Source organism: Lepidothrix coronata, unplaced genomic scaffold (assembly GCF_001604755.1).
Source record: "Lepidothrix coronata isolate B3197 unplaced genomic scaffold, Lepidothrix_coronata-1.0 Scaffold73, whole genome shotgun sequence".
Taxonomy (NCBI): Eukaryota; Metazoa; Chordata; class Aves; order Passeriformes; family Pipridae; genus Lepidothrix; species Lepidothrix coronata.
The window spans coordinates 1-243,724 of record NW_016690253.1 but is presented as its reverse complement, the minus strand read 5'-3'; the positions used below and the strand labels follow the sequence as shown (position 1 = coordinate 243,724).

The following is a 243,724-nucleotide window of genomic DNA, read 5'->3' as shown; positions in this document are numbered from 1 at the left end:
CAGACATCCGCGAGTAATTATTTGAAAATGTTTCATTTTCAATTTGCTTTGGAAGTGTAAATGGATGGATTGTGTGGCTGCTGGTGGGTGTGTGAGGAGGATTAGATGCTGTCAAAACAAGCAGCTGAGGAAGACCAAAAATAGTCTTGGGCCAAAACCTGTACTTGAAGTAGATCCTGATTTAGTAATTCTTCCCTGGCTGATATTGAACTCCATGGAGTGTAAATCTTAAAAGAATTTGGCTGTTTGCAAACATTAAGCTCACATCTATCCTATGAGGCAAAATTACTATCAGTTTAACAGCATTTGAATTGTTTTCCTAATGATTCATTCAAGAATTTAATGACTTTTAAAATATACAAATTGGGACAGAGAGTAGATACTTCAGATATTGTTCAGCTATTCTGAAGCCAGGCAGAATTTCAGAGCATTTAAGCACTTTCAACGTGAATGCCAATTACATTGCTTGGGCTTTTCTTTTTGAGTAAGAGATGGTACTGTGATGCAGGTCCTTCAGTCAGGAAAAACGATTCCTTTTGTCTGTCTGACAAGACTGTTTCTGCAACCTGGAATGTAGCTAAATAATTTAAGGGGGAAATGTGACATTCTGTAAACTATTAAGTTAAATAAATATGTCAAATGATCTTTGAAAAAATGGCTGGGCACTGCTGGTCTTTTTGTGCTGAGGGCTGAGTTAGGACTGAGATGGTGTGTGCTCCAGCGTTGTGGAAGGAGTGTTGTGATGCTTTTTGTGTATGAGGCCCAAATTCTGTTTTTATGCGAGTCAAGCAAAATTCCCAACATGTGAGATGGGACGAAATCGGCTCTAAAACTTAGAAAAAGCACGTGGGCCTTAATAGAGAAGGGTCCATAGGCAGGTATGTGGTTTTAAGCACACAAGTGGTCCTATTAAAACAACTCTGATTTCAAATTAAATTTTACTGAAGTGGGTTCTTGTTCACTCCCAAAATGCTCAACATGCTTTACTAATGACTAAACCCCAGTTTTTGATGTATGTGGTAATGAAAGCTGATGTTATTTTTGACTGTATACACATCCATTTCCCTGAAACCTATCAGCAGTTTTACATGATTTCACAAATAACTGGGCATCCAGAAAGAATGCAAATATTAAATCTCATTAAAAAAAATTTCAAGGAATTGTAGGACGCTCTTTATACACTAAACCCATGAAGTCTGTGGAATAAACATCTAAACAGAGAGACCCTATCCTGTTTTTCCCCATGCCTTTAATTTGGGGTAATGATTTTTTTTTTTTTTTTTATGGCAAGGACTTGAAGGATTTGGCTTCTGGATGCTTGTTAAATGTAAATAATAAATACCATAAAGTACCCATGTCTTCCTTCAGCTTGGACCTGAGTCAGGAGCCAGTGATGCCAATGGAGGTGCCCCCAGTTGTCTTCAGAGAGTACTGGATCTGACCCTGTTTTGGCCAAAAGGGAGACTTCATTAATGTGAAGCAAGGCACTTTGCACATGCCTAATACTATGCACGTGGAAAACCTCCTCAGAGCCCAATTCTGAACCTGTCTAATGCAAATTTACTGCCTTTCTTTTACAGAAAGAAAGGAAAAATGGAGAGGGAAGCTTGAATCTTTTCTCTCGATTGCAGTTAACAGAATGGATTTTCTAAAGCCGTCAAACATCTATTAACACTGAAAACTGAAAATGTGCTGCAATTCTGGGTTTTGCTGTGTTACAAATTCTTTCTTAAGCACTGAAAAAGAAGATAGTAAATCAAGTAAGGTGTCAAGTTAATATAACCTTCCAGACCACTCATAGTATAGTATGGTCAGGAAGTCACAACAGTGACTTGAAAAGACAGGTCTGTCATCTTTTTATTGTTACTGAATGTTCTGTATTGATGCTTTGTAACCAAAATATTTGTTTAAATTGTTCTAATAGCTTTGGTCAGAGGTCAGAAGGTACATTACTCCTGACTAATGGACAACTGTAGAGACTAAAAAATGAGAGGAAGGATGGCAGTGTGTGTGTCAGTTGCTTTTAAGCTCCATTTTGAGTAACTTCTAATGAGACAGTTGTTTGACAGAAGAGTCTCACAAAGGGCGTGTGATGTTAAATCTGCATTTGTGAGGAAAGATTTTAGGGAATGACCTGGAGAGCTTGTTTTCAACTACTTTGTACGGGAGTCCTGTCTTGCAGAAACTTCTAGGAATTGTATATTGCTCCTGAATTTCAACAGGACTGCTGTTGAGTGCAATCAGTGTGTTGGGTTTACAAGGTTGGGCTCATACTGCTGAACAATAATGTGGAACCAGAGAACTGAGGTAAGAGAATAAACCAAAACTTCCAGCAGTTAACTTCCCAGCTGTTACAAACTGTTTTATCCTGAAGAGACTACTTTTCAACTCGTACGTAGCAGATCAACACCATAAATTATTATGACTTTTAAGCAAAGGTCTAGTAAATAGTTTCTTCAGTAAAACTTTATATCATGTTTTAATAATGTTTTATGAATGTGTTCAAATCAAGCCACTGAGAGAGGAAAACTCTACCTGGGGAATCTTTTCTTTGTGACCTCGGCAGTTAGTCTGTGCATTTTCACTGGAGATTGTCACTGAGTCCTTACTCCCTGTGATTTGGGATGATGAGTTTTAAGGAGAGTTGGAGATGGTACCACAACTGGAAGCTGATTTTTATTGTAGGTGGAGCAGAGAATGGGGAATGCCATTTACTATGTGTGATGAGTAAATCTTGTTTAGTGAGGAGCTGCAGTCAGCAGTTCAGATTCCTGACTCAGATGCTGCATGGTGCTACCAGTTATAGTAAGACATGAATAGCCCACTCATAATTATATGTATTTATAGGGGTGGGGTATTAACAACCAGCAAAGAAGAAAACAAGATAGAGCACTAACTTAAAAATCACTCAGTTGTTCCTTTGACAAGTATTATAATAGCTATTTTTGTATAGCTGTGGGTGTACATGGTGTTGTGGAATGAGTAAATTCTCTAGCTCTACATTGCTTTCAGTGCCTGGGGCTCAAACCTGCAGATGGCTTACTACCGAGACTAGTGCTTTTTCCTTTTGGCACTTTGCATGGACTGTTGTCAGGATTCAACTGTAGTTTGAGTTTTCTTGGACATCCAAGTGTAGGCCCTTATGATGGCTGATGGTATCTGCATCCTACAGAATGATAGACACCTGAAAGTAAGACTAGGTAAAAACAGAGCAGTATTTGGTGATTTATGATTTGTGCTGAGAAGGTGGCTTTTCAGTGGGATGGTTTTTATTTAAAATATTTTTGTGTCTGAGGGTAGCAGTACATTATGTAGGTCTAGTGCCTTTTTTTTTTTTTCATCCTTTACTGTGTTACTGGTTTAGGTCATGATTTCACTTGTGAGGAAAAAAGCAAACAACTGTCAGTGGAGAGAGCAAATGCAAAGCTTTTAAATATAAAATCGGGAAATATAAAATATCATTATGGTTGCCAGGTCCCATTTGCTTCAGTCTTATGCCATGATGGAAACTAAGATCCTGCGGTAATGTGGTGTTTAGGTAAGTCTGTTTCTATGCTGCTTTCAGTAGCAATGCTTATATTTGAGAATGTTGTATTCAAGACTTGGAAGAACATGTGCCTGCTGGTTATGGACCTCTTTGCATAGGTGCCAGTGTGCGAGATGATTTCAGAAGGTTGCACACGTTTTAGGTCCCTGTCCTGAACTCTCAGGTGAGACACCCCTAGCCTGGGGGAGCCAACTCATGTATGAAAACTTCGGGCTGCTCTTTTGAAAGTGGGGGGTGATTTTTCTTCCAGTTTCTTTCCTGGAGAACAATGGAGTGACATTCTTCCTGGTGTTCCCTGTGAAGAATAATGACGAGGAATTATCTCTTCTGTCTACAAGTGTTTAAAAACTCATTAGTTAGGGTCCCTGAAAGAGTTCCAATACAAGTCAGTGGGTGTGGTGAAGCCAATTGTAATGGGAGGCGGACTGGGCCCTGGGGCTGGTGGTCAGCAGGGAGGCAGAGCTGTAAAGAATACTGTGCATATGCTATGGTAAGCATTTTCATAGATCTCCTCTGTGGGAGAGGACAATGGCTTTGGAGCTCATATTTACTCAAAAAGCAGCCCTTTGATTTTCATGGCTTTCTGCTTCGTTGCACATTGGAAAGCCTATTTGTCTTCACCAAGCCTTTGAAGAGGGATAGGTGAAGGGATTGAGGCACTGGCCAGTGGCTGAGGATAGTGGTTGCTTGGAGAAGGAACTAAGTTGCTTTGGTTGTTTTTTTTTTTTTTTTAATTCTTGAGGGAGTTGTTGTCCTCATTTTTAAGTTTGTGAAATCAAGGTGAATATGTCCTTAGGAGTAGAACATGGATTCTCTTACTGGTGAGATTCTCTTACTGCATCTGGCTGCTTCACTGCTTTTGGAAAGTCACTTGGTATCTCTCAAAGTGGGGCAATGATATTTACATTTGTGGTAATTTGCCTTTTTTTTTTTTTCTGAGGTGCAAAACATGAGAGAGAAGGGCCAGCTGTGTAGTTACCTTTATCTGATCTTTCTCCTCACTTTTTCATCTTCCTGGGGGTCAACTGGGAACTCTTTTTGACATTTTCTCTGCTCTGAACTTCCCTCTAGCCATATAGCCCTTCACTAGCTTTCTTGTACAGTGTTACCTACAAGAAGAGTAAACACTGTTGATTGTCTGTAGCACAGCTGGTGCACTGAGATCCTTGTGTTGAATGCAACATTTTTGCTGATGATATACACGTGTTTAGAAAAATGGGGTGATATTTCTAGCTACAGACCCTTCAAGCAATATTAATTTATGTCTCTGCTTTACCTCCTTTTGTAAAGTGAGAAGCATAACACCTCAGAATTTTACTGGTAGACTGAGGCATTTTTCAGAGAAGTTGTTGTCATTACCCCTTCTTATACACTGAGGAGTGGAAAGAGAGGAGCAAAGTGACTTGCAGAAGGACTCTGTGTTGCTCAGGACTGCTGGCAGCTGAGTTCCACTTCACTGCTTGCCAACTCTGATGGGTATATTTTCCTATTCCATGGGGGTGTGATGAGGTTAAGTCCCTTAATGTTTATGAATGTTTACAGTGATAGAGGAAGACAGAAACGTAGGCAGATATATTAGTAAGGGAAAGGCAAGCCTGTAAAGAGAAATGGTGGGATTTGGGCAGAGCATATCTGCAAGAGAATGTAATCAAGGCAGAGAAACTCTTCTGAAAGGCAGAATTTATTTATGGTGTGTATACTTGATGTAATTTGCCCTGCTCTCAGCTGGACAGTGAAAGCCATGGACCTTTTGGAGACAGAACCATCTTGTTACTGCAGAAGACTTGCCATTTACCGGATCTTATAGCAAAGCTTTGTATATGCAGCTGTAGCTTAAATAAACGTCATGTCTTGGATGCTTCACTGAATAGTACATCCACAGTTTTTCAGAAGCACTGTTGCTCTTTGAGCCAGCTGCCTTTGTTTCTAGCAGGCCACTGCTTTGTTGGCTAACCCTGGACATGAGTTTTCTTCACATATGTTATTAGACTGAACATACTTTCTATTTATACCACTTCGGGATACAAATTACTGTGTTGCGTTCAGCAAGCGCTAGGAAGAGTACATCCTTGTGATTGGAAAAAAATGAATACAGGACAAAATTTTATTCTAAGGTCCTTTCTTTCATGGGAAAAGAGGCAGCAAAAACAATTGATGGTCTTTATTTTCATGTCCCCGAAAAGCAGGGGGTATTTGCACATATGTGTTTTAATAGACTGTGTCGGAGGAATTTGCTTCTGAAATTAACAATGTGCCTTTGAAGAAGGGAATGAATTTTGATGAAATCCTGTGTATCATTTTAAGGCAATTAGGGAGATTATTAGTGTCATACATACTTAGAAGTATTGTCTTTGTGGCTTTGGAAGTTGTCTGTGGGCCAGTAAATTTGCACCAGAGGGCTGAGCCAGAGGCCACTGCAGCTGCTTGAAGTTTTTCGTTGATTTAGTAAACTCTAAACCATACTTAGCTACAGCTTCCCTTGCTTTCACACTCCATTTCAGGAGCAGATGACCTTTATCTACTTTGTGGTAGAGCTCCAGAAACATTATGCAATTTATTGCAATGTTTCTGTTACTGCTCAGTCTTTCCTTCTCTCTTTGAAAAGCTCTTGCCCAAACTGGGTATTCTTTAATGTGCACATGGAGGGATCATAGATAAGGGGATATAATTAAAGAGAGTGTTGATATTTGTAGAGGAAAACACCTGTGTGCTCATTTGGAATCATAAACTCCATCAGCAGGACATTGAGCATGTTTGGATGGTAGACCATGACTAGGTGTTATCCTCATCAGGATAATAAATAATACACTTCCCTGTCACTTCACTCTGCTGTTTCTTTCCCCATTACCCAAGACAAGCTGTTGTGTGAGAATTTCGCCTGGTTGTAGACTGCTCATGAATCTTGCAGTACATGACATGCAGACATCTAACAAACATGACTAGAAACTGCATAAAGTACACAGACGTAACACAGAAGTCATGTGTTTGAAAACACATTAGAGCTCCACAAATAACCTGATATCGAGGAGGCTTTTTTCCTCCTGTATACACATAACCAAGAATTTTTTTCTAGCTGCATTTCAACTAGATCAGGGTTATTTTAGATTTTGTAATGATTCTAGCTTGTGTAAACTCACACAATCTGCCTGCAAATTCAACTCCAATGATAAAAGGTCTCATCAAAAAAATTGAGGCAGGCTAGAATGTTTGGTTAAGATTTAATATCTTTCTAACTAATTATAAAGCAGTGTCAATATATGCTCTGATATCTGTGGAAAGAAAAGGAACATAAAAGATACAGTTCCATTGTACTGGGTCTTTTGTAAACAGTTAATGGCTAGGTGGATGTCTGAAGCAAGGGCAAGAGAATTGATAAACCTATTCTAAAGGGCTTGAAAAGTTGAAGTGAATTCAAAATGTAGATTAGGAGCAAATGATGACAACCAAGCCAGCATTACCTCAGTTGATTAATTTATAAGGATACTGGTCAATGATTTTAACCAACAGCTATGCATAGTAGAATCCTAATGGGATCTGTCTGTTAAGATTACATAAAGTAGAGCATTTGATTTATTTCATAGCCTTCCAACGCTCCACTTTAACTTCATACAAATAATGCATTAGTCACACTGGATAAGATGGCGTATTGAATAAAGTTGTGATTTTGTCTGCTTCTTATAATCTGATTTTTATAAAGGATTAAATCTGTTTTAGTAGTTTATTCATATCATAAAAGAGATTGTCAGTTGAATGAAATCTTTACATCTGCCACTTTCTATCTCATTAGAAAAGACAGTAACATAAAGTTCCTCGTTTCCTCCCAGTCTGTTTTATCCCCTGGTGTGTCTGAGTGTGTATATCTTCTGTACATGTTTGTATATTATAATGTCAGTGTGTTTTCAGAGCTGTGGTTAAGAATGCGTCACAGCTTTGAGGGGGGGGGGGGATATTACCAGGGGTTGTAAACGTTCTGGGCCAAGAATATACCCAGAAAGAACAAATGGGGATGTGGCAAAGGGTGACTGTCAAAAATCTGGAAATGATGGCTTTTAGCAGCGTGGCCAGACTGGGCAGGTACTGGAGCACCCCCAGTCCCTCAGTGAGTGTGCCTGCGTCAGTGGGCACGAGCGCTCGCTCAGGGATAAGTGTGTTGACTTATGGCTGAGTTAAGAGGACGTGAAGCCTGGGCATTCCTCTGGACTTAAATGGGAATTGTCAGTTGTCATTCATCTGTCACGCTTCCAGAGGTTTTAGAAACATTCTTCTAGTGGTTGTTGGTTTTATTAAGTTAAATATTTAATGGAAAATTACCAATCTAGGCTTTTTTTATCCATTGTTGCCAGAGCGTTGGCTTATTGTTTGTGTGTTTTATTCCTTTTGTTTAAATGTGTGTCATTGACAGGATGCTGCTGTTACAACTGGCAGTTGTTTCCATATAGACCTTTAAAGTCAGAGCAGTAGATGATCTTTTCCTAGATGTTTTCTTATTTGTATTTAATGTTCTTGTCATTTTTATTTAATCCCATGAAGTATTTAGGGCCAGACTTGGTCTTCCGAATGTCAGGTGTTCTTGGATTTTTATGTAGAACAGGGAGTACTATCTAGCTCTTTTAGTTGCTTTTATAGTCGAAAGCAGATTCTGAGGATCTCAGTTCTCCCTTTCGAGGACTTGCTGAAGATGAAACTTCTTCATTCACATTTCCATTTGTTGATACATGTTGCAGTTTTACTGGCTCTGGCATTTCAGTCTTGGCTTCTTTTCCCCATACTTGGAATTGGTAGGAGTATTTTGATACAAAATGTGTAGTGATCTACAGGCTCTTCTCTAGCTCAGGGAGCCTCCTGCAAGCTCTGGTTGCAGATGCAGTGGGAGCACTGGGGTGGTCAGAGGGGCTCGTGCTGGGCTCTGCCCTCGCAGGGACCCTTGGGCTGCCCAGGAGTTAATACAGAATTATACCCATTTGACTCCAGTGCAGGACTGGGCCCATCTCTGACTCCAGCAAGCTTCTTCAACAAGGCTGTAGGAATCAAATATTGTTCACCACCCTGCTTTGTTTTAGGAGAAATGACAGCAGGGCTGAGCTCTGCTCCATGCTGGCCGTTGTCTCTGCAGCAGTGCTGCACTCACTGCCTGAGCCCTGCAGTCATGGCTGAGTCATTTTGTGCTTAAATCGTGTTCGTTACTGAAATTGAGGGGGAAAAAACCCTTTAGTTCTCATGAAAGTGTTTTTTGGTCGTGATACATTCCTATGATGTAGAATGGTCCTCAAAAGTGTAGTCATGTTTGCTGAGGTGGAGAGTTTCTGGGGCCAAATTTGGGGAGTATGCACAGGTTGGTTTGCTGAGAGCAGATAGTTTCTATTTGGCCTTACTTGAAGGAACAGTGTCTTCTTTCTAAGCTCAGTTTAAGTATCCCCTGCTGCAGGTTTACCTACACAGGGTGTAGGTGAAGCATCTCCAATATCTCTGCCCCTGCTTTAAAAGTGGGTGTCATAAGCAGCAGACACAGCTCCAGTATGTGCTGGTTTGTGACTCCATTGGCACTGAGGGAAGTGGGTGTTGCAGGGAGCCTTCCCCAGCCACCCTCCTTCCCAGCAAACCTGGCCTGTTGGAGGGGTCATCCTGGAGCTGCACATGGCTGGAGTACACATCCAGCATTACTATCAGAGAATGCCCAAACCTGGCACCTTCTTTATGCACAGCTATTTAAATGAGATTATTTTTCAGCTCCCTTATATATGTAGTAGCATAATTTTAGGGGTGGAAAGCATGTGCTGGTTACATAGGGGTCTAGTTGCTATTCAGGAATGGGAAGTGATGCTGGACCCACAGTTCCAGCCCTCAGTTAACAAATTATCCTGTGAGATGGTTACAGCAATAAGACAGCACAAGTATTTAAATATGAAAGAGCAGTGCCACACTGTTTATTTTCAGTGAGGAGTACTGACTTTATCTCTGAATAAACAGACAACAGCCTTTTATGAGAGATTTTTGTTGTATTTTATTTGGCAGCTGTTTGTCTTAATAGGAATTCTTCAATAGTATTTATTGTATTTTGTGCTGGTAGGGGGGAGAGCCAAAGCAGAATCTGAGCAGTTTTACTTGCTTTACTCATGAACAATAAGAAAATATTGCTGTATTAATTACTTTTGTGCTTTATTGGCAAAAATAAAGAGATCCTATAATATGAAATTGCTAATATAAGAAAGGCTTTGATTTTCTCATTAGCACAGGATATTTTGCATCTGTTCTGGTTCACAAGTGCATTGTCGGCACTTAAATAATAATAATGACTCAGTAATGAATAAGAATAACAACAAATAAGCATGTGAGTATGCAGGCAGTCAGGCACCCTCCGGTGTTTATCAGTAGGTTGGTTTTGGAGGTCTTGCAAAATGAGCTGTTCCCATATGCCCATTCAGATTTTCTTAGATCATTGCACAGCCCGGAGATTCATTTCACTGCTGACATGTCTGGGTTATATACAAGCACTTTGTTCGTTCTATGTCAGTAGTAAAGTGCTAAAGTTGAAATGGGAAATGTTTCTTCCACTTAGAGACATTTAAGTCTCCATTTTTCCTCTGTTCATTTTTTCTTATTCTTTTTCTTTTTTCTTTTTTTTTTCTTTTGTGAATAGACTCTTAAGTATCTCATTGTTTTGAATTTGTGAAAATACCAGAGCACTGGATTGTTCTGCCAGTCTTTCAAGTATGTTCTTAAAAATGTAGCCTGGAAACACCTTCGCTACAGTTCAACTCAGCTTGTATTAAATTGTCCCTTTTGTAGCTGCTCTCACAAAACTGGAGAATGTTAAACTAATGTTAGAGGTGTGTCTTGAACATTGAAAAACCTAGGAATCTAAAATTAAGGTTCAAATTCCAGTTTGACTCTTGGTTTATAGCACTGTCTCACCTTTTATAAAATTGCCTCCCTGCCTGTAGAATATTCCACACAGTGCAATCTACGGATTTCATTTTTTTTCCAGGTCTTATCTAATGTCAAATAGTTAAGAAGAGTGATAAGTGAAGGGATAGCACAATACTCCCTTTATTGTTAAAGCAGTGGCTAATTTTGTCGAAGTATATTAACTTTTAGCCTTTTTCTCAAAATAATTTGGACTAATTGTATTGCTTCATGGTTCTGAGCTTAAGAGAAAAGGAAAATTCTTAGTTCAAGTTGGGGGGAAAAAACCCCAACAATTGTGTTCTGAGTTACTGTTTTTTTAAAACACTACTCTGTATTGTAAATTATACCCTTGTGACCCTGCAGCTCAAGAGAAAGTCACAAAAAGACTGTATATGTGTGTAAACAGTGATCTGGAATTTGACAATTCTTGTCAGAATCCTTAAAGTTCTGGGCTGACAGGCAAGAGAGCGTCTTCTGTGGGAAGAGTCTAAATTGTACCTGCCCTTTAATGGCATTAAAGGGCTACCTTAAAACAAATTACCAAAAAGTGTCCTTATTGATTGCTCCAAGTGATACTTGCTTTAAGAAGTCTGCATGTGTTATAGTACACTTCAACAATATCTTTGAAGCAAAGGAAAGCAGAAGTGGATGGTTTTTCTTTTATCGATTGAAATTATTTTTTGGTCCAACAGCCCTTAACTATAATGGCAAAAAGCTTACAACAAATGCATGGTTAAAATAAAACAGAGAGGGGAAAAAAAAGACAACAAAAAATAACCTTCCTCTCCAACTAAAACAGTTTAGCCTTGGATAAGCCAAAAGAAATTGATAAAGCAAGTAGTTTAATAGCACATGACCTGTAAAGTACTTAAAGTGATCTGTGAATGGAAGCTACCCTAAGTCTGCTTCTTGTCACAGTAATTTGTCTGGCTTAAGAGCAAAGTAAGTGGGTCTCCTTGGCAGTACAAGAGCAAGTAGATCACTAGGTAAGATCAGATAGAGATAGGAGTCTCTGGTGGTAACAACCGAACTACAACAAAGCTCTTCTTTGACACCATTTCTGCTGCTGTTACTGCTGTTAATAAGTGTGCTAATTATCATGAACCTGATAAGGCTTATATTAATTGACTGAACTAAATGTAAATTCTGGTTAAATAGAGAATAGTTTAGACTTGACAGGTGCTGAATTGCTTAGCTGCTGTGTTCACCGTGACAGCATGCCTCAAAACAAAATAAATATCTGTATTTTTAACCCTTGAATTTTGGGGAGGCTTATAATGTTTAAATTTTACTCCTAAAATAGAAGAGCTTAAGGTTTTCAGAATATCTTCTGCCTTTCTCCCATCCTGTGATGCTTTATGCAAGGGCAATTAGTTCTTACAGTTTTCCTACTGCAGTAAAATCCCTGTGTAGTCGTTTGTCACATATTTGCATGGCACAGTAGTGTGGCAAAACTGCTTAGTCTCCAGACACTATTACAGTAGTAAATGTTGGATAATAAATAGCAACAACAACAACCAGTGTGATGGCTGTAGGGTAGATGGGGAGTTCCAGTTGTAGTTGTGAAGATACATAAAGGTCTTTGAAATATCTTTCATATGGCCAAGCAAAACAGTATCAGTATTAAAGCATTCTTCTTTTACCTTGTGAGGAGGGCAATTCCTGTTTAAATACTCAGTATTATAAGTATAGACATGGAAATGGACATGGAAGAAGCAAGCATGATACCTCTTAGTGATAAATGTCACAGACATTCTTTGGAAATGCTGGAATATTTATAGTATATTTTATGTATTCTGTAATTAGACATTGCCATTAGTGGACATGACCTCTTCATTTTAATTATCAGGAGAGCTGTCACACAATAACACGCTGCAAGAGCAATTGGGTTTTGTCATTTATCAGCTACATTTTATTACTTTTTAAGGTGTCTTAATTCTTTTCCCACTTCTCCATCCAGTAAACTTGATGTTCATTTGTAAAGCAAAAAGCTCTGCTGCTTCCAGAAAGAAGTTGGGGTATTTCAGTCTCCATTATTCCTGTACTTGATAGCTACTGTCACCTTAATCCTGACTTTTGTATTCATTCTTGCTGGATAATATTCTCCTCCCAAAAGCACTCCCAAAGCAGTCTCCCACCAACCCAACCCAACAAAAGGCAAAGATATCATGAGGCTTGTGCAGTGTTTTAAGACTCTGTAATCTCGCCATGAATGGGGCTGGAGTGGTACCTCAGAGTTAGTTTTGATGCACATGGGCTAAAAATAGCTGTGTGCTTTTTGCCCCGTGCATGCCACCTGTTCCAGTAAAAAGAGGAAGCATTAACTGCTTATAATGGTCACGAAACTAGCTGACACATACACGTGCAAATAACCCCCTACTTTAAATTGACTGTTGAGAAATTAGAATGCAGCTGGACTTCTTTGCAGGGTGAGGGTGGTTTATTTCTCTGGGTGCCCCCTTTTCTGTCAATGCGAGGTAATTACCACACATTACATTTGGATTGCAAGATCATCACATGCTTTTACTACATGCAGTGCTTTATTGAAGCTATCCTGCATTATGTCTACAAAGGTTAAAAAAAAAGGGGGGGATGGAATTAGAATTACTTTAGAATTACCTCCTGCCTGAGAAACATGCTGCAGAGCCTTTTCTTTTTAAGTTTTTAGTTTTGTATTCACTAATTTACTGTTTGTTCTAGAGCAGCAGTGAGTGGGAGTTAAACTTTAAGTGCACATTTGGCTCTTTAAAAAGACATTTAGTGTACAATTACTGCTGTTTACCATCTTATAATTGTTGTGTGTTTAGGCTTAGTCAGGCTTAGGAAGATGGGTATCTGTAATCTTTGAGGGCTACAACTCCCTGTCCTAGTTTTTACAAAAGAGAAAGTAATTATAGATATTGAGATAGATACAGAGATAACACAAGACTTTGTGCTGTGATGTTTTAGTGATTAGTGTAAAATAAACACACAGACAAAGAGAGAGGTTGTGGTGAAAGATGCTGAATGTGGCTGCAGTTTCAGTCAATGATATTCTGTGTCATGCTCAAATTGGATCTGGGAGTCAGGATTGCTTGTCATGGAGTCCCCAGATTTGCTTGCTCTGTTCTTACACAGGTGCACAGTTTGCAAAACACTGGTTTTAAGCAAGGGGCTGTATTTGTAGTAACAACTGTACGTTACACCACATCAAAGGAAAACTAACGACTGCGGTCATGCCTCGATTGACAGCCCGACGAACAGGGGTGTCAGCACGTCCAGTGGCAGAGGAGAGACATCTCCATCAGCCTTTTTGGGTCAACATCTTTGTTAGATAGGAAATAGTAGAAAGGTGGGTGAGTATCTGGGAAGACCCAGATCGACATCAGGATCTCAGCAGGGCTTAAAGTGTGGTTTATGGGAGCAGCCAAGGGTTGGAAGCTGCAGGTTTCCCAGTTTGAGGTCCATCAGAGGAAAAGAACAATTGCATGTCCCAACCTGCTGTGTAGCTTGTTGCTCAGTAAAACCATTTTCAGTAATGCCTGCACGAAGCACTGGAGAAATGTGGATGAATCCAGGTGTAAAATATGTACATACTAGTATTTCTGTTTTACAAATACTGAGATGTGGTCGTTGTGGCTTGGTAAAGGATGCTCTGCTAACATGTATTGTCTGGATTTTCTTCATGAGGAAATACATCTGTGAGGCATGGGCTGAGATGGGTATTCAATGCCTACAATGAAAGTGTAAATTAAGTTGTTTGGGTTGATTTTTCCTTTGAACTTGGGTGGAAAAAACAGTTGTGTGAAAAGAAAATGTGGCAAATGTGTAACTGAAAATGCCATAGTACTTGAAAGGCATGAGAGAGAGGTAGTTAAAGAGCATCATTAGCTAGAAAAGTATCATCTTCCTTTAATTCAGTTTTATGACCCACTGTAATTGGAAGACATAGCTCCACTGTTTTTCTTTAAACAGGAGAATATTACTGGATTTCAGAGCAGTCATCTGAAATTTTTCACTTACAAATATAATGAATGCTTTCAGCTTTATTTGTAGGAAATGTTTTTGAATTACAGATGCTCTAGAGAAACAAATCTGTGTGAGGGCTATTTTGTAGCTGAAGGCCTTTGAGGAAATGTTCCTATCATTCAAAATAGATCTGAAGCTCTGAGTAGGTATTGTGACTGTCATATTAACTTTCAAACTTAGAATGCAAAGGACAACTAATCCTTCCCTCCTTGATAGGAGTCATATGCTGCTTTTTAACTTTCTTCACCATGTTTTATTTTTAATGTAATTTTAATGAAAAGGTGGATCTGGTATTATGAAGTGATTGTTTGTTGCTTCTCTTCTGATGTCAGAGTGATAGGAGTTTCAGCAGTGTTACTTTTTTTTTTTTTTTGAATAATATTATATATATTCTGCACTTAAACTTTGATCTTGTGTTTAGTCCTACGAGTTGAAATCCATGACACTTTCTTTGGGCTTTATCTGCAGCCTTTTAAAATCAACTGGTATTTTTTTAACAGGCTGTAATAGTCTTTGGGTTGAGACCACAGAGCTTGAGTACTTGGGTGTTAAAAAGGTGGAATACAGGGAGGGAGGTGGTGAAGATCAAATCCACCCTCCCATTTAAAGGGTGGAGATAAAGCCTGATATAGTACCCCACCTCTCCTTGATAAGGCTGCTCTGGCTGTGTTAATGCTGCTCCTCTTTGCTGTGTTGAACTTCACCCACTGACATTAAATCCTCTCTCATAAGTGATTGGTGTACAAGCCTACTCTGTGATTTCCAGGCGTGTCAAGGGATTTAGCTGTACAAGCTTTTTCTTGTATTTGAAATGCAACTTTTTGATAGTAATAGGAAACATGGATCAAAATGTGTGATTCATCCTTCTTTGTACCCAGAAAATCCTGTAACAATAGCCAAGCTAATTAATATAGTTAATTAATTTGTTCATACTACTAACTAGTGGGGGGGAAAAAAAAACCACCAACCAACAACAACCACCCACAAGCCAGAAATCCTAAAGCTTATCTGCTTAAGAAAAAAAAAAAGACACCTTATTTATGTGAATCCAATTAATTTTTTTAAGACTGAACTTTTATATGGGAAAATACGTTTTTCCATGAAGTATAAAATTTCAGCGATTTTATGTCAGTACTGGTGGAAAATTTTTTAATTTAGAAAAGGATCATTTTTGCCAGTGGAGGAGGAAAATTGCTTTGCTTTAAGAAATAAATCTGAGCATCTCTTAATAAACACTAGCATTACTGTGGTTTTTATCTGTATGTGCTTTCATAAAAGGTTCTTTTTAGTGCAATGCACATTTGGTTAAATCCTGCAATACCTTAATGCCTTTCATGCTAGTGCATCCCAAGGCACTTTACAATCTGTAAAGTTAACATTAGAAATGCAGCACATAAAATTCCCTAAGACAATCCTTTTTAAAATGCTGAATAAAACATCTTAACTGTTAAGTTTGGATTAAATGGCCCAGCAGTTGGTGCATTTTTTTCTTTCTGTGGAAAATATGTTTGAAACAAATGACTGAAATGAATAAAGACTCTGTAAATAATATGACTTCAAATGATATTCATGGAGGCCAAAATCTGCCATTCTGCAGGAGGAAGTCTAGACATGTACAAAGTTCAGCTCTGTTAATTAAGAGGGAGCAATATGCTGCAGTGAGTCAGAGCAATTTTATAATCCAAATGCTGCTAAAAGGGACTCTTGTCAACCTCAAAATCTTATTTGTTTTGTAATCACTGGGTAGGGAGACTTGCTGGCTGAGGAGATACATGTCTCTCTTAGGTTTGAATGCGGTCCAGCCTGGTAGTGACCGAAAGCTGTTGCCATCTGATAACTGTTTGTTAGGCCCTGCAAAATAATCGTAGTCTCCAAACAGTTCCCAGTGTCAACGTCAAAAAAAACCAAACCAAACCCACCCCCACGCTTGGCACTAATTATTGCCCTCTCTGGCAGCCCCAGCGAGAAGGCCAAGGTTTGGCTGTTGTTTCCCCTCTCAGTGCTTGCAGTGGTCCTGCTGAGAGAGTCTGTGTCTGGCTTGTGGTTAAACGGTGTACGCTCTGTTTTCTGCAGGGCTGCCAGCTTGATATCTCCTATAAGTACTGATTTTTATCATTATGAGAACAAGATCCTTCATCGTCTTCTTACTCCACCTTTAGCTCTGCTGCAGGCTGATTTTTTTACATAGATGCAGTTTAAAAAAAAAAAACAAAAAACAACAAAAACGACCAAAAACACAACACCAAGAAACCAGCAGAACAAAACAAAAGCTGTGGCAGGTATGAATTTGCTGTGCAGGGATAAGATGAGCCAAAAAGAATCAGCGCTGTTAAAATTTTATTTTTTTTTTCCGAATTAAAAGAAATAAAATGTATGCTGAAAAATAAAAAATCAAGAATAACAGCCAGCTGATAGCAGTGGAATACATAAGAGGAAAAAAAAAAGCCCAGGATTATGCAGCCTCAGAAAGAGCCAACAGATGTTCAGGGCGGGTTAGAAAAACAACATGATCAACGGTATGAAAGCGGCGACAGATCTAAACAAAACCCCAAAATAGATACAATTCGAGAATAAGCCTGAAAAAGAGAAATCATTATAGGCTTTCCTCGGCACAGCCGCTGGTCTCTGATAAAACAAGGTTGAAACTTCTCAAAAAGGAAATTTATACTGACGTGGGTTTGCAACTTCATTGCAAGACACTTCTCGTGCACCTCTGCCAGCGGGTAAATTGGAAACAGGCTAAAAATGAGCAGTGTGTTCCTCGGGCAGGAGAGGTGCCTGAAGTAAGAGCTGGTTGCTGGCCCTGTAGCAGAGTGGCGCTTTCTTAGGAATTGGGAACATGAGTGCTGTATCACTTAAAATAGGTTTCGTTTTTTTCGTTTTGCTGGACAGCTTGAGGTGGAAGCAAGTCCACACAGACCACGTAGCCATGTACAGTTGCCTCTTGCCCGTGGTGCTGAAGGCTGTGTTCCCGTAAAGCAAAAGAAATCGGGAGTGTGGGCACAACCAAGTCTGCGAGTGGCAGTGTTGGGAGTGCTGGTGTCCCTCCTGTCCCACGGCCGTGCTCTGGGGCTTAGATCTGTGTTACCACCCAACCTAACCATCCTCCTCCCTCAGCACTCAGCTGGCTCTTTGGGGCAGACCTGAGAGCAGGACATTTCGGGGGGGTCAGGCTGGAGGTCCATGGCAGCTTTCCCTCGGACACGGGAGTGAGTCCCTGTGCAGTATTTAATGGTTTGAGGCCCTTTTAGCTTTCAAATTGTTTGTCACCTTAAGTGCCACTTGGTGGGCCCAGAAGCTCCCGTCCCTGGAGGAATAAAGCCAGGGACACCTGATGGTGCCTCCCAGAAGAAGGGAGCTTGGCTGGGGTGGGAGTGCACTGGGAATCCAAATGTGGCTTTTTTTCTGGAAACCTGCATTTCTGGGGGTTGCCTGCTGCCTACCCCAAAGTGAGCCCACAGCTGCTGGAGCCAACCTGAGCTTTGTGCCTGTGACTGTAAAGTGCCATTTTGAAAAGGCAAGTGTGTATGGATCTGCTTAAGTTACTCTAAATTTTAATAAGATGGAATATTTCTCTATTTTTATCATAACATTAGAGAAGCACCAGAACACAATATCTTGACTTGGCGTTGTGGGAAGGGTGTGATGGCCAGTCCCTGTGGCACAGGCAGCATGTTGGGTGAGGTGTGCTCCCGCTGCCTGGGCTCACACCAGCCTTCCCTGGGCTCCAGGAAACCCTCTCGAAATGCTAATTGTTGAATCTACATTAATTTGTATAAATTATGCAAATGAAGTAGCAGTTGTGCACCGCTGTGGTTTTGGTGGCTCTCACGCTGTACTTACAACTTCACGTTGGACTGACACGTTTTATTCACTACAATGAATGGTTTTGCTGTAGACTATTTGGAACTTAGTGGGTGGTGGTACTTGGGTGCAGGTGACACCGGTGCACTCTGTTAAGGTTTATTTCCAGAAGGTCATTGAGCTGAACTCACTGATGTACGTGGTCTGAACCAAGAGCACTTGGGCCATTTTGCTGTAGGGGGATGTTTACGAAAACATTAAAATGATCGTGCATTTTATTAAAAATCATTAATTTACTATCTTTCCTTATGTTTAGGAAGCTGTGAAATTAGCATTGAGTGGTGCAAAAGTGGGGCAGGTAGTTGCCTTTGCCCTTTTGGTTTTCAGTGTGGCCTCAGTCTGCAGAGCAGTGCCACTGGCTGCTCTCATGCCTGTCACCTGGTGACATCCAGCCTCTTCCTGCGGTGGCATGTGGAGCAGAGCTGAGCTCAGGGCATATGTTCCCAAACGAAATCCAGCTCTAGCTTTTCAGATGAAAAGGTTAAAGACTTTGACACGAGATAATTATAAAGGGAAAATGAATCTTTTCTTGGATCAAAAATTATTGTGTAAAAGAGTGTGTAAATTATGGCGTGCAAGTTAAGTAATGGCTTTTATACTGAAATCTGGAATTACTGTGATGAAGGAGATGGTGTCAAACTGTGGTAATTTATTTCATTTTGGTTTCTCAGATCTGCAATGAGTTTAGGAAATTCAAATTTATAGCAAGTGGGTCTTGGTAAGAATTTCTCTGCAAGAATGAGGATACTTTATGGAACTTCCATTGGGGTCATATTCAAACCATTATTCTAGCTGGGACTTCTAGTTAGAAAGTTCCCAGGTGTGATTCATTCCAGTGGCTTCTGGAAGTGGATTTTTCAAACTTTAAATGTTGCTACCATTTTCTCATTTAACTTGCATCACTGCTCTTCACTGTTTAACAGGAATATGGTGATGAGCATAATGCAGTATTTTGCTAATGAACCATAAAACCTTTCAAGCACTGTTTACCTTTTTTTTTTTTTTTTTTTGTGGAGGGTTTGGGATTTGGTTGCTTTCTTTCCAAACCATGCATAACTGTAGGGTTTTTCTATTGCACTAGACTACTAAGAGCTCAATTCGAAGTTTCTCTGGAAGAAAAATTAAAGCCCTTAACGTTGTATTTTTGGGATATTAAGTTCAGATTAACTACAAGGGCTCGATTCTATTCCCAATGGAGGATGGTTATGAATTGGTCATGAGCATAATTCACCTGTGAGTCGCAGTACTTCATCCAGAAAAGCATTGTTGATGCTGCAGAACACACAGCCTGCCTTGTGGTAAATCAAAACCTGGGGTGTAGAGTCCTTCGGTGCGTGTTTAGAGAAAGCAGCGAGTGGGCTGTATATCTGCTGTATCTAAACTGTGCTCTTTTGTAAACAGAATGGCTATTTTTGAACCTGGAGCAGGATGTTTCTGGCGAAGGGATAATGCAGATGGATCCTTGCGTGCACACAGGCTCCCGTGTTACCACCGAGAGAAGGGGCTCTGCCTGTCGTTCATTTAACTGGCAATTCTTTTGTGGTGTCAGTATCATTTCCTAGCGAAATTGGCTAAAGGAATTGTTTCAAGCACAATGGATGTTTTGAACTGGCCTAATTACTTACTCAACAGCCAATAACTTTGGGAATTGTTTTCTATGTGAATTCTAGATACAAATTGGGATATCTCTCCATTTGTTTAAAAAAGATTAAGCCAATAGGAGAAAAAAAGGATCTTTACCCATTTTCACTGAGCAGTGAAGTTTGAATATACAGCTTGCAATTGAAACTATTTTTTTCCAAAGCCTTTGAGGGCTGTTTCTCAGTCTAGTGTAAACAATTTATTGTTAAAGTCCTAGAATATTTGCATTTTAATTAAAGACAATTTTAATTAAATACAAAACTTTAATCAGAAAAGCAGAGTTTAGGCAGATAGTGTACTTGCATGCTAAGCAAGCTTACTCTGAGGGGACCTCTACTCTGTGTAAAACTGGTTTCTGCGGTAGTTTAAGCAGGGAAGTTGTTAATGCATCTTCCTTGCCTAACTTACCTACAAATTGTGATCTCCCTCCTGCATCTTTTACCTGCAATAAATATTCTTCCTACAGGCAATTAAATGAAAGAGAGGGTGATACAGAAATCTTAAAGGGGCAGTGAGCAGGAACAAGTTCACTTGGAACTCCTAAGGATGCCTATAAAAGTAAATGTTAAAATTACGATTGCGTGTTTTAAATATTCTGTTTCAATTATGTGTTCGAAGTTTGGTTGTGTTTTTTTTTAATAGGCAATGCTATGACCATTTAATGTCAAATAATAGCTGTGACATCTGGATTGCCTGTGCTGTGCTATAGTGCTGATGCTAGAACTGCATCTTGAATTATGACCCATTGGTTTTGCCCTGTTTCTGGATGAAGTTCTCTATGCCCAGTCATAGAACTAATTAGGGCCATACCACGTATTCTAGAAAGTTGTGGTCTTCAATAATGTAGTGATGTGGTGAAGTAAATTCTGAGCTCTGACAGGCAAATGTGTTTTTGGAGCTTTCCCCCTTCGTTTTGATGGGAATTTGCTTAGGCCAAGGCTGCATACCTGGACAGCAGGAGTAAACCCCTCCTCAGTGAGCTCTGAACTAGTCTTGTGAGAAATACAATGGCAGCCAGCTCTGAGAGTTGGTTGTTGTATGAGTTGGTCTTCATGCAGAAGGTTTTAGTATCCTAGGGTAGACAAGAAGTAGGTGATATTCTGTATACCTTTTATCTGTTGGAATTCACTTCTTTGTGAAATAGCAACTTAGAACTAAAATGATAAATAGTCATAATGTGAAAAGAGGATATTTCACGTTTACCCATAGCTACATATTTTGAAAGCAGTACTTCTCATTAAAGTCTCATCATTGACAAACTGCTCATAAAAAAATTAGAATGCAGGTGTCACTCAAGATCTGTTTAAGACTGAGACTTCTGCTGTGATTTAGTATAATATTGGCATCGTGTTTTAATTCAAAATGGTTATATAGCATGCATACAGAAATACTTTCTCCTAGGCCTACGGTGACTTGTGGTAATGGCAAAGGAGTTAATATATTACCTTTGCTAACAGGAAAAGTGGTGCATATAAATATTTTCAGTCAATAATGTATTTTTAAAAAGGTTTCTCAGTGGGATCAGATTTATGGTGTCAGAAAAATTTATTCCGCTGACAAGTGCAGATGCCCGGCACGTCGTGTGTGCTAAGATTTACAAAGCAGTTTCTTCCTGGACGTCAGTTGGATGTGGTTATGGCAGGGTTATGTAGAGAATTGGGGAATCAGTCCAGGAATCCTTTTGTGCAAAATCCTGCCTTAGATTGGTATGATCCAATAAAGCTCTGCCTCTACATGTCCGCAGCAGTTTCTGGTAGCGTTAGATACTCAGGTCAAGAAGGGGCAGAGCGCTGGAGTCAGGATCTGTGGTATGGATCTGAGAACAGAATTTTGCCTGAAGCATTTGAGATTTTCCTTATATATTAAACAGGCCATTTTCCTCCCCCTGTTACTTGTGTGTTGCTGCCAGCTGCAGTTCAGCTCGGTAGAAGTTGGAGCTTGCTCCTTTGGTTTCCACAGATAAAAAGTAGAGAATAATAGTACTTGTGCATTAGATTTTGCCAAGTGTGCATGTTTGAACCACTATTGTTAAAGAGCCTGCATATTGTTTGTTGTACAAAATATGTATATAATGAGAAAAATATGCTTGAACAGAGATTTCATGTTGCACAGAGTAGCCAAACCGTATAATGAGTAAAGAAAGCACAGTGCTGCTTAAATCCAGTTTAATGATCACAAAATAATTGAAATTCAACTACTTTGAAAATTAAAAGCCTTTAAAGTATTTTAAAAAAAACATAATTCCCATTTGTTTTTACAGTGTTAAGATCAGTGTGTGAACTTGTTGCATCAGTCTTCCTATCTTTTGATGGAGCTATATGTGGTTATACTGAATTTTTTCCAAAAATTTTAATTGGTTGAATGGAATCCCTTCTCCCAAGATAGAGGTAGCTAAAGCCAATGAGGTTTTTAGCTGCTTAATTAGCCTAGTTTGTGAAATGATTTGGTAAAGGGGATACCAGGAAGAATTTGACACATCTGTGCTGACTTTGAGGTAACCCATCAGTTTTATCAAATAAAGAGCTGGAATTTCAGTGGTTTTTTGGTGAAAAGGTATAAAGTTAAGCAGATTTTTTTCCCCTTCATTTTATCCTTTTTTGGGTAATTCTGGTTATCTAATCAGCATAAAATTTGCACTGCAGTTAAATAGCTCTGCATGATTATACCTGATGATACACTTCGTTTTTAAAAGAAAAAGAATCTAATAACAGGATTCTGTATTGATTGTGCTGCTAATTCTGCCTCGTAGCACAGACTGGCAGAAGGCAGGTAGCTGAATTGTATTTAACGGTTTTATTGTGATGTGACTAAGATGGATGTGACATGGTCCTCTATTATTCGTTTGAGAGTGTGGACACTAATGAAGCCATTAGCTGAGCTAAGGCAAGTGAAGAAAATAGGGAAATTACCATTATTCTGAAGCCATTAAGTTGTAATCTGCCACTTTCTCTCCTTACTCAAAAAGGCATCTTCTTTTTAAGGCCTCCCTGACTGTCCTTTAAAGATTCATTAATTCATTAACTTTCCAAAGGAGATGGAGGAAACACAATTGAAATTTTAATCAACTCAGTGTGTCATATTATTAACATTTTGAGTGTATCTGTATTCACTGTTGCACCACATCAGGTTAAGGTTAAATAAACTACATTACAGCAAATAATGTTCTGTTTCATACTGTAAAACATAAAATGTTGAAGGCAGAAATTGGTTTCATGGTTAAATTAAATTACGATACAGAGCTCATATTATAAATATTGTTATTCAAATGTATGCTCTTTGGAGGAAATGCAGTCCTACCTCCATGTTATTAACATTAAAATTTTCAAAATACCCACAATTAGTCTACTGTGTATGAAAGGATATGGAAAGCACTAAAAATCTTTTTTTATAAACGTCTGCTTTTACTATATACACACTTATGATCAATGGTTTTATTTTATCTTTCATAAAGTGAGTGACTTATTTTAATGTCTCTCTCCTAATGGGTCATTCACACATGTACAATTACAACTGCAATTTTTTCTCTTCATTATTACTTTCATTTAGATGCTATGGAGTGCTATTTTTATCTACCCCTACTTTCTTATTAAAAAAAAAAATAATTTCCTTTTGCCTCAGTGGTACTGGAGCATCCTGGAGTGTAGTGAGCAGCTTCTGTGCTGTTAGAACTGCTTAAAAATTAAAATACCCCAAATGTAGAGAGGGAGTGAGCCCAAATCTGAGTATGGGACTACTCTGTTTGATTTCAAGTAGCAAACAGGAACTTTTTTTGGGGGAGGGGGGGAAGCCTGTTTCATTTTGGACTTTCTAACAGTGGTTTTATTAATGCCTCAATTAAAAGAAGCCTGGGGTACAGAGAATTTCTGGAAGGCATGTGTTTTAAAGGCTTGCTTGAAATCCTTTGTTGCAGGGATAGGGCTCACAAGGGCATGGTGGAAAAAAAGGTGTAGGGACAATAAACAGGGATGCTGACAGCCTGCAGGTTGGAGGTAAGATGAGGCATGAGCACAAAGGGAGGGTAATGGAGGCCTGAACGTGCTGTTGCTTTTCTGAACTTGGAAGTTCCTTTCCAGGTTCATCAGATTTCTTCCTCCTCTTTCTATAAGTTTGTTTGGAAACACTTTCCATTTGGTTGTGGACTGTTTTGCCCTTGTGCTGTATCACAGAACTTTTAAGCAGCGATATAACAAAGACTCCAAGCTTGATGTTAGTATTTATGCTAGGCAGGCAAGCCTGGTATAAATCTGAGGTGTTTTTCTTTTCTTTTCTTTTTTTTTTTTTCCTAGCTGTGATAGTGTCAGTTTGATATATCACCTTTCATGTTGTGTTTGTACTTGAGGTCAGGAAACCTCTGAGTTGTGCGTATCATCAGCATTGTAAATACAAAGTAGCCTTTGGCACCTTTGTGTGGTGCCTTGCAGTGGATTTGTCAAAACAAAACAAAATCCCCTCTTTTGTTTTCCCCTGGAGTCAATTACACTCAGGATGAAGCGGTTAGTGACACCAAGGATAGCAGTTGAAGCATTACAGGCTAACCTGCTTATCAGAAGTGCTGGCATCGGTATTTTCTGGTATCATTGGCCAGCTTTACTGGTCCACTGAGTACTTCTGCTTTTCAGCAGGACTTGCAAAACTCACTGAAACTTCTTTGCGGATTTTTGAGCTTCCAAAATGTACCGACCTAAATAAACCTATTGCACTGTGTCAGTGCTGGCAGTCTCTGGGGGCAGGACCTTTCCCCCTTTGCCTACGAACAAACCCTTTGATCAGAGACAGGGATCAGTGGTTGTGCCCTGCAGCCCTGTCCTGCATGCCCTGCTCCAGGGACTTGGGGGGGCATGTGCCAGCCCTGTGCCCTTCCCTGTCCTGTAGCTCTGGGGACATTCTGCACGTTTATCTAGGATACACTGTCCATAAACGGGTCCTGAGTTTGTGCTGGTGAGGGTTCTCAGGCTGTACAGATCTCCTGTATAGCTGTGCATATGTGTGTCTGCACACCTCTGTATTTGCTGCTATTGTCTATGTGCTGTATGATATATATGGAGATTATATATGCATTATGTACACATATGCATGGTATATGGCATGTACAGTGTGTCTGTGTGTTCTTAAGATGCTTCTTTGCAGCATCACACAGGATGGTGGAGTTGCAGCTGGTTTCTCCACACGATTGGAAAATGGGCTGGTGAGCTCTGGTTTTCCATGGTTCAGTACAGCCATGGCATAGTAATTTAGCAGGAATTGGTTTTCTCTGTCTTGGATTTCAAAATGCCCTCTCCTATGCTAAAGTATGTATAACTCTGTAACATGAAATAATGTAAATAGACCTATTCCCAAACAAAGCTTTTGCTATTGTGCAGGAAAAGTTTATTTTCTCTCCTTTCTCAGATAGGTCAGGTCATTAATTTTGTTGCAGCTGCAGTGGCGTAGGAAATGTGGCTCAGGTGTTCCTGTATTGCTGTTGCATGTCAGATACAGGCTGGCTTTTGTGACTAGTTTCCATATATAGGATTAGATTTTAGCTGTGTTCTGAAAAGAAAAAGGAATTAAAAAGCCAACGGAGAAAAATTAGCTGCATGCCTCCAAAACAGCATAATATAAATCATGTATTGTTGTTTTGATGATAAGTAGCCGTTCATTACACATGAGTAGGTTAAGAAACTACTGTTGGCTTGGGATGGGGTTTGCAGATCCATCTGCTGACAAGTAAGGTTTGGGACCCAGTCACATCTGCTGTGATGTGCTTTGCTTGAACAGAGCTTTCTTCCCATCTCTTTTTTTTGGCTGGAGATTTACGTAATATATTTGAGTACAGTAAAAGGTCCAGACACCCTGGCCAACAAACTAAACATGCACTGTACTTAATACTGCTAAAACTTTTTCATAAATGGTCTGTGACTATTCCAGTCACAAATAACTTAGGAAGGCTTTCAGATAGACTTTATGTCATATGGTTATGAGTTCTTCTGTAAATAAAGCAAATCCTCAGGAGTGAGTGTGAGTAATGGTTGATCCTGAAAAATGAGGAATAGGACTGTGTTCTGAAGCTGGGTGAAAAAACCCACATGTTGTAATTTATTTATTTACTTTCATTACTCTGCACTTCTCCAAGCACTGAAACACAACCAGAACACAAGAACTTATTGCAGATCTGCAGAGTCCTGTACAGTGGGGACTGTTCTTAGTTATTGCTATCAGCAGCAATAAATGTAATAAACATAAACCTCTCATGACAGCCTCATACATTCCTCAGTCTGTGACTTCCCCAGCAGCCAGAAAATAGATGAACTTCGCTGTGGGTCTGAGAAGGGGTTATCAGCAAACTCTGGGTCTGCAGGCTTGAGGAAAAGATCAGGTTTCAGTATCCCACATTTTTCATGGAAAATACTGTCACTGGAACTTTTGAAGTTTCTGGGGGACTGTGGTCATAATTGTTGTTGTTTTCTATATGAGGAATAGGACACTTTAGGGGCAAAATCCAAACTAGCAGAAGTGTTAGGAGCTAAACCCACTGTCTAAAAGCTTATGTCAAAATTCACCACCCACTCATACAGACTTTAGACAACCGGTGGCACTACAGAAACAGGTAGCCCCAGGAGAGAAACACCAGTATCTATTGAGGTGAAAAACATAAAACACAGCTGAATCTGAAAAAAAAAAATCTGTTACAGCTTTCCTGAGTCTTTCCTAAGATCATTGGGAAAACTCAGACCCTGCTTGTGTTCAAATGGTGCGTCCCTGGTGACCCCACCATTCCTGACTGTGCTTCAACATCCCTTAATAAAAGAGAGGTTCTGGGGTTTGGTTTTGTGTGAGCAGGGATCTCAGTCCCCTGAGTATACTGAAGTTATGAACTGCACTCCTTGTGAGCTTGGTTTGAGATGGAAATGTATGTGAATAAACAATGTGTATGATTCAATTCTCCCTCTCGTGGTCAGATGGGGCCCTTCTCACAGCCTTCAAGTACAGACATATTAGATGTGTGTATTTGTTTGATGTAACTTGCATCTTTTGTAAGACTCCCATGTTCATAGTACAACCAGGATTTAGTGGGGAAGTTACTGATAGTTCTTGAAATACATATATTGACTTTTTGCCACGCTGTGAGTGGACAGATTGGAGATCTGAACTGAACTGCAACATTCCGTGGAATTGTATTAACCTCACTTATACACACCTCCCTTAAGCGTTTCTAATTTGTCTCTGTTTAGGTGTTAAAGTACTTCTGAACCACAGCTCTGTTTGTCATCCTCCTGGCACTCCTGTTGACTCCAGTGGGTGATACAGTGTAAGCTCTGTTGCTTTTCAAGGATGCTGCAGTGTCTTTGACTTTGACAGGAACACTCTTCTAAAAGAGGAGAGGAGGATTTGCCTCTCTGTTATAAATCCGAGTGTTTGGTAAAAAAAGTCCTGAGGATTTTATTCAATGATATTTAAGTCTCGTCAGAAGGAACAGAACCCTACCTAAAAAAAAAAAAATCTCACAAATGAGCAGGATTATAAGCATTCCAAAATCAATTCTTAATTATTGTTTAATTGATTTCAGATGTAAAAAAGAAAAAATTTCAAGTATATTCTTTACATAAGGCTTTACAGGCATTTTCTGTCAAAGTGGATGTTAGAACAATACCAAAATTCTCTCATGAACAAAGCCACTGTACACCCATAAGCCTTTTGTTCAGTTTTATCACCGAGGAGCAGCAGTTTTATTTTACTAGTTTTTCTGATTTACATCACAAATATTTTCTGTTGCATGAGTAATTTTTTACAGTTATTTTCATCCACTGGCGTGGGAAAATAATTGCCACTTTTTAGAACTCCTGTTAAATTCTGAAGCAATGACTTTAATTGCTTTTGTATTTCTATGTAGTTGGTTTCCTCTAAGAATTGGCTAAAGATTTTCCTCGCACAGATCTTGACTCAAAGATTGTCCTTTAGCTAGAAAATATTGATTAGCTTTTGTTTGGCCCCTGTGGAGAGCACCTTATCTCTAAGACTGGGTTTTGTTATGATGAGAGTTGACAGAATTCAGATTTAGCCAGGTGAAGTCTGTCACGGTCAGTAAAATGTTAAAGAATCACAGTAATAAAAAATGATTTTAATCTTGTGATTTTTTTTTAATTAAAAGCGGTTTTTAATGATGCAGAGATTTTGAGGAGTTCAAGTTTATTGAAGTAATTCATGCTAATTGTCTCATCTGCTTAGTATATCATTTGTCTTCTATGAATATCAATGCCTACATTCATTTAATCTAAAATAATTAATACCCAAACAATTAATAATGAGATAGAATCTGAATTGAAAAGAACTTTAAAAGATTTTTAAGTATATTAGTGATTTTTAAGACTGACTGTAAATATTGCATTACATCTCAAATTATGTTATCAGAAAAATGACATGAAAAACTTAATGCAAGATCACAGGCATCTTTTTGTTATGTGTGCCAATATTATTATTATTATTATATTGTGGCAGGTCAGGGATAAGAACTTATGTACCATAGTTCAGGCCTTGTGCAAGCTTAGTAAAAGGGTACTGACTGTAGCTGAGCAGCCCGGACTATTTCAGTGGAGTGTGTGGCTGCCTCGCTGATGTCAGCAGGGAGATAGGTGCCTTTGAAGAGTGATTCAGCAGCTCTCAGTGCTGACTAATCACTAGATTTAGCCACTAGCAAATGCAGGATCCACGGTGATGTCTGAGCTCCTGCCTTTTAGGGCTGGCATACGGCTCTGACTCAGGGTTGTATCTGCCCACTAATGATCTGGTGCCTACAGCCCTCTTCTGATGCGAGATATCTGAGCCCATCTTGTCTCCTTGAAAGTAGCAAAACCCTCCAAAGACACTTCTGCTTTCATAGCATTTTGTGGCTTTTCTGTAATAACCTGGTGACAGAGAAAGCATGACTTTGGGGCTCCCAGCAGCCTGAGGGGGCAGAGTCTGTTGCCCTTGCCAGGGAGAGGTTATCCTGGAGAAACCAGCCTCTATGCACCTGCCTGAAGATGAGCTACAACACAGCCGAAAATGCAGCAGTCACAGCACCAGAAGTAAGTCTGATCCTGTAGCTTTGTGGCCTGGGATTCACCTGAGGAGGGTGGTTGGGTCTTTGATCTGAAGTGTTTATGTTGGTTTTTTCTAGCTGGTAGTAATGACACAAAATAACTCGGATCCCTACTTCTGGTCTTGGCTGCTGTTGTAATCTGGGAGCGTACGCCTTGCCTGTGAGGTTCAGCAGGACCTGGGTGACCGTGGCTTGCACACCATGGTGGGCTGCTTTGCCTCCAAAGCACTAATTGCTTCCCAATGTCATTTGCTGCTTTTGGTTTTAGCAGCTCTTTCGTGCTGCTGAGGACAGAATGTTAAGAATGTGAAGGTGGATTAGGTATATGTGGAGGCAGTAGCTGAGGACCTGTCTCTGCCTCCCAAAACCTGCTGCGCTCCTCGGTCCTCTGAGGCGTCCTTCTGACCTGGTGGTGTGGAGGGTTAACCAGGTGTGCCTAGTGATGGAATATCACCTGCCACACAATTTAACTGCCTTGTCTCTTGGTGCTGAGGTTTTTCTTCAATCAACAGGGGACAGTACACCCTTGGCCACTTCTCTTCTGAACATTTTAGGACATTGGCCTAGGATGTTCTTTCTCGGCGGCTTTCTGGCGGTCTCTGTACTTGAGAGAATTATTCCACTAAGCAAATTGATGGGCTCAGTGAGTGTGTGCTGTGAGTGTTAAGTTTAATTTTCCTAACTACAGGTGTGCCTACAGGCTGTAACAGAGCTGGCATAGTTTGGCCATTCCAGTTCTATAGTAATGGCCCGATGTGCTCCTGCTGCCTGGCACAGAGGACGTGGTTGTGTTGTCAGTTGTTACAGTGGTAAGTTTTATATGTTGTTGTCTGAGCTAGAGGTAGTTTGGATTTCCAAAAATGAGAGTTGGAAAGCTTGAAAAGATGAAGGGAATAAAGAACCTGGGAAATTTGTGTAAGCATCTGTAAAACATCATAGCCTGGACATTGTCAATTTTAGGTATGTTGTTCATTAACTTTACATCTCACACATATATGATGAATGCTATCCTGCCTTCCAGTCTTACCCCAGCCATGCACCATGCATTTTTCTGTCTGCTTTGGGCTGCTACTGGTCTTAGGATGTCATGTTATGAATCAGCTGACTGGTCCTGCTCATTCTATTTTTTTCTTTTTTTTTTTTTTTTTGTGGGGGTGGGAATGGGAAGGAGGGAAATTACTTTGCAGCCAGATTAATTTCCTGGTCTATCTGCCTGTGCAGTTGCATGAATGCCACTGCCAACACAAGGAGGGGAGCAAAATTAAAATGTTTCTGGACTGCCATCTTTAGATATAAAAGAATAAGTATGATTACTTTGTTAATATTAGTTTGGTCTAGGTTTTGACACACTGTTAGGACCATATGCCTGTAATCATTATTCACTCTTGAAATGTAGATTAGTCATCAGGCGTGTTTTGTGGCTTCTCTCAGTATGTATGTGTGCTGTGGTCTTTTGTTTAGTAGATGAAATACATTTATTTTGGGGGAAAATATAACCTGATACTGCAGCACAGTAGCCTTCATATGAACAAATGAGCTGCATCTGCTCGATGCTGTGTCTTTTAAACACATGCTTCTGGAGAAGTTTTATCCAATTCTCACTCTTGCAACTCTGCTGTTTGCAGAGGGCAAAGATGCTGAACATCTCAGTGGTCTGTGCTGGCCCAGTGGACACAGCTTCTAATCTTGCCATTGACTTTTACTGTGTATTTTTTCAGTTTCCATATATAAATTTACCCAGCACTACACTGAAGAGTCTGAGATTTTTCCAAAGTGATTTACATGAATTTAGCATACTGATTCCATGTTAAAGTCACTACTCTAGAAATCCTACTGTAGCATTCTGATTGATCTTTAATCAACGACGTGCATATGAAAAGTGAAGAATAAGTAATTCTGGTATATGTATTTTAATTTCATAAACATAATCATAATAGCTTGCTCCAAGTTCCTGAAATAGACAATTGTTTCAAATATAGCTTTTGTTGAAGTAAAGTGCATATATTCTGAATAAATATCTATCAATTATAAGCTACTAGCTTGATATTGTAGATAGATAGATATTGTAAAAAAACACTATCTATATACTAGATAGATATTGTAAAATACTTAAATTCCTTCTGTTCCCGTATTTTCTTAGTTCATTAGGACAGTATGACTTCAGTGGATGTGGGATGCAGTAGGGAAAAGATCAGAAATGTGTGTGAATACATGGGTTTCTAAACATGACGAATTTTTTTTCTTCCCTTGTAATGTGTTTTTCAAAGTATTAGTTCATAAAGTACTTACTAACTTTGTGAATGCAGCTAGTGTTTTCTATGCAAGATTCCACTTCTTTCCTCTATTTAAGCCTTTTACAGTAAATTCCCTGAGTTTACGTGTATCTCTCCATAAATACCAATAATGCCTTAATTTTCATGGGTGTTTGCGGTTGGGCTTTGTTTAAATGAGTTCCATCCAAGAGGAATCAGAGCCTTGTATTCCTGCAGAAATGAATAAACCACATGAGGTGAATTTTCATACAAGCCATTTCAAACCTGGAGTTTTCAGGGTATAATTTAGACACTGTATTGGTGGTTTATGACCATATAAAGTGGAGGTGTGTAGGTAGGAGGCTGGATAGATGTACTTGTAAATGGCTGGAAGCAAGGAGGCTGAGTATGGTCTCCAGCAGTGCATTTTTCAGCTCACAGTTTCACATCTCTATCCTAAGGCATTAGATGTTACTAATTCTCCAAAAGCCAAAGATTTGTTTTACAGGAGAAGATTCTGATTTGATTAAGGTATTGCTTCAAGACCTAACGTTCCTTTAGCAAATCATGCCATGACTGGAAACGTACATGACTGGAAATAAACTGCACGTTATCTGAGAAACAGAGCAAGAGCCTCATGATTTGGAATGATGCTGCAGAAGAGAAGCAGTGTTTAGTGTAATGACAGTACACTTAGATTAATTATAGCGCTGCTTGCAGGCGCCACTATGTACTTAGTGTTGTGTCAGCACTTCTGCTGTTAACCCTGTGTTGCAAAAATTTATAATTGGGCTCTAAAAAAATGAACAAATCCTCTGGTTTGAATTCAGTCTTTGTGCTGCATGCACTGCATCAACTTTTGGTTAGGGCCTGAATTTTGTTTTCGTATCCTTAACTCTTCCAAGTGTGTTTCTGTAGAAATAATCATATCTATGTAATATTGTGTATGTTTTCTGCTCTGCCCAATTCTGATGGAAGATTTAATTTCAGTAAATGCCTGGGCCGTTTTGTGATCAGTTCAGATGGTCTGAAATAAAGCAGTGAGATATTTAACCTTGCAAGTTGGAAGGTGTAAGTATTAAGCCACCATTTTTCTACTCAGTAGATGGGTTAAACTTGGCTTAATGTAATATGATTAGCTGCAGTGGCTCTGAAGGATTGTTAAGGTTTGTAATAAGCCTTGAGCATGACTTAAAAGGCTGTTTACACACAAAAAAATGGAAATACTCTGAAGAAGCTATTATAATTAGTCAGGTAAACACTACAGAGTGGTTTTTAAAATAAACATTGGAAATATACTATAGGCATAAAAGCGACAGTGAAATTAAATAACTTTTTGACTAAGTCATCAGAATATGTTTTATCTTCATTTTACTGTTGATGAGACAGCAATAAATGCTGAGACAATAAACTTGCCTATACCTAGAACATCTCATCCTGCAAATACAGGAACCTTCACGCAATTTTCTAGCAGTTCTTGGCCTCTTATCCTCTCTTGTTTCTAATTTCCACTCTTAGATTGTATTTTATTTTTTTCTGAGTAGTGCTGGCAAGTGGCTCTTATCAAGAACAAATGATGCTGTAAATCAGGACCAAAATCAATGCTGCTGTGGGGTTGTAGCAGCAAGATGCGGTTATGTGGGCCTGAGTGTTTTACCTGCCTCTGAAGCCAAGAGTGAGGCCCTGGGTAGTGTTCCAACCCTTGGCTTTCTGATTTACTGGCAAGTATATATATACAGCTGTTCTGTCTCAGTCTTGGAGTGGAGTTATCAATATTAAACTCCCGTTTTAATATGCCTTTTCTCATAATGCAAACAGTATAAAGCAAGTGGACATTTGTAGTCAGGTAGAATTGCACAGGAATACAGAAAGCATTTAGTTCCTCCACCCTTAATACTACTAGAGTAGGATTTAGGACTGGCAGGACTGGCTTAGTTGCCTGGCAGCATGTAATGACTCCCTTCTTGTCCTTTTGAGCATGTGTTCTCTGTAGGTGCAAAGGATAGTGGGTGTTCGCATAATAGGATGTGCTCTGTCAGGTGGAGGAAGGTTTATTTGCCCAAAGCAACAGGGTCCTTAACATCATGGCTGGCCATTTTCAGCTGCAGTTACTGCTCTTCTCCGTGATAGGTGGTAGTATAAACAAGGAATGATTTGTGCCGCTGGAGTAAGGCCATGTGTGTTATGCCAAATATAAAATGAGAGGGCTGATACGAGTGCCTCTTGGACATGTCTTTCATTACCCTTTACACTTCTCTTTCCTAATAGAATTTGGAGGAACCAAACACATGCTCTATGCAGGGTTTTATTAGAGTGCTTTGCCTCGGGCCCTTAACTCCTTTAGCTGGTCATTACCTGACCAGTAAAGACCTCTAAACGGGTCATTAATGCTTAAGTAATAAACTGTTTCACAAGACTGTCTAGTGCAGAACCTCTTCTATCATTTTTACAGTTACCGTTTTATAGATAAATCAATGACCAACAACTGGATATTCTTGTTTTGCTACATAATCTTGTAATAGCGGCCACAGCAAACAGGCAGAGGGTTCTGTTAACTGTGTCAGGACAGCTGGAGGTGGGCACATGCAAGTGGGATCTGGAGGTGTGTGTAGGGTAAACCAGGAGTAAGGTAAACAGTGAAGACATGTTCTGCTGTTACCAAAATGAAGTGTATCAGTGTATCTGCTTCTAAAGTTTCAGATTTTTGAAGTAGATGACGTTTTTTCCCCCTTCTAGAAGTTTTATAATTTCAATAAGGTGTCTTTTCTTCCCCCACTGCCATATTAGGGACGAGTAGGCCTGAGTGCAGTCTAATGTTGGCAGAGAGATTTTGTACTTTCACAGAGCTTTTCTGAACTAGCAATTAGTTAATAACATAAGTCTTGCACTCTTCTATACCATACATCTGTTCACTTTGAGTTTAGCATATATTAAATTCTTTCTAGGTGTGACAGTAATAGTTAGCTGTGGCGCACATGTTTCTCCTGCTTCTTGACATGAGATTTCCAGGTTCCCCCTTTACACAATATATCCTTTAGAATAGGTTTCTGTGCACGAAGCTCTACAGAGCTCTTGCAGTCTGGAGAGACAGAGAGAAGATGGATAGTAGGTACCATACAATTTTTTGGCAGATCACCAGGCATTCGATATTTCCATCCTTGTTAATATCAGTGTATCGTTGATGGACTGCTGAGCGCTGGAATAAGAAATCCTGTCCTATACATCTTGTCTCATGATAACCTCTGGGGAGTGCCAATCTGTGCTGGGACTGTTGGGTTTTTTGTTTGATTTTTGGCTTTTTTTTTTCTCTTTTTTTTTTTGGGGGGGGGTGTCATAAATGTTACAAAGGGGAATGAAGCTTGATGCTGAAAATGGTTCTTTGTAGACACAGAATATTTTTCTGTGGTGAAATAGAACAAGATCTCTGCAAATTGATCAGATTGATGATTTCTGGTGTGATTAGTGCCCATGGAGCAAACACTCCATAAGTGTTTTTCTAAGAAATTGCAAACATGTTAGTTATGGGACAAGTTCTCTCTGGCAATGTAAAATAATTAATATTGAACAGCTGTTTCTATGATAGACTGCTTTGCAAAAAATATAACATTGGCATGTTTTTTTATTAATATTCTTGATGTTGAATTAGGAGTTTTGCATTTGTAACTACTATGTTGAATCTAACAAAAAAATTAAAAAAACATGAGGTAATTTATTTACTGAAAGAAACAATAAGAACTTTTTTTTCTTTTCCCTTTTCCTTGGGGAAAAATATCTTTTTGAGTAACGAGCCTTAATGAGACCCCCAAAGGGCTTTAAGGTGACTTCAGTCCTGCACCTTGTCGTGCTAGATCCTCAAAGCTGATGCTGAAAGTCATAACATTATATATAGTGGTAGAAGAATTGTGTGCTGACTTAGAGTTTAAGTAGGGAGGAATCTGACACAGCACTTTGTTCAGTTTACAACTCTCATAATATCCCTAGCACCTGCAGAAGGATTTTAATTCGTTTAAAGCAAAAAAAGGCTAACATAGGATTATAAAACAAACAGCACTTCACAGACTGCAGCTCCATGATTGTCCCGTTCTTATCTCTGCTGATAATCTGGCAGTGCTGGTGTGGCAGTAACTTTAGCAAAACCAGTATTTGTACTGAATTCTTCCTTCAGATCTGTGGACAGAAGCTGTCCTGTGTGTCACTTTACCGTGTTAGTACGACATGAGGAATCAATTTGGTCCCATCTGCAATCGTCTAATATAATCAACCTCTATTCTGTGTAGTTCAACTCTCTACCTACAGTAAGTGATTTGTATGTGCATGAATATTAAACTTCCCAAGTAAACGTGTGAGTAAATATGAATTGACTATAAAAGAAAGTTATTTGTGTGCACTGAAAATGAGTGCTCATTGTTGTTTTTATAAAACAGCATTAAATTGCATCATGATGGTGTGAATAATGGTTATTGCTTCCTTTTTCTGTGATAGGAGAGAACAGTAGGTCCCAAATAACATCTTTGTATTACTGCTTTCCCTTCTGGCTAGTGTAGTCTATTAGTCTTTTTGTTGTAAAGATTTTTTTCTCTAATTTTTTAAAGTCGAACCTCTCTTAGAAATTTTTCATGGCTCAACAGCCCTTAGTTTTCTTTTTTTATATGACTGACTGCAAGTATATTTGCGTACTGAGTACAACAAGGCAGATACAATATTTACAAGCCTTAGCAATTCCTGTGCAAATGCAGTCTCTGGAGAAGGGCACAATAACAAAACAAGCAAACATCACAGTTTTCTAAATAAGAACTTGCAGGCATTGGGGTGGTGACTCACAACATGGATGAGAACCCTGGAGTTTTAGAGTAATTTATGGGGATGCTGGGGAGATGGATTTCATTTAAATACAGTAACTGCTGAAATATTTCTAAGTTAAAAAGTCAACTAGTGGTTAAGTAAATATCCTCTTGACCCCTTTTAACTCTTGTGATGTACCGTTGTTTTAAGCTATTTACTTTGAAATGCTTGAGTCATAAAATGACCCAGGAGAGATGAATTGACCACAGATAGTTAATGCATAGGATTGAGTTGCTTAAAATTTAAACCCCATGCCCATTTTTTTATCTAATCTATTGTTCTTTAATTGGATGAATGAGGTTAGAAATGGAGGGCTGTGGAGTCTAAAAAGTAAAAAAAAAAAAAAAAAAAACTTGAAAAAAAATTGGTTTCATACAGTCTGCAAAAAGCATTAGGGGAAAAATTTAGAGAAGAACAGAGGTTCCTTCTTGTTTCTATAGAAACCAATAGTGATCAGGAGGGGAGAGGATTTCTTTCAAGTGTACATTTTAGTGAGGCTGGCTCAGCAGCTCAGTGCACTGGAGGGCCACTGTGAAAAAACCAAACCTCCAGTGGGTTTTGATGTGGTGTTCGTGGCCCTGTGACACCAGCTGGAACAGGGATAACACATCCCTGGGAGTCCCTGGCTGGCACTGCTGTGGGTGCAGGGGGCTCTTTGCAGTGCCACAGCCCCCAGGGAGCACAGCCTGGCAGGAGGGATCCTCAAGGGAACGGGCACGAATCCCATGATAAAAACGGGGGGGAGGACAAAAGAGGGGGAGAAATACTGAGGGAGAAGTGTTCTGTCCTGTGTCAAAATTAACTGTGCTAATTGCTTTGAAGGAATGATCTCCTTTGGTTTTATCCTGACTGAATTGTAGCCACTGAAATACCGTGTGCCCAAACAATTGCAGCCGGGACTCAGTGACTTGGCGTTTGAATCATGATGATCTTCCTAGTGTACACTGCACAATACACAATCCCCTCCACAACAGAATTATATTCTTAATTATGTTCTGTTTTCCTGATATTACCTAAGTGTTGCCATAGAGAACAGATCAGGGAAATGTCTGAAAACCCAATTTTAAAGCAAATCTAGGTCTTAATCAATACCGTACCGTTAAAATAATTGCAGGATTCCTCTAAATGAAGTTCAGGTCAAATGCAGTGTCAAAAATAAGGCAGTTTCAATTTGCTGCAACCTGACAGATCCAAGGAGTGACTGAGGAATATCCAGTAACTGGCGAAGACACCTCTGTTTGACATTTACTTTTGCATGTAAACAATGGAGCACTGTATATTGACGTCTGAATGTATTAGCTGGTGGTGATCCAAACCCTGGTATGAATTTAGATGGTTTTCCTTTCTGTTTATAAATACATAGTCTTGATAACAAGGGAACATTTACTGCAATCTTGCTCTGCAGTTGTCAGAGCAGAATGAATCATTTTGAAACATAAACCCCCTCAGATCTCAAAAATATCAAGAAAAACATAAAACATAAGGGAAAAAGGATTATAAAATACAAATAAAAAAGGTTCTTAACATATTTAGAGGCCTATGGGCTGTAAACACTGTAGATTATCATTAATGAAACTCTCTGCCAAGTACACAAACCACAGTTTGGTAGCAGCTGTTAAGCAAGCATTGTTCAAAGCTGGATAATCCCTTGAACATTATACATAGTGGCTCTGTACCTCTTCCTATTAGTAATCAGATAATTGCCTTGCATTTTCTGTTACACATTTTGTTTCTTTTAAAATTCAGTTTCATTCCTCTTTATGTCAGAAGGCTTTATCTTGCAATAATCACTTAGGCAAAAATCCCGCAGAGGTCAACAGGCAGGGCTGTGGTCTCCTTTATTTTTGAGAAATCTGGTCTTAATACAATTCAGTCCTGTGGTGTTACTTTGGCTTCACAATGGGAAAACAGAGACGAATCCCACTCTACAAACAAGGTGCTTGAATTGTATTGTAGCTCTGTTACCCTTTTTTTTTTTTTAATAAAATGAGCTCTTCTAAATAATTTGGGAATTCATTAAAAATGTTTTCTACCACTGTTTTTACTTTAAAAATAACTTCACTGTTACATATTGGGAGGGAGAAGGTGGAGACTTTCCGATTCCATTTGTCCAAAAGTTCAGGCCTCATAGGAGAGCTTCCCAGGACATGATATGTAAGTATCTTGCAGAAAGAAATTTGAAAGTATGACAACTCTTTTTTTCCAGCATTAAAATATTCTTAAGTCATAATAACACAGAAATAGTGAGCCATAGCCCTGGTAATTGTGAGTTCCCTTGAGCTCCATTGGCTATTAGGGTTGAACCGAGAGAGTAGCTTATCTTGCACTTCTGGAATTTCTCATAACCCTACAACAAAGCACTATTGATTTTTCTCAGCTGGGCAGGTGGGGGGAGGGATTGAAGAAGGTCATATGTAAATGTGGTAAGTTTGATAAACAGCTGGGCCAAATACTACTGAGTCTAGAATCTCACTTATGCTAAGTAAATCCATTTTATAACCCCTAAATTACACATGTGCTGGTTCCCCTCAAGTAACACATGGTGTCCCTGCACTGGAGTGTTCAGGCTGACAATACTTACTGACACAGGCTGTTCAGTTTAAAACTACTACACCCCTCTGATGGGCACTGGCTTCACAAGCTGTTAGCATCAACTTTCTTTGTCCAAGATCTAGTTCCAATCCCAAAAATCAAAGCAGATGGAGACATAAATCCGAGAGCAGAAAATATGATTCATCCTTAAACCTGCAGGGTTGCAGGGACTGTTTCTGTCTAGTACTTAAAATTATTTTGCATCACATGGCATAAGCAGAGATTTGAGAGGTGGTGTCATACCCCCCATGGGCAAGGCATAAAGGATATTTTCTAGCTAGCATATCTCTGTACACGAGTAAGAAGAAGAAATTGCCTTTTTTTTTCTTTTTCCTAAATTGCAGCATTTTGTTTTCAAGAGGATCCAATGCTTTCTGTTCATTGCAGAAGCAATATTATTAGATGCCAGTCAGTAGGAAAAATTACAAAAAGGATGGCCTGAAAGACTAAACGAAATGCATTTTCCTACCATTTTCCAAAAAATAAATTACCAATGAGCCAGGAGCTGTCTTTAGGCAAGGTTTTGGGAGGCAGATTAGATAGTAAAATTATTTCCTTGTTCTAGTGAGGCAGTTTTCATTGAAGACAGGAATTTATGAGTATTTCTAAGGGAAAAGGTCTTGCAGCAAAACTGCAAATTGGGCAGCACTGAGGTAACTCCTCCCAGCAAAGTGATACCAATTAAAAAGGCATCTGTAATGAACAAAGTACAGATATACTCACCTCACTTGCTGTGAAAGGAGGACATGTATGAAAGAATATTATACTGAAGTGCAACTAAAAGGTTTGGAGGAAGTGTTCCTCAGTTGCCCCACTCTGTGCAGAGTATCTGCTGAGCAATTTCTCCTAGCATATTTCTAGGATATTATGGAAAAAACAGCTCTGCAAAGATTCTAATTTTTGGATGAATTTATCAATATTAGAACATTAGTGCTGTGCATTTCCAACAAAGCCCTTTGACCTCTGTCAGAAGGTTGTCTTAGTAGCAGTTTCTGTACCCTGTTTGTACCCAACCATTTGGGTCTTCCCGGAGTGATCTTTGGCTTCAGCTGAAAGGTTTTCTTGCCCTTAATCATCTTTAAAGCTGCATAAAACTCTTCCATATTTCTGTAGAATGCAGAATGCATCGGAATCTGCCTCAGGAGCACTGCTACCCAGGGGGGCCAAATAGGCTGTGAGGAACTCCCCGTTGTTACAGGGTTTGGTGTGCCAGCAGGACAGAGGGGCTGGGGAGCCTGCAGGTAACTTGGGTGCAGAACAGCAGCCCCAGTGCTCACAGTGCTGAGCAATGTCTTCTGTTGTTTGAGATAATGGCCAACTACAAAGGCTCTCCTGTGGTCTGATGTGTTCGTTTTTTTTAACTTACATGAGCACATTAGTCATAGATGATCTCTAAAGTTTAGATAGATGGAAAATTTTGAGGAATTTAAATATTTGGGTGTTGGGCGTGAATTTGAAAAAGAACCACTCTACAAATTACTGGCATTGTGCCTTCTGTATGAGTGCAAAGGGAGGGAGAAATGTGGTAAATGGAGAAGCGAGAAACTGGGATAAGAGTCAGATCCCATAACTAATCCCATTGTAGAAAAGAGTAGAGTAAGGGATTGAACAGTGGCTTCCACTCCCCCACTCCTCCTCCTCTTTACCTGACCATATTCTGGGATAAAAATTGTTTGTGAGAAGTCTAAAGCACAGCTGACCTGGTTGCCAGGCAAACAGAGTCTGAGACTTTTCTTATATTTTAAAAGAAAACAAACCCCAACTGTTCGCAGTTCCCCTCGAGTGGAATCCAGGAATGCCTTCAGCGTTTGACTCCAGATGATGGAAGGCTCACAGCTTCCACTAGAACCCAGTCAGCTGCCATTTGTGACTTGGGCAGTAGGTTTGGGGTGAAATGAAGAGATTGAAAAATCTTTGTCTGATTTGAGGGGAAAAAAACATCATTCTTGTCATTTATCCAAATATGGGGACTTCGAGCATAGAATTTTTATTAAAAGATTATTCAAATAATAGTAATAATTATTCAAATGCTCTGACTTCTGTACTGGAGAGAACTTGCACAAGCAAATAGCTGTCATTGAATGGGGTAGAACATACACTTTGGAAGTAAAAATTGAGAAAACCCACAGTAAAATTAAGATGCTGTTGTAGGAAGGAAGGTGCAATTAAAAAACAAAACAGCAAAACTATGGAAAAAATAAATCTGAAAGGAAATGGGAGGGGAAAAGCAGTGTTTTCTTACTAATTTGTCCCCTTCATTCTGCGTTTAATTTAGTAAAGCAGTCATAAACGTTGCTAAACAGTCAAAAAATTAAATGTTGCTGTATAATTTATGGTGGTTACAGGATACATGAGAGTGCACTTTAATTAGCAAATTGCATGTTTATTTTATTTGCTTAGCATATAATTTAGATTGGATAAATGCGCTTTGACTGGCTATGGCACCTAGGTATCCTCATTTGGTATAATTTTTAATCACATTGTTTTGGAATTTTATTGCAACATTATACAGTTGATATAACAGTGCACAATTAAGTATGCTCAGTTCACACCTTGCTCTTGAGGAAATTACTTTTTATCTGTATTTGGATGGAGCACTTTGTATGGCAAGTGAGAACTTGGGAGTAATAAAGAATGCTCACTGTGGGCACTAGAGCTGCAATCTGAATAGTAAATAATAATAGTAATGATGGTGCCCTGTTAGTGAAATGTGTTTGGGAGGAAGATTAAAAAAAAACAAACCCAAACCTGGAAATAGGCAACTGGAAATGATTATTGTATGTAATATTATATTAGCTGGATCATAACCGTGTCTTGATGCTACAGCTGAACTGAGGGAGGATGAGGATTGTGCTGGGTGCTGTACAGAGCCCGGGGGGAGAGGTTTTCATCCAGCAAACATTAGGAATGGAAGGAGATGTTGAGAGAGAGGGTAAGTAGATGATACAGGATGTGGGAGATGATCAGACAAAACTGCCATCTCAGTCCTGGGTCCTGCTCCTGCACCTCTGCTATGCCGTGACCCACGTCAGGATGCAGAGCAGCTTGTACAGTGTGATGTGGAAGGAGTGCTGTAAAGAGACACTACGTTGGGAGAGGCAAGCACAGGCATGATGGGTGTTCCCAGGATTCCGAGACTTGGAAATATTTCTGCACTTTTTGGTTTGTTTACTATTGTGCATTTGATCATGCTCAGGGAGTGTCAGTCTGAGATGTGTTCATGGTATTGTGACTCCGATAGGCTTTGAATCTGGAGCTCTGTTTTCTCTGTTGTTCACTTCACTTTTTTCTCTGTGGTGACAGGACTAAAAGAAGGCTGTATCCTTGCTTTGGGGAAATTCAGATTCACTTTACCATTTAAATCCCCGCTTTAGGTAAAAGGGCAGCAGCACGTTCAGATATTCTGTAGATATTACTGGAGAATGTAACAGAGCTGTAACTTGACGGTTCTGGCAAGAAAAATAAACACATTTTCTTGAGCAGAAAAATATTCCCTAAGTTTATAGACATTAAAAAAAAATATTATTTTTGCAGCTAAAATATGAAAGGAATAGAGAGCATTTAATTGAGATCTAGACTATATCTCAGCAGTGGCATTTTATACAGTGGTTTGACTTAAAAAATCTGCAGAAAAGCTCTCATTTTCTCTTATATCCTATGGGCCTTTTCCATCAGGGCTGCCTGAGTATTACATATATGCCAATCTGAGATCCCAAGCGACTCCGTGTCGGCAAGATTGATGCTGGGCCAGATTATGCTTTCAGTCACACAGGTATAAATCTGGGGTAACTCCATTGTTTTCCTCCCGCTAGAAGAGGATCTGGCCCACTTCCCTTTCTTCTCTGCCTTTGAGTAATTGGCCCCGTAATGCAGCAGAGCTGCTCTGGGGTGATTGGCACTGATCGCTCCGCTGTGACAGGACGTCGGCGGTGGTATGTGCTGCTCCAACACTGACATTCCTTACTTTGTTACACTGTGTTTTGATAACGTTATCTGCAAAGAATGTTCCTTGCCCCTGATTATGGTTATTAAAACATACAGAGATCAACAGATATGGCAAACAGCTGCTTAGTCACAGCTGATGTGAGAAATTTGATTTAACGTGAGTTTCACAATTCGAAACTATATCCTCTAGAAAAACACAGGCAACTAATCCCTCCTGCATGCAAGCCAGTTGACTTTGTTTAAAATAGGATTATATCAGGATGATAAACAGAGGCTAGAATTAAAGCACCTTTTTGAAGATTGTTGAAATATAGAAGAAAAAAAGCAAAGAGGAGAGTTTTTCTGGTTTGGGGGTTTTGTTTCGTTTTTTTCCCTTTTTGTACTGATGCACTGGACTGTTTAAATAATATTTATGGGACCTATCATGCAGATGTCATAGTGCTGTAAGGAAATATCTGTGGTATTTAGAGCCAGTGATGCAGTCCTTTTAAATATCTGTAGTGCTCTATAAAGGCAGACAGTGCTTCCCAGCATTCCTTATGGAACGCAGGGAGAATGGCATGGACCTCTTGAATAATTAATATGGTTTTCAGAGCAGTAGTCATGGAAACCCAGGCAGTGTCACATATATGGATTTTAGGAATTAGGCACGTTTTGAATTGCACGTTTAGCCAAAAAAGAGCATGCTGTAAATCCTAAAGATCAGAAGCATTTTCTCAGTGAGTCTCTTGTTTACACTGACAAATACATGTATCTTATATATTTTTTGACTTAAATAATATTTGGATTCCTAAAAATTTATATGGTAGCCATCTAAAGGGCTGTTAAAGGCACTAACTGCCATAAGTCATCTTTTAGATGTCTTCTCTTTTTTCTTTCTTTCTTTTTTTTTTTTCTTCTTCATCCCAGACCCCTGAAGTTATTAGGTTGTAGGTTTTAAACTGTATAGCCAATTGCTATTCACTTAAAGGACCACAGCTTTACCACTAAGTTGCTAGGCCCTTTCTCTTAGTTCAGTTGTGTGGCTTTTTTATCTGTCTCAAAAAATGTCTCTTCAGGATCAATATCGTCATTACCTTGGGTGTGTATGTGGAAGAAGTCAACCAGGCAGCAGTGAAAAGCTATCATCCAGTCCTCAGTAATACTGTACGTGTAAAGAATAAAAATACATGGAAGTTATTTATAGACCATAAACCCTCTGGTTTCATAAACCATTTTATACTATTATTTGTCCAAGTCTACAGAGTCTCTCCTGAGTTCACAGCACATTCGAAAGCCTCTGTTTTTTTTATTTCTGTCTGTTTGAATTGGGAAATTAATTAGAAATACACTTAGCAATTTACGGACATGAAAAAGCCATTTGGCCCAGTAAGCCTGCTTTCTTTTCCCTTTTTTCATCCTCATTTTGTTTTGTCACTCTTTTTCAATCTACTCTCTACTAATAAAAATATCAATCTGTTTCATAAACTCATTGAGACTTCATGGCAATAATATTACTTGGCAGCATAATATGGCATATTCATTACTCTCTAAGCAAAATGATTTTTCTTTACATTTTGTGATCCAGATTCCTCAATTAGATGCAAACTTGCAGCTTTCATTGAAGTCAATGAGACTTTTATAGCTGTCACTGATAGCAGATACTGGCTCTTTATTTCCAAATGTGAAATGATGCCTACAGTTTTGGCTTTCTTTATTTCATTTAAACTGGTAATGAACAGGTTCTCCCCATCTTCTGCATCTCTGTGCTATATTAAAATTTTTCCTAATTTGAAATTAAATATTTCTGTTCAGTCGTTTCAAAGTTGTCTCTTTCCTAGCAAGAATAAATTCAGTCAGGTTGGCCTGTCGACGTGAGATTTTTAAGTATCCAAGGTGAGTCAAGGTTCCTGGAGTTGCACCCTCTCTACAGTAAAATTAACTTATCTGTGTGATGCATAAAACTGTGGACAGATCTGCAGTTGTGAATTAGTTATTTGAGAAATCATCTTGCTTCCTGTGATTTGTATTGCAGCCCTTGGTTGATATGTCTGTGTCCTTGTTGTTGTTTCTTTTACTGCAGCCAAACAGAACAAATGGCTTCAGAGATTTTTCTACACTAAGCTCTAAATACCTTCCCAGTTGCTCTGAGCACTGTTTGGTTGTTTCTTGTCATGTGTATTCCCTCTTTCCTGGCTTATTATGCTGCAGCACTCCCAGCTAAGTTGTCCATCTGTAGACCTTTAAAAGGATCTATGTTAGTGATGGAAATAGTCATAAAATCAAGAGGACCAACTCAGAACTATGTGTGAGTATCAGCTGCCTAATGGAAACCTCTCATAATTACCCAAGGACTTTCAGGACTCAACCCCAGAAATCCCCTGCAGTTGGTAATCTTCTCAACTGTAGTGTTTGCTGGGAAGAGTCACAGGGAGTTAATTAAAATGCTGAGACTTTTAGAGATCAGAGAAGTTAAAGGGGGCCAAGAATATGGTCCAGGACTGTAGCTGCATGTAGGACAATGTACCGATTACCCAAACTGACATTCCAAAAAAAGCAGCTTGAGTTACATGGGAATTATAACCAACTGAAGAGCTTGTCTTCAGGGCATGTTTGGCTCTCCTCATTTTCTGCTGCCTTTCAGGTTGGAGTCCAGTATGGTCGTGCTATATACCTTCCTTCTTCCACTGTGAACATTCATGGTACCAGTATATCCTAAACTCATTCCCTCTGTGTTGTTATGCTTCCTTAATCACAGAAGAAGTCTGAGTTAATGACAACTTCTGCACAAATCCAGTTGCCTCTCAGCTTTAATGCAGAAAGTTATTTAGGAGTTTAGTTTCCTCCTCACAGAACTGTACATATATTTTTATATACAGAGACACACACAAACACTTAATGTTATAGTCTCAAGCAATTGATGCTGCTGTCATATCTGCAAGTAATCTGCAGCACCATCATTGCTGTGACCTTTCAGACCACTGAATGTAAATCAGATTCCTTCCCTCTGGTGGTCTCTGTGGCACACTGAAATTGCTCACAGATTGTGTTTGAGCAGTGCCTATCAAGTCAGATGACAATGCAAGGAGCATATCATCATTCTGGTTGCACTGGCACCTTTCCAACGCTACACCAACTGCAGTGTTTTTCAGTGCAATCTGTGGTTTGTGGAGGGAAGTGTGTGCGCACCTCTGTCAGCCGTCACATGCTTGCTCAGAGCCATTGTGTTCTCCCTGACTTCTACCCCCTGTTGATGGAAATCCCTATTCTTGGCCTTAAGCTATCAAATCTCTGAAAACATTACTGGCTTTGTGGATTTGGGCTTTTTAGATTAACGTGTTACAATAGCATCATACCAGGTAATCGGTGGAAGACACTTCACACACCGTATTCTGCAAAATTTGCATCTTTCTTTACGAGGACATTTTGAAGTCTGGGCAAATGTTTTAACACTTGGAAATTCTAAGGCCCCTGGAAAGAAGGGAACCAAAGCATGTCCCGAGTAGCAGAGTAGTACTAGAAGTTCTCCTTGTGGCTTTAAAATTACCATCTCCTGGCATGGTCCTGTGGTAAGATGTGTGTGCCCTTGGTTCTCTCCTGCAGAAAGCAGAGTGACCATGACCATAAGTTTCATTCATTGCTAAAGAAAGGCAATGATTAGAGTGAGGGAATAAGAGGATCAATAAATCTGATTTCCACAGAAATTGGTAGGTATGAGAACGAAGAGCAGTTTTGTACTTCATCCACAGTAACGTGGAATATGACTGTAACAGCAGCAGTCATAACACATCTCACCTTTGTTAGACCTTTCAACTTCATAATTTGTCAGTTTTCAGCAAATGATCAAACAATGGGGTAAATATTTGTGTAAGCCAATCTAGTGTTGACCTCTAGAGCCTTGGTGCTCGGAGCACTCGTGCAGGGCAAGGGGGCCTTGAACTGTAATTCTTATAATGGCAGTTACCACCCTGGGCTTTCTCCGAGATCCCTTTCTCCTCTCAGACATGCACTGGAGAAAATCAGATAGGACACTGATAGTCCGTCCTTTTCTCCTTCTCTGAAATTCAATTTAAGTGGCTGCAGGAATATCGAAACTTAACACATTTATTTCTGGCTTAACAGAAGAAAAAACGTGTTTGTTTGGGTATCTTGGTGTTCATAGTATGTTTTCATCATCTGCCCAGAATTGTGTAAAAGGGGCTGGTGTGAAGCTAGATTAAAGAGATTCAAAGCACAGCTGATCTGGCTTTTAATACATTGTCAGTGGAAGAAACCGTCTGAATGCTGCAGAGGGCTTTAGATCTTGGTTCCATCACTCACAGTGGAGATCAGGTGAGCCACTGTACCTCATAGAGGGAAAGAAACTGAAACCATGGTTCTTTGCCACAAATCTACATGGCACGTGGCCAGTTAAGAGCTGAAATAGGTTGGTATTAACGGCAGGGAAGTCTGAAAATGCTCTAATCATACCTATCCCAGCAGGGCTCTTAGTGCAATGACAGGATGATCGTCTTGTCAGACTTTGAGAACTTTCTTCTTTAAACACACAGAAAATAGGGGGGGCTGAAAAGGGGAGGAGGGAGAAGGGAAGACAGAAAAAGCTTTAACTCTGCTGATGTGGCTTCTTTAATTTGCTGTCAGTGATGCCACCGATGTTAATTCTGGCAGGGTTAATTATGAGAAATTAAAAAGCCGCTCAGAACAGACTGTACCCTTCGTACTCCAATAAAGAGGCAGCTCTGGCGTGAGAAAATTTCTTCATTAATATATATCCCCAAAGGGCTGCTGCATACAGCTTTCGGAATATGAATCATAAACTCCCAGGGACCCTGCAGGAAGCAAGGGAGATAGGATTCAGAGGAGATTGACTGTGTTACTTTCACTGCTGCAGGAGAACGACGCTCCGGCTGGCAGGAAATCACCGTGCCGGTGACATTTGGAAAGAAGAATTTATTAATTTGCATGTTGGCATGCTACAAGCTTTGAAATATGGTTTTAACTACGTTCTGTACCGCCACTGCTGTATCAGTGTTCGGTGTGTCAGTCTGTAATACATGCAGCTGTTAACACAGGGCTTAGCATAAGCATTGTAATTGTTTACCATTTAGTATTTTGCAGGAATGGCTTTAGGGCATGCATTTATTTCTCACGAAAATTTCACTGGCTTCTCACAAACTAGGCAGTATATACCCTTAACCTAATACATTATACTAAATGGCAATGTGGTTATACCAGATACATTGTAGAAAGTAAACTGCAAAGAATACCACGTACAAATTGTGTGGTTCTAAAATACAAGCTGGAAAAAAAACAAAACGTGTCCCAAAACAATAATCTATAATTTATATTTGTATGACTTGGCAAAGCCACATTACCAAGCAAATGTAAGTGCAAATGGAGCTAGATAAAAGTGCAATACCTCAGTGATATTAACTTGCAGCAGAAATAAAGCCCTATTGTTAAAAAATTTTGCACTTAGACCATTTGCAGTGTAACTGTCTGATGCTGACAGGGTGTTCCAAAGTGCTGGTGCAATTGTGAAGTCTCTTCCCAGGAAAGATATTATGGTCTGTAAGTCATTACTACAAAGAAAGCAGCTAAACAAAGTTAGTTTACAGCACAGAGGTCTAAAAAGAGGCCAGAGAATTAATTTTCATAAGAAAAACATGTATTTTTTTTCTTATTTAATATCAGCGAAGCACTGATATACACTGTGTAACCTTTCATTCAAGAACCTCAACAGTCTTTGGAAACATTAATTAATTAACCTTAATAGCAGCTGCAATCCACCCGTATTATTTTGAAACTTGTTGTAAATGGTCATTGAGAGGACTGCTAAAATGCAATTGAGATGGACCTCTAAGAAAAATGGAACATGACTTAGAACAATTGAGAGTGCTTGGGAACAACCTCGTAGGAATTGTTATTTTAGCAGATTGCCTTTGCAGGCGGGTTACCTTGTATGTTACTGTTGCAATTAGCGGTGTCTCTTTGGGAAGGAATAGTCTGGATGTTAAGACTTGGGGGTAACTTCGGCGCATCTGCAGTTCCAGCGTGCTGGGATCTCTGTTCTGACAGCTCTTTGTGCACCAAGTTAACCCTGCTTATCAATATTTTATTTTTCTAGTTGCTTTGTTAACGTGGAGCTGGAGGTACAGGTAGATTAAGTGGCACACACAAAGCCACAGCCCAATATGACAAGGTGCTGCTGTGCCTGAGGGACAGCCAGAAAACCTGATGGCCTTTTTCTTTGTTCTAGCGCTGGAATCCCACTTTGTACCTATATAACTAAACATCTGCTATCAAAACTAAGGGAAAGATTAGGTATGTGCTATAAAAATGGCATTTCCTTTGCCACTGAAAAATGACTTTAACATTTCCAGGAATAAAGACCTCCTTTGTTTTCTCCAATTCTAATCCCTGTCTCCAATTTCACCTTAGAAGTGTGTGTCCCTCCCAAACCCTGAATCCCTGCTGTCACCAGCTGTGCATTTCTTGGCAGAAACCCACTTATCAGTGTTAAGGATGAACTTTGAGGCTCATTGAATCATTCATTGTAATCCTCACGTAACAAACATAACATTTCAGCAAGATTTCTAATTACCTTTTGGGTGCTTTTTTCATAATGCCCTGTTGCTGTTGGAATGGCTCTCATGGCATACACAGAAATAACATTAGACTGTAAATCTATTGAGTGGAGCAGTGGTAGGAAGAAAAAACGTACAAGGGGAGAAGGTCATTTTTATAATTAGTGTAATATATCAACATGTGAGGAAACTGAAATGGGAGAAGTTGTTAGAAATGGAAATTTGACTGAAAGTTCATCTGAGAGTCTCTTCTTCCCCACTTCCCTTCTGTTACCTTACTCTCCAAAGCAACCCTTCTGACAGGTCCAGGGTATGGTGTTCTCACAGGCTGGATCTGCAACCCAATACACAGGCAGGGTTAGCTGCTTGTACCCTCCTGGAGAACAACTGCTTTAAAATATTCACATAGGAGAGATGGGCAGCGTTCTCAAATGACTCCAAACTGCTGCTTCCCAAGCCCTGAGGGGCCTAAAGCAGCAGGCCAGTGCAGGGCTGGGTTATGCAGCTGTGTCTTCTCTACTTCCCATCAGGTCTGCACTGATCAATTAGAAAGCCCTGTTTGTGCCCAGTTTTTGCTAATTGGTGACCACTGGACGCCTGGTAGTTCCAAGCAGTAAAGGGAGGAATAGCAGCATGTGTGAGTCTGAGATCCATGGTGAGGATGGTAAAAATCTAATCAGATAAGCTAAGCCTTATGTACACACGGTATCAATTGGGAATCCATATACGGGCTACTGGCATTGGGAATGGCTGTCCTAAAACCCTTTCAAAATCTTTTCATTTCTAACAGTCTTCCCCAGACATCAGCATATTATTTAGGCAAAGATCGTGAAAACTGCCCTGTTTTCAACTGAATTTTTCATCTGAAATGCAGCTCACTCACAACTTGTTACTGTCTAAAGAGAATGCTAACACTGCCACATTTCCTCATTAGCTTTGCATAAGACAGACTCCTGTGTCACAGCTGATGGAGCCTTTATGAGCCTTTTAGCCAAATGACTGATGTTTCCCTCGTTATGTCAGATCTGAGGGCACTGCTGGCATCTTTCTTTATTCGCTGTCTAACACCATCAATCGAGCAGCTGCCATGCACCCATGATCAGGCTGATTATTAAAATGTGCTCAGGAGGCTGCCGACACCAATTTTCTTTCATCTGAAGAGGCCAATATACACGGGCTCAAGCCGACAGTTATGTACATGGAATATTTAGTGTAGGAACCAGCAGGTAAGACTGAGGCTGATTCCACAGAATTTGGATCCACTCCATTGAGATTACCATTAAGATGTTACAGAAACAATGGTGATGTTTGCTTTGGGTTTTTTCCTCCTCTGCTTTTATAAATAGGGAATTGTTCTTTTTGTTGGGGAGTACTTTCTCTAAAACATAGCCCTTCCTCTTATAGCCAGTGTCCTTGATGGTGAGGGGTCACAGCCATTGAAGAGCTCATTAAAACCTGAGTCCTGCTCTTGCAAGATTGCTCACTCCGGAGGTTTATCGTAGTAGTTTTGCTCTGCTGTCTCTTCCTTCACTGATATGTCAGCCTTTTTCAAAGGGAGACAACCCTTGCCTTCTTTCTGATGATAATAGTGAAAAAAGCCTTCTGCAAACAGTGTAGTTCAGAGCTATGGACTGACCCAGCATGTCAGGGATTGATCAGGAGCTCAAGCTCATCTGGAGTTTCCCTACCAACGGCAAACACAACTTGGCTGCATGTTTAGTTGTGTGGCTGGGAACTCTCCTGTTAACCACTTCTGCCTTTGGACCCCCTAATCTTGGATATTTGAGTAAGTTCAAACCTTTCTTTCTAGCGCGTTTGTCATTTTGATATTTAAGGATGACATGTGAATGTTTAATTGACTGTGGGGGTTTTTTTCAACCCCAGGGCCATATGTTTTTTTTAAGGAGTAGTTTAAGTTTAATGGTTATCAGGTGTAGTTATGTCTTAGTACAGCAATATGGTTGTGTGATCAAAAGGTATAGCCAAATATGTGTTATGTGGAGATTCTGTACATAGGCTCGTGTACATGTTAAGGGTAGAGTATAGCACCAGAGAGAAGGGAAAAACCTCTGCAGATGCCTGGAGAAACGAGACTGCAGAGCAAGGAGGGGGCTATCACCGGCTCTCATCAAGTTCTTGTTGGAAAAAGAGGGGCAGAAGTTTTGTGCTCAGATAGGGTGGATCCCCTCCTCTTGCCCATGTCCTGCCCAGTCTGTTAATGTGCCCAGGCTTCCCTTTCTCTGAGCTATCTTTTAAACAGACCATTGTGCATCAGAAGTAGCTTCTGCCTTTGTGAGGCTCTGTGTTCTCTCCAGTTGCTGGAGTGTTTAGACCCAATCTGTAAATTGGCTGGAGAGGAATTCTAGGAGCTGTGTTGCTCCCTCAGTTTGAGTAATGGTATACTGCCTGCTCTGGTCCTGCAGGAAACGCAAACCCAAACCGTATCCCACCATATAAATACACATATTTTTCCACAATTCAGTTTGTTGTTTTTTTTTTTTTCCTTCTCAAAGACAGAAAAAGTATTAATCTGCCTCTTTTCCCTGGGGATGGGGGTCCCTCACAGGCCCCATGATTATCAAAACCACCCTTAAACTTGTAATACTGCTAATTAGCTACATAGCACTGCTGAGCAGTTAACACTTTTATTGTCTGTCTCAAGCTCACACCCAAGAGGTTATTTCTCTTGGAAAAAGCCCTGTCCTTAGGGAGAGACTGGAAAGGACCAGATGAGAGTGACTGAATTAACAAGATGCTGAGAGTGAAGTCCCGAGTTACTCTGAAACCTGTTTTGTTCCTGATGTATCAGGAGGAGGGTTTGCTGTGAGGTGGTGTGTACTTGTCGTAAAGATGAGAACCACAAAAAGAAGAATGTTTGATTATGGTCCTAAATCTCCATACAGCTGTGTGTCTGTGGTACCTTTATGACAACAACTTTGTGTGGCTGAGTGTGCACATGTGTCTGTATGGTGTGTGTGCTGAAAATTCAAAAATCACGGTCCTGTGCACTTTTTTAAACTCTTACTCTGTGACTGCTACAAAATCAACCCAAATTCTAATAGTGTGATATTCTGTGGCATTAAATGAATACATTTTACATGGCCCACCTGCTAGTGTAACTAATTAACAGCCATTCTCATTAATTACATTGATCAGGATCATAAAATAATTTCAAATTGCTGAACATGATCAACAGGAGTAAAATGGTTTCACTTTAATCCCTTAATGATTTTTTCATGATTAATCAAACAAAATATATGTAGTTATTTGATCAATTTTTTTCTTCTTGGAACTGCAACTCAGGGCAATTACAGTAGACATAAAGTTGGTGCAAACAGAACTACATCTCATCCAGTAGCTAATTAAGCAGTAAGACACAATAGGGTAGGGGGGTGTGAATGTTGTGAGAAAATCACTCCCCTGAGGATTTAAAAAAAAAAATAAATGAGGACCTCTGCTCCCTCAGGAATCTGATTATCTTCATATAACCACATACCCTGCAATTGCCTTCTTGCTAGCAGGAAGTTCTTTAAGATTTTATACAAAACTGAATTAGGGGGAGAAAAAATCTTGGCAGAATCTGAGCAGAGAAATGGTGAGTTGTGCTCTCAGCTCCTAACTGGAAGGCTCACCAAATCAGATGTCATTTACATCTCAGAAGTATCCAGTCACCCGCTTTTCTCAATAAATCTGGTGTTTACTGCCAGGTTGGATGGTATAGATCTCTCTTTTGACAGCACGTAGCTCTTTTTCTGATGTGCAAACAAATATGGCCTTTGTTCATGTTGGCCTCAGACAGGTGATAAACCCTGGAATCAGGCTATTGAACTGGGATGTTAAATATTGATAGATGAGCTATGAAGAAGCTCCGGTATATGCATATGCACAAAAGAACCTATGAATCAAAAAAAGGTTTACAATTACGTTTGTCGTAATTTATTATACTGTTATTACTCCTCATTATCTCAAATTACTGAGACATTAACAGTGTTTTGCTTGATCACAGAGCTGGAATGGTTTATAGCCATACTGAGATACCAGCATGTTTCAGTACATGGTAATTCAGAGACATCAATGTGTATTGTATTCACATATATATATATATATATATATATACATATAAAGGCATAATTTCTCATAGTTCTGTGCACATGAGGGCATGTTGAGTTGCCCAGACTCAGAGACCTCAAGTACTTCCTAAAGCCTAAAGATTAGCATCTCTTCTCATGGAGTAGCATCCCTGGTACCTACTGATCCTGGCTGTACCTGGAGCAGATGTGGTGGGCTGCTGTTGCACTCCTCAAGAAGGAGAGCATCAAAGACCCTGTGATAGGAGCCCCCTGTGGTTCAGTGGTCCTCTCCAGATGTGGACATGGCAGTCAGACCTGGGAGCAGCTTGTGGATGTCTGAGCTGTGCTGCTGCTGAGTGGGGTGGGTGGGTTGCCCTTGGCTTGCTATGCCCTCCTGTGCTCCAAGGAGAGAAGGGGGTGTGATGGATGATGTTGCTACTGGACCTGGACGATCAGGCAGTTCAGTAATTTGTTCTTGTAAAAAAAGTTACCGGGTGAATGTTTTGTTCTTAAGGCTTGGAGATTTTTTTTTCCCCCCCTGGTTTGATGGGTCATGGTTGGACTTAGTGCGGTTCACCCAGCAACAGAAATACAATAGCATAGTCTGTCATGATAATGCTTTCTGTGTGGTCATAAAGATCTACAGTATTTAACCTAGTTTTGCAAGAAATAACTAGATTTAGATCAATCACAGTCATTTTGTAGAAGAGGGAGAGAATATTAACTTGGTCTTGAAATGTGATTAATTCCAATTTGCTGTTTTCAAAGATAAGCGATGCTCGCGATCCCGTTAATTAAAAAAATTGGACTTTTCTATTTTACTTCATGCACCATTTTTTAATGAAATAAGTTTGTCTTTTTGCTTCTTATTATGACTGATGCCTGGCTCAACATGCCACAGGCTTCCTGAAGGAAAAGTAGTGTGTACTTGTTGTGACCCTATGAAATGAAGATAAATGGTTTCATGCAAGATACATTATGGGCTTTATGACATGCATAAATATACAGTAGATTGTATCCTTTCCATGAAAATGTTCTTAGATTTCTAATATTGTGTTTTAATGCAGTTTCGTTAACAGGATGACAAATAGTGAAAATATGTACGTATTAAAATAGGATCCCAGATTTGTGTGCTGTTCATTCAACTGTCAGCAATTGCTGCTTCTCGAAGAGCAGTCTGACTTTGACCTTGCTAAATATTCATTTCATGTCTCCACCATTGCTTGATTAAGTCAGGCAACTTTCTGTGTGTAGCTGGACTTGGCATGAGTCTGACTGCCATGTGGAAACACTTTTTTGATCAGGGTTAGGAATGAGCTAGACCTTGTTAAAAACTAAACAAGCACAGGAGTTAGGAGATTTGCATGATCCAGAAACACTGGTTCCTTATGAGAACTACTGGTTTCACATCTTATCTTTGGTGCACAGCAGTTGTCAGGCCTGCATTATATATTAAGAAGAGGAAATGTCAGTTATTAACGTACCATAAGTGACCTCACTAGGAATAAAAAATGACCTTTTAACTAAAAACCACCAAAAAAAGAGGAGGGGAAATAAAACAGATTTACTTTATAATTGACTTTAGTAATTTTTATTGAGAGTGTTTGGCATTTGGATTTCACGTCTTGCCTATGCCGCTAAAATCATCTACTCATAAAAGCAATGATGACAAAACCAATAATAGTTCTTTAAGAAAGTTGTGCTGTGCTGTGAGTGTATGTGGTGTGTGTTTGTGTGCAGCTTATTTTCTGCCAACGTCCACACTGCAGCCATGACCTCTAAAGCCCTGATTGAAAACCACTGTTGCTGACCAGCCACACTGTGCTGAAGTGTAAGTCACCCATTAATTGATAGGTGGTGGGACATATTCCGAATGTGCAGAAAGTTGTGCATCCTGCATTCTACAGCACTCAGCGGAGTCATGTTATTTGATGTGAGCTTAGTGTCTGATCCTCTATCTTATTTGTAAAATCTTAGAGCAAAGTGTGCATTTTCTAAATTGAATTGTCTAATTATTGTACTTATTCAAGAAGGCAACAGGCTGTAGAAATGTTTATACCTGTAAATATCCAGGTGGTTTGCTCTTTTGAAGTAAGCAGCAGTCAGAGTTGATAAATGTCTTGGCTGGAATTTAGCAACACAATGAACCTCTGTATAGATATCCCACATGGTATCAATTGAAGCTCCATTTAAGACTTAATCGTTGGCCCATACAAGCAGAGGAAAGCTTGGCTAGACAGATGGAAAGAGCTGCTTTAAGAAGGGATCAGAAAAGGCATTGCTACTCGGCTGGCCTAAATCCACTAATCTGATGTTATTATTAGCGATAAGGAGCAGCGACCAGGATAAAATCTCATTCTCTGCAAATGTCATTTAAATAGGACTCTGATATTTTCCAGTCAAGTAGACAGGCTTTAGTCAAATAGTGAGCACTTTATTTGTAAATTCAGAAGGAAAAGAAAAGCTTTAGTTCAGCAAGTTCTTAAGATGTCAGCTTACCAGTATTGATTAATCGTTCAGCAGTGGCAGCTGCTTCTTTATTAAAAGCGTAGCTCTCCATACAAAAGATATCAGATGTAGGAAATGTTTGTTGACAATTTACCTTTTCTCACAATGTGGCAAGAGCTCAGTCTGTTACACATTCCCCTGCTTTCTGGCCTTGCAAGTCAGATAATACCCATGAAGGAATGTATTAGTCCATCTGCACGGGGTAGATTGCGGCAGCTGGACTCCGCTGGAAATGTTGTTCTGTTTGAAACAGACCTGCAGCACCATTTCCCAGCATGGGAATTAATCCATGGAGAGCCAGTGCTACTTAGGAAAAACCTTTAGTTTGACTGTGTGTGGATATGTTTGGAGTATACACAAAAATATAGCCTGATGAAGTCAGAGTGAAGACAATTCAGACGAATGCCTGAATTTCACACAATGAGGGATGTAACCTGAGGTGCATCATTGTTTGCATTTTGAATGTTTTAAAACCTTTGGTTCCACCAACTGCTGAAACAAATGGTTGGCCTAGTAATTTGTCACACTGCATAGGGACCTGGAGGTGTTTATGGACATGGGGACTTATGGAGCTATTTACAGAAAGATATTCCAAAATGAGCATTTTCTTCTATCTCTTTGAATACATTTCTCCTTAGACTTAGGACATGCTTCCTCTTGCTGAATTTTGATTGTCTGATCCTGTGGACTCTCTCCATGGAAAAATGTAGGCAATTAAATGCACTTCAGGCTGAAATGATTCACCTTTGGGGTCCCCCCTTTGTTGTTTGGTACAAGGGTAGCCTGTGTGTTTAGAGTAGACTGCTACCACCTTATTTCTTGAGTGTATTTCTAGAATTAATAAAGTCAAATGCAGTATTAACTGCTGGTGGAACAGTGGAAGCAAATATTGCACAGGGTGCTAGAGCACAAGCCAGCCTTATCCTATTGCTTATATCTTCTTTTCTTGCCAAATGCAGAGCTGAAGAAAGAGAGAGTTGCTTTTCCAAGGGATTAGAAGGGATCTTAAGTCCCATCAGCATACATAATGTCTTTTCTTATAATGTAAGTACAGTTAATAACCAAATATTATTCTGGGAATTTGAATAGCTCATTTGCTGTACACCACCCTTGGCTGAATCTCCTGTTTCCTCTTTTGGCTTCCTCTTTCAATCTGAGCTCTCCTCCCATGTTCTTCAGAAGTGAAGCAATTTGCCTGATACCCTCTGAATTTGGCCTTGGCTTTCATGGATGCAGGGGAATTAAAATGGATTAAAAACTATAAACTGTTGTCTCACCTTCAGCAAATACCTAACTATAAAAAGAAAAAAAAAAAGAAAGATGCTTTTAAATCCTTGTAATTATTGAATGCTGAACAGTCCTGTTCTTGGGTTATTATACGGGGTTTTTTGGATGTCAAAGACATCTCAGGCTAGTCCATCTTGATAAGAACATGAGCAGCAGAGCCTGGCATATGAGGTGGACTTGAAACTGTTCAGTATCTGAGCTGAATAAACCAATTAAGGACTTATCCAAATCTGCACTATGTCCAGATCCTTGGGACACAATAACTTATTTGATACCCTGTCCTTGTCCTTTTCATTTATATGATTTTGCTCTATACAGCAAGCCAGCTTCTAGCAGGTGTTAGATATATGAGCCTACTCTCTGAAATACCAATTCATAGTTTCTAAGAGCATCTGTTCGGATGAAAACCCAAATTAATTTTTGAGTTCTTTGAGGTGTTTACCTATGACTAATTGTCATAAACAGTTTTTGCAGTAGTTGGCAAAATATTTTTTATTAGTTTCTAATGCAATAAGTGCAAGTTTTCTTTCTGTGATGGTATTTATACTTTAAGGTTTCAAAAAATGAAGCATCTCTGTCAAACACTCAAGCACACCAGGTTTCACTTGTCTTGCCTTGTTACAGAGACTGATATTCTGTTTGTCTCAAATGCCTGTAGGTATAGTTTGAGGTTTAGGTGTTCTGAATTAGTAATTTATGGAGTCATCCAGCAGTAAATTCACCCATTGACCTTTGTTCGTGCTGTCCGACTATTTATGGTTAAGAACCCAACTGGGGCGATCTGGTGGATAATGTATGTTACTGTAGTGCGTCAGGCATTTCTTTCCATTTAGAAATCAAGATTCATCTGTAAATGGTGCTTGGAAAATGGCATCTTTACACCTACTAACTCTATTTACTTACTAACCTGCTATATAGAAATTAGTAGGTGATTGTACCGTATATTTTTGTCCAAGATTTATATTTTAAAAAGAAAAATATTGAAATATCAACAAAAATATTTGTGACTGATATTATGCTAAACTGAATAAGCAGTTTGCTAGAGTTGACATTTCTTTACTTTTTACAGTAACCTACAGTAACTGTAAGAAGTAACTTAGTTTCCATCTGTAAGTCACTGAGGTTAAAGATCTAATTGTGGCTTTATAGGGAAGTTGGTAGATTTGAGGACCTTCAGTTGTATTTGAATGGTGTAATGAGCAAAATGAACTCATCATTTGATGAGTTTTATTTAGGCCAAAGCTCTGTTCTCTGGTACACATGGAAGTCCTTTGTTACTGAAAATACTTGCCCATAGGTGACTGAGGGCAGCTCGTGGTCTGTTGTTTCAGCAGGAGTAAGATATATCAGCTTGATATCCATCCTCCCCTCTGCATTTCACTCCTAATAGAAACTGATAGTTTGAATTTGTCAGGAACAGTCATTACTGACAGTTATCTGGTTTTAAATATTTAATATTGTGAGGACTAAGGTAATGAAGTGCAACAATAAGATATTTGCCCACTTTTTTTGTGTGGCACCCCCAAATACCACACATCAGCTCACCTCCAGTAACTGATGAGTTGATAATTACTGAAATTTGGGGAACCTTCTCTTCCTTTTAATTAAGAAACACCGTTTAAAATAAATGCTGTGAGGGACATGTTTTATTGGCTTGGGCACAATCTGGCAAATCCCTTCTGCCAGCAATGCCACTTTCTAATGGGAGGTGCTCCACCGTGTTCAGAAGGAAATGACTGCAGGCTTGGACTGATGTGGGAATACAGAGGGATCCTTTGCAACCCGTGCTGATGAATTTTAAAGACACAATTGTGCATTATTTNTAAACACATCTCGAACATAAGATGGTTTTGGTGTTAGCTCCTGGGGACCACAGGAATGCAAATTGAGAGTGCTGTATTTATAAAATAAACATAGGTGCTGGTCTGAAGCTGTCTGCTAGAGTAGAAATGAATTTTAAATTACATGTGCCTGAGGCTTTACCTTACTTGCCGTGGGCAAGGCAGATCCTCCAGCCATGGCACTGTATGCACAACCATGCTACTAACAAAACACTGCTTTGGGAATAACTGAACCTATACATTTTGTAAAGCTTTTTCTTCTGCTGAAAAAATATTACCAGATGATTTTTTTTTTTTTTGCCATCTTTCCTGCATTTTCACTCTGTCATGCTCAAGTTAATGCAGAGCTAAACACGAGGCTGAACTTCCACTCTGGCTGAAAGCAGTGCTCTGCTAATGCCATCTATGAATCTGAAGCTATGAGCCAGATTAATGGAAATGAGATGTTCCACTTTTCCAGCAGCCCTAAAAGTGATTCCCTGCCTGGCAGGGTGAGTGCAGGGGAGACTTGCTTTCTACTCAGTATAATTATAAAATCCAACCAGACCAGCAGCAATTGAAAATATCAGCTTCCAGAATCAGCAGAATCAAAATATCAGCCCAGTCTTGCACACCTTGCTTTTTTATTTTTCTTGGAGCTCTTTGGCAATGCTTGTATTTTTTAGAGGAGGATTTAAAATATGTTTTCCTGTGCTGTTTACATAGATTTTTGATCAGTAGCTGTATATGGAAGGAAAAAAATTACAATGCTTTAAGGATTTTTTTTTTCCTGATATGCTTTCCAATGCCCAGTATGAAGTAACTCTGCTTAATTGGAAAGATGCAGCAGCTGCAGACTAGAGCTATTGGCTTGGGTGGGATTGCTCAAGTGAGCAAGGGCAAGTTCAGGTCTTTTTTGTGTTGCTTGTACCTCTGCTTCCTAGGAATGTAAAATGTCTTTTGGCAATGGTAATATCAAATGATGAAGCTAACACTGGAGAGTTTAGTATTTACAAAAACTCAGTAAAATAAAGAGCTCCAGAGATTTGATTCCTAAGTCCTGAAAGGAAGGATAAAAACTTCCCACATCCATGAATGTATGTTGAGCAGAAATGAAACATTTAGATTTTGCTTCTCTTTTTCTATTTGTGCCTTTAGGGGGCTGTAGTAGAAATGGAATACATAATGTATTGACAGGAGATATATATTCCACTTGTGAGTACGGCTCTGAATCCTCTTGGCTTCGCTGTTTCTGAATCATCATGTCTTTCCTCAGTGGAGAGATAAATATGACATTCACTTCAACCCATTTAGCCCATTATTCATTTATATAAAGCAGGACCAATTAAGACATTCTTTTGTGTATTTGTACATTGTACATATGGAGCAAACGGGAGTTAAAAATATCTGTTGCAGCAAATGTGGCGGATGCTCTTTGAATACTGAACATGTTACTCCTGCAGCTCCTCTGAGCACTAAACTGACATTCGGGAGCTGCTGAAGAACACAAATAGGCACTTGTTTGGTTTGGTGTTTGCTCTGTTTCTGAGGTATAAGATTTATGCTCACCCACTCACCTAAAAAAGTGCATCCCTTTCCACTCTTGCAGCTGCCTGCTGGTGAGTACACAGTGCACAGGCACTGCTCTTCAGCCCTGGACAGAGGCAGAAGTGACCAGAGAGTTTCATAGGCAGAAGTCCATATTCCAGGAGGGATCCGTGTTAGGTACTGCTGGTGTATCAGAATGAATTATTTTATTGGTATTGCTGCTATCTTTCAGAACATGTGTTTTGACTTTTTGCTCAATCTCTGAGAGTTTGAGAAGAGAATGAAGTTAAAATAAAATAATAAAAAAACCCCAAGAAATTCCTGCTATCGCAGGCTTAAGGAAATAAGCCAAAATATACATTTTCAATTCCAACAGCATTGCTGAATGGTATAAGTCTCTGTTGGCTTAAGTGTTTCTTGGCACAAAATGCTGATTATATATGTCTCAAGGAGACAATCAGCATGTTCATACGAAAGTCTCAATCCCTAAAACACAATAACATGTGGTTGCCACTAAAGATTTGCTGTCGAAATAGATAAGGAAAGTTCTTCTGGATTACGATATGGGGCTTTACATTGAAAAGCTTTGTTTTGCATTAAAAGGTAGTTTGTGGCATTGTGAAGTGATGAAATGGTGTGCAGCATAATACAGTTTGAATGGAGAGGAAATGCGGTAAGATATAAATGGTTTGATGGTATTTTTCCTTGCAACTCAGTAATATTTAACTGTTGCATGGCTGCCTGAAACAAGTCAGTCCCTACTGAGGAAGATGTGGTGGTTGTGCAGCTTTTCTGCAAGGCCCTCTGTGTGCCAGCACCATGGCCCAGCTGCAGATGGGGAACTGCTGCCCTTGCAGAAGGGGCTGCCTGGGGGAATGGCCCAATATATTTTGGTGGATCAGAACTTACACGAATAACTATTGTCTTGTGGAGCAGTATGACAGCCATATGTGCATCACTTTATATCTTTTGTGTCTGCTAGGCTGAGTTTTATGTGGGTTTTTTTCACCCAAGATCCTTTCCAAATCTCTTTATATATTGTGGCTTAGAACTTCATTGTCTTCCTGTGCACAAGTCTGTGAATGTCAGTGTCAATATAAGCTGGAAACTTCTGGTCATGAGGTTTTGTTGTGTTCCTGTGACAAGTGTCGTGGAGTTGGATGAGGCCATTTATGAACAGGTCCAAGTTTCTCAGCAGCTCAGGCCCCAGGAGTGCACCCACACAGCATCCACTGAGGAGCCCACCCTGTGGGCTGCTTGGCTGGAGGCTTTGCTTCATCCCTTCTACCAGGGCCTGTGCCAAACCCCTTATGCTGTTGTATATCTTTAAGAAAGATTTCCAATGCCTGTTTAAAGGCTTCAAATGGCCGCGAATCCCCTGCTTTTCTAGTTAAGTTGTTAAAATGGTTATTATTTTGTTATCATTGAAAATTGATGCTGCATAAACTGGTTTGAATTTGACTGGCTTCAGCTTCCAAGCACTGGATCTTGTTACGCCCTTTTCTGCTAGATTAAATACCCATCTGCTCTCTGCATTCTCTTTCCTGTGTAAGTATTCATAGTCTGTGATCAGGTTGCCTCTTAACCTTCTCCTTTATGAACTAAATAGACTGAGCTGTAGTCTCTCCTTGTAAGGCAAGTTTTTCCAGGCGCTCTAATCGCTCTTGTAGCTCTTGTCTGAATCCTTTCCAAGGGTAAGAGGAGGTAGGGAATAAACCAGCTAAGCAGGGGAGGCCTGCTTTTGTTTGATTGAGCAGTTTGGTATCAGGAATTGTTCATTCCTATTGAGAAGATTGAGAGGTACATCATGATGAGGAAGGAAAACAAAGCAGCATGTTTCATCTGGCAAACGGAGGGAAATATGTGTCTCTGTGTCAAGCATCACTTTTCTAAGCAGCCCTGTCTTCTCAGTCATTAGCAGAAATTTGAGCTAAACCTGTAGTTGCTTTTTCTTATTGGTCCCTCTGTCATATGTATTTCCCAACATGCCCCAGTGTTGAACTCAGCGTCCTCTGTCTCATGTCCTCTGACCCTTCACAATGTCTGGGTCACAATATTTGCTTTGTATAATGCCAAAATAAGGATTAAAGTGACCATACGAGGTTCCCAGTAGAAGCATCTTGATAATTGCATGGTTTTAATTTTTTTTAAGGTTTATTTTAAAATAATGTATATATATAATTTGTTACTTTAAATATATGTAATGGATGACTGATCTGCAAAACAAGGCATCTTTATGCACAGCTTAGCTGATCTGTTGATAGGGCTTTTCTGGCCAACTTTAGGAGACAACTGTTATATCAAATAATAGTTTATTATTTGATATAACTGTAAAAAATGAGTTAAGAGGGAATGTCCAATTCCCTCTTTCTGATTTATATATTCTAAGTAGAAAAATAACTACCTATAGGCAGATGGGGCTGTATCCTCATGCCGTACAATTAAATACATTTTTAATAATATTTTTATCATATACTGGTTTTATCAGTATAAACAACAAATGGGAATAACTGAAGATCTTATTGAGGTCTTAATGTTGATTGTATTGCCAGTGGTTTGTTTGTGCTGAGCATTGGGGATTCAAGGGAAATATGTTGTAACTGTGTTCTGATTTAATGCTGCTCACATTTAAACATGGTACATTCTCAGGATGAAGCTTGAATTATTGAAGAATCAGAACAACTAATCCTTGATAAAATCAGAATACTTTAAAAAGTTTAAGGGAATACTTTGTCCTTCAGATTATATGACCTGAAAATAAAAGTATGCAAAGGATTTAATAAAACATAGGCTATCCTGCATGAGAGCTCTCTCAAGGCTTTTCAAGGAGTAAATGGTTACCATTACCAGAGGTAATGTACTTCATTTGCTTTCCTAAGAAGCTACTTTGATATTAAGAGAAACTCCTGAGCTAGGATTGGAATTTAAACTCCTGTAGGGTATTTCATCTTGCGCCCTAACATACCAGTTTGATTCTGAGGTCAACTCTATTCATGGCATCGAACTGGCTTTAATAATTTCAGTGTTATTTCTCAATTTTTATTTTTTTTTTAATTTTTTTTTTATTTTTATTTTTTTAGTTTGTGCAGTTTCAGTAACAATTTCAAGCTGTTATGTGCTCTGGTTACAGAGTAGCTGATGATGGCTCTGTTCAGAGTTTCCCATTAAAAAAAAAAATCCTACATGTATTAACAATATTTTTCTCTCACCACTTCTGCATTTTAAGTGCAGAATTTTTTCGTTGTAAATATGAAGCTATACTAGCTATTCCATTTTAGTAACACAGCTGTAGTTGGCTCCCCAGAGTGCTTCCCTGAGCAGAGTTTCCCAAGGGAGTAGTAGTACATAGGGGTTTTGAGAGTGAAGAGATTCCCCCCACCCCACTTTTTAATGATGATTCAGTGGAAATATCTGTGTAAAAAACTTACTATATATCTGGGTGTGTTTGCTTAGAAATAATTTATGCTTCTGTGTCACAGTGTGTATTCTGATGTGGTTTAGATAAATACTGCCTATCTGTTTGCAAAATCAAACCATCCTTTGAATGCACTAGTGCCTGGTTTAGTGTTCGCTGAGGTCAACAGAGAGCTCCCACTTCATTTTGGAGGGATTTGGTTCCAGTGCACGAAGAGGAATAGTTGCTTCACAAGACTGTTCAGCTGTGCTTGGGATAGAAAGAATAGAAACTGCTGGAATGTGTTACTTGCCTTTAGGCACCTGGAGGAGATGATGACCCAGTGGAACTAGAAACAAATATATTCTTGCCACTTTTGTGATTTCAGTTTCCGTGTTGTATGAGAAGACTGTAGCCCATTAAACTCGTTGCTTCACCCGTGAGCTGCTTTTCTTCTCCTTGCTTTAAAAACACTTCACCAGTTTCAACACAAAGATACCTGTTTGCCTGTTGGTTTTCTCAGGCACTCACATGTATGATTTTTACATGATGTTTCTTTTAAATTCTTTCCTCTGATAGCCCAGGTGGTGTGAAGTGTAAGGTGAGGGCGTTCAAGGAACTGGTGCAGTGTAAACACATCTAAATCTATATACTTTCTCTGCAATCTGCCTTAGTTGAACCCTCAGCAGACATCCTCTTTGGTGTTTTAACACCAAGCCTTATGTTGACAAGTGAAGGTCTGAACACTAAACATAAACATCAGCTCTCCTCCCCTTGCTTTTGTCACTAAGCAATGCCATTGTCTTAGTGTATAAAATTCTCCTGTTTGACGTGGCAGGTGAGTTTGATTTTGAGGCAAGATTATGGCTGCCTTTGGTTGCAGACATGCACTGATCTCATTTATTTGCAAGTGTAAAACAGACTGCAATTTCATCAGGTACAAAAACCCCTTGGGTTTCTTTAATTGTACTTGCTGTGTGCAAAGGACTGGCAGGTAAATGCATTAAGTGTTCATACTGGATGCTGGTTTCTGAGGTAAAACCAAGTTTATGACGGTCAAGTAATAGATAAGAAAACTTACTTGTAGTTGATGAGTGAGAGATTGTATTCTGACCTGCCTGTTGGTTGGTGCTGATCTGTTACTTGGCAGACAGCAGGGATGCTACGATATTTCACACTGTATGCTACTGCACAAATAATAATACTATTGCCAGTTCTCACAAATGATGATTATTACCCAACTGCTGATGACTGTTCTGTTTTCCTACTCTTCCCTGCAAAGCTCTTTCTTGCTGCCATCGGTCTCTGCGTGCTTCCATGCAATCCTGCTGCTCTCCAGTAGGTTTCTGTCAGTGTTTGCTGGATTAGCAGGATAATTTGCTTTCCTGGCATGTTTTGCTTGTCCATGAGGACAGACTGCTCGAAAGAAGAGAGAACTAACCTGGTGCATCAAGATTCAGTAACTATCATTAGTTGCAAGTTCGAACCTCCCGGCGCTGAACCGCACAGTCTTCAGGAACTGTAAGATTGATGTGTCTCTTGCTAGTTTAACATGCCAGCCCAGCCTGCTTCCAAACTGAGTTGTAGCATTATTATCCTTCAGTGACAGATATGTGCAGCGATGGTGATCTTTGACCTGCATAAAATAAGTCAAAGGAACAAAGCAAAACTTCAAAGACCACAAGTGCGCCCAACACTTTCAAGCTCACGAGAACAATATACTGTTAGCGTGAGTATTGCAGAGATTTAATCATTACATCTGTACCTCAGCACATTTTTGTAATTAGAAATCAGACAGTCTTTTTAATTTTAGAGGTAGAATTTCTCTCTCTGCCTTTTCTTTGTTTTTCTCAGCAATCAATCCTGTGCTTTGGTTTCCTTTTTAGCTTTTTGCATATCACATACTCTGATTTATCACAAAAATGTACGTTGCGTATGCAACTAGTAAAGAGCACTTATGGTCCTGTTTTTGACAGAACAAGTCATTTGAGCCAGCTGCAGTAAAATATTCCTGATTTGGACTAATGAGCAGGAGGCTGATTGCAAATTCGAGAATTTTCTGATGTAGGGAGCCAGGAAACAGCTATAAAACACAGAACAAATGCACCCTATAATGTACTTTGTTCATTTATTTCAAACCATAAGGATAGTTTTGTTTTAATTATTTATGATAATAAACTTGCGAGTAAGGCATTCTGCTATATTTTGTAATGATAATGAAACTTGAGTGATGCAGGGCCTCTCCACAGCATCCTGATATTAAACGTGTCTTGCAAACAGATTAAGGAATTGGTCATGTGCTCTTTTAGGAATTTTTTTTGCTATTTAGGTAGGGGTTGAAAGCTTATTTTCTCCTTCTCTCCCATCTTTCCCTTCCCTTCAAGTTAAAAAAGGAGCCTAATGCTGTTTCATGTCTCAGAAATACACACTGTTAGAAAAAAGCTCTTAGTTAAGGCTCAGTATCCTGCACCATTTAATGTACGAGAGCTCATTGAAAGCATCTTAGGGAACATTTCCAAACATTCTCTGCAAACTTATGGTGAGCATCACAAATTTGCCCACTGGCTGCTTTTATCCCATGCTAAGGGTAAAAAGGAGGAGTTGGAAGTACAAATAAAACAGCCTTTGCAAGTCACCTGTAAAATCTTTGTGTGCAAATTATGGCAGGTGCAACTCAGACTCTCCAGTAGTTCATTTCTAGTGGTGTGACTTTTCTCTCACTGGTGATCTATTTAAGTAAAAGCTATTGAAGCAAAAGGCATTTTCCTGGGGAATTAATGATTGGATGGGAGAAGTTTATAACCTGAAGTACAAGTGAAGGCCATTTACTGATTTTCTTCTTTTTACTGTTTTTTGACTCCTTGTTTGATTTTTCTTTTGTTTTTAAAGTAAAGAAGATAAAGAGCAGTACCAGTTTCTTGTCTGCATTTTTAACACTGATCAAATATTGCCCTTATATTTAATCTGTTTTAACCTGGTAGATTGATAAGACAACGTAGTATGCAGTGCTTAAGAACTTGACAAATAATAATAATGTATGGAGCATTTATCAAGAATTATACCTTTCTACTAGCCAGGCAGAGTATTTTTGTATTTCTTAGCATTTCATTAGTTTGATAATTGTTAGCTTCCTGAGTGCAAAAATTGAAGTGTTACTGTGCTGCTGGTTGTGGCTCTGGTGGTCTTACAACTAAAAAGAGACAAACACTATAAATATTATGGCAACATTCAGTTTAGGTTTAAACCCTAAAATATACCCCCCACGTGATATGTGGGGGGTATATTTTCTGGTAGGTATTGCAAATAGAGATACTGTAATAGTAACTCCTTACCATTAAAAAAGGAGGTTAATTGAGTTGTAGGTAACAGGCTAAGACATGGGCAATGGGAAGTGGTTCCACTCCTGCTGCTGCCACTGTGGTCATGAGCAAGTCCTTTACTCTCTCCGCGCCTCAGTTTCTCAATGCATGATGGCAATTAACTGCTTAGCTAGTGTTTGCACATTGTTCTGAATTAGTAGCTGTCAGGAGAGCCTTTGTTAACAGATTTCTAAATATTAACAGTGGAAAAAAATGTGGGTTTTGTCTGATGAAACACAGGTTCCCATCATTTGGTGTGACAGGCAGTCCCAGTTTCTCCCTTTGCCTGATGATTTCTGTCAGCATTATGAGATGGAGGCCTCTAAAATGTTAAATCTTCTAGATCAGATCTGACTACAAAATCCTATTTAGACTAATACTCTGATGTGATTGTGCTGTAATCCAGTGAATTAACAGGACGATTTTTAAAAAGTAGCTGAGCTATATTTTATTCAAGGAAATGCTTAACCAGAACCTGTGTGGAACTGAGGAATGTAGTTGGTACAGTTTCCTCAAGAGAGTTTGTCCTTGATGAGTTGACCTGACAGAAACCCATGAGATCAGTAAGTATTGATAGATCTGCTCTCCATAATGGCAACTGAGGTATGGAGGGACCAAGACTATTTCTGTTCAGGTAGTGAAACGCTGACACAGAGGAGAAGAGAATCCAAGGAGTCATATGAGAAGATGCTTTTATATTTATAGACTATATTCCTCCTGATATTAATTTGGTACAGTACCAGTTAAAAGAACATAAAGCTGTAGTTCTGTCTTCTGACTGCTTCTTAATGTGTTTAATATCTGGCCAGCAATGGTGAAGAGATCCACACGGCCGAGACCGGATGACCTCCTTGGAGCTGAAATCATTAATTAATATGTTTAAATCATCAAAAAAAAGCAAAGGTAGATGTGAAATGTGGCTATACATGTGCAGTCACGGGGCTCATAGCTAATGATGTGCAAATTGCCATCGAGGCTGTTAGTGCTGGGCTCTGTGCTCTCCCAGCTGACAGCCGAGAATCCACCTTTGGCCGTGTCCGACCGATCCCGGGGGGGCCTTGGCTGGGGGTTCCCGGTGCACAGGGAGGCAGCTGGCTGTGGAGATGGGCTCCCTTAGAAGAAGGGGTAAACTTTCTGCTTGGTGTTTAACTTAACCTTAGGCTCAGTTCATTGTGCTTCTTCCCTCGGCTCTTTTAGAGCACGTTGTCCCATACGGGCATTGTGGCTCAAGAGGCCAGGCTGGATCTGCCACAGGGCCTTGGTTTTGTCTCTCGGGATTGTCTGAACCATAGGTGGGTGTTATGTATCTGTAAAATCCCCTCTGTAGGATTGTTTGCTTGAGCAGATGTTACATTGGCTTTAGAGCTGTAATTATTCTTTGTCTGGTTGCTTGAAACAGGCGTTGAAGGAATGACAGGTTCTAGGATAATACAGAAATGTGGGGGGTTGAATTACATATACAGTGTGTTAAGTTAATACGAGGAGAATAATCCACATTGTAAAGAAAAGAGAATCCTTCCTAGACCGACAGAAATATACACTTTTTTTTAGGCTTTCAGTGTAGCAATGCAGGACTTTCAAGTGGAAAATTGTTAATTTACTATAATGAATTGAAACGTGAAAAAAACAAATATTTAGTTAATTGCCTCATAAATCTGTCTGTTACTATCAGTGAAATTAAATTGATAAACAGTTCTTTAAAATTAATTTCCACAAGGCAGTGTGCAGATTTTATTTTATTCAAACCCTATTAGGTATTTGTATGAAAGAAAGCATAAATTTAAAAGGGCGTGTGTGACAAAACACACATTTCCTAACATGGGTTCTGAGGTTTTAATATGTTTGGCGTAATGAGGAGAGCTCAACGTTAGCTACTTTCAAAGGCAATACCAGCTGAAAAGTGGAAGTACATCATATTCTTATGATTGTATCATGTCTCTTTGCTGTCAGTACAGCTGAACTCGGAGTCCTTTTGCTGCTGGGGTCAGAGGACCGTGGACATGACACTTGAACGTCACGTGTGGTTTTGGGCTGTTGCCAGGGATGGAAAGTTCTTCGTGAGGCTGAGGAGAAGGCAGCTCTCTCAGGGGGACTAGGGGGCTTATTTCTGGTCAGTGCCAGGGTGGGAGTTCGTGGTGAGAGGGGGAGCTTGGTGTTTTATGGTTCTGGGCCGGTGTTGCCTCCACAGCCACAACTTTTCCCGGTTTTGAGCCTGCTGCAGTAGCACTTACAGGCCCTTGTTGTGAAAGGAGGTGGGAAGCTGAGTGCTCTTGTACTTTAATCACCTAATGACATTATGCCCTGTGCAGTATCAGTTCGTCAAAGTAAGTGGGGCACTACACAAAATTAAATCATTTGATATACTCCATCCTTCCAGCAAATGTAATAGGAACATCCTTTCTGACCTCTCCCAGTGACATTCAGCAGGAGAAAACTTGTCTTGTGGTGTATGACCCAGTGTTCTGGAAATGCACATAATGATAATTCCTCCCTGCTATATGGTGTTGTTAGATAGTCTTAAATTTCAGCTTGATGGTTGTCATCTCAGAGCTTAGAGGTGGATGAATGGTTGCAGGTTACAGCTGGTCTTATGGTAAAGTTTAACGTGTGAGAGCTGGGGCTCCTCAGTTTTCTTCCCTCAGCCATCTCTCCTTGAATGACTGTCATCAACTCCCTTAAACTTTCATTCCCTCAGATGTTTTGCTTGACAGTAGTTGCTTCTTCCCAGAGGTATAATGGGGCATGGCTTGATCTGATTCGTAAAGAGCTTTAAGATCCCACAAAGAAACCAGCTAGAGGGACAAAATATTAGTGATAACAGTGACCTGTAAGACTTCAGAGGAAGGAGGTTCCAAACACATTTTCATTTAACTTTAATAATACTTTAATAATCAAAAGAAGAAATGTAATGTTTAATATTTAAACAAAATTGCATTCCCTTTCTTCTCATGTTAAGTGAATATTAAAGCAGGATGGAAGCTAGTTTACATATTTTTGCACTAGACTGTTTTATTATTAAATACTGAAATGTGCTGGAGTTGGCCAGCCTCCAATGAATATGATTCAACTTACATTGCATTTTAATATGTGCATGTTACATAGTATAATATTTCTATTAGACAAATGTTTGATGGTAGGGAAATAAAAAAGGATGCACTTTTGTTAAGTAGCACATTGTGTTCATGTTATGAAAATAAGTGATATTCATTTGCTGATTGACAGCAGAAGGGACAAAAGTAGAAAAGTTTTTGGACTGCAAATAACTATTATTCAGGATGCAGTAACCCATGTGTCTGGTCTTGACAGTGCAGGGTATAGTTAGTGCTGTGGAATGTGTGCCTGAGATTCTCCAGAGACTAAAGAGCACAGGAGCTTTCTCTCTATTTGCCTGTAGTAAGTGTTGGTGCCCCCCAAAATGCATAGGAGTTCTCTTTTTAATACAATCTTTTGTATTAAATCTTTTAATACAATACAATCATTTTAAACCAGTGAGGTTTTCAGAGCTGATAGGAGCAGTAAACCTAGTCTGAGTGAAGGAGATAAGTTCAGATGAGTTGTGAAGCTCTTTGACACAGAGTATTCTGTTTGAGAGCATTCTTTGGAGAAAAGTTTCCCAGAGCTGTTAAATATAAATATACCAGCTCCTTTGTACTTAACACATGGTTTCATGTGCCTCAGTTTTGTCAGGGCAATGACAGTATTTTGGGGAGCTCTTTGCCCTGTTCCTTTGGGCTTTACTGGGTGTTTGCTGTTGCCTGTTGTCAGAGACAGGATGGGTTAAACAGAATTTTGGTCTGTTTGGTCCCCTTCTTCTGGGAGTTTGGCCCTAAGTAGCCCTGTTTTGTTCATTGTGATATTTCAGTCATTCATGAAGTCAGTTATACATGTGAGATTTCAAACACATTCAAAACGTAATTGGGGAAACAGATATAGTTTCTCTTTGGCTCTGGGAACTGCAGTACTGGGATAATCATTTGCATCACACCCACCTTAAACATTCAAGTCATTTCAGACATGAGGTTGTAGTTATAACCAGTCTAAATAACATTTTATTATGATTCTTCTCTGTGTAAAGAAGTATTTTACAATTTTTAAGTGCTTGTTTTTAGCTTTCAAATCCCAGAGCATATTTCAAACTTGTGTAACACCTACATGCCATATCCCTAATTGCACAGCATTCCCATGTCGACTTAAATTTAAGGGTGTTGTTTTTTCAGGGAGCATGATACATTTGGTTTACTTTTTCTCAGTGACAAGGTCTGTGATCTGCCTGGTGTGTGTGTGTGTCAGTACTTACTGTGGGGTAGAGGCAAATTTCATTATTCCTGTCAGTTGGTTGAGATGTCATGTGTGTAATCTATAACATCACTAGATATATATGTATATAATCACTCTTTAGTTCAAGGTCATAATGACCTGTGGGGTAGATTAGGAAAATTATTTGGTATCTCGATTTTTTTTTTTTTGAATTAAGAAATGCTTAAATTTCATTTGATTTACCTTTGTCTCTGCAGTCAGTAGCAACATGTTGTAAGGAATGACCATAGAAGTTCTGTAGCTCTGGCATGTGCTGGTTTGTACTTAAGACTTTTTAAACTCTTGGCGGTGGATAAAAAAATTCTGTTAACATGAGGAATATAGCAGAAAAGTTAGTTATAGAAAGAAGTTGCTGTGACTTAGAGCTGGCTGTGCTATGACACCTGGCTTTTTTTGTCATTATTAAATGGCTGGGTCCCATCCAGCCTTCATTGAATTCACTGGGAAAATTGCCAGTAGCATCAGTTGAAGTTTTGAACTATGCCCTTGGAGAGGATGTAAACCTCAGCAATGCTGATGAACTTTGTGCTGGTTTGGTTAAATTATTTTGTCATACTTTATACCTTGTTTATAAATGAGGAGTAAACATTATATGTTTGCTGTAGACATGAGCAGTATTTGTTATAGATTATCTTCCTCACTAGAAGCCAATGATGATGATAATCCATTGACCTGCTGACTCTGAATCTATTTAGGAAAAATAACCACAAAATATTATTATTATTTCCTAAGGTATAGAACAGGCACCTTGTTGCTGTGAGGCTTTTTAAAGTCCAGTGGAAGAACGCTTAAAACTTGGAGTTCGAAATGTTCTGGGTTCTTTACAAGCTTATGAGCATTAAGTCTTATGAAGCTACAAGATCATTGCATCTCCTGCAATTTGCTAGTGCCCAAGATGAGCAATATATTTCACAACAGCACTGAAAAGGGGGTGCATGTGTACTTGAATTTGAAATGAGAGCACCTTGCATTTATTTGATCATCTCTGTCCATTTCAGTAGATGCCGCTACAACACACTGAGACCATTATATAGGGTTTCAACTGAGAGAAGAATAATTTATTTAAGAGATAATTTCTTAGCTGGTGTCCTAAATAACAAGCAATTGAATTATATTAGGCTTAGAGTACCGTTTTTCTGTGCACAGGAGTCTCTGAATCAGTCTGTATGTGTGCACTGCACACAGAGACCTGTGTGAACTTCTTCAGTCTAAAACTGATGAATGAAATAGTCATCCTACTGAATTTTTAATTTTCCTGTGGTGGTATTCTTCAGCACATGTTAAGTTTAAGAACATGTGGTTAAATAGCTGCACAGCATGTGAAAATGCTCAAGGGAGTAGAGGTGCCTGTTAGTAAATGAATGCATTTATTAGAGCTGTAGGAGCCCACAGAAGCATTTCTGTGATAAAATACTCAAGCAGTTGATTGTGCTGATTCATCTGTACCCAAAAGGTTGTGTTAATCATGATTGTTTTGTGTCTTCTTTAAAAGACTAGATTTATATCTATCTATTCTGCCATCTATTAGGTCTCACTGCCAACATTTCAAACATATATAAATGTGTGGAATCCATTTTTAAGGAAGCATCTGACAGGTGCCCAGGAAGGTTTTGAGTGGTGGTATTAAAGACAAAAAATTAATTCTAAATATGAAAAAAGATAAAGACAAAAGTAGAATTCCAAAATGGTTTTCAGCGCAGATGTAAGAGTGCAGTCTGTACACATTAGGTGATAGTAAGTTAAAGATTTTGAATTTCCATATATTAAAGTAGATTTTATGCTTCGAAAATGGTAAATGTACAAAAAATGTACATTTTCAAGAAAGGCTTCACAATTTGAACTGTTCAGGTGAAGGAAAAACAGACTAACAAGCATCGTGAGAATATTTTTAATTGCATCAAATTAGTGTTATATCTTGGGATAAATATATGTAAAATATACTCTTTGTAGCAGTACTATGCCACATTTGCTATTGATGTGTATAAAGAATAATTCACAGCATGCAACTAAACACAACTATATTTATCTGTAGCACATTAATACACAGAGTACTGGTGCTGATAGGCTGCTAGGAAGCTGATGACCACTAGGATGTCTTTGGGAAATATTCTGTGAAATATAGTATATACTTTGGCAAAGGCTTCATTGCCATCAGTGAATTTTGAAGAAGCTCCAAATCCCAGGAGATATAAAAATTAAAAAAGCAAAACAAAGACATTTAAAAACCTGTCATGTCCTGTTAAACTCAGAAGAACAATGAAATTCAGAGTTTAGGTTGAACGTCCTTTCCTATTCAACCCCCTTGTAGTGATCAGAGTCCCCTTACAGTCACAGCACATTAACCATCTAATAAAGCTTTTTAATCCAGCTCCAGTGTCCTGAATGTAATTCATTTGATGCCAAAATGCTCATAAATTTCACATTTATTTAAGTTAGTTACAGTTTATCATTGGTTTATTGCGAATCATAACTAGAATACTGGATTGCAGGTGTTTCTGGGAAGTTGATATCGACACCTCAATATGTATTCATTTACTTAAAGAAAAAAAAATTACAACCAAAATAACCCTGTAATGTTATCTTAACTAGCCCTTTTATTTATGAATCAGATGTTTATTCTTAGAAATACTGCATGTTGGAAAGCTGTTTTATGTGACTGATGTTCTAATGACTGTTTGTCTTTTAATGTCCTTCTGAAGCTGTGTTTATAAATAGTTTTCTCTTCAGTTTTCTTTTTCCCCCTCTTTTCCTTCAGTTTTGCTTTTGTTTCTCATACTGCAAATTTGAACTGACAAGAAGACTGTAATAGGACTCCAAAACATACCTTGAACACACATTGTTAAGCAAATTACAATTGCTGATGTCATTTACACGTGTTGCCTTTCAAAGGATGAACATGTTCATTTAATTTGCTTTTTAAATATCCATAACAGTGTCCCCAAGCATTTTAATAAAACAGAAACAGTTAATTATTGCCGAATAAGGGTACCCAAATATAGTGATCTGCAGCTTGCATTTAAATGTATCTGACAGCACTTCTCTCTTGAAGAGAAAATTGTGCAAATTGCCAGTTATTATATTTTTTAATAAATAAATCTTGACTCTGTTTCTCTCTTTCTTCCCCACCATACTGCAATACTGTTCAACAACCATACTTTCAGTGGGACCATTTCTATTACAGAGTGATTGAGCTCTGATTTACACATCAATTACCCAACTTGATGGAGATTTTCATGCTCCCCTAGCTGACATCAATGAAGCATAACTGCGTAAGCGCTTTATTTCATCCCAGTTTTTGATAACTCAGACTGATAACTAATCATATTGAAAGACAATGTGCTATGATACAGGAAACAATAAATGCTCCCCTTTGAAACCTCATCTGTTCTTTATATGCTTACTATTCAGGAGCTTATCTCTGTCATCCATTCCCCCAGAATCGTTCCTTCCAAATTCACGTGGAGGAAAGGTTTGGGGCTGCATTATACCAAAAAGAGGAGAAAATTGTTTTGTAGTTACTTGGTGTGTGTGGGAATAACTAAAAAGAACGAAGAATATGACAAATATAAGCCAAACCCTTAGCCTCCTAGCTTACATTTCCATAATTTGCCCAGGGGTCTCTTGGGTGTTATTTTCTTCGGAGGCTTTAATCTTCTACATTCTCTGTTAAATGTGCTACAGGAATGGCATTGTTTTTAATGCAAATTGTGAAGAGATTTAGCTCATGTGGATAGATAACCAGTGACCATCTCAAGTATTTCTCTGCAGAACTGTTGAACATCAAAGACAGAATATTTATATTTAAAAATAAATCATTTATCTTGAAGTACAGTGATAGATATGTTCTCTGCTAGACACTTTCAATAACTATTCATGCTATGAAGAAGAAGACAGCATTAAAGTAAATGTTAAATATGAATGATACTGAGAAGTTGTAAAGCTATTCTATCATGACTTGATTGGTCTCTGTTAAGTAGGAAAATTACCAGGACAAAGATGCAAGTTCAGTGGTGATAAACAGAGGAAGAGGAATTTTTCTATTTTAAGTGTGGTGGTGGTTATGTTGTTTATCATTAAGTGAAACAAAGACTTCAGATCAGCAGGGGAGATATGTTAAGTTGGCCATATTTCTGCTTAAAGATCAGATTTTGAAATTCCTCTCATTTAGTGAATACATTTTAAGACCTGCGATGAAATTTAAGTCCTGAGGCTGCTTTTTTCATTTTTCTTTTTCATTTGAAATAAATGTATTGAAATACCAGAGTTTATATAAGGACAGTCTGAAGAGATGAAGGAATTACAGTGTTGTGGTACTCTGCTTTTACATGAAATTGGTGCAGTTATGGTGAGATAAATCTGGAGTTATGAACAAGTGAATTCCCATTGTAAAGTACTTGTTAGTTTGATTACCAGCTTAAATGCTTTTTACTTTACATTTTTTAGCTCACATTGAAAAAGAATTGGCCTGGTATGGGCATGTAAGCATGTATTTTAAGCATGGGGGATATTCTCATTGACCCGAGTTGGATTTCCCATGTAGGAAATATTTTCATGAGTGGGTTTTGATTTGGGATGTTTAATACCTTGTGCAGGCATGAGAGTTAGTTTTCAAGGAAGCTGAGTTTACTTCTCCAACTTCCTGAGTGCTTGTGGGCAAAGTAAAAACTATGAAGAAACAACCTTGGGAAAGGACTTTCAGTTCTCAAATTCGTATCATTTTATATCCACTGTGTCTTAGTTTAGAAGCTTGTGTTTATTTCTTGTTTCCACAAATGACAAACATTTCAGTTTGAGAACTTCTTTCATCATTTAGGCACATCCGATATTTTAAGGGGGGTGGAGCCAGTACAGGGGAATGTTTGATTTGATCATAGTGTGCATTTTTGTGAATTGAGATGTATTATTGAGTACAGCAACTACTTCTTCCCTAACTTGTGGATAAATGCTGTTTTTCTTGAATGTCATTCATTTATCCTCGTGGATGTAGTCTGTCGCTGCTATAAAGCCTCTCTGCTCCAGCTTTTTTATTGATTCTTTCCCTATTGGGCTCTTGTTGTTTTGACTGAATCAACAGAGCAGTGTTCTGTTCTCATTCATGATTTGTCTGCAACATTAGGTGTTTGATCATTTTTCTCTCTTCTCCTTCTTAATATCACAGAGACTACTCCTTCCAACTGGTCTGACTTCTTTCTTCTACTCTTTCTCCTGTCTTTCAGGCTCTTGTCTGGCTTGCCTAGTCCGCTGTGCTTTGGAGACTACTTCTGTGGCTGTGGTTAGCAAAACTTTGAAAACAAACCTCAAACGCTCGATCTCAGCCTTTAGCTGTTGGTTTCATTTCATCAGCTTTCCTTTAACTCTTCCCTCTAACCTCTTACTTTGTTGCAGTCTGTCCTAAAAGGTTTTTTCTTTTCTCTCTAGATCTTTCTCACCACATCCTCTCACTTTCACCACAGATGATTGTACTATCCTTTCCAGTGCCTCAAATTTTGCTCTCCTTCTAGTTCTCCTTTTTGTAGCCAGCGCTTGTCTGACTTCCATCTCTTATCGCCAGATCCACATTTGTAGCTTCCAGTCCAAAACCTACATGCCTGTCTGTTATCTTTTGCCTTGATATAACCTCCTTCTGCCTCAGCCACCTTCTCCCCTTCTCCGTTCTCCGGAGATCGAGATGGATCTGGGTTGTCCCCACAGCCCCCGAGGGCTGCACCGAGGGTGAAGGTGCAGCTCCACAGCCTCGCTGGCACTGCAGGCTCACACAGGCTGAGCACCTGGGCTGTCACAGTGCATCAGCTCACCACTGTCCCTTAGGCTGTCTAAGAATGACAAATGGATGTATGCTGCTCTGATTGTAAAGAACTAAGTATCAAATGCTGTTATTCAAAATGCATTTGCGGCCTGCCCCAATGTTAAACGTATCAAAACCATAATACAGTTGTAGTTGCTATTCTTTTTGCCATATCCAGCACGCTGGTAATTTGTAGATCAGTGGTCTCTTGTACCATGCTTACTGCTCACCATTCCTGATCTTCTAAGATTTATGTACAGACTTCCCCATTCAAATTCAATTATTAATCTAATAAGTTGTAACAAAACAATAGAGCTCATGTATTTAAACTGCATTGTCACATAATAGTTGTGCCTAGGGAACTGGCCTTCTTGGATACAATGAATACTGTGGCCTACAGCTGTTTCCTTCTAAATCTTGTTTTAAAATGTTTGCAAAAGTCTGTATTGTGATATCCCAGTCTCGTGGCTTTAGAGGACTCATGAAGTATTTCTCATACTATAGTGAGACAGACTGAACTCTGATGTTCCTCATGGTATCTGACTATAGTTTTCACTGACACCTTCCCCACTAATCACATATCTGTATTTCACAGAACATTAGTTAAGCTAAAAATTAAACACAAGTCCCAGAGATTGCATTGTGGCTACATTAAGAGTTTCTGGAGAGCATCCCATTAGGTTCTCAGTGCACTGCAGCCTTAAGATCTAATCATTGTCCCTCTTTGGATTAAAAGGAACCCAAATAAATTGTTATCCTAATCTGTGTATGATCTTACAATATTTGACTTCCTGTAGACACAATCAGCACCCTGTCAAGTGTTCCCATAGCAAAAGTACATTTGCAGAGAAATAAGCCAAGTAATGGACCTGACAGGATGAGCAACCACTTCCTTTTGCATAGATACTTTGTACACTTAAGGGTGCCATGTGACTGTGTCAGTGGAAAGTTCAAAATGAAGCTTTTTTTTTCTGTTTTTTTCTTTTTTTGTTGTTTTTTTTTGTTTGTTTGTTTGTTTGTTTTTGTTTTTGTTTTTTTTTTTGTTCTCACAAGAGAATATACAAGAGAGGGATTTGGATTGATGCAGAGGTGGCAATTCACTTAGGGCTTTGCTTGTGTTGTAACATGGATTCTCACAGTTTGGTTCTGTGTAAACACTGCTGGGGTCCAGGGCTTGAGGTGCACCTTTGCATTCACCTCTTGGGTGCATGGATAACATTCATAAATGCACTACGAGAGAAATAGTTCAGTAGTTTGTGTTGGAAAATACTGTATTTTCAACCTTTTTACTGTTAACACTGTAAATACTGTGTTAGCTCAAGTTAATGGCTTTTAAAGTGGTTATGCCACTCTGAATTATGCCATTGCTGTTTTCATCATTTTTGAATTTGTGGTTTTGTAATGTGTCATAAAACATATCTAAATAGTCTTAGGGCCTCTGCTGGTTTTTCTCAGATAGGATATGGCATAATGCCTCACTTGGTTCCCTAAATACTTTGCATGCTTGCAACCAGAGCTGGCTTTTAGGTAACAAAATGCTGGAACCTCACGAGGGGCAAGATATGTTCTGTGCTGTAGGCTGTGATCTCTGTGTTCAGTGGCCAGTTTGATTTGAATGGGCCCAGGATTTCACCCTGAAACCCCAGGCCAGGGAAGCCATTGAGAAGCTGTAAAACACAGCTCTAACCTTCATGAATAATTCTTTCTGAAGTGAGTGCTGGCACTGCCTGGGACAGGACTGCTCCCGTAAGCAAAGATGATTTATGCAGGATATAAAATCATTCTTAGACCAGATCCATGAGACTGGATTTATAACTTCATAATGATCTGATCTTGCTGCAAGAATCACCCAGTCTATGGGTCAAACTGTCAAAGAAATCCCTGGGAAGATCTCCCATGAGAGGGATAACTATAGTGTGTTCCTACTCCTCCTGGGCTGGATTATTTCTGGGTTAAACCAGCCCCCTACTCCAGCAGAGTTGTGGGGAGGAGCCTTGTCCTCATCTTTGGGTACCAATTTGGGAAACAGCTTGCATTGACTTATTTCCATACATGTGTATTATAATGTGGGTTTAGGATATGAAAGGAAGGGATGCTTATCCCCCCTTCACTTTTAGTGAACAGTTTGCTTGTGGTTTGCAGCATTGCATCAGCAATGTGGTCACATATAGAATAGTAAAGTGACTGTTTTTACAACAGTTTCCCTTCTGTCTCTCTCAGGAAACCAGCAAACAGTACTAAACCTTCTGCAGAAATACCAGGATTGATTATAACAATGTTCTGGAGCTTGCTTTTGGTGTTAGTCATGCCACTACATCAGGAGGTGTTATAAATAAATAAATTAAACAAAACAAAATGTGACATGTTTTCTGCCTTCTAACCTGTAGAAGGAAAATGTGCATGGAAATCATTCAGCTCAGCCTATGTAGGTGGCTTTGCATTCAGTTTACAAGCCATAATCAAGCCTTATTCAATCCAACTCTGAGTGGTCTTGAATTGCTTAAACCAATTATTAATTCATATTTTTTATTTAGGGATCTCTCTGTGGCAGGTCTTTCCTTTTTTCTTTCCCTGCCTGTACAAAAACAAGTATATGAGTGTAAGGATAACATGGAGTCATCAGGCAACAGACATATGCTTTCCTGTGCTCTCTGCAGGGCTTGCAGGTTCAAACACAACCTGCCTGAATCATAAGAACTTTAATTGAGTAGATAAAGAGGTCCTCATAATTATAAACTGCAGTAGGTATAACAAGAGGCTAAATACATAGCTGTGGTTTTAATTAGCTGGTGCTTCAAATTAGTAATTGTGGTTTCACTCAGAAATCAGTGACTTTATACACTGTTAAAGCCTCATCACTGTGCAGTTCATTCCTCATTATATCTCTCGGTGTGAAGCTTTCAATACAACATCATGCTGAGCTAAAAAGGCAAAAGTTGTAGATATTTGGTTATCTTCCAAGTGCAGTGGAGCTCTGTGGAGATTTAATTCATTCTCGCCAGAGACAGGAGAATTAACTGTTCTTTGTTACAGCTGTAATATGTATGTTTGTGTGTAAGCATTTGTACACAGAGGCTGTGTGTGGATGTGTGCATGCATGTCCAGCACCTATCAGGGAAATACTGCTTGTTGCAGATAACATCAGGGCATATACCAAATCTGCTATTCAAATTGTCATCTGGAATTTGGTAGCTAATTAGCTGACACAAAGCAGAGCCAAAAGCCTCATAACAAATCAAATACGGGTTGAAAGCACAGAAGTGTCCCTTAATGCTTGTCACATGAGAGGTTGTCAGTGCAAGTTGAAGCATGCATCTTTTCCTTTCCTATTTTTTCCCTCTCCTTCAGGGTTTTAATTATATCTTTTCCCTCAGAGGAGCAGGAGGTAGTTTGTAAAGCCAAAAGACCAAAGTACTTCAGTGCTATTCAGGGGAGAAGTGAATGTGGTCTCTCAGCTTGTCATCTAGGTCTGGCAGGTGCACAAAGTAAGCTGACACACAGATAAGTGCCACTCACCATTGCTACACTGAGATGCTGGATTCTTTTCTGTGTGTTTGTATGTAGAATTTTATCTGATACTGGAATCAACTATCCCAAAGTCTCTTCTGGCAGCCTGCTGCTACAAAACCACTTCGTAACCCCCCCCTTGACACCTACAGTGAAACTGTACATAAATTTTAACAAGAAGTGGTACAGAATTAGGTGGTCTAAACCACACATGGATGACCTGGAGCATTGGGATGGATGTTTAAATGGATTTTTAGCTGTTGCTGTGCTTCCTTGACTTCACATTTGCTTTCTCTGCCCATACACGCTCTGTGGGCACACGAGTGTGTGTGTGTGTGTGTGTGTTCACACTCATGTGTATGAACAGGCTGTTCATACAAAGACATCAAAGTATATTTTATTACTCTGCATAATACTCTGTTAGTTTGAAAAGAATATTTGTCTCTGTTTTCATTTTAGAAGTGTACTGACTGGCCTACTGCCCAATTTTGCATAGTTTTACGATTCCAGGTTTAAATTTGGAAAAATTGTTCAGTGGCTGCTTCTTTCTTTCAGAATTATCCTTGGGAATTGCATTGTTTCTGATGTTTTATGGCTATTACTGATACTTATGAACATGTAACTAAATTATGGAGGAAATAACGTGTTGTCCTTTCTCTCTTTCTCTTCTTCAGTCACTATGAACAAGACCGGAGTGCACTTAAGCGGAAGGAGTGGGAGAGAAGAAACCAGGAAGTCCAGCAAGATGAAGATCTCTTTGCTTCAGGTTTTAACCTCTTTGGGGAACCCTACAAGGTAAGTTGCACTGTTATATTTTGCATTTTCAGAATGGCTTTTACAAATACAGATAAAGCTTCTCTTCACCTGCAAGAAAGGGAAGTATCACATCTGCCTTGGTACTTATACTCTTGAATACACTGATTGTACAGGTCAGCATATGGCAGCAGAGCAAAGTGAATGTGCTGTCCAACTTAGCCTGCTAGCATTGGCAGAATCAGGAATTTTGGTTACAGTCCAGTTCGAGATTCCTTCCTCTAAACAAATAGCAAAGTCCTGCAGTAGAAGTATGTGCAGCTCCTATTTCTATAAGTGGGTTTGTACAAAGCTAGCTATTAGTTCTTTTATTTTTAAGAAGAAAATATACGAGTTGTTAAAACCAATGTCCCCTCTATAAATAATGAGTTCATAAGCTTTTTTGTGCAATCATAACCATCCAAAGAAGTCTTTTGGGAGACTGAATCTTTGGGGAGCATAACAAGGGTATGAAAGGGACTTTTATGACAAGTCTTATTCTCTCTAAGGAGCCTTGCTGCCTGAGATTTTCATCACCAAGGGATGTCCCCCTTTATGATTTCTGCTGCTTTGATTTTCAGTAAGACATTCCCTAAAGAATTCATCAGAATGTAAATTTCCATATCTCTTTCTCCTCCCAATCAGTGACATCCATTGAAAGGCCACCACTTCATCTTTCCATTTTACATTGTTAGCAGCTGTAAGGGAAGATGAGGGCTCTTTGAAAATCACCCAGAAAGGAGGAGAAAAGACTGTCGTTATAATCATATGATGTCTAATAATTATAGACCACGAAAGTGTGGTGGATACACTTGACTCCAAGCTGTACTTTGGTTCAGGCTGACTTGAGGAGCAACAGGCCTTTCGTCCTTGAGGTGAACTTGCCTGCTGGAAACCCCTGGCTGGCGTTCCAGGGAGTGAAGGTGTCTTGAAAAATACTTCAAAAGGCGGTTTTGAAATCCAAAAGTGCAAGGTAACCAAAGCACAGAACAAAATATCAGAGCTAAAATGAAGATGTCTCTCCCTACTCTCTTGACTAGCAGCCAACTTCTTCACCCTATAAATACTGCCATCAGGGTGGGCCCAGTTTGATCTTACCCTGAAGTGCAGCTGGACTGCACACCAGATGACCCTCTGCTTGAGCAGGGATGCCTCTCAAGGGGTAGAGATTCCTTCCTTACCCAAGGCAGGGAGATCCCTTACCCATGACACATACTTGATAACTGACTGATACTATGCTGAATTAATCCTATGAAACATTGCTAGTCCATGTAGCTACTCAATATTATTGTAAATATTATATGAATAATTCCATTAGACTTAAACCATTGACCAAGTCTGAGGCTAAGATTGGATCCAGCCATGCTCAGGGTCCATAAGGAGTTTAGAGAGCAAGAGGTCTATTCTGAGCCTTCTGACTGATGGGAGGGTTCTCCTTAATCTTTGCATCTCTGGTCTCTTGAATTAGAACCATTCTAACTCAATTTGCCTTTGTAGGTTTCTTCCATGCAACAATTAAGAAGGTGAACCTTGGCATAAAACTTACTGCTGGCAATAAGTTTTAATGTCAAACCACTGTTAAACTTTGTTGAATTCCGTTGAATTTATCAACCTCTGTCAAATTATTTTACCTCAATAAAACACGTTGCTGCTTCTCTCTTTTGAGTGAGGTGCATTCCACTCATCCATGACAGACATATTCAGCCAAATAAGGACTATGCACCAGGATAGCTTGTTTGTGGGGTCTTTTTGGTTTTGTTTTTATAAAAATCTGATAAAGGCACTATTTCTGCTTTGTACTGCATTTTAGCTTCTTTATGGGAATAATAACTTACTATGAACTGATTTTGTTGAGACTTCCTACATGTCAGGGGCATATTTTCATTCATGCAAGTGGTCATTTGAATTTTAGTAGATAGACCAGTTTGCAAAACACTGCAAAATTTTGTGTCAGGAACCAAAAACACGCAACACCAATATCTGTTGTACTTCTTTCTTTTATTCCCAGATTTAGTGTCCTTACTTGTTTATCATGCCTTCCTCATTTGCTTCAACAGTATCTAGAGAAGGGACAGTTAGGGTAGGGAATACCACCACTGCTCGTTTTGATGTTTTAAAGACTGAACAACTGGCAGCTGTTTTTTGGGTTGCAGTAGGGTTGGGGATATTAAAAGTTGCTTGAAGAAAAGAGCTCAGGTTTTCTCATGGAGTTTGCTGCCACTGTGCATCACAAGATGTGTGGATTATCTGCCTTCATCTATCATCTCTCTGCTGTTACAGCGTCTTTCTTTCCCTCTGTCAAATAAAACGTAGGTGTTCATTATAGTTTTGGACAAGTGCGTGTTTCTACATTGCTTCTTTGTAGTTTGTGTGTGTGCACTCACATGAAAAGAGATATTTACTTCTGTGGGTGTACAAAATACATTTGTGCACGCTTGTTAAAAGATAAATGCCTCCTTTAGAAGCTCCGCTGTCTCATGCGGGGAAACAACACCTCTGACAACGTGATGACATCCAGCATTATTTTGGGAAGGTCAGGCAGCGAGGGCTGTGTTGCTCTTTAATGCAAGTGGGTTGCAGGTCCTGCCTCCGAGCTCTGGTGCAACCTGCTCGTGCTTGATTTTGCAGAAGGGATCAGAGAAGGGCCTGCAGTGTTGTGGCAACAGACACTTGAAAAGGCAATGCTGGAGTTTTCCTGAGAGAAACTGTAATTTTACTACTGAATTGTTGATACCTTTTAATGTTTTGAATTAGTAAAGAGTTTCAGAGATGAGTATTTTAAAAGAAAACAGTAGGAGCATTTTTGTTACTTTTCAAAGGAATTGCCTCAGAAGAGTTCAACTTGAGAAAGAGAACCCAATGGGCAGCATTTCCATTGTGGAGCCTTTGGTGAATGTTAAATCATTTATCTTTTTTCAGGTAAAGCCCCTCCATGCTTTTCAAGCTTAGCATAAAAAAGATCTCAGCTTCTAATCCGTGGAGGTTAGTTTAACTATGAGGCATAAGAAAGTGAATGAATTATGAAACCTCAAGTTTCATACAAATTTTCACAAAACCCTTGTAAATTGGACCTGTAAGTTTGAGTGCATTAGTTCTTTTCTTTGTAAAACTATAATGCAATAGCTAGCTAGCAAATTAGTCTTCCAGTAGGATTCTGTACAGATAGTTTTTGAAAGAAATAGGAGCAAATGCAGGAAGGTGTACATTTCCTAAACTAACAGGAGCCTAGAATGAGGGGGAAGGCTAGTAACCATGATTCATAAACTAGGCATATAATTTATGCCTTGGAATACTCAGAATGCTGCATTTCCTTGATAGAAACAAAATTGTGCTTTAACATGCTGTTCAGAAAACAAGATGTACAGGGGTTTCCTTTAAGAAATCAGCCAATTATCCGGAATATGAAGGTAGAAATTGCCCCTAATCTGGAAGTAACAAAGAGCAACCAGAAATTATGACTGGATTTTGTGTTTCTCTTGCTGGTATCCAGGTTTGTCAATAATACTGTGCTGCTCATGAGAGCCCTGAATTTGTTGTGGAAATAAAGTAAAAACATTAATGTTATCCCTTATGTCTTAAATACAGATAGTGCAGTGCACTACATCCCTGAGCTCGTTCAGATTGTGAAGCACAAATCTGATGTTGGTTCTGTGTGCTCTAGTTTTATTTAGGTGTAAACCAAATTACCACTCACATTCATAATGTGTTGTTTTGCTTTGCAGTCTGGTCCAAAGGCCACTGAAGAGAGTACTTATCCTTCCATTGACTTCAGTAACCATTGAATATGAGCTTTAGTGCACTTAAAATATGCTAAGGATGTTAAAAATAATTTAATCTCCATGGCTTTCAGTAAATATATTTATTAATGTTCCCAGTAAATGACTACAAATAATAATAATACCTAATATTTCTATAGTGTCTTTTATTCCCAGGATGTGAACATTGTGCATAAAATAGAATTAATATCAGGTAAAATTATATTTATCATTATGTGACACGTAAAAGAAAATAAGTTGAGAAAATCAGATACCTCCAATACAAAATAATTGAAAAGATCTACATTGAAATTAAAATATTGATTCCCTCTGAGAGGATCTACACAAGCACCATTTAATGTGCTGTGATGTTGAAGTGTTTCAGTGATGATATGTTGTCAGTATTTTTTTTTTTTTTTAACTTCTGCCTTCTGGAAAATAAGCTAAATGCACCCTGGAAATGTAGCTGAACCACAGAGGGGAAGGTTGGTGGTCAGGCTTTTCTCAGTACTGTTACTTCCCATGTGCTATCCCATAAGGAGTTAAAGTGTTTGGAGAAGGAGGAAACAGAACAAGTATGTAAGTGTTTAGACTTCGAATCATAATTCCTGCTGGGCCCTTAAGCACAATGGAATCTCCTTGTTTTAAATTTGGGGGTTGAACAGAAAGAGCCTGGTTTTGGCTGCTGCCCAAACAACTCATTGTGCAACTCAGTTGAAGGAGACTGCTCATATACAAAGAGCTTATTCTTGGCTTAGCTAGAATATAATTTTTGCCACTAAAATGACCAACCTAGGGACTTAGTTAGTGAATAAAAGTGATTCGTGGTTCTCCACAACTGGGATTATTAACTGTGTCAGTTAGGAGCACTGGCAAAATATATATAGATGAGAACAACATTGAACAGTTAATTTTTAAATCACTGCCTCAGTGCAGTGGTAATATATGTTAGAATCCCTTAGGATGAGCAAAAGCAAATTTGCATTTATTATCTTCTTTTTAAACATTTTTTATGGCATGTGCAGTACTAAGGAAAAAAAAAATCTTTCTGCAGTATTCTTCTCATCTTCTGACTTGTTCAGCAGTGGGTAATATAAGCAGATATTTCAGGAGAAGTGCACGCATGAATTTTTTTCATCTCTCAAACTTCTGCTTAATACTTGAGGAAAATAGGATCAGGGGCATGATAGGATCCCTTGTTGAGGAGTCTGACACTCCCTAACCAAGCACAAACTCATAGTGCTGCCTTTCCTCATCTTTATGGCCTGGTGTTAAGGTGCTGGTGGACTGTGGCACTATTTGCTTTATTGAGTGAAAAAAAAAAACAACCAAGCATAAGTAGAAGTATAGTTGACTGTATCATGACATAGCTTTGACATTTAATTCCAGACTGTAGAAGTTAACCATCTGCCTAAACAGGAACTATAGTTTTTCTTTGTTTTTATCCTTTGAGTCTTGTAAAGTAATAAGCATAGGGAATAAGATGTTTTAGTTCTCTGCTGGTCATTTCAATGGAACAGAAAGGTCAGTGAGAAGGCTGGTGCTTTGGGTCTCTGTGGGGTGAGTTAGAACAGGAAGAGAGAGGAAATTAATTATAGCTTCCAGCTTATTTGTCCATCTTTTTACAAGTGAAAGGGAAAAGGAAAAAGAAACTTTATACTTCAAAAGAAAAAGTATAATAGCAGTGAAACACAGATGAGTCAGTATTTATTTAATAATTACTGGAAATAAAAAAAAAAGCAGGATTAAAAAATACAACCAGACTGCAGACAGCGGAAGAATCCCAATGCTTAAGAATGTGGCAATCATGTCTGTTTATGTTCTGTGAGAAAATATTTTTGAATTATCTTTTTATTTGAAGCTACCGTAGCATTTGAGTGGGTAGAAGCTTTTTCTTTCCGGATTCAGATGGTAGATACTTCAGGTCAAACTGAACCTTCTATGGAAAAGTAATTGGAGTTAAACTGGAGTGAAGAGTTTGGCACTGTTACAGGCTACCCAGCTTCTATTTATGGCAGGACTGTGGGTCAAGGGGCTGATAGAGCAATAACATACTTAAATAAACTGTGTGATTGCAATTCCAATGCTCAGTAGCCAGTAATTGCACGTTCGTGTTTTGCACGATATGGAATGTACAAGCCCAACATCTCTGACATAAACCCAGCTTATTTTGAGCCTAACATCCATAACTGATGCAATTTAAACACTTCTCTGAGAGCATATTTAAGAAAATGGGAAGCAGTATACAAGTGTTACTGATGCAAGCCTGTTTCAAGAGATTCTTTGAACACAGTTATTGATAGGTTTTTCTTACATAACATATGCAAAATGTAATTGAAATTTAATTAAATGTCAGCATGACACCATTAAACAGCTAACATTTGCCATCTTCTAAGACAACTATTCTGAGCAGTAACTTGTAAATCAGGAATTTACTCACGCTTTTCTTGTCTCTTTTTTTTTTTGATATTTTAGACAAATAAAGGCGACGCCCTTGCAAACCGTGTCCAGAACACATTGGGAAATTATGATGAGATGAAGGATCTGTTAACCAACCACTCCAACCAGAGCCACCTTGTAGGAATCCCAAAGAATTCTGTCCCACAGACACCCATTGACAAAAATGAACAGAACTTTTTTCCAGAACCGAGAAACAGGATGATCCCATCTCATCAGATCAGCGGCAATTCATCGACATCAATGCCTCCTCCTTCTTCATTGTCATCAAATTCTGCTTTGCTACACAGTCACCAGAGCAGCAGGAAGTCGAGGACAGACTGGTCACGTGGTGGTCACAACTCTAGTGGGGCCCAGCCAAGCCAATCCAGCGGTCAGCAGAGTCGGACAAAGCATAGCTCTTCCCATGACCAGTCACAGGGCAGGTATGAAGACCTCTATAACTGTCAGAGTGAGCAGCATAAAAGTGGAGGGACTGAGGATGCAAATTCTATGGCAGCATCTTCACATTCGAGGAGGCATGCTCATGCAAAGTCAGCACCTGGCGAGCACTCTTACAAAGAAAACAGTCATTCCAAGTCGCCCACCGAGCTGGAGTTTGTAGGCCATGGTCCTGGCTCTCCGCTTCCTTCCACTTCTTTGTTAACTGCAAACAATGGTCTTTCGACTCAGAATTTCCCACCAGGACTTCACTGTAAAAACAGCATGGTCCAGCAAAAGCCTACAGCATATGTCAGGCCTATGGACGGTCAGGACCAGGTACCCAATGACTCACCTGAACTGAAACCCCCACTAGAAATTGAGAGTGGATATGGAAATCAGTCCTTTGGAACACTGCTGGAAGGAAAAGTGAACACACCTAGTTCGAAGAACAAAGTACCAAAGCTCAACATTCCTCCTGTTAGTGAAGTAAGTGGTTTAAAATATCTTCTCTCTAGTACTGCTTGAATATTTCATTCACTAAATATTTTTCTCTGGAAATATGAAGTTGCATTTCCTGGAATTACAGTGTAAAACATTCCTTCTTCTGGAATGTGCATGACTTCTTTCAGCAGTTTGTTGTGATAGTCCCAGTAGCAATATTTAATGTGGTTTTTAAAGCAGTTTGGAATACTGACATTGCTTGTTTATGATTAATATTAAAAGGCTACATCTCTGTTGGGTATAATATACGTATACCAGCTATACCAGTTCTGGACAGGGAACTCTAATATCTCAGTTCATCTGCAATTTTCACTCTTGCATTCTCAGGTAGGAGGTAGTTTGACAGACAGATTGCTGTTTTAAACTCTAAGGAAAACCAGCAGTATTCAAATTTCAGTGGTGCTAAACAGTCCTACCAGTAAGGATTTTATTTGCAGAGTTTGCTAAATTTCTATTGCTTTTAATGGAATTAATGTGACTTAAGTTCTGAATAATGCTTATGAAAATGTGTCCCATTGAAGCTCTTATGCATTTTGAGGAGCCCTTACTACTGGGATTCAGTCCCAATCTCTGCAACCAGTAGTTTGAGCTGTTGAATTCTGCATTGCTGGTCAGTACAGTAGCCCTGTGAGGAGCATTTTAGTTGGTTCATATTTGTGTCTATTCCAAACAAAAATGTATAATAAGGATACTATTCATACTCTGAATACTTTTCCTTTTATTCTGAGTTTCTCCAAAACAGTAACCTTTGCAAGGTAGGTGTACAGTGTGCTTATGAGCAGAATTGCAAGATGGCTTTTTCATAGCTTTCTGTTTTCCCCACAATATTTCCCTGCTTGGTAATATTTTTATACTGGGAATGAGGAGCGATGCATTCTTAAACCACTTTATTGCAAAAGGTCGGCTTTTTCTGTTGGAATAATTGTTTCAAGCCAATAATTTGTTTGACTATTTAAAAACTTGATGTTATTTATTAACATTCCAGGCAGCAACAAAGACTGATGTGTTTTGCAGTAGAGCTTGGAATAATTTTCTGGGAACTGCATCTGAAAACAGTAAAAGGCCTATTTATATCAAGTGGAAGCTGAGGGTTGCTTGCAGATGGTGTTTTATTAGAAAATGTATTTGTTAATAAACGTAGCTTTCTGCAAGATTACTTTACAGATGTTTCTGTTTATTTTTACCTTGGGTTAAAAATCTGCTGGTATAGATGGCTTCAGAGCCTGTTGTGATTTGTCACTAGCATTGTTTGGCGAGAAAATAATTACATGCAAAGGAAATAATGATGTTGCAAAAGCAAATACTTTTTTTCTCTCTCACAATCTATTAACACTATGAGTCAATAGAGGCACTTCAAAGTGCGGCATTAATACAGCGTATTTTTGGAAATAAAATGTACCTTTTGCAATTTGTGTCAACGCTTAAGAATGCATTTTTAATTTTTTTAAATTTCTGAGTGAAATCCTGGCACTATGAAATCAATTGAGTTGTTAGCAATGTTTTTTTGGGTGCAAGATTTCACTCTCGGCCTTTTTGCACAGCTCTAAGAACCTCTGATGTGAACTGTTGTTTTTGGACATACTCCTGGTTGCACAGATGAAAAATTACATTATGAGTATGTTGCAACTTCAGTTTATATCCTGCGTGGTGAAAAGTATAGGTGTATAATTAATTTCATTTGCGTTCAGATAAATGTTAAACTGTAGGCACTTTAGAAATGAGCGTAGATAATAACGCTGAAGCAGCCTGCGTTGTGAGAGCGAACAATAATTTGAAGAAGGAAAGAAAACTCAAAGCTGTGACAAAATAACTTTCCTTTCTGAGGCAGAACATAGGACAATAGCCAGACTGATGGATCTTTTTCAGGCAAATCTCCTCCTGAGTTTGGAGGGTTGGATTTTTTTTTCGCCTGTGTCAGGACTGTGAACTTTGGCCCTCTGTGTTTTTCCACAGATGTGTATCCTGAATTTGATTTACCTTGCGTTCAGCAATAAAACTCCTTCCAATCCAACATTATAGATAACTGGTTTAGTTTAAGCTTAATCAGAACTGACAGTGCACACCTGTGAAACCCATAACCTTTTCAGAATGACTGCAGCGAGTGGCTCTGTTGTAATCTTTATACAATTGATGTGGAGGCTTATGATCCTTTGGTGGTGCTTATCAATTTATGAACCTTCCCTAGCCACCTTGAGCCATAGTGATCTGCTTGAAACAATTTTGTTCCTGCTCCACAGATTTCCATCTTAACTGTTCCAGGTGGTGGTGGTGATCTTCTTCAAGCTAGGAATAGGAGAGTTACTTTTTTTGGGCCATTCCACTATAATTTGTACTGTGGCTTTCCTGTATCTCTGAGTCCATCTTTTCAAGTTGCTGAGTGCATTCATAGAGATTGCACACCAAACAGTTTTCAGTGATTTCCCTCAGAATTTTGCTTGCTCTTAAGATGAGGAATTATGTGAAGAAATAAGATGCCCAGGTGATGGTCCTGAAACAATGGCACCCATTAGGACATGCAAACTTGGGAAAGAGAAAGACAGTTCTCGCTATCTTTAGGAGGGGGAGGGGAATAAGTAACCAAATATTTGAACTAGTAGGTTTAAAAGAAGTGCTCAGACTGATGTGGAAATATGGTCTCATTTATCATGGCTTAATGGAATAGGATGTTGAGTGCCCTGGAAGCATTCTGCCATGTGTAAGGAAGTGATCAATTTTACAACATAATTTGTGTCACTTGAGGTGTTGCTCTAAGAATCTTTGCTCATTCTCTGGGCCCAATTCTGCCCTCAGAGTTGCCCATCCATCTTTCAGCTCCTCTGGAGGAGACAACATTGTTAATGCCTCGCTGCTGGCGTGTCTCCGCTCTGCGATGGATTGTGGTTTAGTGCTTCCTGGGTTTGTAGACATTCACAGTAAGTTCACACACACTCACCAGATTGGGTCAGGATGTAGAGTTAGCAGCTCTTACACACCTGTGGACTAATCCTTGCCTGTGAGTGGATGCTGTTGTGTGATTTCCAGACCTTGATTCACCCACACAGAGCTAGTTCAGACCTGACTGTACCATGCGTGGCTGTTTCTGGTAGAGAAACAGAAATAGCAAAGCCTCTGTAGACTTTTAGTTATTTCTCTAAAGGATTTCTTTGTGATTTTGTGATCCTTTTAACCTTTTCATTTGTTTTTCATACCAGTACTGTTTGCTAAGGGTGAAAGTAAAACATTTCATGGCTTGGTGCCTTGAGCAGCACCCAGTGTAACCACTAGTGCCCAGGCCCAGCAGCCTCTGAGGTTCCCAAGTTGTGAAGCAGATCCTTCTGAACTGGGGAGCCCCAGGGCTGTCATGTGAGTTCAGGGGGACATGCAGAAATGCCTACAGATCTCATGACATAACATAGAGTTGATAACAATGGCTGTGGAGCTAAAACTGATAGAGAAATGATAAAAAACCTTAAGCTGTAAACATTATTTCCTGCTTCTTATTAACTCTCATCTCTTCAGTGTGTATTTACATGCATACTTACATACACATACATATATTAATTTTGAGCTTGCATTTAACATTTGGTAAATTGTGGCAAGCCTGGAATATCACAAAGAGCTTTTGTGTTATGTAGAATTCCACCTACTTAAATTGTATGATGGCAGATGATTGTTACTTGCCACTTGAAGAGAACTCCGCAGTTAAATCCTATGCATTTCTTCAAAAAAGTAGAGGTTAGAGACCACAATAACAGCTGATCCTCTCTCTGCTGCTTTAAAATCCAGAATCTTGATACATGTATGTATATTTAAACCTCTGGGAATCAGATGCTTACAAATTATTTCAAATCGCCTAACGCAGCAGGGGATGGCTGAAGGAAAGCCTGTACTTTGCAGATTGGGCTCGAACACAAATTACTGAGAGTACTGAGTAAAGCAAAGGGTTTTAAGGTCTGTGGGAATGTCAGAAGCTGCGTTCCTGGAAAACCTTATGCACAGTTCCCCCGAACAAGGCATGGATTTCCAATAAATGTTTAGGGGTGGGGAATCAAGAGCAATTGAGATAATTTTTGATTCTCAAGGCAGAGTTTTTAAATCTCACCACAGAATCGGCTTCCTGTTTCTACGAAGTAGCAAATGCTCATGTACCAAATTTTCCCGAAAGTACAAAGCTAGGAACAAATCCAGAAGGCCTACGACATCTATGTCACCACCCACTTAAGTAATAAAAAATGGAGAACTTCTATTTTCACTTTACTTCTAGGAAAATATTTTGACGGGTTCAGTATACTGCGAAGTGATAAGCTTCTGTTACGTGCTTCAAATCATTCTGTTATCGCTGCATGTATTGATTAGCTTAGTGCTTTCTGAGCTAGCTATAAAAAAAACTGCTCTCTTTCTGCATTAAAGAGCAAGAAAAATTGACAGGTAGATAACCATATTGATTGAACCTAAATAGTAAATGCAAGAGGCTTATATATGACTTCTAAAACTCTTTATAGGAACCAAAGCCAGTATAATATGGGGGTTTTTTTTAATTAAATGGAAAGTAGATGCCTTTAATTAACCAGCCCCACCCCTTTTTGATATACATGTTACTTTAGTTGCCAACTGTAGTACATTACCACAGTTGTGGGCAAATCACTTTTTTCAAATGCCAGCTTTAGCTTGTCCCCCAGACACTTGGAGCTTGGAAGAAGAATGGGCTGAATCACACATTAAGCTGAAATCCCTTTGCTTGGTTCATGTTTCAAAAGTCTGAGGCCAGAAACAAACCCAAAGAGCAGTATTTCTTGCAGTATTAGAGGTTACAGCCATATGTTTTTAATTTGTAAATACTGTGAGAAGTAATGTTCTTGTGATATTTCTAAATGAAGACCATATGACACCACTCGACTGAAGACCTCTTATTGTGGCCTTTTGAAGGCTACTGTCCGATGGCCTGGACAATGGCTAGCAAAGCTATTTTCCAGGGATAGCAAGAGGACAGCTTGTCTATTTTAAATCAAACATAAATAAGCATATTTAGGACCCGATTTTGAGTTGCTGTGACCAATCCATTTCAGAACAGGGCACCTAAAGTCACTTGAATAGGTGTGGCTATAAGAACTGATCATGTATGTTTGGTTTGGGGAAGGATGGGTTTGATACCTTCTTTCCCATTGTGCATTTGTTAGTGGGTTTTTGTTTTTTAAGCTAGTCCTAATTTTGTCTTGCTGGAAGGAAGGAAAAAAAAGTCTCAGTGAAATTAGAGTTATCTCTGCTTGTGAAGAGTCAGACTCGTGGTGTCTTAAAGAGTGATTTATTTTTTTCAAACCTTTTTGGAATTCCCAGTGCCAGAGTAACTGCTTGTCTCATTTGGCATCTTACGAAATGTCACAAAGTAAAATGGCCTGAAAGGCTTCAGGGAGAGCAGTAGAAGAATTTGTTTGGCTTGAGCAAAGATGTGGAGACATCATTTAACAGCTGCAGGGGGACTGTAGGGTGTATTCATGACTTTGACAATAGATTTGGTGTATGACTATGGAACAGTCACTTTGGTCCATCTCAGAGTCGTCGTAGCCAGTTTAATTTGCAGAGGTTTTTTAATCAAATGGAAGGCAACAAACATCATTCTTCCTGTTTCTCATTCTGGTGATTGGTCCTCAGTGCTTTGGTGCATCTGACTAGGGCAGGGGCTCATAGTATTTGCTCTTCACCTTTAAGGGACTGTTGTTCAGATACCCAATGGAAAAGCATCGTTATAACTGCTTTTCCATAACTAAAACTGCATCTTTTCTTCTTCCTCCGATTAATTTAGGGAAAACATCAGAAGCCTTAAGTGTTGTGTTATCTTCATGTTAACTGGTAACGTACCCTTTGAATAATAAGCAGGAGTTGGTAGAGCTAATTTTTCAACACCTTGTATCCATCCATCTGGCATGCAAATGCATAAGGAAAGGCGTTCTTGGGTCTTGGTAGTCTGCTTGGTTGTCAGCTAACAAGGGCATTCTTCTAGGGTCAGCCTAGCAGGTGTAGCCAAGTTGAAACCTTTGCACTACTTGCTTATACTTTTCAGGCCCATAACCTGCTTCAATAAATATGTTGTATTTATATTTTTATATACATATATGATATTTACTGTGAACAGTGAAATAAAGAACGCTTATGTAAGAGAAGATGGGAAAATGCCATTTTCATGTATTTGAATGTTTTATGATGTGTGGTTTTTACTCTGGGCTGTGATCAGCCCTTGAGTGAAAAGCATGTGTGCTTATACTGAGAACAGGATGGGCAGGTATTCAGGTATTGGCATTTGGCCTTCTGTGCTACAATGAATGGTCATTTGTAAACCTTACCATCAGTTACGTTAAATATTTATCTAATGCAGCCTTTAAAGTAACACACAACTACTTTGAAAAAAATCTACCTACGTATTCACTGCTCTTTCCTGTCATAACTTTCAGATATTTTTTCCACAGCTTCTATTCTTTGTAAAGAGATTTAGATTTTAAATAGTCTGAGAACACAGAAGACACATGTTTTTTCCAACAGGCAGGAAAGTGTGCACACATTTTTGCATGGGCAGTGACAGCTGTTGTGAATCATCTCTGGGACTGAACATGGGGCTTCTAAGGACAGCCTCTGCTTCTTGAACGAGAGCAGGGACTCTCTACCAGTAGCCTTAATTGACTTTGTCCCAGCGCCACTTATTTAGTGAATATGATGAAAACATTGTATCCAACACACACCTCTTAAATGCATAAAAAGAGGCCTAAAGAAAATCAGTGGGTGTAAATGTAGACTTGAAAAAGAAAGTTCTAATCCTGATGAAAATGGTTAAGTCAAGTAGAAATTGGACTTCACTGTATCTGGTAGGAGTAGATCAGTAAGGAACAACTGAAATGCTCTCTTGAAAATGCCAGGAATCTGGGCAGCTGAATGGTGCAGAGTGTGATCAGGTGTTGTACAGGTAGTAGGAAAGGAAACAGAAAACACTGTTGAGGTGTTACATTAGCAAGCGAGACAGAAATACAGCTACCAAAAGGTAAAGGAGGAGGGACAGCACCATATATTGCAGGCTGAATGAAGATTTACAGAGAATATTGCAACAAGGGACATAAGACGTAGGGAAAGAAATAGAAGAAAAGGTTACTTATGCAACAGAGGCATGGAGGACATGAAGGAGATGCAGGTGTGAGGTGAACATAGAGTGAACCTCTGCTTTGGCTTTCAGCAGGGACATGGTGGCACAGAGCAGAGGATGGACAGTGGGTGTAAGCACAGGGAAACCGGGCTCACCATATGGGAAAGAGGAACCATTGGGCTTGGTGTGGTCACCTTTCTGGTGGAGATGGCAAGAGCAGAAGTGTTTAACTGCTCTTAAGCTGGTCAAACTCCATCTTGTGAAAAGCTGTGTGTGATGTGCAAGTGGTTAACCCACGATCCAGCAGGGAGCCTCCTCCTGCTCTGTCTTCCTGCATTCTTACACACACGGGGTGCTTGCTCACATACACACCTCTGGGTGCTTTGTGTGCTTCAGTTCGTTGACATGCAGAATTGCACTCAGATTTAAACCACTACAGCAACACAATATGATTCATATTTATAACATACCTTCAGAGTGTGAAAATCAGAGGAGGGTCTTATATGAGCATTTGTGGCTTTATGGCCAGAGCCACCTCCCTATAAGCTGGTAGTCCCTGATTCAAGTATGGAAAAGCGTTTAGGAGCTGCAAGTGAAAACATCATATGGGAATACTTTAATAAAAAAAAACAGAGTGAAAGAAAGTTGAACATATAACTTGGCAACGCTCCATGAACTGCAGATATAGGTTAAAGTTATTTAGTTGGCAGGCGATTGCTAGTGTATTAGCAGTGTTGGGGAAAAAAAAAATCTAATTTCTGTATTTTGGCTTGTGCAGTAAAGAAATTCCTCCCACATAAATATGTTCATTTCACCTTCTGGGAAGTAAAGAAAGGAAACTGTAGCTGCAGTCTGTTATTTAATCTTCCTGAAATTAGCATTTGGTGCTCAGGAAGATTGAAAGATTTAATGCCAATGCCTTCCTCAAAAGAAAGAAATGACATACCACATATGCTTTAGCACTGGTTAGACTGTTAAATGGAATTAATCAAAATCCATGTTAAAATATTTCCATGTGTTAATTAGCAACAGTTTGGAACATTAAAATACATATTGGCTTGGGAATAAATTAGTGAAGAAATATCAGATTGAGTTTGTGGGCTTTTAATTGCAACATAATATACTGTGTGTTTTAGAAAGGTAAATGTAAATACACTCCTCTGAAATGCTGTGGCAATGTGCATTTAAAAATTGGGCAATAAACCAATATAAACCAGGCTTTTGTTACAGCAGAGAGAGTGATACCATTTCCCATTTTAAAAGAAACATTGAATTGTTCCTTCATCTAATAAAGCAAGAGAAAAACAGTTTAAAAATTCTGAGAGTTTCATCTCAGGCCAAAGGAAGTTTTAAAATTTCTCCTTTGAAAATCAGGATGATGTAGCAACTACCAACACCAGGTCTCCTGCTGAGTGTAGAAGAATTCACTTTTGCCTTTCTGTTCCTGCTGGGTCACTGCAAAGTTTGTTTTCCATTCTTTCATGCTGAGTCTTAAGAGCAGCAGAATAGCATAAATTTGGTTAGGTATGTAAATGGAACAAACAGGATTCATACTATTAAATTAATACACACGAGGCAGGTAGAGATATCTATGGTAACATATTATAGATACCAAACTCCTAACTGAGAATGGTTGCCCCACAAAGTACCCGTTTCTCTTTCTAGGGAGGGAATGACTGTTATTTTTCATGACAAAATAGTATGTAGAAGCCATTTCCAAGAGGGTTCTTGGAGTTGCATTTCAGGTGTGATCTCCCATATTCACATTGGTGGGGGTGATTCTGTGTACATCCAGTGTGGGGAATTCAAAAAGAAGGGAGGTGTTGATTTTGTTTTTTTCCTATGGGTGTTGCTCAAGGAGCTATTTGTCAAATAACATTGAGCTCAAAGAAAAGGTTTGCAGAGTAGAAGGAGGAAGAGGCAAGATAAGTATGGATTCAGTCACTTTCCAGGCTAATGAGCCTATTTTTGCTTGGATTTGCAAAGATCTTTGAGAGAAGTCAGTGATCATAGTCTCTAAACCTCAATCCCTATTAATAGTGCCAATTAATACTGCCAGTCTAAACATATTTCAGTTGATACATGCTGCTTTCCCTTGCACACTTCCTCAGAATAATTTCCCATTGTTATATCCCCCAGATGTGTAAACTCGTTGGGTTATATTTCACTGAACTGCAAGCTGTGACACTTAAATCCACAAGACAAGCTGGCAATTACTTCTGCTGTTTGTAAATACCCAGGCATCCATTTACATTTGCCAGTATTTTAAATATAAACACTGAGATAATTATTTCTTAAATACGTTAAAACCCTGACATGTACTTTGTAAACTTAGAAAACCGTCAAGATCCTCAGGTCACCTGGGGGAGTCAGGATTTGGACTTTTTTACTTAGAGTTCACCCTGAAGGAAGGCTTCATGTCCTGGTCAGTAACCTTAACTCAGTTTAATCCTTTTTCATGCCAAGCAACCCTAACTTTCATGTCATCAGAAACTAAAAACATCTCAAATATATTAATACCAGTACATGCTACTCTTACACTTGAACGTGGTTAATTTTGAACCTCTCTTTACATCTAGGATAAGCTTTCTTAAGCAGCTTCCTTGTGAAGTAAAAGTTCACAGTTTATTTTGCGTTGGAATGAAGAGAGATTGTAATATCTTCTCTTCCCGCCAACACATGCAGTTACACATTGACATGAAATATGGCACAAATTTAGCTAGGGAAATACTGAAAAGAGTACTTTTTATTTGAAACAATTATTCTAGCAACCACATCATTTGCTCCACAGTCCCGTGATCACAAAGGTCACCATTTAACCTGGTTTTAAGGCGAGGACCGGGCACTGTGGTGTCATGGACCACAAACGGTTTGCAGATCCAGGTTTGGAAATCAGGGATTTAGACCTTTGCCACTATTTCTGAAAGCAAAACTCAACCAATAAAGTTTCCTAAGGTCTGTGGAGTTGCAAAAAGCCAGTGAGGGGATATGGATTGTCTGTGCCGATAGTTGACATTTTTTCATTGTAATAAATTGTTTCTTCCGCCGCCAGATAGAAAATGACTGTGCAGAGTGGAATGGAGATGGGACTGCATTGGGCAAGTTTCTGCATTTTGAATACAAAGAATTTCATTTAATTCCCACTGAATTTTACATACAAGTGCTATTGCTTTTTCCCCTCTATGTAGTGATAAACTGGTTCTTGCCAGTTCCTTGGAACATAAAATACCCAATTCTCTGCGCTAAAGATAAACAAAATAAACCAGACTGAGAAGCAAACCCTTCTCCAAGGGATGTAGAGGTGATGGTAAAGTACAGACAGGCTAGATCTGTCTTACTCTTTTGTGATTGCTGTGGATAATCCTGCTAATTCCATGTGAGGACTAAGGCTTTCTGATTTTCATTAGAAGAAGCAAAATTGGGCCATAAATGATCAATCTGAATAAGACTTATTTATGACTGAAAGAAAGAGTAGGATGTAGCAGAGATATAGAGAATTATTGCTCTTCAGGGGAGAAGAAAAATTAGAATTTGCAAATGCTGTTTTCGTAAACACATTTTATTAAGATGTAACTGCACCTGCATTTCATCAAGAAAATTGTTTGCTACAGTTTTTAATATACTTTGATATATTGAATATATTTGATTTATTTTGATAATAATGGTTTTTCTTTTATTAGTATTCTACATTCTATAAATCCCTAGTCCCAAGTATCAGATTTTGTGAGAGATGGCCTGTTTACTTAAAATTTTCATCCCACTTTTTCAGAACCAGTGTTTTAGCTATAATGAAACCTTCAGATAAGCAACCAGATTTCAGATGCTAAATGATTTAGCTAAATCAGAAATATCATATTACTATTGACTTAGCATGGTTATAAGAGCCAGGTGCTAGAAAGAAAAAGAGTGCCTTTCTGTTAGCATTTTGGTTTATCTGAGGAGCACACTTTGGAAGCAAATCTGATCTTCCTCAGTTGCTGCTCTTTGGTTCATTGAGGAGTGGTCTCAGGATACATGAACTAAAGGACAACCAGAGAAGCTCTGCAGGGATGCCTGTAACGTGCTCCAGATGCTCTCTGGTGCTCAGGAGAAGTCACACCAGTGCCACACAGCCCCTTCTCTCTCCTCCTTTCTCCCCAAGACTCACACCCTGTGTTCTCTGGCTTCTTGGCACCAGCTCTCTCCACTGATTGACTTCTGCTGTGCTGTGCTTCTTATTAATGTAGATACAGCTTTGTTCTCTGGCACTGGGACAGATAGTGAGTGACTTGGGGTTAAATTACCTGTCATAGTATTATAAAAAGGGCAACTAAATTCATAGCTTGCTTGTAAGAACTGTAAACACCTATATGAGCAGGTGACAAGAATGGAGAAGACTCTCTCTGTCTTGTCCTCACATGGGCTGCACTCTCTAGTTCCTTGAGAAGGGAGAACTTCTGTAGGTGCTAGAGGCAACTTCCATAACTAAGCACGTTAAAAGAGAACTGATTTTTACAGCCTAGTATGGAAGATTTTCCGTAGCAAATCTCGGATGTGGTTTCAGAAGTGGGTGCTGACAAAAGGTCTCCATGTTCTTGGCTGCTCTAGTCATTCTAGGGCGAGGCACATGTCAGGTCACTGAAGGACAGAAGGGAAAACAGAGGCATGAACAGAGAGAGGGATTTCCCCTTTCATGAGCCACAATAAATATGTTTGTTCAAGAACAAATAAAATAGCTGCAGTAAGAAGACAAGCAGCTCTGATGCTGAAGAAAAGGCTATTTGTGTCAAATACATAGGAAATACTGTTCACAGATAAACCATTGTAAGGATTGTCCTTTAACGAGGCCAAGTTTATTTGGGATCCTGACTATGGAAAGGCCCTGTATTTCATTCTTTTTCCCACTAGCTAACATGGGGCACTTCACAGTGAGGAGAGATGTGATTGCAGTGAGCTGGGTTTTAAGCTATTTCAGTACAGTACAGTGCTTTACTTCAAGCTGCCTTGGACTTTGGTGCTGTCAGAAATCCTTATTGGGTAGGGTTTCCAGGTTTAAAGTCAACAGCCAGAGGCAGAAGGAAGAGATGCTATCTCTGTGGCATGCCCTTAATAAAAAGTTTGCTTGAACATAATTTCTTTATGATAGCAAACCTGTGTATAATGGCAAGAGTATTTACTTGTCATTCTTGAGGGCTACCTGTGGTGTTTTGTTGTAATGAGGGGTGGAGGCGAGAGAGAAGTCCAGAGAGAGAGACACCAGTCCTGTGGCAGTGGAGTGTGGCAGGGGTACTCTGTGGCTGTCCCAGGCAGAGGGGTGGTGTGGGGAGCTGCTGGGCATAGGAAGAGAAATGGACTTGGAGCCCAGGCTGAAGGCAGTTCTGCACTTAAAAATGTGAAAGTTTGTGTTGACAAAACTCAATCAAGAGCAAACAGAACTGAAGATTGAGCTCCAGTAGGTGCCTGTGGCAGAGGACATGGGGATACACCTGAAACATGCTGAGAGTGTATTACCTGACTTTCCCAATTGCTACAGCCTCTGTCTGGGCTTCTCCAAAATCAAACTGTTCCTTCTTTCTGGGGTTCTTGCAGATCTCATCTGACTTCCTTTCTGTGCGTACCTTTTTCTTCAAAGCACTGGAAGTAAAGTCGAGTTCTACACTGTGTCTGTGAACTTGAGCTTTTGGACTTCTTAGGTGATTATTTTTCTGGCAATGATTCCATCAGTTTGTTTTCTCTGTGTGCATATGTACAAATCCAGATGTAAAACTATAGATAAGCAGCCCATTGACAGTCATTTGAGCACTTAGATCTACATCCACACTTTGAATACAGAGGCTGAAAAGGCTTTCCCTGGCACAGTGCTGTTGTTTCACAATAGATCACACATGACGAAAGTGGGAAGGAATTACATATTTTGCTGCCTCGTCTCCTGTGACATAGAGCCACGTGGAGATCCTCACTGCATCTGGTTTCTGATTTTGGCCCTGATTACAGACAAATATCACGGGCCCTAACAATTGTCATTTCTGGTCCTCTCTCCAAATGTGACACCCAAGGGAATCAGTTTTCAGCTGAATATTCTCTGTTCTGTTCAGCGCTTTAATTTACTGGGATTGCTTGTCTGTCTCTTGCTGAGTGGGATCATACAATTACTTCTTAAATTGCTCTTTGTTCCCACAACTACTTTTCCACTAAGTCCCTCTCCAAATGAAGCAAGATCTGATTTGCCCACAATGTTGGTGTCCCATGGCTCCCAGCACTTACTGTTTACCCTGCCATGGGGAGGGTGCAGGTTTGTGGTGTGGGAGACGGAGGAGAAAAGTTTGGCTTGTTGCCCATGGGAGGGAGCAGAGCTGTGTGCTGCTGGAGGAGAGGAGAGGAAGATACTGCAATCCCTGTGTAGAAGAGCAGAAAAGTGCATTGGTGCATGCTTTAGTGGACATGACAGAAAGATAAAGGCCTGAGAAGGGGAAAAGTCAGGGGAAGAGGAAGGCAGGAATTCACACGGGCGCAGGGTGCTGGACGCGGGGCAGCAGCGGGAGTGCCCCCTGCACAACTGGAAAACCTTCTCCTGGCTGACTTCTCAACTGTCTTAGCCTCTTCCTGTGACATGCCTGCACCATTTGCAGGGAGTAGCAGTGACTGTAATAATGTGGTTTTAGATCACTAATATGACCACTCTGAGGAGAGGTAAGCTGTGCCTAACTCAAGTTTCCTCTTATATACCATCAGATCCACGTCGCAAATAGCTGTGGTGTTGTGAAAGCAGCACAACCTGTATTCTGTTGTCATAGAGAAGCCTGAACGTTAAGTGAGTGTTTGGTACCTGAGAAAAAATCCAATATCTTCTGTTAGGAAGCTTTAAGTGAACAAGTTGCTCTTCAACCTTGAGGTGATTATAGTACATGTGTATGAGGTGTAGAGCCAAAGCTTCTGTATTTATGTACAGAAGAGGAGGTATTCAAATGTGTTCTCCCACCATTTTTCATGTATTTTTATAGTGGTGATGGCTGGACTTTGCATATGGATTATTGTAATCCTACATCCTTGTAGCAAAGTCTCACCTTGGATTGAGTGTCACGTTGGGCAAAGAATGTAACAGATATTTTGGAACAAGAGCTTTCCTTCATTAACAATTGCTTTCTCTCTGCTATGAGGAAGGAAAAAAAAGCCACAGGACTGCATTTACCACAGCTTTGTGTCTGAGCTAATAAACGGTGCTGAAAGCCTCAGCTCAGGCTTACATTTTATATTTTCCAGCCTGAAACACAGACTGAGATAACTCAGGTCTGCCCACAAGACAGCACAAAAACTCCTTGAAAGGCTTCCAAAAAGTTTTGAGGCCTGGATAGCTACAACAAGAGTTTGTGTGTATAAAAATATGTACCATATAGGATGTGTACAAAGGCACTGGAAAATCCAGCAAAATGTGCACGTGACTGTATTGAGGTTGCTACTGTGGGGGGAAAAAAACCGCTGGAAAATTACAGAATTTATTTGCAAAGAAAAATCAAAAACCTACAAAAACAAACAAAAAAAACCCCCCACCACATCCAGAAACAATGAAAAGCCAGCAGTGTCATTTTGCATGTGGCTGTTACACAAGGCTCCATAGGGATTACCTTTGACACTTGGCTCTCCGAGTTGCAGCATCTTGCATAACACACTTGCACAACAAGCACCACACGTTGTAGCAGCAGGTTTAGAGCCAGGGCAGTGAGCAGTGATAGCTGCCACTGACATGGGCTGCAGAGTTTGGTGGGAATGCTTGGAGCCATTCCAGAACTAAGGGTAGAAAATGGAGTAAAGGAGACTTAGGAAAAAGGAAAAAATTCCCCACTGCACATCAGTCCTGCACATTTGTCTTTAAGTAAAAGAGATGTAAGTAATTATTTTAGAATTCGGTGTCTAAGCTTTTTAGTTTATTTAGCAAAAAAGGGAAAAATCAATGCATTTCCTCCAGGAGGATCTATGTGTGCTCCTGCCAAAGACAGTAATTTCTATGTTTGGCTTTGTGGAAGCAATTTTTGGAAACAAATTTTGACCCTTTATAGTTAAGGTTAATAGATCAGAGGTGTTCTGCATTTTTCCTCTTTTCATAGACAAGGTTAATAGATGGAAAATGTTGTCTATTCCACTCCTCTCTCCACCAATACATCTATACCTGCTCCGTAATATGCCAGCGAGACCCAGATATGAACCTACTCCTCTGCAGAGATTTTATTTATCAGGACTAAATTCCAAACCCATTGTTGCTTATAGAAAACTTGTCACTGTCTTTAGTAGTCGTTGGATCAAGACCTGTAAAAATAAATTCAGAAAGAACCACTCTGAAATTAGCATGTAGCAATGATGACTGCATTACAGACTGGACTGAGTGTTTCTGCTGTCCTCTTATGTAGCACTTCAAAACACAACTTCCACTGAAACAAGCTCTTTGGAAAATAAATGGAGGAGTTTCCAAATACTGTAGCTGCTTCAGTATTCATACATAATAAACCCAACTTCTGTAAATAACTCATTTTATCTGTCAAACACTGTAGGCACATATGCCACATTTACTGTCACTGGGGTCGTAAATAAACAATGTATCTGTCTACACATTACTTATGTCTGGGGCGAAATGAACAAGTACACATGAAGAACAGTGAGGAACATACTTTAATTGTATAATAAATAGTTGGTGTTGCTATTGTTAATTGTTTTAGATACATCTGAACTTAAAAATACAGTTCATAATTCAATGCAAGATGCAAAAGGGTAATATTCAAACAAAACTGAGTTGATAATGTATCTAGTATATATTTCTTAAAAGCGTTTCTACACCGACTCATTCAAGTGCAACTCTGGGTTTGAGACATTTTGACTCTTTATTCTGAACAGAACAACAGAAACGCACCACACCACCACTATCCCCAAAGTGCACGAGCAGCTCTTGCAGCAGTGCCTGGAACTGGTGCTCTAATGGTGCTTGACTAAGAAGGAGGAAGCTTCTCAAAAGGGTGTTTGCACATTTGGTTCAATTCCATCAGAATCAATGGTGTTACATTTGGGTTTAGAGTGTAGGTCCTGGCTCTGGTGTACTGTATATCAGTGAGCCATACATCTTTTAACATTGTCACAATGGGCTGTCCTTTCTTTACAGTCTGTTTGCATGATTTCTGCTTAGCAGTTTGTGCTGTACCACTTGTCTGTGATCACATCTAGGCATCAGAGATAGCAGGAGATTTCTAATGAGATGCCAAAATATCAGGAGTCTGCCTTTGACCAGTGGAGTATCTTGGTGGTTAAGAAGTGTTCTGTACACTTTTAATTTTGTTTTCTGTAGGCAGTGTTGTCACTTAAAAGACCAATTTCTGAGCCTGTCTTAGAATAATTTGTTTCTTGATGTATGTTGGAAAACAAGCAAATCCAAAACCAGCAAACACAGAGATTCCCTTCATCCCTTTCTACATTTGTTGTGCTGAAAAAAAAAAGTTCCTTCAACCAGCTGGGTATGGTTAGGGGTAACAGGCTTGATTAATGATAGAATAAAATTCAGTTAAGCTCTGTCTGAGCCAAAGTGATAGTAGAGCTTATATTTATGTTGTTAGATCATATTTTCTTTATTAGTTATAGAATTATTATGATTTAGCATTTGTACCAACCGCTAATACTGCAAGAGCAACAATGTTATAACAGGAAACAAAAGCCTTTATAAATTCTGTTGATTGGCTAAAATACACCTTTTATATTAATAGTCTTTTACCTAAGCTAATGAGCCAGAATATTAAGATTTAAGACATTAGTGCTATTAATGTAATAGCTAATGATGATGAAATTCAGCCTTTAGATATTTTCATGGCTCTCTTGCTAACTTATGAATGAGCAGAACTTGACCCTGCATGCTTTGCTAAAACACCAAAACACCACAAAAAAGGATTAAGGCACATTTAATCCTGGGATGATTAAGTCACAAGGTAGCCGCGTCTTTGAAAAGAATTGTATTTACTTCTGCTTGGCATGCAGATGGCAAGAATCTATTGTGTGCATCCGTGTTATTTTCATTTGACATTGTTAAATATCTGATAAGTGGTTTTCTGCCATGCATAACATTGCAAGTGACATGCTGGAAAGCATATACGATCTATAAGGAGCTCTTGTTGCTGGATTATAACAGGACTACTGTGAGAAGAATTCCAGTGCTGACACCTCTTGTTAACAGCCCTTCCATAGGTGCTTAAGTTCAAATTAACTGTTCTGAAACCCAAATTAGAGTCAAATCTGATGTGAGCCAATTTACTCTGCACAACAATCATGGGCAATGAAAAGTGTTCTGCTAGAGTGCTGTTTAAATCGGATCACTATAGCTCCCTCAGTGGGAAAGTAGTGCAGAATAACAATGGCCAGCAGCTAAATGTAATTTAATTATTGGGTTTACATATTGGTTAGTTCTTGCATTGTTTAAAAAGAAACGTTTTTCCAGCCAGGTGTACAATGTCTGGCCAGTGTTAGAAATCATTATAAAAAGCTGGAGGAATAATAGACTGATGATCTAACACATTTAAATTAAGCAAGGTTTGATTGTTGAATGTTGAAGGGTGGTGAGTTCATTTCCATCGAGGGCTGACATTTTGTCCTCTTTGTATATTGCATTGTTAGTGGTATAATACGAACAGAAATATAATGATGAAAAGCCTGAAGACTTCGAGTTGGAAAATACAGCTTCGTTAAGGCTGAGATATCACTTGTTTCAGACAGCAGTTTTTCTGGTTGAAATCACATGGTAAATTCGAGACTCTCCATTTAATATTTACAAAGCAAATAAAAATCTGATAAGATGTCAGTCCAACTTTATCTGTCATCTGTCCTAGTCTTTCTCATAACTGAAAGATACTACAGGTTGCTCAGTGTAACGTGGTGAAGGGCATCGTTGTTCTAATACTGCACTTTTTTCTCCAAGTTCCTTCTTTTGCATCGTAACAGCAAAATTCCATATCACATCGTTGTTTGATATGAAATTGCTTGATAGGGTGTGATGACACATTCATATTATGTTAGCAGCATAATTTAACTGCTCCATTTTTTTAAACCATTTGCAAAAGTGCCTGAAATGTGTGCCTTATAAAATAGGGTCATTACAGCTATGGCTGAATTGGCATTTCAGTAATAAACCCTTTGTAGAGGGCTAGATGTTAATGCAAAACTTCTGTCATTATAAATATGAATCCGTCAGCAACAATATGGAGTGACTTCAATAAATGGACATGGGAAAACCTGATTTGCTGAATGATGATACTGTGGCTCTCAAAGCCCTGACATGCCACCAAAATGCTTGCCAGGGTGATACAAGTGGAGAACATCATTTGTTTGTTGTTTGAGGAAGGAATGCTCCTCACAGATCAGCCAGCCAGGTCAGGAGTGGCTGGCACCTACTGTGTTGGGAGGGAAGGAAGCTGAATGTATTGCTGTCTTCTAAACACAGCCTCAGTCTGTGCCTGTGTTTCATACAGGCACCAAAGCCCATCTCAGTTTGTGCCTCTGTGGTGTCGGGGATCCAACCCTCTGTCTTTACTCAAGTGAAGCCTAGTGCAATAAAAATGAGTATCTCCCAGTAAAACTGATACAGCCCTTTGTGCTCTTTTTCAGGAGAATGTTTTTCATACTGTGCTGAGAATAGCAGTCTCTGGATTGCATACAGTGAACTGAACAAAAAGATTCCAGAGCTACTTGTCTCATTCTTTTCCTGCCCTTTTTCTTCAAGGAAGTTACCTCAGCTGTGCTTCTCTGAGGGATAAAAGGCATCCCCATGGGATAACTGAGAGCATCTGCTGTTGCAGAGAGGAGATTAAATGCTGATTTCAGATTTGGATTTGAAGTAGGTTAGTGGACACCTGAAGAATCCTTACAGGTCTAGCTCTCTGAGAGCAGAACCTTGTGTATAGTCTTGTATACATTTCCCTCCTCTTCTTCCTGAGGCAAGGGATAAAAGGAGCAGTTGCCTCAGCTTCAGCACCAAAGCTTAATGTCCTTACTTAAGGAATTTAAATAGTTGCATGGAGGTTTTGTCAGGATTTAGACTTTCAGAGGTCCATCTTTGGAGGAGTACTTGTTACAAGTACAAGAGGGATGCCAGAAGGGCTGGAGGCAGGAAGACAAGCTCACAGAAGGTGTGACTATGCAGGTGGAGTGGAGAGAGGGAGTTTCTGTGGATCCTGCCTATAACAGGGCATGGGTAACAAAGATCAGTGCACATTGGTACAGATGCTGCCTCCATTAAGTAGTATCACAGATATACACCTGTCAGTAATGGCATGGTTTATGCTGTCCTCAGGATGTGGGGCTCCCTTTCTGCTGCTCCACTAATTCTGTTTTACAGTCTGTCCAGAAGCATGTTTTTACTGCTGAACTTTTTCTGTCTACTTCTTTACTGTTTAGTAGTGCCTTTTGTAATCTGTACCATATTCTTCTATGTTCTGTAGTGCGATCCTATAACACTGGACATGTAATTTTTTCAGTAGAGACCTTGCCTGTACATAAGCTTAATGATTTTCTGCATCTTTCTTGGACAGGGGTGTTACCTTCAGTTGAAAATCCACTAATAAAAATGACTTTTTACTGGGTGATAAATTTCGTGTCACTTAGTAAGTTGGACCAAAGAGGACACTTAGGAATGAACCATGAATAAGCAAGGTCCGTTCTCTATTGTATGTTGATTACAAAATGAAATGGTAGAATATGGTACACTCTGTGATTTACAGAAATTTTAGCTTTAAAATATGTTATTAGAAAGGCTCTTGTAGTGGGAGCACGTACTCCAAGTGGGTACCAGGTGAAAAAGAAAATGACATTTCTCAATTTCAGTTCATTTTGTTTAAATTTAGAATAGTGTTGGATGGCTTTTTTTAATGTTTGTTCGCGCAATAGGCATATAAGTCATATCTGCCTGCATGGTCTATTTACTTTTTAGGTCAGATTTGACACATATATGTGTTATTTCAGGAGTGTAATCACTCAACTTGTTGCCGGTTTCAGGAAATTCTTCTATACTCAGGTCCTTGTGAATTGCATTAAATGACTAAAAGATAATTTATTGTGGAAAATAAACATTGATGGATATTATGCCTCTAATTAAACAGTATGAACCAGAGAGATGGTTCTTTGTTATATTTCTGACTGGGAGGCCAAATGTTCCAAGTTTTTGAGCCAACCCTCATATCTTAAATTTTAAGAAGCTGAAATTTGTAGGGTCCTTCTAATGCTGGGGAAGATCTGCTTGACCTCTGAGATATTTGCAGTTTGTGAGTCGGTATTATTGAAACCTGTACTTTAAATGAAGCAATTTTCCGTGTTTAAAAGGAACAGAGCATTTCCAAAATTATAATATTGTAGTATGTATATGCAAAATCTATAGGTGTTCTTGATGAATAACAATGCACTCTGACAGCAAAGAATCAACACAGAAAAATTAGGTCACAGCAGCTTGCTTGCTCTTTACACTGTCATGGTTGATTGGTTATTCTCATCACCCTTTGTTTAAAATCATTTCAGAATTAATTGGCGTTCATTAACGCAAGTCTTTGTAGCAGAATTGCAGAAACAGTCATTAATGTAGCTAATAAACATAAAAAAGAAAAAAGGATCCTATTACCAGGTCCCTACAGGCTGTTAACTAACATTTTGAATAAGAATACATAAACATAAATTAAACATTTTTACAAACTGCTAAGGATGTGGGAATTTAGCACGGTGGTCTGTAGCAATGCTTTGAACCTATTTGTTATATTATGTCGATTTTTTTTAAGGTTTCTGCTCTACAGATAGAGATCCCAATGAACTTAGATTTTCACTGCAGTCATGAAGGTTTCTTAAGAGGTCTACCTGTGCCAGTTGCTACAGATGAGGCTCTGATCCTTCTCCCCCAAATTCAGTGAGTGTTTTTCTTGAGGAATATAGATGTTCAGGTTTCTTTTGTGATGTTTAGAGAAGAAACAGAGCAAACTTAGAAGCCAAAAGTTTTGGTTAAGGGTCCAACAGCAGATACTGACTGGTGCAATTTTCACCTGCTTCAATTGTGTGGCCAGAGGTTGTTCACTGGGTGCTCTGTCATCTAATTTTCATGTTCGTTTGAGCTAGACCAACTCAGGAAAATCCACTCTCAAATTTGTTTTGCGTTGATTGCAGGATTTCCCTTGTTTGTGCTCTTGCCCTGATTTGATGGAAGATGCCCCTTAGAATCTCCTAAACAGCCGCCCCCGAGCTGTTCTTAATAATGGATGTCCAAGGTTTAGCTTCACTGGTTGTTGAGTGCAACTGATGTAGGAAAAGTCACCTCTGCCATGGTCCCTGGCAGGAGCGGGGGGATACAACGGGGGGTGTGTGGCTGTTGGGTTTGGAGGGTGTTTCTACCTGAACCTTTCCTGTCTGTGGGGATGCAGCAGGTCCCAGTGCTCCAGCTCAGGATCCAGGGCTGGGCTGTTTGAGGAAGACAGGCTTGTTCATGTGCTCACAGGTGCTTGTTAACCAAAACAGAGCAAGAGGATGCTTGTGCTGCCTACTTCTATGTGTAAGGGAACTGTGGTCTTTCGAAGGGTGATGAAAGCAGCTGTGGTGTTGGGCAGCAGAGGCTCCCAGGACAAGCTCTGGCTCTTTGGGAGTTTCTTCCATCTGCACAAGAGCTCCTCTCGCTGCCTGGAGAGAGGGGCCAGGCCGGCCACGTTCACCTGGGCGGGCACAGCTGCCTTGTGAGCACCCTTCTGTCCCCCTGACAGTTTGTAGGACACCTGAGTCCCCGACTTGCAGTCATGATGAGGTGGCTGAGCAGCCAAGTGAGCATGGCCTGGGAACAAGTGAATAGAAGTGCCAAATTATTTATCCAGAAGTGTTGTAGACATTGAAATAGAGCCCTAGTAAGGGGCAATTGGAAGGTGTGTCCCCTACTATTTAATTTTCTAATGTCTTTGCTGCAGCTTACTGAATATAAAGAGGGCAATTTGCAGACGAAGCACCAAAGGTGGTTAGTTGGTGTATATTGAGGGCACTGTAATGGCTGAACAGCATTGACTGATGCACTTTTAACTTTGTGTAAATGTAGTCTCCATGCAAATGCAGCCTTGGCATACACAGTAAGTTACAAAAACATTTCAACTACAAAATCAACTAGACAAATATATTGCTTTGTATGTCTGACTCTTGATACACAGTGTCTGTATACATTCTGACATACGCAGAGAAACATGAAGGCTTGCCAGTGATCCATATAGATTGCTTTTTATAGCATACAATTTAAAAGAATTCAAGCCTTAAGTAGGATACAATTGGTTAGGGGACAAAGAAATATATTTGCCCCCGCAATTAAAATATAATAACAGAAAGACTAAAAATTGTTTTAGTCTAACTTTTGTTTATTGACTAGAACATATAAATGGCTTTAGGCACTACTAAACGATAAAAAAAATGTGGCTCACTATTGGGTCTTTTATCCATTTTAATTTATTTTGATGCTGCATGCAGTTTCTGAATATCTTTTGTGGGTTGTAATAAAATAGCCGCAGTGCAATTTTGCATGTATGTCAAGCGGTGCGTGACCTGATATGCAAATTTAATACCAAGGTGCCAGAACTGAATTCATAATGTTTCACATCTACAGAGCTGTTTAAGGCAGTTTAGAAATCAATGAATATGTAATATGAAGGTGATAAGCCCTAAATAAAAACCTTATTTATCTACTATGAAAAGTATTTATACACAGAATATTTAGCACAAGCAGAAAATGGACAGAGTTTCCAATTATATGGTTTGCATAAACAAATGTTGAACCATGTGCTTAGAATAGATAATAACATAGCTACTTCCTTTGCATTATACTTTAGAAATGTTTACAGATGTCTCTCTCTCTTAGTGTATATATAAAATGAAACACTAAACTGAAGCAGCTTTTGAAGAAAACCTCTTTGAGGTCTCTTATTTATTTTTAATTTACAGTATATGGGGTGCTTCATTATAGGTTTCTGTTACCGGTTTTCAGGTTATTAAAGATCAGTGAAATAAGATACACTTTTGTAAAGTCTTGTAGTTTATGGTGAAATAAGGGACATAAATTTAACTGGTAATAAATAAGAATCAAATGTTTTCCATCTGCTTACCTTTAAAAGCAGAGAAGATGTAATTTTGGAAGCATTTAGACTTTCGAGCTCTTCTCCTGAATTGACTGATTATTTCTATTGTTTTGTCCAAAATGTTAATCTAATAAAGTTTCTGGAGTTTACCAAGTGATACTGGATTAGGTTGCCCTCTCACTCAGCATGGATATTCTGTGGAGATGGACTAGGAATCCAAGTCCTGATTGATGGCAATCAGTCCCAGCTATACCACTGAAAATATATAGTGTCTCCCCAAGGAAGAAGAGAGAGTATGTGTGTTTGATTGGCTGGCAGCATTGTTTTACAGCACCCTGCCAGTCAGCACAGACAGACATTTATATCTCTTGGCTTGAAATAAGTTGCCACAGTAATGACTACCAATGTGTTGAGCAATCAAAAAAAATGTAGGGGTGCAGTGGATTTTGAAAAATGTCCATCATGCCATATGTGTACCGCTGATATTTGGAAGAGATTTTTGTATTCACCTTGCTAGAGGCCAAGGTCTATTATAGGAAAAGTCAGAGCATTAGACTGACAGATGAAATAATGTTTTGAAATAGATAGTAATTAATCTTTGTTCTTCTGTAAAAAAACCTAGGGAAAACTCAAGCCCCAGAAGGGTATGCTTTTTTTTCCACTCCTGACCTTAAACCAGCTCAGGTATAGCTTTCCACTGTTGGTCAACAACCTGTTGACTTAATGTCTCGAACCTCAACAAGGCTTTAGAGTTCACAATAAATTTGAACATCTTCTCTGTCTGATCAGATACAGATGAGCAGAACTGGGAGGTGGATAATATGAAGAAGATCTTAGGTTTTGTCCCTTGTGTGGCTACTACCCCGTGAAATTGCTGCCTCCCTCTGAGAAATGAGTGATGGGGTCATTTTTTGTTTCTGCATGAGGGATTGTCTACGTTTCTTCAGCAAGTGCTAGAACCATTCATTTTTATGAAGTTTTCTTTGGCTTGTGCCACTGTTTATTAAAAAGAGATTGTATGAAAAAATAGTAGCCAGCATATTGTCAGTGTTGTACTTTTCTGGGCAAGAGCCTCAGGTTAATTTTCTCTACCAAATATGCTGCTCTAACATTCCTCAACAGAGAGCATCACACCACATTCCTTGGAGGGGAGGACATTGAGTTTCCCTTGCTCAGACGTGCCCAGTAAGAGGTTTATTTTAAAAGGATCCATATGGATCCTTCCATATGGAAATGGAAAGATCCCTGAGGCTCCCCTCACAAAATTCTCTTTGCATTGTCTCCATGGCCCTGAGGAGTGCTGAGCTCACATAGGAGACCACATCCTTTCCAGTCCTAAAAGAAACGTGCAGTGTAAGGGCCACATTCAGATGAACCCTGGAACTGTACTGTGGAGACATTTGCCTTCCTCCTCTGCTGGGACACAGTGTGCTTGTAGGAACTGTGCTGTTGTGTTCCCCTTTGGTTGTCAGAGCCACTGGAGGGGCTGAAAGGACAAAACTTAGGAATTGGTGTAGTAAATAAATGAAATGGAATACATTTTAGTAAACCAGTGAAATGGAATATATTGTTTTTTCCCCAAATCAAAGTAAAACATATGTCCTTCTCAGAAAGACGTATTTCTAGTTTTTAAATATATTTCTGGAACATAATATAATAGTATTTATGAATTCACCTATAAAATTAATGGTCAATATTATTATTTCCCCAGAATTTTTATTTTGATCTTGGCTAAGTTTTTCCCTTTCTGACTTAGAGACGTTTTGGTTGTTTTTTTTTTTTCTTTTTTAAAAAAGAAAGTTTTCTATTGAATGCAGAAGTCACAGAGCACAAGATAATGATCTAGTAAGCAGTTCAGGTTATTTTTCTCCAGAATTGTCATTTCCTTCTGCAGCCTCTTTCACAGAGCATGGAAAACAGCAGGAAGAGTTGGTGGTGCAGAAGGACCTGAATGGGGCAGGAGACCACCACTGCTTTGTGCAAATTCTGGCTCCCCACCAGAGTCTGGGCTCTAATAGAGACTTGATCTTTAATTGTTTGTTCCTGGGTTCAGCTTTGAGATTAAGCTCAAAGCTTAAAAACTCCATTCTTACAACATTCTTACAACAGAGTGGTTTTGTACTGACCTGAGCTACTTAACCTTAGCCCTAAAGAAGCTGTATTAAATGTGGCTTTGAATTTTTCATGAATTTTGGACAAGCAGTTGGACATGGACCTACAGTGCAATGACTGATTAGTCAATGCCTCTAAAAATAAACATGAAGTCTTAGTCTATCAGGGAGAACTGGGACCTTGTTTGACACTTTTTGTCTGACACTAGGAGGCTTCCCTTGGGGTTTTGTCTCATGCAGAAAGGTGTAATGCACCCTTTATGCTAATGTTGGCATAAAGAGCCACCTTTGAGCCACCAAAGTCTTCAGGGAAGCCTGTGCTCAGAAAATGCATTTCTCTGAAGTTCGTTCTGTCATCCTGGATTCTTGTCCACTTCATTAGTCAGCAGTACCTAAACTAAGAATTAGGGAGACTAAACTGTTCCAAAGATTGGGAATATTTTTGGGTTACACATTTGTTTAGTGACAGTTTTGCTGCTTTGGAGAATATCCATCCAGGACAACTGTATTAATAAAGAAAGCATTCATACTTAAAAACATCATTTTCTTGGCAGCTTAAATGTCTTTATTTGTGATTTTCCTGTCTGTGTCTTTTAATCAGTGTCATGCTGTGAAATCTGCTATTTTTACCATGACCAACCCATGAAATTTGTCATTGCTGTTTCTGTGATTTGCATGGGACTTGCTTTATGATTAGCAAGCGAAGTTCACAAGTGTGTGTTTTATTTTCATGGATCTCTGCTCTCTGAAAAATGCACAACCTCTTAGTCTGGCCCCCAAACTAGACTATAGAGACAAGGCTTAATATTTCTTACATTAAGGAATAGTTATTTGAAGTGCTCTCTGAAAGTGTTACTGGGTTAGGCAACAAGGTGCTGTCAGTGGAGCTCACCTGAAATGCTTGGGTTCATCACCTTTGTTTTGCACTTTGCTCATATTTACTCAGTTAGGCATGGAGGGAAGCAACACAAGCTCTCTGCAGAGTAGAATTCAGACACTTCAAGCGTGTGTCAGGCAGCAAAGCAGATTACTGTGACAGGCTCAGCTAAGAGTTGAATCCCCAGTTTGGAGTGCAAAACCTGTAGGAGAAAGTGAGGTTCTTACTATTTGATATATAGTGATTTTATAGTGAGTTATACTGATATATAGTGAGTTATTTTTTTAGCACTGAAACACTGTCTTATGAGTTTTTTGGCCCAGCAAAAGATAATAAGCTTAGTTTAACAATGAAATGATACTTTGACATTTATTAAAAAAAAATAGGTTTGGCTTCATTTTAAGTGTGTGGTCAGAATGAATTCATTTGCCTTTACTGGAAGACTACTTATCATAATGGATTCATGTGGTATCCATGTGCTTGTCACGTGTTCTTTTTTATACACATCTCTCTAATTCCATTTCAATGCCACTTTAATTTAGCATTAGTTAATGGACTCCACATAAAGGTTGCTCATTTTTTATCTGGATTCTCCAACTAAATTTCTGGTATTTAAAACTGCTAAGCTGGTGTGGAAAGCACTAAATATTAATAGCAGCACTTTGAAAAATTAACAGAATTATCTTCCTTTTTGTCTGTTGATTCCCTTTTACTACTTCAAAAGTTAATAGGCAAAACAATAAGGGCTAGAGATTAGTCTTGACAAATGAAATACATTATTGTAAGAGAGTCTTACCTACACATACTGAGTGACTCTTGAGCAGCATGGGAAGATGTGCAGATCACACTGTATTGTAGAACAAGGGTGTAGAGTCACCAGTTCAATAGAGGAAAGGTGCTTATATTAGGAACTCACTTCTGTGTGCTTTCTGACAGAAGTAACCACTTGCTGAGGTTCAGTTAGGAGCCTTCCTGCCCAAATGTTATGGTCTCATTTCTGGAGACACCAGCTTACCTTGGACATCCACCTAAAGCTAAAGTGAGTGGTGGGAATATCTCTTAATATATAAAACCCACAAAGGTCTATGGGAGTAATGCAGTCTAATTTAGTGTAATCTAGGTTTCACCCAGAGACTGAAGACCTGAAATTCTAAAGTTTTTCCATTGACTTCACTAGGGTTTGGCTTGGATGGGCCCATGGTGTGGAGTGAGACAGCCCCACACAAGCCAAGGTAGAAAAGACCCATTATGATAGTCAGTCAGGAAAAGAAAATACTTCAATGACTAAATTGGCTCCAGTTGTTTATTATCTATTATTTATTATCTCATAAAAAGCCTTTATCCAATAAGGCTGTAGCTGAATTTTCATAGGGCGTTGGAAACAAAAGTGGCTTCATGTCAAATTTATGCTGGAAAGGTCAACATTAGTTTACATCAAAGGTTTGGGTTGTTGAGAAACAATAACATAAGGTCATAATTTCAGCTTGTTTGAAGAGCTGCAATGAGCTGTTTGCCAGAGATTCGATCTCTGGTAAACAGGCCCCTCTAGGCTCGCTTGGAAAAGCTTGCAAATGGACGGACGCTCTTTGCCCGTTCGGATCAGGATGAAAGGCAAGCCTCAAAGCTGCCAGTGTTTATATACAGATTTTGGTTCTTGTTTCTTTTCTTTCTTTCTTTTTTTTTTTTTTCCCTCTGATCTTAAGAGTGAAATCACTTAGAGAAAAACACAAAAAATGATGGAAGGTGGAAAGGAGGGAGAAGAAAGGGTTGTGGCATTTAGACCTGAACTTAATCTAGCTTTACAAGAGCATGGGGCAACTGAAGGTTGCAATATGAGTTGTTGATCCTAAGGGGCTTTTTAAAAAAATATGTTATAAACTGCAGTCTGGAGCCCCTTTATATCAGGTTGAGAATGGGTCAGAATTGAAAGCTTCCCACCATAAGGGAGGAGGAAGCTCTTGCTTAGCTGAGGGAGGGCTCTCTGAAGTGCCAGGCCAGCACTGGTTCCTAGAGCTGGTAGAAGCCAGCTTGGTCTTCTCTGTAGGCTGCCCATGGCTGCCTTTTGTGATCTGGTGTAACCTGGCCTGTGGTCATCCTTTTTTGGGAGGGGGAAATGCTTTACAGCAGATTTGCCCCTCTGGGCTGCTGGAATGGGTGGCCTGAGGGCTGAGGCAGGAGCAGGTGAAGGCTCTGCCCTCTCTTTGCATGGCCAAGGTCTCTTTCCATCCCCTGAAGAGGAACCTTTCCCTTCCCACCTTTCAATTGCTTGGAGACCATTGAAATGTTTAAAGAGCCTTAGCACAAATACTGCAGCTGTTTGTCGGGCTTTAGGAATCCACGCAGCCTTGCACACTTGGTTGTTGGAGTGACGTAATTTCCATGGTTTCACACACATGGAAACTATAATGTCTCATTACAGATGGAGGAGTTCAGTGACTAACATACAAAAGAAGGTTTTCTAATTCCATGCAGTTTAAGAACCACCTTTAAAAAAAGAAGAGAAGAACAATAAGAGTTGCGATGCTGTCTTTAACTCTGAGTGAACTTTGTGAGCCTCGTTTATTGGGGTAGAATATTGGGCCTCTGGGGCTTCTTGAAGCCTTAGAGTCCCTTAGGATCAAGTGACAGACCTTATATTGGGAGTATCCAGTAATTACCCAAATCCTTTGAGTACTGTTACTCACAGTTCTGATTTTTACTCTAACATTGCTAGTGGTACTAATTTTTAAGTTTCTTCACAGACTTCTATTCATTACCCCTCAGTGATGTGCTAATTAGAGCAGCCAAATGCTACAAATGAGTCTGTGTTTGCCATTTTTCAAGGACTGAAGTCTAATCATTTTCCCCACCACTATAAAGATGTCATGAGGTAATGTGTAAAGTTATGCTGTGGGAAACCAAACAGAGAGAGAGGGAGATAAAGCATTCAAGGGTGTCTGATTTACCTCCTTTGAATACAGTCAGTCATGCTCATGCTCTCTGGGTTGGAATAGCTGGTGTGCACAGGGTGCTCTGCAGCCTCGTGCTTTCTGTTGCATCAGTGTTCTTTGCCTCCTAAGAAAGAGACATACTTTAACACTTGTAAACATTTATTTAATCATTTGAGTCTGGAAAGGGACACCTCCAGAAAAGTTCCCCACAAAATAGGCAATAAACAAAGTCTGCTGTGAGTCTGCCAAAACCCAAGATCCACCTAACTAGACAAAAATCTGTGAATAGGGAAATGCACAGAGAAAATACATGGATTCAGTCCCTCTTCCCCTAAAATACCTTTCACAATAAAACAAAAATAATCTGTTTTCTTTTGCAAACAAGGACTCCAAAGCAGAGACAATTCTCTTTCAAGCCTGGCACTAGTGTTTTGAAGCATCTGAGCGCAGCATGGCAGCTCTGTGACACATGGCAATTCCATCAGACTGGGGAAAGCACAGGACAAGGAAACCCTGCTGTCTGAAGTTAGATGTAAATTCTTGCAGTGGTCTTCATCCAACCAGATTTTAGTCACTTAAAATATAAGGCACTTTGTCCAAGGTTAGGTTGTCTTAGGGTGAAATATCTCATCTGCCTTGTCAGTCCAGCTTGAAACCGACCTACTACTATACCTTCCAAAAAGGGTTTAAAGTTTCAGATGTGTTTATTCATAGGAAGTGGCAGCATCTTTCAACATATGCTCTGTGTGGAAAAGGTTGGTGGGATCTGACCCCCAAAAGGTTGGCATTAACACTTTCTTAGTGAATTTACCTGTGGTTGACTAATGGCACAGAATAGCTTTGTATACATATTAAGTTTAGAATTTTTTAGTAGAGAAGTGATCCTACACCTCAGCACAGCATGAAGACTTCACATTTAATGCCTAGGGAGGTTTGCCTTCAGTGCATTTACCCTGTGCTAGAGCATCAAACTAATGCACAACAGATACAAAAGTGAGACTATTTGCTCATCCACTCAAGGAGTGAGTGAAACCCTTCTGAAAAAAACAGTCATCCTGCTTTTCTTGAATGTAGTAGCAAAAATTGCTCTCTTCAGCAGCTTAGGATTGAAAACTTTCCTCTCCATTGCCCTTTTTTGTGTGTTCCTTGATGCTTTATAAAAGGGTTCCAAATCTGTTCTATAACACTATTTGACTAGATCTATGATGATGTATGCCAGAACATGTCAAAATAATTGTGTGGCGACTATTCTTGGTTAAGAAGAATCATATTTAATGTTACTAATTTTCACATTATTTCACCCATAAAAATCTTTCTAGCAGCAAAAGTTTTATTGCACTGTAATTCAGAGTCTCTAATTTATTCATGGGATAAATGTTTCATGTAATGAATTTTCTAGTAAATGTATTCTGAAATTCATGCAGAAGCAGGACCACTGTAAAACTGCACACATTTATGATAAAAGAGATGGATTTCCCCCATTGGAAAGTTTGGAGGGCAAATCCTGTAGTTTTCTGCCCTACTTTCATCTTTCATTAAGGTTTTGTTAAACTCTAACAGCTTTATTTTAAAAATGCTACTGCCATGTAATATGCAGGTTAGATTTTGAGTTGGTTTATATGTGCAGTCCTTTGCACTAACAGAATATTATTAAGCCTAATGTTTTTCCTGATCATGAGGCTTAACCATATTTTGAGGCACTCTGTTATAGATATGCATAGTGTTTGAAGAAGAGGCGGGGAAGACTCTGTAGAAGTGATTCTACAGTCTTTGGCTGATGTCCCGCTTTTCTTATGCTAAAAATGACACCTCTGTGGAGTAACAGGTACAGAGAAGCACACAGATCATCAAGGACATAACCACAAAGAATGTATTAGTGACCTTTGGTTTTGCATTAAGTCATTTGGCTGTGAACAGTCTCTTGCTGTGTAGACCAGGTACAAACCCCCCAGTATTTCTAGCAATCTGAAAACCTCACACCCTTAGAGCAGAGAAGTCAGATGTTTCTCGAGTCCCTCGCCTGTTGACACCAGGCAAAATTCCTCACCTTAGAGACTGAACCTCTTAGGTGTTGCTAAAAAAGCAGCTCTAACCATGTTCTGCTGCATAGGTGAAAAATGTGTGGGTAAACCTGGTCTTCAATAATAAAATTATGTCACAGGGGCACTTATTCTCAAACATAGTAAGTTTCAGGGACAAATTCACTGCCAGTAGAAGTATCTGTTAACAACTTGCAGCAAAGTAGATCTACCCTACTGCCATGTCATATAAAATATAGGCAGTGATCAGCATTGACACAGTCATTAACTGTAGTTACCTCTCTAGACAGAACTAACACCCATGTATTTCTGGCTCTAGGTATGACAAAATACTGAAGTGGCAGTATTTTTTAAATGCTCTGTATTTAATAGGGTTCAAAATAATAAAGAATTATCAGATCCTAAACTGGAGTTAATCAGTGTCAATGATACTAGTTCAGTTTATCAAAAAGTCTACAGCCCACTGTTCCCACTTAGTTACAGTGCTGCCCCAGAATCTTCAATATGGTCGAGGCAAAGACTGGGGGTAATCAGAAGAAAGAAGCATTACCAGTCTCTGTGGAGAATGGAAGGGACATCTGTAATCTGAATGGGTTTAGTCCCCTGATGTCTTCTCTTCAAGGCTACTTCTTAAATAAATGAGGTAACCCTAGCCCATTCCAGGGCTCTGTTGTAATATTCTTTTCAGGGTATGGAAATCTTAGATGTGAATCTCTGAGTGACCAGATGCATAGGAGCAGGTATTAAACTGCTACAGTCTAATTGATATATGCTGCCATCAGTTCTGACCCAGGTAATAGCACAGCTAAAACAATTTCGAGTGGGTCGAAACATCCCTGGAGTACTTACTGCAGTGATATAAAAATCTTGAAGCAATGTGTCTTAAGTCCTGTAAATCACGTTAGACTTAATGAAACCTCTGCAAGAGTATTCTGTGTCCATGATGCATTCAGCTGCAGTCTGTTGACATTTGGTATCTGATTTTAAGAATTATGTAAACTTTTGATGATGTGCTATAGCTGATAGGATTGAAAAATAAAGATTGCTTTTTAATGGTTCATTTTGGTGGAGATCCCAGTAGTTGCAAAGGAAATTCCTGAGTTCCAGTGTATTTCATCCCGGTGTTTTGATTTCTTTTTACCCAGAGGAATTTTTCCTTATGAAAACTTGGAAACCAGAGATGTGCCTGTTGTGTACACAATATCTGTTTCAGCTGGTTTGATACAATTGAGTCAGACCAACTTCACACTTATGTTGCTTCAGTACATAAAATTTATCTGCCTTATATTTACCAGTGAGCTATAAATGTTGTCCTTTGGAAGGGAAGTTGGTAGATAATGACAAGAGAAAGATAACAGGTGAGACTGCAAACACATAGACATACATTCTTCCCTCCATGTGCACACATAAATCCTTTTGACATTAATGAGGACAACATCGATGTAGTGAAAAGCAGGCAGGACTCCATAATAAAAGTTAGGCAATCTGAAGCACTTAAACCACCATATCAGACTTTCTGATTGCAAATATTTTCTTATCATTATTACTGTGCTTAGCATATACAAAAGTCTCCATCTCTTATAAATTAGGGTTATGCTATATTTTTTCTGAATTTATCCTTAGAGGTATTTTTTATTGGTAGAAGCTTGCTGCTGGAAGAGCAGCAAATTCTGCTATGTTATTCCAGAATACATCTGAAATAGTTGATTTCAGCAATTCCAGGGAACTTTGTTTTGTTCAGTTTTAGAGCTGTGTGATTGAGAGCTGCACTCCACTCTAATGCACTCTTCTGTCTAATGTATTCAGGTGCGCTGGGCAATTTCAAATGCTTATTTTGGGAGGCAGCAGAGCAATCTAAGGGACTCTAAAAAGAGCTTCAGTTTTACAGAAAACATTCGGTAATTTTGAAATTCAAGTTGGACTTCCTCTAATTAAACCACACAGACCAACAATAATTCTGGAAAATATGGTTTGCAATGCCAAACGTCCTACCCTGCTTTTGCAACCAACCATTTATCAAACTTGATGTTGTCACTGACACATACTTGGAAAAAAAAGGGGGGAAAAAAAAGGGAGGAAAAAAAATACAGACAAAGGTTCTTTCTCAAAAAACATGAGACTGGCATCGTTATCATGACATTTTAAAATTTAATAAGTTCTTATGTGCTCTTATTTGCTTTCTGGTTTCCAAACGAATAAGGATAACATTCTGAAGCTTTTCTCTGGCACTGTGTAAGCTAGAAAGCTCTTAAATAAATTGAAACTAAGTTCTTCATGTGAATAAATGATGTAGTAGCTTATGCTTTAGGTGCAACACCAAATGTCTCAGAACTCTGTGTAAATCTGGTGGGCTAGCACTGTTTTTTTCAAAGTTGGTAGATTTATTCTAGTGCTTGCTAGTTAAAAAAAGAAGGTTGTTGCTGTCTTAAAAAGGTAAAGGTCCTTACTCCTGCAGTCAAACTGATAGCAAACAGGTACTGCTTGATTCCATAAATAAGGTGTTTTGTTTCATAAAGGGTCTCAGAATGCATCTTTTATTCTATAATTATGTTAATCTTAGTGAACATAGTGTTGTCTGCCATGTAACGCAGAAGCTGTTGTACACTGGGCTGTTCTGAAGGGAAGAGACATGCATGTACAGGGTGCTCTTTGGAGAACAGGGTATGGAAAGAATCTGATATTTAATGGAAACAAACATTTTGAGTATAAAGCTTTCCAGTCCTATAAATATTAAGGCTGATAAAAAAAGAGCCCATACTTAGTTCCCCAGTGTCTCACTGAATTGTCTTTTTAAAGTCCTTAGAAACATTAAGGCAGTACTCCACATAACTCTGACTTCTTGTCAGAAGTTTTTCTCTTGAGCTCTACTCATGGACTGAAAACAGGGCCCTGGCTTTGCCTCGTTGCATCTGAAAGGGTCAGAAGAGGGGAGCAGAAGCAGCAGAGCCCTCAGTGTTGTAATGCAAGAGAGAGCACACCACAGATACCTGCTGACCTTGTGAAGACTGTAAAAATGCTGACAGCTCCCACCACTCCGGGCTGTCTGGAATTCCTCCTCTGCATAGGCTTTATTGTCATACTGCCTTCATTATTGTTAGTCAAGTTGTTGGTAAAAAGTCTTGAGCTACCAGTAGCGTGTCAGCTACATCAGAGAGAGAAAAGGTCAGTTTGGTTCTCCTGAGTCAGTGGAGAGCTGAGCTCTGCTGGCTTCTTGCTCTTGCACTGCTCTGTAGCCAGAGAGCTTGGCTTGGGCTTTGCATCTTCTCTCCTCCCCAGGCAGAGCAGCAGCTGTTCTTCAGCCAGTGGCTCTCCTCAGGTGACATCCTGCACTGGTCTGGCTCAGGCAGTGAGTTCTGTGTGTAACCCTGTGTGTTTGGAATCATGGGGGACTTAGGGCACCAGATCTTCTCCGTGGGTCTGTGCCCAACTCTAGTAACGAGACAGCCTTTATTTGGAAACAAAAGTACAGTTTGTTTTAATATTATGTGAAAGTGCTTAGAAAGAGAAGGGTGTAGAACAATCCACATGCATTTCCATTTCACCACGGGGCTTATTATCCCCTTGGAACAATCCAGGAGGCTGGCCTAATTCCTTTAGTCACCTTCTATATATGTAAAAGTCAATACAGAAATCAGATTCCCCTGAGCAGTTCCCCCTCTGAAGGGAAATCCTCCTTCTAAGCAGAAATGGTTTTTGTATTCTGGCTTTTCTGGGTGAAACCTGTCAAGTATTCTTACTAGAGACACAACTATGGGATCTCAGTATGCTGTGCTGCCATGGCTGACCTTGAGCATTTTCCTTCCTTCTTTGCTTGTCCTGTGTGTTGACATCACCTTATGCAACTTGAATCGGTGTGATGATACTGCAGAAACTGCAGTTGAACAATCTGGTCAACTTATAATACCTTCTATATTTCCCTCAGTTTTAGGTACTCTGTAGATGTTCTTGGATGATCATATCTTTGAAAATCTGCCCAGACATCCCCAGTGAAATGTGCTGATGCTGAATGTGTTTGAAAAAAGGAGCCCACAGACCCTGCAGTAGTAGTATTCTGTGTTATGGGGTCGAGGTACTGAGTGCTTGCTTTTGCTGTCCAGACCCAGGTCACACCATGAGCACAACTGTAACTGAATTCCTTAGTACTCTCCTACAGGACACCTGGGTAGGCACTGAGTTTTACAGTTTCTGGTTCAAACCACTTAAAGGATCCATCCAAAATCCAGTTAGATGTGAGAGGTATCAACAGCTGTGGTAGAAAATGTATCTGAAAGCAGTGAGACTTTCTGGATAAATTGCATCTTTTTTTATATCTTGGTCAGTCAACACTGTTGATAGCTACGGTTGCTCTCCAGGCATTTCTTACCAATGGCAGCTGGACCTATTAATTAATAGGAGAGATTTACAAATCCTCCACTCACTCCCCTCTCAGTGGTGTTCCTTATCCACAGAACACTTCTGTCTCTTCTGCCCTGAGTCCCTGGCAGACTTGCAGTGGGGTGACCTGGTGGGAACCAATGAAAACAGGTGGAGACAGCCAAAATCTCACTCCCCATAGATGCAGAAAAGTGGCTTGAACATGTCGGGGGTAGGGGTAGTACCTGTCTCAAAGCAGAGTAATGCTCTTCCCTCACTTGGGACATCCCATGGAATATAATCACCATCCAAAAGAATAAATCTTCCCTAAAGCTCATTCCAAAGGAAGTTAGTCACACTCAGACACTGTAAACACTAACCTCCTTATCCCTACCCTCCCTGTGTACCCCCTCCACATCCCTGTCCTCTTCTCCGCTTATGATATTCGTTTTTATCTTTCCTGTTACATCACTCCCACCACACTGTATTAATCATCTGGCCTCTATCACATTACACTTAATAAATGAACAAGATCTAATGCAAAAATCCCTCTGAAACAGATGACTTAATACTCTTTTATGCTTAACTCTTTTTTTATTCCACAGATGTGTTGCAAACACTCATGAGTGTTCTGTAGTAGATGAAATGTTTTTAGCAAAGATAGTTGAAAATAGATGTAATTTATATAAGCTATTTAAGTTCATTTCTGTTTGATGAAGTATCGTACATCCTGTCTTCATTGTAAAAAGAGAGAAAATTGCTATTTTTGTATGCGAAAAAGGACAGACCTCACTAAGTTATGAGCACATGTTAAGTTTAACATGTGTCTCTAAGGTTAGGAGATGTTCTCAGGGCAGTCCTTGTCAGAGTTGGGACAGGCACCACTAATCATAGCCACAATATTCCCTTTTATCTAAAATACCCTGTTTTCAGGGGCAAAATGAATCACCTTCAGGAGCGCAAGTTCAGCTCTGCTGGGAGCCATAGGCCCCTTACTGAGCCTCCTTGTTGTCTGGTTTCATGTTCCTTGACACAGCATCTCCTTCTTCTGTGTGTTTTGTTCCTCATGAAAAGTTGAAACTGCTCTTGGTAGTTCTTGTCCCTGCAGAGCTCCCGTGCCCAGAAGGGGTTGCCATCCCAAAGCCAAACCTTGGGCTTTGCCACCAGGTGAGCAGTCCCTGCTCCAGTGAGCCAATTCGTAGAGGTGGCATTAGCAGGTACCTCTGCACTGTCAGCCCTTACAGTTTGATCCCCAGATGGGTGTGGAATGAAACTTGGGATGATGGAGCTTTTGGTCTGATGTAGATTCGCAGAGAAGGCCCCAAATATGTAAAAGTGCCAACGAGCCCTATGTGGACGTGTTGTGTGGGCTGTGACACATCACTTGTGCTGTGGGGAATAAGCTGTTAATAAGGAGATGCCTAGGAGGGAGAAGTAATAGGGATTTCTGAGCAGGATTTCGATAGAGCTATTAGCAGGTGATTAAAAAGCCCTCCAATAATCCCCTTTATTTACTCTCAGAAGAATCATTGCTTTCATTTTCAAGAGAGAGGGTTGTCATTTATGTGACACTCAGAAATTTTCACTGTCTTAGGTTTGCCTTGTATTTGTCTGTCATTTGCTAAAATAGACATGAATTTTTGACTTTCAAACTGCAATTTGTTCACCCAAAAACGTTCCACAGGATACATTAGGTTTCTAAATTGAAATAGTTATGACCCTTGTATGACTGTGAAAGATTAAGCTGTGGGCTTTGCACACATCAGAGGCTTAAAAACACTGGTAAGTAGCTATGGCATTGGGTGATTAAGAGGAAGAGGTTGAACTTTGCATCTGGTGTAGCTGCCATAAAGCTTTCCTGGAAAATGTAAACCAAATTACCCAAGAACCGGAAAATTGCATTTGGAAATAATAACTGTTTCGTTCAGTTTTATCATGCAGACTGACAGCTGGAGGAGACTCGGTCTGTTGCTGAACCCCCAAATCAACAAGTTCTGTCTCATGACACACACGGGGGTGGGAGAAGCTGCTCGTTTAAGACCAGTAAACAGCCACGGCTGAGAGTTTCTAATCCTTTCATTGAGTCTCGCTCCCTGATTGCTGGCTCCGTTCACTTTCCTTTCTTTTAATTCGCTATCTCTTAAATTATAATAATTGAAAACACGTTAGGACCAAGAAAGGGAATGGAAAAAGCTAAGTAGACAATCACCTTGTAAACATCTTGTGATGGTGATGGCTATTTAACAGGAACGTTCAGTACCAACTGAGGCACAGGCGAGCTTATCCAAGCAAATCAATGCAAGTTAATCTTTCAGTGTCAGCTGGCTGAGTTTTGGACTAGTGATGAATGCCTTGACTGGAAAGATGAAATGCTGGAATGCCAGGCGCTGCTCTGACAGCTACAGATGGTGCCAATTACTGCCAGTAGAGCCTGTCCTGCTGTGAGCCCAAGATGTCTGATTTGTGGTCACAGAAAAATGAAAAAGAGGTTTCCCAGCTGGGCCTGTCACCTGTCCTATATTGCTCCATAGCAAAAATGGTATTCGTGTTCTAAAATCAAATTTCTTTGTATATTTATGCAAATGATCCCACCATGCTAATTACCAGACATATGCCTTGGAAAGATGCAGACACTATTAGAAAATAGAATTTTTCTTTCCCTGGCTTAAAATAAATTTCAGAAATTATAGTAAAGTTAGAATAAAATGCAGTGTTGAAATAAAGGGGAAGGAGGTGAAAGGAGGAGGAATAAGTAATTCAATAGAGCAGGCAGACATTCTGTGCTTAATTTTTCTTCATGCAGTTGAAAGGGATTTACAGGCTGTAAATCAGAACAGGATCTAGCCCGTGGTCTCCAGTCTTGCCATACTGAGCTTGAATGTTTATATAAGCCTTTATTTTTCCTTTGTACGTTTGAGCCTTTTTGTGTTTGTTTTTCATGTGCCGTCTTATTCCACCCCTACCCAAGCTATACAAATTGTCATTTATTGCACTTTCACATTATTTCCTGCCTCTGTGATATTTAAAAGGATTAGTCTAGACATCTGTGATCTGTAATTGGCTTTTTCCATGAAAGGGGATCAGCTGTAAGAACTTAAGCAACCCAGACTTATTTTACTTGTGATACTTGAAAGCCTTCTGGACAGAGCACCTTTGCTGCAATGATTTAGCACCAGGTTACTCAGTGTGCAAATGCAGCTTCAGTCAGTCCTTTGCCATTGAATCCACTGTGATTTTATCCACCTGAAAATAGCCCATGTGTTTTAATTAAAATATATATTGAAGTAACTGGTTCCAGGTTTGGCTTTCCTTAGCGCTGTGCTGTGAAAGGGGACCCGATAGAATACTCTAACTCTGAAATATATTTCCATTCTGCTTTTATTTATATGTTAAATTAACAATAGCATGGTAATTATCCCTATTGGAGCATGAAATACAAATCTGCCTCTTTTTCCCCTGTCCTTGGAACTCATCTACCACAATTTGCCTAATTGTTAAGAGCTGGTAGGTGGGGGTGTTGGGGGGCCTATTTCCATTTTATTAGACTCAACCTTTGCTAACGAAGCTATTTTTCCCTTAAGTTCAAACACAAATGTTTAAGCAAATTTTAGAATTCATTTAACAATAGTAGTAAATCAACAGACAAACTGTACTATAAAAATAACTCTTATAGCAGCTGTGGAGTGGAATGGGCCAAAGTACCTTTAGGTCCTGGCTTGAATCAAGGAGTATTTGGTGTTTTCAGATAAGCTCTCAGTTGCCAGTTGTAATTCCACTGTATAACTTGGAAGAACTCGCCCTGTGAGTTCCCAATAGCTGTCAATGATAAATGATAAGCTTTTAAGTGATCATTTCTTTAAGTTTTTGGGAATTAAGTGGTGATGATAAAATGACAGATGGGAAGACACCACAACCTCTCTTAATTTTTATCTTTTCACCTTTCATCAAGCAATGAGAAAGGCTGAGACACCTGGCAAGTCTGGGAAGACTTTCAATATGTCCATAAACTGTTGTAGCTTTCATGTGCCTTTTTGTCTGAGTGCGCCATCTTGTATTTGTTACTGGATTTGCTTTCCCCTACCCATAATTATTTAACAGTTAAAATCAAATATATAGGTTTTTCTGCAAAAGGTCCCAGCTTCTTATAGAGCCTCTTGTTTTAGCACATTCCAGTGAAGTCACATGCTTTTCGTGGTTCCCTTACTCTGTGTAGGTTGCCTGTATTTAAAGACATTATCATTAATATAAATGCAAGGGGAGTTTTCTGGAAGAGTGTTGGGAAGAACCACATAAAAAGCCATTATCCGAGCGGTTAAGATCCACAGACTCGTTCCCAGGTACAGCTGTGGGGATTATAGATTTGATAACATAAAATAAAAAGTCTCCCAGGTTCCCTTTCTATCAGCAAAATGAAGGTGGTAAAACAGAGGCCTTTGGGGCTTTCTCCTTGGGCAGGAGCTGTGCTGTCACCCCTCGCGTGGCGCCGGCGGTGTCCGGAGCCGTGGATGAGCTCGGGTGTGCCCAGGGCAGCCTTCACCTGTCTGCTGTCAGGGGCTGCCTCCAGGCTGCACCCTCTGACTGTTACCATGTTCTCTTTGCCCTGCCCCTAATTATGTATCAGTTAAACCCATATATATATATAGGGTTTGCTGCCAAGGGTCTCGGCTTCTCGTAGAGAATATTGTGGTTGTCTTCTGAACCGCTCTTTCATTTCCTGGCTGCTGGGAGAAGAAGGCTGTAACGTGTGAAAGCCACAGAGATGGGCCCCCACCCCAAGTACAGCAGTTTTTTTGGGGGGTAGATACACTGCTTTGTGTAACATTCAACCTGGGGAGATACTTAACCACTTTGCCTCAGTTCAGCATGTCTAATATTTGGCACAAATCAGTGTGTTCGTGTTTCATTCAGCTTGGCTAACAGCCAGCGTAGAGACTCTATTTTCATTTTTGAATTTCACTTGGCAGATCCTTAAAAGTCACTGGAGAACTTTGCCTGGGTAATAAAAAGCAACTTTTTTTTATTGAAAACTAATTATTTTTTCAGCTCCATGTGCCAGCTGTTTAAAAATGTTGTGGTCACGTTAGCGCATACTTTAATTACAGAGTTCTAGAAAAATGCAGATCCTATTGTGAAATGTTCCTCACAGCAGCTAATAAGCCACTTATTTTCAGCCACATCCAAACTGTTAAAATAGACAGATAGCTTTTGCAGCTATAATTAAGTATCATTTATCACTAAATGCACAAATACCAAGATAAAGCCTCTACCTGTTTTGGGTGAAACCAGAAAGTTGTAAGTTTGAGGCTTGAAGACCAGGCTTGTGTGTATATGTAAGATGCTGAGTGAGGTTTTCAGAAATGCTCAGGACTTTCCAAGTCACTAGGAACACCAGACTCAATGTGCTCTTGAGATTTAGGCACCTAAATGCTTTTGGAAATCAGTCATGAAAAGACTCCTGGGATGCTTTAATGGGCTCTGCTGGTTCAGGACACAGCGCTTGGCTTGGCAGGAGCCGTGGAGATCCAGTTCCTGGGCAGTGATGTCCCTAAGATGGGATGGGGTTTAGGGCCTTGGAAAAGAACAGGGTAAGAACAGGAGGACAAGTGCTACGTGAAGCCAAGCAGGAGGTCTTTTCTCCTTTGAAGTGGGCACCAGGGGGATGGTGGGATCTGGGTCCCTCCATGCAGCTGCAACTCCCAGCTTTGCTGCATCCACCCTTCCTGTGCGACCCGGCTTCCTCCGCGAAGGAAGCATTTCTTCCAACATGCGGTGTCGCATGAGACTTCATCCTTCATGGTGCCAGCGTTTGCAGAGCATTTGGCCTGCCAGATGCTGCTTCAAATTAGGGATGGTTCTGAGCCAAAATCTTGGGTTCAAACACCTTCAAACTTTGGGAAAGTTTGTATCCCGATTTTATGGCTTTGCTCTATCCCTGCTTCATTTCAGTCTTACCTAGTTACAATTTTTATATTCTCCTGCAATCAGAAGCTGCAAAGAAATGTAACAGGAACAGAGTGGGTGGATGTTTCATGGGAGAATAGTAAAACCTCGCCTGGCTGGAGGCATGCTCAGTTTCCTTGGTCAATTTATTGGATGTATAAAATGGATTATTCAATGGACAAGAACAGTCCTGCATCCCTACCTTTTTTACACTCTATTTCTGGTCATACCTTTCATATAAAAATAAAGTACCTTTTGCCTGTTATATTTGATTCATTACTGTAAAAACTAATGTGTTGCATATATGTAAGCAGAATTTTCATAAAAGTATATAAACACTAAGGGAAAATGGCAAAACAGATGGTAAGTAATAAAGCCATTTAAAGGTATTTGCTGGACATGCAATACCAGACACGTGTGTTTCTCCTCCATAACTTTTTAAATTACTCACTGAGTTTGTTTAGATTGCATCTGACATAATTTTTCCTCTCACTTTTTTGAAACAGAAGATGCATTTCACCTGTATTCCCATATTTTAAGTGTAAGCATGTAGTAATAGAATGTGTTACCACAGCAAACCGTGAAGATACAGTATTTGCTTATATTAAGTCATATCTGGTTTGTGTCATTAGAGATAACTGTAGCTGTTATAAGTAGCTTGTCCTAGAAATAAACAAAATAAAATGTAAATGTCAAATCATTCTAAACACACGAATTTCAAAACCATTTCTTTGACCACAGAATGTGTCAGAATAATGCAGCTAAGGATGTCTTAAAAACTGAAAAACTAGAGTGGCTGTTTTGATACTGTGCAGTTTGACATTTTCTCCCACGAAGTGGTGAAAACCAAGGAGACGAACCAGCTTAAGGTGAAGAGGGAAGAAACAAAAAGTACGTTTTAATGAGACATTTACAAATTGTTCAGCACAGAGAGAGGCACATTATGCTAGCACTTTGTCACTGTAAATATTGCAGATGTCGTTCCTCTGAGTTTGTCCTGGAGCATTATTAGAACAAAACATACAAACACACAGCCAAATCTTTTTGTGTTGATATTAATGCCTTTGACTCAATCAGGCTTGAGCAGGGAATCCAGATCTGCCCTACAATCAAATAGTCATTAGAGCCCAGGACTAATTGCTGTGACGATTAATTCAGTTCTGGTGTGGTAGGTACCAACTGGCTGATGGTGAGTTTTGCCTGCCACACAGGCAAAAAACATCCCAGTGGAGCTGCAACCCACACGAGGTGCTAACTGTGGGTTCCCTGTGTGCTTTGCCTGGCCCAGCATGCTGTGAGCAGGAGGGGAAGCTGGCATGTACCCCAGGGCTGTCCCCTGGGGTCCATTCCAGGGGGACAGGCTGATCTGGAGTTGCTGGCTGAGAGGTGACTTGTGGGCAACTAGCCCTGGGCAGCCACACATTGAGCAGCCACAGTCCTGCCTGCACAGCACCAGTACCTCTCACACCCTGAGACTGGCTGCTGGTGCAGTCACACAGATGGCTCTGCCGGTTTTGTGCAAAGGAGGTTTTCTTCTACAGTTTGTCAAGTATCCCAGGTCTGTCACCTCAGGCAGACAAACCCCCCTGCCAAGGATCTGGGCAGGCCAGGCCAGGTGTGTGGGCTCCACAGGCAGGGGTGTTGAGTTACAGAGACTCACATGGGACTTAACAGAAAAGAGGTCAAAAGAGAACTGGCTCAAGCAAGCCCTCATGTAAAGAGGAGAAGGGTCCTTCTTGTTGGGGAATGAAGTAAACATGTCTCTGCATCTTTAGCATTGCCTTACAAAACCCATGTCCATTACTATGTATTTCACCCTTACATGCTTTGTCATCAGATCTTTTATCAGATATTTTAGTTAAGCAGCAGAACCCCAACAGATTTTGTTATTGTTGCTATCACCCTGAGCCATCAGTCCCCTTTTGCCTATTTCTTATGTGACTGTACTGGTTCAATCGGATTCAAGGGATGTTGGAAAATGTACACATGGAGGCATAAGCAGGTAACCAGGAGTGAGGATGGAGGATCTGCTGGTTTTGGCTTTGCTGGTTGCCTTTGTGGCATGACTGAGCGCTCTGTAATGTGGTACAGGCAAGTGCTGGCTTTGGGGTGAGCTTCCTCCTGAGCTTTCTCGGGTGATGCGTGTCCATGAGGTCCTGTGGTGGATCATCACCAGCTTTCCCTGCTAGAGGTGGCAAAGCTCCAGCTGAGTTTTACAGGGGTGAGAAGGGTCATTACGAGGAAAACACAGTGGTTTTGTTGTGTTCCTTCTTATCAGACACTGATGGTTTCAATGAGAGCTGTCAAAACCAGTGTATTCCTGGATGTTTCAGAAGCTCTATTTCCCTCTGCAGATTTTGCCAGGAAGCAAGGTTATTTTTCTTCATGCTATATTTAAAAAACGCAGCTGAGCAAAAAAGTTCTTATTTTCTTAAAACTCGGATCGTTCTTTATAAATTACAACTGTTTAATTTTTTTGGGCTGCTAGGCATTTTTGGACAGCTGCCAGCTTCTTAATGTATCTGTGTATGTATGCATTCCCTACCACCAGTGAATGTAATTAATGTTTGAAAATTGTGGCTTTCAGTCTCACAAGCATAAAGAAATATTTTAATTTGACGGTATGGCTGACAAAATACTAATTTGTTTTGGGACAGACCCTTACCTACTTGCATGGAGACAAGTGCAAAGCCTTTCCAGAGTTTCCAGCATGAGTAAATATCAAATTGGAACCTGTATTTAGAAAACATCCACATGCATTATAATTTGCATTTGTAATATTAGCAATTTCCAATAGTATAATTTGATAAAACACTCATGGTACAATTAACTATTAGAAAAGAAAAGTAAAATTAAGAACAGCCTTTGAGAAGCATTGGCTTCTTTTATCTAAGACATTTTGGTGTGCCCATGAAGAATAAATGTATATTCCATTTATAGTACAATGAACCAAAGCTATGTAAGTGCAAACAAAGAAAAATACAAATTTTGTGAATAAGATATGATAGACTATTTTCAGGAGTCAAGGTAATTGTAAAAGAACTATCTGGGCTAATGTGACTGCTTTATATTTTTGTCATGCCTTTGTAACATTGGAGATCATTAGGAACTGTCTCCGGGGAAAGGGACCTGTGTCTAAAATCAGTTTGGGCCCATTATCTTTGGTAAGAGACTGTCTATACCCCAGGCATCCTGAATCCTCTATTTACTGGGGTAGGAAACACATTATGTAATGGACATTAATACAGTGGGCCCCCACATTTCTAGAGCTCATTAATTTGAATGGCTCGGAGAGCTGAACGTCAGTCTGTTGGTACCTCTGCTGTGCCTGCTGCTCCTGCTGCTCGTTGGGGCTTTTGTGTTTCCTGCCCTCGCTTCAGTTATTGTTTCTTCTGTTTTGTCTTCTGAAAACGCTCATTCGCCACGAGAAACCTTCAGTCTGCAGCTTAAAGGCCGAGTGTTGGCACACGCAGGCGCCACGGGGTGAACTTTGGCAAAGGTGTCCCCAGGTTTTGCTGTTAATGAGGTTCCTCTGCTGTTGGATGCATTGCATGGAGGAGAGGCTGAAGCCCATGGAGGCACATGCCTTCCTCATAGGAGCAGCCAGCAGGCTGGTTTAGGTGTGAATTTGAGGTTACCAACAGCCTAATCTGTTACGTGTTCGTGGGGTCAAGTTTCTTCCTTTGCGCCAAGCTCTCCTTTAAACATGTTATTTTCAAGCTATTCCTCTAAACACGGCTGTAAATGTTAAAATCATGTAACGCACAGATGTGCTCTACTGTAATCTAAAGTAAAATATGACTATGAAATGCTAGCAGAAGTGTAAAATGAACATTTTTGAGGTATTATTTTAAAAATTCATATAGCATCTGAGGCTTTTTACCTACTCGAAATACAATTTAGATGTGCAAACAAACAAGAGCCAGAGGTGACTGTTAAAGATAAGACTTTTCAACTATGTGTTACAAATTTTGTGGTTTTCAAGCAGCTGAGAAATATCTTCTGCTTTTCTTTTGAGGCTGTAAACACTATGAATTACCAAGTAAAAAACTTAGTAGTCCCCTGTTCACTAATCAAAATCTGTAACAATTGGCACAGTGTTATAGAATCAACATTTAAAAAACATAAACTTTGAAAGGCTTCTTTTTAACAATCTGACTATATTGCTTTATGTGCCTCTAAACAGTTTTTAATAGCTGTGGAAATAGACCTTTCAATGTCATGGTGTCTTTAAATACCACAGGTTACGTCATCTGGCACATTACATGAAGGTGTAGATAACATTAAACATACAGGCTTTATAATGACTATACAAATATGTACAAATGATACAACTTGAGATCACACAGAAATTATATGTATAAGCATTAGATAGATGTTATCTCTAGTCCAAAAATTACCTTAAATCTGGTTAAATAGTTATTCACCAGAAGTATAATAAATAACTCCTGGGTTTATCTGTTACAAAGATCTCTTCTGAGGTCATCTGTACAGATGTCTGTGCTTTCTCTGGTAATTTGATGACTGCATCTCCATAGGCAGGGCCTGGGAAGTCTTCAGTGCCCTTCTGGCAGGTGCTGAGGAATTGCAGGATTAGTGAACCTTCAGTAAATTGAAATGTTGGTGATCTTGTTAAAATCACTTGTCCCCGAAACAAAAAGAAATTATAAGGCTAAAAAGTATGCCCCCAGATGAGATTAATGCTGGATTATGCCTCCACATGATCATATTTCTTTCTTTAATTCCTCATCCAAATGATGCTGATAGTAGCAAAATGAAAATAAATAGATATAGCTTTCCACATACTAGGCAGGCATATTCTCATGTGATTTTTAACATTTTAATTAAACAGGTGAAATAGATACTTGGGTGCGTTTCACTAGGTCACGGAGCACAGTCCAGCAAGTATCTGGGTTGTGGTTTGTCAGCACCCAAGCTACTATGGTTTTTGGATTATTGAGCTAGTCTGCTCTACAAAATGTGAGAGAAATTGCAACCCAAAAGGACATTTTGATTTCAGTAGCAACCTGTGTATCAGAAATGTGATCTTTACAATTCAGTGCTCCAAGCTGATTTCTTTCCTGTCCTAAGAAAGCAGGGCTCAGTAACTTCCATTTCTCTTTCTTAGCTTTCAGTTCAAGCCTAAATAAAACTCAAAACTGATCTCTTTGGACTTATTCCATGCTACTGACCTCATGTCCATCTGCTCACATACCCTCTCCCAGCATGGTCACCTCCCTGTGACAGTTTTCCCTCTTGGTGTATTAGCTGGTGCAGAGAAGAGAGGTCATTTTTCCTCTTGAGTTACCCTATATTGTCTACCCACCTCCTTCAACTACAGAACAAGATCCTTTCTTCAAACACCATCTTCATTTTTTGTTTGCAGCTATTTCTACTTTCCCCTCTTTCTTTCTCTAGTGTGTCTGTGAGACTGTCCTCTGAACACTATATGAAATAAAGTGTTGTAAGGAGAGCTGCTGCTTGAATGAGGTGCTTCCCAAGGAGTAACAATATTTGTTGAGCAGATGTTATTTCATTCTAAATAATGGAAACCATTTGGTGTCCTTCAAAATCATCGTGAGGGCAGTAGACGGGAATAAAAAAAAAAAAAAAATAAAAAAATCAGCAGAGACGTAACAGCTGGAGAATTTCTTCCCCCCTCCCTCCATCCCCTGAATAGTAGCTATTGCAGATGTTTCAAAATGGCCGAGGTGCTGTTCAGGAGAAAATCTCCACAGCTTTCTGCACCATGTGAAGCCATGCAACTGGCTCCTGCACCCCGCTGAGCTATTCAGTAGAAAGCTCAGCTGGGTCATGGAGTTCCTGCCAAGGGGCCAGAGGGCAATTCCTGTAGAGAGCATCAAAATCAGGGCAGGAAACTCTACTCCCTGCACTCCTCTGAGCCTAATGCAAAATGTCCCACAATGGGCAGTTTTGTTTTTATTAGACAGAAATGCTTCTCTGTGCCAGGAGATCATCAGTTAGGTAATTTAGCAGGTATGGTTACACTTCGTTTACCAGGCTTAATTACCCCTAAAATAAATGAGACACACAAATTTTAGCAAAGTGACTTTAGTAATGTGATATATGTCACAATAAAAAAAAAAAAAAAAAAAAAAAAAAAATGTTTGTTCCCTGCCATGGATCAGAGGAAAGGCAATTTGCATTATTTTTACTTTAAGAAGCTCTTAAAATGTTTTAAACTCCAGAGCTGATTGGCAGCTTTCTGCCAGCCAGATACTTGCGCGCTTTCCTGCACAGGTATTTGTGAAATCTTGAACTGTTGGACTGTTCCCCTAAGACACAACCTTTACCTAAGTTTGTGTCTAGCTCTGCGTGATGGAGAGGGATCAGAAAGTACTGTAAAATAAACCAAGCCTGGCAGCTGATTTATATCAGGAGTCTCATAAGATTGGTTGGATCTGGTTACTCTTGCTGTCCATACACCACCTGAACTTGCAAAGATTGACTTGGTTGCCTGCAATAAGCAATATATTCACAAATCGACCTCATACCTACTGTTCTTCTGTCCAGGAGTCTGACATATGTACATACAGAAGTCATAATACAAATTTGTGAAACCAGCTGTTTTATGGGGACCTTTTGGTTCTTCTGCAACCCAGTTGTGTGAAGAATCTCCAGGCATCAATTTTAGCAGTGTCTTTTATGTAATAGGGCAGTACAGAAATAACACGTATTTTCGTGCTCCTGACTACAGGATCACAAAATACCTCTTCAATTAAGAAGTGGTATTTGCAGCTGTAATCTAAGAAATATCAATCTTTAGGAGATAGTGTCAGAAGAAATGGCTGCTTTATTAGCAAAAGTTTGATGATAGTACAGCCACTCAAGTAGAATATTCATCTACTTTAGATCTATTCTTAATTAATTCTTGAACACTTGACAGGCTTTTTCATTTAAAATTCTGTTTTCCCCCTTTGAATATCTGTCCTTGTTTGTGCATTGGTACTTAATTTTCTTACAGCTCAGCCTAACCTTTCTTTTTGAACCTTTTTCTTTTTTGAATGAATACTTTATATCATCAGACTCTCACACAGAAGTTCCAGTGTGGTTTGAAAGTAAAATAAGAAACTGATGTTGCTTTACAGCAGAGAACAGCATGACACAGTGAGTTTCATTGCATCAGCCAGACTAGAGTCCAGGTCATTTTCATATTAGGAAAAAATTTTGAAGCCTGGACAAGTGTGATTATTCTACAAAGTCAGTCTTAAGATAGTCTGAGAATATTGTTTTCAGTTGATGGTGGAAGAACCAGCTTGGGAAAGATCAAAAATGGACCTAACCCAGACTTTTTGATGGCTGAAGAAATGAAAGCTATTTTTGCCTAATTTTCCTAAGGGAGAGATGAGGTGCTGTCAGACCCTCTGGAAAGCCTCACCAAGTGGAGCAGTTGTGTGATGTCTGTGGTAGCACATAGTTGGTGTTAGCCAGCTGCCCAGTGTGTGTGTGGCTCCAGGGGAGTCCATGCAGGGCATTGCGTGGCCCTGACTGCCCAGCTCGAGTGGGGAGGTACTGGACTGTTCTGCTCTGCAAGGACCTGGGCCACAAACCCAGCCCTTGGCAATTTCCACAGCTTGTGGAACAACTTGTTGTGGTTGGGAAAAAGAAAGTTTTGAACAAAGGAAGGACCTCCATTCAAAAATAGAGGGAAACCCAGGCTGGATTTGATTCTTAAACACCGTTCCTTTTCTGCCTTGTGTGTCTGTTCCTAGGGCAAGGTGTCCTTTGCTGTGAGTGCAGAGATCCCAGCGTTAAGTGGTGGGCATCTGGGGGTGGAGCATTCACAATGCTGAGCCTCACCCCCCTAATTTAGTGGCTGAGTTTGGAAGATTCTCCTTTGCTCCTGCAGATCAGTGTCAACAGAGATGGGCATCTCTGCAGTGTGAACTGTAGCAACTAATTCTACACTTGATCCAAATTTATTCCTTGAGGGGCCTCTCTGTTCCTACAATGCTCTAGGGAGGATGGGGAGACTCAGTCACATCCCAGCTCCATCCCTAAACTAGCAAAACTTTGGTAACATGGCCCCAGGTTAAGCTCCCTGAGTTCATTTAGAACAAGTGTGGTTGACTTGGAACCCTGAAAGGTGACTGTTTGATTTCCTGACTTGTTCTTCCAAAGACAGGGAAATTTCCCTAATAATTCTTACTGAGTCTCCCAGCTTGTTGTTTATGGCTTTTGCTGTCATTTTCATTAACAGCAAATTGTTCAATATGATGCTAAACTGAGCTATATTAGATCAGCTAGAAATCTTTGTAGGCTCTCAAAGCATGGGCATTACATATTCAAAACAGGACCTAATGTTTCAGAGATTCATATTCTACTATAATTATATGGTTCAATGCAAGTGATTATATCTCTTCTTCAGTATCGGACTGAAAAGTTTTGGTTTGCTGGCTTCCTCATAATTTACTGCCGAGGCATAATAGGCCAGTCTTGCGGAAAAAAAGATGATAAATGACGCTGGCAAGGATTCATAGATTTATTAAATTTCTATCAAACAGTGCAACAAAAAAAATCTGCTTAAGTTAGAAATGGGCTCAAATTTTTTAATCAAAATTCATGAGTCCTGATGCTTGGTTCAGTAGGTCCAAGGAAGGCTTGAATTGAGGACTGATTAAAGAAAATAAAAGGCTTATTTGAAGTAATTTTTCAATGACGGCTTTTAATTGGATGTTAAATCAAATTCTTATCTGCTTTTCTGCAGATAGCACATTATATAAAATACAGTTAGTGGCACTACCACTGTAACTGATACACTGAATAACAATTGACTTCTTACTTTACACCAAGAGGATAGAAGGACTGCAGTTGTCAACCTGTCAGAAATTAAGTATGTAAATTAATGCTTAAGTATATGAATATGATTTACAAGAGGCTCTGAGGGCTGTCAGTAAAAATACTGATTTCTTGCCCCTCCAAGGTTAACAATTACTCACTGACCTTTACAAATTTGGGCTATATTTTTTCTTTTTTAACTGATATGATGTTCCAGAGATCTCAGTAATGTTGAAATAATCTGAAATAATCTGTCATGTACAAAGAGAAGTATCGTACTAATACCTATTAGATCTCATGTGTATAAGTCAATATATTCATTGCTGGAGATAATAGACTTATTATTTAATTTGATGGTTGCAGTATCTGAAATTCGTTGCTTGTTTCTTTTCAGACTTGAGTTGAGGGTAGCACTCTTTATGATGGGGATATATTCCTAATAGGCTGTCTGTTAATTCTGTAATGTTTTACTGCTGAGAGTAACATCTGATTCCTTGGGCTTAGGAAAAGAAACCCTCTATCTCACCTAGACTGACCAGGACCTATAGAGAGAAGTAAAATATGCTGTAGAATTTATGCAGCCCAGAGAGTAGGAGAAAGAGGAAAACCAGCAAGGATTACGCTTCAATGTTAGTTTTTTTTCAGGAGGAGAAATGCATATGTGTGGGTTTTCTCTGCTGGAGTTTGCATCGTGCTCAGTATAATCACTGTGCTGAACATTATGATTATTTGTACCACTGGAATTTGCATCTAGTTCTTATGTATTCCCCTGCCTGTTCCTCCACAGAAGTGTTCCCACAGGAAATAAAACTCCATATTAGGAGATACTCCATGAAATTTTATTTTAAATTCAGAGGAACTATCCTGCAAAACCATATCCAAAGATTGTCTGAACAGTTAAACTTTACAATGTATAACAGCCTCTTTCCACAAAGAGGCAGTATCGAACACAAGGCAGTGTGCCTGAATTCCAGGATTCCCAGACCCAGGATGGAAACCTAGACTCTCCTCATGGTTTCCATGTGGTTTCTCATGTTCCCCCCCATCTCAGATATCCAGCACACTGAGATCCCTAACCTCTGTGACTGGAACAAGAGCACTGAGAAAGGAAAGCACACTGTAAAATTACTGCATGCTAAAATGAGGTTAAGCAATTGCAGCTTCTCCCAGTGCCTCGTAAAACAGACCCCCTGAGTGGAGACAAACCATCTTCAAAAGATTCTGAAATTTGGTTCGGATAATCGTCAAGAAACTCAGCTTTTTCAAAGCTTTGAAGTCCCTTATTAGTCATGCCCCAGAGCACATGCAGCTTCAGTGGCTTGTGGGCTTCCATAGGTACTTCACACGTTGTGGCGTGTCACGGATCTTCCCGCCCGGACTGGCGGTGATGGGAGCTCCGCGCTCCGGGCAGCTCCGGGGTGGTTCTCCACTGTTGGGTGTGGAACAAGAATCCATCTCATTTCCATCTGAGATGACTATGGGTGGTTCTGTCTGCTCCCTGTCAGTGCCGGCCCCTCTCATGCCAGCCCTCAAGAGGCTACTCAGAGGAGCAGGTAGAAAGGTCCTCTCCGAGGGGGGACTCTGCTCACGTTCTGGGAGCCCCTGGTTTAATTATTGACTAAACCACTTCACTCTTAAGTGCTGTGCTGAAACAGGGCTTCCCTGTTTTCCAAAGAGAGAGGTTTGTTGTGAAAGTAGTTTGCATTTAATTTTAAATGTTCTCCTCTCCTCTTCCTGTATCGTGAAAATGCCACTTAAAGTTTGCGTTTGCTAATTGGGAAATGTGAACTTTATTTTTGAGACAAATTCTTCTCATTTTGCTACTTCCATGGTTTCTGCATCATAATGCATAATAGGGATGCCCTATTCTGTTTGGTACAGATGAAATTTGGGCTCCCTGTTGCACTTCTGGCAGGTTTCCCATGTTCTACTTTAAATTCTGGGCTGTTTCTCAACTGGTGCAAATTAAGCTGTGCTGGCTTAAACTGCACAGAACTCTGACACCTTAACAGGAGCAGGCCTGGGTTTGCATAACTGGGAGGGGGACCCTGGTCATTATCCCTGTAAAATAACATAAATATATGTACATGTAAGTCAGATTATTTGTGGGAGGTAAATGGGTATCAGAGAAGAATCTTTCATAGTACAAAGGTGGATGCAATTTTTTACTTAATCTTTGTGGTAACAAAATTCATCTTCTGGCCAAATCTGTATTATTTGGTAAATACCTCAATAAATACTGGCAACAGTTCAGGGGAATTTTTTTCTTCTAACAGCCTGGAAGACAAATAGTATATTGCTCAACCAGATATGGTTCTAATTATAGCGTTTGCATTATACTGTTTTAATTGTCCTCTTAAATGCAGTTTTTGACATCTTGCCAAGAACTTCTCAATGATTTCTTCATTGAATAGAGGACTTTTAGTCATCCACTACATTTCTTAAGGCCATAATTTTCAACAGCATTAAAATCCACTTTTTCTTCCTTGCCTTGTGCTGCAGTTAATATCATTCATCTCAAGAACAATTGTCCTGTCACCCATTTACCTGGGAAGCACAGTCTCCTTTTTTCATTAATCCACAGAAGGTAGAGATGGAGTCATTCAGGTAATGAGTAACTCTGCCATCTTGCTTGGCTTAGACCAGGTGGTGGTGATGATGTTGCTTTTTGCTCCTGGGATAATAAGGATTTAATAACTAGGAAATTGGCAGAATTCATTCCTTTCCACAGTTTTCATACTATGCATTTTTAATTATATTTTTTGTATGCGGAAGTCATGGAAAATATTCTTTACTTCTGTTTTATTTTAAAAAAGCTGCCTTAGGGTGACACTTTTAAATTCTCCAGGAGAAACTATGAGTAGAAGCTATTTCACTAGTTGTTTTAGCTCTGTGGCTGCTTTGTAGTCCATGTTTTTTGCACAGAAAATTACACACTATGGGGTAAATTTTAAGTGTGGTTATAAATTGCCAGAGGAGACTGCTGCTGCAAATAATAAGAATGAATTTAAGAGGCAACTCAGTAGTTCAGAGCAGGGGGCGAGGATGTAGAATTAGGAAGAGGCATTTAAGGTCGTTCAGAAGCAATCAACCTTCGTCAGTCCAAGATACTTTTGTTGTGTGTTTTTTTTCCCTCTCAAAATATATTTAGGAAGCAGGGGCAGCATGTCAGTGTTATTTCCATTACATTTGCATCAATCCACAGGTACTCCCCTGAACAGAAGTGCCTGCTGTTGAGTTATGGGTTTACTGTGAGCTCTACAGAAAACTAGATTTTATCATTTCATACAAATTGACTCACACATTTGCTAAAGTTTCAATTATTATTTATCTGTTCATGTCCTCAAAAACCAAACATTTGCAAGATGAAAAAATGTGTGTTAGACCCCTCTCCAATCAAACACTTGACATAAAAGCTTAACTTGAGTATTTGAGCTGTTGAATTGAAGTCAAGTGAACTGTTTTTGTTAAAAATTTACAATACTTGCCAAATCAAGGTCCTAATGTAGAAACCACATCTGCTGGGAAGAGCACTCAAGCCTGTGTTTAAATGCCTTTCTGAATCAAGACCTTGTTTCCAAATAATATATTTCCTAACAGATAAACCCCAATGAATTCTAATGGCCATTCTGATTAGGCAAGAGCTCAAGTAATGAGGTCTTCATGAGAAGGTAGCAAGTATCTTGAAGATGCTCCCACTGCTCATTTTTTAATGATGTTTATAATGATTCAGAGATATTTCAGTTTAAAAATGTACATTATAAAGTTATGGCAGACATTTTTACTAATGTGTTCCTTTTAATCACCACTTCAATCATTTTATTGCATGCTCTCCAGGAAAGCACATGCAGCCAATATTCATCTGCAGATGGACGCAGTCCAAACCATTTCAATAAAAGACATTCATTTATTAGGAATATTTGTACCTGTAGGTAAAACCTTACAATACATATCTTTTCTATCTCCCCAGTCTGCAGAGTATTTTTCTGCTAGCAGTAAGCATCTGACTGTTTTTAGAAGATTAACTAAACTGAAATGAATAGGTAAATTTACCTATTACTCCCAAACTGTTGCTGCAGTTCCTCTTAATGTCTGTTGTTGTCTGATAACAGAAGTACTGCTGCAGTGGTATTGTAAAGTGTTTGCCCACACGCACATCTCCAGCTGGATTATTTCAGCAATGAACAATTAATTGGAGTTTGATCACTGAAATTCATTAATTGTAGCCTAATTTGCCACTAGTGAAAGCTGACAGAGATCTGCGAGATCAGCATAGTTCTGGCAGTTTATACCAACAGTGGATCTGACCCATTATCTTTTCTTGTTAAAGCTTTATTTCTTTTGAAGTAGTTGTATCCTTTGTCCACAGTTAATTATGATATTAAATTGCAGAGGAATGTTTCCATTTTCTCCAACTGCCTAATCTGAGCCTTTGGTCTGACACATCAGATTAGTTGAGATTTAAACCAATGACCTCCTGGCTCTGGATAATGTCATGTTGGTTCCTATACAAAATAACAGGGCTGTCCCTGTTCAGGTTACACTAAATCACAAGCTGATGAGAGGTGACGGGTTCTGCAGCAACTCTGAATCACATGTTGTTTGATTTCTGCTTCTCTGGGCCAAATTCCTTCAGATAAAAGGTACAGAAGGTCACCCTCTGTCCAGAAACACTGTGCTGAGATCACAGCAATATTACAGCAGTATATTTTTGTTTTGGCAAGTAAAACAGCAACATTCTTATAGATGAAAATAAATTAAAACCTGTGTATAACAGCACCAACCTGAATGATGCTTTTGTGTGCATTCTCTCTCTCATTTGTAAATAATGGAGTGAAGTGATGAGATGCTGTATAAAAACAGTTTTAGCTTTAGTTTTTCTCAATGCCATAGAATAGTCAGAAGATGCTGTAAATATATTCTGAAGACAGTAGCCAGTCAGAAATACTTACATGCCAGCTTGCAGCCTTGATGTGCTCCAAAGTCAGTGTCTAAGACAGCAGTTGGCGCAGATCAAGTGGGAAGCATAAATGTCAGTGAGTGGTAAGTGTCTAAATCTCGATCTCTCAAGTTGTTAGGTTGTTTATCTGAGTGGTTGCCCCTTGAGGTGGACAGAAATGTCAGGAGAAAACTGTTCAAAGAGATGTTGCAACTGAGCTGTTGGATAACAGCCTGGTTGAGTCTTGACTGTGACCCTAAAGTTACCCTAAGCACTTTTAAATGTATTTTTTAGAATTCAATTATTTTTAAGCTTTCTCGTTATTCCTACAGATGTTATATTTTTTAAATTATGTGCAGTCATCTGTTTTTTGCAAGTCTCCCAGCAGATAGCTGTGTATAACTGTTGCTGTGGAGAGGGGAGAGAAATGAGGTCTGGGGGGAGACAGCAGCAGCTTGGAGGATGAGCTAGAAACACTCTGGATGGAAAGCCAGATTTCTGCAACTGCAAAAGAGGAACTGCCACAACATCTACATGCCTTCAAAGTCTTCAAGTCTTACTCACCAAACTTCTAAAAAAAAGCGGGTTCATGTGTATGGTTGTGTTCTATGTATCAAGGCTTTTGATTCTGTAGGACAGTATCACCCAAATGTCAGAGAAGCTGTTCAATACTGTTAAAGTTGCTGTAAGTTTTGTGAAAACAGTGGGATAAAAGACCGGCCCTGTTAACATTAGGGCTGGAGTATGAACTCCGTTTATGTTAGACATGTGAGAAACCTCTCTGAGTTGTGCCTAGAGAACTGACTCCACAGCCAGCTACCCCTCACTTGTCATGGATTTGGCAGAAAAACATGTCATTCTAGGATGTGAATGCAAGCAAGGTTAGACACAGTGGTCTTGGCAATATTTGAGTCATGCCTCTGCCAAAACATATTCTGTTGCTGCCTCCAGAAGAGCTTCGTCAGAAGACATGGTCGGTGGGTCACATCCCATTTTCATCAAACCCAGGACTAGCCTGTGGTCTTGAACTTTTCCCTGCAGTGTGGGCCCTGAAAAATTCATTATTTAAATAGTTTTAGATGCCTTGTTAAGTGTGAGACTTCAAGTCTGGACAAATACAGGAGAATTACCCACCCACTCCTTCTATCTTAACTTTTCCCAGGATGTCAACACAGTGTGGATGTGCTCGATGACAGAAGTCTCTCTAGACTATCCCCAAAACCTTAACTTCCAGACAGGAAAATATCAAAGAGATGTGTTCCATGTTAGTCAGAGATAAAATGATCTTTCTCTCCATGTTAAATCTCCTATTCTGCCTATGGGGTATCATTCAGTATTTTCAGTGTGCTCAGGTTCAAAGCCCATAAAGGTCATGTTTCCTTAGGAGTAAAGGGAGCAATTAGGGCAACAAGTTTTATTTCATTTGATAAAAGTTCACATACTTTAATATTCAAGTAATAATTACAGTAATTCATACATTAGTCATCTAAAATATTAATTCATTTGGCACAGTCCTAGCTCACGCTGTCATAACAGTGCCTGACAGGACTAGCTGAAATCCTGTAGTTACCTTTTTAAATACCAAAGACTTTCTTCATTGTTGTGATAAAATACAGATGTGCCTTCAAATGAAACTTGCATGGTGAGCAGAAATAGAATATATAATTAGAACAAAGAGGACTTAAATCAAATTAATCTTTATCTGACAGGAACATTTACATTTACATCACTGAGTGCAAAGTCATAGCCAAAATTGAAATTAGAAACAGATAATTTTGATAAGAGAGGACACTTACACCGACTTTTTCTCATGCATAATTGGAAAGCAGACAAAATGCACTGCTTGTTATAATTAGAATTAGTGTTAAAAATACACCACTTCTGATGAATGCTGGTTTGTTGCAATGAAAAGTTGCCTAAATACTTGTCTGGTAGAGAAGCACAAGTTGATTCTGATTAGAGGATCATAAAGAGGGCAGATGGTTTAATATCTTTTAAAAAACAATATTAATAGAAGTGGACTCAGTAATCTTTAGTCTTTTGTGTTCTAGATCTTTGAAAGTGCAGATTTTTTTTTTTTTTTGCAGGCTTAAGTCCAGGCATCTAATTTCTCTCATTTAAAAACTGTAAGTGTGCATTATGAAGGGTTCATCAGCCACTGAGCAAAGCATTTGCCGCCTCAGGATTTGATCTTAAGCAAGAGCAAGCCTCACTTTTGTCAGTCTGGAGCAGCAAATTAAAGGTGCCCTGCACCTGGCAGGCCTGTGCCCATCTAATACCCATGCAATCTACTTTGAATTTACTTTTCAGTACATCTACCTTGAAAGCACTTTACATATACATATACAAACCTGTCACCTTTGCTCTTTTACCTTAGTGGGAGTTTTTTCTCCTGGCTCCACTGTGAACACAGGATTTGCTGCTACTCAAGTCCCAGGGAAGAAAATGTGTTTTATGAGGTTGCTGTAAGAAAAAAACTAGCTTGGAGCCATAGAGGGTGTCAGTCTCAGAACAAAAATCAACAGTGAAGGTTGTAATTCACTGGTTTTCAACTGTGCCCTTGCTCTGCAGATCACTCATCCCTTAACGTGTGGTTGCAAATTGGAAGGTTGGATTCTCAGGTGCTGTAAATCCAGTACGACTCACTTGACATTGTCAAATTTGACTGATTTAACAGGCAGCTGAGGATCAGAGCCTGTGTGTATATAATGCTACGGATAGACACACATTTATGGTGTTTGGAAACAGCACTGTAATTGCCCCCAGCTGTAAAAAAATCCAGATGTTTAGATTTTTAGGTTTCAAAAGAGATATGGCCAGAGCTCTAACGATGTTTGTCTGCTTAACACCTCCTTGGCACAAGGGAAGACATTTCCATGATGTTAAGGGTGATGGGAAGAGCTGGGATGTGAAGTTCCTCCTTTGGCTTTCACTTGCAACTTTTATTAATGAAACAGATCCAAAGGGTCTCTGGGAATTCACCACCACAATAGTTTAGCGTGCTGTCAGAAAGGAGCTTGTCAGATGGCTCTATTGTACTGGGATGTGATTTTTAGTAACATGTAGGATTAGGGAAGTGATTCATGTATTGTGCACTGTTGAAAAGAAGGGTAATTTGAGGTAGCAGAAAGGATTTTCGATGCCAAAACAATAATGATAATTCATCCTGTGGTAAGGAATTGTTATGACACGTTTTCTATTATTAATTTGGTTAGAGGGTCTAGGTTAAATGACTGCAGTCGATTAAAAGATATATAGATAGAAAAGCTTTATGTATTTATTACCCGCTTAAAGAAAAGAAAATTTATCTGAGCAAATTACAGCATGGAAGAGTGCACAACTGTGATTTAATGAGCTGCCTTTACACGAACATCTGGAATTACTATTATTATCATGATTATTATTTTACATAAAAACAAAATAGTGACAAATATGAATAAGAAACGAGTTTTTTATGTTAGCTGTAACAAAAATAACCATTGTGGTAACAATAAATGTTAACTGTAGCATTTCTGTGGGCCCTGTGCTGCCATAACTGCTGTAAATTAGTGCTTTTTCTCCTGGGGAGTGTCCCACTTAAATCAGGGAGTGCAAAGACACTTGGTGCAGAGTTTGTACAATGTAGTCCCTAAATGATAAATATGAGCTGCAGTAATTTTGAAGAACACGATGCTAAAGGAAATAATCTAGCAACTAGGAATTTCATTCAGCTGATGCCATAGGATGGTTTGTTATAGGAGATCAGCTGAAAGTGTACACAGTGGTGTTAGCTCACCAGGAGTCTGGCTTTTGTCAGGCACAGTGAAGCATAGTCCTGGCACTGGTCTGCTGTGTAAAACCAAAATTCACTCTTGCATACGTATTCATTTGCCCAAAGCCTAAAAATGGCCACATGTAAATATATGCAGTTGTTTGAAGAAGGGCTGTTCTTTCAGTTAATCCTCATTTCCCTAAATTTCCTCCCAAACCCAGAACTTTAGTGTTGTTCTATAGCTATAAAACCTGAGTTAAGTCTCTGTCTAGGTATGTTTGCTTATGATACTAATCAGTTAATTTTCAGTGCCTTTTATTGTTACACTGAATAGAGGAGTTTAACCATAAGATTTAGGGTGATTTTCAAGTATTTAGTGTAGAACACAACAATAGACACAACAGCATAATTCACATGAAACAATCATCTTACAGTTTTCTAAAGCATGAGCCTGGTTACAGATGAGACCTGAAATGTAGATATCCTTGTGCCAGCAATTGAGTTAATTGATCAGAATGGACTATTAAGTACCTAGTTTTCTTTAAAGTAGAACCCTCAAAATTAAGTTGACTCTTAAAATTAACCTTGCCAGGAACCCATATTTTAAGATATTGTACAAAGATCTGAGGAAGATAAGACAAATTTAAATGAAACACAGCTAGAGTAAACATAAGTGTTAAACCAGAGCATTTTCCTCTTTCTTTCCATACTCTCTGGCTTTGCCCTGTATAGTAAGCTATTGTGAACACATTTCTTTTTAGTTGGAAAACAGGACAAACATCCACTAGGTTAATTTAATACCCAAGGAATATCCCTTAAGGATAAATTATATGAATCTTTGTTACAGTATTTCACAAATCAAATTAGCGACTCAACATTAATAGATGTTGATTGACACATCTGATATTAACCACTAGTGTCTCTATGGACATTAGCTCTTCCTCATTAAGTGAATTATGAAATTCCACTTCTTGATCAGAAGAAGAGTCTGGTTTGGTTTTTTTTGAGTGGAAGCAAGGGCAGATCTTTAGCTGATGTAAATCAGCCCATCTCCGTTGAAGTCAACTTAAGTACTTCAGTTTACCTCTACCTCAACAATAAATGCTTTATTTCCCACAGAATTCGTTTTGCAGGACAGGACATCCTGACGGCACAACTGAAGTTCTTGGGGTTAAAGCTTATAATTTACAGGTAAAATTGTGCACTTGCTTGTGATGGAAATGGCAAAGCTTCGTGCTCCCAGTCTCTTGAATTCAACTCAGAGGCTTGAACCTCTTTGCTGAGAGTGTTGGAACTGCTCTTCTCTGTGCAGGATAATTAAATGTCAGCTGGGGCTGGAAATTTGAAATCAGTTGCCCAGCTTGTAGGAGACTATTTTAGTAACATTGACTGATCTGGTGTGAAGGAGCAACTCTTTTGACTTCGTTCTCTGAAACTTGAAAATGTTTAATTCTTCACTTCTCTAGAAAGGCACTTCAGCAATACACTGAGCTAAAAAAAAAAGCAGAAGAATTAATAGCAATCAGGGCTCCTTTCAGAAAAGTGAATCTTGTTTAGATGCTACCTACTGGTTTGTGGAACTAAAGCCTGAAAGCCGTGAATCTATTAAAGAGAAAAGATGACATAGGTAGGGAGAGAATCAATACCTAATTTCTTCTCTGGAATTGCTTACGAAAAAGAAGGAACACAGAGAATAGTGTTGCTATCATCATAACCATGTTAAGTGTGTTTTTCTTAAAAGCCATGTATGCAGATATAGATATGCATAGAGAAGCAAACAATGGATACTGGGTTTGTTAAACTTTCTTTTGTTGGACTTCTGCGTTACACAAATTGTGTTTCCTTGAAGAATATTTTTTGTTTTGATTTCGTTGGTGTTTGCCCAACATTCTCACCTCTGTGATGATTATGAAGGTGACTTACTCCCTTAGGAATAATGTCTTATATGACACCTGATGTGTCTTACAAATTAAGGTAGATAAGTGGGCAATTTATCTCTGCAGATATCTCTGAAGAATCATTTCACTTTACTGACCAATACTTTAAGCTTCTTCTGTGCTGTGTGGGAGGCTTCTCAATTTCTTTTGCTCTGAGCAACGTACTGGTTAACCCAAAACAAATTTATATGATAGATGAGACTAATTCTCCAAAAAGGAGCTCAGCCTCACACCTGCTGCAGACAGGTTTGTGGCCAACCTTCCTTGACAGAGCTGGTATGAATTCAGATTCAACAAAGAGACTGGAACATCTCTGTGCCTCCTTTAATGACTGTTATTTTTAGAACAGTTAAAAGCCAGCTATGCAGCGTGAAGGATATAAAGGAGTTTGTTAGATAAGAATAAAAATATAATAACTCTGAAGGAGGTAGAGGTGGGGTTTTGTCTGTTACCCACAAAACTGCCTAGTCCAGAAAGCATCTGTATATAGATGGTATTTTTCCTCAAAGCTCTTTCCCTGATGGATAACTTGATCAAATCATATATTTAATAATGTAAATACATTGAAAGATTAAATGCCTTGACCCTGGTTCTTTACCTAAATGTCTGGATTTCACACCATTAACTCTCGTGACTAAGCGTGGGTTTCTCATGATTAATTCCTGTGTTGCACAGGTTGCAGGTTGTTTCTGTGCTGCCTTCAAGGGTGAGACCCTTCACAGTGGTTGTCTGGCCCAGCCCTGTTGAAGTGACTGCAGTTAGGACCATTGACAGAGCAGTTCCATAAATCAGAAATGTATCTGCTTTCCACACTGTTACAGTCTCAGCACTGTGGTGAAACTGTTTACAAGACATCAGTGTTTCTGCCTCAGTTCTGTACACCTGTATTAATGCAATACCTCTCTTTAAAAATTTGCAAGTTTAATTACAGACTCAGTTCTACTGGGATTGCCATGAAAGAGCTCTGGTGACTTCCATTTAATTACTTCTGATTAGACCTCTGGTGCAAGACAAAGCAGCATCAAGCCCAATATAACCCAAAAGGTTATTTGGAGTGATCCCAAAAGAGCAGCAAAGGAGAGGCATTCTGAGAAATCCCTGTAATACCTGTGTATTTTGGCATGTGACATAAAGCAGGGGTTTTTTTCAACCCATTTGTTGCAGTGAGTACAAATGAGGCAAAATATAATCTAAACTGGTTAAATAAGGTCCTTCAAATATTAGAGGTGCTTACTGAAAATGAAGTGGTTTAAATCAATCAAGAGGAATGTCACTCAGAAGTTAGACACTGATAACCGAAGTCGCATGCTAATTTTATTTTTAATAACTTCAAGCTAATGTTAGAATATTTCACAAAGCAAGAATTTCAGAACACTTACAAGTCTTTCTAGACAGGTGGGTCAGGTCTTGACTGTCCAATGCAGATTTACCCTACTGAGGATCGAGTACTTTGTGTAAAAAGACATGGCATTACGAAATGCCCAGTAAAACAGCAGGGTAACAGTGCTCTGTGTATACTTTCTGTTGCTTATTTTCTATCTTATATTTCATACATGGTGTGTTCTTCTGCATAATTTTGGAGAGACATTTGCGTGTGTCGTTTGCATGTGCTTGTTGGGTAAACTGTGTATGGAAGGTAAGAAGACAGTAACATGGCAGGAACGAAAGGGATAGATTTCATGTTTATTTGAAAAGGACACCTGCAGAATTCATGCTAGATTGGCCATTGCCATGAGCCTGTTGGCCCTACAAATGTGTTTTTTGACCCATAATAGGTTACAGCTTGATTTAATAGGTCACATTTCACTGCCTTTATGGACACCTTTACATCTTCTTTTCAGGGTAATTATCTTTACACACATCTGATGTGGCAACGTAATTGACTCCTGCTTTTGTATGGCTATAGGTTAATGAACCAAACTGATAATTTTTTTTAAGAGAATAAATCACTTGTGTATTGTTTTTGAAGTGATGGCAAAGCTGTGTGTTTAGAGGGCTGCTTTTGATTTAGCAAGAGCACTTTGCAGAGAGGCATCCACCATCTGGGGCTCTATGCTGCACAGTGCACAATGCACAGAGGTGTCCTGGAATGGTATTTCTGTGGGCTAGATCCTGATCCTGCAGGGCTAATACCCTGAGAGGTGATCTGAAGTAAATTAAATCACGGCAATTCACTTCCACATGGATGCTGACCTAAAGACTGGATTGGAGAAAAAAAGTCTAAAAATCAGCAATTCATTTTTTTTGAAACAAAATCACAGCACTGCTAAAAGGCCCCAAATAAGTGCCTTTTATTCCAAAGCCAACATTTTCCCTCAAAATATGCACTGATGTGAGTTCTGTCAATTTTCAGTTCCTCATGTAGTAAAGTGTGCAGTTTACCATTTTTGACACTGCTTTGTTTTCATACAATTTGAAAGGAGTCTTTGATTAACAGCGATCATTTGGCATGGTTTCTTAGCTGTTTAAAAAATCTGTTTGAACAGTGGAAGCACTCAAGCAGGAAATGCCAAGTTTTCAGGTGCCTTTAGCACTTTTCAGGATTCTTATGGACACAGCACAATGTCATTAGGCTTTTTTTTTTTTTCCTATGGCCACAACAGAATTCAGAAAATCCTATTTGCTTTTTTATGAGAGAGGAAGAATGAATTTATGAATGGGGAGGAGCATCCTCTGGTATGAAATATTCTTGTTTTCTGAGAACAGGCTGCAGCCCCAAAAAGTGGGAGATATCCATGTATGTTAATTTTTAACTTGTACAATTTCCCTCTGTAGTTTTGTTTGTACATTACTGCTCTTCCTCTCTGGCTGAGGGCTCTATTTTGCATCAGGCATCAGCTACAACCTGTGCACAGCCTGTCCAGAAGCTGATTAAAATCATTAAAGTCCATATGGACTTTAATAACTGCAGTTATTTGTGTTTATTAAAACAGTATCTCTGTTTTTGCCTGAAGTGTTTTGGGGTTTTTGAGGAGCTGAAGACAGGGAATATGAGTTTAGAACATGCTTTTACAGATGTTACTCACATGAATGGGCCTATTAACTTTAGACTACCTGTGTGAGAAAAGACAACTCATGAGCAAGGACCCTGCTGAGGGCTGTAATTAGTGAATGCAGAGCGTGTGTTTCAGAAGCCCATTCTCGTTACTATTCAGGACATGTTGGTCTGTGTTAATAAAGATGTCACTTCCACTTTACTATCCCTGATTTACTTTATTACTGATTAATAAATATCTGATAGATGAATGGTACATAGAGTGCCAGAGCTTGTCTGGCCTTTTGATCATTTTGTGTCAGAAAAAAGATGCAAAAGGGTCATAAACCTCTGGGTCTACCCAGAAGAGAACAGGTGCATTAAGTGGGGATGCAGTTGGGTTGTCTGGCAGTATTTAGTACCTTAATAGCCCTTGGGAGTGAGGGGCATCCAAGAGTTTTGAGGATGCAAATGAGTGGAGTCACAAATGGCTCATTTACACCTCTCGCAGCTGCTTATTGGGGCACAGCTGAAAACATGGACACCAGTGCATTCAATCTGCTGAACATGCAGTTCTTAAACCATGCTTAAAGCTGAGTCAGCAAATTCCCACCACCTGCTGGTAAGAAAAGGGCTTAGGCAGTTGGTGGTGTGGTGTAATGTGTTTTGGTGTTTTTGCCCACCCAGCACCTCTTGACCAGTTTCCACCAGATTTGGAATATATGGTAGCACTCTCAAAGTTGGAAGTTTCATGAAAACCAGCAGTCAGCTGGGAAAGAGAGAGCCCAGCCAGGCTGTGGTCAGGAAATGGGACATAGTCTGAGCCCAGCTCTCGCCAGAGGTCACAGGAGAGGGGACAGACAGATGCACACATGCAGAGCTGTGTGAAATCCTTCTTCATCCCACTTATCAAAGAACCGATTGCTGCAAGCTCCTTGATCTTAGTTTTTGTACCATGAGATACCTTTACATACAGGACTTAGGAAGGCTGTACTGTAGAGCTTTGGTAGGTGGTATTTTGGAAAGAAAAACTTGGAAAATATTCTCTATAAAAAATATCCAGATGAAAATCCAGGCACTTTCTGCAGTCCTCCATCACACCCTGGTCCATGTTACAGTTCAGCTCTCTGAGCAGACACAGCAGCAAGCCAAACATCTTCACGTGCAGGAGCAGACCCGCTGAGTTCAAAGGAGCTGGGAATATATATGTGAATGTTTTCAGGATGAGGATCCAATGTATTGCATGAAATTTGGCCTGGCTTTCTGCTTCCCTCCAGGATTTGACCTATTGTTTTTAAACACCACTGTAATTGATGCATTTTAATATTGCTGTGATGTTATCCTGAAAGGCAACTGGGAATTAGCATACTGTATTTCATTACTTCATGACTTTTTATATATTCATATTTAGACTGAGCAGTGTTAAAAAGAATATTTTATTTCATTATGCAATTTTTAGTGAGCTTATTATCAGTAATATGTTTAGCATAAAATTTATTAGTGACATGCCCTTTAATTTAGCCTGTCTAATTGGTGCTAATTTAGTTAGATTGCATTAAATTACACCCTTTAATGTAGCTATGTGTGGGTCAAGAAATCCATTCCAACAGGTTAGGTAATTTTTCATGCAGCTGAACAGTAAAAATGGTATTGAGGTAGCTGAAAAATGCAATCATGTTCCAAAATAATAGTTTTCCTGGATATGATTATCAGGGAAAGAGGATTTCTGTTATAAGTGCTCTTCGTTTGAGGGTTCATCTTCCATCTAAACTCATGTCCCCAGTCTCCACAACAAAGACAAAGGGTGGAAATTAAGATCATTACTCTTACGTGAGGGGGAATTATTAAGAATGATCTTTATTTCAGCCTTCATTCCTTCTTTATCATGCTCAGCACAAAGATAACAGTGAAAAATACGTTGTCCCTTCTTTTATCTGAGTTTCTGCTTTCTGCTCCATTAGAATTACTTTGGTCAGATGGTTGGAGTGGAAAGTAATTGATTTGATCTCAGCAGTGTACAAAGAAGCAATCTAAGCCTGACAAAACAAAACAAAAAATCTGACCTGTAAGAGTCATCGATCTCCAGCAGCAAGAGCAGGGGGCGCGAGGCAGGACTCCTGGGGGCAGGTCTTCAGCTCCTGTAAATTGTCGTAGCTGTTATGAGTCAATGGTGTTTGAAGTCACTGGCAATTTTGCCAGTGGAGGTCTCAGACCCTGGATTCAGTTCCCAGTTTCCTTTACAACCTCCAGAAAACTCCCGGTCCTGTCTGGTCCTTAAATATGTCACTGTCTCCTCTCTGTGGATCAGTGATTGCTGCACTCCTGGGCCTCCATCCTCTCTATCCCAACTCGTCTGATAGGAATTAAGTCCAAGCACAAGGCAAACCTGTACAGTCTTTGGGGGTGTTTTAATGCATAATTTCATTGCATCAGGAAGCCCCTTCATGTCTTGGTGCTGTTGGTAGCAATGGTTCCAAGAAAAGGTGGGTGAAGGGGGGAAAGACATTAAAGCTTTCTCTCAATGAATATAAGAGTCAGTCCAGCACGCAGAGAGCATGCTCTCAAAGCCATGGGAGATCAATAAATTACCTTTTCCCAAGACCCTTTTTTTTATCGAGAGCTTCAGTCCTGTATAAAAGGGTCTGACACGTTTTGAGCATGTTTCTAGAGATGGCCTGTGTAGCATAATGGCTCGCTGACCTGTTTCTGCAGTTGTTTGCTGAGGTTATTGTATGGTGGTGTCATCATTGCTGAAGGAATTATGTTGTTAAACTGCACTTTCCAGTTTTATTGTCATCATCCTGTTCTTCTTGAGCTTAGTTTTATGATAGACTGCCTGAATAAGTGGAAACACTTGCTTTGTTTTCCCATATAACCCACTCCTGACATAGCCTTTACATTTGTAAACCTACGTTTGTAAAGGTTTCAGGTTATAAACTTGGGTGCCCCACATCCTCAGAGAGCATCTGCACGGCCAAACACATGGGATCTGGATGGGAAGGAGCAGTCAATAGGAGCTTAGATGCAGAGCACCACTAGGAAGGAACAACAGAGGTATCAGCTATTTTTTTACCTTTACCAACATATATGATATTATTGCAGGTGAGTCACATGTTATTGGGATTTTGCAGGTAACCCACAGCATAAACACAGAAGTAAAGCTGTTGCTCATTCAACTCCTCTTCTGTCCCATATTTAAGCAGTTGAAGTTTTCCCTGCAGCACCAATAAGAAAAATGACTTAAAGGAACAATACTCATAGCAATTGTCTCTTTCTACTAAGTGCTAATCCGTAGGGTATCTCCTTGGCAAAAAAGAGCCAGTTATACCAAAATATCAACCTGAGTTTCCTAACACAGCCAACTGAGCATTAAGAACAAAGCTAAATGCCTGTTAGGTCTGATCCAGAAGGCTTTTTAGTTCCTTGGAAAAGACTCCCATTCAGATCTTAGAGCAATTGTAGGGGATTTAACCCCCAGAAGGCATAGAAAGAGCCTTTTTTGAGAGCAGTTTTCTGGGCTAAGCTGATACCTGTTTGATTTTTGGAAGGATGTGAGATCAACTTTGCCTAACAAGCAGCTGTAAAACTGGCAGAAAAAGAGAAGCAACAGCTCAATTGCAAACATCACACTGAGTATTATGTTTTGGGTAAATAAATATAGAAAAGAATAAGTGGAAATCTTCCTCTAATAGGAAAACACATAAATGATACTGTAATTAGAACCAACATTATTCAACTGCAATAAAGTATTTATTTTACTGTGATTACAACAGTTGTTTATTCCTGAGAGCTGTATCCAGAAGCAGAATATCCAGACTAGATATCCAGCAGAATATCAGCAGCTGTCTAAAATAAGTTTCTTGAATCTCTGCTTAGTGGCTCGGTTCATAGTTGTCAGTACTGAGACTCAAGACAATGGACTGGGCAAGTCCACCAGTCCAACTGGGTCACAACACAGTTACAGTCCTGTGCCTCCAGGTGGGTACCTGGGCAGTAATGAAACAGCAGCTCAGGCAGTACAGAGGGAGTGAGGCAGAGGGGTGGTACAGCTGCACACAAAAATTAGTCTTTTCAAGCACTGCTGAGGTCCTGCCATGCACGCAGAAATGATAGACAGATTTTATCTGAGAAAAGAAACTTAATAGTCTGGGTGTGTTTTCAGGGCTTTAAGGAAAAGAGTGGATTTTTTAAAAGATGTGTGTTTATATATTGGCTTTCTATCTAGAACAATAAACACTCTACACACACTGGGGCTGAGCACCCTCCTTCCAGCTATTTAAACGTTCCCAAACCAAACACACAGTTCAGTCCGTCCCTGTGCTTTGTCATCAGGAGAAAATGATCAGCTCCAGCAGCAAAGCCAAGTTTACAGCTGGACTCATGAGGCCAATCCCATGCTCAGTAGGCCTTCCTATAAGGCAGCAGCTGAAGAGGGACACAGTGGCTGGACAGACTGTCCAAGGATCTCTGCCAAGGAAGGCAGGGGGCAGGTATCTCTGCTTCATAGACTCCTGCCTCAAGTCTGGAGGTCCTGGTAACCCCCAGTCATTGAAAATATTCAGAAACATTACCGGGATGTTGGATGTAAATTAACAGTATAACAAAAAGTGGTGGGTTAGTTCTGAAGTTCCATGTTGATGTAAGGGAAATTAGTCTCCCTGTGTCCTCCCCCTCTGCCCTGCTTGCAGGGCTGGTCACTGTGGGCCTTGTCCTTTGTGTCCAAAGCGAGCAGAGAAGTGGTGCCAACCCTGCCTGTTGCTCTGACAGGAGCTGAGTGTGCTGGGTCTGGTGCCAGTGCTGAGCTTGCCAACACTTAAGTGCATAAATGAAGACACTGTGAGATGGTGCAGGGTTGTGTTGGGACATATCTGCTACAACCATCTAGGCCACCAGTAGTGTCCTTCATCTCTCATGACATATTAGACCTGTAGCTTTTTGGTTTCTTGCTGTAAATCCAAAGCTCTCACAAGGAAATGCTCTGTGGTTGGCTGTGTGCCTGCAACCAAGGTGCTGTAGGGAATCCTGATATGGCTTCCCCGTGTCGGAAGGGATGTGGTCTTCCCAGAGGCACTGTGCCATCATCCTGGCCTCTGGGGAGAAGCTGTGTCAGACAGAGAGTGCAGTCTCCTGGGCTGCATGGGAAATGTCTGGTAGAGCAGCAAGCTGAACCGAGGTCTTCCGAGACATGCCACAACTGTTTTGGCATTGGGACAGTCTTTGGGGAAAGCTGGAGGTTGTCCTGAATTGGTTCACATTGCCTGCAAGTTGCAGGCACCAGCTCTGGCACTTGCTTGTTGTCTTGAGTGCTGTTAGGTGGGACACTGTGGGGGGGATACAAGCCAATACTTTGTATGAAAATATTTAGAAAGAGATAAGAAGAACCTGCTTTTCATCTAGTCTCGTTCTTCCCTGCCAGCCTGTGCTTTCTTTCAGCTCAGGAGACTGAAATCTTCTGTTCTCTTGTAAAAAGAAGTCGCTCTGTGAGCAGAGGAGCTAATGAAGCCTGGCTTGTAATGTGTCTCTCTCATGCGGATCCTCTGATATCTTACAAAGGGTGAGCTTTATTAGCTTTTCCTGAAATGGGACAGCAGTAGGATCCCTCTCCTCTCCCCCACTGCCTTCTTTTCAAACTCCGAAGAGTTTCCGTATCTTTTGACCTTGATGCTGGACAGCAGGGGTGAGTTGAACACCCTTTTTGTATGAGAGCACAAACACATGCATTATTTCAGACTCCCATGACTGCAGTCTGTGGGTGTCTCATTTCTGTCAGGAATCAGGCTAAAAATAAAACAAACAAATCCCCTGAAATTAAAAAGAAGCACTGGTGTTCACATGACTTTGTGGTATAAACTGGGGAATTGTCTAAAAAGGTTCAAAATAATAAGACTGGCTAAGCTTAAATCCACCCACTCATAGCAAAAGGAGTCCATACTTTATTAGAAGAGTGGGATGTTGCTCCTGAAACTTATGTATCTGTTAACACATATAGAAGACAACCTTCTCTGTTTAGTCCACGTGTCAGCTTTCCAATTTTTTTTATGGTTAGAATTAGTGAGGCAGGAAAAGAATGGTTCATCCCTACCACTAACAGGCAGAGGGAGACAAGAGAAGCTGAATGGGTTAAAATCAATGCTGGATTCAAATATCAGATTTTCCTTGTCAGTTTGTCACAAACGCAATCATATTTAAATTCAGCTGCTTGGGTAACACCCAAAAGCTATCATTGCACTAATGCAATTATGATAGAGCATCAGTTGCTGTAAATCACAAAGCTATAGATAGGGTGTAGTTGTCATGTTCTTTGTGATTAAAAGATGTAGAATCTCTAATCACTGCAACAAGGGAGGCTGTCATCGATAAAGGGAATCTGGAGCTGGAGAACAGTATTGATCGTGCCAGGGAATTTGCAAACTCTATTTCTCAGTTTTTGCACACTTTGAACAGCCTTCCAGGACACACCATCAGCTTCACACACACACACACCCCCCACGCCCCCTGAACTGGGGTACTAAATGAATAGGTAAACGTCTGCCTTGCTCTGGTTCTCTAGCAAAGTGACATCTAGGAGACAGTAATTTTTTTAGCAATTCTGTGTCCAAAAGGGTATTTGGTAGATCAAAATCAGAAATGGTACACTGTATTTCCATCTTGGAGGGAGTAATGGCCATTCCCCAGCACAGTCTCACATCATGCTGGTGGTGGGGTCTCGGTCCCCCAGTTTCACTGGTGCCAAACCAGTGTGAGCTCTGTGTGCAGAGCCCACAGCATGGCCCCTGTGCTGGGCCCAGACACAGCACAACCCAGCATTTTCTCTCTTGTGGCTTTAAATATTCCCTTCAATTTTTTTGCAAATGACACGACCTCTCTACCTGTAACTGAAAGTCAGACTTTCCCTTGTTTCAAGATGTCAGTTCTTATCATCCATGCTGTTCTTCTTTAAAAAAAAACAAACAAAAACACAACAAAAAAACCCCAAACAAACCAACAAAACCCACACATACACAGTAACTCCCCCAAAATAATTTATGGCCAATATTCATAAATTATTTACATTCAAACTGTGGAATTGTAGGCAAAAAATGAATATTAAATGACCAAGTATGATGAAAGTGGAAAGATAGTGCTGGATTGTCAGGCTGCTTGGTTGTTTTTCATGCGTTTGGCTGTTTGTTTGCTTTTCTGTCAAGAATCTCCATGGATCAACATACGAACAATTTATGTGATTTTTTGATTAATATGTAGCATGTGGTTTGAAAGCTTTTATGCATTTATAGCTTTCCTCTACAATGACATAGTTCCTTGTGTTGCTCTGTCTGCATGTGGATGTGTGTGTGTGTACGCAATAGCTGTATGTAAATGTTTTTAAACTAATATTCTTTGTATAGAAATACTATACCCTCATGTTGCAGTTTCTCTGGTTTTCACCACTCTCTTCTTTATGCTTGGGTGGTCATATTTTGAAATTTCCCCAGGACCAGTTTTTCATGCAGTCACGTTTCTCATCACATCTGAAGGATGTTGTGCTTCGCATGGTAATTAGGTCCTCTTTGTTTCATCTGCTGAACCGCTCTCTGTTGCTTCCTGCAGCACGCTCACGACTGGAGGCTATTTCTGAAATGTTAGAGCAGTGGAGATTCTCTAGGAGTAAACAGCTTCATGTGAACTTGCCTTTTTTTTTTTTTTTTAAAAATGCTGATTTACATCCTGTTTAAACCTTGTGCAATTATATTTATCTTGTTGCTTTCTTAGAATAATGCCATTTATTGAAATAATTTATTATTGCATTGTGTGGCTAGTGGGTGTGTATGGAAATCATCTGAGTATTTACAAATACATATGACTTTATATATAAAAACACACAAGTATCTATCTCCCTAAGGCTTGAGAATGCTGATGGCTTAGCTGGGAGTGCAAGTTGCTGTCAAGCTTTGCAGAGTTTATGCTTTCATGGCTGAAAAGAAAGCTCTGATTGTTAGTTTTTCTGGCCCTGTGTGAGGGCAGGCTGAGGGTGGCTTTGGGCTGTGTTTGGTGTTTAGGGGGCTGAGCAGGGTCTGGATGGGGTTGGCACTTTGCTGTGGGAGCCCTTCTCTGTGGATGCTGGGACAGGGACCCACACACGGCACAGCAGGGACCGGAATCCAGTGCTCCTGCAAACCTGGCCAGGCCACTCTGAGAAGGGAGTTTCTTCCAGCATAATTTCATTATCTCCCTTCTAGCTGTTAAGTTACAGCAGAGAATCAAGTCCTAAGTTTTTAGCCTTTGTTGCTTAGAAGAAAATCTTCCAAACCTGCATGACCCCTTTTGCTGGTGCAGTCAGCTCCTGCATTTTAGGGCTGACAGGTTGCTCCAGCTGAAGCCAAAGGGCAGTTCGTTGGAGGCGGCTCAGGTTGTGCTGCTGCTCTGGCAAACCCTGATGGTGCTGGGGAAGGCAACAGAAAGCAGGTCAGGTTTGCCCTGAGGCTGCTGGGGAACCCCTGCCTGGGGTTCCTGCAGAGAGACATTCAGGGCAGGAGCACTGGAAATGCCTCCAGTCGTCTCAAGAAATGCAAAGTGATCTAGTAACTGACCCTGAATTCCCTTTGAGTCAGTACAAAGCTCTGGAATGCCTTTTGCAAAACACACCCCAGTTGTTATACTGGGAACCATCACGGTGCCCGGAGTGCCTGCCTGCTGAAGGGGGGACGGGCAGGAGGTCTCCAAGCAGCTCATGGTGGCAGGGCAGGGGTGGCAGCGGGAATGTTTTTCACCCTCATAGCTTCAGCAATTCAGCTGATACGTGTTGGGTGCACTGCTGGCCCAAGGGCTGCTCATGTATATACAGGGGGTGCAGATTGGCTTGGGAGAGATGTGGACAGTGGTGATAGATAGCAAGTGCTTTTGCCAACACGTGGAATTCCTGCTGGTTGGTTGGTTTTTTTCCTTCCTCTTGTAATTAATACTGCTGTGGTTACTCTGATTATAATGACTGTGTATCCCTTTAAGTGGTGTCTAGGTTGAGGTTTACATGGCATTTTTTCCTTGTTTGTGTGTTCTGCAAACATATTAAGAAAGTCTCTAAAATAATACTACCAAATATGAAGTAAAATCCTGTCTCCTGAAGGGCTGATGAGATCATATGCGCATGAGTGTATGTTATCTTGCACTGACACATGGAATTAAGTCTTGGACTATCCTCACCTAGGAAGACATCATTCTGCCAGCTTTTTCTCTCTTCTGGCCATTTCAGATACAACAGCTTTCTCCCCTTCAGCCAGTTAAAGCAGGGCTGTTCTCTGGAAAAGCCAATGAGAAAAATTTGGCAGTTTGATAATTTCTGAGTCTCTTCATCTTCATTTTGTTGAGCTTCCTGGTTGCACACAAACAGAATCATTTGTGTCAAAACACCACACACACATTTAGCCCCACAACAATTCTGTGATTTTAGTAAACTGAGTTGTATGTGGAAGGGAAACTGGATTTTCTGTTATCCTGCTGGCAAAGCTGTTGGTGAGGAAAGCCTGAAATTGAGCCATTCAGCTCTGCAACTTAGGGGACACAGTTTCTACCATGGAAGATCAAATTTAGCAGCACTGCCACTTCTCTTAATATTGGTTTATTTTATTGGGTTTTAAAAATTCTAGGAAATTGTGACAATCAGGGGAAGACATTTAGGCATTCCCCTGACTTCTTCATTTACTGAAACAAATTCTGTGTTGATTCTTTCTGGAGTGGCTGCCATTATTTTATTTTGTTTCCTTAATGAAAGTGGTTTAACAGGTTGAAATCAGTAGGAGAGTCCTCCATTTTTATCACAGTGAAGTTTGTTTTAAATCATCAAATAATTTCGAATTTTCATCTTTCTGTAAAGTTTTTAAAATACCGTTTGAAGTCCAAATCAAAGCAATTCTCCTTCCTCCCTCCAATTCAAAATTATCATTAGACAACAAATTGCTCATTGTCTGGCTTAACATGAGCAATTGGCTCTGGATCTTGCATTCAGATCCCCAAGTCACTGTCTGATGGGGAATTTATTCCCCATCTGTTTCCATTCCTACACTGCAAGTTCAGCCTGGCACGTAAGCTGCTGCACAGTTGTGGGGTTTGTGATCCATATTTAATTCACCTAACTTTCAGTTTTTAACTGAGACTCCCCAATTAAGCAGAGTGGTGACTCTGACCTCTCTCTGTAGTCAGTGCAGAAGTGGGTTCACCCAGAAGGTGACTCTGCCCATGGAAGATCTCAATTAAATGCCTAAAGAATAACTTCTCCAAGATCAAGCTGCTATATAGTGCTTTAAGCAGTTCCACTAAAAGAAACCTTGTTGGCTTATAGAGACATGCTGATAATGGGCTCATTGGCTTGTTAGGTCAGGCAGCAAACGGATGGTGGAGGTCCTTGGGGTTTAAGTACCAAGACAGCATTGTATTTCTGGGGAGATCATGCATTTCAAGGGTGTGATGTGAGACATGAGGCTGCAAAGCCATCCCCAAGCTGCATTTATTCCCCTGAAATGCTCAGTGTGTCAGACCTGATTTCAGTTACAAAATGGAAATAATAGATAAAAAAGGTCAAACCATTTATTGAGGATTGACATTTACAGCAGTCAGGAATCTCCAGTCATATACAGCTTTGTGTATGTATGTCACTCCTATATGACACCATCCTGCTGAGGACCTCCAAACCACTGCTTTCCTGGCATAACTAGGTGGTGGCAAGTTATCTGTTGCTTATTGTGCTTATATGGATGCCTAGACATAGAAATGCAGAGTTAATTAACTTGCCCAAAGCTGCAGTGCACATCTAGCAAAACGAAAGTATAAATTCCCAAATCCTCTCCGTGGTTTCAAAATTCTTTTCTCTTCTACTTTAATAAATTTCGTCAGAATATTTTTGTGAAATGAAACTGAAATTAACTGTTTTCATTGAAAGCTGAGTGTTAAAGCACCCGTGTCCTTAATCCCATTGCATGCAATGGCAGTTATGTGTTGGAGCATTGACAGGGTTTGTGGATTGAGCACAGTGCAGGAAAACAGATTGAAGGTAATAGCCTAGTCTGGGATCCAGGAAGAAATTGCTGCTTGTGTTACATCCAGGATCTGGACACAGTCACACTGTGTGTGTGAAATAACCCTAGCAGCAGTCCAGAAATCAGTAGATGATCTTTGCCATTAAGGTCGAAGTGGGAGGAAAGGGAAGGAGAGATACCTACCCCCTCAGCTACATGCACATACACCCATGTGCATGTGCAGAGTGGGAGAGACACCTCAGATAGGCTGGCAGCAGCAAAGTAATTAAAGGTGCTGAAGCAGTAAGTGCCAAGACATCCTTTCCAAGGGTACAGAAGGTTTGCTAATGTCACTGCTGCTGTCCCAAAGGTATCATGCAATTCTGGTATTTGTCTCCAATGCCCTTTGTGAGATTTGCATTGCCTGGGAGCCAGTCTGTTTTCTCCTTGCCTTAATGGTCTGACTTTGAGAGCTGAGCCTTGAGATCGCTGCGCCTCAAGGAGACCCAACACACCCCTGGTTAATGTGGTCCTCAGGGCTGTTTTCTTCCCATTGCTCATGCATTGCTGCAGCATTATTTCTCAGTGCTTTGAATTAACAGGCTTATATCCTGGCACTAAGGATTTAAGGGACCTTGTGCAGATAAAGACAGTATAATTTATAGAGCGAATACAACAGTAGGCTTGAAAAGATTGATAAAATGACCTATCGTTGCATAACAGGTATTAGATATCATGTTCCCTTTTCCCCCTTCCTGATCCCAAATGGAAGCTTTTTAGCCTCTGGATAAGATGCCAAGAATTCTAGTCAACCTCGACTTCAAAAATTAAGAAAAAAGATGTTTAGGTTTTAATGAAATGTGTCTTCCAAGTTAACTTAAATGTATGCTTAGACAGCTTTTGAGATTGGTCTAAGAATAATAAACGGTTATTTATAGGGAACTTCCTGGCCAAAGACCTCTGGGCAGCTCCAGAATACCAGAACTAAGGATTTACAGCCCAGTGACTACTTAAAATGGGGATGTTATTTTTAGATTCAAATTTTGAGATTCCTTTTTCCTTTGTGACAACCTTTTGGTGAAGAGGAAAAGCTGTCTACCGATCTTTGAGATTCTGGAGTTACTCTTGATAGTGTGATGCACATGGGGCAGTTTATTCAGCTTGCTTTTGGAGCTTTTACAGATCTGCATGATGTCTTCTGGGCAGATTTGTGTCTGCTCAGGGCATCAGCCAGAATAAATGAGAGGGGTGGGATCTGCCCTGGCTGATGTAGGGGATTCTCCTAGTCCCCAGTGTCCCCAGTCTCCTAATAAATCAGTGCCCATTTCTGATGGGATACAGCAGCAGGTCAGCATCCTTAGGTAAAGAAAGGCTTCCTGAAGTGAGCAGCAGTCACAGAAAGTAAATTAATGGAAGCTGGCATCTGCTGATCTCTTTGACAATAAGGAATTCCACTGCCAACATTTAGAAACCATTGGAAATGGTCTCCATTGGAAACCAGATTTCGACTTTCTGCCCTGGGCTGCCAGAAGTATTTCAGCATAAAATGCTAAAGTAAGTTGAACTTTCAATTATAATTTCAATGACTGTCTAGTGAAATGGATTAATGCTCTGGCACTGCACCTTTGAGGCTTTGGCTTGAATCTTGTAGGATAAAAATCTGTCTGCTTTGACAGTTGAAAAGGTCAGAAGTGAAATAATGTCAGGTGGTCTTAGCCCAGTTCAATGTCTCGATTAAGAAGTAGATATAAAAGTTGTTGATGTGGGATATCATATTAGATCCTTTGAAAAAATATAAATATTTTTATTTCTATTTTATCATCAAAATTAGATGCAGACAGCTGTATTCGGGAGAGGTGGAGCTTAGTTCATACTTCAGGAACACGGGATTGCAAAGTGAGCAAAATGCAGGTTGTAATATTCAGTATCTTGAGCTCAAAAGCTTGATTTCAATCAACTTGAAATTGATTTCCTGATATTTGACTGTGTCAAGCATAGTTCACTTAAATATTTTTAAAGTTTAATTTGGGATTTTTTATTAGCTGAGAGTGTATAGAATGATGATGTTTTTCTCACTGTTCAGACAGGGCAAGAGGTCTCTTCAATTTACTTTTTGAAGCTGCTGCAATTCAATTCCTAAGCTTATTAAATAGAATTGTGGTTAAGGAGCAGAATACGGATATTTGCAGAATGCATTTTTCTCTTATTTGAATACATACTTTTATAATTTTGTATGATAATGTATAAATATAAATTATGTCTCCAGACATCCCTGCGGAAAGGTCACTATGCAAAAATTTGTGGCAACAGTAACAGGAATTTCTGTGGGGGAAAAAGGGCTTGGGGCTGTGCATCTCAGTGATGGGGATAGTGGCTAACAGAGCTGCAGAGCACCTTTGCTGCCTTTGCTCTGTCCCAGCCTCTCTTGTCCCCAGCCCTCCTCACGTGTCAGGCAGCCTTGGCATTGCTCCACCAACTGAAGTGGCAGATTTTCTTTGCTTATTTCAATAAGAAACACAGGCAGAGGAGAATGCAAATTGAAAATCAGCTGTCATGGTATGCTACATAAATTACCCTGTTCTGGTTGGTAATCCATTACAGATGATTAAATAAATGAGCGCTTGTGTCCTGTTCAGCGCTGGTGGCATCTTTGTTTTATTGAATTCCCTGTTCCTTCTCTGTGTGTGTGTATGTGGGGTGCCATGGGTTTTTTTCAAGTTGTGTTTCCATTTTGAGGCAAAGGAACCACAGTCTCCATGTGATCGTGATGCAGTGCAAGAGCTGATGGAACCGTACATATGTTGTAAAGATTAATTGGCATTCAGTTAGGCCCCATAAAGCATGGCATGCCATGCATTATCCTCTGCTTTGCCTTCAGTCTGTGGTGTGGTTCAGTTCACGTGGTGGGCACAGACTGACAGAAGCCTGTTTCTGAAGTGTAACACGTACCTTTTGTAGGCTGATCTTGCCAGTTACAAAACCTTCCAAAAGCTTCAGGGATTCAGATGCGGCTTAATGTGGGGCAGCCGTAACACGATCTTGCTTTGCTCTGCTGAGATCTGCTAAGTGAGAGCCCAGGGGACCATTGAAACCACAGAACTATCTTTTATTTGTTCTATAGATTTTTTCTGACCAAAAAAACCCCCAAAAAAACCTGTAATACATGGCCATCCTCGCCCTTCAAAGACACGGGGTTTAATCGCGGCGCGGTCCCACAGGGCCAGCGGTGCTGCTGCCACGGTGGGTGCCAGGCATGGCAGAGGCCAAACCCCCTGAGTGCAAACCCTTATTTATAACAGAACAAAGTAGTAATTTTGCAACTATCACGGCTCAAATATGGGACCATTTCCCTAGTAATAAAACTATTACTCTGTAACTGTTTACTTATCAGGAGACCATTATGTGATTGATGACCTGAAAATGGAGGTTATCTTTCAATTCATTTGAAATGCAAACTGACTAGAAAATCTATAGTTATTGCAGCGTATTTTTAAGCAAAATCAGGCACCTACATTGACTTCCTATTTACATTTCTTTGAGAAGAAAAATCACATAAAAGCTATCAAGAAACACATTTCACAGCAGGCAAATTAATTGGTTTTACTGTATTTGAATGGAGGGTTTGTCAAATAAAACATGCCATGACAGTTAATAGTGTCATTTAGAGGCAGAAAATTATTGGCTTATTTGTTATTGGATAAAAGGAAGGCAAACACTTTGTATTAGGAAGTTTTAATGTGTTTAAAATCCTCATTAGGGATTTATGGACATTCTTGCTTAGCATAGCGCCTCATTAATTTGAGGCTAAACAGTTACTTCTGTGTTTCAATTCCAATTTTTTTTTCCCCTTTTCTTTAATTAGATCTCGCATTAGAGTTTGGTCTCTACACCACTGGAGATGTAGAATTAATTAATGTGATTTATAAATCTAATGGAAGTGAGTTATTCTTAGATATCTTTTCATTTTAGTGAGCGGTTTAACTGCACGCAGCATAAGTGCACACAGATCTGAGAGATTTTGGGAGCTCAGGAAAAGTATGCGACTTCTGCATTGAATACATTTAGCAGCGTCCCTTGGCATTAATAGATCAAAGCATTTTAATTAGAAATGTAACTAAAAAAGAGACCATAAAGATCCCATTCAAAATCAGATTTTCTTTGTTCTAAGTTCTGTACTCACCAAAAAGTGTTATTTTCACTCCCCTTTTGTATGATAACTGTGACATTCAGTGGCAGCTGGAATGTGTATTTTACTATTTAATGAGCATAAGTTCTGGCTCTTAATGTAGTCTAAATTTGGATGCGATCAAATGATGACATAATCATTGATTGTACTATTTTGTTAGTAATAATAAAAGAAAAATAGCTTTTATTTCATATAGAAATTTCACGTATTTGATTGAAGTTTGTGTTAAAAATTTATTTGTGTAGACTACTTATGCTAACAGGTAGTGTTGGTATTTAAACCTTAAGATATTTCAGAATACATTTGGGTTTTTTCCCCTGGAGCAGGAACATGTCCTTGCTCTTTGAATTCTGGCCCTCTGTTTTGAAGATAGTCTGAGGACACGTTTTACAAGTTGTGACTGTGATGGAAGGATGTATGAAAACAACTAATTTGCAAACAAGCTCTGAGCAATTAGTTTGGGTCCCAGCATTGGCCTTGCAGCTGTGCAAACTGCTGTACAAATTATACCCAGGAGTACATTTTTCTGTGACAACATTCATACCTGCTTAAAAAAAAAAAAGAAGTGGAACGGGTAACCAACGCAGCCACCCACTGTATCCTTGTAACCACAGTAAAGGCACTGTCAGATGTAAATATATCTTTAAAAAGGTTCCTCTCTAAAACCTCTGAAGAAATCTTACAGTGTGAATTCATAGGGTCAAATAATGCTTCAGGTTACACTGATGCAACTTCACTGACATCAGCGGAGTTTTAGTTGTGTCACAAAGGCCACAGTCTGACATGGCGACTTTGCTACTATTTTAGCAGGAATTTATGCAGCTCCTGCCTGATGCTGCTCTCGTGCTGGCAAAATACTGGGAACAGACACCACGTTCCATTAATGTGAAATAGATTTAATGGAGATCCAGTTCAAAGTTATATTACATTTAGGCAGCTATGTCTGTATAGTAAAGGGATTTTGCATAATTTCCAAGAAGTTCTCCTCAGTGGGTTACAGTGAGAATAAATATGGTGTCTAATTTACATCCCTCTAACTGAGGGCAAATAGTCTTGGAAGCCAAGCTCCCTTCATTCATGCACCTTCTATACCTGCTCCTTCTACATTGCTTCACTGTCTTTGGAGAAGTTAGATTTCATTCACACCAGCAAAAGGAAGACAAGAAACAGACACTTGATCATTATTTCTGCCACATCATATATCTCACCACACCAGAGAGTTGCATAGTCTGTTAGTCAGGCTTTGATGTTTCAAGTGGACAAGTGCACGGTGGCATTTTAGGTCAGGGTGCCTTTTATCATCACTTTAATGGAAATGTGTAAGGTAACCTCTTCCAGAATAAGGTGAAAATGCCAAGGCACATAAGAAAATGTACTTATTTTATGTAAGTAAATAAGTACTTGCAGGCATTGGAGGAGAGGGAACGGAGGGGAGGGAAGGAAGAAAGAAAGTTTGACAATCCAAATTTCCTTGCTCTGTGTCAACATTAAGTGGTTGCAACAGCCCTTTAGCGAGCCAGTGTTTTGGTCACAAAAGTACTGCAAAAGCCACTTTTGATGGGGCCTGGCTTAATGCTGACATTATCAGTTATTCTGGTTTTATTATTATGGTGAGTTTCTGAAATACTGCATTCAGAATATTCCATAAGTAAAATGTGCAGCCTTACCTACATTAGAAAACTCCCAGGAGACCTTGAAGTGAGAGATCACTTTATCAGACTTCTCCCTCTAATAGAGTTTGGCAATTTACCGCATGAAAATAATGGTGAACCATTGAGTATAAATTGAACATCAGCATATTGTGCTTTCGTGGAGACTATTTCATGCTGATCAACATTGAAATGGTATTGTTAAAAGAAAACATCAAAGAAATGGAAAAGAAAAAAGTGGGCTAAATACAGTACACGCTGAGAAGAAGAAGAAAAATACAATTGTCACATCCAGGTCAGTCTGGTTCAAAAGTTGCTGTAGCAGAACTAAATGGCAGTGAAAAAAACGTTGTCATTGCAGTTGGGCTTGCCTGGACCGGGAGGTTGTTGTAAGCTGAGTTCTTTGTAGGGAGATCAAAATGCAATTCCTTCCAGTCTGTGGGCTGGTCACCCCACCTGGTGTGACTGCAGTGGTTTGTCTGGCTCTTGGGTGACTGGAGAGGAGCATATTGGAGTCACTGGCTTTTGTATGAAACTAAAGGTACCCATTGCAGGGAGCTTTGGCTTCTGAACTAGAGACCTTTTGGGAAGTTCACTAAAATCAGTGCGAGTCTGATTCAGTCACATTTTGGACCACACTAGAAAGCTGTTTTTCCTAGCTAATGTGCTTTACTCAAGGGGAAAGGCATAAACTTCTCCATCCAGCACTTGAAGAGCAGCTCTGACTGCAGGCCAGGCTGTCTTAGCTTAACAAATGAATTAACTTGCTCCTTAAAACTTTTTCGTGTATTCAGATTCTCCAGTAAATGCATATTTTGCACAACTGCTTCTGCAGTATTTGTATTAAGGGGGAACAGAGGAGCAGCTCTCTGTATTTTGTTTTAGGCAATAGTTTTTCTTTCTCTCCTAAATTTTTATGTATGTGAAAAGTATATATTTTCAGAGACTTTTTAATAAGCCCCAGGAGATATTTTGGGGTTAAAATAATGGGAAATGCAGTCTTCTCATGGTATGTTGGTTCCAGGATGGTGCAAGCACTAAAAGAAAACAGTGGATATACATTATTTGGGACCCACAAATGGCTCCCTTGAGAGTCAATAACCCTGTGAAAAACACGTATATGTATCTGAATACCAAGGGAGCAATTTGGGTGTTTTGGGGGGGTTGGGGTTTTTTTTTAATACCACCATGTTTTGACTTCATTCAGTTTCCTCCAAAAAAACCCTATATATCCCTAATATATGTTGGTGGTATCTCTATAAATACACAAGAAAAAACATAACATCAGGTTGCAATATTCATTCCTTGCTCTTTTGCTCCTCCCATTCTTGTAGGTTTGCACTAAAGTTAGTAAGGAATAGTCAGGGTCCTCCCATCTAGGGAGGTTAGTTGACATCTATTTCAGGTGTCTTTAACAGGAGTGACTCTTTTTGAATAAAATATTGAGAAAGGAAGCAGACAGAAGCATGAACTGTGAAACAACCCAAGGAGGTTGGAACAGTGGGCTCTGAGCAGAGGTGAGAACGTTACTTGCAGTAAACGCAGAACAATCTTGCTCAGTAGGAGAAATGTGTAGTCAGGTGGCAGCTAAGGGGGATGTTGGGAATGACTGAAGGGGGGAAATGAAGCCTGAGCATGTGAGGAAATACTGATGGCAATCAATGGAAAGCCAGTGTTGGAAGGGCATGGGCGCATCCTCTATTCAAATACAGGTGCAGTATTGGCTGTTCTTAGACTTGTAGTGAGTGTATCACAGAAATGGAATCATAGGTTCATGTAGGTTGGAAAGATGTTTCAAAGGTCATCTAATCCAATGTCTTGTACCTGGAAACTGCCTGATCCATTTCCCACTTGTTAATCAGAAAAAACTTGTGTTAATCAGAAACACCAAGCACCCAGTTAATGGGAAGCCTGGCAGGAGCTGAAGGCATTCGGAGGACAAGGCTTCTGCTGACTGGCCTAGTTTTGCCATTTCTGGTTTCCCAAGTGTTTTCCTCTTATCACTGTGTGGTGCACACTGGAAGTGATCAATCAAGGCTCATGCACAGGATCTTTTCATGCTGGCAAGTGAAAAATCAATTTGTGTTCGAAGGAGTAAACAGTAGTACGAACTTCATCTCCCCAGAGTCAAAATGGATTCCTTGATAAAGGAGATGACAAGGAAAGCTGAGCTCTTGCTGTATAAGCACATAGGTGCTCATATGCAAGAAATGAGAGCGGGTTCCTACATTCATTTTACATGCTACACTTACCTTCTCAATAAAACAAAGACAGGAGGAGGAGATTACTTGTTGGATGCCAATCGTGCATCAATAAAACCAGGGGGACTGTTCATGAACAGCTTATCCAGATGAAAATGTAGTCGGTCAGTTCTGGCAAAGACATTATTCACTGTGTATTTCTGCTTTATGGCACCACATTTGAATTTTCAGAACTATTCTGACAAGTCTGTCAGAAGATTGTGTTGCTAACGTTTCTGAGAAATGTTTGCTGTCGGATGTAAATTACAGGAAAAGGGGTCTTTATATGATTTTTCTGTGCCACAAAAACAAAATCTGATCTCATGCAGGTTATAAATTGTCCAGGAGGTAAGAGTGGTCAAGGAACTGTTGAAAGAATAAATGGAAGGTTAGATTGACATGACTCATCAGATATTGTAGCAATTTACCCCATGTCATTTGATCTGCATAACATTATAGACTACTATTCCCTCCCTCTTAGATTTCTGCCCTGCTTCCCTCCCTTTAAAGTTCAGAACTGAGCCACCCAAGCCATGCATTAGACCTTTGGTTCCACATCATTTAAGCTCTTTTCTCTCTCCTGTGAGACCAAAAAGCAAAGAGAGCCTTAGAATACTGTCTTAGGTGGAATATTGTGACCATCAGACCTTTCCTTTTTTTTTTTTCTAGCAAACAATATTTAAAAGTAAACATGAAATGTTTTGATGCAAAAGAGTTTTGCCAGATTAAAAGGAAATTGGAAGATGAGTTCAGTGTAGCAGGTAGCTGTTGTGAAATCTTCTTGCTTTGATTGAAGTTTTATTACCTCAGTACGTCTGTCTGCAGCTTATGTAGCATTCGCTGGTTTTCAGTCTGGGGTTTGTGAATGCACTACCAGCCAAGAGAAGAGCTCATGATGTGAATTGCCACCACTTGGTCTTGAGGAAACCAAGCTCCTGGAATCTGTCCTTCCAGCTGAGTTAGACCATGCTGCTCACAAAGGAGGAGAAGCACCAAAGGCGTGCACAAGGGCAAGCTGTGCCCTCCTTTTTAGACTCTGGTTACTGGTGAAAGCTGAAGAGGCGAGTGGAGGTGTGTGTGGGGGTGTAGAATCACATAATGGGTCCTAAAATGCTTGATTTTCATTAGATTGGGAAAGTAGTACTACGGGAGGAATCTTGACTAAGCTACAGGAGGAACGTGGCAGTTTATTAATGGCAATTCTAATAACAGTTTGTTGTAGTGCTAGCACTTGGTGATGAATATTGTATCTGCTCCGTTTTGTTCTGTCCTGATGAATCTATGCTTGGATGCCATGGTGGGCCATGTGGGCCTGCTCACACTTGTTAGCTGAATGCAAGTGTTTATGGACAATTAAACTTGCAATTTTTGATTCACACTTTGAAAGGTCGAGAGGTTGTTTTATCTTTTTTTTTTCTGAGATAGACTGAGTTTCTAATAGATCTGTGCCTTTCAAGTCTCTTAGAATGTGCAACTGCAGCATGAATTTAGAAAAATGGTCTCATTTCTTTAGAAATCCATTAATAGTAATGTACTGAAAGACTCTTACATTGATCTTCTTTCTGATAGCCATGTTGTAATAATTATTCTTTTAATGTTTGCATCAATCTAAATGTTTTCCTCTTTGTGCTAGCTCCTACTTGGATCTCCCTATATGACAATCACAGCACTTTGACATCTTGCATTACTTTAATACCAGTGATTCAAAACAAAGCAATGCCAAAGGGAACAAAAGTTCTGTCAAGCCATTAAAATCTTCTTTGCCATTAACACAATTAAATTGATGCATGAGCATTTAAAGTTATTAGCAAATGCTGCCAGCAGAAGCTGGTTGTGATTGCATATATAGTGGGCTTTATTGAAGTAAAATGGTATGTTTATTGTTATTATTATCATTAGTTGTGAAGTAACGTAAACTTGAACAGGGCTGTGAATTGTCAGAGGACTGTGAGACAAGTAAGAACATGGTCTGCCCTGTATTAATAGCCAAGTACACAGTCATCATTCTTCTGAACAAAGGAATACACATGGTACCTTGGCTAACCATTAGAGCTGGCATGTGCAATGGGAGGGAGGGATGTTAAATAAGGAGAGGGCTTCTGTATCTCTGCTGCTCTCACTCTTCCCAGTCTGACTCACTCAGCTGACTTTTGGGCTGCTCCTGTTACTGCTGTGAGAAATTTTGTGGTTGTTGTGTACACTGTAAGCTTATTGGGAGAGTATTTGTTTTGTTTTGTCATATTCCAACACACTAATTTTTCAATGAAAAAAATGAGGCGTGTATTAGAGACACATGTACTCCCAGTGTCCCACTGCACATTGCAGCAATACCCCTGCTTGCTAACCTTTTGATTAACTGTATTCCTCACTGAATGGGCAGCTGGTATGAGGAATGGAAAACACAGATTAGCAAAGAATTGTATTGAGGGGGAAAGCAGTGATTTAAGTGAAAAGTAGGGAGATGAAGGAGATCCAACGAAGTCCAGGTCATGCGGTGTGAATGTGGACTGCATGCCTGTTGCAGTTCATGCTGAGCATCCACTGGCAGTTCTCAGCCTAGGTTTGGTATGGGATTTGAGCTGAGTAGAAACTGGGGACAAAAGGTAAGGCTCTTTTTTTGGTTGTTTAAAGTGATATTATGGAAAATTGTAATCTATAGTAGATAAAAATCGCTAATACCCCTGCAGTGTAGTCATATTCACTTGGGTAATTCTTTACCAAGATACTGGTGAACTGTTGGGAATTTAGAGAACTGTGATGAAATAAGCCAAAGGGGAGGAAAATGTTGTTTATCAAGAAAGAAGGTAAAAGTTGAACATACAGCATTTGAGAAAAGTGGAGTATAATTCTGCATGTCTGTGCAAATGTGAAGGGAAGTAATGAATTACTTTCAAGTAGTGGGAGGAGAAAGGCTGAGGTGACACTGAAAGCAAAATTTTAACCATTATGCTCATAAAGTACCAAATAGTTTACAACACTGCTACATATTTTATTAAGGGAAGGGATGGGAGACCCATTTGCCTACAGTTATTTGGGTCAGACTGGCCATAGTACTAGGAAATACAGGGGAAGTGTGCTACATTAGCAGAGCACAAACTTGGTGATCTAATAGGTCTTTGTGGTCTTTGACTTCTGTAGCTGTGTGGATTTATTCCTGAAGCTTAGTACTGGCTGAAATATAGGTGGAAGGCCATGGTCAGTGCTTTTGGTCAAGCTCTACAGCAGATAAGGATGACAGGGATTAAATTTAGTCATGAGTATCTTTTACCAAACTAGTTAATAAGGGCAGTAAGGTAGAAGCTTCAGGCAGAAAAGTCTCACTGAATATTTATGGCACAAAGGACTTACCTATGTTTTGGTGTCTTCCTGAATATTGTCTCTTCCTCTTCTGCTTTTCCCCCGTGATAAGAGCCCATCACAGCTGTCTGCAATTGCTGCAGAATGATTGTACATACAGGTCATGTCTACCTGTTCTTTCTGTAATTGTTCACAGTATTTAAAAGTTTTGTGCTCTTTCACGCCCTTGGAATGGGGGATTGTGACAAATGCTGTAAATACCATTTAACAAGTGTTTTCAGTTGGAATATATTAGTAGCACCACCATGTGTGTGCGTGGGTATGGCTGTGTACATAGATATATTGCACCTTTTTAAGGGGAAAAGGAGTAGCTGTCAAGCCTCTCGAGGTGGATTCCTGTGTGCTGTGCAGGCTTCAGAGGATACTTAACCTGCAACAGGCTGATGAAGTGAGGGACAACAAAATCAGCAACCACCCTTATAGTCCAACCAGTATTTTACTACAGTATATGTTTAAGTTTTAAGAGCTGTCTGGGCTGTTAGCCTATTAAGCTGTAGGATAAGATAGTTGATGATAACAGCTTTCTCCTAACTGTTATCACCTCTGTCCTTCGCTGCAGCATGTGGCAAGTTAAACCAAACCTCTCCTTCTCTCTGAAGGCTGCCGATGGGAGTAACAGTGGGATCTTCTTCAATTACAGAAGTTTCAGGCAATTCTAGTGCCAGTTCTCAACTGTGAGGAAATCAGAGTACTTTATTGCTTCAAAAGTGTCGTTAGTAGCACAAAGCAGTGTGCAAGAGAAAAACAACTTTTGACAAAGTGGGTCCTGCTGATGATTTATGTTGATCTGAACTGGAAAATTTGGTAGGCAGCAAGCGTGGATACAGCAGTCTTCAAACAGAGGCAGTTGCTTGTTGGCTGTTCACCTGTGTGGTTGTAGTCACTGAACTTTGCATCCAGCACCTGACTAAACATTTCTTTTTTTTGTTCTTTAAACTTAGGTTACCCTTCCCAATGACTCCAGTTGTGTGGAAGAAATACTGCGGGTGAGTAATACCCTTTGCATTTTTATCTTTTGTATAAATTTTAATGCTGTTATTTCATCTTTCAAGGAGAGGGTTTGTAGGGCTGTCTTTAACACTGTAGTTAAATAATAGCATGTCAGTGGGTCTGTATTAAAGAGATACAGCCAAGTAGTAGGCCTGGAGTTCTCTGACTAAGATCAGTTCACCTAATATTCTGCATCTGCCAGCTTGTCTCAGTCAGGATTTACACACGTTCCTGTTCTTTGTTAAGCTCCCAGTCTCTGTGAGTCTATCCAGGACACATTTCTCTCCTACCCTGATGTGTAGCTGCCTTCATTCTCCTGTTCACAAACTGACCTACAGTCTTCCTCCTCCCCTCAGACTACAGTTGCTCATCATTCATGGTTTTGTTAAAAACTTACAGACATTTTTTCTGGGATCTCTGGTCAGTGGTTGAATACAGAAAATTACAACTCCAAACTAGGCATGGCTTAATTTCAACAAGATTGTGTAACAAGAGAAAGGGGAGTGTGGACAACAAGTCGTATGCCTTACTTTAAATGTAAGATGGGCTTTTCCTCAGACACCCAACTTTGGGTTTCTCTCTTAGCAATGGGATTTGACTGGGGGTAGTTTTGCAACCCACCAGTGCCTTTTTGGGATTTAGGTTTTTATCCTCACGGGTTGAATTTCCCATGTGTCAGAGCTACCTCCCTGGGATTGCCAGGCACCCTGCTGGTTTTTGGTGTAGAAGGGATAAAATTTCAATGGGAATTTCTGCTGACCATGTCCTTATTACTAGGAGCTAGTGCAGCAGACTAATCCAGACCTGAAATTGTGTGTAACAGTCATGCCAACTTCCTTGCAAAGACATGGACTCTTGCTTATAAAATAAAATAAGCTTCCCAGTATCCATTGTAATCCAGAGTTAAATAGTTTGGGAAACTTGCTCCTGGTTTGTGTACACACATTGTCTGGGGCTGACAGAGATGTCTTTATGGGTTGGCAGTGTTGCTGCAGAAGTTTGTGGAAGCAGCAGGAAAGCATTCATGTGCAGACGTGCAGTAACACAGGAGTATCTGCATGTGCACCCAGGAGCAGTGAGTGCAAGGAAATAAATAACATTTACTTTCAACCTTCAAAGTGAGCAGGGGTTTATTACCTAAAGAACACTAAGGGAGAAAATGCAGAGGAAATGTTGAAAGGCTGTGTGAAATACTTGATATATTTTAAATGTCTTCTTCCCTTGTTTATATATTTCAATTAGGTTCATTACTATATTTGGAATGAATGACTTGTTGGCTGGGGAAAGCAGTTGTTTTCAGTAAACAGCATCAAAAGAAAATGTGATGTGGTGGATTTCAGGGATCAATCATCCAGGTGACAGTTTTAATGGAGAACAGTGCATATAAATCACAGGAAGCAGAAATGTCTTTTTTTTCTAATCAAGAGGAGCTGATCCTATTTCCTCCCCCATGACTGTAATCTGAGTCAAGAAACAAGCAAAATGTCCCAGGCTTCCTTCTGAAGCATGCCAAGAGTGGAGCAGGACTTGCTGTTGCCTTCAGAGGATGGGGATCAACTGCAGAATCCCCACTCCTGCCACTCGTTGGCCATTAAACTCAGGGGAGGGCTCTTGGGGTGGACAGAGCAGGGATTTGGCAGGGATTACATGTCTCTGGGAATATCTTTCACAGGGACAGGTAATGGGCATCTGAAAAAAAGATGCAAACCAGCAGATCTTTCTAACTGCTGGCTGCAGATGCCCAGCAAAGACCTGGCTAACCCAGCCCCATCTGACTGAGAATGGGTCAAAATCCAGTCCTCAGGCTCCCCATGGAAGCCCTGTGTCAGGAAATTCAGGCTGTCTGCTCCAGGTGAAAGAATGGCCCTTGGTTTCAGCAGAGATTTGAACTTTGAGAACCTGGATTAAGCTCCCAGCCCTGACAGGTACTTTCTGGCCTTTTGGAGCCATTTACATAGGCTCTGAAGAACTTTGGGGAGTGTGGGTCTCAGCTTCCCCAGGTAAAAAAAAAAAATAGTTTATTACCATTGCTGTTCTGTCAGGGATGTTGCAGAGACAAAGGTTTCCACGACAGTCAGGTCCTGAAGATGGAGAGCTGGGCTTTAACTGTGAGTTTTGACCAAGGAAACCACTGGCAGCATCTGCTCTGGGCTGTGCCCTCTGCTTAGCCGTGCACCCCAAAGGGCCAGAGGTGCTCTCTCTTGGAGCACTGCATGCCTTGAAGTTGGCTTTTTTTCTGTTTGTTGGGGTTTGGTTTTGTTTTGTTGTTTTTTAAGTTGAGGAATAAGGTGGCTTAGTTTCACCCCTCAGAAAGACACAATTACTCTGGAGGGGTTTTTTACTAGGCTTTACAGGAAAGAGGTATTCACGCTAAGATCTATGACCCCTGATTTTACACAGCTCTTTTTTTTTAAACTGAACTTGATTAATGGTTTTTGTAATTGTAGAGGTTTGCAATTCCTAATCTGTCTTCCTTTTTTTTTAATCTGGAAAAAAAGGTTTAATTGAGTTTATATTCATAAATTTTCAACCGAGTGAGGGGAAAGGTCTTGACTCCGCTCAGAACCCTGAGTCTTTAGAGACAAAATTTCACAGTCCTTTAGATTTCCTGAAACACTTAGCTACTTATGTCATCCTGTGTAAATGCTCTAAGGACTGCTCCCAATACCACAACCAAAGGTTAATGGCAGACCAGTCTCCTGTTGATTTTACTTTTCTAACCAGGCTGACTGAGAAGGTCGTGAAAACAACAACAATAAAATAATAATAATCAGCAGCAGCATCTCATGTACAACTAAGGCCAAAGTTGATGATAGTACAGATTTGCATTTCATACAGGTTGCTAATACAGAGTTGAAAGATGAAGGCAAGTACACCGGTGGTCAGTACACTTTTTTCTGTCCCAAAATGTGTTTGTCTTTTTTTTAAACCAATGTAATGGTCTTAAGCGTGGATAACGTGGAAGACAGGCAATTAAAAGTATGTGTGTGTAATTCACATTTTATTAATATGGATTTAAATTGTCACTTGCTATGTGCAGCCACTGAAAAATGAGTTCATTGAAATGTTGTGATACGAAGTGCAGATGGGGTGGAAGAACTGACATTTAAAACCAGTCTCCAAAGCTGTTACTTGTGCCACTTGTACCAGTGCTTTACATCAGCATGCCTTGCTGTCACTGCATGTGATGTGAACCATGTGCTGACCCAGGCATAGGGGGGTATGTGGGTGACATTGGGGGTGAACAAGCAGCGATCCTTTTCCTGCCTGTAGAGTGCACAGAAGGGACCTTCCTTAGCATTGGTTTACCTCTGGGTGAAGAGTTGATAAGCATACATACAATATCTCCCAGGAAAGAAAGGAAATTTTATTTAACTGAATCTTCTGGAGGACTCGTAGTGTAAATTGAAACTTTGGGCTGGGTGTTTAGTCAATCGATTAGATGTAATCCTGCAGAAGTGAGGCTCTGGTCTGTACACAGACAGCTTTCCTGTCTGTGTTCTAACCATCTGGGCAGGCACTTCTGTCTGGAAATCTGTCCCTGCTTAGAGGAACAAAAGAATTCTTGTAGATGCATATTCACTGTAGTAAGGCATCAAGTAGCTAGATGGATTTCTGATGTTATGTGGACAGCTGTGATATTAATTAAAGGCTTTCTAGTCTGGAAGCAAAACAAATCCTAAATATAATTCAGATTGTAATAAGTATAAAAATGACTGGAGTTAAATAAGCCAAGTCTGTAATTTTTATGGTTGTCTTCTGGTGACTAATGACATTGGAGAATATGTAAATTGATCAGCAGGTGAAAATGCCCTTGACTGGACAAATTATGTGTAGCATTACCTTCCTCACACCAATTGAAAGCACTAACAGATTTAATATGTCTCATCCATAGCTGAAGTGAGCTGTTCACATGGCAAAATTAGACTGTAACAGATATAGCCCATTATTTGCCCCTCAGTAATTGTTTTCTCTTCTAAAATGCAAACCAACAGTGAAGAATGATGCTAAACCTAATAACAATAATTGTAATTTGAAAAATACAGGTATGCTGTCCAGCGTGGTTACAAATGCACTTAGTAGCTGACGGGCAGTTTAAATATTTTCATGTGGAGTCTGGGGGCTTGCTGGGGAGGACATGATGTGAATTTAAAATGATTATCCAGACGTCATTGGACAAGTGAATAACGAGCTGACTGGCCTAGTAAATCATGTGAACCTGTCAAATGTGGGAACACGTTGGGGAGGAGATGATGTCAAGTAACAGTAACTTAGCAACCTGGCATTTAGCTGTCCAGAGAATGAGTAAGAGTAGCCACTTTTAAATAGCTGAGTAAATAAATGAATCCCTATACGTCTTAGGTGTGCTATAAAAATAGCCCAGCACCGTATGTTTTGTGTCAAGCTGCTTCTTTCTCCAGGATAAGGTGATTTATTATTTCTATTGAAATGAAAAAATGGATTGAAAAGTTAACCCACGTGTAAATGTGGATCTTTGGCCTTTGTCCTTTCTCTGGTGTGCAGCCTTTGAAAGCGTGCAAGGAACGGGTAATAGCCTGCTTTGAGAGGTTTGTTTTTTTTTTCTTTAGACTTTGCTCATGTACACAGAGATTTGGATGGATAAAAACAATTAATTTCTTAGCAATTTCTAAGCCATTGCATTTTCAGCTTTTTATCAGCATTTTCTCAATGGAGGCAGAACCAGTTCCTGCTCTTGCATCAAAATAAATCAAGAGGTAATTCTACTGACCTCTGATCTCATTTGAGTTCATTGAATTCTTCTTCATCCCACACTGGTATAAATTGGCAGCAGCTCCACTTATGTTGCTGCTGCTGTTATTAAATAAAAAGGAGTTACCTCTGCATTACTTTAGGTATACATAAAAGCAGAGACCAGTTCTTTGCTCTGATGACTCTCTTGATGTAGTCTCGTTCCATAAAATGGAAATGCTGAGTAGTTCTTTGAGAACAATTCCTTCCTGGTTTGGTAGGTGATCAGCTCAATTCTGGTCTCAGTATCACCACAAGCATTATCACCACAAGCATTCAGCAACAATTCCAGGAAGGTCAAAGGAAGCCTTTTCTCAGCATTTTGTGCACTGTCCAGTATCCACACAGGCAGGGTGAAATCAATAGTTGGAGTCATCTGAGGACTGCCTGGTGTAAGCTTGCAGTTGAAAAGGCTCTTTGGGAGTTCGAGATGTCAGCCTTAGTTTTCCCCAGCCTAGAGCAGACCCTTCACACAGAGCCTGGCCTTGGCCCCTGGGTGCTGCACCTGAGCACAGCAGAACAGCATTATTCAAGTGTTTGGCCATTTCACCCTTACGGGGACAACACTGTGGTGGCACCTCAGAAGACAGACACCTCAGAACTGTCTGTATTAACTTGAGGGTGCATCACGTCGAGAGCTCAGAGCTAACTTTAGGCTGAGTGGGAAGTTGGCATGAGTCAGTGCCAAGTATTTAGCTTAAGGCAGCTGGTTTTGTGGGCCACTGGCATGGCACAGGTTAGGTATGAGAGGAGTTCACTGGTGATGTAGATATATAGTATAAATCTGCTTTGTGCTGCCAGATGAGCGCTGAGCAGGCTCCTGCTGTTGGGGAGGTGACAGGGAGGAAAGGTTGACTGTCTGATCTGACAAATGTGTGTGGGTGTGCAGCGTTTCCTGTATTCGAAAGCTGGTGTTTTGCACCTGCCTGTTACAGGGATAAATGCCTCTTCAAGATGTAAGGCAGCAAAAGATTAGACCTTTGTCAGGACAGACAAGCAAGGTCTGATTCCAGCTTGCAGGCACATTTATCAAATAAAGGTTTTATTTTCATAGCAGTATTAAATAAATTATTTAGCAAAGAACTTTGAAATGTAAAATCTGATCATTATGTGGGTCTATTGCAGCCTGTCTGCACTGTAACAATAAAAAAAGATTACAAAAGGTATTCAGGAAAAGAGAGAGAGAGATTGCCATGCACCTATTTCAAACTCGCTATTCAATTCTGTTTTCTTATCTCCTTTACCATAATATTTTAACATATATTTTTGTACTGCCAAATTGAAATATTGCTGATTTCAGTACTGTTATATAATTCTGCTGTCATTGCCAGATTTACCATTGCTACTAAAATTACTGTAAAAAGAGCTGACATCACAAGGGTTTGGACATGTATTACTGCCCCTGAAGAGTAAGAAAGTAATCCCATGATAAATGATAAATGAATGACTGCCAATGAGGAAGAGAAGCTTGTTTTCCAAGCTCTTCAGCATCTCTTTTGTATGAAAACAAGCACTTCTAGTTTTTCTTCCTTATTGATAGTCAGCTCAGAAACAATCTACTATGTATTGCAACGTGTTACGTCCTCAGCATCCTCACTCTGATTCAGCACTCTGTTATGATAGAAATAATTACATATTATGAAACAATACAAAGTAATTGTTTTAAACCCAGTTCAAACAAGAAAGTAATTGAAGCAAAGTCATTGTCTTAGAGGAAAAGATAGTAAGTTTTCCAGCTTCTGTGGAAGATCAGATGCACTCTCTGCGGCACTTAAAAGTATTGGTTATTTTTTCAAATACCTCTTAAGTTTTGTACTTCCAGAAATAAGTGAAAGAGAGAAAAAAAATTTGGGAAAGCAATTTGATGGAATCTTGTAGTTGAGCAGAAAGTGTCCTAAAACTAAGATTCCTACTCCCAATTTGGAGACCCATTGGACCTGAATTCTCATCCCTTTTCATCCTTGTAAATAAAGAGTAACTCCCTTATTTTTGAGTGAAAGAGGTAGAGAAAACAGACCCAAGGAATCTGGGATGTCAGATCAACTTTGACCTTCTGTATGCTCCCATGAACAGAAAAAGGGCTCAAGTGCTGAACTCAGTGGAGAATTTTAAACACTACAACACCAATACAGTGTTTGGCTCAAGCTCCCTTAAGGACCTTGAGGGCTGCATGAGTTTATGTTGTATAAAAACGTGATTAAGAACTTCAGAGCCTGTTGTGTGTCTGTCCTTGAGTGCTGCTGCTGATTCCAAAACTTCTGGTAACAGCTACAGCACAGTCTGCAGTGCAGCCAAGCAGAAAAACCATCTGAAGCTCCTATACTCCACTTACACAGCTTACTGCCAGAGTATTAAACAAAAAAATCTAGTCCTATTTTGAGATAGAGGTAGTAGAATATTTCTCTGGTCTCAGATTAATCATTTCTGTTATTTCATCTTGTCCTGTCAAAATGAAACATGGTTAAATATGGGCACTGAGTGTTTAAACTGCTAGCAACGTTACCTTTCATTTAAGTAGATTAATAATGTGTACTCTACATAACAAATTGCTTTAGGCACAGAATGAAGACATTGAAAACATATTAAAATCGAGTTAGGCTTTCTGAAATGAATGCATGCTTTAGAAACATCTTGGTTTGAAATGTCTGTAAGATCTTCTGTGTCTCTTTCTTTCACAAAAGGGAAGGGCTCCATTTCTGCAGCCCTGAGGGCAAGTGTTGCAGATTTAAATTTCTGGTAGGAAGCTTCCCCATAAGTTAGTGCTGCTGAGGAAGCTGGTGGGGTCCATGAAGGATAAAATGGCTATATGTGGTTAGTCAAGAAAAATAGAGTAGGAAAAGGCTAGGCAGACTTGCAATGTCCAAAGGAACACTGGGCTGGAAGATGTAGCTCAACAAATCTTCAGAAAGAGTTTCAAGAGGTCACCTCTTTGAAATTCTCTTCTGACGTTGGAGCTGGCCACGACAATCGAAACCTTTACAAAAATAGTTGATGGTTAAAAGAAATATATGTGAGGAAAGGACTAGGGAAATTAAAATAATGGACCAAAAAGAGACCAGACGCTTGAGGCCTGCTCAGTTTTGCTGCTTTATCTGCACTCACATGTTGCAACTTTTGATGCTTTACTGCTTTGTGCTCTGAGAAAGAAAGTAAAGAAAACAGGACAAAGATGACACCTGGAGCAAACCTGAAGTTTCAGCTTTGAATCTCACTGTTGCTCTCAGAGGAAATGAGTGGTAGTGTTCTGTTACAGCAGATACCAGGAATACTTGTTGCCAGTTTCTTAATGTGCTGCAGTCTAAATTTAACCAAAAGTCACTCCTAATCTCTTTTTCATAAGGCAAGAAAACAGACACGAACTGACTTACAGACCAAAAAGTATTTATTTCTTCCTGAGAGAGCTCCTGGACAATCAGGTGGACTTTTCCTTGGGCAGTCATGGGGTTAAACACAGGCTTGCTGGCCTCCATGGGGCTTGTGGATGGGATGTGGTTCATCTTCTCATCTCTTTGAACACCTTCTCAATAAGTGCTTGAATACATACACTCAGATAAAACATCTTACCTTCAATTTTCCTGAATAACCTTGAGATGCCCCTTTGCTCCACAGTGTCTCCTTCTATGAAATGGTGAAATAGAACCTCACCCACACCGCCTTCATTAAAAGTTAAATCGGTTACTAGCCAAGTGCATTGATGTCCTCAGCTGGAATTACTGGTGTGATAATTGGGCAAAAGCAAGGCTCAATCAGATATTTAAAATTACCCTACATACTGTGAATTATCCATTTCTATAGAGAATTTCTAACATTTCTTTAAAGAAAGCATGTCACTGAATTAAATGTTCAGAGAGACCTTACGAACTTCCAATCTATTTCAGCTGTATATTTCACATTGTGCTTATAATTGTGTTTTTATTGAATATGTAAGTTCCTTTGAATGTCTTAATACAGTACATGGGTTTTAATAGGCATTTGAGAAGAATGCATACTGAGTATGGGTGGCACTTTTGAGGGTTTTCAAATTGTCACAGTAAAATTGTCACATTTGTTTAATTAGCCTGTAGATCCCGCCACATCGATTTGTCAGCTGTGTAACAATATCTTTGGATACTTAGAAAATCAGACCAGAATGCCTTTTTTCTTTTCTTTTTTCCTTTTTTTTTTCCTTTTCTCGAGGAATTTCTCACGTTTCTTTTCGATTTAAAAGCAATCATACAGGCATCCAGCTTTGAAAAAGTCAGCAGACAAAAATGTCAGTTTCTAGCATTAGAAATGAAGATGCTTTTATTAGTTCAGGGCGTTGAGGTGTTTGTTGACCACTGTTCAGAGGCAAGGGGGAGGAACTGTCTACAAACATGAATCTGAAGGTCAGACCTAAGTGCCCAGATTTATATTTTTTCAGCATTCTGCATACACTGTGTATTCTACCTGGTGCAAGTGTTACTGTATGGCCTGCCAGCGCTCTGGTGAGACTGTCACTAGAAATCCTGTTATCAACGCTTTGCAGCTCTTGTTTAAGTGTTTTCTCTATTCCAAAATTTCTGTGCAACGTCTAAGTAAATATTGTTTGGGGGAGGTGGAAATACCTGCTAATACTTTGCAGGGTAAAACAGGAACAACATGGACACATATGGGCATAGGAGACTTGACTGGGTTGCTAATGGGGGAAAAAATGGTCAGGGTAGTGTTCATTGCATTTGCTGCTGGTTGAGTGGGTGATTTAAGGCATGGACCGAATTTCACCTCTGGAGCCAAGCTGGAAAATGGCAGGTACTGATCTCTTGTCAGGATTGCTGTGAGATCTTCTGATGGAATTTACTGCACAAGCCCTGAGTGTTAAAGGCCCCTTTGGGCTTTGTAATCCATTAATTTCTTTGCCATGGGTATATCCTACTAAAGGATATGTTGTTTGTGTACACCAAGGTACCATAACATTTAAAAGTACTCTTCTGAGCCTCAGAAAAAACCCACACCGTTTGTGTTTGGTTTGCAGGAGAACATTCCCAGTAGTGGTTTTTAATTTATTTATTTTTTTAAATCAAGCCAATTAATCCCTTCCACTTATTCCAGTATTTTATCATTTCTAAGCTCTTGAGTCGCTAATCTTTTCAACAAGAGGTCTGAACTGCCAGTTTATCTGAAAAAGTATTGTTGAACCAATCAAATGAAAACTGGTGCTCAGAGTTTTTTTTGAAGAGCAGCCCCTTGCCATTCCTGAGTTCAGACAAAAACAAAGAACAGGGCTTCAACAGTGAGGCGTTCGCTGGAGGCTTCTTTCCATGAAAATAGTTATCACTTCTTTTTTCCTTGGCAATTGAGTCATTGTTGCTTTTAAAAGAGGTTGTCATGATCTCCTCATTACCATTTTTCTTAATATGATAAGTGTAAAGTACAAGAAAGCTATCATGTTTGAAAGGATACAGGAACCCTAAGGAATGTTGCACTAACTGCTTGTGCTCTTTGAAAAGGCTTAGACTGGGAATTTGACTAAATGTATCATTCTGTCTACTTTGCAGCAGTATTGTCTTTATAGAGTCTTTCACTTACAACACAAGTTACCCTTCAAAAAGAATGCCGTGTTACTGCATCCAGCCTTTGTATGTCTCCAGCAAAGTGAGATCAACAACTCCTTTTGGTAGTTGCTGGAACATAATAATACATTGCACTTTGAGCAAAAAAAAAAAAAAATATTCTTTGGCAGGTTTATTCCAGTTCATCTTTGTTTGGTAACTGGTAATTGTCAGTGTTTGACACCAGCTGGAGCTGCAACTATCACTAACTGCTTAGAGCTAACAGCAGCCGTGGGTCTACTGGGTGGTCTTTTCTTGGGCTTGCTCCAAGTTTGTTCCAGATTGTTCATACGACCCCTGATAAACTTTTACTAATGAACAGTTTGCTATTCCTTTTTGGCCATCTACAAGCCAAAAAGACAGTACATGTCATCGTCTAGTAATGTAGATATATGATTTCTAAATGCCAGAGCACCAAACTTACTGCCTTTCAGTGCTGTAGCTTTTGTGTCCTGTTCATTGATTTTCCTGTGGGAAAAAAAGTAGTGTAGTGTTTGGAGGCAGGAAGGTTATGGACTTTGCCCTTTTTCAGCCCTGTTTTTAGGACTTAGTTTGTTTCAGTGTAGTTTGCTGTCAGAAGTTTTTAAAAAATGCAGACACAGGAGGAGGATATATCAGTCTGGTATAGAGTCAGAACATGCTGATTTCTGACATTAGGACCACTCTGTGTAGGACCAAGCACCCTCAGCTGTCATATGTCTTAGTGGCACTCCCAAGTATTTCATATTTCCAACCTCAAACTTACTAGCTTTGTAAGAAAGAACACGCTGGGAAATGAGGAATCAAATTCATGCAACAGTGGGAATCTGTCTACCAGAAAAACTCTGAAGCCTCCATACCTTAAGGGAGATCAAAAAAAACCCCCTCAGCATGTTTTGGCTTCGGTTTTCTTTACTCTTTAGGCTGGCTTATTTAGGTAAGGCTGACATGCCAAAAAAGTATATGTTGTATCAAAACATCTATAACATGCATCCATTTTTTCTGCACCTGTTAGCTTAGCAGGAGTGGATCAAAGGGGAGTGTTGGCATGATTTACAGGACACACAGATGCAGGAACAGACCTGCTTCAAGGCACAAGTGAGGAAAAGGAAATCTAGACTGAAATGTTTGTTCTTTTCTAAAGGCTAAAATTACTATAATAAATGCCAGGTTGCATGAGAGGGTTTCAGGTGTCTGCTTAGGTCTTTCTGTAAGAGAAGAGAATTAAAGGGTTGAGCATGAGAGGCAGCAAGGGCTCTACCTCTCTGTTACAGGTGAGAACCCATAGAATATTCTTTGGCGAATATGCTAAGATTAACCTTACAAAAGATGACAAAATTAGAGGATCTAATGATTAGGCTTCAGTTTGGAGTTTCTTTATGCATCCAGGGCTTGCTGAATGCCAATCAAACTGGGTATGTTGTCCACACAGGGTTTTCCAGCCAATATTCCCTGTTCCCAATTTCCAGCCAATATTCAGAAGTTCCACCACTGCCCGAGACATCACATAAGAAAAAAAAACGAGGCAGTTTTTGCCCCCAAAGGATTCACAGTTCCTGATGCAGGCACTGGGAAGATTATCATGCTCCTCAGGGGAAAGTGAATTCTTCATACGTGAAGGGAGAAGCAAGTTCTCAACTGGGACACTTGATAGAGAGAGCATCACATAGATGAGGAAAAGGAAATGGTGAAGAAGGGCAGGTTTGAGCTTTTCTAGGTGTTCACTGTGTCTTTGCTTCAGCCTCAGACCACTATTTTAGCGGCATTACAGTTGAGGTGTTGATGAGACTGTGTAAGAACAATATTAAAAACAAATGTGACCCTGGCACACCCACTCGGGAAAACCCAATACTGCTGCAATACTGCTTGTGTGGTAAGCAGAATAAGAGGTCTGGCAGAGTCTTGCTTTTGAAGGCAAAAAAATGCCTTTTGTAAAGGATTTCAGTGTGTATTGTACAGCAGCTTCATTTCTTTGTATTTGATGAGTAACAAGTTAGAGTCCAATCTTAACGAAAGGAAATCATGGCTTATACAAAAACATTTAGCTTTAAACTCATATAAATTGCCTAACCTGGTTTCTTATTTTCCTCCATACGCCGTCTTAGATAATTAATGCTCTTGTTTTAAGTCTAAAGCTGGTGTCTTCTGGCACAAGTTAATGTTTTCAAATTCCTGATGATTTTTGGACTCAGCTTCATCATATTCTCAGGATTTAAGTTGTATGCTGGTTACATGGCTCTAAAATATAAAACTTAAACAGTTTCTCTGCTAAGCCTACTGAACAAGAAGTTTTGTAGTTTAGCAATTTAATTTTGCCTGCTATGGAATTTTGAGAATTTATTTTTTTCACTACATTGGCATAAGTGGCTCCAGAAACTAAATGTGTTTTATAATAAATTGCATTGATAAGGTCTTGTCCTGTGACTACATAAGTCACTGTTGTATTTTGTATGAAAAAAACCATGAATTGATTATATATGACAATGTAAAGGAGATGATGTAATGTATTGTATAAATGTGCACAGTGGAGTGCCTCAGGGTAGTCTTGTTTTGTAACTGTAAATTATAGTTCTGCTCTCCTCTTGGTGTGAACCCTAAGTTTCAGAGAAGAAAACAGGCGATTCAAGACATGCTTTTTTGCTTGTGAAGCTCAGGATGGATGGAACAAATTACCAGATTCCCTTAAACAAGTGCCAGCAGTGAATAGTTTCAAAACACAGTTGCTTATTTACTTGGAGAATGGGGTTTTTGCCAATGTTTTTTAAATTGCAGAGATGAAATTATATGTTGGTATTAGTAACTTTTGAAAGAATTAGCTTTTTTTATGACTTATTGTGCCTTTGTTTATATTATGCTGTTGTAGTGCCAGGATGTTCTGTTGCATTTAACAGTTCAATGCATACTTCCTATCTCTTGGGGCCCTCATGAAAATTAAACGTGCCATCCCTGGGGATGGTTACCAACAAGTATGATTTTGAATAAATAAAATCAATGCGATATGGCTGTGCATCTTGGGATGAGGAACTGGCAGGAACAGGAGGTATTGCTTTGGCCATACTGTCCACAGCAGGGCTCTGGTTCTGTGTATTGGGCAACAAAGACATTAGTTTAGTTACTGGGAGTGACAGCTGAAGGATGCCTGGCTTTCTGGAACTGGGTCCTGTACATGTGACTGCAAGTACCTGAATATTTATGGGTGTATCAGTGACTTGTAGGACTTTAAAACTGGTGTTAGCTGGTGCTAACTGAATATCCAGTTCTGGATGTGATATTAAACAGAAAAAGCTGAGAATTAGTAAGTATGGAGGATCAGGATTTTACCCTCATGATTGCTCTGGTGTTTTTGAAGTGCTCTGTGACAGAGCACCAAACTGTCTGTAGCATCCCGGGAGAGCAGCACCTCAAGTCTGACCCATTCTGACAGTTCCGTGTTCCTGACCCATCAGGTCTGTCCAGACGAACAGTTGTATGGAAACAGGGAAGCCTCACGTGGCCCAGCATCTCACACGTGCTTGGCAAAACTTCAAAGCTTTGGTCATCCTCTCCTTGCACTGAGCCATTATGGGCTGACCTTACCAAACCCCACATATTCCTGCAGGAGACAAGACACCTCCTGCCTGTCTTGGATGGGGAGTTACATTGTTGAGTACAGGCTTGTCTGGTGATATAAAACTAACTTGTCAAGAGAGCTGTTCCATGTGCTTCCTGTAAGGCCCTGTTCCTTTTTTACCCAGTGTGAATTTTTTGGCTGATTATGTTCTGTGAGGTCCCGTGTCCTTCCTGCACTCTACTCATACAGGTACTCATACATCACCTTAGCCTGGCAAGAGCAGGGATAAAGCTGCTGCAGGTCTCTTGTTCGGTGCAGTTCACCATAATGATGTTTCTATAGTAGGTGCCTATGGGGATTGTGGTGCATGTCCTAAAAATGCCAAGAACATGTGAGGAGGTGCTCAAGGGCACAAAACTTGCTTGGGATTAAATTGAAGGATTGTCCTGGGCAGTGTGAGCCACATTCAGGACAGTTGCTGACTGTATATATTTATAATCTTCCTGAGGTGGACCCTGAAGAAAATATCCAACCTGTTTAACAGAGGAACCTCAGGAGTGAACTGTTGTGTGCACAGTGTGGACTGTTTGGGCCCAGGGCCCAGCAGGAAGCTAAATTTGACAGGATAGACACACTATTATATAGGCAAGGGTTTCCTTTAGGATTGTATCCGACTTGTTAAATTGGAATCTGATGGCGAGTTCATGTGGTGTAGCTTCATTACTCTCCCCCTAAAACAGCTTCTTGGGCTGAGATACTTTCTCACTATAATATGGAGCATTGTTTTTCTTCACATACACAAGATTGGTTAGAGAAGTAAGCACATCAATCATGATTTACTATTTTTTTATTGTCTTGTAAATGCTCTAAGCAAAGAATATGAGTGTTATTAGTTATAAAAGCTACAGCATGAGGAAAATATATTGGAAAGTTTGAGGTATACTGGAGTCAGAGAGTATGGAGAAACTCAGCAGAAAAAGAAAATGTCCATATTTCTTTGTGGATTTCCAAATGTTAACAAAGTAGGAAAGGAAAACATATGTTGTAAAGTTTATAGTCAAATTCTGTTGGCTTCTAAAGCAATTTCTATATTCATTTTCACTGAATATAATTTTTGTCTGTCCCCTTCTTGTTAATATGGAAAGGAATAATAATTTACCATCCCCAGTTGGCAAAGGGAACTTATTTGTCGTCACTGATAAAACCCACAGGTGAACGCTGTGGTTTAGGTTATGGTCAGGGAAATGGTTACTTTTTGTAGAATAAATTCTTCTTTTTCAATAATAAACTCATGCATTTATTCAGTGTATTTCCAAATGGATTTCAGGCAGGTTTTGGTACAGCAACAAGATAAATTCTAGTATGACAAAGACATCATTGCAGATGCCACCACATTGTTCCTTCAAAAATATGTACTGGGCACTAGCCACTCATAATAAATTTGCTAAAACATTTGCATGAGGAAAGTGTTTCCTGCCTTAACATTCATACCAGAAAAAAATTGCTTTCTTTGGAGACCATCACTGAAGTCTTTTGGTTGTTTTTTTGGGTTTTTTTTCTCTTACAGGCAAAAAGGTGTGGTATCCCTTTGATGATGAGAATTTTTTCTAAATGCTGAAACATGATAATCAAATGTATATTCATGAATTTATCTATCATGTCCCTGTTAATACTGGCAGTGTGTCAAAATCCCTTCCTAAGGAAGCCTTTAGCCCAATATAAATCAGGCCAGATTACTGATCAGGATATTCCCAACTGCTCCTGCCAATTTTCCATTCCTTCATAAGGAATATGAATGAAAACGACCCGTCGGGTTATCGCCTTTGTGTTCCTTTAGGGTTTAGTGTCATTTGCTTGTCCATGTATAAATGTGTCTATATATTCATTCATTCATTCCTTATCCTTTCTTTCAAAGATGAAACGGGCTGAGATGTTTTTTAATTCAGTATGCATCACACACTTAAAATGTGGCTGCCCCTCATGCATTACTGGCTTCCTAGCAGATAGTTTGATCAGGTTTGTATAAATGCAAAAACCAGAAAGATGCTGTGAAACAAGACACGCTTTTTACTAAGGTTGCATTGATAAATAGTTAATAAAACATTAATAAATCATTAATAGAGTCTTTAATAAATGGTAAATCACTTGGCTATCTTTATTCCATCAAGGCAGTAGGTTGCTTAGCACCAGCTGTAGCATCAAGTTTGTAATAACCTTAGAAAATCTATTCATCACATATTAATTTTTTCTGAATGCAACTTTAACATACTATGTCACCAAAAACTGGAGGAAGTTTAAAGCAACAGATTCAGCTGGGAGTTAAAAGGATTGAGAAGGGCATTTGACAGAGAGAATACTACAGATAAAGTCTCTTTAGCAGCAGTGGCCTCACATTGCATTTATTACTGGTGGTGTGTGTGGGGCTGCTCCTCCTCCTGCTCCACTGGCTGCCCTCTAATGATCTGGGCAAAGTGTCAGTCCTGAGACTGCCTTTGTGGCCACAGAAGGAAAACACCAGAATTGTTGCTTTCTTCTGCTGCTTTTTTGTGAATGTATCCACAAGAGAGGCAGTAAGGATAGGGTTTGGCCAACAGAGATCTATCAAAACTACAGAACAAGGAAAAGGGCTGGGAAAGGTCTTAGAAATCTCATCACCTACTATGCATCCCAGTCCCAATGTAGGAATCAATTCTGCCTAAGCCATTCCTGACTGATGTGTTCTAATCTGTTCTTAAGTGTGTTCCTCCACAGATGGAGTCTGTGTAGCTCTCTGAGCAATCTATTTCAGTGCTGCAGAATCCTCACCATTAGAGAGCCTTTTCTTGCGTCTAACTGGAATTTTTCTGGCTGCAGTTGAAGTTCATATCCACCACAAAACTGGAGAACAGATTATTCTCTCCTTTAGGAACAGATCCTTCTGTAATTGAAGACTGTTCTCATGTCTCCCCTCAGTTCTCCCAAGGGAGGTAGCATGAGCCCTGTATCTTGGGAGACTTCAAATTAGATCAGGCTAAGCAGTTTAGAGTGCACTGTAGGAAGGGAAGCTGCCTCTGTAGGAATGCAGAGTACACAATCCTGGTTCTTTTTTCCATAATGACCTCTTAGAGCCTGGCTCAGTGCTTTTATCTGTACTTAAAAACACGGCACACTTTCTTTTGAACGAGAAGGAAATGATGGAAAAAATGAAATATGGAGACAGGAAATAAATCTTGAAGGCAGCTATTAATTTTAGGGACTGGTTTTGTAAAGCTATTTACCATCTGCCCCATATCCCCCGTACTCAGTTCTTTAGCTCTGACCTTTTCCTTAGAAACTTGCAAGTTTGAATCCTTCCCCAGTCCTCTCCTTCCATTTAAATCATGATTTGGCTTTGTACCTCTGCAGCCCTTAGAAGGTTTGCTTGGGGTATTTGTATTTTGGGTGATTCATTAGATCATATCTGCATGTGTCCTTCTTAGTTACTCACCTGAGGGCTTTTATAGCTGAAAAAAGCAGACTTAGCTGAAGAGACGAGCGTGCCTAGCTCTAATAAACAAAACACATGGACTCAATTAAAACAATGTTTAAATAATTTTCAGAAAAGGAGGATGCTTGATGTTACTACATCAGAGGACCACAGTGACTTCTAAGCCAACAAACTGTGCAGGTTTACTTTCTCATTTAATCTCCAGGTCTATAAAAAAAATGCATGCTTCCATAGCAGTCATCTACCCACTCCAACAGTTAACATGATTTTGGAATTACTTTAAGTCCAAACCATGTGAAAATAAATCCTAACTCAATTTTGTGGGATTACTTTGTTTCCATTAAATTCCTCTTTAAAGCATTTCATATGCTCGGTTTTATTATTTTTACTTCCAGGAATTTCTAAATACTTCCAAATTTGGATTGATTAAAATTTTTTAACTTTTCCTGGAAAAAAAAAAAAGAATGCAATTCCCTGCCTGCTTTCCCAAATATTTACAAACCAAGGTGGCTACAGACACATCTTAATGGATACATGCACAACACACACACTGTCTGTGTGGCTCTTTGTAGTCTTAACATATTAGAAGGTAGATATATCAGATTTCACAAGCTAAACAAAATAGAGCTTAGCCAGTACTTAAAGATGAGGGACCTCCAGAAGAAATTGGGGCATAGCAAAAAATGGTGAAGTCACGTGGATGATTAAACAAATGACGTCCTTTCTTCTGATTCTCCAGGGTAATGTGCCTGTGCTTAAGGACCAGAGTAGGAACCGAGTTAAGCAGACAGTCACACCCCTGCAGGATGTGGGGGTTTGACCCTTTCCTGACAATTGTGCAGTGCCATTTTTGGGTGTCATTCTGTAGCTCAGCAGGGCTCTGCCCGAGTGGGATGTGCAGCCGTGTGGTGGTCGGGGTGGGGTTGCTGCCCAGACATTTGGAAGTGACATTTTTCAGATGAGTAAATTCAAAACTTTCTCTACCATCATTCAAGGTTCTTTGGTCAACAGTGCTCTGTAGGTAGATGTAGGTATGTTTCTTTAACCAACTGTATACTTTCTCACTCCTTCCACACACAGTGTTTGCTTATACACCAATGTTTGTGCTGTTTTGCGTGTGTGATCCTATCTGGAATTTTCTGTCCAATAATTTTTGTTGCAGTGATAATTGAAGTGAAATGCTTCAATGAAACTAGCTTGTACCTTTGTAATAGACCTTGATGCTCACAAGGTCACTCTGTAAACACACAGATTGGGTAGTCCTAAACTCTCTGAACCTGACTTTTGCTTCTGACCTCAGTGGAGTAAGGATTTCATACCTCGTAATTGAATTTCCTCAAATAGCAGACTCCTTTTCCCTTTTCCCACTATTTTATGTTCAGGTGTCCCCTAACAGGGAGATGACTAGGTTTGCTTACACTTTAACATGCCAAGTGGGTACACAGTGGATACTAGATGCATTTTGACAGTGAATATTCTGAAATGTTTACTGACATCACCTTCCCATGAATCCCAGGCTTTCTGTACAGCCTTTTATCTGTGGCCAGAAGGAGACTGAGGTCAAGCCTATAATTGCAGTTCTAGAATATGCTTCATTTCTGCCTTCAACCGGACTGCCTGGCCCTCTTTTAATTATGCAATGCAGTCTCTGTTTCATCGTTTTGCTATGAAGAGATTTGCCACAAAGCAACATCTATGGCGTAGGATTTGGCAGAAGCGTGCAGGATTTGGATTATATTATCTCACAGAAGAGTTCACCGGATGCTTAAATCTTTTTCTGCCTTCCCCTGTGTGGAGGTCAGACAATCAGTGCACTAGAACAGTGCACTTCTTGTCATGGCACTGGGCTGCTGCAGCCTCACGCACCGGGAGGGATGAGCTGTTCACCAGCTGCTCCTTTCCTCCTCAGTGCCACAGTCTGGGCTTTGTGCAATGAAAACGGGCCCTGGGTTTCCACAGCAGAAACCCAGAAGCTCTTTCAGGAGCACAGGCATCTGCACCTCCCCTGTCCCTGGTCATCTGCCCAAGGCTGCAGTGTGTGTGTCCATGGTGCTGGACCAGCCCTGCCCTCCTGCCTCTGCCAAGGCTGGTTGAGGGTTTCTCTGCCTGGTGGTTGATCCTGGGCCGTGTCCCTTGCATGGCTCAGCCAGCCCTCACTGCAGTAGCAGCGTTACTGAGGGTAGAAATTTGATGGGCCAAAACCACTAGTGCCTATCAGGAGCTGGGGGAAGTTTATATGTCTGCCTGTCCCCCGACTGAGGACCATGGTGCATAGTTTTCCCTTCTCTCTCCTAACCTCTTGTATGACACATACTTTGGGACAGATAACTGAAGATCTGAAGCTTGCTGGCTTTATCTTCAGTAAATTATACATTAGTGTCAGCTGTAGTCACCCGGGGCATGTCTTTAGCCGAAATGCACCCAGCACACTGACCTTCTGACAACAGTTATATTTCCTTTAATTAATTGTAGTATGTTATATTTTTATTTGTGGAGCGTTTGCAGTGGTTGTCATGTAACCTACAGAATTTTGCCTGTTCATAAGGTTTGTTGGGAATGGCCCTGGGTTTGACCAGTATGAAATAGCAGCTGGGAAGTTTACTGATGTCAGGATTATGGCCATTGAACATAAAATTTCCTAGATTAGACCCTCTTTTGCTCTTTGCCTCCCTTGCCTCAAGAAAGAATTCTTTTCTGAGCTTTGTAGGCAAAGAAAAACAACCAAAACAAAGATACAATATAATGCCAGAGACAAATATTACTGCCTCTCTGGATATTTATTAAATTAAAAACAAAGATAAGAGAGAAAGTAGCAGAATCTACCATAAAACACACTCATTAGAAGGGCATTTACAAACTCTGCCTAAACTAGCATTGCCTAAACCCCCGCACGGCTGCATCTTGCCACCATGCACCCCTCTACAGGGTTCCATCCAGTGCTGTGCAGGAGGGTCCCCTTCCTGCTTGGGCTTTGCAGGTAAAACCTTGCTCTATTCATAAATCTTGACAGCCTGACCGTGGAGGTGGAATCAGCTGCCACCTGCTGAAGTCTCACTTTGAAGGGTGCAACCTGTCCTCGCTGTCGTTCTGAGGAAGTGCTGCATGTTGGGTAGTTGAGGTGTTCAGCTGTGATAGAAGGATGTGTGATGGTGGGGTCACTTCCTTGAGCAGTTGCATCTCCAGGCTCAGTGGAGCATACATCATCCTCTTTAGCCCTTGTTCTTCTTTATGTACATGAATTTGTTTTCAAAACTTTTTCTTTCTTCCCTAGGAGATGACCCATTCCTGGCCTCCTCCTCTTACTGCTATTCACACTCCCGGCAAGGCTGAGCAGACCAAGTTTTCTATCCCAAGCAAGGTACCAGTAGGCTGTTGCCAGTGACCTGATTAGCATTCTGTTCTGTTGAGTGTGCTTCACTGGAGAGTTTATTTTTGTAACTGGTCCCGTTTTCAAAAATTTCTAATACTATTTTTAGTTGGAAATTCCCAATCAGACTGTTGTTACTAGTAGAGCTGCTTATTTAAAGCTGCAGAAGATACAGTGGAAACAAAGTAAACTTTATCTCTGTTGTTAGAGGAGTCTTTCTAAATCAAGTACACTATACTTTGTTTGATTTTCCTCCATTATTATTTGAGCAATGAAAAGGTTGAAGTGGTCGCTTGTTCCCACTTATTGATTGATTGCAGGGTGAGGTTTAGGCTGCATGGTCAGATTACTGAGGCTGAAAAGGTGTGAAGATGTGAAGAGTGCAATGGCATCTGCCTGTGTCACACCCCAGGGGCACACAGGGTTGGACAATGCAGTCCTCAGCACTGGCCTTGTTAAAGGCAGGCACTCAACACTTGCCACATCAGAAACACATGCCTGGAGAGTACCTGTAGTTCACCCAACATGCAGTGAATTGTTAAGTGGTCTGATTTGAACATTCTTTTAGCCCAGACTTCAGTATTGCCTTCTGTGATTCTGATAACACTGCTAGGGATCGAGCTCATACCCAGGGCAGGTATTGCTGGAGCTGTCTCTTGCTGGGACCTGAATAACTGTGAGCTGATGATGTTTGAGGAAGGGGAGAACTTCCCCAGGGTGGGAAATCTATGCCATTCTGTCATGGAGCTACATAAAAGTTTCTTTCTAAAGGCAGGACCTTGGAAAATATCTTATAAAACTGGTACTCCTTGACATTATGGTTCAAGCAATCATGTCCTGTTTTAGGAGCTGTATTGTGATTTTCCTCTTACTGATTTTTGTAAAAAAGTCCCTCTCCATCTTTCGTGTAGGCTCATAATTCTCCAAGAGTATATTCCTCATTGCAAATTGGTTGAAAGTCAGTTGAACCCTTTTAGGTGAACTGTGTGAATACAGTGAGAATTCAGGTCTTTGCCCGCTGGAAACAGGGTTTTTTAAATTTATACCATCTCCTAATTTAGTGCTCTGTCTCTGATGGGTCCTACAGAAACTGATTTGAGTCTTGCAGACTGCCACTGTCTCCATTGGCAGCAGTATAAGTGTAGGTTCAGAGAAGCTAAAGTTTTGGTTTGCTTTTCTGTTTCTATTAAGTTGGCTTTGAACTTTTAAGATCCACATCAAAGTTAGTTTCTGGGCACATTAAATGTTGATCCTAAAATTCTTGACAGTATCACTACAGTACAAAATATAAATTAGATTAATTTTTATTTATTTTTTTTTTAGCTAATGTTTCAGGAAATAGGCAAACACATAAATGTTTCCATGTTTACTAGTTTTACTTTAAAAAATACAAGGATGGCCAAATTATACATTTAGGACATGATGTGACTAGATTGTGCAGCCATATAAACCAGAGACAGGCACTATTAGAAGTTCTCAATTTGGCTATTAAAAAAGGTATCCTCATGAGAAACATATATAAAAAAGTGTGATAAAAGAGGCGGAACTTATCAGAACAATTTATCCCTTTGACATTCAAATTTCAAGTGCCATGTTTACTCTTAGGGCATTATTTACTTCACAAGGGACTGAGTGACAGCACAATATAATATTAGGAACTAATAATGCCCTAAGAGGAAGTGCAGTGAGGGCTTTAATGACTTTAACATCCTACAGAACTAACACTTCCAGCAAAGTAGTGCCTGGCTGTAAGATGAGGTTGTAAATAACACCTTAATTTCAAATGATCAAACTCTGCTTGGAAGGAAAGCTGATGACAATCACTGTGGACTATAAAGCCTGGAGAAAAGCTAAGCAAGAAAAGACTGTGACATTAAGGAAGCAGCTTAGTTATTATGAACCAACAAGAATCCTGGCATTAGCATGCTCAGTGTTGCAAGCCAGATTCTTTGCTGGTTTAAAGTTGTTGTGCTTCCATTGATTTCATTGGATTTGGACCAATTTCCATTGAGTGAAGATGTACTTCCTGCGTCTTTATCAAATCCTGTGTGTCACAGCCCAAATAAAAACAGTGGCTGTCAATAAAAGATTACTGTATTTCCAGGCAGTAAGATCAAACAACAGAAAGGCAATGGCACTGAATTTAATGCATAGTTGCATTCATGCTGCTTTCTAAATTGTACATCCTGAGTGGCTCATACACTCATCCATGACCAAGCCTGGCAAAGGCTTGGACCGCTGTGGGTATAAACCTGTGTGGTGTCTCCATAACAGGGGTGTGTGGATTTACAACAGCTGAGGACAAGCTCTTACCTGAGCTGTGAAGGCTCCCTCAGTGGTGCTCTGTCTCCACAGTTAATGTTGTTTTAAACTAATGTCACTGGTGCTGCCTTAACAATCCCACAATCCCTTCCCTGTACCATCTCCTTCCCCGTTTGCATAACGCCAATGCCCTTAATCCAGCAAGCCGAGATATATCTTACCTTCTTCATCTTATTTAACTAATGCTGACATTTTGTGTGTTCTTCTTTGTAGGACTCCCAACATCTGACCTCAGGATACAATGTACAAAGTAGGTCTTTATCATCCTAGTCCTAACAGTCAGGGTTGGGTATTTTCTTTTTCTGCTTAACAACATTAAAACAAAGGCTAAAAAATTAATTTCTGTGGTGCTAAAGCAGATCAGTTCCATTTTTTATTACATGTTATGCATTGTGGCATGTTGTGAAACCAAGTATAATTAGATGGGCTGACAGCTTTGGGTGCATTTTAATTCTACAGTAATCTTTTGACATTTGAAAATGTGTTTCCTTTGTTTGCAGAGTGGAGTGATCCAGCAGGGAAAGTTGCAACTAAGTCAGTGCCACAAAAGTCGTAAGTATTATTATTTCCAGCTTTAAATCTCATTTTAAATTTATCATAAAGAATGAGCTTATTTCTCCAAAGGTAACTAAAATCTAGCTCTGCTCATAATCTTGTCCTCGTGTTCAGGTGTTCTCAGTAGTCCTTAAAAATTAGCCATAAACCAGTTTTATGTTTTCAGTGCTTATTACTGTTTCTTCTTTTTAAGCATTAGCTAACAGAGGTATGTGTGAAAGATGAGTTTATTAAGCAGAAATAATGCTGATTTTAGTTCTACAGCTTGCCAAAATTAAATCACTTTTATGCTTCTCTCATCAGATACTAAGCCTCTTACAATAGAAAATGCAACCCAATGAACAGATGATGCAGGAATTTTCACATTCATACAGTGAGAGAGAGTAAAACACATCATACAGAATAATTCTACTAGCTGGTGTTGAAAAGCTACTCTTGAGTTTCATACACTTTGAAACAGCTGAAAATCACAGATGATCTATAAATATGACAGTTGAAAATTGTGGAAGAGCTGATTCTCCCTTGTGTTAACCCATTTCTCTTTGGTACTTCTCTGGTGTAAGGCTGCAGTAATGTAGCAATGAGTTGAGACTGAACTGGTTTTTTACTTTTGTCCCAGGTTCTCAAAGTATTTTACAAACGGGAATTAAATAGCAACTTTGAAAAGTAGGGGGTTTTTTTATGCTTATGAAAATGTGTGGGTCTGATTTCAGTTCAGAGCTGCTGGGTTTTTTTAGTGTTTAAGAGTTTTAAAGTACTGAATGCAGAACTTAACTAGCTTAACTGACATTTGCATAAATATAATATTTTAATTTAAAATTACTTCAGAATTATTCTAATGGTTGCCCTTTATCTACTAAAGACACTATTTTAAGTAAATCTCTATAGGGGAAAAAAAACCAGTGCCACGATAGCTACAAAGGTTTTTAAAGTGAATTTAAATATTCTTAGTGCAAGTTTATGTAAAGGAAAGGACTTGTTGGAGTTCAGTGATTTGTCTGTGACCGTGTAAGAAATGCAGGACTAGACTAGATGTGGGTGCAAAATCCATTGATTTACTCACCTGACTCTGAAGGTCCAGTTCTTTACTCGTAAACTCAAGTCATGAAAGTACTCATTCAAATGAAGTTGGTTGAGTAAAGGTTTACAAAATCATGGCTGAACGAATAACTCAATTTTAAAATTAAATATGGGTTTTTCAGATTAAATGAGGATTGGATGGGAATGCTAATGATATATACGTTAATTTCTGCGAATAGTATTTATTTATTAACTTTAGTAACAAATTAATTTTTGCCCTTTGTTATTTGGTTTCCAGTAATGGCTTGGTTTTTTGTAAAGAATCTAGCCAACAGTACCCACTGTTCTTGGTAACAGAACAGAATGGGTGCATGCATGTTTCAGAACATTTAAGTGATCCAAATCTAACATCAAGCATATTCTATAGCAAAAAAAAAAGTAAAAAAAAAAATATTATTACATCTTAAAATTATTTTTCTCCTGAAGCAAGTGTATTTGGATTCCACTGTGAAAAATATTTTAGTGAGTGTACCATAAAATACGATATTTCAATAGTTTGTAACCAACAGTAATATACTTGTCAATCATGGTTTATAGTTATAAGCTGAATTTCAAAAGAACAGTGCTTCAGAGCTCAGTGGTATATAGTGCATTTAATGGGACCAAAGCTCTCTATAGGAAGCCTGATATAAAACCCGAAGACACTGAGTACATTTTATGAACCAGTTGCTCTCTGTTCTGCTGCTTGATCTAAAGTTCCAGTACTATCAATCAGATTTCTGCTGCAATGAACTGCCTTCTTATGGTAGGTGATAGATTTTACACATGAGAGATCAGAGCTGCAATAAAGCTACTTTTATTTTTAGCTTCCAAATGAAGATCAGCTAACCCATTACTATCACTTTTTCTCTTTTACTGCAGAAAAATTGTTAAGGCAGCTTCTAAGAATTTCCATAGGGCTTTGGGAGGTTAGAAGACAGTCCACTGTGAGACTTAGTATTACGAGGCCAATTTGTTTCTTAGATCTGCGTGTGCAGTTACCACCACTTTCACAGGGAATTACAGGACTTGAGGACATAATGAAATTAAAGAGGAGAGTGGGGCAGAAAGACATAATGGTACCAAGGAGAGCTGGATAGTGTGATCCAAACAAACTCTGATGGACAGAGTCTGCAGTCATTGTGTATTTTAATAATACAGTATTTATCAGACCGCAGTTGTATTAAGAAGGGTTTATTCTTTCGACCATTGATAGGTTTCAGGGATATTGAAGCATACGAGTGAAATTACAGTCCAACTTCTCCCCGGGTACGTCTGTTGCTACACTGTCAGGCACGCAGCACGATGTCACTGACTTCAAAACTGTATCCCCCACCAATTCCTCATGTATTTTGTCAGTGGGGTCTGTTATCTGTATTTCAGTTTGATCAGATGACTGAATTTGGCTTCATTGATCTGTATGCTTTTTCAGAGTCCTTTTAACCTGGATGTGTTTCTAACTGTTCCCCAACTTACTTTAAGTTCACGGGCAATTCAAGTGAAACTTACCTTTTCCACTTGCATTGGTCCTAGTGACAGTCCTGTGGATTCCATTGACTTTGTTAGAAATCCATAGGAGTTGGTAGTAACGTGCTTGCATTCACCATATCACTGAGTGATACCATGACTAGCTGAGTGAATGCAGAACAAAGGTACTTTACCTTCATGATGCTGCATTCTGCTCCAGAAGGCAAGCTGCCTGTGTGTCATTACAGAAGTCTGGTATAAGAACGTTGGCATGATGGAAGACCAGACCAAAGGGATGTATGATCTTTGCAAGATAACCTTTCAGATGCAACTTGTAGGGGGAAGAATGGGGTCAATATACCGCTAGATAGATTAATTGACCAACATGCTGCTTTTGTAGGATGATGCAAGATGCATGACTTCTTGTCTAAGTAAAGCTTTCTGAAATACAAATTTCATCCTTTTTATATTATTTCAATGTACTTTGTTACATCCACATGCTGGAAAAACCCAATCCCCAGTGCTCTGCAGCAGGTAAAATAGAAGGTGGAGTAGTTGGGATTGTGTCTAAATTCTGCACCAGTATTGTACATGAGTACATGTACATATAGCTCACCTCAGATCCTAATTTCTACTCAAAAACTTTTGAAAATGAAAATGTGCATCCATGTGTGTATATCGTGGTGAGTTTTTATAAGCTGAAATCAGGCTATGTAAATCTGCAGCACTTGGCTTCCCTTTTTTTAATTTCAGACTCACTGTAAATCTCTGCTGGGTGTTTGTGTGGTCAGTTTTCAGCCAGTCTGCTCTGATTAGTTTATTGTGAAGCACAGTAAGCAGGAACAGATAAGGTGCAACCAATTGCACTGCGAAGGATTTTCTGTCAACTTCCATGAATTTGAGGGCATGAACTCAGCTCATGACTTGGGTTTCTGTTATATAATTACCGTTGCAAGTATGTCATCCTCAAACATCCAGTTCTTTTGTTCTGTTTTGGTTGTTAGCATTTGGCCTGTGTCCAGTTGGAAACCACCCAGAACCTTTTTAATCAAGCACATCCTGTGTTTCGAAATCATACTGCAGAGTAGTCTTGGGTAGTTTCCATAAAAGCCTAGCTAAAAAGAAGAATGTAATCATAATGGTATTCTTCCCCTGTCATAAAATTACTTCCTATACTTACTGTATTAATACAGTATTAAAAGGCCCTTCTCATGGGCTCAGTGAACTACCGGAAACCATTAAAAACTTAGAGCAGCAAATTTTTATGGATCAGACAAAACCAACTCGTTTTATCTTTATAGAGTTTTTGTTATCCATCATACTTAATGATACACAACCGGTGTGGGGACTAAAGAACAGCTAAATAAAGGGAACTCAAAACCAAAACAAGCAGCTGAAAATCTTTTTGTCATATTTCAGCAAGGTTTTTTCTAAAGGGGTTCAGCACTGTTTTTGGTTGGGCCAGGATTTCACTTCACGGTTCTAAAAAAAAATTCTAAAAAAATTCAAATAAATACCAGCACTTTTGCAATCCCAAATATTATCATAATACTTCATGGAAGCATGTTTGAAAATGGAAATGTGCTTCTGACATCTAACTACTTTTCATAAGTATCTAATGGCTTTTTGGAAGTTCTCCACTGTGTCAGGGACAGCCACCTGGGCACATAGAAAACAAAATTTGGCAGCATGTTCAAGCTATGAATTAAAGGTAATTCACAGTTTGAAATGAATCAGCATGAGGTCCTTATGAAGAGTAATCAGACATCAAGAGGATTTTACACCAAGGATTGTATACTGGATATTGCAACAACAAGTAATGTTGTTATTCAAAACTATTCAGAACATTCAAATCAAGAAGCACTGATGAATTTTTAACCTTGAAAGGAATCAGTTAAAAAAAAAAAAAAAAAACTGGATTCATTCAATGTTCATGCATCGTTTCCAAAAATGTACCGCGAATTAAAATGTAAAATTCATCTCCAACTGGAATAGGAAGAATGTTTCTATTTATGTATCAACTCTATATCTGTGTTCCAGTCACAGTGCAGCCCAGGTATAACACACTGGAGAATCTGCAGTCTTAGTATTAGTAATTAACCATATTAAAGCGTGGGAGTGTCCATTGATCCCGCAGTGTTGATACTCTGCTTTCTGTCAGAGCTCGCGTTCACTCAGCGAGCGTGGCAAGCTTTAATCGTTAGACTAAGTAATGCCTGTTTGTTAGAAGTAGGAAGTTCCAAAGATATTCCCTCTGGGTAAACTGGGAAAGTCATGAATACAAGGGCCTCGCACTGCCATGTACAAATTATGATAAGTGAAACAACAGTGGCATGTAATTGGAACTCCATTAATCTTTAGAGAGCTCCAGTGCACCGTATTAAAGGGACAAATAGCAAGTGAAAATGGAAGGGTCTCTTTTGAGAAGGTGTCATTCATCTTTCATATTTACTGTTTTGTTTTGTAAGTTAGAAGTTTGCTTTGCATCCTTTGGCCTCATAAGTTCTTGGGTTTGGAGCAGTGATAGTCAGGATTGTGGTTTTCTGTTTCTCACTGCTGCAGGCTTTGCCTTTTGAGCAAACTAAGTAATTTGGAATAAAATATACAAGTATTTCCTGTGGACAGTTGCCTATAGAAGCAAACTTGCTAAATATTTCAGCTGATGTGAAATACATTAAACACCAGTGCTGTCATTAGCAACCCTGTATATTTGAAGATAAGCCCATTATTCAAAATAATTTCTAAATTAGACTTTTAATTTGTTTTCATTATCCAGCTGCTCACATACAGTTTAACCTCCCTGTCAAAATAAAGTTATTTCCTAATACATTCTTTTCCATGATCTCTTTCTCCTGACATGTTTATAAATCAGTTTAAAAGATTGTAGAACAGAACTAAATTGATTCTATGATATTTTGCTGATTGACAGTGAATAATTTTTCTCGCCTATGAGAGTCTTACTGTCTTTAAGACTAAAACAAGCCAACCAACTGCATTCTTGCCAGCGTTGCTGACTGCAACTCAAGTGAGCACTGAACCATTTGAGATTCCTCCGATACTGAATAACCCCCCATTAAAAATTCAACGTTTATTTGCCCTCACTAATGAGTTGCAGCTGAAACACTTTGTTCTCAAGGAGGATGCACTACTGCATCGCTGCCAAGTGCATGCAATCACTGAACTGCAACCATTGAAGTGTCAGCATTAATAGAGAGGGGTAAATGACACACAGGTAACATGGTTGGATCCCTGATGTATTTCCCTGTCCGCTACATATCAGTTCCCATTTTGGAAACTGGTTAGCCTGCAAATCTGCCACAGGTTTCCCTGTATTTAAAGAGCTTTTTCACAGGCAGCAGCATATGTTGTGCCTTTATGGCTTGAGGCCAGTCTCAAACCGACCTCCCAATTTACATTTCTGTGGGATGGAATCACTTCCGAACTTCAGTGCGACTTCAAACATTCACTTTGAAAAACAAATCTCCTCAGTAAAACTGAAAACTTAATCAGGATAGAGCAGAGGAAGCCACACTCAGTACCTCTCCTACCTATTTTTTTTTGGTGACCTGCACACTTGCTGATAAAATACATATGAGCAAACTTCTTGCTTGGCTTTCTGGCCACCATAACGTGGACCTCACCCTGCTCCCTTTGTCTTAACTCTGACCTGTCCAGAGCCAAGCCATTTCTCTCTCTGGCTTTTTCTTCTTAGTGCTCTTTGCTCCAGTCCCTTTCGTTCTTCCTGTCATGACTTACTGGCTTTGTAGACTTTAGTAGCCTGAGACAGAGAAAATTGTCACCCAGATTCATCTGCACCATGCTGCAAAATAGCCGTAATCGGAACTGGGTGATAAGCTCGAGAGAAGAATGAATTTTGCCAGGAAGCTTGGCATTCATAATACCAGAGTGGGCTAGAAACTCCCAATTTGTGTCCTAAGTACCCTAGGTAAGACTAACAGCCACTTTTCCTAATATCCCAACTTAATCCTTGGCATCTTTCCTCTGAATCCCTCTGACAACCCCAATAATCCACCACATTTTTCTCAGCTTTACACTCTCTATCCAGAGGAACTTATATTGCTACCATTATCCTTTGGGCAGAGGGCTCAGCAGGGCTCCAAAGCCTATCAATTTTCTGGCCAGAGGGCTTATTTTTTATGAAGTGAAGTTCTCACAACACCCCACGGGGCTAGGCCACGGTCACTGCATTATCCTCTGTCTTGGATAGCCCTTGGAGCCAGAGATTCAGAATAGCTGTACCTTACAAGTACATCCTCCAAAACGGTGAAAAAGGAAAATACTCCCCACTGCTGGGCTAATTACTGCTCTAAATTCCTGGAGGAAGAGCTGCTTCCCTCAGTTGTGTCCATACATCTCAGAAAAATGTGGTTTGAGACTTTTCTAATGCTGTAACTGCAGCTTTCCAAAAAAATTATGTAGCCCTGGAGGAGGAGGGTGATGTCTGTAGCCTTACTCCAGTAGGTGCAAACCAATTGTTTAATTAATATCCATGTTATGGAAACACAGGAGGGGGCCTAGAAAACTGGCAAATAACTGATTGTTTTCTAATTTCCGCGGGAGCTGTTTACCCTTCAAGATAAAAATAGTAAACAAAATCTGAAGGTGGTTCAGCTTTCAGGAAATTGTCCCTTACTGGAAAGCCTTGTTTAGTCAAAATGCTTCACAAAAAGATCTTTACAGCTTTTGAAAGAAAGATGTTGGCTCATCTACATCATACTGTCAAGAAAGACTTAAGTGCAGCTGTCAGGCTCATCTGAGTTTGCAGATGCAGTAAATATATGCAGTAATGAGAGGTGGCTTTCACATCTATTTACCTGTTAGACTCCACTAAGTATTTGCTTTTTGGGTGTCCCTGCTAAATTTCATGCACGTAACTGTGTTTTAAGGACATATATGTGCTTTTCTGCAGAGAGAGGAATGCAAATCAATGCTGCCCATATTTGATTTAGCATGAATTTCAATAGTTCCAGACAAATTCGAAAGCCTATACAAATCACAGAGCTTCAAGTCTGGCTGTGTGCTAGACTGGAATTTTTTGTTAGGTCAGACCTTTATCTCAGCTTCTTTTTGTGACTCTTTATGGGGAGATTGAAGAGGAACTGAAACTGGTGACCTGTCTTGACCTTTAGTACTGGATTAAAATTCCAACTTGCTGCCATGGCAACGAGGCCTTGAAAATTAGATCCTGACAGAAGCAGAGAGAAACTTAAAACTGCAACTGCTGCACTGAACAGAAGAAAGGTTGCTTACAGATGTCAGTGACAGGTTCTTAATTGAAATAATCTCCCTTTCCCTATACTAAAAAAAATAAGGAAGAGAGAAATGAAAGCAAAAAAAGCCGAAAACAAACAAACAAGCAAAAACCCCCCCAAAAAATTGTCTTTTTTTTTTTTTTTAAATCTGTTGCAATTCAGAGCTCATGCTGCTGAATCCAGCACAGGTGAGAAGGGAGCCAGACACACAACTCACAAAGGCCTGAACCCCCTAGACCAGACTGGCAGCAGGAGCTAGACAGTGGCCAGTGTTAAATCACAGGTTAACTTTATGTTTTTTTCTCCTTTAACCTGACACCAGGGATCAAAAGAGACATCACAGTGTCTCGTCTGACTCCTAGGATCCATGCAATTATCTGTTCTGTAGATGTAAAGGGATAAACATAAGCTAGATAGTGCTATTCCAGATCAAGTGTGATAAAAGTTACTCATTTTCCAATCTAATCAATGCAACAGTCAGAGGGAGATAATAGTGCAAGTCCTTCACTGCTAAAGGAGGTTAAGTTGTTTTTTTCCCCATGGAGAGCAGAATTTAGTTGTAACCTGAAGGGAGAAGGTTCTGAGGGTCACCTAAAGGATTTTCTGCTCCTTTCTGCTTTATCCAGGAATCTCCCTCATCCCATAATCAAATAACCTTGAAGATCAGGTCACAACACAGTCTCATGTAAACCTGTGGTTTTCCCCATCCTTGATGATGCTCTGAGAGTCTTGCTCACCTTTCCCAAGGCATCAAGGACCAGAACCAGCCCTTAGCACACAGGGGAATGCTGCCTCCTAGCAGCCAGTAGCCCATCTTTTAGAGTCCCTGTAGGGATTGCTGTCTTCTACCCAAAAAAAAAAAAAAAAAAAAAAACACCAAAAAAATTCCACATAAAAATGTAGATTTTACATATCAGAAAAAGGATGTTTCTTAATGGACAAATAGATAGTGTTGAATTGGATTAGGAGCTCTGTACAGTTAGATAACTGCTGCAGAATCAGATTAGATTGTAAGTACTATATATAGCTAGATGAAAGTTTAACAGCTTTAGGTAGATGACATTAAATTTTTGGAAGAGAGAGTTTTGACAAAGCTTAGTGTTTAAACTTATTGCAAAATCCCAAAACCACGTTTGGAGTCTGAGTTCAAGTAGAAAGTGTGCACGGAAAAAAAGAAAACCACCTTTAGTTTTCTTTAGACTACTACCCAAGTATTGGATTTGTTGTGTATTGGTGTAGTGTAGAATTACGGAGTCAGAGGAAACATTATGGATGTTCACAAACACAAAATTTTGCATGATGTGTTTTGTATCGTTCATTGCATTGCTTAGAGATAATGTTTATCACTAATAGTGTCCATTCTCAAGGGCAGGTTGCATTGAAATGATGTGTTGTGTGGTCTTAACAAAACACCGGTTTCTGGAGTAGACTGTTGATAGACAGTAGAAAGCGAGTGAGTAGATGAGCAGTTTGCTAACAAAGGAAAATAAAATCCATTTAACATTTCTCAGGCTCTGAGTTATGTGCTTCAGTAATGTCAGACAGTTAAAAATAGAGGCCATTATTTAAAATTTCAAGTGTTGACTTAATTCCTAGAGTAAGTTAGTTATTTCAGAGGAGTTGCTGTCAGAGATGAATTCAACCCATCCTGATGAACACTTGCCACTGTTACCATTTCCTGCAAAACACCACTAATTCTGCCTTAATTACTGTCAGACTGGACTATGGAGCCCTGGAGTATCTGGCAATAAAGCTGTGTTTTGCTGAGAGAGAAGGTAAAGAACCATTTAAATAGGTTTTTGAAATAAGCATGAAATCTCTGAAGATGTACTGTTGTAGTGCAGACTGTATATCAAAATATATAAGCATCTTGTTGCAACAATGGCTTTGTAAACACATTACTGAGCAAACTATGAAAAGTAATCCACCAAGGGGCTGTTTCCCTAACTCATAAGCATGAAGTTAAGAGACCAGTGCCATAAAGTAGATATGTGCTGTTAAAAAATACTTTTTATGTGAGATTATTTTGTGTTAAGCCCAATAGATGATTCCTTTTTTTTTTTAGATGCATATCTTTTAATACTTGAAAATACTTGTGTTTAAGGCAAAAGTCAGCTGTCCTCAGAAAATCTGTGAATAATTCATTAGCTTGGGGCAAAAAATGCTTGAGGGTGGAATGAAAGTGCCCACATGCACCTCACTTGGGCAGAGTGCAGTGAGTGTCATGCAGTCCTACTAAAGCTATCCACTAACTTTTTATGGAATTACAGTATTGTGATGGATAATGAGGAATGCCTTCAGCACTGTCACTCCTTTTAGCAGCCTGCAGGCATGGCCTGAGGGGCGGTCGGAGCCCACCTCCCCCGGCAGGCAGAGCCTCCTTGCTCCCAGCCCTGTGGTGCCTTGGTGAGGCACCAAGGCTGCTCTCACTGGAGGGGCACAGTGTTTTACAGATGTTTTGGAGGCCACAGTTTGCAACTAATTTTGGCACAGCTGTCAATCATGTGTGTATCACTTGCCCCCTTGTCAGCACCCTGAGCCAGTTCAGAGCCGCCTGCTGCGAATAGAAAAGGCGTGAGGTGAACGGTGCTGCGTGGGAATACTTCTGATCCCTTGTTGGCATCTGGCCTCGTGCCTGGCTGAGGAGCCTTCCCACCATACAGCGTTCGTGGATGATGTTCAGAAGGAAGGAGGGATCACAACCAGAGGGTGATCTGAATTCTAGGTTGATAAGCGTTTCTGCATTTACCCATCATGTCTTCTTTCAAAGCAAACAGCAATGCTCCTGGTGGCTACAAGGGGAGTTTGCTCAGAGAGTGCAGCTCACTCTCAGAGGGATTTTGTTCAGGAAATTGCAAAACTTGAGTAAGAAAAGGTGTTAAGTGAATTATATACAGACTGGATATGGAATTAATCTGCCATAGCCAAAACCCAGTAAGAGCTCATGTATTTCCAATTGCTGACATTTCTTGCAGTTTGTAACTTGTGCAGCTATGCAAACACTGAGCTAAAAATCCAATATCACCTCCCCCTTCCAAAGTACAGAACTTCCTATGCTCTTTTGCTTTAGCCAAAGTATTACCCACTGTTCTTATCATTGACTCTTGTGAATTAAAAAAAAACCCATGACACAAGGACTGAGGTTGGTTGGCTGCTTGGTACACAGCTCAGACTGATTAATACTAACGAGAGAGCATTCATTGATTTTGTTTGCTTTGTCTCAGCCAGTAGAAAAAGTACATATTCAGGAGATCAGAGAAAATTTATATGGTTGAAATCTCGGATATGACTGTTTGAGGTGCTGTTCTTAGGAAGTAATGGGAGATTGAGACTTTTCAGAGGAAAGAGCAATATACCTGGTTATGAAGATTTTGCAGGACTCCTTTATTAGTATAAGGAAATGGTGTTTCAGCAATGTTGTGTTGTTAGAGACTGAGGGCCTTAATAAGCAGCTGCTGTTCATCTGTAGTAAGTTTTTTAGAAGTCCATTCAGACAGGTGAAATTACTTCATGCATAGCCTGCAGAGCACACGCCGTGCATTGTATTACAAAAAAAGAATAAAGCAAACACAATGAATCTGTTAAATCATAATGGCTCCCAATCGTGACAAATTTGCAGATTAAAGCTCATTGAATACACATTTAAATGATAAATGATAATGGCTTGGAAAGAGTCATTATGATCTATTTCATCAATAATCCACATTTTTTGCCTTGTAACTACACCAAGGATGAGTATAATGAATACTGCCTGATGAAAAAAATATTTTGTTTGTGAAAGAGAATCAGAGAAAAGAAATTCTCAGATTAACAAATTTAAGTGGTTGTTACTGTTTGTTTATATTGTTTATACATGACAGATTTTCCCCATTATTTATATTAATAATTTACAGCTTCAGAGCTTGTACTCAGGGGGGAAAAAAAAATGTTTAGACTTAGTATCCTTCAAACCACAGTTGATTTCAGTGGGTTTTGGAAAGTGAAAGCAGAATGAAGCAGGGATACAGTATTAAACATTCAAGGTGTTAGACTGCAGATTGTTCAGTGCTTGTGAACACCAAGTCCCATGAAGTTTGTGAGCAGAATTCAATGCATTTGTCACAGATTTGTCATGTTTCCCATGCAGAAATGTGCACATTTTCTTAATTTACTGTGCACTGGGATTTGCTGTGCCTGCCCAGGACATCCTTCAGGGTACTCCAGCAGTTCCCAAGTGCACTCATGTCAGTCCAGATGGTGCCGATGTGTTTTGGCGCTGACAGACATGCGCTTGTGGAAAACCTGGTGGGGTTTTGTTGAGAAAATCTTCAATTGTGCTGAAACAAAATTTCCTGCTGAGGAAGAAGGAGAGGTGGAGGTTAGACTCAAGTGTGCTGTGTTGCCAGCTCTTGGTTGTAACGTCATGTGCATGTTATCTCATGCCTGACCAGGTTAGGACTTCAGTGGCAAGTTGCTTTAGGAATGAGTTCCTGCAGGCCATTTAAAAAGGAACAGCAAAACTCTGTTTGGTATGGGGGGTGACAAAGGGCATCTTTGTGGGATATTCTGACTGAAATTAGCAGTTAAAGCTGAAATTTTTGAAATTGAGTGGGTATTCTTTTGTATGACACCCAAAAGCTAAATCTGCTACAAGTATGAATGGTAGTGGCCTTATTGTGTTGCTGGATAAACTGGATGAATTAACACTGGAGCAGGATCTCAGTACACTTAGTCATAAAAGACATCTCACTGAACTTACCAGAGTAAGTTCATTCATCTGAGGGCCAAGAAGCTCCTTCTCAAGAACCACATTTATCAAGTGCTTCTGGGCATTTACTGTTTTCTGGTAACATACCATTGCAAATTAGCACCATGGAGCCATTTGACAATAAACAAGACTGTTGGAATGTCATCTGCAGAAAAAAGAGCAAGATCCAGTTCCAGGGCCTAGATAGCCCTCTTGAAAACTTCGATGATTTAAGTAGTTCTCTTTAACAAAAAATGGCTTATTTTTCTCTTTGAAGTCACACAGCACATAACTCCCACCCTTCCCCTTAGATATTTTCACCGTGAGCGAAACGCTTCAAGTGGCCGTTGTTTCAGGCAGTCAATATCTGTACAAATGCAGCATTAATAGTGTCCCAAGCTACCACAATGTTTTGAATTACAGAAGTGGAGAGCTTTTTAACTTTGAACACATGCTTTGCATAAATACTCGAGTAAAATGTAAGCTTGCAGTGAATTTTTGTATCCCTGCTCCTCCTGAAAGCCATACGCCAACTTATCCCTAAAGCCTGTGGCTGAGCCTCTGAGGCTGGGGTGATGTTCCAAAGTGAGGATGAGAGCCGTGGGAACAGCTGTGGTGTCACCCTGCACTAGTTTCCCAGGCCAGAGCTGGTGTGTCCCCATGTCCCATGATGGCCTCGGGAGCGGGTGGGGGCAGTGCTGGGGGGGGATGCTCAGCTGAGCGGGGCAGAGCGCGGTGCTGCCAGCATGTGTGCTCACAGGGAGGTAAAAATGCCTTTGCAGCACACCTGGGCGTGCTGGGGGCACTGCCTTCATGCTTCAGAGGTGTGAAGATGAGCAGGTATGGGAGAGAGCGATTCCTCCTCCTTCCCTGGCCACCCGTGGGTGCTGCCCCAGCCAGCTTGGAGCTGGCCCCTGTGTTTTGATAACCTGGTCGCTCCGTGTGTGGCCAGCTCCAGCCTCCAGAATCCCTGCAGCCGCTGTTATGGCCGGGCTAATGACTTGAAAACTTCTCGTTAAATATTCCTCTTGGCAAAGTTTGGTTCATAGATGGTCTCAAGGAGGAGGGAGGGGGGGGTCTCAGTCCTGGGTGTTAAAAAAAAACAGCTTTATTTTTAGGTCTTTTTCCATAATAAGGTTTTCTCAAATGATTTGCTACAATAAATGGGTCTGTTTAAATTTGAGAAGTTCAGTTCTAAGTTCAGGGGTAGCCCTTGGGCACTGTGGTGGAAGATCCTTGTACATACTAAGGAGTGATTATTGACAGAGTTTAACTTTATTGACCCTGCTCTCCTAATTCCCAACAAATTTTCTAAATGTGCTCTTTAAAATCCCTACAGAACACTGCAGGTTTTGGGTAATTCCAGAGCTGCACCTGAGATTATTGCTTTATTACCTTCCTTCTTTCTATCCCCATCCCTGGCCTGACCAGGCCTCTGACATTTCTTTTTCAATATATTCTAAGCAGAGTACATGTGTTTGTCCTTCCTACAGCTTTCACCTCAACATTTATGCAGCACATCAGATCTCTTCTGTTCATTCAGGCACTTTCCACTCCTGCTCTAGCCCATTTCAGCAATGGACTTGCCTATGCTAAAAATAATTTTTTTCAGCAATTTGATAGCTTTGCCAAGGGTTCAATGAAAACAGATGGCATGTTTATGCCTGTATTGACAACTGAGAGGGCTCTGAAAGTCTGTAGACTTTCTACCTTTCTGACTTCCCTGTATCTCTCCTCCTCCCAGCACCCTCCATGGTACAGTTTCTTGCTGAAGGGTTGAGTTGACTAATTTTCCACTGCTGTCAAGCTTGCACAGTTGAGGGATAAAAATCCTACTTGAATTAGTAAAGAAAAACTGAATATTTAATTTCTGCACAGGATTCTGGGGTTGATAACTTATAGCTACTTGTCATATAAATTAAGTACAGTTTGTGCTTAAGTGCTTTTTTATTAGGCACTGCTGAGATTGTTAATAGCAGGTTTGTTCCTCGGGTTTAGAAAAAGTTGCTTGCTCTGAAGTGTTTGAAAGTCAGGTGATATGTGTATCTTTAGGTAAGAAATCATTCTAAAGATTAGAAGGACAAACTTTTTCCTTATTTACTGTTTCCATCTTCCTTGGAAATAACTATTTTGCATTAATACCCAATATACCTAGCAAATCACTAAAGCATTTTCTTAATTTCGATCTTTTGCTATAATGACATATTAGATGCTTCTTTTGAGGGTTAACCTTAATTCATACCAAGTTTAGAGTTCTCTCATATGTGAGTTAATAGAAAAATATTATCTATAAAACATTGCCTGTTTCACAGAACATTCACCTGAATACTGAGAGGAAATATTTACTTAGAGAAAATAATCAGGTTTTTTGGGTGTTTTTGTGCCCCTTTTCCATTTTTTTCAGAAAAAAAAATAAATTTAGGTTAATTACAGAAATTCTTCCTAATTCTGTACAAACATTTTTTAACTTCTCTGGCTGGTGGTCATATTTCAGGTTGGATGTGGCAGGGCAGGAGGTTTTACTGTTGGCTGTATAGTCCTCACAGGCACGGATGTGAGTCAGAATATATTTAGAGAGGAAAACAGGGGAAAGTAGGAAAGAAAACAGGAAAATCAGCTTAACTGTGCCCAGTCAGCACCAGCTCTGCTCCTGTTTCTGTTGCAGCTTTCTCTGTGGTGCTCAGGAATTGCCCCGGGCTGCATTTACCAAGTTTAGGTGCTTGGTAATGATCATTGTGCAAAACTGAACTGTTGCTTCCTGACGCACTGAGTGCCTGACAGCCTTCCCCATGCTCCTCATGAGTTGACTTGTCCAGGTGTGCAGGTGTGTGTGTGATGCTTTAAGTCAAAACAGATACTAATCATGTCACAGTGCTAGAGAGAGATGTTTAAAGGGTACAGGGATGAGCATGGAATACAGTAGGTGAAGTAAAACACAGATGTTGGGGGAAGATGAATTTGTTGTTAAGGCATTAGATTGGTGCTCAGGAGAATTTGATTTTAATTCCAGCTCTAACAGGGACTTCCTGTATGACCTTTTGGAAATTATGTCTCTGTTTTCAGTCTGTAAATAGGAATGATGGTTTTTTCCCATTCCCTGCCTCTTAAGTTTAGACAGTGCAGTTGCTAAAGCAAGGACTCTTGCACTATGTCTTTGTGCTGACCTGTTGTCTCTTGGTCCAGTAACATGTGTATGATATGGCACAAAGTTGTGAATAGGGAGAGGAAGAATGTAAAGTTGCAGATTGGATATGCATGTCACTGGTTAAGAATTTACAGAATTTAATATGGGATGATTGGAATAAACCTAATGAAAACATTGCCTATTATAGACCAAGATTTTTATAATTTCTATGGACCTCTGTACTGTGAGAGGCTTCTGTAAAAAAACTGTTATTCTCTGTTAAACTCTAATAGGACTTTTTACATAAGCTGGTTTTTAGCATGCATTTGGGATGAGTGCATTACCCACGAGTAGTGAACTCACAAGTGAGTTATGCGGGTAATCCCAAACGAGTGCCAATAAAACTTTTATAACGCATAGCATCATTATGGAATTCGTTTATGCCACATATTTTACGGGGGGAAAAAACTATTTTGGTCATATATTGGAGAGTTTATAATTTTTTTTACTGGTGCTGTTTTTCACATCCCTCTGCCTCTAAAGCCGAGCCAAGTGAATACCAGCAATCTGGTATTCTAACCTAGAAGGAAGGGAAAATTAGAACAAACACATGTTTGAAATCTCTCTGAAAATAAAACAAGGGCCAGATTCTAATCTCCTTACTCATACCAAACACCACCATACCCCTTGAATAGCTCTATAGATTTCTTTGGGACCATTTGTCAAGTGAAGTGCTATTTGACATGTGTGGCAATACCCAGAATTGGCTCAATCTAAACTAGCTTTTTCCATTTAAGCCCTCCAAAGCTTGCTGTCTTCAGTGGTTAGAAACACATATTTACGTTTTTTATCGCATCAAAAAGAAGAATTCTCACGCTGCTTAGAGGGGTTATTTCAGCCCCTTTTTAACAGAGTCGGGCGATGCGAAGCAGAATCTCAGCACTTCTATAAAGCTGAGGCAGAGTAAAACCCTCCTAGGGGGTGGCTGGCAGGCTAAGCACGCTGCTTCCCACCCCATTTGATGGGTCATGTTCAGGCTGCAAAGACTGACGAATTTGAGCCTTCCACTTCACCAGCTGCAGTCAGCAGCTTTACAAACCCCACTTCATACCTCTGTAAACTATACACATGTAAACCTGTTGCACCGATATAATATCCTTGTCCCCATCACTTCAGCCATTGGCTGCCATGTCCCATATTCAGTTCCCCTCCTTTTGGGTTCAGCCATTGGCTGCCATGTCCCATATTCAGTTCCCCTCCTTTTGGGAACAGTTATCTCACTTCAGAGACTTGAGTCCTCTATCTTGCTTATTGTAAACACAGTGCATTCTAAGAGTTTTTATCTCTTTCTCATTTGTTTTCTGCTGCTGTGTTAATTTTATTTCCAAGATCAAAGATCCTGAACTGGTAGACATAAGTCAACAGAAGAACTTGACTTGACTTTATGGAGAGCAGGATCAGGCCATAAACATCCCGGCTTTGTTCTTTTGTCTCACATAAAATAACTCCATCGATAAAATGCACTCTGTGATGATGGCTAATCAGGGATTGCTGCTTAAAGCTCCACACGTAACCTAGCTATCTCCACATTAACCTCCTACTTTCATTTCCTTGGTTATGTTGAATAGGAAGCAGTTATTGAACTGCAGTGTTATGTTCATAGAAGCCATTTGATTAATTGACTATGTTTTGAACTCTTGTGACCCGCGGCTGAAATATAGCTCAGACAGAAGTGACAGAAGCGATGGGATGGGAGTGTAAAAGAGCACCAGTAAACTGTCCATGGGCAGCCCACATTCATGTTCATGTTTATCCTTGTAGAACTTGCTAAAAGTAAAGACAGATGTCCAGCTTATCTCATGTAGTCAATAGCAATAATAAGTACGGACGCTGCTCACTGCGAGTTGAGCCTATTCCTGCTGTCACTCTGTCTTTATGTATCCACAGGGAGAAAACCTGGAAGGCAGGCAAAAAAGAAAAAAAAAAAAGAAAAAAAAAAAGGTGTTGCCAGAAATCCCTGTAGGCTATCTGAGAAGGAACGGATGTGTAAAGCATTTCTTTCTGCATAAACATTTAGAAATCAAGCTCTCATAAGTCAGGGATCCACCAAATGTGGTGTGAAGAGGCAGATGAAGCCTGCCTTCTGGCATGCCAGCATTTGCTGATTGATTTGGAATGCAGAAGGGCCCTTTTTATTTTTATTTTAAAATTTGAACCACATCTTAATACAAATCAGGTGAAAAATAAATTGAAAAATAGCAAGCCTGAGATTACAGATGTGCCAGCTTCATATTGTTCAGTTTAGCTGAGGTCATAGTCAAGCCCATCAAGTTCACATCGTTTAGTGTGCAGCCACTGAGGTAATATTCAAACAAAAGAAAAGCAGTCAGAATGCTGATATGCTCCTACTTTGCCAGCTGGCCTCATTCAGCTGTGCAAAGCACACTGGCTTCAGCTATGTAAGGAACTTAAATCAGTAAGGAATACAGGTTTTTAAAAGGATATGCTATTCCAAACAGCCCATTCGTGCTCCAGCTCTCTGACTTTAGATCAGTCATAAAGGGGAAATACCTCTCCTAATATGCAGTTTCATATTCTGAAATTTAGAATGCAAGAGCTATACTAATGATGATACAGATAATTTAGACAGAGGAATTTTTCAACGGGGGACATTTGTATTCTGCTCAGTAGTTAGAGAAATCTTGAACTTCCTAGAAAGCCTACAAGTAGAATTACTGGCATCCGTTCCTCCTCCATACTGGTGATGTTACCATGCTGGTTCCCTGCACACAGGTATAGATTTATGTAGATTAATTTGGTATAGTACAGTGAATTGCCACTATGATATATATTTTAGAATTACTTCCTAGCACAGCCTAATGGCTGGAATCAAATAAAACATAAAAGTAGATTTATATAGATTGCTGTATAAATCAGATAAAGCTTTATATTACCTAGCATTGGTAATGGAAGCTTTTCCTGCAAATAGTATAGAAGTTTTTCATGTAATATTTTCATTATTTCAGTGAAAGTGAAGCAACAAAAAAGAAGAAAAGAAATAAACAAGTCTATCGGGCTTAGCCACCATTAAACATCATTAACTACAATTTTGCCTGACAAGTTCTCTCATCTGGTGATGGGTGAAATGGTAGAAAAGTAGACTGAACAATTGCATAAACCCAAATGAAATATGCCCTTGTATTCTAAGTGTGCACAGTTCAGTCAGTTAAAATAGAGCAATTTATTATGCTTTAGCAGCTTGAGCTTAATCTAGTTTTAAATAGATCTCTTTTTTTTTTTTAACCTCTTGCTGTGATTTAACTGGTTTGGGAAGACACATGATATAGTGCTACACAGTGTCTGCTCCCTCTCGTGCTAGTTTACTTTGAAATAACTTTAATAGAATGCTGATGATGAAAATAACTCACAGGAAATGTAGATAAGCCTTTAAACAACAGTGAATACATTTGTTTTGTTTGAAATGAGTGGATAAAAGCTTAATGGAAGAGACAAGAATATAGAGTGGAGAGAAAAGAGATTGAGTGTAGCAGGCACAGCAGAGTGGTCAGCAACACCCTCCTGAGAATTTGGGGCTCTCCAGGCTCCACCAGGCAATGGTGCTGCCACACGAGCATCCCCTTTTCATCAGCTTCTCAAGGTTAACAGCTCTGAGCATTTTGGACCAGCCTATCAAATGTCTTACTGGTCAGTTTTTAATATCAAACTGCCACTGCAAACCACTGTGAACCACTTTGCCATATTGGCCACCCGTTGTCAAAGTAGGTTGGAATGTTTATCAAAATCTCCTCACATAATATAGGCAAAGCTCTCACCTGCCTGCATTCAAAGTGTGCTCTGCTGTTCCTCGAGGCAGGGAGTGTGTGACCTTTACTGAGTGGAATATTTTGACTGTGGACATTTTGTTTGATGTTACGCTGTAGTTTTCCACTTATTCATTAGATCCCTCAGCCTTTGTGGTTTTTTACAGGTAATTCCGTAATTACACCAGCTGTGATAAATACTTTATTGAAATCTTACTTGAAGAAATTTAGCTCAGTCCCTTTGCACGTGGAAGGAAATAAGCATCTAAGTTAGTGTTTGCGGCGTTGATTGATACAAACAGCCATGCCAGATGCATATAAACTTGTGCATTTATATAAGATCCCACAGGAATGGAATAGGGACATGTTTTCAGGGAATTTTGTGTGCACATGTGCATTTGTAAGAAGTTCAGCAACCAAGTGACACAAAGTTCTTTGTATAACTGAGGGCTCTGGCTGGCACGGGCTGCTCAAGCAATAGGATGATGGACCCTTTCACCTTCAGGTTACTGGTTGAAATTTAAGGCAGATTTTTAGGGAACAAAAGTCATTACACTCTCAGAGCTATTCAGTGGCCTGCGTGAGATGAAATTCTCCATCGGAGTCTAAGGGACATGTGTCCAGTTCCTGAATCTGTGATCCTAATTGGCACTCTTGTTGATAGTGGCAGCATAGAGGCCAAGGACTGAATGGGCATACAGACAGAATTTCCTCTCCTTTTCAAGAGAGGAAAGACCAGTAGGATGTTTGTGTTATTGCTGCACATGATATGAATGTTTTTTGGATTGAGAAGGGACTGCAAACTTCAAAAGCATTCATGAAGTCTTGAGTCTTCTAAAAAAGCCATAAGCTAACTTTTTTTTTTTTAATTTAGAGAAAAAATTGCTAGCAATGTTTGTTGAGCTGGCTGAAGCTTTGAGGTGTCTTGAGTAAAAAAGTAAGGAGAAAAATGTTTTAATTAAAAGTCAGAGAATACCAGGAAAATCAGTAGAGGGGGACTGTATGTACTGTTCCTTCTTACGAATGACTGTTTAAACAGAACCAGATTCACTGGTCTTTAAAATTTTCCTAGAAGAAATTTGTTGTTTCCTAATAAAAAGGAAAAAGAATAGCCCTAAAAACAAAAAGAATGCGCCCCCCAGCTGACTGCCTGAAGCAGCTCCACGACCATGAGTATGTATTGTGATCAGAGACCGTATATTGCTAAAACTCCTTGATGGAATGAGTTTTAATTTGGTTTACAGAAAGCTTTAGGGGATATGGCTCTCTACAAATTAGACCACAGGAGCTATAAAATGAAGGATGTCCTCCCTAATTAGAAACAGTGGAGCAGTCTGGTGTTCTTCCTAGTTGTAACCTCATGGGTACTCTCTCACAAGTGAACTCTGTGCAATGGATGCTTCTCCAGTAACTGTTATCTGTCTTTTTACTGGAGTTTATCTGCCATCCAATTTTCTCTCTCCATTTCTGTACATGCCTTTCTGTATAGTTCTGGCAAGTTCTTAACTGAAGCTTTGAATGGCTGCCACAAAACAAAAATTCATGTGTTGCTCGATGATTAGTTACCACTCCCAGAGCAGCTTATTTATTTTAAATATTAGGAAATGGTTCTCAAACTCGGGTGAACATGGCAGTCAGTTTAGGGGGTTCCTTTTGCAGTGTGCAGCTGTGTCAACTGTTTCCTCATTCCTTTTCTGGTGAAGTTAATGAGAGTTAAAGAGAGGCATATAGATGGACTGAAATAAATTATGCTTTAATGGTAATTAAATTTCATTTTCTAGACACATTTTTTAGCAAGAAAGTGTTCATCAAACTGGCATCCAGGATTTTGGACAAGAAAATAATACAGTTACTTAACTATGACTAGAAAAAAAAGTGGTGCCTGGAAATCAGGATGTCTACAGCTTGTCATTTGTGCCCAGTGATAAAACCACATCTGAGTGTAACTGCAGAAGGGCATTAGGCACAAGTGCACAACAGTCACAGTCAACTACAAACCTATTTCCAAAGTGCATGTGAAAGGACAACTGAATGTGGAGCTGAGCTGTGAAGTATTCAGACTGTTCTTAGGCAGCTATAATTTGACTTTTTTAATTGTAAGTAAAAGAGGACATCCAGGCTCTTAATTCATTAACATTTTTTCATGTAGACTTACATGGAGTAGGACCAACGACTGGTCCAATGAAAGCTTTAATTTACTTGTGACATATTGTTTCCACTAGGAGTTGTTGTAGATCAATCTGAGAACAATTACCAGGTAAATAAAAGAGCAGAAAAAAAAAGCCAAGTATTACTCTGGAATGTAAGTGGAAAAAATGGAAATTAAGAATCAATCAAAATATTTATTTTGCTGCCCAGCATGGAGTATTACTGACAGGAAAGGGCTGTATTTTTAAGTGTGATTGCTGTTTAGATTTTACCAGAATATATAACTGAACATGTCTCATGACCGTCTTATTTTCATGTAGTATTTCATCCTCCGGCTTTGTAGGGGAACTTTATGCCAAGAGAACTCACTGGAGACTGAGTGACAGATCAGGCTGTTGTCCCACATTCCCTTTCTACTAAATCACAGTTTTCTTTAGATGGAAGGTGGCTATTGTGAAGCTGTCAAACTGAGGAAAGTTAAATGGGCTGAAGTGAAGGCTCCTGCTAACAATAGCAGCTATCTCTGTCAAATGAAAGCTCAGCAGACAGTTACAAGGCAATTCGGCACTGATGGGTGGTCGATTAAAAACAACAAAAGGCAAGATGAATGAAAGGGGAAAATCCCTATTACTTTGTGGTAGGAGCAAGGGAAAAACCAAAAATAAAATAAAAAGTCCACCTCACCCAACCCTGTAGCAATTGGAACAGACTTGTAGTTAGCATGACCTTCATCATCTCAGATATGGCACAATAAAACTGACAAGATTATTTTCTCTTCAAGCAGTGCTGAGGTATTTTCATTGGCAAAAATCTGGAAAAGTAAAATAAATGCAGAGTTCAAGGCAATTGAAGAATTCTTGAATCTGATAACAGCTGGAACATAGTGCCACCAGGAAAAATAGCTTGGTTTTGTGCTAAAAAATTATGACTTGATCATTTTTTTTACAGTGTCATTTCTGAGGTTTTGAAGGTTACCCTATAGACAACCAGAAGAGGATTAGAGAGAAATTATCTTTGAGCTCAAGGGAGCACCAATTTAAATTGGATTTGAGATATAACTTTTGCATTACCTTAGGAGATGAAAGGTAGTGTTGTGCCCTGATAGTTACCCAACTGCCTAACCATATGTATCAACTGGATTAGTCTGTAGATTAACAGCTCCTGCACCAAGTGCAAGGTGTATCGTGCAATTTCCTCTTTGTGGGACTCATCCTTTTCCAATCGAACTACCATCAAAACTCAGCAAACATGGGGAGGGCTTTGCAGCCTGCATGTCAGACAGAAGGTAAATGTACACTCTTGTTCCTCAGAAGATAATTGTCACTAAGACTTGGACTGCCTACAGCAGGTGTGTGGAGTAAGATGAGAAAGTACAAAAGTAATAGTTTGGGAAAAAAGGTGCATTATGTCCTTGTATATATCCTGATAGAAAATAAAGTTTTGAAACCCTAGTGAAATTTGATGGGAGGCAAGCACCTAGACCCACTTAGATCCTATAAAATTCCTATTCCTTTTCTCACACTTTAAATGCCAGGATAAAAAAGCCAGGAAGAATGAACGGGCTCTTAACACAGCACACAGTTGGGACTCAGGTTGATGCCAACAGTGGAGCCAGAGTTAAAAGAGATTCTGATAAAACTTTGGAATAAAAAAATTGGGAGACATATGTGCTTCATGAGCATAATGAACCAGCATCTCATTCCAGTTGTATTAGGAAAAATAATTCTGTACTAACAAATGATGCAGAACTAGATTCACCACAGGCTCGATCCAGTCTGACAATTTTGATATATTATTAATCTCTTATTTGTAAAGTCATGACATCATTACTTTATCAATTACATTAAGTTTAGTCTGCATTATCCCTAAGTTTTTCCCTTTGAAAAAAACATTGAGTATTCATTTATCAATTTTATGTACTAATATTCATGTTTATTTGTCTGATAATAACATCGAGATACTTTAGTCATGGACAAAGAAGCCAATTGCCAGACATGGTATAAATGTACAAAAAGAAAGGCGAAAAATTGGTATTCTGGAATTTTCTTTTTTGGAATGTTTTTATCACTGAGGACCACATTTGAGTTCTAAGGGTTTTTTCGATGGTAACATGAATTTCATCTCATAACTAGTTTGGTATGAAAATGATATTAACCTACCTCTCAGAGAATCAACCACAATGTTCCTCAAAGGCTTTGTGGTAAAGGAAGACCAGGGTGGTCTCAAGATGAATTTGGGAGAGAGATGTTAAAGCAGAGAGCTGCTAAAGGAGGTAGTGTTTCTCATGGTCTTCAAAATGTCAGTGTCTGTCACGTTCTCACCAGGATCAGAATCGTGATTGCAACTTGCAGGGTTTGCTCTCAGTATTTGTTGTCCAGCAGGTCAAAGGAGGTTGTCTTCCCCTCTACTCAGCCCCAGTGAGGTCTCATCTGAGTACTGTGTCCAGTTCTGGGCTCCTCAGTTCAGGACAGACATGGAGGGCCTGGACTGAGCCCAGGGAAGGGCTGTAAAGATGATGAGGGACTGCAGCATTTCTCATATGAGGAAAGGCTGAGGGAGCTGGGACTGTTCAGCCTGGGGAAGAGAAGACTGAGAGGGACCTCATCAATGCACAAAATATGTTAAGGGTGGGTGTCAAGAGGATGGGACCAAAGTCTCTTCAGTGGTGCCCAGTGACAGAACAAGGGGTAACAGGCACAAACTGAAACACAGAAAGTTCCACCTGAATAGGAGGAAAAACTTTACTGTGAGGGTGACAGCACTGGAACAGGCTGCCCAGAGAGGATGTGGAGTCTCCTCCTCTGGATGTGATTCTGTGCAACCTGTTTTGGGTGAATCTGCTTTAGCAGGGGGATTGGAGTAGATGATCTCCAGAGGTCCTTTCCCACCCCAGCCATTCTGTGATTTTGTAATTAGGTATAAACAATGTTGTGGGTATTCCCTACCATTTAAACCAACTACTGAATATTCCTTTCTTGGTTCCTCACAGCTTCATTGTAGAGAGCTGTGCAAGCATGAATTAGCAGATGGCTCAAAAGTAACCTGGAATTCTTAGGGAATATAAAGAATGGAGAGTGTATGTACACAGGGCTGCCGGGAGATGCTGGCTTTTTCAGAAGTACACTATTTGCAGGGATACTGAAAAAATAATCTCTGCAGATTTTAGGACAAAGAATGGTTTAACCATGTGGCACAATTTATAGGGTAAACAAACTCTCAGTAAGAGCTAACTATATCAGAAAACTTGTGTAACATGCACAGAAGGCACTGTTAAATTATTTCAGTGCCATAATTCAAAATGCTGAGGAAAATTCTCCTGTATTATAGCCAGAGCAAGATTGGATCTGTAGCCAAGTACATCAACGTAAATGTTCAGCTGTCTGGGGAAATACAAGTCTTACACTGTTACTTAGGGGAAAATGTGCACAGACATGGTGGAGCCCCTTATGAAACAATCCTCATTTTGTTAAACAATAGGATCAAATTTTCAATCAGGTTATCTAGCATATTGCATTCTGCAAGCTTGCCAAGCAAAGAGAACTATCAGCATGAAGACCGATATATTTTTACAGAATTAATGATGTATGAAATCTGGAAGTGGAAACATACATTTTCATTTTATCCTCTAATTTTTCTTTTTACATTATAAGTGAAAGGAAATGCTTGGAAGTATTTGCAGTTATTCATATCTGTTTATCTTAGAGTGATTATCAGAGCAAACAGTGTCAGGCATTGTGTTTGGATCTGAGCCTGAAAAATAGTGCTTACAGGAGCAAGGATTACTTGCATGAGTCAGTGTTTTCAGGACTGTGCTTAGTACTTGATTTGTCTCATGCATATGCAGTGCCTTATAAATCATCCAGATTCAGAAATCATTTAAGTATTTTTTTCATTTATTCCATCTATTTATATTAGTTTTAGTCTTGCTTGGTTTTATCTCCTCTATTTACATTAGCTTTAGTACTGCGTGGATTAATGTGTTTATACATTTTTAGATTGATCAACAGAATGTTCATTTAAGGATAGAAGTGAACAGTCTTACTGAAGATTCATTTTTCTTTGCAAATTCTCTATCAGATCTGTGGGGTAGCTGTGGATTCTTGATGGAGGATTTTGCAGCTACAAGAGAAGTGGGTTTAAAAAACTGATTCACAAATTAGTGCTCTGAAAATGAAGCTCACCTTCCCCAAGATCACCTTATCTCTGCTTCCTATGGGGACTTTTGCTGATTGATCATCCCTGCACTACCCTGCGTACCAGTTGTGGTCCAGCAGTATTTTTCATAGAGCTGTAGTGCCTCTGTGGCACTGAAAGCCCTGGTTGGTTCTCCCATGCACACATGAGCCCCTGGTACTTGCTCATCTCCTCTGTGGCTGACCCCTGCTGACCCATCAGCAGGCCAGTACAAAGGACTTGCATCCCCCCTTGGAATTCTGCTTTGGAAATACACATCCCTGAAAATCTGTGATTCAAGTGCTAAGTTTAAAGCATTTTTTAAAAATCTGACATGTGGCAAATTTCACTTTTCTCCACATGCCCAAACACTGTTTCTGAAGCTCGAGCTCCCATTCTCCATAGCCTAACAAATCACTGAAAAGCTGTGTCATGACTGCATTGCTTTGCCTTTGCAGTATCTGCAACTGGAAGACCTCCCTCTACCAGTCTTTATGAAACATCTTGAGTCTTCTATTTGAACAAGTAAATAATTAATTACTTTACAGTTTTATGAAGTTGCTGTTCATTTGCACTGGAATTAAGAAGCCAGACCCCTTTATCTGGTTACAGGACACTCATCCCCGATAGTTCATTCTTGAAGACTAATTGACCCCAGGGATTAAAACACCTTTAAACCTGAGATCACTGTCAGGGAGTCTTTGTTGCTGTTCCTCCACTCATCTGATTAATCAGGGCCCACTCACACTGAACTATCTCAAGAGGACATTGGTTACACCTTTTTTAGAGGCCAGTGTTGTGAAACAAACTGGCAGGCTTTACTTTCAGCTTGCTTCTTGCCAAATACTCTTTATCCTTTCTGTGAAGGGATGAGCAGATCCCAGCAGTGCTTGTGCTTTTGAAGGTCTCTTGAGTTCATTTTAGGAGTCTGTAAATTTTCTCACATCAGCAGATACTGTAATAAGAGTAAATTTCTTCTAATGGTCAGTTAAAAAATGATGTTTCTACTGAAGAAAAATCTGATTTGTATCAGGAAGAAGAGACCATGTCTCTGTTCCTTTCCTATCGCTTCTGTCCTTCCTCCAAACCGAGGCTGGCACAAGTGCATATACTACAAAATACCGTGAGATACTTGGGTTTAGTTTGCCTTTGGCATTTTTTACCTCCTTTTCTCCCACCTCTGCCTTCTCTTTTCCACTTTCCTATTAGTACTTCTTATGGAATTTTAATAGAATCATTTCTTTCTCTGTCTTCCCCTGTTCTTTTTGTCCCTGTCTCCTTAACCAAGACGTGACCCCAATGGCATCCAAGTTTAAGCTGGAAAACTCTGATAAGCCTAATACTAGGCAGAAACAGTTTTTACTAGATAAAATAGTTTTCCCTTCTATATGTCCTTAAGCTATAAAAACTGAGTGAAAAGCTCCCACGTCGTATTAGAGTGCTGTGAACCCATAGGAGCTGATGTGTCTCCTCTGCAGACACAGTAACGGGGCAGTACCTGTGTTTGGTTTCAGGGCATAAACATTTATTGGCCATGAACACTGTTCAAATGCTTTGTTAAGGAATTGAGACTATGGAGTTCTCACATTAATTTGTAGTTGAGAGGTTGCTGGGCCTTGTTATGGCTAAAAGAGTTTTAAGTAGGGAAATGATTTGCGAACTGGGGATAAATTGGCCTCTGTTGAACCTTTTATTTACTTGGCACCCTGTTCTCAGCATCCGAACTCCAGGCAGCTGCTCTGATTTGCTCACTCAGAGCTTTCTCTGAGGCTCCTTTGGCTTTTCAGATCCACCCTTTTTTGTGAAGGGTGGATAAAGTAGATTCATCTTGTGGAGGAAGACTGGAAAATTACCGCCATTCTCCAGAGGTCCTGCCAGAGGACTGTGCCAGGGCAGTGAGGAGCAGGAGGCAGAGGTTCTCCCGGGTGTGGAAGGGCTGTGGGTGCCATTTCAGTCAACAGACTGGAACAGACTGGTGTCACTGGTGAGCTATAATGCCTCCTTATCTCAGAGCAGGCACTGGATGTTTCTCTTCCTCATCACCCTAGTGCCCAGCTCCATGCAGTCCTAGTACCCCTGCCAGAGAGGAACAGAGTTCATCTCAGTCTGTGCTGTCTCTGTGAAGTGCCTTGAGGACACACTGTCATTCTTATCACTAACACTGAAGTGCAGTCTCTCCCCGTGGCACTGAACTTTGCAGACAGCAGTTCAGAATTAGAAACAAATAGTTCAAATGGCAGAAGGAGACGCAAAAATACATCAGTATAAAGGTTTACATGAACAAAAAAGTTGTTTCCACTCCAGACCAGGTTATTGAAGCTTCGGATTTACCAGATGCAACTCATTTCCAATCTGCAGAAACAAAAGGGCTCTGCTCTTCAGATATGAGATTAGTCTATGTAAGGGGAAAAGAGTGCACAGAGAAGATTTGCAAATGTCATGTTGGTACTGACAGCTCATCAAACAGTTCCTTGAAGGACTCACTTTGTTACTAGATTTAAAAAGGAATAAAATAAAAGAATGTTATCAATGAATAAAATTAATGTCCTTCCATATACACTGTAGAACATTGGATAGATGAGCCAGTCCTGTGTTATTTTTCCCCTGTTGAACAACTTTCTTTAATATATTTTCTGGTATGATTTTTTAAAGTCACCTTTGCAAGTTGCTGTAGAATTATCAATCATTGTTTAACTGTGTGCTAAGTTCCCATAGCCTTTATGTGTAAATATGCCAACTGAAGGCTTGTTTACCAGAGAAAATACTGGTACTCTGGCTAGGAGACAGTTTTAATCAAATATGGTTGGAGTAAGCAGGTGTTTTTCATGTGGAATGTATTGGAAATGAGTATGTATCACAGAAATAGCTCTTGGACTATATAGTGCTCTTGATAAATAGCAGAACCCAAAATTATATCAGCCACTGCAGTTCATCAAAGGGAAAATAGTAAAAGCTTTGTGCACTGTGGCAGAATTTGGCACACTAAAAAAGGTGGGCTCCTCATTTTTATTCTTAAAAAACTCAAAGAATACAAATTTTACACTGGCATTTTTAGAAACTATAAGTCCCTCCCTGTATTTTTCCCAAACCTATACTTTTCTTTGTTCTTGTCTCTCTTTTCTCCCTATTTTCCCCCCCTTTTTGCTTCAATGATACAGCATACTCGGGCCTTGCCAAACAGAGTCATGTGTTGTGCTGAAGAGTCATTGGACAGTGAGGGAGACACAATGTAATAGAGATTGCACTTTTCTAAGGCAGAAGGCAAACCTGATGGTATTAGTGTTATTAAGACAAAAATATCAACTCACCAGCTTGAAACGTAAGGACGCTGCTTTTTGTGATTTTTTTTTTTAAAACTTCCTATCACATTGTTAAAATATTTTGACCCAGTTCTACTCCCATTCTGTTGGAAGTGTTGTTTGGGAGCAGGATTGAAGCTCAACAGAGATATGAAGTTATTGGATATGCTAGAGTATTATTCTTGCTAAACATACAGATTTCCATCTATGCTTATAATATACAGATAAAAGTTGGCAATAGGTTTCTCCCTCCTCCCAAAGTTCTTGTCTCAGCTTTAATGAAACACAAAATGCCTGTCAACAGACAAGTAGTTATAATGCACTTAGTAGCAACTTAATATCTTAGTTGCCTTGAAGAGCTTTTTATACATAGACATTAATGGATGGCTGGATAAAGAAATTCTTCTACTGAAAGAATTAATTTTGCTTAATCCTTTTGAAATTAAGAGATGATGCGGAGAGATGAGTAATGAAGTGCACTCTCTAATTGTGAGGTACCTAATAGATAACCACAGGGGTTACTTCTCTCTCACCAGCTGTAATTACACTAATTACTGATATGGTGCCAGGAACACTAAGACAGTTTGTGACAACACAAAATGGAGTGTGTCTTAGCAAGACATCTTCCTCCATCAGCTGGGCCAGAGGGAGGCTGACCGTGTTAGGAGGGTAATGTTTGCCTTCTCCCAGTGGGAGGGAGGAGAACAGGTACCTCTATTGCTCACAGACTGTTTTGCAGTGAAGACAGAAAACCTGACTTCAGTTCTTTCTAAGGGGAGGCCATTTCAGTCCATAGAATCATAGAACCAACTGGGTCGGAAAAGGCCTCTGAGATCATCAAGTCCAACTCTTGATCCAACACCAACGTGGTTACCAGACCGTGGCACTAAGTGCCACATCCAGTCTCATCTTAAAAACTAAGGAGTTGATCTATACCTTAAGCAAAGTAACTCCATTCAGGCCACTGAAATTGCTTAAATGAGCAGAAGTTACTTCTGTGAGTAAGCATTTGGAAGATGAACCTCATCATTGACAAAAATGTAATGAAAGAAAATGGTGGCTGAGGAGAAGGAAAATTAATAAATTATATTTAAGTCTGTATAGAATTGCTGGACAAAAGGCCCTGACTATTAAGGTAAATGGTGCTTGTAAATTCCATTTAATCTTCTGAGATTTTCTTTTACCATAACTCTAACAATTTCTGAGAGGAAATAATCTGAAGATGACTTGCACATTTCAGCAAGAGAAGGAATATCAGGTTTCAAGATTTATCGATGGGATGTTTTAAAACAAAAGATCTTCTTTTTTCCTTTGGAATTACTCTACCATTTATTTTCATTTCCCCAGTTTTTTTGCTCACTGTATTATGAACTTCTCTGGGGAAATCTATTGTTAGATGTTTTCACACACACAGGCCCCCTCTTCCCCTTGATAAATGATAAAATTGTGCTCCAGTGTGTGCAACACATTCTTGAAATACATCTGAGTTCCATTATACAGTTTGTCATTTGCATGATACCTTTTGAATTACCACTCTCAGAGAAGCCTTATATACCTCAGAGAAATGCACTAGGAAAATGAAAAACAAGTTCTCTATGAAGTCCACAGGGTGAACCGGCAGAGACTGTGTTGAACTGATGGCCTTATTTCCACGAAAGTTCAGGGGTAGAAAAGGTTGCATCTCAGTGCTAGTCACTGTTTGTATGGATGGTGGTGTTCCCTCCACATCAGTATTGCTGCAAAAAAAGAGTAACAAGGGCTTCTTAGCTCAGGGTGGCAATATACTACTTTTTTCACCTCAAAGGCATTTATTTGATTCCTTCCTGTTCTGGATTTAAGTCTTATTAAGTTTCACGAGTGAAATTTGCTCTAACAGTTTAAGCTCTGTCTTTAATATCGAACAGAATAACTAGTTGTAGCACATGCTGCTCCAATCTAAAGCACACAAACCTCAATTTAAAATTGTCCTTATCTATCAGTGGAAGGTTGAAGCAGGAGGGAATTCATTCCTTGAAGAGCACCCACATCCTCTATAAGCTTCCCCTACCAGGCACTGCTTCTCCTTTGCAGCACTTTGTTGTGTCTTTTGTGTCACTAGTCACAGTTTCAGCCTTTTCTTTTCAGGCAAATTTAAGCAAAACATCCTGCCCCACTAATGGAACAGAAGCATGGTTTCCCCACTGAGGCTGCAAGGACAATGTTAAAGATTTACAAAAACAAATGAGCTAAATATTTAAATAATAAGTATATTTTGAAAAGCACAGGAATATTGTATTCCCATTTTACCAGAGGCAAACCTGGCAAGAAAAGAATGGGATGTCTGTATGTCTGGTTAACGCCATTGCCTGTTCTCCTTCCTTCCTATTCACACTGCCTTTTAAGCACCTTCTCCTTGAGGAAGCCGTGTCACCAAACATGTTATTATAAACACAGTGGACTCCCAGCCCAGCTCTCCACAAACAGAGCAGGAAGAAATGCATAGCATTCCCAGAAGTCTGCTCTCAGTCCAGACCTTATTCATTTGTAAAAAGCATAAGTTAAATGTTAAACCAAAAGGAGGATGTTGAGCTGTTAAAATATTCCTTTAAGAAGTTCAGAATCTTCTATAAAAGTAACTGTAACTGAGTGGTATTGCGGTAGTGCTTTTTCAGGGAGGGGATTAACTCGTGCCTCCTAATCAAATCCTCACTTGCTTGTTGACAGGATCCCAAGCCATCAGGTCTGGTGTTCACAAAACACCTGCTGAACTTCACAGTTGGGATGGGCTACAAGTCCTGTTTCAGTGTTCGTGCAGCTGAACTTGGTGAGACCCCAGGGAATTTCAGCCCAAACCCCAGAGCTGAGTTGAAGTTCTGCTGCCTTTGCCACTGCCAGCACTGATGAGTGGGAAAACCTGTTCCAGTCACCCCAAAAGTCTCATCAAGTCCAAGGTCATCTTGCTCTGCAGCTTTGCCCACTTGCTCACTATTCATGAAAAAATGTGTCTAAAATTATACTTTACCTGAGTAGCTCATGCTGTAACAACTATTGGGAGTGGTGAGGGACTCCGTGACTCATTCAAGCTGAACATGGACAGGAAAACCATATAAAAAACAGAGTCTGTCCCACAGAGAAACAGAAGCCATGGTGGTACTTGTGTAATCGTTTGACATGGTCTGTTAAGAGAACAGATACAAATTATGAACAGATACTGATGATGTTTAAACTGGTTTATTATCGTGGCATATTTTTTTAATTATATTTTTGGAAAATGTGCAAAGAGTCTAAGAGGGAAGATAAAGCTTATTATGCCAAAAAGTTATAAAAATAGCTCATTCTGATTTTTGCCCATCTCATAATCTTCTGAGGCCTGCTTCAAATTGAAGGCTCCTAAAAGCAATATTTTGCTCTTACTATTTCTAGCGAGACTTTTACAGAAATCATCCTAAAAAGCCTTCATTCAGCCATTTGTCTAGCTAAATTTGTAATGTAGAAACAATCTGCTTTGGGAGCCAATTCATCCCTGGAGGAAATGGGTATTGTAGTCAGTCAATGAGATTGCCCCTACTTACACCACAGATAAATGTGTTGCTTTGTCACAACGTTTCTGCTTTGCAATAATTTCACATTCCAAATTATAAACCTCTGAAAATTGTAGATTATGAATGTGCTGACACAACTTCAACTGTTATAGTAAATGGCATTGCTCTAATAATGAAATAAAAAATCCTACTTAATCCCATTCTTTCCCTAAAGTGGTGTTTTGCATTAGCTATGGATGAAAAGACAAACAAGTACATGTATATTCAATAATAATGTCAGCTGGGTCAGAGAAGAATAGAAAATAAAATTAATTCATAACAACTCCAGAGATAGCTTTCTGATACAGGCAGTTTTCTCTTTGATTTGCCCTCATTGAGAGTATTCATTGTAATTTTAACATAGCCACCAAATTAGCCTTTATTAATAGCTGTCCTGATCTTAAATAACAAATATACTATGTCATCTCCAGCCCGGGTGTTTCTGAGGTGAACAATTATTTCGAGCAGAATAGATCATATGGTATTTACAGGGGTCTCTCACTCAAGAGGGCCTAATTTCATGTTCAGACCATCCAGACAGTGTCTCGGAGAGCTGTAGATACAGAGCTCTTCTGTCTCAGGGCCTTGAGGCTGAAATGGGTTACCTGTCTTGATATCATAGTGAAATAGTCATGTTGGATTAAGGTTGCTGGCAATCTTAAAAACCCCTTATTGGGCTTTGAGTGCAATCAGATGCTACTTGCTTATAAATGAGAGTTAATAGAAACATTAAACACTACAAGCTACTGTGACCTATATCTTCAGAATATTAAGCACATTTTAAAATTGTGGAAGACCTCTAGGCCTCTGTGTTCTGTAAAATATTGCCTCTTCTAACCAGTATTCTCTGGGAGCAAGCTATTTGATATCTTCAGCATTCTACTTTCATTTGCAAATACTGTGTGTTTTTAATTTATTCTCTCAGTTCTCTGGCTACCATATATTTATTGTTGATACAATACTCAGTTTCTCTTTAATTATTCCATCTGCCAGGAGAGTGTGATGCATTTTATAATCTGGGTGGTTTAGTTGTTTAACCTTTGAGTTTTGGAACTGAATGGAATGACATATTCTTCATTTAGCAGAACAGGCTAAGAAGAATTATATACTCCAAGTGATAAGCTTGGAACTGCTAAAGAAATACCAAAATCCAATTTTTTTCCTCTCTCTAGTCATCTAAACATCCATTAGTCTCTTGAAGGGAACTCATAAATCCTGCAAATTTAGTTTATCTGAAACCAACTCTAACAGTTGTCCTTCCTACTAATCATGTTTTATATCAATTTTATATTTTTCAATATTCAATAAACATGTCTTGTGCTTACTGTACTTGTTAGAAAGTGTCTGCAGTAGAGGCTGTATGAGGACAGTTATTAATCAGCCATTTCGGATGGCTGTAGGGTTAGTTTAGTAAGTGTATCTATTTATCTTTTTTATGTTTTCTTCTTTGTTCTTTCCATTTATCCAATATGGAATTTCTTTCGTCCTTTTTGGTTTATTTCTACCAGGGTATGTCAAAAAGGAATTTAACATGTAACAAATGAAAAAAAAAAAAAAAAACACAACAAAAAAAACCCAACCACCCAATAGCTGAAAGAAAAAAAAAAACACACACCACCCTTTGGGTTTCATTCATGAAGAGATCCTTTGCATTATGTCCTCTTAGATCTGCATTAATATATAACAATAGAGAGCATTATCTAGCAATGCTGCTTTAAAGCAGTGGATAATTTACACATTAAAGTGAGATGTAGGTTTAAAAGTAGGAGTGTAGAATTGGAGGTAAGAGTCAGAATGATATAGTCCTGTATGAAAATGATCTTGGTTTCCTGGGGGTATTGTCCTTCTGGTGTAATGAGACTTGCAGATAACAATCAGGGACTGTGGATAGATCGAGGTACGGTGATACATTGAGAATGGCACAGCAAGTATTGGCTCTGGGGAAACAAATGGACGTGTCTGCTAGATAAACAGCATTAAAAGTTTCTGTTCATCAGCAAATTCCAGGCCTCTAAAGATTAATAATTCCTGAAAAATAGTGTATTGGGTTTGCATGGCAAGGTTTTGGTAGCAGGGAGGCTTCAGGGGTGGCTTCCGTGAGAAGCTGCCAGAAGCTTCCCCCGTGTCTGACAGAGCCAATGCCAGATCCAAGACACCCACAACTGGCAAAGGCCAAGCCCATGGTAGCACATCTGAGATAACAGATTTGAAAAAAGGGAAAAAAACGCTGTGCAACAGCAGCTGGAAGAGACAAGTGTCAATATGTGAAAGAAAAAGCTCTGCAAGCACCCAGGCCAGTGCAGAAGGAGGGGCAGGAGGTGCTCCAGGAGCCAGAGCAGAGATTCCCCTGCAGCCTGTGGTGCAGCCCATGGTGGGGCAGCTGTGCGCCTGCAGCACATGGGGGTCCACGGGGGAGCAGATCCACCTGCAGAGTGGGATGAGCTGACCATAACTCCCATTCCTCATCCCCCTGCACCAGTGGGGAGGAGAAGGCAGAGAAAACTGGCAGTGAAGTTGAGCCCAGGAAGAAGGGAAGCACATGGGGAAGGTGTTTCGTGATTTGGTTTTATTTCTGCTTGTCCTACGCTGATTTCATTGCCAGTCTTTCTAATTGATTTCCCCAGATCGAGTCTGGTTTGCCTGTGATGGTAATTGCTGAGTGATCTCTCCCTGTCTGTATCTTGATCCACAAGCCTTTTGTTATGTTTTCTCTCCCCTGTCCGGACAAGGAGGTGAGAGATAGAGCAGCTTTGGTGGGCACCTGGCGTCCAGCCAAGGTCAACCCATCACAAATCCTGGCTTTTAGAAGATTTTTTTATCCGTGCTACCGTCGTACTTTTATGGGTTCACGTATTACAGGGAGGCACTGGCCATTTATCAGGATGTTAATGACTAGTAGTTATGTGTCCAGATACTTTGTAACCACTGGGCTGCCCGACAACAGAGGTCACTGGAAGACAGATTACTTACAAACTGGTTTAGAGATCTCCTTCACTTTCTTTTTTTAAGATCCCCATCAGGGCTTCAACTACTCTGATATTTCTACATCGGGATTATTGCCTCCTCTTTAAAATTCCTTGTATCAGGAGGCTTCCGTGATTTACTCGTAGTCCTCAAACAAAAAAACTTCCTAACAGAGCATCCATTGATTGCTACAGTTATTTAAAGGCTAACAATAAAAAATCATAGACTTCAGTCTCCATCAAGGCAGAAAGGAAACAATAATTGCAATTTGCAAGCCTCCTGCCGTGGGTTAAAGTAGCTCAGGATGGCAGAAAGGGAGCTCCGCAATTTTAGTGGCTGTCACAGCTGGGTGAGATGTGCTGATTCATTCACACGTCATTCTGTGATAAGACAATTTGTCAAGGTGAAAAGATGGGTGTGAGGTAGAAGTGTGCCCAAGGAATATCAGCTCTGAGGAGGACCACTAGATAAAAGCATGAATATGTGGGAAGCTGTACAGGAGTGTATTTGGTGACTGCTAGTCATGTCTCTTCAGGTTGACAGGCCTCAAAAGAAAAGACCTTTTCTGTCTCTGTAACAGCAAATAATATGGTTTCTTACCCTGTGTATTTTTCCATACCAAAGTGTTGGATTAAAAAAAAAAAAAAAGACAAGTAATATGGGTGGTAATGTGGTAATGTACATTATTCAACTCTTTCTTCTGCCAAAGAAAGAGCCATAGGGGCAGCCACATTTTTTAGGAATATCCTTCCCCTTTAACCAAGGGCAGGGAGCAGTCCTGTGAGATTTCTCTGTATTATAAAATAAGTAAGTAAAAATGGGGATATGAACCATCAGATTCCTGGGTTAGAAAATGTTTGCCTTTGGATACTAACAACTGTGAGGTCCCATCAAACCCCAACCAAGCACCTCCTCCTCCTGCTGTTCTCCATTCTGCATTCCCAGTTTGGTAAGGTGGGGATTGGTACCACTCTCAAAGAAAACTGGTGGTGCCCTTAATCAAGAATGAAACATGGATGACTTTTTCTCAGTTTTTAGCAGCCCCAGAGCTGATTTTCCCTCTGGGTTTAAAAATACACATAGGTATATATGGACTAATCACCGTGAGACAATGTGCAAATAGAAGAGGACATGAAAGAGGAGCTGACTGCCAAACTTCATGATGGATTAGTCTGAAAGTCATTTGCTCTTCCCTAGCACCACACATAAGGACTAATACATACATACATGGAGTATTCATCAGTTTACTTACCACAGGTCTGATTTTACTTGTGTTGAATTGAAAGAGAACTTTTCCTCTGACTTTGCTGAGGTGCAGATTTAGCCCATTGTACGTCAAGTTAATTCATTAAATGTAACTCTGTGTTGTCTCTCCTTTTTTTTCAGAATGCTTGAGGATGATCTGAAACTCAGCAGTGATGAAGATGACAGTGAACAGGTAAATACACCTGATATAAAAGCACAGACCTTATAATCTGACAGTTATTTCATTGGTTGGATCTGATTGTGTGTTGGTTTACTATATTTGCATCAAAAGCATTTTGGGGTGCTGCAGAATCCATTATCTAAAATCTTGTTTGCTTCCTTCCCATGGGAGGAAGCTTATTCTCAAATAGGAATGCATTTGGGCAGTTTTGTTTGTAAAGTTTGTGAAAATGAAACCAAAACATGTCTTACTAACCTTGGAATTAGAGACTACATGTGGCATCACCCATGTCAGCCAATGTGTTCTGAATTTCTGTCCTCCATGGTACCAAGTTAGCCAGGGAACAGCCTCCACTTGCTTTGCACTCAATTTGTGAATTGACAAGCTTTCTGGAAGTGGGTGTAAAATGACTCCATCAGACCACAAAGACAACTACAGAATTGGCTTGTGCTTTGCAATTCGTTTATACAATTGCACACAAGAAGATTGGGTCCATAAGTTTTTGTTCCAGTCAGTGAGTAAAGGGTTGGGAGTCCACAGCCAGTAGTCCAGTGATTCCCATTTGTGAGAGCAAAAAATCCTCAGCATGTAGCTGTAAATCAATACTGAAAGTCTTTCAACCTACTTGGGATGTTAATGAAGAATCATTTTCAGAAAACTGGCTCATGTCATTCTCTATGCTTCCCACTTTATAAATATTTATGGATAATACTGGGAAAGAATGCTGTTTAAATTCATATTCTCAAAATTCTTATCAGAAGAAAAATGAAACTTTGGGTTAAATTCATCCTTCATTTGACTTTATATATGCAATAGCCTCAAATGTTTAAATTTCTGCAATAGAGAGGAAAGTAATGCTATAATTCAGCATAGGATCATCTGTTCAGTCTGGGAAATGTTAACAATAAGTGAGTCTTTCTTTCTTATTTATTTTTAAACCACCTAAATGTTCTCCTTCACCCTACCTAATCCATCCTTTAGGGTCATGCCAGGAAAGATTTACCTTCTGGTGAAAACTGACCCCTTATTCATACAAGTCAGTATTTTTTAGCACTGAGTTAGACTTGCACTCTCATCTGAAACCAAAGGGTCAAAATCCTGTACTTGTGCAACGTGCTGTTGTGCAAACCTGCTGGCTTATGGCACCTTCAGGTTTCCTGTTCTACTGGAAATTTGCCCAAATAGTCCTGCAAAATGACATTGTGATACTGAGATACCTAAAATACAGAAATAGAAATATATTATCGGGTAGCAGTTACTGTTGTTTTCCTCAGCTGCTCCTCATCAGACTTGTGCTCCAGGCCCTTCCCAGCTCCATTGCCATTCTGGCAGGGAGAGAAAAGATTAAAACTCTCAGCTCAAAACCATTCTAACAGTTTATGCAGCGTTTCTATAAGGAAATGGAATCATTGTCTTTACAGTCTTTATGATTTCTTTCTGCTATAAGCTGGCAGCCAATGTGAAACATGAGCTAGCATTTACTCATTTTTGTTAATAAGAACAGTAGGTAAAAATCAAGTTTGTTCCCTTGATTTCTACTCTTGTTTCAAGGAAATTGAAATTCTTTGAGAGCAGTGGTCATTAGGGAACTCTAGGATTTGTCCTTTGAGAATTGCTAGGGACCCTTCATATTTTACATGGCAGGGTAGTAGTGACACTGATCCATAGATGCACTTTGATCTCAACTTTTAGTGAAGGTCTACAGTATGTGGAGAGAGTTTGATCTATCAGCCTGTCTTCTGAGACTACTAGTAGTCCATTTGTCATGGTGGAAGATTGTTAGGAGCTTGGCTGCAAGAAACAAAACTCTTCTGTCTTCCTCCCTCACTCGTAAGCACCCTTATTTATGAACTGAACAAGCACCCTTATTTATGAACTGTACTGCAGTTCTTTAGGGGTCCGTGGGCCTCACACTCTTTCAGGTGTTAAACATCTTCCTTTTCTCCCCACTGCTGAGGAGAGACACAACACACATGATAGCTCCAGACAGTGATGTAACTAAGAATTTTGGCATTCACCTTTCAAACCTAATTTAGAATAACTGGAAATTACTCCTAAAAGTTATAAACATGATTTGGAGAACCCTCCTTAGTATAAGTGTTAGGTCTCTTTTGGTTGAGGCACACATGATGATGGCCTAGCAACATATCACCAAGAAAAAGATTCCTGAAAGGAGGCTGTACACTTTCATTTCATCCCAGAGGGCTTAAGAGGCTTCAGCAAGTAAGAGCTGACTGGAAAACCAACCTACTAGTGCCAAACTGCTGCAAATTGCATAGGAACTTGTGGTTTTATTTTCCTGTTAGCCTTCTGGCAGTTGTGGGCCTGATGCAGAAGTTGTCAAGTGAATTTCTTTGGGCTGTGACATGCTGTGACATGCAGGAGGTCCAGTGAGATGTTCATTGCAGGTCCCTTCAGTCTTCAGGTCTGTAAAGCTTTGGACCATATCGATCGTTGCAGATAGAGCGTGAGGCAAGTTACAGTCACTCCACCCCAGCTGCAAACTCCTGTTACCACTTTTTGGGCCTTGCAAGGAGACACTCATTTGCCACCTGCATCTAACACATGTCTTCAGTGCAGACACTCTGGAGGTGGCCATATGACACATGCTTTGTCCCATAGACAAAATGCTGGTTGTTATGTCTCATTGTGGATGATTTGGGATTAAAGATTAAAGACACACAGAAAACGATGGGTTAGATCTGGAATCAATTTTCATTTACAGCTGAGAAGCAGTTATTGATGCTGTGCTCACAGTTCAATAAAAGATCTAAAGATACAGACCTTGTGTTTCTCTTTCAATATAAGCGGCATAATCAGTGTCAAATGTTTTTACAAAGAAAATTGTATTGACAGTTTTATTAAAATTGCTGTCTTTAAAGTTTTAAGTTATCCACAATTTGACCTACTTGAATGGTTTTTAATATGCACACTGACCAACTCAATAGATTTTTATGTCACGTATTTATACCAGGTACACATCTGTTTAATTTATTATTTGAGAGATACTGTTACATTTAAGCATTGCCTGGTTTGCAAACTCTTGTGGTATTGTCACTGAGAGGAAGGTTGGAACATACATCAGTGTTGCATTCAGGAGTCCTATTGCAGAGTATGCTCAGATTGGCTACAAAAGATGCAGTCCAGGCAGATGACAGGCATGCTATTATTAAAACCATTAGATGACAAGGCATTTCAGAGATGCTAATGTTAACACTCTTCTCTGAGGAAGGACAGAGCTTTTAGATGGCTTCATTACTCTGTTAAAAAAAATACATCAGAAATTAGGAAGAGTAGTGAAGGTTTTTAATTAGTGGCTCAGTTCAGCTAAAAGAGCTTCGATAAAACACAGGTTAGTATTTTTGTTCTCTAAAGCACCTCTGTATAATTCAAATTAGCTTTGAGCTCAAAGGCATCCAAATGAGTTGTGCCTGGATACAGTATTTTAAGTAGCTGTAGTGTACCCAATTTTCTTTAACCAGCTCCTCTTTGTTCTTCTGCCTAAGGAATAGTCCTGTTAACCTTTTAAATGTGTACTTAATTTAAAGCACATTGCTAGCGTTCTGTGTGTTTTTGAACCAAAAAAACTTTGATACTAGTTACAGAACTGCTCCATTTTCAGTATTTTATGTGTATAGTAGTTTTGGCAAAACAAATCAATAAGATGTTCTTTCTTTTCTATTTGATTTTTTTTCTTCCTTCCCTTAGTAATTACCACTTTATTGCCACTTCTTTAATAACCCTACAAACAGAAGACATGCATGTAATTCATGGCCCTGCTCTATCATTTGTATTTTACACAAAGATAATTCTTTTTTGCTAGGTTAGTATTAGGTAATTCCATTCAAAATGTTTGACTTCGTATCTGAGTCTGAAAAGGTGATCAGCCATAGGCTGAGCTTTGAATTCTTAAAGTGCCTGCTGAGCTTTCAAAGCCTTTATTCAGGTTAATTTTTTTAAAAGTTTATGAAGTTCTAAGGCATAATATGCCTTCATCATATCACGTAAACACTTTTTGAAGTGCGACAGTGACCACTTTCCTTGTAACAATAGATATCCTTTCCTGTTGTATTTTCTCCCATTTTTTAGCTGCATCCTGAACAAGCTGTTTACCTCCCCAAGGTTTCCATTTACTTTGTTATCAGCAGAAAGGCTGAAGAACAGCTCTTCAGTAATGACATCAATACTGCACACACAGTGAGAGAGGTCATCTTGTCAAAGCTATAGAAAAATCAGATGGATTAGGATGAAACTAGGTGCAAAATAACTTTGATAGAGTCTTTTAATGTAAACAGTTTATCTGTCATTGGGTTCCATTGAAATCCCAGAGAGGTGCAGCATCAGTTGTAGCCACAGCAGCATGTGTTTTGATAAAGAACACACATTCCAGTGTTTAAGATCTGCAGTCACGTTTTATAATTGTAGGGAAATGTTTTCTTTAAGCCATTAATGAAAACAAAAACTATTAGGATAATACAGTCATTCTCCAACCTTGTCAGTCTTTAACCATGAAAAATCTTTTCATGCATATACATCCCTCCTTGCCACCTCAGTCCATTTTAATTGGTATTCAAATTATTTTTGATTTGAACACTAGTTGAACAACACTAATTGAAACAACAATGTATCGTCAACTGTGTAAGTTAATACTCCAGTTTCTGTTAGGCAAATCTTTGGAAGTAAGAGATTTGATGACTGACATGTCTAAGGTTATAATTCACATGGTAATGATGTAGGTTCATATCATTTGTTTATTATCAGCAGAAGCTTTCAGTAACCACTCTGAGATCTGGGCTGAGCTTTCTGCAAAAAGCACTGCACACCACTAAAATACACGGTGTTATCAAAAGCTTTTAACTTGTTCAAATTCACAGAATCACATGTGATTTTTTTCCACACATGTTGTTATTGTGGAGGTCATCCATCAGTGAGGAAGGGGATTAATACAGCCCTCAGGAAAAAATGGTTGCTGTAGAGTGCACAGTACTACAGATCAACAAGAAGGAGTTTGTCCCTGCAGGCTGCAGCCGTGCTCTTGTCTGGGCTCTGGGGCAGCAGCTGCCCAGACCAGGAGCTGGAGCAGCTCCATCCCTCCCACCAACTCACCTTTTCCATGGGTTGCCATGGGTTGACACTGGCAGCTCAGAGGCTCAAAAGCCCTCCACACAGTACAGAAAACAACACAGGAAAAGGAAATACTGGCAGGCAGGCAGCCCTAACAAAGTGGGAATTAAATGCCTTAGTTGAAAAGAAGTTTTACATGATACATTCTCCAGAAGTCCTCTCCTCACTGCCACACAAGCAGGCACTCCATAGCCCCTCAGTGCTCTCTCTAACAGGTGATGCTCTTGGCTTTGTTTTTCATGATACCAGCCTGAAGCTGCCAAGTTCTGTCAGCCACACTGTAAGACATCATTCTCCTCAAGGAAAGCTTTAAACACCCCTGATGCCTCTGTCACGAGTTAAATAGAGGTTGTTCCTCAGTACAGCTATAAGGACCAGATCCTGGAGATCTGCCAGCCTTTTTGGACTGAGAGGGAGGAGGGAGGTGCAGCTTTCAGTCTGCAGGATGGACCGTGTACTCTGTGTGTGTATGCACAGTTGTGCACACAATTTTTTATAAAGGAGTTTTTATTATAAGGATGGAGGGAAATACATTTCCCCAGGGTCCCTTGCCTGTGTATGCTACTTATGCAAAAGCCCTGTATTGTTTTGGCAACAAAGCAGAGGCAGCAGCAGGTGAGATAATTGATCAACCCCAGCATTGTTGTTGAGAGAAAAGCCAGAATTGGCCACACTGTCCTGTAAAAAAAATCTGAAGTCTGTGATACCTGCAGGCCCTCTCAGTGCTCAACACTCACTAATCTGACCACACAGGACACATTTATCTCCCTTTTCTCCTCAAAAGGAGAGTATGATTGTTATCTTGAATGTCTTTTGAAGCATTCTGGTAAAGAATGTGTCTGGCTTTCTTACACTGGCCATCTGCAGTGTCACTCTTCTGTAAAAGCCCGAGCAAGAGCAACCATCTGTGAACTTCAGAATCTGAATTCCTGGGAGTTTTTTACACCAGTAGAGGATAGTGCTAGTGCTGGGTTTGAGACAGGGAGGATTGCAGAAGGCTGAAGGAGGAACTCATAGGTGGCCAGAACAAGTGTAAAGTAGGTGCTGAAAAGGGCATGATAAATCCAGTAATTAGCTTCTGTCAACCAGAATAAGGGGAGAAGAAGTGAAAGTTGATCTCCCCTGGAGGTATTCCAGGAGGAGAACAGTAATGGAAACTAAACACCTTAATTTTTTCTTAGGATAAATTCATCTGCCACTGCAAGGTTTGCTGGGGTTGGAGGTGCTCCGTTCTGTGCTGGCAGGATGAATCTTCCCAGAACAGATCTGCCTGTGCACAGGGACAGGTCAGGACCACTGTGAGACAGTGCAATTGATTTGAGCAGGGTGCTCTCATGGAGTGTGTGCCTGCTTTACAAAATTACCAATTTCATGGCAATACTATTAAGCATAATTTTTGGAGCTGTGTAATTTAGTAATGGGCTAAGTCATCTGAGCAATGTACTAAACCGGACCAAGGTCAGCAAAGAGTTATTTCATGTGGGTTTGCCTCTGTTGTCTCTGCTGCCTGCTTGTAATAGATTTAACATTCAGTATAGATGTAGTGTTCAGTATAAATTAAAATCCTTAAAGTCTTTAGTACTGTGCAGGAAATAAATGGGCAGGATGAACAGTAGCACCATCAGTTCACTGCCACTGCTGGTACTCTGTGACTCTGCCCTTTTGCTTCTCAGGTCTAGGGAACTATTCATTTGTTTAGAATGGGGAGAAGACTAAGGATAGGTTGGACTCCCAAAGGAATGAGATAAAGGCCTTTGCCACAAAGGAAAATCTAAGGGCATAAACTGCAGATAAGCTGTTTCTGAGGTGTCTGCCTGTCCTGCTTTCCATTTTGGCAAAGAAAGTTATATGAACGTTGCAAAATTAACAATTGGATATTACATTCTAAAAGTACACCTGGGTGCATCTGTCTGTCTATCTATCTATCAATCTGTCTAGATTTACACACTGTAATTATAAGACTGCAGAATATCATCCCTGTTCAGGTTAAGTTTCAGGG

At 39.7% G+C, this 243,724-nt stretch overlaps 1 protein-coding gene across 1 annotated transcript; it reads left to right on the top strand.

The window, feature by feature from the left end:
* The first annotated feature begins 28,924 nt into the window (after window positions 1-28,924).
* On the top strand, window positions 28,925-242,784 carry AFF2 (AF4/FMR2 family member 2). Its single transcript, XM_017819125.1, has 9 exons — window positions 28,925-29,010; window positions 81,491-81,611; window positions 87,839-88,729; window positions 175,934-175,978; window positions 196,589-196,675; window positions 199,220-199,256; window positions 199,507-199,558; window positions 236,562-236,613; window positions 242,767-242,784. Exons 1-9 carry the CDS (start codon window positions 28,988-28,990, stop codon window positions 242,782-242,784), a joined length of 1,326 nt encoding a protein of 441 aa, XP_017674614.1. The 5' UTR covers window positions 28,925-28,987.
* Window positions 242,785-243,724: the final 940 nt, after the last annotated feature.

What these genes read in the sequence shown, in the direction of transcription:
- AFF2 (XM_017819125.1), top strand. Translation starts at nt 28,988, where the DNA reads ATGCAGCAGTCACAGCACCAGAA. An exon ending in TCTTTGGGGAACCCTACAAG is followed by an intron (nt 81,612 to 87,838) that starts GTAAGTTGCACT and finishes TTGATATTTTAG; the next exon opens with ACAAATAAAGGCGACGCCCT. An exon ending in AGTTTTCTATCCCAAGCAAG is followed by an intron (nt 196,676 to 199,219) that starts GTACCAGTAGGC and finishes TCTTCTTTGTAG; the next exon opens with GACTCCCAACATCTGACCTC.